General features: G+C 40.2%; 1 protein-coding gene across 2 annotated transcripts; it reads left to right on the top strand.

Moving 5' to 3' along the window:
* The first annotated feature begins 143,895 nt into the window (after positions 1–143,895).
* EPHA4 (EPH receptor A4) lies at positions 143,896–283,508 on the top strand. 2 transcript variants are annotated; one of them, XM_040986577.1, is made up of 17 exons: positions 143,896–144,042; positions 147,137–147,204; positions 151,507–152,170; positions 209,669–209,824; positions 227,514–227,852; positions 253,526–253,650; positions 254,661–254,820; positions 255,971–256,082; positions 266,138–266,196; positions 268,057–268,170; positions 268,669–268,854; positions 272,727–272,788; positions 273,228–273,437; positions 275,726–275,875; positions 278,932–279,125; positions 282,793–282,948; positions 283,285–283,508. In XM_040986577.1, the coding sequence occupies exons 1-17, from the start codon at positions 143,952–143,954 to the stop codon at positions 283,397–283,399; spliced, it is 2,961 nt and encodes a 986-aa protein (XP_040842511.1). In that variant the 5' UTR covers positions 143,896–143,951; the 3' UTR covers positions 283,400–283,508. The 2 variants fall into 2 exon arrangements, with proteins under 2 accessions (XP_040842511.1, XP_040842512.1); XM_040986578.1 differs by lacking the exon at positions 147,137–147,204 and having other exon boundaries at positions 143,910–144,042.
* Positions 283,509–288,358: the final 4,850 nt, after the last annotated feature.

The raw sequence follows: 288,358 nt of genomic DNA, 5'->3' as shown, positions 1-288,358 counted from the left end.
TTTATTAGTTTGTTTTGGGGGGTTTCTGGAGCAATCTTGATGGTCATTACGAGAGAGGGTGGGGACCCAAAGTCTGAACCAGGCAAGGACCAGAGAAAGCTCCTCTCCCTAGTCCCAAAGGAAGTTTATTGATTTGTTTCTGCAGACCGCTCAGTGCTCCTGGTTGTCGTTCCGATGACCTTGGATCCTGCAAGGCAGGGTATGGGCCTCTTCCATCCCATTTGAGAGATCCAAAAGGAGGTGAGTGACCTCAGAGTTCTCGGCCTCCGAAGTCACTCCAATTCCCCGTGGTCTCCTTGGCGGTTGGGATGTAGTCCTTGGAACTCGTACTGATAGTCCTTTATGAGGATCTAGGAGTCTTCAGGGTTGGGATACAAGCCTCCTCCTGTCTGCCTGCTCCACTCTGGGGTCCCTACCTGCTCTGTGCATATGACCTCCTGTTAAGAGGTTGTGCAAACTCCATTCTTAGTACATCCACAAACCCAGGTACTTGCTGCTGAAGTTAGACCATGAGAGTTGTCCAGCAGTACTGCTTTCCATCTTCTGTGGAGGCACTTGGTGTCCTCTGTTGACCCAGATGATGTGGCTAACATCTAGACACGTGCATCTGGGCATGCTGTCCGCTGTACAGGCATCAGCAATGGTGGTAGCCCAATCCTAACATGTGCACTCCAAGGTTGGATGAAATTTGTTTTGTTTTTCTGTTGCCAGAATTTGAGTCCAGTACTCAAAATGGGGAGTTCCCAAGAAACCTCATCTGAAGGTGACACCAAATGTGACTCTTGTGTACACCAGTTAGTGTGGGGTTCAGTTCAGTCTAACATCTGCATCAGCATACACACACACACACACACACACACACACACACATTGGTGAATGTGATTGATCAGTTTTGCCTCCAATTCCCATCTCCTACTCAAATTGATGGATGTTGTGGGTTGGACCAATCCAGCATGCCACAAACCCAGCCCTAACATATATCAGCAAGAACATATATTTCCCCTAGTTGGGGTGAACTCCAATAACCCCCACTGCACCTGTCCCCAGTCCTAGTCCCTGTGTATACCAGTATGTACAGCAACTAGGCTAGTCCATCTTGCATCCCAAACCACTGTAATATACATTCATGAGTACCGCATCTTAGCTCAGCCCAAACCATCCCCAGACCTGGCCCACTTGTTTGCTGAGATGCGCTGCTGCCTTGTCCAACCTGGTCTGTCCCTGACCCTGGCTCTCATGCTCAACAGTGGGAGCTGCAGCCTAGCAGAGGAATGCCCATGTCTTTCCTACTAAGCCCACTCTCAGCACCAGGGAGTACTGGTGCAGGGAGTACTGTGGTACAGTCATATGGTACAGCCATATGGTACAGTCTAATATGACTTGGACCAAGTTCCAGTACTCCCTGGTGGATGCTGTGGAAAAGCCTGGACAGCTCATGCTTTATTTTGGATTTTGCATGTGCCAGCAGATGTGGTGGTTTAGCCAAGCCCAGCCTTTCCTCAAACTCAGCTAACATATAGGTTGATGGGTGTTACGGTCTTGCTCAGCCCCATCTGCCCCAGTCCCAACTCTCACACTCATCAGTGAGAGAACATTGGCCTAGCAGAAGAATCCTCGAAACTCCCATACCAGGCTTACTACCAGCCCAGGCTTGTGCCTGCTGGTGGGTGCTGCAACCCAGTCTGCCATGGCCCTTCTCCAATCCTGGCATTTGCCACTGGGGTTATAGCATGACTCCACCTTGCCTGCCCCCAGTTCTAGCTCATGCTGGCTGGTACTGCAGCTTAACCCAGTCCCAGCCCTCATGTGAATTGGTGAGTGCTACAACCCAACTAGGCCTGGCCTGCACTCCATCCTGGTTTTCATACTTGCCAGTGAATGCTGCAGACTGGCCCACCCAGGCTCACAGTCCTTGTACCTGGCCATCTTGCCTAATCTGGCCTGGAGTAGCCCCACCCTTGGTCCTGACCCTCACTACTGGGAGCTGCATCCTAACAGGGAAGCTCCCAAGTTCCTCTAATTAGACCAGCTCCCAGTTGTGAATCTCTCACACACTGGTGGCAATGGATACTCAGCCTAGCCTGACATGGCACACCTCCAGGCCCTAAATTCAATGGTAGGTTCTGTGACCTTTCACAATTGGCTTGCACCCATTCTGACTCACACCAGCAAGTGCTATAGCCCAGTCCCACCTGGCCACCTGGTCCACCCATATACCTAGCTCTCCTGTGGACCTGTGGGTATGGTGATTTAGCCAAGCCTATTTTGTACCTTCTCTGAATCTTGCAAGTGCCACCAGATGCTAGGGTCTAGCCCAATCTTGCATGCCCCCAGATCTAGCCCACATTGACGCCAAGGGATGCTGCACCCATGCTCAGACCAGTTTGCCCCCAGACCTTTGCATACCTACAGGAACCACAGCCCAGCATTGTAGTCCCCTTAGCTCTCCTACTAGGACTGTTCCCAGCCACAGATGTTGCGTGTGCCAGTGGTTGCTATGACCCAGCCTGGCATGATCCTCCCCCAGTCTCAGCACTTGCCATTAGATGCTGCAGCATAGCCTGGCCCAGTCCACCCCCAATGCTAATTTACCAATGGGTGTTTTAGCCTAACCCTGCCCAGACTGCCTGCTTCCCTGGCTAACCTTATGTGAACCAGCAGATGCAGTAGCCTAGCCTGCCATGGCCCACACCATCTTGATTCTTGCACCTTTCATTGGTGTGCTATGGCTTGGCTTTGCCCAGCCTGGCCTACTCCCTGAGTCGGCCCACATATGTGTCTATGAGTGGTGTAGAATTGCACGGCCTGACCCACCCATAGACCCAGCTCTTGGGCTCATCAGAAGGAGCTATGACACACTAGAGAAGTTCCCCAAGTTCCTCCACCAGGCTCACTTCCAGACCTGGCTCTCACCAGTGTCGGAGGTGCCGGGTCTCTGTCAGGCATAGTCCACCCCTAGTCTAGGTCTTTGTGTCTCATGGCAGGTACTGCAGCCCAGCCCACCTCAGACCCAATTCTCAAGCCCAGCCTGCTCCCAACCCCAGTTCTTACGAGTGTCAGTGAGTTCTGTGGTTGTGACTGGCTCAGCCCCATCACTATCCCCAGCTCTCATGCAAACCAGGGGTACTGCATGCCCGCAGGGGTGAGCCCACAAATCCCCTGCAGAATCTGTGCCCCAAACCCTGTTTTCTTGCATGCCAGTTGATGCCATGGCCCAGCCTTGGTGTCCTATCCCCTACCGTGCCACTCACTTGCGAATACGGTGACCTAACCCTGCCAGGTAGGCTCTTTAGCCCTGGGTTTCATGTGTGTTGGCGGGCAGCAGGTAATGCCACCTAGCTCAGTCCAGGTCTCTCACATGGGTTATTGCATTGCTTCCATCCAGACATGCCCTCTCCACCAGTTTCCCTTCTTCAAGCCACCCAGCCAGAGCTCCTTGTTTACCTGTGAGTTGCAATGGCCTGACCATGTCAGCCCCTATTAGTCACTCCCTTTTGCAAAATACTCACTCAATCCCACATATCCCCAAACTCCCTTTCCTGGGCAATCCATAGTCCCTGTGCTGGCATGAGCCCCAGACCTAGTCTTCTGGCAGCAGGGGCCCACCCACTGCCAGCTTGGGCCCAGGGCCAGCTTAGGTCCAGGGCCTCCATGAACTTTTTGAACACCTCTCATATATGTGGGTTTCATATGTAGACCAAAATGAACATATCTTTTGAGTTTCATTTTCCATGAAAGTTTTAAAGTACCTTTAGATACACTGCTAGCCATTTTTGACATATATTGCTCTTAGAGAAGAATGTTGTTATAAACAGATTCAGGCATACATATGTCCTTGAGAAAGATCACTACCTTCTTTTTATTGCCCATTTTCCCTGATGTCTGTAGATACTGGTGTCTTGTGAAAAGATTACTGAAGCACAGTTGATGTAGAGCAATAGGCTAGCTCTTTGTTGAAGGCTATGAAAGAGGTGGTTGTGTCTAAATGACTAGGGAGCCATCCCTGTAGCAGTGGTAATTTTCCAACAGACTATTTTTTAGACTGCAGATTATTACATCTGTTTTAAATCTGTGTCTTTATTGTGTACGCCCAGAACAGCATTGTACACATAGAGGCTGCTTAGTATTATTTGTTTAATGAATGAACAAAGAAACAAACAAAACGGACCAAAGACAGACAAATCAACTGAAAGACCAAAAACCTCATCCCACATCAATTTATTTGTGTTAACCATCATAGAACAAAGTTTCTTTAAAGAAATCTTATTTCTATAAAGACCAGAAATATGATGACAAAGCTTAGGAAAAAAAAGTCCAATTATATTTAAAAAGTAAAAAGACAATTCAGAAAACTTATGTTTTATTTCCAAGAAAAATCTACTAGAACGTTGCTGGGAATAAAAAGGGAATTTAGATAGGTGAAAGACAAAGAGAGAAAGAAGGAGAGAGAAAAATAACAAGATAGGAGAAGTAGAGGATAAGAGGGGAGGGGAGAGAGGGAGAAAGGAGGGAAGAGAAGCAAAGGGCGGGAGGCAAGGAGTGAGAGCTGCCCTGTGTTTTTCTTCTTCATTATACAGAGTGATGGGTGTGTAGAATTGGAGACCAAGAAGCTGCAGTCTAATACCTGTTCTGTCACTAACTGAGAAATCTCAAATCAATGTTTTCATTTGTATGATAAGAGTGTTCACCAACCTTCCAGTGCTTTGGAGTTTAATCTCTAGAGGCCAGCAGCCTCGGTTTCAAGCTTTGCCAACAAGTAATACCGAGCAAGGCTATTTACTTAACCTCACATCTTTGTTTCCTCATCTGTATGGTAGGGATGAAAAGAACAGCTGCTTCATAGAGATATTATGAAGATTCAATGAAGTACTGTAATGCCCTTGGTGCATAATAACAATAAGTTATGTCTGTAAAAATTCCTGCTGATACTGTCTCATCTAAAATCCTGAATACATAGTACACTGAATTCATGTAAAAGTCTAACAAAAAGAAAATATATTCCTAGGGGAGACACTATTTTTATCCCTGAGCGAGGTTCACTGCTAGAGACACTACTCCATAACTTCAACTACTCGGAGTGTTGTCATAATCTGTGTCCTAGCAGCAGAATCTATGTTTTTAAGAAATGGAGATGATCAGCCCCAATCTAAAGGTAATGAGCTGGAATCTGCATTTCAACAAAGGCCAATGTGATATGCGGACTCATTCACATTGGAGAAGGGATGACTCTCCTATCTGTCCTTCCTCCTTCCATCACTGGTTTTGCTATGAAGAGCTATGAACCACAATCATGTTAAGTCAGTCAATCCTTCCTTCTCCACGGGAGAAGCATCACAAGTTGACTCTCCTAGCTCCCTTATGAAGCTGTAATGTGGTCCTGGAAGCTTATTTTGAGCATTGATGCAAGGAGAAGTCTCATAAGAGACTTAAGGGAACACTGATTTTTCTCCCCTCTGCTTAGACACACCTTGATATCTCCTCCTTGAAGGTTTGAGAGGATACATTCACTGGATGTGTGAGGAAAAAGAATGTAATCCTGAGAATTCTGTCAAAATGCTGAATGGATTCTGTGACCACTATTGCCAGTGTTCTCATATAACAGAGCATTGTAAAGAACCAAATGGACTTAAAGAAAGGCTTAATCTTTGCTCTCCAATCCTGGGAGTTCATCTCTAAATCTTTGAAGTGTCATGGTTGGGAGAATTGCCTTTCCTAGGAACTTTGCCCGCCAGATGTTTTAGTAACGTAATTCATGATGGAAGATCTTGTTGGAGATGCTATGTTCAATTCTGTCTCTGGTTAGGCTGGAGAGAAAAGGCATCAGCCAGACTTTTGGAAGGGTTGTCCATACAAGCAACCTGTGATTGTGGCCCAAGACAAGGGCGAGTTCTGCCTCCTGCAGTACTCAGGGGATGGCATGCCTCACTGCCAGAGGGAGTTAACACTTCACTCCCTGAAGGCAGGATGACTGCAAACTACATCTTTTGACTTATTTTAGCACGTATTCTTACGTTGTAGTCAGGCCAGTGTGTTCCATGAGGCCTGTTAGTGATGACCAAATCAGAGGCTGGTACTGGGAACTCTGACCTTTCAGTTGATGACAGAATGGAGACCAAGTCTCATGTGGAGAACCGGACTCTCAAATCCCTCAGAGAACCACATTCCTTGCGGAGCCACTCTGCACATTGTATGGTCAATAGCCCAGTCCATCTGGATCAAAACACAGCAATTCTCAAATAATTCATCTCCACAACCCTTTAAATATGTTGAATACTTAAAAATGTAGATCATAATTATTAGTTTTGATTGAGCTCATAATTGAGGCACAGAAATGATTTAGCTGTCTATTCATACACTTGCTAATAACAATGATAAATCCATTGCATATTAACAAAAGCATTCATACTTATATAAAATCTACTACTATCCATTTCCCAAAAGCCTAGAAAAATGATTTCTTCGTTAAATCTCTTAATCCCTGATTCAGTAGAAGACAGCTGGATTTCTGCATGTTTCTGTGGCACACTGTGATAATATTGTTTTCTATGATGCATATGAAGGAAATTCAGACTCATGATGATCTGCATTATAAAAAAAAGAAACATTTTGATAACTTTTCATATAATTATCAATTTCCTTTTGTTGCTACCTATGTCAAATTCAACAGGTGGTAATTTGTTAAAGTATAGTCACAATGGGAAATCTGAAATCATGTCAATGAATTTGTCATATTCAGTTAAAACACATTGGTCTATCTACCAGTTTTAATGGATATTTTATCTTTACATGTTCTATAACATCGTATGTTGATCACTTGGAAAATACTCATTCACTGAGTTATGAAGATCTCAGAGCTGACATGTTCCATTATACACTATTAAAAAGTTACGTTTATTAATAGCACCACTAGTCTCATTAAGAAAGTCTCCAAGTAGTAGAAAGCTTTGAAGCTCATCGTGTTTAATACAAGCTTTCCCATATTTCAAACTTGACCTGAAATCCAAAATTTTGTCATTCACATGAAATCTTTTCATTTATTTTCCTTGCAGTGGTAGGCTCACTTTAACATGTTAACCAAATACCCAAGTTTGTCTATAAAAAGTGTTACTCTACGGGAGAAAATACAGCTGGTTCAACTTGCAACTCAATCTTACGAGTGCTTTTTCTTGAGGCAATTGTCATAGTTTGGTATTCTGTGGAAGGATTTCATGCATACTCCGTATTTTATAACAGAGAATATCAAAAAGCACTGAAAGGATTGAAGAGGACAATTTTTACTGTAAGCAGGTCAGGGAATGACTCCATGTGTGCTGCTGTTGCCTTCATTCATGCTGAGTTTCCAGCTATTCCACCCACCACTTGCTGCTGCTGCTGTGCCCTCATTGCAAATGTCAGCAATGGAAATGGCCATTTTCATACGTTATTATGAAAATGGGTTTTATCTCAAAAAACCCTGTGGCATACTAATGGAATACATCATATGCACTGGTTTGAGGTAGATCTTGGGGAAATCACCAGATCTGTAACAAGAGACCCCTCTGCATACCAATGCCCACTCTGGGGTCCAGGCTAGGTTGGGGGTGTGAATGGAGACTCCAGCTATGGTTTTGGTGTGACCTGAGTATGTCCCCCAAAGGCTCATATGGCAGAAGCTTGGTCTCCTGTATGGTAGTGTTACAAAGCAGTGGAATCCTAAAGGCATGAGAGTTAGTGGAGGATAAGTATGTCATTTGGCACAGCGTCCTCTATGGGAATTAAAGGGATTCTCAGATTGAACCCCAGTTCATTCCTGCAAGAATGAGCTCTTCCATTTTGAGTTCTGGATGCTCCACTTCTCACCCAGGGCCTACTAATGCTCCCGGGAAACCACAGAATGATGTTCCCAGGATTTGGGAAGCTGCAGAGACTAGGGCTGAGTTCTCAGTTCTTGACATTGGCCTAATCCATACCACAACAGCAGGTGCTGTGGTCATTTGGGGAGTGAACAAGTGTGTATAGTCTTTTTTTTCCTCTCTCAGTCTCATTTGAAATAAAGATATTTCAAGTAAAGGAAACAATTGTTTAAAATAAAATAAAAACTGTAGACTTGGCCCCTGCTATCTGAATTCCCTTCCTATCTACCAGGGTGTGATATAGTTAGGAGGTCCTGGCTTGGATTCTGGCACCCTTCTGTTGAATCCCTAGAACAGTGAACTACAGAAGCCTTTTCTTATGTAACTCAGCTAAGGCATTTTGTTAAAGCCACAGAAAACAGACTGAGACAGCTCTGAAAACTGAAGCATTTTCCCCCCCTCAACCTTCCCAGTTCTTCTCTGTTTCCACTAATGGATCTGACAAATTCACCCACACTAATACAATAGTTAAGATAGCACTGGCTTTGAATTCAGACGATCTTTGGCTCTGCCATATATTAACTGTCACCATGGGCAAATTAAGTTCTCTGGCTTCAGTTTTTGCATATGTAAAGTGAGGCCAATTAATAGGTGATTTGGAGAAAAGAGTTAAATAATAATAATAATATGCTCAGACCTCTCTTGAAGCTGTCGGCAAATGTTAGTTGCTACAATTGTTATTTTGCTCCTTGAGTTTTACATTGCAACTAGTTCTCTTCTGCAACAAGATTGAATGACCGTATCAGTTGGCAAACTGTGTAATTTTTAAGGTCTAGCTTTTGAGGAAAATGGAGGTTCCGAATCCTGGAAATTCCTCTAAGTAGCCCTAATCACAGCTGTTAAATGGCCGTATTAATAGGCTCATTTGTAATGATCAGCTAATACTAATTCAAGAAAATTCCATGAGGAGGCAATTGTCCCACTAGTCCCTTTTCTGTGCTGTACTAATGTCTTCACACAACAATTTGCATATGCTCGGGGTCTGGTGAAAGTAGTCAGCTAGCTATTCATCCTTCAGAGGAAAAAAAAATCATTTGCAAGGGAACTACTCTTTGGAGAAAAAAATCCTTTAAAAGCAATATTTTCGTGAGTTAGTTTCTTCTACCGAATCAAACAAGGAGGCAAAAGCAAAACTTGGGGAGTAATGCGTGTCTTTTTTCTGAAGCTCTCAGCAGTGCATTGTTGTAAGACTGCTGTTACTTTCAAGCATCTTGAACGATGGAAAAAAAATTGCTTCTAATTGCATAAGGAAAAATAGTTTAGGATGATTTTCTCACAGAAAGAACTGCAGCCTTACTGCATGTATTCATATTACTTTCTGCTCCAGAAGAAAATAGTTTATATAATTGTGTTTAGGGAACTCTCTATTGAGACAAATTTTTTTTTTTTTGGCTTATAAATACTTGTTTTGATGTTAAAATATTGAACCTCCACAAGTGTCACTCTAAAGAATTTGTCGTACTGGACTATTTTGTTACACTTTCATGCATTTAAAGAAGCAGGCAGTAGCTACACCATTAAGCCACAACCGTGGAGCTGCTGGCCTCAACCTCATTACTCAAGACTCTTTCTAGTTCAATTATACACCTCCACAGCTAAGGAAGATGGATGAAGTTCATTTGGGAGATGTAAACTACAACGCCTCGAATGCAGAAGTGTGTTCTTCAGCTGATTTACACCTGTTCTTCAGTGTTCTACAGCAGGACTCGGATTGAAATGCAGGAGCCATTATTGAAAAGACTTTTTCTTAGTGTTAGCATCACAGTCCAAGCTGACTGGTAATTATTACCTCATTTCATGGCGAGGGGCGGTGAATATGACCTTCTTAACTTCAGCTATAGTAGCAAAATCAAACCAAATTGAAAGGAAAAACAAAAGCTCTTGGCCAAAATATTCTTTGAAGAAAAACATTTACATCTTGTTTACATTTTATCTTAATGGTGTCTGTCCAAACAGAATGGAGTTGGGTAAGTGAAAGGGATGCTTTTGTTTTTCTGTCATTGACGTAATACTCCTGTGTTTTTCTGATTTAAGTTTCATACAGCTCCTACTGTGAAACATGGTCATTGTACTAAGGGAAAGGAGGCAGTATTAATTCAACAAGGTAAATCCCACATGCCAGTTCTGTCAGAATAATGGAAAATCTTTACACGTTAAGGCTAGTTAACTATCCTGCAGCTACCATGGTCGCAACACCCTAACTTGTTTTCTATTTCCTTGCTTGGTGTCACCTCAGAAGCTCATCACTCTGGAAATTGAAGAATAAATTTTTAAAAAATAACAGTGTGTGTAACTGTGAAGACACAGTGTTCTCATTTCCTTCCACTTGTCTTTGGTTGAATGAATAGCATACATCAAGAATATGGTTTCCATTGCAACAAAATTTTTCCTAATGGGCTACCAGGTAGTAAGCAACCTAGAAATTTCCCTTGCATTGATTCCATTGGATACACATCCATAAAGCACAAGTGTTTCGTAAAAGTTCATTTCTGAATTACAAGCCATAAGGAATTCTATTTCCACTGACATATTCTCATTTGTAAAAAAAATACATCATTCGAGAACCAACTTGATGCCAGTACCGAAACAACCCTGCTTCTTTTTCAGAAGAAAGTGATGATTGAATCTAAGTCATATAACAGGTCTTCTGTGACAAATTTTCTCCTTGTAAGTTAATCTTAAAGTTAGAGTCGGGTTTCTTTCTTTCTTTTATGAGATGGTATTTAGGAAGTTCTTTGAACTCCAAGCAGCTTTAAAAACAGTGGTGAAACTTACAAAACATTTCATTAACATTTAAAGTTATCACAGACGTACTGCTGAGCAGTAGAAAGTATTTTTAAGGGCTAAACATTTTATGCCTACTCTAATGATGTCTCATAAAAAAGCTGAAATTCAGTTGTGGGATTGCATTCAACCTTTGGAATCAATTGGCCTCACAGAATGCTGTCTATAGTACCTAAAATGGGAACGTTTTGACATTCTGCTTATTGCAGTTTTACATCTGAGCTCGGATGTACTGTTTTCTAAGAAAGAATTGATCAGTTTCAATTTTGAACACTTAGCATCCATTCCACATCCTTAGATTCCTCTGTCGACCTCAGGTTGGGGTTCATGGACTCCTCAAAGCCAAACTGCGGCTCAGATGTGGCAAGCTTGCTTTGAGAGCCTAGATTCTGTTCTTCCCAGTGAATTCGTGCACAGCTAGCTCCTGCTCTTGGGACCGGCCTCAGTGGTGCCTCTAGCAGAAATCCACTCTAACCTTCTCCATCCACTCTCCTGCACATTGTCATATTTATTTTTGGTTTGTTGCATGCACTCAACATCATGTAAAATATCTGCTTATTTTTTAATCATCATTCTCTAAGATATCTTAATGTAAACTCCTTACATGTAGCAACCTTGGCTTCCCACTTACAGGCAGATCTCAAAACTCCGAAACAGCAGATATACAGCAAACGTTAGTAAAACATGAAAAAAACAAGAGGCTCCAAAAACCTGGTGAAGTGACTAGAAAAAAAGGTCTAAAGAGTATGGATTTTCTTTGGAAGATTTACGTATTTAATTGAAGAACAACATCGCAGAGGGAGAGAGGTAAGAAAAGACAGAGTCAGAGAGAGATGGCTTTTATTTAGGATTCATTTCTGAAATGACTACAAGAGCACAGGGAAGGCCAGGCCCGAGTCAGGAGTCAGGAGCTTCTTCCAGACCGTCCACTGGGTGGCACCGTCCCAGGGAATGGGGCATTCCCGAAGCTTTCCCGATGCTTTCCTCGGTGCATCTGTGGAGAGCTAAATGAGGCCTGGAGTACTCAGAACTCAAATCAGTACCCAGACAGGATTCCAGTGCTACCAGCTGCAGCTTAATTCACTACACCACAGCACCAGCCCCAAATCATGATTCTTTAAACCCTACTGTTGAAATTATCCACAAATCACCATCAAATGAGTTTTAAAAATCCTTGCAAATAATTCATCTATGAAGACAGTTATTATTCGTCCTATAAGTTATTGTTTAGATTTTGAGTTTGAGAATTCATTTCTTTGGTCAATTCTGAAAATATTTTATTCTTATCATGGAAATTATTGTTTCATTCTCTTAACCTCTGTTTTTTTTTTTCAGAAATTATTCTGGACTTTCTTAATATTTCCTGTATATATTTTGCTGTGTTTTTCATCATTCCTATTCTATGATCTCTCTGATTTGTAACTTATGTGATTGTCATGTCCACTTTCAAATCTGTCATCCTTTCTTTGTGTACCTAAAATATTTAACTTACTTACTGAGTCTGTCATTTCAAAAAATTTCTTTTTCTTTTTAGAAATGCTATTTGATTCTCTACTCTTTGTTAATGGAACTTCATATTTTTTTAGACTTTGGTCAGTCTACTTGCTAATACCTTTTATCATAGTAGAGCCCTGCCTTATTCCCCAGAAATATTCTTCATGACCTGATGGTGGAATTCTACCTTGAGAAGACTTTCATATTCCTTAGCCTTGGTCCTAGGGTCATTTTCACATGAAGTTACTAATTTTAGTTTCTCAGACTGTGAAGGTGCTTAATCCCTAGGTAAATGTAAAGAATGTTATTTGTTGTCTTCCTAATGTGCAATCTTGAGTACCGTGGCTTTATGTGTTAAATTTAAGTTTGAGCTCTGCCTCAAGCAGACCTAAGAATTACGGGAATAAAAACTTGCCCCAGACCATTAATTCTGTGATTCCTACTGACAGACCTTCCCAGCACAGCTGTAGTGTAACTGTATTTGCCTACCATCCTGCTATTCAATCTTTTCTTCCTTTCTATCATGTTAACATTTCTGTCATTGTTGTGGGTTCATATATAACAGATAAAAGGATGTTTATTATCTATGATACATTCTTATGGAGCTGTGAACCTAAAAAGAAAGTGACAAAAAACCAATGCAATAGCACGGGATGATTTCCAATGGGCATTGTTAAATGAAAGAACAGAGTACAAAAGAAAACATGTATTATGAGGGATTTGGGGTATAAAAAAAGAATAATAATAATACACATATATATGATCTGTTTGAACATGTAGACATTTTTGCCAGAAGCAGCTAGAGAGGATTAATCCGAATCCAACTGAAATTTGTTTCAACCAAGCGGCGGGGGCGGGGGCGGGAGGGGGTGGTCCTAGGCAGGAAGAGTCAAAAGAATGAAGAGGGACATTTTCAGGAGATGCTTTAATATACTTTTGACCTTTCAAATATGCAAATGCTTTACACATTCAAAAAACCATAGCAAGTTGGAAAGAAGAAAACAAAAGAGAAACTCTATAGTATGTATAGAAACAAAAGAACTCAACTGTATGTCAAATTGACAACATAACCACACAAATATAATAATTAATTCAAATGTTTTTTACACTCAATAACTGTATTCCAAATGAGTTACAAGTATGATCAAAAGAAGGTGAAAAGAAACTGGAGCTACAGTTCAAAGGCTTGTTTCCAATAATAGCATTGGTGTAGTACAGTAAAAATGAAAACAATTGTGCATGTATTTTAGGACAAAAACCATAAATATCCTACTGTGGGAAATCAGCATTCTGGCTGTAGAAAGAGGCAGAAGTCTGAGGTGAGAAGGATCTAGAATGCCGTTTCTAAAAGTATCATCAGTTCGGCTCACGACTTCTGATAATTCTTCCTCGGCTGGAAGGGCCGCAGAAGGCGTGGAACCCAGCAGTGATGAGCAGATCTTGTTTTGTGGATAGTTTTTGTTAACTATATTTCATACTTGAATTGATAGGTATAAAATTAGAAAATACGCATTGAAGAGTTTACAGCGATGAAGAAATATGAAATGGAAAGGATGGGCAACAAAATAAAAAAGGGTGACAGAGACAGAGGAGGAAAAAAACCCTTTGCTTACTTCGATTGACTCGGGACAATAAATGCTGCTTTTGCATTCAGATTTCTAGTGCTGGAAATGAAGTTTATACACACAAAATGAAAGGAGACCCATTAACATGTTGTTTAAGGCGGCATTTGTGGGTAGAAGGAAAAATAAAGCTTTTTCCATCTTTTTGTTTACTATATATTTAAAAGGAAAATAAGAAATGTACTTCCGAGTTATTCCGTGTAATAGGAAAACCTGTGTCTCTATTGCATCGCCTTTCTCGGGCCTCTGCCTTTACACATGACTGCATAAAGTATGTGTCCCTGTAATAGAATATCTGGAATTTGTTAAATTGTAGAATTTGAATGGGATTCAATTTATTTCTTTCATAGGCTCAATAAGCTTCACTAGCACTGCCTGTTAAATAATTCTTTCTTTAAGTTTGCTTTCATATTAATATGACAAAGGGGAAGGAAAAAATGATAGGCAGTAAGAGAGCGTTCCAGGAATCTAGAGAAAAGAGATGGAAAATTGATTCGGATCTCTCCCACTTGAGACATCATCTGCTGGAATTGGGAGCTGGAGTCAGGAACTGAACCCAGGCACTCCCACACGGATGCCGGGATCTTAATCAGCACCTTAAGCCAAAGGTCTACCACTAAGTACATTATTTCCATAATTTTGTTTTGACTTATAAGTTTAAGAGAACATGATAGCATTCCTACTTTTTTTTTTTTTTTTCATTCCTTAGGTGTCAAAAAAGCTAGGCCACAGCTAGGGAAACTGGAACTCAAAGTGAGTCTTCCACATCATGCAGAAACTTGACTACTTGAACCATTACCTTCTGAAATTAAGCAAGCCTCAAATCTAGGTACTTCCACATAGGATGTGGGCATTCCACCTGATGGCTTAACTGCTAGGCCAAAAAAATCAATCAATCAACCAATTCCTAAATCCTTCTGGAGCAGCTCACCTAGAAGAAACTCCTCAATATTTGTTTCTGCAAATACTGCTACTTGCATATTCCATGTGTGACTGTTGTTGACACCCAGTGCTCAAGTATTGTCCAACTATTGTTGACCTGGATGTCACAACCACAGTTCAACTGTACAGAGATGCCCAATCGCTAACAAAATCCAGTCATCTTCAAAGACTCAGGTGCCAACTTATGTCTTTATTCTTCAAAATAGCTTGGCCTTTCTCTAAAAGATTGTCTCTTTTCCCTCAAAATTCAACAGTTCTGCAAGAACACAGCTGTGATTGTAGCTAATCTTTCTTCTGTGCAAAACAAAAAACAAACAAACAAACAAACAAAAAAACACAGACTCGGGTCTTAAGTGACCTTTGCCTCTACCTGCTTCATATCTCCTGCCTTCCACCTTGAATCCACTTAACAATCTGAATGTCACAAGTTGCCACATTTGAAAGCAGCTGGTTTCTGCAGTAGCTGATTCTATTTATTTTCTCCTCCACTACTCTTGAACCACTTCACATATATGTGATTTGGAAAAAAAAAAAATTAAATTTAGTTTTGTTCAAAACTCCATTATGGTTTCTCTTTTCGTACTATTCATTTCTGTGAATTTTTGGAAGACCCTTTGCCTTGTTTTTCGCCCTTTTTATCCTTTCTTCAAGGTGTCCGTCCACACCCTGGCAAAAAGGGCACTCTAGATGGCAGTGGGTCATGAAGGTTGATGGGTAAGAGGAGAGAGGTAGGTAGAATCGCTAATGTAATCACCCTGCTTCTCCAAATCCTTTATCCATCCATTTCCAGGCCCTTGAGGACTGGGATGAGGCAGAACGTCCCACCGGCAGGAAGCAGCTTTGTCCTAGGGGTCCGCTACTCTCCAAACCTGAGCTCCTTCTCCAGTACTCATGTTGGCTGATTCTGCGAAAGCTGCCATGGCTTCTTTGAAGTGCCCCCTCACTCCCCTGACTGCTGCCCTTAGAGGTTGCTGAAAGGAACTGACCACGGAAAGAACTTTAGAATCGGGAACAGGCAAAGGTGTCCATGGCCGCAGATCCTTTGCTTTCTCTTGCATTAAGGTTGATATCCCATGTGGGCATTTGACACAATAGTTAAGACACCAATAAGAACGTACGGCTCCTAGATCACAGCGCCCGGTTGTCTCAGCGCCTCAGCTTCCCACCAGCTACCTGCCAATGCGGATTGTGGGAAATGTTGGTCATGGTTTCACTGATTGGATCTGTGTCACATGAGTGGCAGACTTGAGCTACGGAGAGCGACCTCTACAGACATCTGTGGAATGAACCTACGAACAAGGTGTTCTTTCTCTCCTTGTCTCAAATAAACACCTTTTAAAACAGCAAGGCAATTATGCCACTTGGGCTTCTGCGAAAAAAAATATGTTTTCAAACACATAAAATTCAGAGAAAATAAATTTTCGTTTCAAATAGCATATTCTTTCTCTAACTGCATGTGAATATACGTCTGTTTTAAAAATTTGCAAGTGACTTTGTGAGCAGAACGTCCCATCAGGTTCTCCAGCCCCCCGTCTCGGACGCGGGCAACGGGGCATGGAAGAGATTGTGAGGTATTGATGCCAAGTTCAACGTGGGCCCCAGGACCAGTTCCTCAAGTCAGAGGGGAACTTTACAACCGTCCCTAGGTATCTGACATTCCGATTTTATATCCCCCGTTTAGAGTGCTTGCACAGGGACATATTTTGTTAGCTGAATCTGAATACCTCTTCCACGTAAATTAGTTCCTCTTGTATAAAGTACTTTGCTTTACCGCTCCCCTCCAGGAAAAGAGCCCCTACTGTCTTTGGAGCAGAAATATTGTTTTGATCCCTTCTGATTGAATGGGAGATTTGAAATAGCGATCCTGTAAATATCTCTATGCATCTACTATTATTTTGTGAAGTTTATTAAAGCTATTTCAGAGCAAATAATAAAATAAAATATTGTGAGTGAAAATGTTTGAATATTAATGGTAAAAACAGTAGAATAAAAGGAATTCTCCATTTTCATTAATTAGTTGGAAAAGGGAAAGAATGTTCCTTCTAATGAGTTACAATCTTAGGTGACAGAAGAGACACGCCCCTCCTGCTCAGTTCCTTGCTGTATTTTAGGAAATAGCCACAAATTTCAAGACTTAAAATAACACATGATTAAGATTTCATCACATGTATTGTGAGAAATTTCAGTACTGTTGCCTTGGGTCTTTTGCAAGACAGTAACGGAATGGCTGATGGGAACTTGGGTCCCATTTTAGGGTCAGTTGGGGAAAATGCAGTTGTTTTACTCCCTTAGGTGATTACTTACAACCTTCTGTTTCGTAACTGTAGGACTGATGAGAACATATTTTTGCTTGTTTTTGGTTGGTTTTTGCCTTTTTTTGTTGTTGTTGTTGTTGTTTGCTTGTTTTGTGCTGACTGCTGTGGGTAACCCACGTCTTGCTCCTAGAACCTTCTCGCAGTTCCCTGCCACGTGGCCCACTTCCCAGACATTCCACAGGGGAGCAGCTTGCTCCTTCAAAGTCTCTGAGGGTAAAACTCAGTCACAGTACACCTTGTGCCTTGTCATCACCTTTGCTGCGGTCTATCCACTAAAGGCCAGTCAAGGCTCTTGCCTCTGGTCAAGGGGAGAGGATTACACAGCCTGTCAACATAAGCATGCAGTAATCAGCGGGTTAGAGGTGTCACCTTAGAGGAGGTCGGCTACACTTCTCTATCAAGATCATTCACTTACTCAGTGTTTATTTTAGAACCTAAAATTTATTTCTTTTGTTAAAGGGTTGAGCTAACACTTAGATTCCAGGCTACAAGAAAAAAAAATTCCCATTTTGTATGACTTTTGGCAATTTTCATAATCTCTGTTTCTCAGTTTTTTCACCATTGAAATATTTGTTTCCTTGATGGATTAAGTAATGTGGACAAATTCCATAGTATGTAGAATAAATAGTGTCTGTTCCAAATCTAGGGCTCCCGGATCTCGGTTGATATATTGCACATCTATTGGAATCTTCAACAGTATTGGAAAATAACTAAACAAAATTCCAATGAATTCTTCACACAACCCAGGAAACTGTTTTATTTATCCACTATGTTCTAGAGACTCGACTTTGAAGCCCTATCAACTACCATGCATGCTATACAATCTTGCTATAAATTTTAGTCATGAAGTAAGCCTGATACTCATTTTTATGCCACCGCAGTATAATGCTGAAAGAAGTCTGCTGCCATGTTTTCCCCAGAATCCTTCCTGCTACAGATAAGGAATCAGAAACCCAGTGAGGTTAAATGCTGCGCAGGAGGTTACCAGACCCTGCGGTACTAGGAGAACAGAAGTAGGAAACTTCCCTGGAGCTCGAAACTGTAGAGAGACAAAAGGCAGTTCTACTTTCCCCTCCTGGATTAGAACAAGCTATATTCAAGCCAACACTCTTATTAGATTCCAGGATATTCCTGAAAGTATCTTACTGATTTGGGTTGTTATTTTAGAAATGTTAATGTATAACTTTATATCAGATGAAAAAGAAAAATCCTTTCTAGAAAACCAAGAAAAACAGTTGTGCTAGATTGTTGGACATTACTCATATTTATTGAGGATAATTTCCCTAAAAAAAGAGTAATTAAATACTAGTTAATCATAGTGAGATGATAATGTACTAATGTTATGCAAGTCCAATGGGCATTGTCAGATGATTGGAGTTTCCACTTAGGGTCCTACATAATTATCCTTCCTATCTGTGGCAGGGACTCTGGTGCCTTTTGTTAATCAGGATCACTCCAAGCCACTGAGGGACAGCCAGCCAATCAGACTGCACAGTTAATGATGTTGAATGGTCTTGACCTCATGAATATGAATAGAGGATGTATACAATAGAATAGCACTTTTAATGACAATGGAACTGCCATGAGGGATGAAAGAAAGTGTGGATTAAAAAAATAATAATTAAAATTGAAATGAGAAAAATCATAATTAGCTGTGAGAATTGCATATATTTGTTAAAATGTTTCTCACTTGCCGTTTGGACAAAGAGTTAGAGTGAATCAATTTATCTTCCATTTTCTCTACTTTTGAATGTCCATTCCCGTGGTTGACAGCTGGACTTATCACTCATTTAAACAATACAAAGATCCATGTCAATATTTGGAAAACAGAAGCCAAAAGGAGAGTGTTCAGACATGCTCTTAAACCAAGTGTCGTGAGGCTTAACCGGAGACATAAACTTGAAAGGTAACCAATCAAAATGTCATGGTTCAAAGGCAGTACAGCGTGAAGGGTGTCACTCAAAACCCTCAAACAGTGTGAAGAAAGTTATATGAATTCTGCAGTGTCAACTTCATCTTCTTGCTGTACTTTCACACTTTCTAAAAATGTACTATGTGTTTGCTTATAAAAAATGCAAAGGATAGGGCAAAATGATATACATTAGAATTAATTTCAAAAGATAGCAAAGGGAGTATAAGAGTAAGATCATAAAGACACGGATGAGATGTTCCCCAGATAATGGATCTTTTTGATTTGAATTCATTAATAGGACCCTAGAAATGATGAGGGCTGCATAAGCGTGCAAAGGCATCACAAAGATAGTTACTAAGGAGTGTCAACCTGGATGTTAAGCTGAACATTGGCCCTCACTATGGAGCCCTTTCACAGTCTCTTCTGATTATTACCACTGAAGACTGCAATTGTATAAGGCTTTACTTAGTGGAACTGCAAATTCCTGGGAAAAAAATGCAGTGCTTGATTGAGATGAAAGTCAGATCGAATGACTGCTTGAATCACAAGCTAGTGGCGAGCGAGAATCTGGCCGAGTTAGAGTGCTTAACAACTAAGTAAGGAAAAGTGGGTGAGGAAGACATCACTGGAGTCTGCTTCAAAAGCGAAGGATTTGAATATCAAAGGATCAAGAAAAGCCCTTGGGAAAATTGATGAAACTCTTGAATATTTCTGCAAAAATGACCTTATGTATCTTATTATGAAAGTCAAATGTGAAAGATGTCTTATTCTATCATATAATTTTGTCTAGAGAGCTAGATAAACAGCATGATTCAGCTTTTGTTTTATTTATCTGCACACAATTTCTAAATGCATTAAAAGAAAAATTTAATATCTTTACAATTTTCGTATTCCTCTTGTAGATAGAATTTTTCCCACATCTCACTGCTTCTACCCTCGTTCTATCCTGCTGTTTAGTCATCATACTCATTTGTTATAAAAATGTAGACTCTGCTTTAAAAATTCTTTTTAAAGTAATAATTATTGCTAAGAATACAATAATAATATGCTTGTAAGATATACATCATTTTTCTAGCTACAATATTGAGCAGTCAAAGATGACCAGTTACATAATCCAAAGGGTAAATCAGATGAGGAAAAAAAAGTCACATCCTTAGGATTGAAGTCATACTTATTCCAGATACAAAGCCCAGAACTACACAAACAGGACAGTTGTTCTTACGATGGTCACAACCCTGATTTCCATAGGGTTAGGTTTTCATTTTAGCTAATCTCATGAATGAATGGCGCTTCATTGCAGAGCAATTCCTCAGTAAATGGATTCTACACAAGGGTAGTATAAATTTGTACCCAGGACCAACACTTAGGTCATCTAGTTTAATACAAAGGTGAATTTCAGGTTTTCTAAAACAGTGTTTCCTAGAATGCTCTAGGAATGTTAGTCCTGAGAGATTCTCCAAAACACAAAGGAAGAGGAGAAGAAGATCCAGAACCAACCAAGCTTGGGAAAGGCTGCCTGTTATTGTTGGACATACCCAGTGTGTACTGCACTGTTAAGAGCTTGTGTAAATCAACACGGCATGGCAATCGGCAGCTTAGACCCAGGTGCATAACTGCCTGGGTTTCATTCTGGCTCTTTCCTTCACTTAGTAGCTATGTGACACGGGGCATGTAATTAAGCTTTGCATACTTGAGTATCCTTGCCTGCAAAGATGGAATAGTGACAGCGCGATCTTCTTCATTCGGTTGCTGCTCAGTTTTTTCACCATATGCAATGCTTGTCTCAAGAAGCTATTATGCAATTGTCAGCTCTCCTTAAGTACTTAGGAAGCCAGCTTAGCATGAATGAATTCTGCCTTTCACATCATACATGACCGTAGCAACATCTTTCACTTGTCTGATAATTATGAACACACTGAAAACGAGCTATGTGAAAAACCCCAAACTGTTACTGTGTGCATCGCAGTCAGTTTGTATAACTTTTTCAGGTGGGAAATACACACCTCCCAACCTACATGAAGAAACTGATTCAGTGATAAGGCAATGGTGTGATTCTGTGAATTATTAATCTCCAAATTTTGCAGTCCCTTAGGCAGTTCTTATGTGGTTGTCAACCATCTTTGCCATAGTGACTTTCAAGCTTAGTATAAGTGTCACCTGAGACCTGTTCGGAACATAAATTCTTGTCTTCAGAAACTTTCACATGGGAGACCTGCAACCATCTTTAGGTAGCTGTTCAGGAAGTCCCGCTTGGGGGAATCAACCTCGGTGATTGCCCTTAAAAGGAACTGCTCTGCTGAGATTTAAAGAGACATCAGACAGATGTGTTAGAGTTCAGTGGGTCTGAGATTCTTTTATTGAAAAGAAAGGAAAACAAACCTTCCATCTTTCCAGTTAGACTCACAGCCAAAGTTTTTTGACATGACCTGAGCATGGATTAAAAATCAGGACTGTGCCCCAAGGACATGAATCTAAATAGAAGCCCCCTAGAGATGATTTAATGAAGTGTCCACCTAGAAATGGATTAAATACATTCTTCCGGGGTCAGGGTAGTCCACAGGAGAAAGATGCTTCAAGTCAGGTTGCCAAAGGGAAAAGCAACCATCACTTACTCGGGTGAAGGAGAATGTAGGCATTGGGCGTTATTGAAACCCTTGCCTTGTGGCTCTTTGTTCTTTCTTGCTGCCAGAGGCCCATGACTGGGACCCGCAGCTGCTCTGTCCCCCTGGATCTCCAGCTTTAGCTTCTCTGACATCTAGGCAACAAGAACAGCCTTGCATCGCTGCCATAGGTCATCCACATCAATGGGGTTAAAAGACAAGGTCCCAGTGTGCGTTCACACATGCTTTGCACCGGGATATAGGCAGAGGGATAACTTGAAAAGAGGAGTTAAGGCCACCAACTCCTCCCTGAAGTTCCAGCTGTACTACTTAAGCCCTCCCTTTTTTCATAGAGAAGAAAGTTGGAGCGTATGCAGCCTTATTGCTAAAAACTCTTGCTGGCCTAAAATAACGAGAGTGGCTGCTGGCTAACCCTATTATGTCATTACAATAAAATTACTGTGCTCACAGTTTTACTCTCAACATGCACCCGGCACAATGATACTTATCAATTATCTAAAAAAGGGAAAGGAAATAGGCAACACTAAAGTCCTGGGCCAATTTCAGGCCTGTTTGAAGCGTCAACTAAAACCCACCTATAATGCAGCCTCCAATGTCTCAGGATTATATAAAGGGATGTACTTGAACCTCAAACTGTACAACTCCCTGGTACATGACTATATTCCTTCTTGAGTGTGTGCTTACATATAAGTGAGTCTTGTTTTTCTGCTGATCTTTGAGTACGCTGCGTCCTCAGTGCAGGCCAGAGACCAAGCTGTCCCAGGATATTTCTGCATTGCTTGCTCTGCTGACTGCTTGAGGGATCAGTCCCACGACCACACTCAGAGGCAGCTGCAGTTTACACCTTCTTAGCCAGCTCCCCCACGCAATTACTGGTTAGACACTTTAATGATCTTTAAGTCCCCATCCAGGCTTGTACTTCCACTGTAAAATTGCCAACCTTTATTGAAAACTGTGTTGTGTATCTACTCGTGAGCGCGTGGACACTTTCCTGTAGACCACGTCCATATAACATCAAGCAATGGATTTTGTGATCTAAAAAAGGATCAGTGGGATTAAAAAACTAAAAATGTCTTTGAAAGACAGTGAAGCATCACAAGGGAACTTACAAATATGTTCAATTTGTATGCACCAATTTAAGGGAAAAAAAGTTTAAAGAGTCACCTATGGAAAGTATTTACCGTATGATTTTACAGACAGAATACATTCATTGCAATGTGGTTACTATTTACAATTCGATCAGAGGGGCTAGAGTGAAGGTTTTTTTTTTTTTCCTTCCTACTTCTGTCTCAGAAATGGTTTATCTGTGATAAATTTCTAAATATTTTAGGCCACAAAATCTTTCACCTTAAATTATCTAGACTACTTTTAGTCAAAATCCATTCTTCCAGGATTTTTTTTTAAGAAAAAAAAATACCCAGTACATTTCTATTATTTATCCTGTGAAATAGATCATCAAAGCTTCTTGCTCCTGTTCTTTAGTACTCCCGAACCCACATTTCCATGTCCTTTACTGCCGACTTTCTTGAATCTCCAGTAACCACTGTCACATTCCTAAGTTTCACAAGATCAAGACCTTTTCAGAGCCCACGTATGAGTTACACTATGTGGCACTTGTGTTTCTTCTGTATTTGGCTTATTTCAATTAACATAACGAGCTCCAGTTCTGAGTGTTCTTGACGCCAAGGTTCCATCCTTCCTATGGCTAAAATGTTGCACGATGTACGTGTGCCCTGGAAAGACTCACCAACTGAGAATGGTGCTGCAGTAAAACGGGAAGTACGGATGTCACTCAGACAGGTTTCGTCTTCCTCGAGTATGTACCAAGCGATAGGATTGTTGGATCAGATGGCTGTTCTGTTCTTGGTGGTGGTGGTTGTTTGGAGGAGCCTCCGTATTGTTTCTCAGAATCCATCAGCTAATTTACATTCCATTAGCAGTTGCAAGGGTTTCCTTCTGTCTACATCGTCCCCAATACTAACGGTCCTTTGGGATTTTTGTTAATAGTTCATCTAAGTGAGCTGAGGGGATATCTCATGGCAGATTTGATCTGCATTTCCCACATGATTAGTAATATTAAGCACGTTTGAAGCATCTTTTGATCATTTATATATCTCCCTTTGAGAGATGTCTATCTAGATCTACTGCCCGCTGATTATGAGCGATTTTGATTTTACATATTCTGATTATCAACCCTTCATCATATGTATAGTTTGTAAATATTTCTACTGTTCTGCAGGTTATCCTCGCGCTCTGTTAATTGCTCCCTTTGCTGTCCAGAGACCTTTAAAATGTATCTGTTTTCATGTTATCTAAAAGGTGGAGAACACCAAAGTAGACACAGAGAGAGATACTTGTCCCACTAGTTCACTCTCCACAGCAACCAGTTTCTGGACTAAAGCTTGGTTCATACCAAGAATCAGGAGCCAGGAGCTCGGTGAAGGTCTCCCGCAAGGATGGCAAGGAACACAGCCTTTGAGCCATCATGGATGCCTCCCAGGGTATTAATTAACCGACACTGGATCTGAAGTAGAGCAAGGACTTGGATGCAGTGCAAGTTTATTTTTGTAAATGTATTAAATAAATTTTGTTATGAGGATTTTTTTTAGTTGAATAAAATCCACTTTCTTTGTTTTGGCATTTGTCTGTTTGTGCTTCTGGTTGTGCAACACCCCCTCCTCCACCTGCCCCCCAGGTCCTTGCTCATTCCAATGTTCTGTATTGTTTTCTCTATAGTTGCTTCTAGTGGTTTTACAGTTGCAGGTTTTAAATTTAGATCCTATGACCCGGTGGCATGGCCTAGTGGCTAGAGTCCTCACCTTGAATGCGCTGGTTCTAGTGCCAGAAGCTCCAGGAGTGGGAATGCTGATTCTAGTCCCAGAAACTCCACTTCCCATCCAGTTCCCTGCTTGTGGCCTGGGAAAGCAGTCGAGGACAGCCCAGTGCTTTGGGACCCTGCACCTGAGTGGGAGACCTGGAGGAAGTCCCTGGCTCCTGGCTCCTGGATCTGGATCGGCACAGCACCAGCCATTGTGCTCACTTGGGGAGTGAATCATTGGATAGAAGATCTTCCTTACTGTCTCTCCTCCTATCTGTTTATCTGACTTTGTAATAAAAATAAATAAAATCTTAAAAAAATTTAGATCCATATCCACTTTTGAGCTAAATTGTTTTAAACAGCAAGCATTTATTTCTCACAATTCTGGTAGTTGGGAAGTCCAAGATCAAACTGCAGGCATAAGGGCTCTCTTACGGTTGGCAGACAACTGCCTTCTTTTTTTAATAACTTTTTATTTTCTAAGTTACAGTTATCAAAATGAAATTTATTTGATGATTTTTACATATGTGATTAGGGTGCGAAGGGTCAAGGGCTGCAGGATGATGGGTGAGGCCATTAATTTCCACAATTCTTTTTTTTTCCTTCCTGAATTTGGGGAAAGAGGAGTGATAGGGCGGAGAAGCCACACCCAGCTTCCCAACCACCTCCACACCCTGCAAGGGGGGACAGCCACTGGACACCATCCCTGTGTTCCCGATGTGGGATATGCTCCAAGGGTCATGCTCAAGAGATAGTGATAGTTCATCAGTTCTGAATTACTTCTGATTTTGCCACTCCAAGCAGAATGAAATCTTTTTAGAATGCACTGGTTAACATAGTCCATCTTGGAATTTCCATTTGCCCAGATATTCAATGCCAACACTTGACTGAGGCAGTTAATTAATTTGTTCTGTACTCCCTCCTCCGTTATGGTACCAGGTGTCGTCTGCAGGCTTCAGTGTACAGCCATATCCTCAATGTGCACCTGGATGTGCTGCCCACTGCTTCATCCAAGCCACTGTGGAGGCCAGGTCTGACATTTGTACTCCATTGTCAGACCATGGAACCTGCAATTCTTCATGACTGGGGTTCTGAAAAATAAACACACACTAGCCAACAGATGGAGCTACCTTGCCTAGCCTGCCCAACCCCCAGGCCTGGACCACTTGTTCACCAGCAAGAGCTATGACCCACTAGGGGAGTTTCCCAAGCTCTCCCACTCGATCCACTCCCAGACCCAAATCTTACAGATGTCAATGGGTGTTAGGCTTTTGCCCAGCATAGCCTGTCCTTCCATCTTGGCCTTTGGTTAAGCTGGTGAATGTTGCAGCCAAGCCCACCCCACACACTGTTTTAGGATGCATGTGCAAGTGCTGCAGTCTGGACATGCCCAACTACTCTCGGTCCCAGTACTTGTGAGTGTTGGCAGGTTCTGTGGTCACACCTGGTTCAGCCCATCACCACCCCAACTCTTAAGAGAACCAGTAGGACTTGCATTTCCACAGGGTTGGGCCCACATGTCTCCTACAGAATCTACCCCTAGACCTGATTCTCTCATGCACTGGTTAGTGCTATGGGCCTGCTTAATGTAACCCATCTCCTATTCCTACATTCATTCAGGTACTTGAATCTGGCCCTGCTAGACAGGCTCCCAGCCCCAGCTTTTGAGTGGGCTGATGTGTGGTGGTCAGTAATGTTCTGTGTTGACAAGCCCATCTAAGGACTCCCATGTTGGCAGGTGATTGGTCTGACCCATACAGATCTTCTGGTCTCTCCCCTCCAAACCACCAGATCTCAATCCCTTCACTTATCGGAAAGCGCTGTGGCCCTGTTGTTAGGAGTCCTTCAGGATTCGTTCCTCGCGTTCATGGATGGTGGCCCTATCCATGGATGCCTTTAAGCAGGTATTCCACATCCCCGAGTCCCCAGAGCTCACTGCTGGGTGGCCAGTGGGTAGAGTCCAATGACGGATGGCGCTCCAGCCATCCGAGCCTAGATGGTCCCAGGCAGCTCCAAAGCAGTCAGGCTAGGCCACACTCCCTGACCCTGACAAGCTAGAAGCAGCTGATGGGGTAAGGGGTCTCGTTTGCACACCCAGCCCTCCAAGTCCTCCAAGTCCTCCGAGCCTGAGTCAAGATGGCCCCGGCCACTTCAAAGCAGCCAGGCTAAGTTCTGAGCTAATTTTTGCGTAAGATGATAGATGGCGAGTCCAGTTCATTCCTCTGCATGCGAATATGCTGTTTTATCAGCTTCCTTCACTGAAAAAGAAAAACGTTCTTTTCACCAATATAGTCTTGCAGCAGGTTTGCCAAAGACTAGTTGGTTACAGATACATGGGTTGACTAGTAATCTCTTTATGTGGTCCATGAATCTATGAGTCTGCTTTTATATCAAGTTCATGCTGTATTGTTTTTTTTTATTGATGTGACTGTCAGAGCATCTGTCTGCTGTCTCATTCCCCAAATAATCACAGCTGGGAAGACATTCAGCTGACAAGGACCTAATTACCTGAGCTGTCACCATCATTCCCCAGGATCTGTATACGCATGCAGGTAGCTGGAGTCAGGAGTCAAACCCAGCCCTGCTGATGCGGGCTGCAGGCATCTTAAGCACTAGACTAAATCCTGCACCATACCATCATCATCAGTTCCCACCAACCTATCAGGCAAGCACTCCAACTTCCTCCATTTTACACTTAACGAGCTTAAAGCTTAGAGGGATGCTAGAGTTCAACATTTCCAGGAAATGTCCATCATTCTTCTTACTAATCAGTTGAGAACAGAGATCTTATTTATATACTAAATTCTCATTGCTTCAACTTCATGTTCATTATATCCACTTGTCACAATTTGTCCACTATTAGGCAAATTTTCTTTCTCTATCAGTAAAACACTAATGAAAAATTCAATAAATGTAAGTAAGTGGGTAAAATTATCAAGAACCCTTCAGTTAGGTAACTTCTTTTAAATTTGCTTTCTAGCACATATCCTATAAAAATAAATTCCATTTTTTTGTGAGTTTTCTGTTCACTCTACTTCTCATTTGTAAATACATGGCTGTTTCTGTTATCTGAAATGTGCTCAATTATCTAATGGTTAACATACCAAGAAAAAATCAAGCATGATAAAAAAGAAAAGTGGTGACATGGAATTTTCCTTTAATGCTCTCTAATTAGTTTTTGCTTCCTTTCTGAAAGAAAAAAAGGAAAAAAAAAAAAAACCTTTTACACTTTTTTATTGAGGTAGCATGAGGTTACTGATTCTGAGAGTTAGTAATGTTAAGATACCCTTTGATAATGCCAAACTCAGATATGAATGGCTTTTAGGCTCCCCCAGCATAAACCTCCCAAGGGCGCCTGAACTCAGCATCATAAATCTTTCCATAGACATCAGAGAATTTCAGCAGCAGAAATAAAAATAGCTGTTTTTTTTTTTTTAAAGAATGGAGATTCCTTAACAAAACTCAAACTGTGTCTAAATATTTGGCCTAGCAAACAGGACACAACTTGCAAATGCTAGCATCTCACAGCAAAGTCCGTGCATGGTCCCACCTCTGCTTCTGGTTCCAGCTGACTGATGGTGCACGGCTGGGAGGAAGCGGATGATGACTGAAGGCATCAGGTTCCTGACACCCATTGGGAAGTCCAGGACTGCATACCTGACTCCTTAGGAGGCCTAATTTTGTGTACCGAGGATGCTTAAGTGAATTAGCAGATCCAAACACCTCTGTCCTTTTCTTTTTATTTCAAAGAATAATCACAACAAAATTGGAAAACTTTCACATGATCCAATGATCCTACTATAAATATTTATCCAAATGAAATTGATCAAATATCTGTACCATCCTATTTACTGATTATTCACAATAATCAAGGTACAGAATCACAGAAAGTGCTCATCAATAGAAAAAGGAATGAAGGAAATGTGTATTTTATACACAATGAAGTCATTTTCTGTCATGAAAAGAATGCAAACTTATCATTTGCAGCAAAATGCGTAAAATGGGAGGACATTATTTTAAAGTGGATTAGACACAATAAATGAGGCTTGAATGGCTTCCTTCATTTACAGATGCTGAAAGCTCCGTCTAAGCACAGGGTAACTATTCCCAGAAGCTGGAAGTTGTCCTTTTTTACCAAGCTGGAGCCTGCGTACTAGGTACCAAACCATAACTAAATAAATAGAATAAGTTCCTGATGGATACACAACATAGTAGAGTGACTATAATTTTTAATAACCTAATATATATTCTCTAAGCAAACAGAAGAATTTTGAGGTGCCAGTCATAAAATGATGACAAAGAGAGGAAGTGGTAATTGTCCTGATTTTATTAGTATAAATTGCATACATGGTATACTGTGCACTACTAAAAATAAAACATACCGATGTAGTCAAAAACATTTTAAACAGTTCCTCTCGTTATTGGACTATTCTATTGTTACAATACAGGGGAAAACAGTGCAGGGGCAGAAGTGGGGAGGGGAAGAGGTGGAAATCCCCAAGCCTATGGAATTCTACCATGAAAGATACAAAAATTAAAATGAAAAATTTCAAAGCTGATGCGGTATAGTTTATATATTGCCACTTTCCTGATTTGCATTTGTGACACTAATGGAGATCTTCATTTTGTTGAGACACTTTGTTTTCTTGAGAGACGTGGAGGCAAAGAAGACAGGGAAAGGGAGATAGAGACCAAGTCATTGCTCACTTCCCAAGTGCCTCCAGCAGTTGGAGATGAACCTGGGTGAGAGCCAGGAACCAGAACCCAACCCAGGCAGCAGCCCAGTTACCTCAAACACCATCACTGCTTCCTAAAGCTCCATTATAGTAAGCCGGAGTCACAGGCCTGAATTGAAAATTGAGTCCGGGTACTCTGACAGGGAACAGTGCTCAGTGTTTAGATAGGGTAAATTTAAATGCTTATGAGAAGTTCAGCTTTGACTATAATATTTGATGCTACAACAGGAATTAATTTCAAAAATCCAATATATGCATAAGCTTTAACAGGTATGATTTTCTACCTCTTAAAAAAGTCTTGAGACCGACAGTGTGGCATAGCAAGTAAGTCATTGCCTCCAGTGCCGACATCCTATATGGCCACTGGTTCAAATCTTGTCTGCTTCATCTCCAATCTACCCCCTGCTTATGGCCTGGGAAAAGCACCTGAGCCAACACCGCTTATGTGGGAGATTGAATAAAGCTCCTGCTCTTGGTTGTGGCTTGGCTCAGTCCTTGCCATTGGACCATCTGGGGAGTAAACCAGCAGATGGAAGAGGTCTCTCTCTCTCTCTCTCTCTCTCTCTCTCTCTCTCTCTTTCTCTCTCTCCTCTCTTTCTGATTTGTCCAATAAATAGACAAATAAATATTTTTTAAAAGTTCTCACGAGAACAATAGACTGTAACCCTTAACTACTATAAATTAAAACTATAGAAAAGCATGATTCAAGCAAAAAGCAAGCTCCATCATACATTAAGCCACTGCACACCTGGCAGGCCTCCACACCTTACGAGACAACTGACTTATCGTTTGGATCTAGCAATTGCACAGCCTGCAGAAGTCCCGATCCTTGCAGAGTTCTGAGTGCCTGTACCTTCCATCACTGCTTCTAAGTCTCCCCATATTAGGGAGCTGCTTGCCTGTTTCTTCCTTTAAGTGAAATTAGCTTCAGATTTGGTTTCTGCATCAGCAAGCGTATTCAAACAGATTAACATTTCAGACCATATACCCGCACTCTTTTTTTATTTTGTCTCTACTTCTTTTTTTAAAAGATTTATTTATATATTTGAAAAACTGAGCTACAAAGAAAGAGGCAGAGAGGTTGAGAAAGAGATTTTTTTTTCCTTCTGTTACTTGGCTTCACTGCCAGGTCTGGGCCAGACCAAAACCAGAGGCCTGCATTTCATTTTGATCTCCCACGTGTGTGGCAGGGATCCTTGTACTACAGTACAGATGGGTTAGCAGGCAGCTGCGGTGGAAGTGGAATGCTTCGAACTCAAGCTGGAGTTCCTTTGGGATGCCAAAGGTGGCAGTTTTATCCACTGTGCCACACACCAGCCCGACCCCCTTTCTTCTTGTCTCTCTCTTTCCTAGTGCCCTTTCCTTCTCTTGGATGCCCACTCTATTACATAGAACTCTTTTCTCTTTTAGGCCTGGACTCAGTGACATAGGTCTGGAAGTAGAACACAGGGCAAGCAGAAAGGGAAAGACTTCACTTTTTGCCTTAAACTGTGATCAGTGTAGCTTCCTGGGCATACCACTTTTATCTAGAAGATGATTTGTCATTGAGGCATATTATGCAGTCTAAAAATTGTTCTGGTCGTAGTAAATAGCTTGATGATTTTAAGCAAATTTACATACCTGAGTAATTATTACATGGAAAGTCCAAATACATCAGTAGTTGCTTCATATTTATGACTGAGCAGAATTCCATGTTGCGGATATTATCCAGTTATTGGACATTTGAAGTTTTTGCAGGATTTCAATATTACGAAAAATCTAATTAAAAATATATATTCAACCTTTAAGATATTTTGAAGTAAGTTTTAAAAGTCATTGTACCATTTTAGACTCAGACCATACATCAGAGCGATGTCACGTTGTTGCAGATCTTCACTAACACTTTGTATTCTGAACCTTTTAAGAATTAAAATCATTTGTTTATTATTTTATTTGAAAGAAAGATCCAGACTTCCTATCCACTGATTCATTCCCCTGATGCTTGCAAGAATGGAGACTGAGGTAAGCCAAAGCCGTAAGACAGGCACTCAGCTTGAATTTGTGGCATGGGTGGCAGAAAACCAACTACCTTAGGTATCCATCGTCTGCTCCTTTCCTATGCATGCAGTGACCAGAAGCTGCAATTGGAAACAATGTGAAAATGAACCTTCAGTGTGGGTATGGGTGTACCAAGCAGTGTCTTCATCATTACTCCAGATGTCAGCCTTGTTGATATACATATATACATATTTTTTTATTTTTAATTTTATGATTCTTGAAGTGTGTACAGGTGATGCATGGTACCTTGAAGAAAAATTTTGATGCGAGATACTACGATGCTTCAAGTTTTTCTACCTTACTATAAAAACAGATTTAAGGGGTATTATTACTCACTGCTGACTGTGGTCCCACCATTCTCCCAGTGATTTACTTTGACATTTTTCTTCAACAGAACTATAACAGTAGTTTATTCATGATACTATAACCAATGGCTTGGCGCACCTGTTTTCCCTTACCAGGTGTGGGAGAGTGCCCCTGGATCTCTGCCAGCTTAGCTTATGTTGGACGCGATAGGCACACTGCGCACTGTGTCCTCAGGGGAACCGAGACCTCAACCTGGACTGTTCACTGGCCATGGAGATGGAAGGGGTGGACTGTACCTCATTCTCTCTTCCTTTCGAGTTGTGCTGGGACTTCTTTGATAAGCAACTCTGAGATGTCCAATGCAACCCACAGCCTATCTGCCAGCCACACGTGGCGAATGTGACCTGGAGGCATAGCTTCCGGCCTGTGTGCACACGGTGACCTGTGACTTGGTCAGAGAGTTCAGGGAGACGACGTGCCTTCTGGCTAATTACAGTATTATTGTTGGATGGGAGGACTGTTGGGGAACGCCCTTCTGCCCTCCCCCTTCCTAGTATGTGTAAGTTTATGCTCACTGTACAATAAACAGACATGTTTAATCAGGCTGTCTCCAGTGGTTCTTGTGGCCAAAGAGCACTGTTGCCTTATTCCCTCAGTGGTCTTGGGGACCTGCTGGTAGGAAAAAAAAAAAAAAACTCTAAGAATCAGCCATTTCAAACTGCCTACAAGAAAAAAAGCATTTTTTTTTTATCATAAAGATACATATTCTCTTAGGACCGTGTACTAAAACATTTCCAAATGAAATGAATGAACTCCACTTAAAAATAGCACTAAAAGTGAAGCAGAAGGCGTCGTGCTGTAGTGTCTGGGATAAAGATAAGATGACATTGGCTGTAAGTTCCTAAATGCAGAATCTGAAATTGGGTCCAAGTACATTTTATCTTAATAGTTGCACATTTCCTTTCCTTAAATAAATAAAATTTTAGATGTTTTGCTTATGTTCCACCTTATTTCACCAAAGATTGCTTGGTGGCTAACAAGACACGAGTAAAAATCACTAGTCGGAATAAAAAAATTTCAAATCCACTTCTGACATCTTGGGTACTGAGAGTCATGAAAGATCAACAGAATCAGAGAGCAGGGCAGGAGAGACAGCTGGGTAGGCAACGTGGCTGCCAGAGAAAATGAGTTAGGTGAGGCTGCCAGAGGGCAAGCAACTGCTCACAGGAGATGCAGCTTTTCCATGAACGCCACAGCAAGAGGACAGAAGGACCAGGCTGTGAGCCACGACTGATCCGCGAGAGGCGTGACTGCGGGGACAGGTCACAGTGCACTGTGTGAAGTGTAGGGTCCTATAGTGCCGACACTGATAAGCAATACTGATTCTTGCCTTCCTGGCAGATGCAGTGCAGAAAGGGAAAATGATCTGTGATGTAATATTCCCTTGCATTGAAGGTGAAAATACACATGGTCTCCAGGTGAAGCACAGTTTTTCCTAACTGATAGCTGTGAAAGTCTGTCTGTCTATAGATTGGTTGATTTATCTATCTAAGTCTATTTATCCAAACATATAAATTGTATTTATTTTATTATTTTTATTGCAAAGTCAAATATATCGAGAGAGTAGGAAAGACAGAGAGGAAAATCTTCCCTCCAATGATTCACTCCCCAAGTGTCTGCAATGACCAAGCTAAGCCGATCCGAAGCCAGGAGCCTGGAGCTTCTTCCAGGTCTCCCATGCAGGTGCAGGATACCCAAGGCTTTGAGCCATTCTCCACTGCTTTCCCAGGCCACAAGCAGGGAGCTGGATGGGAAGCTGGGCTGCTGGGACTAGAACTGGTGCCCATTAGGGATCCCAGAGCATTCACAGTTAGGATTTTAGCTGCTAGGCCACTGCATTGGGCCCAGACATAAATTTTAGCACATTTGTTGTCTTCAGAGATATTGAGAGCTACCTCATATGCTGTCAAAAAAATTAAACCCTGATACAAATATTTATAAATTCTAATAAAGGCTATCCTGTCATTTCCTACTCTGATGATTCTAAAAGATGTTATTTTAAGTGAGATAAAAAACACACAGAAAGAAAAATACTTCATGTAGAATGTTAAAAAATTGTTCAGCTACATAGAGTGATGGAAGGTTTACCTGAACTATTAAAGCTTTGGTTCATCTACTCCATGGAATACTACTCAGCTATTAAAAAAAACAAAATGCAGTTCTTTGTGGCTAAATGGGCCCAACTGGAAACTATAATGCTAAGGGAAATGAGCGAATCCCAAAAGGTTAGATACCACATGTTTGCCTTGATTTAACTTGTAATTTTTGTTTGGTTGTTGGTTATTTTTTTGAACCTGTCATTGATACTGTCTCAACCCAGATGTTTCGAAGAATGGAACTTGCATTATTTTTAACATATTGTTTACCCAATACTATGTCAATTAATTCCATAATGTTGTATATTGATACTGAGGTTTTGTTGGGGCTTTTAACTGACCGGATCTTTACTCTGTTAGCCCTACCTTCAGACCAGAGAAAGTCTCCCCAAGAGGCCACTGAACTTATCTGGACAATAAGACGCTGGACTTTATGCTAGGTATGTGTTTGCAAGGAAGGAATCTCAACTGAACTTGAACTGTGGTTATGCAACAAGGTGGAGGAATCCACCATGGGGGGAGGGGTATGGGAGGGGTGGGGGGAATCCCCAGTGCCTATAAAACTGTATCACATAATACAATGTTAACAACAATAAAAAAAATAAAAAAATAAAGGTTGTAATCATATTAAATGAACATGTTGAAACGAGTGTGCAACACGAGAGCTATAGTCAGTAACACACTCAGGACTCCTGCTACATGAGTAGACTCGAGCTATTCTTACCATGGGACAAATGGTAACTAGTGAAATGATGCATGTATTAATTTGTTCCTTTAAATGTAGTAAGCAATTTATTGTACATGTATATTATGATATGATGGATACTATTAATACACACAAAAATGGTTTTTAAAACATCTGGCCTCTGTGCCCAGCATGGTAGCCTAGCAGATAAAGTCCTTGCCTTGAACTCACCAGGATCCCACGTGGTCACCAGTTCTAGTACCAGCAGCCCTGCTTGGTATCCAACTCCCTGCTTGTGACTTGGGAAAGCAATTGAGGATGGCTCAAAGCCTTGGGATCCTGCACCTGCGTGGGAAAACTGGAAGAAGCTCCTAGCTCCTGGCTCCTGGCTTTGGATTGGCTCAGCTCTGGCCATTGCGGCTGCCTGGGGAATGAATCATCTGATGAAAGATCTTCCTCTCTGTCTCTCTTCTTCTCTGTATATCTGAATTTTCAATAAAAATAAAATAAATCTTTAAAAAAAATCTGGCCTCATGTCACAAGCTTGCCCTGGACTCGACACACTACTTTCTCTGTGTGAGACAGCAATAAGCCTCTTGACCAATGTCCTCCAGATTCTACGCCCAGAGCTGCAACATGGGTGCTCACCTTTCAAACATGCCATCATCTGTTTCAGAAACTTGACTTGTATAAGATAGTTTCAAGTGAGCACTTTGAAAGCTGGATAGAAAAAATTAAGTCAGACTTGAAATAGAACAAAAAGGAAAATAGCAGTTGTTCCTGCTGCTTACACATCTCTGCTGTCCCATGGCAGGCTCCTCTATACTACACATCCCTCAGAGTATTGTCTTCTATCCTGATGGAGAGGCTGCCAATTTCTAACCCACTGAAGAGTTGTGCAAAAGCATGTGCTGTTATCACAGCGGGCCTGTATTTGGCACCTTAATGCTGGCATCAGCAGAATGAAGATTAAGAGCATCTGGCAGAGGCAATAGGAGAGTGCTTTTGTGCCATGTGTTGGATGGCAGCTGATGGCATTCAGATGCCCACGGACAAACTAGAGGTCCTCACAGCTACCCATGAAGAAGAATTGTGTGCAGAACGTTTGGTGTTCATGCAGACTGTCCAGTTCCAGATCAGAAGTCCAGGCAGGAGAAAGAGGTTAGGAAGTACAGAGGATGAACCTTAATTTTGTGTGTTCAGCAGGTCTAAGACCTTGAAACTGATGACCTCATTCTGTTCTTAGAATAACATTTCTTTACTTGTTGTTATTGTCCCCCATAACAACCTTTTTAAACATGCTCCCAAAATACCATGTCCATGAAATTTTAATATCAAAAATGCCCTGTATATTTGTTTATATCCAATTACTATTTTAAAGACCCAAAACAACTATATTAACTAAGAATTTTTTCTTCCGGCCAAAGATTCTACTTTTGTCCAATTGAGAATACACATACAAGCCTGAAACTAAGAAACAACTGGTATCAGAAAAGAAAATTTCTGCTTATGTAAACCAAGTTTCAGTATCTGATCTGCAGAAACAAGACAGTGGTAACTACTCAAGTGAACTAACATGAGCTTGCCTGTAGTTGTCTACATCAGTCTCCAAGAGGTTCTGCATCTCATCAACAGCCCAAAAGCTCCACATGAAAATTCATCTCACACGTAGGAGCTGAGACAGAGGAATTAAAAAAGACTTGCTCAAAGTCATGTTGCTGTAATGGATGAAAAAGGAACTGGCATTAAATGGTATGAACCAAGTCTCTAATTTTAAACTTGACTTTAAATTGCATCCTTATGCATCACTAGCTATGCTTAGGTCCTGCTTTGTGGACAAACATGTGGAAAAAAGAAAACTCACAGGCTTACAAAAACAGGGTCAGGTTTTATCTGTTCTTTTGACGTAGTTTATACGATTTCCTAAAAAAAAAAAATCAGTGAAAACACTGCTAATAAAACAATTGTCCATCTTTGTTCACTCCAATGGAAAATGCCATTCAGTATTTTTGAAAAAATATGGTTGAAATTTATTAAAAGAAATGCACGCAGAGCAATGATTTCCAACTCTCCATATGACCTTTATAGACAATTATTTTTAATGTTCAAAATAAACAGTTGGAATCACATGTTTTTGTATAAAAAGTTAATTTATTTTTATTGAGAAGTCGAAGATACAGAAAGAAAACCAGATAGAAAAATCTTTCATTCTCTCGTTTACTTCTGAAATGCTCACAATGACTGAGATAGGCCAATTGGAAGCGAGGAGCTTCTTCCATGTCTCCCGTGAGTACAGGGGCCCAAGAACTTGGGTGAGCTTCCACTGCTTTTCAAGGCTACAAGTTGGGAGCTTGGAATCACACATCTTTAGATGCCATCAGCAATCAAGTGCTAGACTCGGAAAGGCTAAATTCTTTACAATCAGTCCTTTATATGGATAAACTTAATACTCTTGGGTTTGGTCATTTGGGAGAGGGATCAAAAACTGAAAGGATTTGTCATGTTGCTGTATCATTAAATCAGATCAAGGGAGTTTACTGATGATACCACAACCCAATGACTTAGCTAGGAAGTTGGCATGACTAGTGGCCAAGCTACTGCTCAGAAACAAGAACAATGAGAGCTAGATCTTACTGAGTTCTGACTCTGGGTCAGACATTATGCTCAACTCTTTGCATTTTTTATTTCACTCAATCCTCAGAATATCCCTGCAGGTTAAACACATGATTTATTTCTAAAAGTATGTAGATAGGGATTACGGAAATCAAAGAAAGTGTGTGGTATTTTCTAAGTACATTGTCTGCTTAAAATCTGCATGTTAAATTCCCAAATCTAAGATGATGGTAGTTGATGTTGAGGACTGTGACTGTGGGTTGATCCTTAGGTGAAGGCATCACATTGGGATTAGTGACCTTATAGCAGACACCACAGAAAACTAACTAGTCTTTGGTGAGCTGCAGACAGGAGGTGCTAAGAGTCAAGAACTATACCCTAAGCAGATGCTAAGTCTGATAGCATCTTGATCTTTGATTTGGCCCTCAGAACTGTGTTAAACACATTTGTGTTAAACTTTTTTAATGTAATCAGGTAAACTAAGTTACTTAATCTATGTTATTTTGCTACAGTACCGTGAATGAACTAAGACAATATCTATGGACACGTAATCAGAAAGCTCCAGTGCTTATAAAACCAACATAAGTCTAAAACAAATGACCATAACTTTCTTTGTCTGTACTTTCAGCACTATATACTATTCAATGATAAAGAAATCTAGTATGTTTAGAATTGAAGTTAAAATAGGGGACAATCAAGACGGCAGAATAGTGTAAAGACACGTTTAAATTGATGGAGAAACATTTAATCAGGATGAAGCACAGAGGACACATTCCAGGAACTAGGAGAGGACGGAACAACAGCAGAGGGGTACCTGGAGACTGACAGACACGGGAAAGCAGCGGACACAGAGTGTGCTGTTGCAATGACTGATAATCCAGTGGCATTCAGCTAATGGCAATCTGAACTCCACCAGCAACCAGGTAGGAAGGGACTTTTACTGGGACCTTGGGAGCTAAACCCAAAGAACAGTTCATCCTGCTGGTCCATTTGATTTGGCCAGGAGCAGAGACAGAGCAACAGATCCCAGACTGGCAGTGCAAGAACAGGGTGGGTTTCACAGCCCAATCAGCCCCCTAGAGCCGAATTGGGTGCTATTCTGCCTAAGGAGGCAAAGGAAAGGACTGAGCATACGCTGAGTTGGGAGTGAACTCATTTCTGACTCAGTGAACTGCATCAATGTAACATTCTACAGATTCCACCCAGAACAGGTCTGGGTGGCCCTCAGACCTGATGACCAGCAGATCAAGAACTGTAGTAGTGGTATGTCAGGCGCTGTTTTGCACACCGTGGCAATAGCTTTAGGACTGCAGGACAACAGTGAACTGCGCATGTGCTGAGTTCGCTAGAACTCGCTGAGTTCCATGGATTGCACTGGTCCCACATGAAAATAATACCGACTGTGGCATCGTACCGGTCAAAATAGGTCCAAGTGGCACCCAGACCTAATGTCCAACAGATTCCGGCAAGATCAGCACCACCAACAGCCTAGCTATATAGGACACATGGTGTCTCCCTAATCCTGGGACCTAATACCACTGGAAGTGGGAGAAAGTTTGCACAGACAATGGTGCAGCCTCAGCAAGGTATCACAGGAGGTGGAGATTGGTGAGCCAGGAGTTGGGGCTACGGAGTTCTTTGTGGAAATCTAATGTAAGAACCCAGACCTGGAACTCACTGGAGGTTGTGGCACAAGTGACTGCAAGCAAAGAGTTGTGTACCAACTGCACCAAGTAAAATCAAACTGTAGACCTATGGGTGACACAGCTTAGAAACTTGCTCCCAGGAGAAGACTCTGCTAACCAGAAGTACAATGACCAAGAGCAAAAGAAGAGACAAAGGCACAATGGATATTACTTAAAACTGTGCATTTCGACTTCCAGACAAAGATGGACTTACAATGAAACTGTTTACTGTATCTTGACAATAGGATGCTGGACTCTCTGCCATTGTCCATGCCCAAAATGAGCAACATATGACTGTGCATGAATAACTATGCTTTAGTAATAATATAGAGGAACTCGGGGGGAGGGGGGAATTGGGGCTGGGATAAGGGAAATACCAGTAACCTATGGAACTGTAATCATAAAATGACAATAATAAAAATAAATAAATGAAATTTTAAAAAAATTAAAATAGGGTTTATTTGGACATTCACTGATTCAACACATTGAATGGCTTAACTGGAAAATTCAGCACAGATTAAAACAGACACCTTCTCTGCCCTTGTAGGAATTACATTTTGGTATCAGAGATTTGCACTGAACCAATAATAGAAATAATTTTTGAAGTACAGGTGCTAGCAAGGCAAAGTAGATGGTACTGTGCAAAGAGATTGCAAGAGACAGTTTAAGAAGAGAAGTGATTATCATGAGAAGCAAAAACTTTTTTCGGGAGTTGAAAAGGTAACTGCTTTGTAGTATAAGGCAATGTGCAGAACACAGGAAACATATAATGGAAATGTGACGCAAGAGAGCCCCAAGTTTGTGTGAACTTTACGCTTGTAAAAGCAGAGCTTCAATATGGCCTCACAGATGTATCCTCACACACACACACACACACACACACACACACACACACACACATACACAAATGCATGTGCTCACCATATCTGAAGATGATTCTATTGCTTTTAAGTCCATGGAGAATGCCCCATTGGCATTTAAAAGAATTAACATTTAGCTAGTGTTTTAGTTCACTAAAATACATTAGGACCTGTAATGAATGAATCAAATTGCAACACTATGAAATAAATGAACACTCTGAGTTTGATTTTAACAAACTATCAGATGACACAACTTCAGAATTAAGAAGATGATGTTCTTTCAGAACTCCCTAAGGATTCTGTCTCTTCCAAATATAATAAGAAAAATGGTGAAGTGATGGAGAGTTCTTTAAATTTGATCCGTTTGTTCTGTTAATGCTGATAATTGCTGTTATTAAGGTTTGTATATCCTTATCATGTTTCTTGGCATATACATGTAAATATGAATATATAATATCTTTCTAAATTGTTTACATATTTTACACGTTTACATGTTTCAGAGGGAAGGAAAGAAAAAGAGCAAGAGAATTCATTGATTTGCTTACCAAATACCTGCAGCCATTGGGACTGTGTCACTTCTGGGATGAAACAGAAACCAAGAACTCAATCCAGTTTCTGTGGATTCAACCTCTTAAGGTACCAGGAGCAGAGCCAGGGCTCAGACTTATGTATTGTAACACAGAATGTGGGAATCTTAACCAGTGCCTGAATTGCTAGGCCAAATGCTCACATTGAATATAAATGAGATAGCTTACTGTACAAATGGTTCTATGCCTTATTTTTTGATATTATTAATCTATTTTTGAGATCAAATATCCTCTTACCTTTTTTACTTTTTCCACAATAGTAGAGCTATTAGTCATATAAATTAACCATAATCTTTTAAATTTCATTTTGATGATTGCATAGTTGATTAAAGTGGGAAGGGTAGAGGATTAGGGGAATGTGGGTGAGATCATTGTTTCCATGTTTCCTTCTTCTTTTTCTTTCTGCCTAAGCTCTGGGGAAGGGGAGAAGCTACATCCAGCTTCCCAGCCATATCAGTACCCAGGGATGTGCAATGGCTACCTGATGTCATCCCAGGGTCCCCAATGTGGAACATGATCTGAGGGTTCTGCTCAAGTGGCTTCAATAGCTCAATAGTTCTGAAATGCTGTTTATCTCACTAATCCAAGGATGAATAAATCCTTCTGAGGTCCGTCGGCTGACATAGTCAAACTTAGAGTCTCCATTCATGCAGATATTTGCCGCCAGCACTTGGCTGGGGTAGTTGACCAATGTGTTCTGCCATCCTTCTTCTGTTATAATACCAGATGTCCTTTGCAAGCTCCAATAGACTGCCACATGTTGCATGTGCATCTGGGCGTGATTTCCACTGCTCTGTGCAAGTCACTGAGGCGTCCCACCTCTGACACATGCACTCCACAGTCAGGTCACAGATCCTGCAATTTTCCCCATGGGTGGGATTCTGAATTTAGTCATTCAGTTTGAGAGATCACCAAAGAAACTTCATCCGAAGTGATCCCAGACCTGTCTGCTGTGTATCACTACCAATACAGGGTCCAGCTTTGCCACCCACATCAGCCTAGGTACACACTGGTAATTACAATTGCTAGATCTGTTCTGTCTCCAACCCCATCTGTTATGTAAATCAATGGATGTTGCAGCCCAGCCTAACCCTGTCAACCACACACTTGGCCCTCACGCTCACCATTGGAAGTTTCAGCCTAATTGAAGTGATTTCCAATAACCCCCACTAGGCTTGCCCCCAGCCCTGAATCCTGTGCTTGTCCCAAAGGATGTTGAAACCTAACTCAACCCAACCAACCCTTTCACTCTCCACGTGGTTCTATAGTCTAGCTTAACAGGATTTACTCCAAGTCCCAGCACTTGCCAGCTGATGCTGTGGCAATCCCCAATCAGCCTGCAATTACTCTGGCTTATGAATACACCAGTGGGTACAATCAGTTATCCCAGCCTGGTTCTCCCTGAATGAAGCTCACATGTAAGCCAACAAGTGTTGTAGCCCTGTCTGGCCTGGTCTGCCCCCATCCCAGTCCTCATGCTCTCCAGCAGAAACAACAGTCCAGCAGAAGAGGCCCCCGCCACCCCATCACTGGTCTCACATCCCCAGGCCCATGTGTGCTGGTGGGTGCTGAGACCCAGTCTGGGATGGCCTGCCTTACCTTAGCATCTACCAGCAGGTGCTGTAGCCTAGCCCAGCCCAGCCTGCCCCTAGTCTCGGCCCTAATGTGAAGTAGTGGTGTTGTGGCCTGACCTGGCCTGTCCCACACCCTGTCTAGTCCTCAGCTCTGCCAGTGGATGTTTTGAACTGTCCCAGCCTGACCTGCCCCCAGACCTGACCCCCACATATACTAGTGGCCACCGCAATCTGAGCTGGTCTGGGCTGATCCCAGTCTTGGTTCTTGCGCTTACTTGTCCTGACAAAGCAGTTCCCATAATTTATCTTGTTAGTATTAGTGCTTGTGGATATCCATTCTTTGGGTATCACAACAATGTATCACAACCATGATGCAATGGATTATTTTGAGCTTTATTCTTTATTACGCAAATATTTGACAGCTAAGGCATTTACTTTTCTACTTTTCTCAACATTGTCATTAGTCCTGTGTTTTTGTTTCATCACAATGTTAATTTTTAGTCATTGTAATATGTGAAGATATTATTCATGCATTTTTACTTTTATTTTATCATCAGTAAATTTGAGCATCTCTTTGCATAACTAAATATTGTAAGAGTTTAACTTATCAATTTTAAATTAAATCTCTAATACCTTTCTTACTGATATTTCATTTTGTAATATTTTAAAAATTACGATATAGATGCACATATATGTATGTATTATATAAAATAGTTGTAAGTAGCTTAGCTAACTTCCCTGTGCAAACTTGCAAAAATATCCCAAGGGTGTAGATGAGCAACTATTCTATTAGGCCTAGAACTCTTTCCAGGTTTTTAAATTAGCTTCAAACTGCTTCTTCTTTTATGGTCTAGGGTTTCTTTTAAACCTTTGCTACAAAGTAGTTTATACCCTGAAGAGAGGGAAAAAAAGCATCGAAATGAATTTGGGATTTTTTTTTACAAGGAAATTAAAAGATGAAGGAAGGCCTCTCTGTTATTCACTCTCTACCACACAACTTGAAGAAATAATTGATTTTCCAATTTTAATCAACATGTCATCTTCATCCCAGATCAATTCAAAGAGGAATTTGTAAAATAAATCCGTAAATAGTTCTAAATGAATGACTAATCTTTGAGGGGCGGTTAATTTATCGTCCTGTGTAATTCTCTGAACATCTGCCTATTTATTTTCTTGACCTCAGTCTAGCAGGATTACAGACTCTTAAACTCACAACAAAAGCCACTGTCAGTCCCCAGCACGTGATGCTAGTACAAATGGATCTACTCGCCTCTCTGTGATGGCCAGGACTTTGTCAGATGTCAAGTGTTTATTGAAGGCCTTGGCTCAGCATTCTTGGCCAATGTTCTCAGTAACTCATAAGAGGTCCTCCTTTGGCCATTTTAACTCTCCCAAGCATCTACGTTTCCTTGCGGGCTGGTATGGAAACCCCAGCCAATGGGTCAACAGGTCTGTGAGGGTTTTCTTAATTCCGATTCATTGCCATTAACATTATGCTCTGGACAAACTCCTGTATATGAAGCCACATTTACATCACCTATCACGTTTATTATCGGATACTGTCTCAGATCTGAAGGCTTGTGTCTTTTTTGGTTGGATTTAATGGTAGAGATTCAGAGATACTTATTTTAAAAATTGCTGCTACATCTGCCCTAACTGCTGTGCAGGCTTCTCACCAACCATCTGTGAATTTTCAGAGATGATGAGCTGTGGTTATGTGAGGACCACATTCAATTCCCTAAGTGCCCCGTAACACGTCACTGGGGCTCATAGAAATGATAGCACTGTCTAATTTATTAGCATAACCTTTGTATTTTATGGTGGTTTTTAGTTCTCTGATCACAAGTGCTTATTATTTCAGATAACATTGACCCTTTTATTTCAAAATATGTCTATTTTAAATAAGGGTCCTCTGAAATATTGAGAATCTTCTGCCTCTCCAATATCATCAATCTAGGAACATTAAAAAAGAATAAACTGTGCAATCATTAATACGTTTGTGATATGTTACACAAAAATAATGAAGGACCTTTAAGATTTCAGTTGAAATCAGGCAGTGTCTTAGCATTTACTGATGTTAGTGTGTTTCTCTGAAGAAATCTCTGGTTTTGAAAGCATATTTGCTACAGGGAACAAATATTCTGTCCTCTCCCCACTTCTCTACAACATTTCCTTTCCCCTCTATTTTATACTTTTCCCACAGAGAACCCACTGCTCTTTCATTTTTCAGAGCCAGCTATAATTTTTCTTGACATGGCAATTATTTTTTAATCTAGTTAGCATAGACAGTAATGGAATCCAGTTGTAAAACATCCTTTCTTGTTTACTCTTTTATTTTGCTTTTAATTTATTGCCTCGATTTCAATCCTTTCTATAAACCCATTAAAGCTCAATTACTCACTTTGAAGTCAATCACTAATCAATGTCATTTATTTTGGTGTTAGGAAGAACAGGGAGAGAACTTACATGGGATGCGTCTTTCAATGAAGTTTGTGCTACAGATCGGATTGTTCTTGACTTTACCATTCTAGGAAAAGAGGGATTATTTTGGAAATAAAGGGGAAATCTCCAGGAAAGAGGCCAAAATCTATAATCTGATTGATATTGTTCCAAGTTTGTCTTCCGAAGAAGGAAATGATGGCTCATGAATCACTTAAAGCGTGACCTATTCTGGATTTAGGTTTGCTAATGGAGACATATAAACAGCTGTAACTCTTCTGTTGGCTGGCATCTCCCTTACAGAACTGCATCTGGGAGCTCTAGGTAGAAAGAACATATTTTGCAGCATTTTTAAAAAAAATTATAAACACTTTGTACATATATATAATCTCTTTCATTCTTATGCTAGCAAAAGGTGTTCTTTTTGTACTCCATTGCTTATGACACCAAGACCTACAAGAGACTCAAGCTATCTGCGTAATATGCTTTAGTTTCCAAGTGGAAAATTTAGAAACATATTAGCTCTTGTTAGATTCTCCTCGCTACCATACCTAGGAGTAAAATGCTGGGACCATGCTCTCTGTATGTAGTCCTCTCTATGTATATTAGTGGCTTTCCAGATTGTTAAATGAGTTTTCATTTAATATTGAAGTCCACAAAAATGCATGTGAATGAGGGATCTTTTGCAGCTATTGGTAGTGATATGCTGGTAAATCATTAAACACACACACACACACACACACACACACACACACACACACACCACTTCCTAACCCCCTCCCTGACAATCGGACTTGTAACATTTCTCAGTTTCTAGAGTGTAAATGTTATCAAGACTGATTTCAATTTACCCATAGCTACCACTGAATCAGAGTTTAGAAGCTGTGTAGGTAACCAGTCTTTCTAGGTCTAACTAACTGACACTGACACAACAGCACATCACCAAATTGTGAAAAACAGCTAATCCAATCGTTTAGCAAGCACTTTGAAAATATCTGCAGCATGTGAGCTTCCGTGTCAAGCCCTGGAACAGTGTAATGAGTAAGTAGGAGCTGGTCTTGACCTCAAGAACCGCATAATGTGATAAAGGAAAGAGACATATGGACAATAATACTATGGGGAAAATCTGCTAGATAATCTAATGCCTGTGTTTACAGAGAGGGTATTGAGGAGGCCCTGGAACAAGATACTATGTACTCCTATTAGGGATTTGGCGAAGAAAGTGTTTCACAAAGGAACTGATTGTTCTGAGCAATCAAAAATGAATTGTTATTCAGTGAAAAGGTGAGAAAGTTTCCTAAATTGAAGACTTCCAGACATGCTCAGTTTGTGAAAACACAGAAACTAGACAGAACATAATGCTTAGCTGGAAGTTTAGCCTGAAGAGATCATTTACGGATAATGCTTGATGAGGTGTTGTCTACATCTATGAATGCCAGAGTAGTTTTTGGAATTTAAAAATATATATATACAGATTTCCACAACCCCTCAGAGGTCTGCATTTAGAATATCTTCAACTTACAATATAAGGTAACATTTGAAGATTGCTATGTGTCATTAATTTAGAAAAACTGAAAGACTTTGAATAAGAAAATGTCACTTCCAGAAAAGAAAAGTTTTTAAAAGCAATCTGGAGGCTGGATTGGTCAAACTTCATACTGAAATGGAGGAGGCCAAGTGAATTCAACATGTGGTGTTGAGGGATTCAAACTGTAGAAGGCAGAAGTGTATGAAGCATGTTCTCATTTGGAGAAATAATTTTGGAACTGGGAATGTTCAATTTTGCCTCCCTAGGCACATAGAAATTATATATTTGGGATGTGGAGGGCTATTTATCTATAAAAATAGCCAATAAAATTTAGTTCACTTGAGTACATTATCCTATAGAGAATATTTTACAGTTTTTTCCCAGCAATCTCACAGAAGTTTATAAACCACAAAAAGTTGGAAGACTAAAACTTTCAAGAAAAAACTGGCCATGGCAGAGAGCTGATTGGCTAGTCATGATATGGTGGAGAGCCAAAGGATTGGGGAAAATAACAACAAATCGAATGGTTTCCATCCTGAATTCTGTTAGAATGATGGTATTATTAACCAAGATAAGGACAATGAGAAGAGTATCTTAGTTGGAAAATATTGAAAGTTTCCTTTTGTAAAGAACAAACTTGATGTATTTGCATTTTATCATTATAAAGTTGTCCCTAGTGAGGTCATAGAATGGCAAATAATAGTAATTTATTCAGTACTAAATATTTATTGAATACTAAATATTTTATCAAGTGCTTACTAGGTCCTTTCAATACATCCTTATTTAAGTCTCACAATCACCAATTGGTAATTACTATTCTAATTTTTTTTAGAAAAATCAAGTTTCTGAATATCAATTGGCTTTATGAAGGTCACAGACCTCGCAAAGTCAGAAGTAAAACCGAAACCTCAAGTAGTCTTTCCATGGCACCCAAACCACATTCTAGACTTCAGCATATGGCCGTTGCCTTGACACCCGGTAGTAGATGAGTTCTCTTCGAGAATGACGATACTGAGGCTTCCAAGGAAAGACGTATTCTTTCTGCAGGCTGAATGGTGCTCACATCTGGAAGGAAAGTTGTCTTTGACTAAATCAGAAAAGAGAATCGTCAAGAGACGAGATGATAGTGAGGGCATCATCTCAGACTTATGATTCCCTGAGCATGAAACTCACCAAGCCCAGTGCTTCTTTCTGTGTTTCACGTCTGCTTGTCATTTGTCCTCTGCTGGAACGTCATCAACTTGATTGGATGAAACTTAAGACTCACTAAAGTCAAGATATTCCTTGACTGTGTCAGATTGGTTGCACAACATGATGAATGTTCTGATTTTAACTTAACATTGAACTTAAGGAACTAGCAAGTAGAAGCATACAAAAGTCTAAACATGACTATTGTATGTATAAAGCTATATTTATTTCTAAAGCTTTGTGGTATCCATTGCATGAGAATTCACAAGATACAGTTCCCTCCCTGTTATACTTGAAGGGGTTCCACAGGTTCCTTGACTTAGACTACCAAGGTAAAGCACAGTGCAACTCTGCATGTTAACTCACTTGTCTAGAAAGGAATTCCTGTGGAGGGGAATAGTTCTTTTTAAAATATTCATGTATCTGAAAGTCTGATTTATGGAGAGAGTGAAAGACAAAGAGACAGGCTCTTTCATCCTCTGGCTCACTCCCCAAATGGCTGCACCAGCCAGTGCTCAGCCAATGTAAAATCATGAGCCAGGAGCTTCTGGGTCTCCCAGAAGAGTGCAGAGACTCAGGAACTTGGCACCATCCCCTTCTGTTTCTCAGGCCAGCAACAGAGCTGGATGGGAAGTGGAACAACTGCGACTCAAACTGGTGTCTATATGATAATGTTGGTGCTAACAAGTAGAAGATTAGCTTGTTGAGGCACTGCGCCAGCCCCAGTTGGAATAGTTCTTGGTAGAAAGGTGGAGAACTGAGAATGTTAATTGCATAGGAAAAGGAAACCTGAACTTCAGTGTTCCAGATGAAAAAGATGATTTTCTCTTTGTTTTCAGGAATAGTGCATAAGAAGTAGAACTGGGTGGGATAAAGCTGTTGCCTTGGCATGGCTCAAAGTAGAGACAGGAGTGTGAATTAGGAGAACACGAAGTGACACAGAGTAAGCGCTGTTTTTCGTCTCCATTGATTTTATTTCTCCAAAAATATATATGCCAACATTGTTATAAGAGAATAAAAATGGACTAAATCGAGCACTCTATCAAATCAATATTTTTTTTTTGTATGTGAAAGAACTTGTTATCAGATATACCATTTAGTTTCCATCCACTTTGAAAAAATGATAGCTGGCTTTTGTTTTTTCAACATAATTTTTTGCTGTATGGAATGCCTTAAGGGATTTCATTCTTCTGAGGAAAAGAGCCAGGTTTTTAAAATGAAGGTTCCTAAACATATGGAAAATCTTCTTTGGGCTATAACAATACCACTTCTGGACGTGGGGTCACTTTCAAAGATGGCCCTTTATCCACCCCTCAATATAGTACCAGGCCATTGAAACTACTCTCACATTCTCCCCTGCCTTCTCATCACAGCCTTAATGAATCAATCTTGCTTTCCAATACTGCTTAAGCCATGGATATTTCTTTCTAGGATCTATAATGGCTTTATTGCCTTTTATATCAAGTCTAACTACATTTGATATATTTTCAAGTCCTTTGAACTATTCCATGATATCTCTCTAAATCTTATTTTCAACACTTATACATAAAACCTATATTTTTTTTCAGAAAGCTCACATTTTTCACTCCATCAATTTCTTATTTCTCTTCTGTACTGTGTCATGCCAATTTCTTATTTATGTTGTTCACCAACTTTGAAATTCTGTCTCCTTCATCTTATTTTATTCAAATGCTGTATATGGCTTAAAATCCAGTCCTAGTGTTACCCCCTCATAGTAACAATCTCTGAACATGCTGACCTTCACTTTTCTGTTTCCTCTATAAATTCTAAGAGTATGCTTAAGGTCTGTTTCAAATAATTCCTCTTCTTTAATTAGAAGCTATTGTTTGTCTCTGCACTCTTTGAGTAAATTAGGATTATCACACAAAATCAGCATTCTGAAAGTTGAATAATTGCGTATTACCCTGTCATTAGAACCATCATAAGAAACAACACATAACAGATACGCAGTAATTTTTTTGCTTGACATGTAACTTACAAACCCATACTTAAGACTGATGTAAACAATTGTCCTCAGAATTCCATGTCTGTCCTAATTGAGTCCCTAACAGAAAGAAAGTTCTGCTGAAAAGAACCACTTGCAGGTAGGAATTCCAATGTCCAGCATTTGGAGTGTTCCTCTGAAATGTCCAAAAGGCATGTCTTGCTTTGGAAAGATTTTTCTCTAGCAGATGAGCTTTGAGGGACAAAATGGGGTTGAGATCTTCTACAACTCCAAAGGGAAAAGCATATTCGTAGATAAATATTGTCTCTCTTGTCCAAAGTTATTTCTAATTCTCTCTCTAATGCTGTTTAACCAAAGCCATGTTACATGGATTAGGCACTTGTACAATTATTAGGAAAATTGGCCGTGATGGAGGGAATATTCCAGCAATAACCAGATCTGCTATGCCATGAACAAACATCTGGAAGCTCAGATTGGCGATTGCCTGCAGACACCCATCTCTCTGCCGTCTCAACATAGATCCTCCTTGAAAACAGGCATCACAGCCTATATCTTAATAATTCTCAAAATATCGAACTATACAAAAAGTCTCAGAAACTCAGCAACAGCAAAACAAACGAGAAACTGTGGTATATCCACTCTGTGGAATACTACTCAGCCATTAAGAATGTGAAATTCTACCATTGCAACCAAATATTCCCAACTAGAGACCATTGCACTCAATGAAGTCAGTCAATTGTAAAAGGACATATATGTTCTCACTGACATAAGACAACATCCATGTAAAATAGATATATAATAAACATGCATATACATATATTCATCTACAGGAACCTTATATTAGAGACTCTCTTGTTGAAAAGTGAAGATACATTGCGGAATGCGTCTCCACTCCCAAATGAAAGATGAACTCATGATGAAGCTATTAAATTTATCTTCATAATAGATTGCTGGACACTCTACCAACGTCTATACTTACAGTATCAGGATACATTTATATAGAAGAATGATGGACTTGTGACTCCTGTTGAATGACTAATACTATTTTTATATTATAGGGGAAAACAGTGGGACAGTAGAAGGAGAAATCCCTGGACCTAAGAAGCTGTATCATTAAAAAAAAAATTATAAAGGGGTGGAGGGGTGGCCCATTCAATTACTTATCCTCCACCTTGCAAGTACTGAGATTCACATGGCATGGATTCTTGTCCCAGCTGCTCCACCTCCTATCCAGCTCCCTGTTTATAGCCTGGCAAAGCAATAGTGGATGGCCCCAAACCTTGGGGCCCTGCACCTACATGGGAGTCCTAGAAGAAACTCTTGACTCCTGGCTTCAGACCAGCTCAGATGGTGATCATAAAGGCAAAAAACAATACCAAACTGTAACAAAGATGCTAAAACACTTCTTAGTACATCCACTTTCTTTTGGAAACTCTTTTCATTTAAATAAACAAATCAGGCATTCTGAAATTCAAAGGCCCATGCCATGAAAGCAGCCACTGTTCATGATGGATTAGTCTGATGTGTTAAAAGAAAGTGAAAAAACGAAATGCAAAACAAGCTGCCACCCCTGGTTACACAAGGAATAGATCACAGGTGACACTGGGTTCTGCTTCATCTGTGGGAGGTTAAGAAGAAACACATCCACCGAAGGCTATGCTCCACTGCGGTATGAAGCGCCAGGAGGCTTCCGGCAGGGTCTGTGTATTATGGCTGTGAGCACGTGCATACACCCCCTGAAACTAGAGCTGCCTAAGATACTTGTCATCTCTGAATTCAAATCAGGCTCAGATTCGTGAGAAGAAATGTTGCCACATCCCTCACCTGTATTTGTTTCTAAATCTTATACTCTAGGAAACAGCAGTGACTCTGCTAGTTAACTAACAACAGTAAGATCTGAGTAATTAAGGGGAAAGGGATCTTGCAATGTTTATCTTGAATCCTAGAAGTGAATTCATCGGTCATTAACCATTTATCAAGAGTATTTATGTATGTATGTATGTATTCAAGCCACGGACCTACAGAGGTTTTATTTGTTATAGGAAGGTTTTCTGAAAGTTCTTGGAAAATCAAAATTGTACAAAAATTATGCATGAATTTTATTTTATTTTAAGATCCATTCTGTAAGGGCCTAATGGTAGTGATGATAGCCATGTGGCTAAAACCTCACTTTACATCCACTGGGATCCCATGTGGGCACCGGTTCATGTCTTGGATGCTCCATTTCCCATCCAGTTCCCTGCTTGTGGTCTCTGAAAGCAGTAGAGGATGGTCCAAAACCTTGGGACCCTGTGCCTACGTTAGGTATCCAGAGGAAGTTCCTGGCTCCCGGCTTTGGATTGACTCAGCGCTGGCCATTGCAGCCACTTGGGGAGTGAACCAGTGGACAGACGATCTTTCTGTCTCCTTCTCTCTGTAAATCTGAATTTCCAATAAAAATAAATAAATCTCTTTTTAAAACTATATTCTTTGAAAAGGTAGAGTTGGAGTAAAAGAAAATTCCTTACCCTCTGTTTCACTCCCTAAAATGATTACAAGAGATCAAGTGTAGCCAGAAGCCTGAAACTCCACTCTGGCGTCCCATTGTGGGTGGTAGAGGTCCAAGTACCTGAGTCATTGTGTTCCCTTCCTAGGTACATTGACAAGAAACTGCATTAGAAGTGCAGTAATTGGGACTGGAACCAGCACTCAGGTATGGGATGCCAGCATTGCAAGCAGTGACTTAATCTACTTTGCCACAACACCAGATCCTATGCATGGATCTCTTTTAAACTGCACTAAAACAAATGTTTTAAAATTTATTCCATTTGCATGAACTTTTTGAAGTGTGTGTGTGTGTAAGTCACTGGGTTGAAATGACTAAAATGTCATGTCTACAGATTTGTACAATAGCAGAGACACAAAATGGATGCAAAGCTGTTCAAGACTCATTATTTTCTGTCTGAGGACTTTGGCATGAGGCAAAATAGGAAAGCCCCTAGCACATCTGGCTATGTTGTTTCCTTACCATTAGAAATGAGACCTGGAACCTGGCACAGTAGCCTAGTGGCTAAAGTCTTCACCTTTCATGAACCAAGATCTCAAATAGGGGCTGGTTTGTTTCATGGCTGCCCCACTTCCCTTGGATTTCCCAGGCTTGTTACAACAAGAGGAGAGCCAAAGGCTTTGGGATCCCCACCCACTTTGAAGATCTGGAAGAAGCTCCTGGCTCCTGGCTTTGCATCAGCTCAACCCCGGCCATCGTGGTCACTTGGGGAATGAACTGTCTCTCCTGTCTCTCTGTAAATCTGACTTTCCAGTAAAAAATAAATTAAAACCTCAAAAAAAAAATGCAGGCCCTGAACAAATGCAGCCATCCTCTGCATGACCTTCCTTCTCCTGGCAGCCCAGTCACTACCAGATTGTTTCTTATGTGGAGAAAACTGTATATCACCTTTTTCTAAGTTCAACCTCCAGCCTTACACTTTCAATAAGCTCAGAAAGTACAAAAATGTATGCAAGAGCCTCAAATATCCAATCCCAAGTAGATCTAGTCATATCTCACACCTTATTGCCTCTAGCAGCATTTCAACTGACTAGTCTTTCAATACGCCCTGAATTTGTGTGACTACACAGCTTCCTGGAGGGGAGCTCAGCTTCTGAGTCAACTTCTGCTGTCACCTGCAGAGATGACAGCGTCTTTACCTCTTGTTCGATTTCATCAGAAACAAATGTGGATGCATTTGGGAATGACGGTTTTTGATCTGTTAGCAGCTGTTTTCAGCTACATCACTGCTAACAGTTTCTTTGAAGGCAATGTTATCCTGTGGTAGCAGAAAGTTGAATGGAGTACCACGACTCTAACAGTTATTATTCAATGACCTCAAGCAGCGACAACCAAACATGTTTTCAGGCATGATCAACTGCATGCCTTCCTTGCCCTGGAGCAGGGAGAAAAATTGTTCTGGTAAAAACCACATGCACAGAGATTACATCCATTTCACTGTACTGAAACACTGACTACAATTTTCTAAAAGAAACAGTCCCTGCCTCAGGGACTTCAGGAACTAAGGGGTAAACGGATGTAAGCAACTGCCTATAAAACATCCAAAACAACCAAATGCTATCAGGAAACATAAACTTCAAGGCTCTGGAAATACAGAAGGATCCATCAAGGCTTGATGAGTGGAAGTTACATTTAATACAAAGCAAAATGATAAGTATATTTCAGTGTTGGTCTGGAGTTCAGGAAGGCAGCTCTGGCTGCTGGGGACTTCACTGCTGAGGATGTGCCGGAGTCCAGCTCAGGCCGAGTTCTGAGCTCGGGAAGGGTGTGTGGAGTCGGTGATAAAGAAAGACACAGACACAGACACTTGATGTGTTCTCACAACAACCCAAGAAACGGCTGTCCTTTTTATTTACTCAAAACCCCTCTCAAGCTTCTGCAGAAGCAACTATTCTATTTTTACTTCAAGACCGGGGGGCATGCACAGACATTTGGTCACTCCATCTGCACTTCAAGGCTAAGCAGGTGCCCCTAAAGATAACTCAGCAAAATACTGTATTCATATTCTTCAAAGCAAGCTATCATTTATTCTTCAACAGTAGCCATGGAGCAACAGCCAGGACTCCAAGGCCAAGGCACATGCGATTACCTGCTAATTAGTAGTACTTTCCCACCACATTTCTACTTCTACAATGTACCCATCATTTAATGGGAAAATAGGTTACAAGGGAAAAAAACCTAAAATCCAAAACAGAAATTTCAAATATAAAATCCCCCTACAACTACAGACTCTATAACCCCATAAACAATGAGACAATAATCAAAAGCATTTTTCTTTAATAAAAGCATCCTTGATTCCTCTAGCTAAAAATTATAAAAGTGGCTAAAACAATTACATTTTCTATGCTCCAAAAAATTGCAAAGACAGGCTAGCCTTTGAGATAACAATAACTATACTTATTGCCATAGCAGTTTCAGCTCTCACTCCCATCACTTGCATTAATATTTAGGATATATATCAAGCCCCTTCCCAGAAGGTGTGCTATATGTCTGGGCCAAATTCTAAGGCAATGGTTAAGTAACCAATAAGGTGTCCAAACATGGCATGGGCTTAGTTGTGCTCCTGTGTGTAAATTGTCAAAGGCCCAGTCACCAAGACATTATCAGTGACATTAACCCTCAAGCTCACATCTGTTGCAAAAACCTGCAAAAATGATCTCATGCAGCCAGGGGGTGAACCAGCATCAAGGTGGTCAGAGAGACTTCCGCCGGGCCTTGCCTAACAGCTGGAAGCTCCCCCGGGCCTTGCCACACAGGGGAGCTGTTCTCTTCACATCTTTGTCATCCACACCCACCGCACGGACCCCAGCAAGGATGGATTTCAATGATACCTCTAAGGAAAGGTTTTGGGGAGACTGAAGACAGTTAGCTTTGCCTCAGAGGAACTGAACAAAGCAGATATACAGAAGACTGGCTAAGGAAGAGGACAAGAACAAATGTCACGTATTAGAGATTCTCTTTTCTTCGACTGCCTAACCCTATGTTAAACCAACAGCTCTGCTTTTTCTTACAGGCCACTGAGCTTTCTTTGGCTTTTTGTAATTTTTCCTTCATAAGAAATGAATCCTACATGTTTCAGTTCAGATTCTTGAAAATGTATGATACAGTATGCCATCCTCCAAACACCCAAATTATATCAGAGTGAATCAAATTATTGGCACATTCAAATGAGCCAAATATAATGGAGTCTCTTCCTGTTGTATTCTAGGCAAGCAGGTGCCCAATCCTAAGTGTACCCACAGAAGGGACCGTAGGAAACTCACTTTTAATGTGAGTTGTGCATGATTTTTTTGACATTTTTTAATTTATTTTGGATTTTATGGTACAATTCCATAGCATCTAAGATTTTCCTACTTTCCGCTCAAATTCCCACCCCCGGCTGATTTTCCCCATCAATAGGATAGTCCTTCATAAGCAGTCATAAGTCCATCAGTCTGTTATTTAAGTGTGCGCTGATATTGCTGGTACAGACCATGTCAGACAGCCCAGCACCCCATTGTCTAGATATGTCCACCAGTTTCATTGGAGTCCATCTTTGACTTGGAAGTAGGGATTCAATTGCATTGTATCTTTACATCTGAATATGATAATCTATGGTGTCATCACTTTGCATTTTCTTAAACAAGACTCCACAAAACAAAATCAACAGCAAGTATGAAGTTAAAATAAAAAATTTAAGCTACCATTGAGTCAAAAAATGTGCCACTGAATAACCAACACATGGGTGATGAAAACACAGAAGACTCTTGGATAAAATGCTGGTGCTGAGTGATCCACGAGCCAGTGATGAGTTCGACAAGAGAAAAAAGAAACCATTTGAAAGAAATCAAAATGAATTCAAAAACATCGAAACACATGGGATGCAGCAAAGAAGTTAGACTGTATGAAATGATAATATAAAGGTAAATGGGGAAGGAAAGATCCCCATAACTACAAAACTATATCATGGAAAATAAAAAAAAAAATTTTTTTTCTTATTAACTTCCTCACTGATTCATAGGTCATAGAGTTACATCATTTTCTTCAAGAAGGTTTTTTATTTTCTTTTTCATTTCTTCAGCAACACATTGGCCATTCAGTAGCATGTTATTTACCTCCATGTTGTTAATTTTCTATTTTTCTCCTATTCTTCTTCCCTTAAATAGCTTTTCATTTAAGGAGATGTGTAGTGTCTGAGTAATAGAGACTATCATATCTAGATGTGAAGATACAATGCAGTGTGCATCTCTACTTCCAAATCAAAGATGGACTCCCAGTGAAACTATTAAATATATCCTGTACCCTAGGGTACTGGACTGTCTGCCATTGTTCATACCTACAGTGTCAGGATACATTTAAATAGCAGAATGATTAACTTATGACTATTATGAGGGATTATACTATTGTAATAATATAGGGAAAATCAGTGGGTGGAGGGGGTTTGGGGAATGGCTAAAAGAAATCCCAGAACCTATGGAACTGTGTCATAAAGTAATAAAATTTGAAAAGAAAACAGAAAAGAAATGGAAAAGTTAGTCAATTTAACACTGGAGCCACACTTCACAAGTAAAGGCCTAACAAGCTTGGTTGGCAGGGCAGCCATGCCAAGAACTGGGAGCTGGACAGAAGACACCTTCATGGCCGTGTTGGGTGTGAGACTTCGGAGGTCATCACTGCCTGATCCCTCCGTTTACCCTGCCTGCTCTGAGAAGGCTGAGAAAGTCCGGGGGCCTATCAGATGGTGTGATGTAAAGCAGAGTCCCCATAAATATCTCAGCATGCGTCTTGCTGACACTGCCAAGTCCAGCTCTGCAAGAAACACTGTCAGCACTGCCATCTATTTATGTGAAGGATTAAACCAGAAAATGCTTATTCTTATTGATATTTTGGTAGTTCTGCCAGGATTTTGAAATTGTTTTCAAGGGTGTTTTTTTTTTTTCATTTGCTTGGGTTTGTAATAACCACAGATATTAATTAAAAGGAAAATTTAAGTGACCATAAATACTGAAAGAGCCTGACATCAAGTATTCGTAAACCTGAGCCTGATTCTTGTCTCAATTCACTGACCTTGAAAACGTCACTAATCTTATTTTTCACACCCAAATGCCGTCCTAGTAATTCTATTTCCTAGGATTTCTGTGAAGTTAAATAAAAGATATCTGAGAACACATTTGAACAGCTGAACAGATTTGAAAAAAAAAAAAAAGAAAGAAAAGGAGAGGGAGAGAGAGAGATCATGACATCTCAACACTAATCAAAGGTTGACTAATTCAGAATATTCTCCAGTCAGGTGAGACCCATTTCTGATGGAGCTACTGTGTCCTGGTGAATTACCACCTCGAATTATACTTTGTGCTTACGTTTTAGGGTTAGGTATTTGTTTTTCACTCTTAACTATGCTTCTTTCCCCTTGGTGGGGAGGAAAGAGGGTGAGCAACTTCTTTTGATGTGCTAAGAACTTGCTGAATAATGCAAGTGTCAGTCTCAACTTAGATGTACAGCTTCTCAGACAGACCTGCCTTGATGGATGGAGCAGTCTCCCTGCTCAAGAGCACCTGGGGAGACTCATTGTTAGTTGACACCAATGTTCTACTTGAGTTTCATCTCAAGAATAAACATTAGCTACAGATCCCGGTTACTTGATTTTGACTGGAAGGATAATTGTGACCAACAAAGGCTTGTTAAAGTGGACACAGAAACAATAGGACTGGCCCGTTGAAGCCCCAGCTATTTGGGAAAGCAATCATCTAGAAAGAATGTTTGAATTTTCAATAAATAAATCTAATAATTATTCCTTATTTGCTGAGATTAGATTGTGGATTGAGAAGCAGAAGTGATAATATTGGCTTGCTTCAATTTCGCATCCTAACAAATGAGTTTTGTTTATTTGCTTGCTTGATTGACTGAATGTCATTATTGTTTCTTATCATGCATGACAGAGAACATTTTTCTTTTCATTTTTAGCTTGCCATTAGAAGGATTTCCTAGTATCAAGCCAACAGGATCCAGATGTAATTTCACTGATGAGTAAGATATCTCTGCCAACTGAATTCCTATTGATTAGCGTCTGATTTTGTTTGTCAGCAAAATGAAAAACTTATTCTTTAATGGCATGTTTGGTATATAACCAGCGGGTGTGAGTGAAGATGCAGGGGTCTCTTTCAAAAGTTGATGAAAATATATTAGTGTGTATGATAGTTTTTGCTCTCAGCCACATAAATAACACGCATTGTCTGAAAGCAGCCGACATCTTGCCCTGCAGATAAAATGAATAGCTGGCTAGCCGTGGCTTGATGCTAAGCGCTGTCATGGTCTGGGATTGAGGACCGATGTGCTGATTAGGAAGCATGGCACTCCCACTGCTCTGGCTCCTCCCAGAATGTCTTCAGTGTCACCACAAGCCAGGCATCCTCACCAGGTGGACAGAATGACAACTTCCCATGACTGATGGCAGCTGTTTGTGGAGATAGGGCACCACGAAGGTAAACTCACATAGCGTAGTAGGAAGCACTTCCTGGGCTAATGCAGCAACCTGAAACTTGGTCAATAGTGTAAACTCCCACAGATGACAGCTATGGAGATTCTGGCCATTTCTGTAAGCTCTGTCCTGTATTAACATTTTTCACTTGAATTAAAATACCCTAACTTAGTTTCCGTTACCAAGTTTTATTTTATTTTCAAAATTTACTTTTATTGGAAAGGCAGATTTATAGAGACAAGGAGAGACACAGAGAAAGGATCTTTCTTCCACTGGTTCACTCCCCAAATGGCTGCAATGACTGGGGCTTACCCAACCCAAAGCCAGGAGCCAGGAGCTTCTTCTGTGTCTCCCATGCAAGTGTAGGGCCCCAGGGCTTTGTTCACCCTCCACTGCTTACTTAGGGCTTATTATCAAACTTTAACAGTAGTATAACCAAGACACCAAAATAGGCAATGACTTTCCCACTGTTCCCTAACTTGTAAAGTACAAACCTAAGGATTGAGCTCTTGCCTGTGGCTCCTTGTCTAGTGTTCTTGCCAGAATATAGAATATTCCTTCTTGTTTACTTACCACACTTTCCAACTGAGAACCTGATGAGTATTATATTATTACTGATCACATAAAATTCCCATTCCTTACAAATGCAAATAATTTTTACAAATTCAAATAATTGTCATAAGGAAAAGAGTAGGAATCAATGTTAATATCAAACCTAACACATATGTCTACAGGGCAAACAACTTGTATTAGGGACAGTATTTGTTCTTATGATCTGGATGCCATGTCATCATATAAACATGGCCAAAAAAAGTGTACAACATGATTAAATAATAAAAAGAGCTTTCCCAGGAATGACTTAAATAAAATGAATTTCCATAAGAGATTGACTGATAGAAGTCTTTTAAATTTGCACTCAATTAACACATAATTAGAAATGTTTTTCATCAATACAGACCCTCAAGGAATTGAGCAGTGTATCTACAAAAGATAAAAAGAGAAACTGGCAAAATAAATGTGACAATCTTGTCTGTCATTGTCTGAAAATTTTTGCAAGATTTTCTGAGAAAGTCCATTGGCTGTTGTATGGTGATAAGAATTTTAATTACCTGAAAACAGGTGAGCTAGATTCAGGCAAAAAAAAAAATTTTTATAAAGCAAGATCATGAACCCTGGTGCAATATGGAAGATATTTTGGTAATAAAATTTCCATAAATGGGATGCTTTCAATTCTATACGGAAAAGTGTAGGAAAGCTTTCTTTTTGATTGATGTCCTATCGCTATACAAAAAACTTCACGCAATAATTCTACAGAAAAGTAAACTAGTAAAACAGACAAATGCAAAGGACTCTTAAGTAGTTGCCAGTGCTTATAATGGTAATAATTGTTGGAGCATTGTTATTCAGGGAGTATATGTGTAATGCGGAATAAAGTGAATCAGTAATTACGGGATGTTCCACCTCGGTCATCTTCATTGTCTTAGAGAACCAGAACATGCCGCAGAGAAGAAAGAACACAGAGGATGTTACAGAGAAAAGCTCAGATAAAATACCCTGTCATCCAGAATTTGAATCAGAAATTTCAATCTTAATTAAGCCATTTATCTTTAAAAAGAGTAGGGATCTTCAAAAAGCTCATGAAATCATATAGAAAACTATTAATGGGTTTCAAAATTGTTTGAGACAAATAAGCATGTTTTCATTCCGTATTTTCACATATTTTTGGAGTACCTTCATATGGATATTTGAATTCCTTACAATTCTCACACAATGATTTGTAGGTTTTGTGTGTGTGTGTGTGTGTGTGTGGATGAAAGCTGATTATGTAAGATGTACTTGATAAATCAAGGGAATTGAAAATCCAAAAACAATTTTGAAACAAAGCAAAGCTAGCAAACTATCACTAGTGCTTCCAGACTTCCTATAAAGGTACATTCACAAGGCCACTGTGATCAAAACAATAGTTATCTAGATCAATGGGGACAGAATAAGAATCCAGAGATAGATGGATATAGAAGATAGATAGATAGATCGATTGATAGATAGATAGATAGATAGATAGAATAATTCATTATTGTCAAAGTTTAAAAACAGGTTGGTAGAAACTGGATGTTCTCTTCAGAAAGTGTTGCTGAAGCAATTAGACACCAATAATGAAAATTAAACCCAGATCCACATCTTTTTCCATATACACAAAGTAGAATAGCTCAGAAGGGAACAAAAGACAAGGTCAGATCTGATACCATGGGCGTTTGGGAATGCAGCATGCAGGGGACTTCTGAGCAGCAGGACCCCATCGTCTTTAGAAACAAGGGTTGTTTTATTCTATTAACCTTGTCTGCTGGAGTTGACTGGATATCTGACGATAGTGGAAGATGGTGCTTCAGGGAGAACCCTCTGACCGTGGGAACCGTGGCCCCCGATGGTTGGGAAGACACTTCTGCTTTGATGATCTAGTGGCAATAAATGCAATGCAACCGTTGACCTTTGCACAATGCAGAAAATAATGTGGTTTTCTCACTTTTCCTATACTTGCAAATGGTTCTGTGGGGTCTGCGTGACCATTTGGAGCCAGGTTATTTTTTTTAGTCTATGAATTAGCAAAAAAGAGAGCTCTTCTTTGCCCACCGATAGAGAAATTTGTGGTGTTCCTCACTCCGCTGCCCAATGATGATTTGTTTTGCCGCTCTCCCTCGGTAGTGCAACGTGGCAGCTCTTCTTTCTCTTTTACGTGTATATGCCTCTTGTTATCCTGGCAGACAAGGCAATTTCTTTGAAATAAGGCCCCCTTCTCTGTGGCAAGCGACCTTGAGACATTCCACATTATCATTTCCCAGCTCTATCGGTGACTCCAAATTCAATCTCGAGGTTCTTGAAAGCTTTCCCCATCGCTTGCCTTTGTTGGAAAGTTCTACAAAGCAATTGCTTTGGGATTCTTGTACCAATTTTAGCATGTGTCTAACTCAGCCAAAGAGAACTGCAGCATGCATGGCTTCACTGCCTGTGGCCTGGCAGTGATCCAGGGCATCACAGTTGGGGCCTCTGTCACATCTTTAGATGCTGTGAATAGCTAGTAATAGAAAAAGAGGGAAATGCCATCCTAGGACCTTGGGGTCCAGATCATGCAAATCACTTAACAATATGTAGTAGAGGCTCAATTACTCTCAATACAGAGGCCCAACAGTAACTTGGATGATGAGCAATTATAGGAATATTTGAAAATGCAGAAGTGTGCCCCCGATTGCTGGGTGGAGCAATGTACACAGCAATGCCACTGAAACATGCTATTTTTGGCTGTCATTAACTATATTGGTGTTGGTCAAGAAATAGCTTTCTGAAACTTAGCTTCCCCATTTGTAAATTGTATTTCTAAGAAGTCTTTCAGATTGGGTCCTTTAGGATACCTGCCTGGTGACCATTTAGAAATATTATTAGCTCATTTGTGCATGGCTTCCTGTCTTGTTCTGCAGGTCCTATCCAGACAGCTGGACATAGATATAGCTTCTAGCACTGTCAGAGGCTGTTGCCAGTGACCACCATTTCTGATTTTTTTCCCCCAAGATTTATTTATTTTTATTGGAAAGGCAGATTTACAGAGAGGAGAGACAGACAGAAAGGTCTTCCATCCATTGGTTCACTCCCCAAGTGGTCCCAATGGCCAGAGCTGAGCTGGTCCAAAGTCAGGAGCCAGGAGCTTCTTCTGGGTCTGCCATGTGGGTTCAGGGTCCCAAGGTTTTTGGCCATCTTCTACTGCTTTCCCAGGCAATAAGCAGGGAGCTAGATGGGAAATGGGGCTGCTGGGACACTAACTGGCACCCCTATGGGATCCTGGCGCATGCCAGGTGAGGATTTAGCTACCAGGCTACTGCACTGGGCCCAGTGACCACCATTCCTAAAGCTCATGGTGGAAGACCCTGACACTATGACCAGACACAGGATGGGAAAGAAGTAGCTTGTACACCCCAGGTATCCATATCTGGCCTGTGGATTCATCCCAAGTCATATTCTCATTCCCAGTGTTAGGGTTTTTTTCCTCCTCCAATTTCTCTCTCCTGGTGGAATTCATAATGTTTAAATGTCATCTGTCCTACAAAAAGAATTTAGATAAATATTTAAAATTCCTATCTGTCTGAAATTCTAGCAATAATAAAAATTTTACAGAAATTGGCAGGGATTTGAAACATAGTATGGGCTCAAAACTATAACCTCTAGAAATAAGTTATAACTATTTTTGTTTCAAAGTAAACGTCTTAGTCTATTAAATAATGTCTTTCAGAATTCCTTCTAGATTTTTGAGAAAAAAAAAATTTCTCCATCTTATGTTTTCCCGTTCTACTGCAAAGTATTCAAGCCCAGAACTACTATTTCTAGGAACATGATAAAGATTATCAAAAAATACAAATTATGAGAATATGCCAAGATCTCGACATGCAAGGATAATTCATTGGTATCACAAACGAAATTGTAGCACTGTTAACCTTTCCTCTAATCTCAACCACCAGTCTTGTTTCTTTAAACAGAAAGGCCAATAAAGGTATTGCTTTAACATGTGCCCAGTCCTGAATGTGTGCTGAATTCCAGGATTGTCCAATCAGCCAAACTATCAGACAAGATTTCCAAGAAAGAGTCACTGTCCTTGCCTGGATTCATTTCTGCTATCCTTTTATATTAAGTGAGCTGTGTCTCTTATATCTACTAATGCTCTTTAGGTTTTAGGTTTTAAATGCTTATTAAACTCAATTCCATCGTTTATATTACAAAAACTCATTGGCTGTCTTCACTATTTCTTCATGTATTTAGCTAGTCATTTTGTTCCTGCTCCCAGCTTTCTGCTGAGGCTCATCCTGAGAGGTAGAACGTGAGGCTCAGAGAGTTGGGGCCCTAGCACCCATGTGGACTAAGTCCCTAGGTTCTGGCTTTGGTTTACCCCAATTTCATCTTCTTAAAATAAGTTTGGGTAAGATAAACTACTTTCTTCAAATTGTGTAATGCTTTGAGTCTGTGGAGATAAATTTAAAAAGTTTACTGCTAATATTTTTAAAGATTTTTAAAATTCATTTTAAATGTAGAGTTTGAGAGAGATCCTCCATTTTTTGGTTCATTCCTCAAATGGCTGCAACAACCAGGGTTGGTCCTGGCCTAGAGCAGGAGCCAGGGGTTTCAGCCAGGTTTCCCAAGAGGGTTCAGGAGCCCAATAACTTGGGCTTTGTGTCCATCAGCAGATGAAAGCTCTCTTTCCTCTCTCTCTCTCTCTCTCTCTCTCTCTCTTTCTGCCATGAAAATAAGGAAATGCAGAGGCTGATGTTGTGACACGGTGGATTAAGCTACCATCTACAAACTATAATCTCATATTGGAGTACCAGTTCCAGTCCTGGCTATACCATTTCCAGTGCGGCTCCTTGCCTTGCCTGTGTATATGCAAAAACAACAGAAAATGGCTAAAAGTGTCTGTGTCCCTGACACCAACTGGAACCCTCCACCCATGAAGTTTCTGGCTGCAGCATAGCTAAGAACAAGCTATTGTAGTCATTTGGGAGTGAATCAACAGACAGACAATGTGAAATGTGTGTATGTGTGTGCGTGCACGTGTGTGTGTGTGTGTGTGTGTGTGTGCTTCCTTCTTTTTCTGTTATTTTACTTTTTCAAATAAATAAATCTTTAAAAAGATAAAAGTAGGGAAATTCAGGCAGACGATTTCGTTTCTGAGTGTCAATGTAACAAAACAGAAATGACATAAACAATTACCACACAAAAGAAAATCTAGATCCAAAACTCAGATGTCTTGGCCACTGGTGAGTTTTGCAACTGTCTCCCTCCCTAACTAAACATCCTGATACAAACAAGGTCCATACTCTCATTTTTCCTGATGATGATTCATAGTTCTGAAATTAGGGGAAAGGGGCAGCTTCCTGCCTATCGTTAGTTGGTCTATTGGGAAGATCATTTCCCATAAAAAAAAAAAAGTACCTGAATTTGAGTCTTGGATTTGCTCCTGTTTCCAGCTTTGTACCGAGACACATGCTGGGCGGTGGAGGGTGATTCTGAGAGAGGTGGGCTCTTAACTCTCATGTGAACAAAACTCCTGGCTTTGTGCTTTGGCCTGCACCAATCTCAGGTTTGTCCATCAGCAGATGGAACCTGTCTGTCTATGTTTCTCTCTCTCTCTCTCTCTTCCTCTCTCTCTCTGTCATGCAAATAGATATGAAGATAGATTGCTCTTAAACAGTAAGAATACTCAAAGAGAGCATTTTGGTGCATTGAGTTAAGTCATCGTCAATGATACCAGAATTGTCTTCTAATCCAGCTCTCTGTTAATTTTCTTGGGAAAAAACAACAGAAGATGGTCCAAGTATTTGGTCCCCTACCACCTGCTTAGGCAACCTAGGACATGGAATTTCAGATGCCTGGCTTTGGCTTGTCTCAGGCCAGGTTGTTGTGACCATTAGGGAAACAAGCCCGTGGGTAGATGATTTCTTTCTACCTCAACTATATCACTTTTCGTCTCAAATGAATAAATTAACAATTGTGTGTTTTTGTTTGGGATAAGAAGGTTCCAATGGAATCTTTCATGAAAACAGTCTATGGCTTAGGAAATGAGAAACCTGTTATTATTAGAAGACACTATTTTCCTTATTATTCTACAAGAATCATTTTTCAAAAGTTAGCCCAGGAGCCTGGTGCAATAGCCTACTGGCTAAAGTCCTTGCTTTGCATCTATCAGAATCTTATATGGGTGTGGGCTTGTATCCCAGCTGTTCCACTTCCCATCCAGCTTTCTGCCTGGGAAAGCAGTAGAGGATGACCCAAAGCCTTGCATCTCTGCACCCAAGGGGGAGATCTGGAACAAGCTTTTGGCTCCTGGCATTGGATCTGCTCAGCTCTGATCTTTGCAGCCACCTGGGGAGTGACACAGTGAATGAAAGTTCTTTTTGTCTCTCTTTCTCTCCTCAAGTTTGCATTTTTTAAAAAATCTTAAACAAATAGTCCAAATTTGTATAGGTGACCCAGAAATTTAACATCCTTATGGGAAAGTTCCATAGAAAATGTTTTCTTATGAAGTTGTTTCATTTGGTCTCGTCTCTACCATCTTGCCATGAAATTCAGATAGTGAACATGGAAGATTTCTCCTTCTAAAAAAGACTGTTTAACGCACTGGCTTGAGTACACTAACCATATCTATGAATGGGATATAAGATTTCGAAGCACTGAGTAAGGGCACTAATGAGTTATTTTCATTTAAGCTCTGTTATTTCCCTAGAGATCATGCCTTCTGTCAGAATTAAGTTATTCAGACTTTAATACGTGTTGTGAAATTAATGGCTTTGATCTCACAGGTGTCGTGGAGACAGGGTGAAAGAACCCTGTTACTCAGTGGGAACCAAATGTCACAGGCTCTAGGCTTTGGACTGGGTGTGGCCTGGATGTTTGAGTCATTTTAGAAGAAAAATCCTGGAATCTGTAGAGAAAAGTTTGTTTCCATAAGATAAAGGCCTTACGCAGACTTCCTTACTGCTTGGCCATGTCTGCAGACATTTTGGTTGTTACAACTTGCAAGCCAGTGCTAGCAGTGTCTGCTAGACAGACGTTCCGAGTGCTGCTAACTGGCCTTTAGTGCCAGAACACCTGCCACAGCAAAGAACCATCTGATCCATCTAACCAACGGTGCTTCAGCTGAGAAAGCCTGGCCCTAACTGTAAGTGGGGAAAAGGTGTCCTGCATAATTTAGATTTTCCTTTCAACTAGCAGAACTTACCTCTGCTTACAACAGAGTTTCATTACTCACTCAGGAGAGGGGATAATTGCTTAGATGGGTGTGATGAGAATCTGGGAATACCACGACTGTATCTTTTCTCATTCCTTGCTTTTTCCAGACAACAGTGGATTTATAATTTAGGCTCCAAGGAAGCCTCAAGGAAGTCCTGCTTGGTCAAACCTGAGCAGATAAGCCTATGTAATTCGATCCCAAGGGAAGACGTGTAATGAACCTATCATTTGGTGCAGAATATGGGTTGGAAAGATGAATGCTATGTATGGATGCCTAAGCCCCCCAAAATATATACCTGACATTTCTTAAGACCCTGAATTTTTGTCGTTAGAGACACACTGGTTGTTCTGACCTTGTGGGGTTGTAGACTTTTTGCTATTGGAAATTCACTTGCAGGAACATAACCCTTCCAGCCAGGACAGATGGCACAGAGGACTCAGACATGAGGTACTTTGGAAATAAAGGTTTCTGGGTCTAGATTGTCCAGGTTTAATTATGTGGCATGTGTTGCACTTACCAGCAGGTTGGAGGGAAAGTAATGCTCTGAGGACAAACAGATGCAAAGATGGCAGAGAACCAGCCCTTCCCGGGATATAGCCTCCAGATCTCCTGGCTGAACTGAAAATGAAGATGGAGCATTCTCATTAGATGCTCCAGGTCTGAAATAGATGTTTTCATCTTGTCATTCTTCCCTAATGATACAACTCGGAAAATAGCATCTTCTTAAAATGCTTTCACCAAAGTGGACAGAGAAAAATGACTCTTGAAGAACTTCCATTTCTCATAGCTCTGTGTGTCTTTTCCCCAGCTCCCGAACACGTTGGTTTTACTTTTAGTGTTTTCCCTGTAACAGCATTGATTTATCTCATTGATAATTAGAAAATATGAATAAGATTGGGAATTTCAATATAACAAATCTCCAAAACATTCACAGAATGTGTATTTTATTTTAAAAAAAACCTATGCTGGAATTCAAGATTTTGTTACTTTTTCAAAATAAACTTAACTTTAAAAAATGATGTATGTGTTTATTTTAAAGATAGAGTTACAGAGACAGCAAGAGAGAGACGGAGAACTTCAGGCCACTGGTTCATTCTTTAAGTGACTGCAAAGTCCAAAGTTGTGGCAGATTGAAGCCAGAAGCCTTGATCTCCATCAGTCCCCCACAGAGGGAGCCCAGCACTCAAGAGGTGTTCCAGTGCTTCCCCAAGTGCGTTAGCAAGAAGCTGGGTGGGAAGTGGAGCAGTGCGACTCACACTGATGCTCCTAGAGAATTTTGACATCCCTAGATGTGACTTAACATGCTCCACCACAGCAATGATCCCAAACTTAACATTTAATTCAATTCTCAAGAATTTCTGGAAGTATTCTTACACTTAGATTTAGCAAAATGAATATTGATGACCTGATATGCTTTTGAATAGATTCATTTATTTCTCTGAAAGTCAAAGTTGTAGATAGAAAACAAGCATCCGCTGGTTCAGTCCCCAGATGGCCTTAGAAGATTAGTTTGGGTTAAGCTGGAGCCAGGAAACAATAGCTTTCTCCAGGTCTCCCATGTGGGTAGCAGAGGACCAAATATTTGAATCATCTTTTGCTGCTTTCCCAGGCCATTAGCAAGAAGTAATAAGTAGAGCAGCCATGATGTGAATGGACTTCCATATGGGATGCCAGTATTGCAGTTGGAAGCTTTACCTATTTCGCCAGAAAGATAGGCCCTTTTAGTGAACTTAAAAGAGATAAGAGTTTTACTGTTTACCAGCAGGGATGAAGCTGGTATTTTAGGTTCAGCAAAAAAACAAACAAACCAAAAAAGCCCATTATTTTTGAAAACTTATTCCCTGTTCATTACTGTTAATTTGGCTTATAGCTCATTCATGATTTCTTCTAGTTGATAAGATTAATCTAACATCATCAGCATCCCAGTGTCATAATCTGTGTAAGGCTTTCATTCTTGAGAATCTACTAATTTTTTTTTATCAATCTACTTTTTAGCAACAAATTATGCTGGTTATTTTACACACTAGTCCCTTAAATTTTAAAATAGCCCCACAAACATATTTTATATCCTAGATGATGGAGACAAGAAAATTGATGTGACACAAGTTGAGTAGCTTGCTCAAGGTCACCTAACTGTGACAACAGTCAAAAATCTGAGACTTGTTTGGCTCTTCCATCAGATAGACAGATAAAGGATCACATCAGCAAAGGACAGTCATTCAACTATCAGTTAAGTATCCATTGGGTATGCCTTCTGTGATGTCTCCTGCATTGGCTACCATCAGGAAGAACAAAACAGCAGCTGCAGAAGGGGCCTGCGCTCTTAGGTGAGATTCAGGAGCGTGCTTTATGTTAAATGTTCACCCATGAAAGAGAGAAGGGGGAGGAAACCTAAGCAGCTAATCAGGAATTTTTTCTTCTATTTTAAGCATCTTCATCCATTCAAAAATACATATCAGAACCTCTGGGGAATAGAAGCCTTTTGTGTCTTGATCCTAACGATTAGGCTTAAATATGTGATAAATGACATAAGAAAACATACTCAGACACACAGCATCAGTACAAGAAATATCAGGAAAAGCTGAATGAAATCAGCAAATCAGGTTACGATCAGTCTCCTGGCTGTGATCCTGGACTATGAGTTTTGGAATTTCACTTCTGGAGGGTGTAGAGTTAACACAGTGAGCACGTTACCACTTGGGATGCGTGCATGCTATAGCGGAATGACTAGTTGGGGTCCTGGCTACTCTGTTTCCCATCCAGATTCCTGCCAATGCCCATCCTGGGAAGCAGATAATCCAGCCCTTTGGATCCTGTCACTCATTGGGAATTTCTGGCTGGTGCTGGCTTCAGTGTGGCCATGCCCTGACTGTTGTGAACATTAATGGGAAGGCAATCTCTCTCTCCAGTTCTCTCTTTCCCAATTTCTCTCTCTTGTTCTGTCTCTTATTCTTAGTCTCACTCTGTGTGTGTGTGTTTGTGCGCTTATGCATGCATGCTTTTTAAATAATGAAAAATAAATAGAAATAGTACCACTTGTGGAAATGGAAAAGACTATAATATGGCTTGAATAATAATGTTCCCTCCAAAATTCATACTGAAACCCTATTTCAGTCTTCTAGTTAAGAGATTTGACCTTTGGGAAGCCAATGAGGGCTCCCTTCTTCTGAGTGAAGTACCGTCCTGACAGGGGTCTCGGGATTGAAGGCAATGGCTGCTTGCCCTTCTATCCCTTCCACCATGTGAGGACAACAAAGTGCTGTCAAGGACGCAGAGACCAGATCCTCCGTAAGCAGCACTTCTGTACCATCTTGATCATTCACCTTCCAGTCTGCAGGACACGAAAAGTAATTCTTTGCTATTCTAGTGTCTATGAATTACTCTGTAGTATTTTGTTACAGTGGAAAGCCATTGAGGGCTAGCACATAGAATCTGTATTGCTATTCGCAAGTCACAAAAAGCTCTGTTAGGATTCTCCAGAGACACAGGACCAACAGCATAGTAAAAGAAAACAGTGTGAGGAGGGGAGATTAAACTTGAGGCTCGGTATCCACAGAGTGAACTCAAGAGCAGGAGATCCAAAAAAGCCAATGGCATAGAAGAGTCTGAGTTCAAAGACCAATGACGAAGAAAATCATGATGTTCCAGTTCCAGACTGATTTAGTGCGAATGCTTGTCCCCTCTAAAGCTAATATAAAAATATCATTAGCATTGTGGTAGTGTTAAGAGGTGGGATAGTTTTCTTTTTGTTAATTATTTTAGTCAGAACTTGAATCCACCAGTTCATGCCCCAAGTGCATGGAAACACCAAGGCCGTGGCCTGACCGAAGCCACGGGAATTCAGTCTCTCAGGACTGACAGGTGCACGAATACTCCAGCTGTCTATCACCACTGTCTCCTGCAACGTGCGTGCATAGAAGGCTGGAACTGGAAGCGTAACAGAGACTCACATCCAGATGCCCCCTCATGAGATGCAGACATGTGAACCATTAGGCCAAGGGCAAGCTATTTGGCCTTTTTCAGGTGGTTAGGTTATCGGGGGTTTTGCCTTCATGGATGGGGTCACTGCCATCAGGAAAGGGCCTGCCAACCCCATTTATCACAAGATGTTCTTCCCCTTCAGAGGATGCACTGTTCAAGGTGCCAGTTGGGAAGCAGAGCCCGGGCTCTGAACAAAGACCAAACCATTCCCACCAAGATGTTGATCTTCAACTCCTCGAAATGCAGAATTTTAAGTGAGTTTCTGTTTACAAATCGCCTAGGCTCAGACATTCCACTGCAGCAGCCTGCATAGACTGTTCTACAGTCCCAAGGCACACAAGCTCTAGGCACAGCAAAGATATTTGTAAGGAAGGAAATAGAAAGGGTTATAATCAAGGGTAAGAAGCTGACGCTTAGAAAAACCTCCTGGAACCCACTAGAGCTGTGTTCTCAGAAGGATAAATGATGCTGCTTCCAGCTAACAGTGGACAGTCCCTACCTGTAGAGCTCATCTGGCACAATGGCAGATGCTCCCTGTATAAAGACAAGTAGGCTGGCAACAGCTAACAAGCCTACTTCAGGACTGACCTCTCAAAAGAAGTTTTCTATTCAACAGGATAAAATTTTCTCCCAAGAATTTAACGACTTCCTGTTTAGTGGCTTCTCTTGATACTGAATTTTTTCTGCTTTTATCAAAATCCTGCTTTACATCACTCCCTGTTTGCGTCCTTCATTCCTCCTTGGCAAGGGGCAAGCACTCAATCAGGCATTAACACAAGAACTCCTATGTCATTCCAGTTCAAATGGCCAAGTAAGAGAAACGCTGTTATTTTGCCTTCAGTTCGTTTCAGGTCAACTCTGAAAGAGGCCCACTCACATTAAGCAGGGTATTTTACTCAACCAAGTCTCTCCATGCACATGTTGATCTCATCCAAAAATAATTGCAAAGAAACATACAGAATAATGTTTTATTGAATGTCTGGGTACCTCATAGATCAGCAAATGACATAGAATAGTAGCTTTCATAACTACCAAGAAAACAACAGCAGAAACTACCGCAAAATAAAAGAGATTTTTTGAAAGTGCTTAGCAGGAACCAAAACTGATATAAGTAATGTGTGTGTGTGTGTGTGTGTGTGTGTGTGTGTGTGTGTGTGTGTGTATTCTGATGTAAGTAATGAGATCTCAGACTTCGAGCTGGACAACATGATTAGGTAAGGCCTTAGACATGTTGGATTAGAGAGGAATACACTGGTTCTACATGCGGGTCACAAATAATGGATTAAATCATCTTTACTCCTCAGCTCTCAGCTCTCTGCAGCCTTGCGCAGTGTCATGCAATTTGTCAGCTCTTTCCAGTGGAGTAAGAAGATTCTCCCTTCCATTTGTGGATTCTTTTAGCTTACAGCATGTTAGAAAATGCAACATGAAAAAGCTTGAAATATTCATTTTGTCAACAATTGCCTAAATGCTGCCCATGGAGTCTCATTTTACCTATCCTACAGTCCTACATGGGCAAGAACAGATTAATATTGATAAATTGCTAATTTTTAGGTTTATTTATATGTGACGAAGCAACATAGGTAAAGGGAAAGGCAGAGAGAGAAGAAAAGCTTCAACTGTCTGGTCCACTTCCCCATGTGGTGACAACAGCCAGGACTTAGGCCAGCCTCCATCCTGGCCTCCCACCTGGGCGGCAGGGGTCCAAGAACTTGAGGCATCTTCCATTGGTTTCCCAGGTGCATTAGCAGGGAGCTGGATTAGAATGGGAACAGCTAGGATTAAAGCTAGCTCTACAGTGTGGGATGCCAATGTCACAAGCACTGGTTTAGTGTTCTGTTCTGCAGCTCTGGCTCCAGTCATTGGATTTTGGCCAGTTATTCCGGAGGAAACTTAACTAATCCTTCTAATACTCCAAATTTATTTCATGAATAACTCTGTGCTTACTCCAGGTCAGGAACTGTGTTATCCACTAGTGATATGATCATAAAATGGATGTGTCATCTGATTTCACAGAGAGCATATCATTCTTCACTTTAAAAAGAGAAGGTTGTGGTGGCCAGATGCTGGCTTACAGGCTAATCCTCTTAGTGCCAACATCCTTTATGAACACTTGCTCAAAGCCCAGCTGCTCCACTTCTGATTCATTAACCTATTTATGGCCTGAGAAAGCAGTGAAAGATGGCTCAAGTCCTTGGTCCCAGGACCCATGTGGGAAATCCGGCTGATTCTGGTTCCTGGGTCTGGAGCTATGGCTCAGTAACTAAATCCTCACCTTGCAAGCACCAGAATCCCATATGGGCCCTGGTTTATATCCCAATAGCTCCACTTCTTATCCAGCTCCCTGCTTATGACCTAGAAAAGCAGTAGCAAATGACCCAAAACCTTGGAACCCTGCACCCAGGAGAAGCTCCTGGCTTCAGATCGGCTAAATTCCAGCCATTGTGGCCATTTGGGGAGTGAACCAGTGGACAAAATATTTTTCTCTGTGTTTCCTTCTCTGTAAAGCATCCCTTTGTAATAAAAATACATAAACCTTGAAGAAGAAGAGCAGGGAGGGGAGGGAGAGAAAGAAGAGGAAGAGGAAGAAGAGGAAAAGGAAGAAGAAGAAAGAGGAGGAAGATGTCTCCCCACTTTCTCTATCTCCTTACTTGTCTCCCTCCATCTCTATCTCTGTAAATTTGCCTCTCAAATAATAATAAATTAATTTTTAAAGAGAGAAAGTGCAAACACACCCTATGGGCATCTATTGTCTTCTCATTTTAAAAATAAACTGAAATGTTAAAATCAATTGAAAGTTTGCCTCAAATTCATGCACCAGTCAGAAGAAACATAATTCAGGCAGCAATAAGGCTGATGAAAAAATTTTAAGAGTTTCCAATTCCCTAGGTTCATGTAATCACACCTAAGAATAAGTATCAGCTTAAACTTTGTGTCCTAAACGCTCCAACCGACTCGTCTTGGTACCCACGTACACTTCACACTGTTTTATATCCTCACTAGATGGAAAGTTGTGTGTACATTTGCCTAAGTGGCTAATCTGTGGGCTCAGGTGACTCCAGTTTGCAGTGCATTGGTCCAAGTCATCACTGCAATTTTCCAGTAGTCTCTCGCCAACCCTTCCTAGATCTGAATTTTCACCTCTCTCAACCATCGCCTGTACTTTTCATTGCAGTCATGGAAAATGTTTCAAAACGTGTTTATGCCACCAACTATTCAAAAAATTGTGTTGTTCTTAGGATAAGGAGTCATATCCTTAGGAAGGCCTAAAACCCCTGCCTGGTGTGACCATGACCAACTTCTACAGTTAAGTTCACTTAACTTGAGCTGTTTTTCTTTCTGCCCTATGCTTTAGTCCTAGCAGAATCCATGTCATCTGTATACAGGCGTGTCTCAGTGTTCATAAGGCTCCATCTCTGCTGTTTCACTGGATTGCCAGCTCACTCTCCTGTCAGTCCCAGATCCACTGGATCCCTGCTATTCTCCTAGAGCTCCTGCTATTCTCTTCCTAGATCTATGCTGCACCCAGTTGATGATGTTTCCAGGTAATTATTGTTATTTAAAGGATTTGATTTGTTTTGTGTTCATTAAGATTATCAGAGAAATATTTGAAGGTGCGCAAAGTAGATAGAGTAAAATGGACTCCCAGTTCCTTCTTATTTTAACGATTAGCAATGCGTAGATCTTTTATATATATATTTTGCATCTTCATACTGGCCTACTTCCTTCCTGGTTTTTACATTATTTGCTTATGTAATTTGCTTTTAAAAAAGAAGTCCACAAAATAGGTGCTGGTGTTGTAATGTGCAACAAGATCAGCTGCCACTTACAGCATTAGCATCGCATCAAGGTTAGAGGTGGTTAGAGCCAGCTGCCCTTCTGATTCTGTTTCTTGGTAATCCTCCTTGGAAGCAGAGGAAGATGGCGCAGGTGCTGGAGGTCATTGCCACTCCCGTGAAAGACCCAATGGAGTTCTGGACTCCTAAGTTTGCAGATAGAATCTCTCTCTCTCTCTCTCTCTCTCTCTCTCTCTCTCTATCTATCTATCTATCTCATCCACTGTTTTTTACTCTTTTTCAAATAAGAAAATAAATCTTAAAGTGCACATTATTAAAAACACGCACACAAACGAGTTTCACTCTCATTTATATTCATTTATTTAATGAGTGTGTTACAATTGCTAAATACTCTGTCAGTCCTCACATGTTCTGTAAGTCTTTGAGTGAAGATAGATTTTCCATCATTCTGAGACAAGGGATGATTCGTTCAGTAAAAGCATTCCATGCAGTAGGTACTTAATATGAGAATGTCTGGAAATGGTTGCAATTCCTTTTAGTTTTATTTTCTACTGTTTCTGAGGTCCCTTTTACCTTTATGCAAAATAATTGAATGAATGAATTATTGCTTGATGAATATTTTAGAACTGAACATAACATGAGTGTGAGGGTATAATGGAAAACATTCACAAGAAAATCAGTTGCAGCCACTTCCTTCTTCATCCACGTGGGCAAAAATCTTTTCACATGGCTATTCTTGGGAGCACAATGACTCCCTGTGCGAAGAAGAGGCATCGAGGCTTTATACTCTCTCCAAGTTTGGCACACCTTGCTCTCACTACCTACATGAGATTAAGGAATGCTTCCTGTTACTAATGGTTGTACCTTCTTTCTTCACATCCTTCCTCTTCCGCACCCAAAGATCCTGGGCATCTATGAGCAGCATCTGCTGGTCAAGAGGGCTGGACTGAGTATGACAACGGCAGACAGTTGGTCTGGAGACTTCTAGATCTCTATCATATGTATCTGATCTCAACAAGGAACAAATAAGTCAGTATCTTCAAGGGCAGGAGAAGGAACGCTTTGATGTTTATTGCTGCTAGTCTCTTCTTTTTTCTTTTTTAAAATTTATGTGGTTTATATAAATTTTCATTACAGTAATGGTGCTTACCCCTTGTGTGACTTTCCTCTGTTTTGTAAGCAGTTCTCAACATTATTACAAACCATGCTTCACATTATCTATTCCCCAACATTTTAAAGTGGCATTTCCAAATTTTGTTTAGCGAATATTGCTTCCAATTCTGAATTATTATTAAATAATGCTTTATACATAAAGCTTTTTCTGTATCAAAAAGAGATTTGTTTTTAAGAGTAGATTCCCAGAAGTATAGTGACTGGGTCAAAGACTAGGAATAAAACTTACATATGCATCTTACCCAGTTGCTTAGAAAGCATTGTTATTCATGTATAAAATTAATTTGCCTTTAAATTAAATTTAACTTTGGAAAATATCTTATTACTTTTCTATTTCATAAGAGGTACATATCCATTCTAGAAAAATTAGACAATATATATATAATAAAATGAAATAAAAATCATGAAAAGTTTTACTCCTTGAAGTTCTACTACTTGAATATCCTATTGCATAGCCTTCTAGATTTTTTTCTAATAAATGTAAACTCTGGAATTACATTGTGCATGAGACCATGTATCTAGTTTTATAGCATCTCAAAGAAGCAATACAACAGATTGCTATTGACAGAGTGTTTATTTCAGAGTCCATAGGATGGTGAGACAGCAAGGAAAGGTGTACCATCAATTCAATTCAATTCTCTGGTCACCCAGATCCAAGTACTTTACAAGTAAGCGATTTCACTGGGCCAAATAGAGAGACAGATGGAAGATAGCCTCTTCACGAGACGAGACTGTGCTTAGCTCATCAGCAGCTTTAACATCTTTGCTTCCCCAAAAGGGATTCAATTAGATTTACTACTCTCTGAATGAAGTGCAATGTTTATTACTTTGGATAAAGCGCATCCCAAGGCAGCTGCAGGCCTATTGTTCTCCTTTATGACCTGTCTATAAAAGTGGCCTGGGCTCCTGCAAGAGACCTTCCGTATACCCATCTACCCTGAACTGCCTCACTCCTACTGGGAAGTTAACGAAGCAAAGACCTAATACTAGGTCTTAACAAGGCGAAGTACAGGACGTAAGAAGGATCTTTTCAAATGCTGTCCATGATGATGCAATATGAATCATTCACCATAGTATTGTTTTGCAACCAACTTTATTTAATACTGAATCTTTAACAATAGCAACTAGCAACAAACCTTGTGAACTATTTAACAAGTCCTCCACAACTAAATTTCAAGCTGCTTCCAATTGAGGGCTGTGGATTTGTTCTTGCAGACAGATTCACTTTGGTTTCTTTCTGTCGTAATATGTCTTAACCTACGTCTCTTACTTTTACTCACACAAGTAATTTTATTTTGAACTTATCTGTAGTTTTAACGTTTTTCACAAGAGAGCTGGACATATACTCATTAATTTTAATAATCAAATGTATATTGTCTTTGTCTATCTCTCTGTTTTGTTGCTTTCTGTGTTTCTTTGCTATTTCTTCCTTTCAGTCTCTTTTTATCATTCAGATTTTATTTGGAAAAAAAATCCATTCTCTGATTTGGGAGCAAAACATCCCATTTTCCTGATAGCTAACTTTATATTAAAGGTAAATAAATTAAAATGTTTAGTTTTTGCACAAATAAAAAATAACCTGCAATGCTTGTCACAAGGAGCTAATAAATTTATAAGAAACATTTAACCACTTTACCCATTAAAACTGTCTATCAGATTTTATAACAAACGATCGGGGTGGATATTGGATGCAAAGAACCATTGAGTTTCGTTTGAGTTGCCGCAACACATACCAGAGTGCTTGGCTTGAGTCCTGGCTCCCCTACATCCAACCCAGCTTCCTGCTAAGGCATGTGCTGGGCATGGAAATTGACTGTTGAGATGGTGGAGTCCTGGCCAGCAGAGGGGCCCAGCTCCAGCCCAATGGGCACTTGGAAAGCTAACCAGGGCCTGGAAGCTTTTTCTCTGTCTCTCTGTCCCTTTAACCTCTCTGACTTTGAAATTAAAAAAAAAAAAAAGGAAATGCATGAATAAAAATAAAAAGAAAAAACTGTTAATATATAGCACATTATAAATTTATTTACGGTTTATTTTCTGCTCAAATGTTTCAAGAAAATACAAAGTATTGGAAGCTTTAAGATTTTTCTTTCATTTAGTTACTAGCTTCAAACATTTTTTTTAAATTTTCATTAATGCAAAGAGAGCAGATTGCATGTATTTCGTAAGTAAAATTCTAAGAAGATAATCATATGTTGTTCCCTCCTTCCCACTATCTCCTCCCTTCCTTCTTTTCTTATTTTTTCTCTAATTATTGCCAAAATACAATTTCAATGCACTCTATAATCATATGCTTAATCCACCACTAACTTAATTTTTTTAGCATATACTATTTTTTGCTTTAATTATTCATATTTATTCTTTTTTATTACATTTTTGACAATCTTTACATAGTTAATTGGGGTAAAAAGTTTCAAGGGCTACAAGAAAGTGGGTAAGACTATTATTTCCATTTTGTTTATTTCATGTTTAAAGGGGAGTATTAAGGGAGAAGGCCCACCCAATTTCCCACACTCCCCAGGTCCCACATGTAGGGCATGCTCCGAGGTTCTTGCTCAAGTGGTTTTGATAGTTCGCCAGTTATGAATCACTGCCAATCTTGCCACTGCAAACACTATGAGATCTTTGAAGAATCCACTGATTGACATAGTTCATCATAGAGTCTGTTTGCCCTGCATTTCACTGCCAACATATAGCTGAGATGGTTGATTGACCTGTTCTGTCTTTTCTCTTTTCTTGGTTAGGGTTCTGAGTCCAGCATTTCGATTGGGAAGATCTCCAAAGAAATTTTGTCTAGGACCAGATTCTTGTATGTGCTAGCAAGTACAGGACCCGGCACAGTCCGTGGCCATGATCAACTGGTGGTTGCCATTGCTGGGTTGATTCTGTTTTCAGTCCCAACTTCCACTGGAACCAATGGGTGTTGCAGTCCAGCCTGGTTCTGCCCAGCACATTCTTGGCCCTTGCATAAACAAATGGGAGCTGCAGCCTAGTTGGAGTGACCCACAATAACCCCCACCAGGCCCGCCCCCTACCCTGGTTTGCCAGTATGTGTAGCAGTTGTCCAGTCTGTCCCATACCCCAACCCATCCCAGCCGCTGTCCTGGTTTTTGTGCCCTCCCGTAGAAGTGGTAACCCAAGAGGGAGGAGCCCACTATTTCCCTCCCAGCCCTCTCCCACTCCCGGATTATGCACTCTCCAGGTAGTTCTGTGGTTTGACTTGACATAACTAGCCCCCAGTGCTAGCTTCTGCCAGCTGATGCTTGTCTAAGCTCAAACAACCCTCACCCACTCTAATTTTGTTTGTACCAGTAGGAATAATCAGCCCAGCCTGACTTTTGCCTGATCTAGTCTACATGAGGCGACATGTGTATTAGCCCTGCTTAGTCTGGTCTGCCCCCATCCCAGTTCATGCTCTTCAATGGGAGTAGCTGTCCAGCAAAGGAACCAACCCTTATTCCCCTGCCGACTCCTTCCCCTCCCTTCCTGGTTCTCAAGCGTGCTGGTTGGGCACTGCGGTCACATCCGGTACAGGCAACCTCACCTTGGCATTCCATATTGTGCACTAGTTTTTGTTGTGACTAAACCAGGCTTAACCCACACTGTTCTGGTGCTTGGATTTGCCAGTGGATGACATGTACAAATTCAGTCTGGTCTTCCCCCGACCCATGCAAAATGTATGCCAGTGGAAAACTTTCCATGGCCTGCTCTGGGCTGTTTCCTATCACGATTTTTGCGCTTACCTGCAGCAACTGTGTCCTGCCAGAGGAGTTGCCCAGGCTCCCCCATCAGAACCTCTCTCAATGCCAGGTTTTGCGCATACCAGTGGGTCTATGAGCCAGCAGTATTCAGTTCACCTCCTGTGCTAGCAGGAACAGTGGCTTTTCCTGACTGGCCTTCAACCCAAACTGGTCCTTGCTGTTGGATGTTTCAGCCCAGCCATTGCTGGTCCATACCCACATATGGCTCACACATGGCTCAGTAGGGGTTGAGACCTAGCTTAGTCTGTCCCATATCTACTCTGGTCCTCCAGGACACCAGAGGGTGTTGGAGTCTGGCCCAGTTCAGTGTATCCAATCCCAGTCCACACTTGTGTCAAGGGAGACTACAACCGTTTCCCGTTTAGAACACAGCTCCCATTCCAGCCCATGTGCCCCTTGGTAGGAACCTCAGCTCAGCTAGGGTTGTCCCCTTAGCTCCACAACTGGGCCTGTTCCCAGTCATACATCACAAGCATGCCAGTGGTTGCTCTGACTCAGCTTGTCTCAGTCCCTCACCTGTCCCGACCTCTGCTTCAGACACTGTGGCTTAACGTTCTTGGCTCATGCAGACCAGTAGGTACAAGAGCCTAGCTCGGCATGACCTGTGCTCCCTCCTGGTCTCTAGTTTCACTGTGGGCTAAGGTTTGCTTAGTCTTGCCCGGCCCACCCTGTTCCATAACCAATTGACACATTACCCAGCTGTTGGAGCCACGTTGCCCAGCTTGTCCAACCCCCAGCTCTGGATCACATGTTCACCAGCTGGAGCTGTGACTTGCCAGGGGAGTTTCCCAAGTTCGTCCACTTAATCCACTCCCAGACCCAGTTCTCATACATGCCATTGGGTTTAGGCCAGTTCCCAAACAGTCTGGCCTTCCATTTGGCCTTGTATGAGCCGGTGAACATTGCAGCCCAGCCCACCTCACATCCTATTCAGGATGCACATTTGGGTGCTGCTGCCCTGACCAGTCCAGTCTGTTGGAGGTTCCTTTATCTGTGATGCATGGCAGGCTTCTTGGCCACACCTAGCTTAGTCCATCACCACCCCAACTCTTGAGTTAACCAGTATGGCTAGAATTTCCACAGGGTGTGGCCCACACATCCCTCACAGAATCTACCCCTTGTTACGGTTCTTGAGTGCTAGTTAATGTAATGGCCCTGCTTAATGTGACCCTTCTCCTGATCCATCATCATGTCAGGTAACAGGATATGATTCTCCTGGACAAGCCCAAAGCCATAGCTTTTGCATGGACTGGTATTTGGTGGTCAGCATTGTTCAGTAATTACAAATTTCTCAAAGGAAGAGCTACTGTCATTGGGAATCTTTATGATTGCTTCACATCCTAGAAGCACAGTGGGTTCAACCTGGAGCTACCTAAGCAGCTACTCAAAGAACCAAAACCCCAGAGCTCCCCGGCCAGATGGCCAGCAGGTGGAGTCTGGCACCAAGTGGCTCACTGGCTGCCCGGGGAAGAGCTCACCACATGCACATGGTGGCTATTGTCTGGGATCCAGGCATGAGATGCCCCGTCCTGAGACCCACCAGCAGCCGGAAGGCTGCTGAAGTTTTCCCACCACTAACTTTAAATTCAACAAGTGAAAAATTGAAAGATCACAGTTCCAACGGCACATAAGCAAGGGCAAAAATAATAATCAAATTACAAGATGTCTGATTCCTTTAAATTTTTGTATTTTATAGTAATTACCTTTCTATCAGAAAAAAAAATAAGATTTTCATTAAGCTCCATATTCATTTTCCAACAATTGCTTACATATAAATTACAGTTTATTTATTTTGTCTTCATCATGTTAGATATCTTTCTTGTTTCTTAGGGCACTGTTATGATTATTAGTCAACTATAGCATTTTTCCTATAATTTCACTAGGAAAGATACACAACTGCTATATTTTCTGAATGCTTGCTGGTCTCACAATAAGAGTTTCTGGATTTGATTGTCTAACATTTGATTTGGTGGTCTGCATCAGCCAACCTGCCTCCATTTCATTTTGCCATCCAATAAACATACTTCCATATAGATCCAGCCTTTTATGATTTCTCTTCTTTCCTCTTTCATTGTTCATGATTCTACAAAGTAACACTGATAAAATACATTAGAAAATTTCTTGGTTTTGTTTCTGTATCTTATCTATGGCTTTCATGTGAAAGTATTTAATCTCATACTGCAGATGGTTTCGGTTTGTTTGTTTTCAACCTTTTGACACAAAGAATTTCTTCAGATAACTTGTGAAAATTTTCCATACAGTGAGTTTATGGATCTCAGGGAGTGTATACACACACACACACATAAAGATACAGATATCTAACCCTAAACCTAACCCTAACTCTGTATCTATTTATATCTATATCTCTATCTATATCTATATATAGTTAGTGTTTATATATATATATACATACACAAAGAGAGAGAGAATGTCATGGGTTGGGAACATGATCACCTTAATTTACCCGTTTCTGAGAGTTTAGATGATTTTTTCATTGATTCTATAAGACCCTACAAGAACCCTGTTTATATTCAACTTATGGGAAAAGAGAACATAAAATTTCTAATATGTCTGCTATTGCTATCTTTTGAATTGTTTGGTTGCGTGTTCCTGTGTGAAATTATTTCTCCAAATTGCAGTTTACATTGTGTATAGGAAAGAAATGGGCTACAGGGCACAGTGTTGTAGCCAAGTGACTAAATCCTCACCTTGCATGCACCAAGATCCCATATGGGTGCTAGTTCAAATCCCAGCAGCCCTGCTTCCCATCCAGCTCCCTGCTTGCAGCCTAGGGAAGCAGTAGAGCACAGCCCAAAGCCTTGGAACTCTCACTCTCATGTGGGAGACCCAGAGGAGGCTCCAGGTTCCTGGCTTTGAATTGGCTCAGCTCTGGTCACTGGGCCCACTTGACGAGTGAATCAATGGATGGAAGATCTTCTTCTCTGTCTCTCCTACTCTCTGTATATCTGACTTCACAATAAAAATAAATAATCTTTAAAAGAAAGAAATGGGTTGCAGTAAGCAACCAGCTGGGATGTCCTCTGAAACTCTTCATAGTTTTTAATCATTGATGCATTGTTTATGAATTATTGTTACCTTTTATAGAAAAATAATAACTTTTTAAAATATTTATTTATTTATTTGATGGGCAGAGTGAGGGGAGGGAGAATGAGAAGAAAAAAGAGGGAAAGATTGTATCCACCAGTTTGCTTCTCAGATACCAGAAGCCTAGAACTACATTTTGTTTGGTTGGTTGTTTGCCTTTAAAAAATCAGAGTTACAGAGAGAGGGGAAGAGAGAGCAAGAGAGAGAGAGAAAATCTTTCATCCATCCCCCAGATTGCTACAATTTCTCTGGGCCAGGTTGAAATCAGGAATGTCCCAGTGGGTAGTAGAAACGCCGATCCCCAGGCCTTCCTCTGGCATTTTCCCTAGCCATTAGTATGGAGCCAGAAAGGAAGCTGAACAGTCAGGGCTTGCTCTGCCACTCATATAGAATGCCGCTAACACAAGCAGCAATTTTGCCTGCTATGACACAATGCCAACCCTCGGAATTCCACTTGGATCTCCAACAACAGAGTCAAGGATGCAAGCGTTTGGGCCATCCTTCACAGATTTCCCACTCACATTAACAGAGAAATGCATCAGAAGTGAAGCAGTTGGGACTGAAACTCACACTCCAATACAAGAAGGAATACTGGTGTAAAACATGATGGCTTAACCTAATTCACCCCAATGCCAATTCTGAAAAATCAATAAGTTTCTTAGATATTTTGAGGGGCTCCTTTAGCTTGAAGTTTAACAAATACATCTATTTTCCTCTGATGTTTTAATTTTACACTGATGTTTTATCCTTAGGCATGTTTTTTGACTGGTCAGATTTGTTTTAAAGATTTATTTATTTTTATCGGAAAGGTAGATATACAGAGAGTAGGACAGACAGTGTGGAAGATCCATCTGCTGATTCACTCCCCAAGTGGTCGTAACAGCCACTGTTATGCCAATCCAAAGCCAGAAGCCCGGAGCCTCTTCTGGGTCTCCCATGTGAATGCAGAGTCCTAAGGCTTCAGGCCATCTTCCACTGCTTTCCTAGACCACAAGCAGGGAGCTGGATGGGAAGCAGGGGTGCCGGGATTAGAACCAGTGCGCATATGGGATCTTGGCATGTGCAAAGTGAAGATTTAGTCACTAGGCTACAGCACTGGCCATGTCTGAATAAATTTTGAGGGAGGCACCTTTCTTTGGTTTTCCTGTGTTGCTTCAATGCTATGTTGAATAATAACCCATTGTTTGTTCCATTACCTGCAGTAACTCCTCTGTCACATAGGACTCCACTTTAACTTCCTGTACTCTAAATTTCAATGATACAGCTTGCTAATTTTATATCAACATCAAATTCACCTGATTATATTTGCTTTAATCCAGGTTATGATAAAATTTTCTCTCAAAATACATTACTCTTTTCAAAAATTTCTTTTTGGGAGGCAAGATGGCAGGGTAGGATGCAGACATTTTGGGGATTAGGAGGAATCATTAGATAGGATAGAGCACAAGGAGCAGATTACAGGAAAAGACAGAGGTCAGGCAGTAGACAGGGGGCAACCTGGAGACCCCTGGGCACAGGGGAGCAGCAGCGACAGCAGAGCGATGTTGTAGTGATCCGGCTAGCAGTGATCTGGGCTCCAATGACCCTGGCTCCAGCAGCAGCAGCCAGCAATCCAGTGGCAACCATGGCTATTGTAGCAGCCAGGTGGGAGTGTGGGTTACACAGGGAGCTTGGGAGGTGAATATACACTGACACTTGCCCAACCTGCTGAATAGGTTGGCCTAGCAATGAGCGAGAAGGAGTGGAAGACTCCAGAGGGCGGGTAAATGGCAGGGCGAATCTCACATCATGGAAATTGGGCGTCATCTTGTGTGGTAGGGCAGACAGTGTAGATCCGAGGGGACAGCCCAAAGTGGCTCATTTCTGGCTGATTCTGAGCTGATCCCACAGAGAGGGCAGTAGAGCTTCAAGTCCTGCAGGGTCTGTGAGGTCACTGGATCTGAAAGCCAACAGCCCCGATTCTCCATCAGTGCCCTGCCTGCTGCCATCTTGTATAGTGGGGTAGAGCATGTGAGTTTGAAGGGACAGCCTGGAGTGGGCTCATTTCTAGCTAATCGCACTGGGCTGAGCCCAGAGGGAAAGCAGTGACAGCTTCTCATCCTGCAGGATCTGTGTGGTCCTCCGATCTGACGGCCAGCAGTCCTAGATCTTTGGTGGTGTCCCATCACGCGCCATCATGCACAGAAGGGAAAAGGCTCAGAGGACAGGAGGAGCAGTAGTAAACTGCACATACGCTAAATTGATAGGACTCAGGTGCCATTTTCATGGGACCAGGCCCTGTTAGACTGGAGGGTAGATAGCTGAGCTGCGCAAGAACTAAGCTGAGAGCAAAATCACTTCCAGTTTAGAGCATTGCACAGGCCCCTCAGAGAAAACAGTTCTGTCATGATATTATACAGTCTCTACCCAAAACAACCTCAGGTGGCACTCAGAGTTAACAGCCAGCACGTGTTGGCAACATCAGCACCACCGACAACCCAGTTATTCAAGTCAACTGGCATCTTCCTAATCCAGGACACTGATTGAGCATAAAAATTGACAGGTAGAACTGTAGGTGATCCATCTTAGAAACCTGTCCTAAGGAAAAGAATCTACCAACCAGCACTGCAATGACAAAAGCTGAAAGAAGAGACAGACACTATAAATGTTGTTGAAGACTCTTCAGCAAAAGAGCCAAAGTCTCTACCACCCTCAGAACTAAATGAGGAAGACTTGAAAAAATGGGGGACATATAATTCAGAAAACTCATTTTAAAGCTTCTGAAAAACAGTGAGAAGCGCATAGTGCAGGAGTTCAAGAAATTTAAGGAACATGACACACAGGAAATTAATGAAATGAAAGCTGATATATCAGAAATAAGAATACAGTGAAACAAAAGTACAGTGGAGAGGCTCAAAAACAGAATGAATGAAACAGAAAAAGAGAAGACATTTCCTGTCACGAGGGGAAACAAACAAAATGCTGGAAACAGAACTGGGTCAAGCTTAAAAAATATCCAAGAATTAAAAGATACTATTAAAAGGTCCAATATAGGACTTATGGGAGTTCCAGAAGGAACAGAAAAAGAAACTTGTATTAAAGGTATGTTCAATGAAATAATAAATGAAAAGTTAGCAAAAATGGAGAAAGGAAGCATTCTCCAAGATACAGGAATGGGGAATGCTTTCTTACAAAAGATACCAAAAGTACAAACAGTCAAAGACAAAAATAAACACATGGGACTACATGAAACTAAAAAGCTTCTGTACAGCAAAGGATACTATCAACAATGTGAAGAAGCAACCAACAAAATTCAAGAAAATATTTACACACTACACAAGTGTGGGACTAATATCCAGAATTTACAAAGAGCTTCAGAAACCCTGGAACAGGGGGAAAAAAAAAAACCTGTGAAGAAGTAGACAATGGAAATGAACAAACATTTTTCAAAAGAATATGAAAAAATGCTCAGACTCCCTGGCCATCAGGGAATACAAATGGAAACCACATTGAGGTACCACCTAACTCCTATGAGATTGGCCTACATTCAGAACTCTACTAACAACACCTGCTGGTGTGGATGTGGGGTGAAAGGTACCCTCCTTCACTGCTGGTGGGAGTGCAGGCTGGTACAACCACTATGGAAATCGTATGGAGAGTGCTTAGAGGATTGCAAATAAACCTGTCATATGACACAGCTATCCCATTCCTAGGAATATACCCAAAGGAAATAAGAACTGCATATGAAAAGAGGATCTGTAATCCTATATTTACAGCAGCACAATCTACAATCCACAATAGCAAAATCATGGAAACAATCAAGATGCCCATCCAGAGAGGAGTGGTTAAGGAAACTGTGGTACATCTACTCCACAGAATACTACTCATGCATTTAAAAAAATGAAATTATATCATTTGCAACTAGATGGTCCCAATTAGAGACCATTGTGTTCAGTGAAATAAGTCAATCTCAAAACGACAAATACCATATGTTCCCTCTAATATAAGGAAGCCATCATGGAAATTGTAAGTTTAATAACCCTTTCCTACTATTTTTGCTGCATTGCATGTATTTTGATGTTCTCTGGGGGTTTCTTTTCTTTTGTCGAATTCATCACTGGCTCATTGATTTTCTTTCAGTCATCCATGCATCAGTTATTCAGTGGCATACTTTTTTAACTCCATGGTGCTGTAATTTTTTGTTGTTGTTATTGTTTTAACTTTATACTTGTTGTTGACTTTGTTTCCTGACTTCTCATTTAAGGGAATGTATAGTGATGTATAGTGATGGTGTAGTAGAGGCTACCATATCCAGATGTGAGGATACAAGGCAGTATACATGCCGACTTCAAAATCAAAGATGAATTCCCAATGAAACTGTTGGACATATCTGGACAATGGGATGCTGGATTGTGTGATATTGTCTGTACCAGCAATGTCAGGTCACACATAACATGATTGCACATGAAGGACTATAGCATTGTAATGATGTGGGGGAAATCAGTCAGGTGTGGGAATTTGTCGGGGGAGGGAAGGGGGGGAATCCCAGACCCGATGGAATTGTACCATAAAATTCAAAATAAATTTTTAAATGATAAGAAAATAATTGTAATACATCTTATCATTCTTCATATTTTATTCCGCATTTTAGAAAGCAGTGTTCATCACTTTGAAAATTCATTTGTTGGAGGGACAAAAATAAACAGAAAGAATCAGAGTTTACACAAAGGAACTGATTCATTCTCCCAACACCCACAAAGCTCCAACTTTCCCATGTGGGTGGAGAAGCTCTGTTACTGGAGCCATGGTCTTCGGATTTTTAGGGTCTGCAGCAGCAGGATCCTGGAGTCAGGAGCCGCAGCCAGGTGTTGAAGCCAGGTCTCTGCTGTGAGATGCAGATGTTTCGGCCAACATTAAAATGACCAGATCCAATATTGCCTTATTACTGTTTCTCCTATTATCTTCCCCCATCTTGAGTTTTTGATCCATCTTTGATTTAACTGATGTAATCCTGGAGACCTCAGCGAGAATTCTTCGGTGCTAGATTTTCTGTATTCCTACATATTCTGAACATATTTTTCTTTTCTCTCACAGGTGCACAATTTCTTCAGAAGTTACAGGAGTTTGGGGAGTTACCACCGTGCAAAATCACACATTGTACTACTGTCTCCTTAGCTTCCAGGTTTACAGAAAAACACAGCACTGCTGCTCTAATATTCTTTTCTTCTGTAAGTATCAATATTTGGTGTTTGTGTTTCTTTGAAAAATTCTTCTTCTAGTTACATCTGGATACGTACTTTTTCTGTAAAATTTTATCTGGATGCAGTCATGGTGACTCATTTGCATATTGTCTGACCCTTCAAAGGTACCAGATGCTCCAAAACATCTAAAATGTTTGATACCTGGCCGTTGGCAGGAAGAGTGTGCCGACCCCATTCCTGATCTAATCCATAAAGACAACACTCCAGTAAGGGTATCCTGGACCTGCTGAAAGAACAGGAAAGAAGGCATTCTGAATCGAAAGGCTCCCTGGATACTCCGAGTACGCATGGCTGCAGATATGGGAGATCAGCTCTGTAAGCACAGCACTAAAATGATGAACGTGCCAAACACGTGAAACCAAGATGGGTCTGCCACCAAGGATAATTTAAAACAACTTGCTGGTGCCAATTTCATTCTCTCTGAGGGAATTAGAAGTCAGAAAGAAGGAAAAGAGGATGACCTTTCTGAATGGCTTTATAAGTTCTGTGGCAAATCCAGCTGTCATATTATTAAAGGTGCTTATTGCCTGCGAGCCATATTTCCTTTAGGGCAGAGCAATCTTGCTGGTGGAAGAGGTTTAATTTATAAGCAATCTAATTTAATTTTGTCTGTTTGGACAGACTGTAATTTGATGCTAGGAAGAAACCTTTCGAACAGCTTTGTTGTCTTAGCTGACAATTATGCAGCTTTAAGTTGTCTACCTCTAAACCATGTTGCTCACACATGCTCGGCAGATTTATTTTCCTTTTCTCTTTAGGTGCTATTTCAAATCAGCACTTGGATGATAGCAACGTAGGCAGACAAGGTAGCTTGTCTAATTCTACTTATGCCAAATTACATTTGGTACAAGAGAGCAGGACATTTTAAATTATAGAATGAAAAAAATACAACTTCTTTTAGCACTCCTAATTGGAAATGGTAGCATATTCAGCAATACCTCAGGACTCTGGAAGGGCTAATTTATCTTACCAGAAGGAGCAATTATTCTCAAATACTGGTGTACTTAGCTCGCATCACACAGCATTGGACACACAGACAGGATACAGACCTTCCAGCATCATGTATTTCATTTAAATTTGTTTGCAGTTCCATTTATGAGAACTTAACTGACATAAACCACTGAGCAAGCACCATGAGTTTTAGGACCACTCAGTAGTTCATGTTTGCATATGTGTCTAGAAATAGCCCCACAATCTTAGCAAGGGAAGAAATTAAGCCCATCTGTTTTCAAGACTTGAAAAAGCTTCCATTTCCCATCAAAGCATGGAAAATTTTGCAGAGAATTTTGAAAAAGTAGGTTCATTTAAATCAAATCAGACACTCCCAAATTCTTTTTATTCTGTGGAACAACCCTTGTCACCATGCTTACAAGATGTGAAACATTGTACTGTTGACAAATATGAAAATGTTTAATCCACAAAACAGCCCTATGTGGCAGATACTATTACTAAAACCCATTGTGCAGTTGAGAAAAGTGAGACTCAGAGTGTAGATAATTTTCTCAAGATTTATAAGTAGGACAAGTCAAGACTGGGACAAAGTGCCTGAATCAGAGCCCAAGCCCTTAACCACAGGAAGCTGATGGGCTTGCCATATCCACCAAGACACCACTGAAAGGAAACACTTCAGTTTCACGGTTCCCAGCAAGAATCTTGGGCATGCCCTGAGTCACCACTGCGAGATCTGTTACCACGAAAGTTCTATGGCATTTAGTTGTGCCTTTTCACTGCTACCGAGAATTCTTGTATTTTTATGTGACATTTCTGAGATATGCTATAGATATACTCATTGTCTCAATTTCTTGGCAAAAATTCAAACTCAGTACTATGTTCAGCACTCTTGGGCTGGTTTGTACGTTGATCATTCTTCTTGGTCTTGGACACTGGGAATATTTCGTTTACTTCAAGATGAACATGTCCTTTTGAGATGTGTGAGTTTGCTTGGGCAGCATGGCAGACATCTCCCAGGTAGATGAGACGATCTCAACGACAAGGCGTTTTGAGCGTACAGGAGACTTTGAGCTTTAGCAGCCTTTGCCTATGTCAGGTAGGTATTTGTGGTTCTGATGATGTATTCTCCAAGCAAATTCTACATTCTACAAAACAAATTCTCTATTAACACCAAGTGGAATTCCAGGCGTTAGAGTGCTATGAGCCTTAGTGATTCTTAGATCATTATAAGGTAAGCTTACCACATTATATCAAAAGAAGTATTGGGTAGAGTTGAGTGAGTGGAATTTACAAGTTTTTTTTTTTTTTTTAACCATGAGTGATGTGTAACATTTTAACTTGGTTGTAACTGTTGAGGACATTACCTTAAATAAATGGCCACCATACTGACAGAGGACTTCTCTTGGGTCCTAAGTGAAACCAGAAAATGATGAATAACACGCTACCAAGGGGAGGAGATAGCCAGCTTAGAATCTCAGAATACTTTGCAATGTCATTCCAGTGAGAGAGAAAGAGAGAGAGAGAATGAATTTCCAACACCCAGGAATAAGAGAATTTACAAAACTACTGAAGATTGTCCGAGTTTATTAAGCTTTGCCACCATGTTTCTAACTGAAGTGTTGTCTTGTTTTATCCAGCTTGACATTCAAAGTTCATTTCTGTTCAGAGATTTGTTTTATTTTCATTTAATTCTGGAAAATTCTCATTTATTATCCATCTACATTATTTTCCTTTGAAACTTTTTAAACAAAGATACAAAAAACTTTCTTTTGCCTGTTTGAAAAGCAACACGACAAGGAAAAGGGGAGAGACAGGGAGAGAAAGACACCTTCTTGTGATGGACTGTTTAACTCCCCAAATGGTCACAAAAGCTGTGGCTCAGTCAAGCCAAAGTAGAAGGCAGGAACGTCATTCAGCTGGTCCACAAGGGCGACAGGGGCCTAAGTTCTTAGGCATCTTTTGTTGCTTTCCCAGGTGCATTAGCACGAAGAAGATGAGAAGCGCAGTGGTTGAAATGTGAAGGGATCACCTAACATGAGATGCCAGCACTGCAGGCAGGGCCTGACCCACCCTGTTACAGAAATGATTTAACCTATCACAACACAGTATTAGCCCCCTTTTAGAACTTTTATTAGAGGTATACCAGAAACTTTTGATATTACATGCTTTTATTCTGCTCTACTCACTAGTACCTTTTTTTTTTATTTTTCTCTGAGTATCTCAAATATATTTTAAAGTTTTCATTAGATATTTCCATAAAAGATAAAGACAAATGACCAAGCAGTGAAATAAGAAAAAATTGCAAAGAATTACAAAAGAAGGAATTTACCTAATCAAATGTAAGTAAAATAAGAATATCATTGTGTCACTTACTCTGTTTCCAGGCAATATACTAAACCTTTTGGTTCATCTGAATTCTTCAACTCACCAAAACCCCCTACTTTACAAACAATGAAACAGAGGATGGAAAAATTGAATAATTGTCTCAAAGTCACAATGTCATGTATCTTTTAAAAAACAAATGATCATGATTTAACTTTATTTATTTATTTATTTATTTGGGAGGCAGAGAGAGGAGAGGCTCTTTGTGGAGAAGAGGCCATAAACTCAACCCAGTTCATCCGCTTGGATGGTTAAGGGTCTAATCACTTGAACTTTTATCTCATGCCTCCCAGAATGCACATTAGCACAAGCAGAAACTGGGAACAAAGCTGAGACTTGAATGCATGCAGTGTGAAATGACTTTACCACTAGGCCGGATGTGTGACTAGAGATTCAGGGCTTGAATGACTGGGCTTGCGGGGTCTCCCCCACAGATTCCTTTAGTACCCCATTGCCAGAGGGGTAAGCCTGCTGCCTGCCACCCAGCCTCCCGGCCCGTGAGAAACAAACGGACAGGGGTTCTGTCAAAGCAGTTCCAATTTATTGGGGAAATTCAGTTTCTTCTATAGGGTAAGAGACAGCTTTAGGCCAGGAATTTTAGGAATTCCAGGCAGGGAGAAACTAGGAGCCAATTACTAGGGGAATGACTGTGGAAGCCACCTCCCATAGGCCAGGGGCAGGAGAGTGAGATGGCCCTCGTCAGTCAGTCTTTCTTCGAAACGATATGACTCCTGGCCCGGTTCACGCCCAGGGCTCTTTCCTTGGCTGCCATCTTGCCCGCCAGTGACCTTGACTGTTAGTCGCCATTTTATTGACTTAGTGACCTCTTTGCCCCTGTGCCCCACATAGGCTGAAGTTATAAAGTCTAATACAGAACAATGAAGAAGTATGTGAAGCTATTTAAGCTTAAGTTTAAACTAGTTAACATAAAATAAAACTAAAACTTCATTTTTAGGTGCAATAGTCACATGTCGATTGTCCAATAGCTATATGTGCCTTGTGGTCTGTCATGGGATTGCAAAGTGCAGGAATAACCACTCCATTACATGAGAATTTCAATGACAGTGGTACCTTGGAGCCTCTTCTGTTGCCCCAAAGCCTTTGGCTCAACAAGGTGCTATTCCTAGATGAACTTATTTCTTGATCTTATGAAATCTCCACATAATTTAAGGTCCTGAAAGAAAATCACGTTGACTCTACCAGGCAGATGCAATTAAGAACTTTTAAACTGAATTAGCAATGAAATACATATTTCATGTCAGGTTAGTAAAAATAAGGAAGTCTGACATTTCAAGTTCTGGGAGGAGTGCAGGGAGATGGAAATATTTATAAGCTGTTCTGGAAATGTAAATTAACAGCCACTTTGAAGCAATGTTTGGCAAAATCTCATCAAATTGAAAATGTACATATTCCATCGCCCAGCCATTCCACTTCTAGATATTTATCCCTTAGGAAAATGCTACCACAATTAATATAGGGAGAATAATGTTCACAGGATGATCATTTTCAAAAATGAAAAATCAGAAACTGGATAATTAATATGTAATCTAAGGAATGTGATAGGTTTTACAAATCTGTCACACTAAAAGGATTATGTTAACTTAAAAGACATAGAGAGGGGGAGAGACAGAGAGATAGCGGTCTTCAATGAACTGGTTCACTGCCCAAATGACTGCAAACAACCAGAGTTGAGCTAATCGAAGCCAAGAGCTTCTTCCAAGTCTCCCCCTTGGGTGCAGGAACCTAAGGACTTGAGCCATCCTCTGCTGCACTCCTAGGCTGTATGCAGGGAGCTGAGTTGGAGGTGAAACAGCCAGGACAAGAACCAATGTGATATGTGATGCTGGCACTATGGGCAAAGGATTTGTTTGTTAAGCCACTGCCCTGGTCCAGGAATACACTATAATATAAGAAAGTATATGAATTTTTCTGTGGAAAAAATGTTACACAACATATTTGTATTGTATAGCTTTTTGTAGTACTGTGTGTGAGTGTGTGAGTGTGTGTGTGCGTGCGAAAGCATACAAGCAGTGTAATGTAATTGATTTCTTCTATTTGTATGGAAAAATATATAAAAGGTAGACTTGGAAAGCATATACCATCACTGGGAAAGAAAAGTAACTGTGGGTGGTAGTTAAGGGAAATGTTGGATTCTCTGCAATTGATAGTTTTTTTAAAACACTAGAAGTGAGAAGATTCAGGGAGAATAGTAGAGAATACCAACACAACGTTCTCCCTTTCAGAAAAAAATTATGCGGGGATAGGCATGGATTGTAAATTGTGTTTAACTAAGATCAATTTCAAACAAAGACAAAGAAAAAGATTGAAAGCAGTTATAAAACTTAGGATTATTTTAATTTAGATTTTAATTCGGTATTTTGCTCCCTATATATGAGACTAGCGCATTAAAAACTATCAATTTGTGTTGTTGAGCCCAAAATGAAAGAGCAATGATCTTGTATCATTAACAATGATAAGGGGAAAGGATGGAGCTGTAAAAGACCAGATTTTTGTACTTTTGGAGTTAATATAGTGTAAATTCAAATTATACTGTTATAACTTTAGTGTGTTAAGCTTAATTCCCATGGTAACCACAAAGAAAATAGGTATAGAATATACACAAAAGAAAATGAGAAGATAATTAAAATGTTTCATTACAAAAAGAACTAGCTGAACATGAGACAACAAAGGAAATAAAGCATAGAAAATTCAGACATATAGAAAGCAAATATATATATATCATGTATACATATTTGATTATATATATAGTCAAACTATATTAATGTCTACAAGAAAATCATGTTGGGTTTAAAAATATAAATAGATGGAAAGTGGAGAGATGTAAACAAATAAAAAAGCATTATTGGCCCATATATTCCTCTTCTGAATATATACTCAAAGGAAATGCATTATCATCTCATGAAGTATCTCTACTTCCATATTTATTGCTGCATTCCTCACAACCAAGATATGGGGAAAACTAAAGTTTGTAAGCAGAGAAATGAACAAAGAAACATGGTGTATGTTCACAATGGAATGTTATTCGGTTGTTAGAAAAGATGGGAATTCTGCCATTTGTCACAACAGGATGAATTTAGACACTTTGCAAAGCTAAGCAAAGGAAGCCAAACACAAAGGAAATACATTATCTCACTTGCATGTAGAGCCAAAGCCAATGCCGAATGCACAAAGGAGAGAATGGCACAGGAAGGAGATTGGAGAGATACAGAGCACGATGGACAATTCAAAAGATCTAATATACAGGATGAATATCTTGCTTAATATATTGCATTAGATTGGAATTTTTTTCTAAAAGAGATCTTAGCTGTTCTTACACAAATAGATAACTATGTGATGTGATGGATTCATTCATTTGCTGGCCTGTTGGTAACCACTTCTCTATCTATATACAGAGCTATACATCAGATTATATAATCTAGAGTAGATACAATAATTTTAACAGAAAATAAAAATATGGGAAAAGATATTCAAGTCAGATATGGATAAAGAATAAAGCTGAAGATCTTAGTCATACAAAATAGACTTAAAATTGTAAAATGGATGCAGGAACTTAAGAAAGCACATTAACAAATATTAATTAGAGGGAAATACAGTAGGACAGTAAAGTGGTTATAAACATGATGTGTCTAGTAGTAGACCAAGACATATGAAACATAAACGGACAGGACTGGGTCCTCTGTGCTGTGATGCAGGCATGGGTGGGGTGGAGGAGGAGGAGAGGAGGCACAGTCCATAAAGGCACCAATTCTATTGGCTCCACTTGCCATCCAGCTTCTGCTAACGTGCCTGGGAAAGCAGCAGAGGATGGCCCAAGTTCTCAGTCCCCTGCTTCCACAATGGGAAGAAGGTCGGGCTCAAGCCTGGCCCAGCACTAGCCATTGCAGCCATTTGGGGAGTGAACTAGTGGATGGAAGATTCTCTCTCTCTCTCTCTCTCTCTCTCTCTCTCTCTCTCTCTCTCTCTCTTTCTCTCTCTTTCTCTCTCTCTTTCTCTCTCTTTCTCTTTCCCTTTGTCCCTCCATTTTGTCCTCTACCTTTCAGATAAATAAAACAAATCCTTTTAAACATGATGGAGCCCTGTACGGTAGCCTAGCAGCTAAAGTCCTTGCCTTGAATGTGCCAGGATCCCATATGGGCACCGGTTCTAATTGCGGAGGCCCCACTTCCCATCCAGCTCCCTGCTTGTGGCCTGGGAAAGCAGTCCAGGATGGCCCAAGGTCTTGGGACACTGACGTATATGAAAGACCCAGAAGAGACTCTTGGCTGCTGACTTCGGATTGGTTCAGCGTCAGCCATTGTGGCTACGTGGGGAGTGAATCATCGGATGGAAGATCTTTCTCTCTTTCTTTCTCCTTCTCTCTGTATATCTGACTTTGCAATAAAAATAAATAAATCTTCTTAAAAACCTGATAGTTTTGAAGAGAAAAATAATGCTGCCATCATAGAAGCTTTAAGATTCTATTCATAATAACGAACAAAACGAGATAGAAAAGCTAAGAAAATGGGTAACTTGAACAACATAATAAACTAAACCTAACAGGCATGTGTAGAATGCTCTATTTAATACCAATGACAGAGGCATTTTTCTCGAGTACACTTCAGATAAATTCCAGGATAAAAATGAGCTCTTAAGTAACCAGTGTTTCAAAAAGTAAATCATACAGAAATAGGAAAGTACTTAGGAATGGATGCATGCAAAGCACAGCATAAAAAACTTACTGGATGCAGCAAAAGCAGAGCTAAAGGGGAGGTCTATACCCAGACATGGCATTCTACACTCGGAAGCATTTCCAACAAAAGTTTATATTTCAATGATGTACAAAGGAAGCACACACACACACACACACACACACACACAATCTAACAGAAACAGTAGACTTTAGAGCAGAGAAATACAGAGCAGGAAATTAAAAAAGAGGAAAACAATGAAATCGAAAATACATTCTTTTAAAAGATCAGCAGAATTTAGGCCCAGTGTAATAGTGTAGTGGTAAAAGTCCTCGCCTTGAATGTGCCAGGATCCCATATGTGCGCTGGTTCTAATCCCGGCAGTCCCGCTTCCCATCCAGCTTCTTGCCTGTGGCCTGAGAATGCAGTCGAGGATAGCCCAAAGTTTTGGGACACTGCACCTGTGTGGGAGACCCCGAGGAAGCTCCGGGCTCTTGGCTTCGGATTGGCTCAGCTCCAGCCATTGCGGCTACTTGGGGAGTGAACCATCCAATGGAAGATCTTCCTCTCAGTCTCTCCTCCTCTCTGTATATCCGCCTTTCCAATAAAAATAAATAAATGTTTAAAAAAGAATCAGCAAAATTTAAAATCTTTAAATGGATGAAGGAGAAAATGATAGAAGATTCAAACCAATAAAATCGGAAATGATACTGAGAACAATAATACTCATTCTAGAGAAGTAGAAAGGAAAATGGGTGAAGAATTGAGCACCAATTTGGATGCGCTGCACCAAACTGCATCACTTGGATGAAATTAGTAAATTCCTACAAATACAGGACTTACCAAAAATAAGCAGAAAATCCAACTATTCATGTAAACTGTAAAACAAAAGAAAAAAAATGAATCAATGATTTAAATACCTCCTGAACAAAAAAATTCCTGAATGTCATAGTTTGAATGGTGAAGTCTATCAAGCATTTAAGAAACTTAGCGTCAAAAACTTTCCAGAAATTCAAGAGTAAGCAATACTTCTTATTTCCTTCTATGAGACTACTATTACCCTTAGAGCAAAGCCAACAAAAAACATAAAAAAAGAAAATGCAGATCAATGCTCCTCATCAGTCTTGATACAAAAATTCTCAATAGAATAGTGGCAAAGCAAGTTCATCAGTATATTAGATTTTTCAGCTATAATGACCAATGAAATACAATCAGTGTAATACACTTAATTGAGAGAACGAAGGGATACAGAGTGAAACACAAGAGATTTCAATTCAAGAGGATAGATGTTTGACACAATCCAACATCCTTTTGTAATAAAAAAAAAGTATTCAACAGACTAGGAATAGAAGTACTTTTCTTTTACATTTTATTATTATTATTATCATTTTATGATACAGTTCCATATTCCCTTATCCCCTCCCCAATTCCCTCCCCCTCACCTAGTTCCTCTATATCATTACTAACATATAGGTCTTCATACACAGTCATATGACCATCATTGCGGGCTTGGACAATGGCAGAGAGTCCAGAATCCTATTGTCAAGATATAGTAAACAGTTCCATTGTAAGTCCATCTTTGTCTGGAAACAGAAATGCATACCACACTGCATCCTCACATCTGGATGTTAGCCTCCATTTCACAGATGCTGTACATCCCCTTAAATGAAAAGTCACAATACAAATTCAACAGTAGAAAGATAAATAGAAATTTACAATGCCATGAAGTTAAATAACATGTTGCTAGATATGACAGTCTCCATTCCACAGCTACTATACATCCCCTTAAATGAAAACCCACAAAACAAAATCAACATTAACAACACCAAGAAGTTAAATAACACGCTATTAAATGACTAACGTGTAGCTGAATAAATGAAAATCAAGAACCTTCTTGCAGAAAATGATGCTACTGTATGATCTATGAGACATTGAAAAATTTAATCAGAAGAGTTTTGAAGAGATGAAACTAACAGAAAACATCAAAACCCATGCCATATAGTTTCCGCTGATCTTTGTTGGTGAAGTGTGTCTCCCTCAGATAATAGATGGATTTTGTGTTTTAATCCAGTCTACTAACCTATGATGTTTGATTGAGCTTAAGCCATTTACATTCAGAGTTTAATATGTATGGGTGGTACTTTGGTCCTGTCATTTTAGGAATGGGTTGTTCATTGGTTTAGTCTTCTGTGTCATTGTCGGCCTAGGATAACATATCCAGCAAAGCTTTCTTTTGTCTTTGAAAATAAAATAAAATTCTTCCAGAGTAAAGAAAAGTTAAAAGAATTTGCCTCTTCTAAACCTGCCCTACAAATGATACTTCAATATGTTCTCTTGACAGAGAAGAGGAATAGCACCTACCAAAACCAAAGACAAATGTGAAGAACATCCCAGTAAAATAACAATAGAAGACTAAACCAATGAATAGAACTATTATTATCTGCACAAAATGAGAGTCACATACAAAAGACCCACAAAATCCCACTCTACTCAATGGTAACAGAGGAAGGGTTTCCTCTAAGACCAGAAAACGAGTGCAGACACCTGTGCTTACCTCTTATCGAACAATGTTACTACATTTTATATCCAACATGGTACTAAGAATTCTATCCAGAATACCTAGACAAAAATTTTGCAGATGATGTAACAATGTATGCAAAAAAAGAGTCCATCGCATAAATTTGTTACAACTAACATATTAATTCAGCAAAACACAGTATATAAAATCAACATGCAAAAGACAATTTTATTTTTAAACACCAAAAAGCATTCTAAGTTAAATCTTCAAAGATTCCACTTATAATAGCACCAAAAGAATTAGAACACTTAGAAATTAATTAAACCAAAAGAACGAAAAGCTTGTACAGTGAAAACTACAAGACAATAGTGAAAGATATTACATAAGATATGAGTGATTAGAAATATATTCATATTTACACACTTGGAAATTGATTTCATAAAAATACCAGTATTATCCAGAGCCATTTATATGTTTCATGCAATTTCTGTCAAAATTTCAGAAATTCATCCTGAAATTGACATAAAATCTCAAACAGCCAAACAACTTTTCAAAAGCATGAAGCTGCAGTATTCACAATTCCTGATTTTAGACGTAAGTGCAAAATTGCCATAATTAAAACTGGATGGCTTTGGAATAATATTATACGTACAGAACTACAGAAGAGAAGAGAGTCCGAACAAAGCCATAATTATATGATCAATGATTTTACAATGAGAGATTGATGACTGACCATTCAATGGAGAAAGCTCAGCCTTTTCAATAATGCTGCTGGGAAAATTATATGCACATGCAAACAAATAAAATTGGATCTTTACCTAAAACTATGCACAAAGATTAACATGAAATAGGAGAAAGATGAACACATAAATCCTGGACATATGAAACTCCTAGAAAAACATAAAACAAAAGCTTCCAGCACTGAATTTGGTAAATAATTTCTAAGACATAACATTATTGGCTTAGGGAACAAAATCTAAGAAGACAAGTTGAACATCATGAAATTTAAACTATCCTTGTGTACCAAAAGACATATCAATGGAGTCAAAAAAGTATGCATAAACGTTTAAAAGAAGATGTTTGCAGGGATTCATGTATAGAACACAGACTCCCAACGCTCAACAACCTATGACAGTTTGATTAAAAAATGGACGACTGCCTTGAATAGACATTTCTCCACACAAATGGTCAAGAAGCCATGAAAGCGGACTCAACACCACAAGTCATTAGGGGAATGTAAGTTAAAACTGCGGTGAGAGATTGTCTCATACCCAAAAGAATGGCTGTTCTCAAAAACACAGTGGGGAAGGGGTGGGTGTTGCCACACACCGGCCATGTTGCTGCTCAGGATGCCCATAATCTGCATCAGAGTGTCTATGACCAGTTCTCCCCCTGCTTCCTCCTAACGCACACGCTGGGAAGCAGCTGATGCTGGCTCGAGTAGCTCCTGACCCCCTGCTTCTGCAGCAGTGGGTGTTCAGAGGCTGAGCCAGTGGATGGACGTTCTCTCTTCCTCTCTGTCACTGTATCTTTCAAAATAAGTGAGCGAAACTTAAAAACAAAACCAAATGAAATAATAAGTGTTGTCAAACTTAAGGAAAAATCGGAACCCTTGTGCACTGAGTGGGAATATAAATGATGTATTTGCTATGTCAGTTTCTCAAAAAAATAATATGATCATATAGTCCAGTTATTACATTCCTCTGTACAAATTCTGGTGGATTGAAAGAAGGATCCTGAGAGGATGTTTGTATTGTCATTTACATAGCAGCATTATTCACAGACTACAACATGGAAGTAATACAAGTGTTTGCCACACATGAATCAATAGGAAGATAACCAAAATGTGAGAGACACACTCATACACTGGAATATTTTTTAGACTCAAAAAGAAAAGAAAACCTGAGACATGATTCAGAAAAAGAAACATGAGACAAGTTCAATATGATTGAACTTAAAGAAAAATCTTGCTAAATAAAACAAGCCACACACAAAAAGAATAATTTCATATGACTCCTGATAAGAGACTCTTAGAAAAGAACCAGTCAAGGAAGAGAAAGTTGAATGGTGGTTACCAGGAATAGGCAGGAAGAAGGAGATATTGTTTACTGTGTGTAGAGCTTAATTTTGCAGATGAAGAGTTCTGGGGATGAACAGTGATGGCGGCATTGGCAGAATTACACTAATGCAACTCAGTTGTAGATACAAAATGCTTTTGATAGGGGCAGGTAAGCAGTGTAGCTGCTGAGACATCACTTGGAATGCTCACAAGCCACAGTAAAGTGCCTGGTTCAAGTTCCAGTCTGACTTCATGCTGACACATACCGTGGGAAGGCCGCAGATGATGGTTCAAGTATTTGGGTTTCTGCCACCCATGGGAGAGACTTGGATTAAGTTATGTCTTCTAGCGTCAGCCTTAACTCAGACTCATTTGGGGAGTAAAGCAGCAGACAAAAGAATACTCTCTTCCCCTTCTTTCTCAAGTAAATTATTTAAAATTAGAAAGATTTTACTGTATAGCATGCACTTATTCTCTTCTCTGAAGCAGCTCCTACTTCTTTCTATTTCTCCTCATATAGACTAATGCAAGTGGGTAACACCTGCACTGTTTGAGAACAAAGACTATTTCTCTAATGGGTTAAATGGTGGCTCCCTATGTTTTAGCAGAAATTCTTGAGATCTCACAATCTGAAACGTCTCTAACTTTCCATTCTGAAAGATCCTGAAAACACTTAGGAATTCTGTCCTCCCATTTTCTAGCTGATATTCACTACACAGCTTCTTATTTTAGGAAGGTAAATAAAAGTTAATTTGAAGCAAATATTGCAAAACAGAAACTGTGAATTCTAAACATTGGGGATCTAGGAATTTACTTTAGTACCAGTCTGTAGTTTTTTAATTTTCCCCTGGAAAGAACAGAAATATTAAGGAACAAATACTCATGTATTCTCTACTTTGTATGTGAAACACATGAACCTTCAGAAATAACCTTTCACAAGTCGTAAAGCTGATTACGGGAGAGAGAAGTGGGCTCTCCCCCACTGCCCTTTGAGCAAAACAAGCTGACAGTGTCAAAGCAGAAATTCCACCGAGGCCACGGTGTTCTTTTCCTTGCAGCCAGGTAGGAATACCTCGCTTTCGCTCTGCTTTTCAAGAGCCTGGAAGAAACGACGTGATCCCTTTTGGATTGGACAGGCGGGTGCATGCTAGTCACACAAAAAGGACGTGTCACAATGGCACCTAACTGAACCAAATCCAATCGAGTTGAAGTAAAGCGCTGGTAATTGACAGAGCTGGTGTAGGCGTTCTCTTTCCAACCTACAAAGGGAGAATGAAGATTCCTGGCACCAAAAGTCCCGATGTGGTTTTCTAGTGCGTGTGACTTGTGACTGCTGAGGAAAGCATTCCTCCAAATTTGCTCTGGTTGATGGGACACAGAAAAATAAAAACAAACCACGGAGACCTTACCGCTTGACAGTTTCTCTTTCTTTTCTCTTCATAAGCTTATTCCATCTCGGAGCAAATGTTTCATGGCATTTGCTGTGAGTTCTTTCTCTAGGTTTAAGACAATCCGAGGAAACATTGGTTTTCTTCTTCTAGAAAAGCATCTGAGGGACGTTCTGAATAAGTGTCGGTAAATTCTGACTTTTATCAGAATCTCCCAATATCCTTAGTCGCGATTTGCCCTTCACTCTTTGTATCCATATTTCTTTAACATGTCACTTTTCCAGGTGACAACTTCCCTAAAGAGGCTGGTTTCCCACAGCAATGTGTCAGAAACGATAAGCTTTCTTCGGTTGCACACAGCTAAACTTGGGCTTTTAAACACTGGTCTTTGAACAGTCCATTCTATGCTTCCAGACCTTTGTTTTGCTGTCACTTGGGGCGGGGGAGTGTACAAATCAATCGGGCTAGGATTTTTTTTTTTCTTTGAATTAACCAGTGAAACCTTTCTCTTCTCTAATCCTTTTACTCGCACAACTCGTAGTTCATCTTAATTCTGCCTAATGGCACCAGACAACTGTATTGCATGGTCCTTCAAGTTGCAGTAGGCATAATGCTTTGGGCTCAAATCAATCATAGTTCAACAAATGAGAACACTCTACGGAACCCGTGCTTAAAAAGCAAAGCAAATTGTGCCCACTTTTAGTAATGTAGCCCTGCACATGGAGCACATAATGGCCATTAAATTAAGAAATTAGTTGCATGTCCTTGATAGCATGCATTCTTATTAGTGCCATTGGAATACTGTACTTTCTGGCTTTCTTCTGGTTATTCATGAAATACCATCTTACAGGGCATGTCATCTCATTTTCCACTATTTTCTCAGTTTTTAAAACTATTATTATTTTTGTTTTTATTAAATGATAATGATCAGCTATTTAAGTAAAAGAAAGAAAAAGAGATTTTTGCTATCAGATAGAAGCCGGTAATTATGCTCTACTAAGCACATCACAGGCGCCCAGCTGGTACAATTAAAGAAATAGCTGCTCAGTTCCAGTTATTGATTCTGCTAACATGTTTGTTCACGGTAGCTTCTTGTCTAATTAGTTTTTACTGCTTTCTTAGTCTAAAAGCATACCTTTCCAGACAGGGCTATTTCTAGATGGTAGTGAGCAAGGCTTCTTTTGGTTGACATAGTTTTTTTCTTCTTAAGTGCAATAGTTTGTTTATTCATATATTAAGGGATGGTCTGAACGTTAGACTTTTCTCTGAACTCCTTACTGAATTTCAAATTTGGATTTCACCTGGTTCTCTTTTTAATAAATGGATATCTCAGTAGCTACAATCAGATTCGTGGCTGTTGTTATCAGGAAACGACTTGTTCTAATACTGTCCCCACAAATTGGGGCACTCTTGGAAATAACCTAAAAGATGCCTACTGCCAATCTCATTTGGGAGGCATGTAAAAAGTATTCATTTTCCCTTCTCCTAAAAAAGAAAGAAAGAAAGAAAAAGCAAACAAAGTTAATGTACTTTCCTATTCCTGACTATAGGTTGTATAAAGAATGAAAATATTTTTTTCTTCTAAGAAAACCAGGGGCAAAATATAGTGTTAATTTCCAGTAATGAAAACACCCATGGTCCAGAAAAACCTACCCAGTGCAACTCTGACAGAGGAGGAAAATGCATATTGTACAGAATCCCTGTCTTTGTCAAAGTTTGTGGAATGGAGCTCTAAGATACAGCAACAGGTGCTAGTGTGAAGTGGAGGCAGCATGACTGCCAGCAGCAGAAGAGTTTGCCAATAAAGCTCGTCTCAGCTCTACGGCTGGCCTCAACAGGAATGGCAGCTGTCAGGAAGCTTAGGGACACTGGTATGCTGTCAACATTCGAATCACTCCCATGCAAGAAAAAAGTAAATGTTGTTCTTTCTAAACACGACTCATTTTTTTTTTCTTCAATGCATGGCTTAGAAGCAAAGGCATTTGTTTACCTAAGTATTAAAAATGAGTTAGAAAGAACCTTGGAGAATTCCGGTAGGGGTTTCTGTGCTCTCAAAGAGGATGGAATTGATCCATTTTTAACTGGTGTTTTCACTGTTAATTGCTGATTTAGTTAGTCCTGATGCTATAAACCTTTCAAGCCATGCAGGATGAGCCAATTTTCCTTTTTAAACAAAAGAGCATCCTGCAGATTATAATATTCCATTAACTTTACACTTTTACTTTAGCACCACATCGAGACATTGGGACACTTTGATTCAAACGACAGAAAATTAATTTTCACTTTTTTATTGCATTTGCAGTGGAAAACTACTGATGACATAGCTGCTATAGCATAAAAATGACACAAGAAATTATGAATTTTATTTCCTTCAGGGACAAGAAAGTAGACAACTAAAAGCTTTAGCACTCTCTAAATATGTCCTACAAGTCTCCAGAAGACTGAGATTTTAAAATAAGAAAAGAAAAATGTGAAAACTTTTAACCTTTAAAAAAGTCTGTTGTCAAATCCCCCAGATTTGGGTATAAAACTTGATGTAGGGTAGCAATGACAATGAATTGCACCAAATCAACAGCAAACCATTGTGTAGAAAAGAATCCTCAAGAAGGGCTAATTTCAAAGATGATGTTGGGTTTGGTCAACTACGGCTCCAGGGTCATATGTGACACATTGCACGTTGTTGTGGGTGAAGTTGAATCGGCATTCAGTGACACGCATTCTTTCACATGCTGTCTATGGCTCTCTTTGCACTCCCTACCTGACTAGGTGCAATAGAGAACGCACAACCCACGAAAGCTAACATTTTATTATTGCATTCCTTACAGAGAATGTTTTCCAAGCTTTAGCAGAAAGCATAAAATATGTACATGGTTTCTCCCTCAACAACAACAGCAACAAAGAGACAGAGAGAAAGAAAGAAAGAAAGAAAGAAAGAAAGAAAGAAAGAAAGAAAGAAAGAAAGAAAGAAAGAAAGAAAGAAAGAAAGAAAGAGAGAGAGAGAAAGAAAGGAAGGAAGGAAGGAAGGAAGGAAGGAAGGAAGGAAGGAAGGAAGGAAGGAAGGAAGGAAGGAAGGAAGGAAGGAAGGAAGGAAGGAAGGAAGGAAGGAAGAAAGAAAAAGAAAGAAAGAAAGAAAGAAGGAAAGAAAGATAGGAATGGATGTTTTTCTGTTTTGTTTGTTTCTTTGTTTGTTTATTGTCCCCACCAACAACAGTCATCCAGGGAAACAAAACCAACTGAAGATAAACAGCTATTTCCAGAGGTGTATCCCACAGAATCAAACCCAACAGCAGGTGACTCTCCAAAGCACCCCTGAGGAAGCGAATGTGCTGGGACATTCAGAGACTCGGGAAATGCAGTCAGAAGGAGACCAGCCCGCCCGCACATTCTTCATTCAGTATTACCAATTGGTAGTGTTTTAGCTTCTATGCTATTGCCCAAATGGCCTTGGTTCTCTGCTAACTCCTTACACTGCTGTGTTATCACTTGTTGATTTACCTCACTCACATTTCTTAATTTCCTGCCCTTGCTCCCATAGTCCTTGCTCTGTCATACTGCCCCTCAGAGTTAGTTTACTTCTGGTGTTGGTGTCACCAACTGCTGTAAATGCCAATCTCCACCCCTGTCCTCTCCACCCACTCCCACCTCAAGCACCTGGTCCTTTCTGGCTCTCCCCAACTTAGCCCTGCAAATGTACTCAAGAAAGTTCCCAACACCACTCCCCTCTCCCAAGACATTCAGATACAGAGCACAGACACATCAGAAGCACCTGTCAACATGTAAGATCAACAAGAATGGGAAACTCACCCTTAAGAATGCCTTTTCAGAGAGTGGGCCTGTAGTTGCTGGGGAGGATCTGGAAAGATGAGGTTTAAATCATCTTCCAACATTATCCAAAGCACAAGTTACTGCCCAGGTCTAAGACTTTTGCCAACCTTGTAGTCTCAGCTCCCAGCCTATGTTCCCTCATTAAGGAACAAACTCTCCAATGAACTGTGTTTCTATAGAACTGTTTTCACATTCACCCCATCTCTGGAAGATTCAGGGTAGCATCAAGTCTGAAACACACCTCATTGAATTCTTGAATGCATGAAAACACTGCTTTTCAAAATGCTTCTGCATCATTTTCCCAACCTGAAAGCTCAAGTCGTCACTGAAGCTAAATTGTACCCACACAATTGGGCTCTCATTTCCTTTCTGACCTTGGTCCTGCTTTCGCTGCACTCGTTCTGCTTCAGGCATGCCCACTTCCTCTTGCAACCCTAGACCCTTTGTACCTGCCTGTTTCTTTTGCCAATTACATCCTGGACTTAGCAGCCTCGTGTCCCCCAAGTCTCTGCTCCGAAGTCAGTTCAAATGTCCTTCTTCCCCCCTACCATCTTTTTTTTAATTTAAAGATTTATTTCTTTTTATTGCAATGTCAGATATACAGAGAGGAGGAGAGACAGAGAGGAAGATCTTCCATCTGTTGATTTATTCTCCAAGCAGCTGCAACAGCCAGAGCTGAGCCAATCCAAAGCTAGGAGCCAAGAGTCTCTTCTGGGTCTCCCACGCAGGCTCAGGATCTCAAGGCTGTGGGCTGTCCTCGACTGCTTTCCCAGGCCACAAGCAGGGAGCTGGATGGGAAGTGGCGCTGCTAGGATTAGAACCATCACCCATATAGGATCCCAGCACGTTCATGGCGAGGACTTTAGCTGCTAGGCTACCGTATCAGGCCCAGTCATCGGTCTTCTTAAACCTATCATGTTTTGTTTTGTTCTTACCATAGCACTTGTCACTTTCTGAACTAATGCACACCATGCTTACTGAATTTGCCTATATTGTATCTCACCCCAACAGTGCATAAACAAAGGCGGGGGCTGCTTATTTGATTTGTTGCTGTGTTCCAAGATATAGATCAATGCTTAATACTCATCAGGCCTTCCCTAAGTGCTTGCAGAAGGAGTTACTTTCAAGAAATACAACAACAAAGAAATCAGCCAATTCCCTCTTTTCCTTCCTCCTTTCTGCCTGATAAATATGCACAGTAGCTAATATATAAAATTGTGCATCCTGGAGCTGGCAAGTTGGCTCAAGTAGTAACCCTCCACCTCTAAGTGCAGGCATCCTGTATGGGTGCCAGTTCACATCCCGGATGCTCCACTTTCCTTCCATCACCTTGCTTGTGGCCTGAGAAAGCAGCAGAGCATGGCCCAAAGTCTTGGGACTCTGCACCTGCATTGGAGACTCTGAAGAAGCTCCTGGCTTCTGATTGGCTCAGCTCCAGCCATTGTACCCATTTGAGGAGTGAACCAGCAGCTGAAAGATCTTTATCTCTATCTCTCTGAAAACCTGCCTTTCCAATGAAACTATGTGCGTATTTAAAAGCAAAATATCATGCCACTTTTTTCTGTCCGCATTGTTTCTTAGTCCGCGGGCCTCCTTTCACCGGCCCTCTGAAGCCTCCTGAGACTCAAGAGCATCTTCTCCTATCTCAAATGTCCAATACACTAAGACTTGTTACAAAGGGATTGCCCCGCCCGGTCTGCCCAGAAAAAACACAGAGGCTGGATCATGGGTGGTCCTTTGGCCTATCCCCAACAGGTCCCAGATGGCACAGATCTTCCAGACAGCAGGGTATGAACAGGCCAACAGTGCTCTGTGCCTTAGCAGAGAGCACCTCTCTGGTGTGATCCTCATTATACAGCCATCTGATAGTGCTCTCCCTTGACATATGGGCTGGGAATTGGGATGGCTATCACCCCACTTAGTTCCTAAAATGCTGAAGGGCAAAAGAGCATTTCAAACCAGGTAAACTCTCACATTACCTAGCATGAGGCTTTTCTCCCAGTACATGCTTGGTACAGAGGTACTGATTAACACTAGAAAAGAGGAAACAAAAGAGAAATAGTGTGATGGAGTATTTGTTTACCTAAATCAAATCCCTGATGATGAGTAGTATGAATACGGCCAGTCTGCCTAGGAGGAGCTGTTTTGCCATCTTGAACAGTAAATGCTTGGAGATGTAAAAATGCACGAAATGTGATGCCTAGAAGGAGCCCATCCTTTTCTGTCTAAGCATGGCTTTGCTGGTGCCATCCAGCATGCACCATATAGTCCCAAGAAAACTTATCCATAGATTTGTGTAATGTTTTATTTTTATACAAAATTAAAGTTTGTGCTTTCCAGAATTAGAGATAAGATGCAAAATTTCCAGAAGTAGCCTCTGGCCTCATAATTTCTAAATAAATTTGAATGTAATTAAACTAATTTAGCTCTGATTTGTGATCACTCAGTTATGTTTCAACTGGAAAAATATTCTGACCGTGTGAGATTAAAAATTCACAGAAGTGCAAAGAATTAACAGACTCTGTGAATCTTGTACGAGGAGTACAGGACTGAAATGCTCAATGAAGGATGCCTTAGATAACATTCCAGCTGCACTGATGTGAAAGTTCAGCCTTTTCTGTTCCTATCAACAGCGCCTTCTTCCTCCAGCAATTGCTAACCTCACCATTCTGTTTCCTTTCTTTTCCTTCCGTGTCCTTATATCCCCTCCACGGTCTCAAATACCTGTCTTATCAAGTTGTCAGTAAGGGCAAAAGAAGTGACACAAAATGACAAAACAAAGGAGAATCACAGCCTGCCATGCTTCACTGTCTCAGCTGTGAGTCATCTCCCTGCAGCCCATCATGCACCTGCACATCCGTAACCCATCTTCAGCCCTGTCCCTGGTGTGTCTCCTGGGCCTCTCCCAATGCCTCTATGACTTGACTCTGCTCACTCCAGGGCTGCCAGATGACTCCTCTAATCATGGCATAAGGAGTCCTTTTCCAAGCTCTGTAATCTTTTTGGATTGGCTCTCAATAACTTCACCAATAGATCCCCAGAGCTGGCTGGAGGGCAGGAGAAGACCTGCATCTCTCACTTCCAGGCCTGCAGCTGACATCGTGTCCTTTTCCTGGGATGCACGTGTAAGCCCTGCCAAAGCGCATCTCCACAGGAAGTCCACTATTCTTGGTGAATGGGGAATCTTTAGTAGCATCACTCACAGCCCGAGTAAGCAAGTTAGGAGTAAAGAGATGGTCCCCATGAAAACTCATGCCTCATGTTTACAAAGGAAAGGAGAGATTTCACCACTTTTAGAAACTCTCAAAGTCTTCAATATTTCAATATAAAACAGCTAGCCTGAAACTTCACAAAATTCCTTTTTTATTGTTTGTTCGTTTGTTTTGTTTTTTTGTTTTGTTTTTTGTTTTTTAAGGGTTTTTTGTTTTGTTTTGTTTTTTTGGCTAAGAGTGATTCCTGTAGATAGTTACCACTCTATAGTCAGCTAATGTTCCTTTCACACCAGTTCAGGGTTTCAAATATGTAATGGCCCTTTCCCAGTTCATATTTCTAAGTCCTAGCTCCCAACTATGTGACAGTACTTGGAGATAAGCTTTATGGAAGGAATTAAGTTCAATAAAGGTTACTAGGGTGGTCTTCAAGCCAAGGGCTGGTGTCCTCATCAGAAGAAAAATAAGAATACAGGTATGTTCCCTCTTTGGAGGGAAGACACCCCGCCCTCAACCAAAGACACAGAGAATGCGTTAAATCATATGCCAAGAGAGCAGGCCTCAGAAGAAAATAACCTTACAGACAGCTTGCTTTCAGATTCTGACCGACCAGAATTGTGGGTTATGAGTTTTGTCGTTTAAGTCACTCAATTTGAGGTGTTTGTTACAATAGTTCCAGAAGTTCCTAGAACATTCCTCAAGAGTTGTTGCTAGCTTGTAAGTGATGTTGTGAGCTTCTCTGATCATCTAAATGCATTAGTGCTTCAAAATGTTTGTGGAAAATGAAATCAAAAGTAAGTTGATTTGAATGCTACCCAAAGATTTTTCACAAAGCTCTCAGATTATCATCATGAATCTGTCACTGTGATATCAAAATCTGTTTATAATAACAAAGTATATATATATATATGTATGTGTGTGTGTGTCTAAAGTGTTACATTTGAAGTGGATGTGGCAAAACATTTAAGAAATGTGAAAAATAATAAGAAAAAGTCCATAGAAAATGCACATTATGAAGGACTATGTATGGATTTAAAAAAAAAAAACTTCTCATAAAAATCAACTTACCTCTTCACTTTCCAGGAATTTTTGCAATGCCACCTGTGTCTACCTTGATTTCCATGTAGCAAGTCATTTGCAGGTTCTTAGTCCATTAGAGAAAAACTTTTGAAGTGCAACCTCTGATGGAGACAGATATCAAATACTTTTCAGATCCTACTCTTGTCATTTGAAAGCAATACCTTGAGATTCCCGCCTGAGAATCCCCTCTAAGCTCTACATTCAGGGTTAAGAGATCTGCCAGTCACAGTGGAGGTGAAGGCTACCGTCTATTAGCAACATTTCTTTTTCATTTTTCTACTTCAGTAGAAGATTTAACAAGGCAAAATTGGAAGCCAATTAAGAGTACACTTTTCAGTCCTTCTAGTAAAGAATATTTGGCATGAAGGCTAACATTGGGCAGACAGGGTGCAAGTTGAAGGGTACCACTTTCAAGTCAGATTCACAGGGAGAAAAGGCATGCACCATTCTTCTTCCCACTTACATCTGAGACGCTGACAGGGCAGAAGCCTCAGTGGAGACACAGCTGAGCTGTGATGCACAGTTACATGATAAAGATATGAACTTCTACTTTAAGTCCCTGTGTTTTTGCCCGTGTTTCTGCGTCATTTCTTTTTGATGTTTTAAAGATGGATTTGTAAGTCAGAACTGAGAAGAGAAATATCAAGAGATCTTTCATCCACTGACTCACTCCCTAAACAGCCACCATAGCCAGGTCAGAGTCGGGAGCTCAGAGATCGGTCTGAGTCTCCCATGAGGATGCAGAGGTTCAGGCACTGGAGCTACCGCTGCATTCTTGGGGCACATGTAGGGAGCTGCATCAGAAATGGAGCAGCTGGCTCTTGAACCAGCACCAAGAGAGAATTCTGATATTACAAGTTGTAGCTTTTCTTGCTATGCCACCACACTGGCCCTTCTGTTATGTATTTCTTATTTTAGCAGACTCATTTGTATCTTAAATATAGTCTAGTTGTATGGAAGATCCAGAAAGAGAGAAAGAGTGAAAGGCCTTCATGTGTAAGATTTATCAGCAAATTAATTTATCATTTAACATCATATTTTACAAGCCCATAAAAAGTGTCATGGTCAAGTACAAAATATGAACAAGCAACTTGAAAAAGTTCTTCACTAAAGGAAATATTCATATGCATCATACGTTTGTGTGAAAAAGGTGCTTGATATTGTTAGTAATCGAATGACCACAGTGGAGCACATTATAATCGTGAAAATATTGGAACTGCTAAAACTGGAGCCATTGTCAAAGGTGTGAGTTGTTAAACTTGTGAAGTAAGTAGAACTTTTTAATGAGTTTTTTTTTTTTGGTGGGACAATAAATGGTGTATTTGTTTGAAAACTCTGACCTTATCTACTTACGTATGTCCCATTTCCCACCCATTGCAACATCTAAAACAATGTATGTACATATTTCCCAAAAGTCATAAACTAGAATTTCCATTACAGCACTGTTCATTCTAATTCCACACTGGAAACATACAAATGTCCATCACCCAGGAAACAGAAGAACACATTAAAGAATATTCATACAGCAGAATGCCATGCAGAAATGGCACTGAAAAAACGTATCACCACGCAAGATAATAGAGATGAATATCACAAGAGACAGATCCGAACAGATCCAAAAACTCTCTAACTGCAAAGGCATTTTCCCTAAACTAAATAGATCCTGGGTTTCAGTAAGTCCTCACCAGTTCTTCCATTTTGCTGCCTGATCTTTTCATGATATCAATACACATTTCCTACTTAATTGAAGGTGTTCAAGATGTGTCCAGATTATTCTTTTTCATTTACCAAAACAGTAAAGGAGACTACATGAAACACTGTCATAGTGAGAGAAACTTTGCAGCTAACAAGTTATTGAGCTTCACACTACAAAACAAAGAAAGGATTACCGGGTGTGGCTGCATAGATGAAAGCTGAGACTCTTTCAAGAAAAGACTCCTGATCTAGTGTTGGATGTAGGAACAAGGAAGAAAGGTTCCAGTGAGATGTCATCTGGAAGATAGAGGGAAGAAGCCGTGTCTGGATCCACTGAGTCTCTTTGTAGTCAAGGCTCTGCACTGTAGCCTTGGGCCCAGTACTTAACTTCTCTAAACTCCTAACTTCCAAAGGGGAGGCATGACTATTTCCACCTGATAGTGATTTGATGATGACACAGGCCAACAGAGTACCTAGAATACACCTAGCGCTCAGTAAGCTTAACTTAGAACACCTAGATAATTACTACTATTTTATTATTATTACATAAACAGCTTAGAAAGCTGATTGCCCAGGAAGCTACATGATTTGTTATCGTTCTGTTTCACATGATAAGTAAGATGCTTATACATTCAACACTACTAAATCTCTAAGAGATTTCATTTTCAGAAAATCTGTCAATGAAGTATCATTGTTTCTTATGCCAGTTTGAGCAATATACATGTTGATTGTCCTTATAGACATCTTGGTGAGAGTACCTTTTAGCAGTGCCCTTCCCTACCATGCAAATATAAAACAAACAGCACAAAAATGCCATTTGGCCTTTGTCAAGCCGAAGTCGTTTGGGCTCCCCTCTGTCTGTGTGACTCTAAGCAGCCCAAGTCAATAGAAAAGGAAAACAAGGATAATTATCCAGATAATCCAAGAAGCAAACAGCCAGCAAGAAAACGAGTGGAAGGAAAACTACTCTGAAATGTAGTTTCTGTCACACAGCTCTCTGTGGAGCTGTTCAACTTAACAATCTCTTAGTGCTGTGCCACCCCTCATGTCCTCTAATTGTAGTTTCCCTTGCATTTGTGAGATGATATTTCATGTTTGCACAAATAGGCCCCTAAAATATAGAAAGCTTATTTAAAGACATGGCTCTATGGAAAAAAATACCTGTGATAATGCTCGCAACGTAAGCTCTTTTGGAACAAAGAGGCTTCAGTGTTGCTACAAATTAGAATTCCTAACCTTACTCCTAAACAAAGGTGGATGCTTTTTTTTTATTTTTTTGCCACTGCAGTCTGGATTTATAAACTGTTTGAGATTCTCGCATTTCTGCAGTCAATTTGCATAGCACAGAAAACATATTACATAACAAGTCAGTCATGCTCAATTACAAGCAGATCTCTTCAATCAGGCCACTGCCGTTCTGTTGCTCAGTTCAGCAGCCTGTCTCCCACTGCTCAGATGTTGCCATGGTGACCAATTTTTGTCATGTACATTCCTAGGTCCCATGCGGCCCCCTTATTCATAGCACTTTGCCATCACGACAGAGACCGCTAGTAGTTATCTCATTATTTAGACTCCCTTAGTAATACATATCACCTTTAAGCGACCTGGATGAATTCTTGAAACCAGACTCTAAGTGATATGTTATATAAACAATAAATTCATACTAAGTCAAATGATAGCAATAATAACAAACGAGAAAGTCCTCCTAAGCAAGAGCTTTGTAAAGTTATTCCTTTACTAGGCTAGAGCCATGTCACCACCCAGCTCATTGCAAGTAAAACCCTGGTAAGACAAATGGAATAAAAAGATGGCAAAACCGGAGAGCCAAATTTGATCAACCATGTTGTAATCCATCTGATCACGGAGCTTTCCACTGTTTTGACAGCTAAACAACGCAAATTATCGGTATATTGGAAGAACGAGCAGAGAAATATAAAGACAGTCTAATGTATCCATATGCCTAAAATGACAATGTCATATGGATAAAGTAAATGTCACCTTTTTTCTTTTTAAATATTGTAGGCTGAAAGTCTTTTGAATAAAAACACAATCTTAAAAAAAATCACAAGAAACCAGATCAAAGACATAAATAGAACAAAATATGCACAAGAGATCTCATCCAAGATCAAAGATGTGAACGTAATTGCCATGAATAAGAAGTGCACAGCTCACCAGAACAGAATGTCTTCAGCACACACAGAATTCTGCTCCCCCCCCCAAAAAAAAGAAGAAGAAAAAGAAGAAAAGGAGAAAAAACAAGCCTCTGGGAAATCAAGCTCTCCACAAAGCGAGTAAAATGTCTTTATTTTTCCCTTTGCAGTAAGCAAAATTTCTGTGCTGTGCCGTTGAAATAGGCAAATACGGGCCAGTGTTCACCAAGCGTAAAGGACAGACACACAGTTCAATATTTCCATTTTGAGGACTCAGTGTCTTTTATGCTTCTTTCCCTGTCAAAATACACCCCCAAAACTTCAATCTTTTAAAATATTCCTCTGTAAATGAATCTGGTCAAGAGAGTTGTTCACAAGTGCAAAATATTGAGTCAGCCTTGGGAAAGCGGTTTTGCTTGTTACAGTGAAGTAGTTAGTTTAATGCATATGGGGAAAAAAAAGAAAAAAAATGTAGGGGGTTTTCTTTATTAAATATTTATCACTGGAATCTTGGGTAGATGCCACTGAGACAAGCAATCATTAGAGATGCGACATTGATTGAAGTGAATATTAAGTAGTACTTTACACTAAATAACAGTTGCTGATTTCTTGGGAAAAAGTTCTTGAGATTTTTACACTTGGTTCTTGTAAAATGTTTTATTGTATGAGCTTAGTTTTAGTAATTCAGTCTTTGAAAAACATGGCTCTGTCTCCAATCTTACAGAGCTTTCATCTCATGCAATTTAATGAAATTAATTGTGCAATACAGTAACAGGATGCAGGAAAGAGAGGGACAGGGAGAAAAAGAGAGCCAGCAAGAGAAAACAGGTTCAAACAGAGGGTGGTCAGACATGCTATCCTATACCAGTCAGAAAGAGAAAAAGCAAATTATCCATCCATCATTCTCCTTAACTCTTGGGGAAGACAAATTTAATTTTCAAGGTAAAGTTCGATCAAATATTGAAACTTAAAGTAAATTATTTTCCTGATTGTATCTTTTATTATAGAAGCAATAGCAACAACAAAAAATATTGGTAGGAAGGTGAGCTTTTAGTACACTGATTAAGACATGGACAGCACATCCAGGACTGGCTCCAGATTCCAGCTTCCTGCCACTGCGCACCCTGGGAGTCAGCAGACAATGGCTCAATTATTGTGGTCCCTGCCAACCAGCTGTAAGACCCACACTGAGCTTGCCACTGTTGCAGGCATTTGAGAAATACATCAGCAGATGGGAGCCCTCTTTGTGCGTCTCTCTGCCTGATTCCCAAATAAATAAATTTAAAAAATAAAATAAAATTTGAGAAAGCCAGGGCCAGCACAGCAGCGCAGCTGGCTAATTCTCCACCTGCAGCACCGGCACCCCAATATGGGTACTAACTTGAGGTGGTTTCCTCACTTTTGATCCAGCTCTGTGTTTATGACCTGGAAAAGCAGCAGTGGATGGCCCAGGTGCTTGGGTCCCTGCAGCCATGTGGGAGACCAGGGGGAATATACTGGGTTCGAATTGACCCAGTTCAGGCCTTTGTGGTAATTTGGGGAAAGAATCAATAGATGAAAGATAGCTCTGTCTCTACTGTTGGTAAACCTACCTTTCAAATTTAAACAAAAAAAATTAAATTTAAAAATTAGAAAAAATCTAAACAACACACTTCTTAAAAAGATTTAGTCTCATTTGTGTACATCAACATGTGTATACTTTTTAAAAAAGATGTATTTATTTTTATTGCAAAGTCATAGATACAAAGAGGAGGAGAGACAGAGAGGAAGCTCTTCAGTTCATTAATTCACTCCCACAGGTGGCCACAATGGCTGCAGCTGAGCTGATCCGAAGCCAGGAGCCAGGAGTCTCTTTTGGGTCTCCCATGCGGGTGCTGGGTCCCAAGGCTTTGGGCTGTCTTCTACTGCCTTCCCAGGCCACAAGCAGAGAGCTGGATGGGAAGCAGGGGCTCCAGGATTAAAATTGGCGTCTCTATGGAATCCCACTGGGATATTGCACCAGGTCCCATGCATATATTTTTAACCCCTAGAATATAAGTATTCTAATTACAAATCGCTTTTTTCAAAAAAATACTAAGCTTTAAAAGTTATTTTCCATGATACATTCATTGTAGGTGTAAGGATGATTGTTAATCCTCTCCCTTCTTCTTCCTATGCCCCCTTCTTACCAATCCGCCCATATTATTACACCAATTTAATCCTTTACTAACAGTTATAAGGTTAATATCCTGCTTTTTAAGTTCATCATGACATTGTTGGTATAGACAAAGATAGGAAATTTAATATCACAAAGTCAAGGTATATTTAATCATTTCACTTGGAGTCTTCTTTTTATTTGGGAATAGAGATACCTATTCCCAACATAGCTTTCCTATTTTGCAATTTTGAGATTGTACACTAAAGTGTGTATTATTATTATTCAGAGCAGTATTTTTGCATTATCATATGTATTATCTAAATTTTATTTTGATCCAAAGTCTTTGCATGTTTAATAAGAAAAATTCCCAGGTTCAGTTCACCTGAAAACAAAAAATTGAGAGACTTTACCTCAATGAATCAATTCACTGCTCAAGGACAGGGGATTCCTTACCACAGCATTTTCCTTTGCAGGTTGAACGCTAAAGAAAACTGTTACAACTAGAGAAATATGCAAGGGACGGTATAATATCATGTGAAAGGGAAATACAAGATGTTATAAATAAACCCGGAGCAACTCAGCATACCATATGACCCAGCAATAGCACTCCTAGGAATATATCCAAAACACCTGTTTTACGACAAACCAACATGCATCCCTATGTTCATTGCAGCACAATCAGTAATTGCAAAAACATGGAAGCAACCGAAATGCCCATCAGCAGAAGATTGGATAAGAAAGCTTTGGTTCATCTACTCCATGGAATACTACTCAGCTATTAAAAAAAACAAAATGCAGTTCTTTGTGGCTAAATGGGCCCAACTGGAAACTATAATGCTAAGGGAAATGAGCGAATCCCAAAAGGTTAGATACCACATGTTTGCCTTGATTTAACCTGTAATTTTTTTTGTTATTGTTTGGTTGTTTGTTATTTTTTGAACCTGTCATTGATACTGTCTCAACCCAGATGTTTCGAAGAATGAAACTTGCATTATTTTTAACATATTGTTTACCCAATACTATGTCAATTAATTCCATAATGTTGTATATTGATACTGAGGTCTTGTTGGGGCTTTTAACTGACCGGATCTTTACTCTGTTAGCCCTACCTTCAGACCAGAGAAGGTCTCCCCAAGAGGCCACTGAACTTATCTGGACAATAAGACGCTGAACTTTATGCTAGGCATGTGTTTGCTAGGAATGAATCTCAACTGAACTTGAACTGTGGTTATGCAACAAGGTGGAGGAATCCACCATGGGGGGAGGGGTATGGGAGGGGTGGGGGGAATCCCCAGCGCCTATAAAACTGCACCACATAATACAATGTAAACAACAATAAAATTAATAAAATAAAAAATAAATAAATAAATAAATAAATAAACCCAGAGCCTCCTTAGCCCTGTGTGTTGTGAAACTAATTTATCTGGAGAGAAAGAAAGCAACCTCCCAGTAGCAATGTCTCCATTGCTATTTATCAGAAGAATAAACGTGGACTATGGAGCAAATGCGCCTGCTTCCTGCAGCTCCTGGAGTTTCTAAGGGAAGCGTTCCTTTTGCTCAGTCCACCTATTTATGTTAGCAATGCTGCGAGAAAACTGCTTTGGAGGCCGCTATTAAGTTCCTTTTCAGGGACTTCAGAAATGTCTGGTTAAAAAAAAAAAATGGACTCTTTCTTATAACCAGATGATCGCTGCTGTGTTAACATTAGCCACAAACCTCTGTGAGACCATTTTTCTCCACCAGCCAGTAATGTGGGTGTGGTAAAGTGGAATCTTACGTCTTTTGGTGCTCACCCAAAATTCCAAAGTCAGGCAGCGGTACTGTCCCTTCCTGCATAGGGATGTGCCACAGCATCCAGATGCAGTTCTGATGGCGTCTTCCGGGCAGGGTACTACTCAGAGCCCTGCTGCACCCCGCACTGGCCCCTGGGAACCCCAGGAACGAAAACAGCACAGTTTGTGAACAGTATCCAGAATGAAAGACTTTAGAATCCCTTCAACTTTCCCACCACTTAGCCTATAATTTCATGGCAGTATTTTTAACCAAGAGGTAAAGTTTATACTCCCTTTAAGAGCAATTAAATCACCACTTTGTGCAGGTAACAACTGAGTATTTTTAATCTATTCACAGTAATGATGTTTATGATGCTTCTAATTCATGTACTGAAAAATTCCAGATTTGGTAACTATTCAGTGGTTGAAACTCAAGCCTAATTTCGGGTTGAAGTGATTGTCCACACCAGCTTTTCACTTTTGCATTTCTGTTGTGAACGGGTTTTGAAGCCCAGAGCTGGATGGGCAGCTCTGATGACAATATTCTTACCTTTCCTTTGTTTGCAGTTTTATGAAAGTTAACCATGCTACACATGGCATTTTTTACATTGGGAATTATTCGATTTTCACAAATACTGGCCTTTGCAAAAGTTGTACTTTCCGATCACCCTTATACGTCATTCTCTGTGTTAACACAAAGGAGATCGGATGATTTTTCTCAGGAAGTTGCAGTATCTTTTTTTGAATAAGTGACTTGCTATGGTAATTCTCCAAAACAAAACAAAATTATTTTCTTTTCTCATCTGTTTTTTTTTTTGACTCAAGAAAACCTTTTAGTAATTCTACATGACTTGGAAATAATAACGAAGGATGCTATGAATTTCGCCTGTTTTTTTTTTTCAACTTGAAAATTGCAGCTTAATTCACAATTGCTAAGATATGAAATCAATTCAAATCTTCATCAGTTGATGACCGGATACTTAAAACACAGTATACATACACAACAGAATACTACTCAGCCATCAGAAAGAATGAAATCCTGTCTTGCAGCAGAATGGAGGCAACTGAAGACCATAATGTTTAGTGAGATAAAACAGTCCCAAAAGACAAATACATGTTCTTTGATATGTGTGGTTAATACAGAATGCAAAAAAATTGTGTAAGAATGAAAGTGATATCTTAGGACTCAATTATCATTTTTAGCCATTGTGTGTACTCCTCACCGTGACCTTTCAACCAAATGAACAGTATGATTAGTGGTGCATTATGTCTGTGATTACAAAGTAAATTGAAAGTATGCGATCATGAAAATTAAAGAAAAGAAGGAGGAAGGGGCAGCAGGAGGAAAGTACTGCATCTGTGAAAGAATTATATATATGTTAAATATACGAAATACGTTCTCTGTGTTAACAAAAATTTTAAAATAGAAAATCCTGTTTACCTATTGGATACTTTGGAACTTTTCATTTCCCAATACATACTGCCAACTTCTGAATGTAGAAGAATTTTATATATGTTTTATGTATTATATATAGCACAAATTATATATATGTATATATATTACAAAACATCTTAGAAGCTGTTTGTTTCTCCTGAAGTCAGGGTTGCAAAATGTTCTGAAGATGAGAATTATCAGGATTCAATTCCTTAAAAATTTTCCTAGGCCAGTAATTCCTAGAAGGAAGGTCTCAGGAAACTATATTTTATAAATCCTACTCAAGGGTTCATACAGTATAATAGTGGTAGAAATCATGCCTTGAAAGCATATGTATACAAGGATGCACAATTTCATTGAACTAAAAAGTACATTTATTTTTCTGCAATAAAAAAACTCTATGAAAGTGTTATAATACATAATTCTGCAACTAAGTGGAAGATTTCATGTAGGCATTTCTTTCAAAAATGCTTCATTCCAAAAATATTTGTCTTTTGATTCTATATTATATCAATTTTTTGTTTGTCTCCTTTTATCTAGGAACATGGAACAGACGTCATTTTCAACTCTTACACACTGGATGGCTATACTTCAAAAGTTATTTGCCGCACACAGGACTCTCGGGGAAGTGTCTCACACCTAAGCCCTGAAAGTGATGGGTGATATTGCTTTCCCTTTTCACATTGTGTAGACAGTGGTTGTCAATTGACTAGGTCTAACTTCAGAAACATTATCTTTCCTTAATCACTGTCCCAGAGCCCTGCACTTACCATTTGCATGATTTCTTTTGTCTTCTTATTCGAAGCATTTGTCTAAATTCTTGTCTCCTTTCCATTAGCTCATCCATTTTGGTTACTTTCTTATCTCTCCTGTTAACTTAGTGATCCTCTCGATACTGACTCTTGCCAGGAGTCTTTTTACTCTTTATCTGGGCACACAAGGAGTCCTTACTAGGAACCCTAACCTCCATTGATAACCATCAAGGCATTTGTCTTGATGGTCTAAGCTCAATTTCCTTGCTACCTAAAGTCTGAGACTGATTATTTAACGATTTATCGGAGGTTTCTGGGGACATGTAGAGGTTTCTCCTTCCGTAACTGGTGTTGCTGCAATCCATAGAGGTTGCACATTCTCCTGGAATCTTCCATGTGAATACTTGAAACCTCTCACACATTGTGGAACTTGGGAGGCTTCCACTGAGCCTGGGAGTACCTGTATGATATATGCTTTTCTTCCCTGTAAGTTAAAAAAAAGAAGCCCTATGCTCATTCACATACTTATCTGTAATTGCACCTGGTGGTCTCTTTTGGCAATAACTAGAGTAATCACAAAAACAAAGAGGAAAATTTCAGTATAACCAATCTGCTCCTTTCTATATTACTCATCGTCGCAGATTTTCCTAAATAACAATCACTTGCATTACAACTCATATAAGGAAACGCCATGTCACTGAGATACACACCGAGACTGCAGAAGCTATTATTGTGTTGACTTACTATCAGCCCATGTACGCCACATTGCTATACCTAGCACAGGTCACCCTGGAGTCAGCGTGCATCTTAAAACTGAGAGATCACTTCATATTCTGATGGGAATTCATGCATTGAAATGGATTTATTCACATGCAACAACAGTATTTCTTGACAATGTTTTCATTCTGACCTGGTGAAAGAAAACAACAATCATCTTTATCTTCTATTTCAATCATTTCCAGATATTAATGAAATACGTTAGTGGTACCTCAGGAAATTCCTAAATGTCCAGGGTGACTTCCATTACTCTGTGTTGAAAGAGGTTAAACTGCCCAAAGCCATAATTTCAAGTCTTAATTGAATGCCAGCAATTCAACCATGAGCAGGATCCCAGAAGAATGGCCAAGTTCTCTGTGGGTTTCACACAATGGGAATGCGTGGGCAGATGCCATCTGCAGCTCAGGGGTGGGGGAACAAAAAGACATTGAGGAAGAGGGAATTTCTGACAGATATGATATAATGGGAAAAATCTGAAAGTCATCCATCATGACGGTGACACATATCACACCCAACAACAGCCAGAAGCCACGAGATGTCACGTACCGCCTGCAGCGTGTCAGGCCTTCTGGCATTAGCACTTTTGTGCATCCGGCTATCTCCCCTTTGTTGCCAGCTCGGTTTCATTGCTTGGGGAAGCCCAAGAATGCTCCTGCCTACCCCTGCCCCCAACATTAGCTCATGAGGGCTTTATTTTCAAGTACCACAACAGGCATTTAGGCCACATTCATCTGGTGACACAAAAGTGACAATCAGAGCTAGACAAGGATGCCAGCACCACCAGATGGTGGTGAATCTCATAAATTGGTTTAGTGCAACCACACTATTCCTAGAGGGTCAGGATAATGTGGACCAGGCCAGGGTACACAGCAGCTCAGAAGCTGCTCTGATCCAGGGAGCGGGCTGAGTCTTCCATCCACTTCCTTTGCTTTTCCTTTTAGGTCTTACTTTTCAAGAACTAGCTCAAGAGAATATATAATATGGATGGGATTAAAATGATTTAAAATATGTGTATGCCACGCTTCATATCACTGCGAAATGTCAAGCTGTGTTTGATTTCAAAACAATACATGGCCTGCACACACATACATACACATGCAACACATGATAATTAATCATAATTCAATTTTTGTGTTAAATTGTCATCCTTTGAATACTCTTTTGCTTTAACATCATTTGAGTTAAATTGCAACAGCAAGCTCTCCAAGTCAGGTGCCCTGGACAGCAGCTTTTCTTTGGCCGTCAGAGTGCCTGCTCCAGTATTGAACACACCAATTGCTAGGAGACTGATCCGTCTATTTTACTGAGACTTTTCTTTTTAAAATACTTATTTATTTTTATTGAAAATTTAGATATACAAAGAGGAGGAAAGACAGAGAGGAAAATCTTTCATCCGATGATTTGCTCCCCAAGTGGCCACAAAGGTCAGAGTTGAGTCAATCTAAAACCAGGAGCCAGTAGCTTCTGCTGGGTCTCCAACTTGGGTTGCAGGGTCCCAAAGCTTTGGGCCATTCTCAAGCACTTTTGCAGGCTGCAAACAGGGAGCTGGATGGGAAGCAGTTCCTCCAGGATTAGAACTGGTCTCATATGGGATCTCAACGTATGCAAGGCAAGGACTTTAGCCACCAGGCTACTGGGCTGAGCCCAAGACAAGAGACTTTTCATCTGTTTAGCTTTTTAAGAATTCCTGACTGATGTATAAGAAAGTACTTCTTACAATGTGCCAAAACAAAGAAGGAAAAGTTTGGCTTGGGTCATATTAAAGAAATATAAAACTTATCAGATTTTATCCCTTTGTTGAAATATTGGTAATCTGAAATCTTAAAACCTCTATGCATATTCAGAAAACTTTCCAGGTTAAAAGAACTGTGCCAATATGTCATGTTTCAGGGATTTTTATAAACACGGGGTAACTAGTCCATTTGCAGGCACATCTGGCTGGACTGGTTACTGCTCCCAAAAGTTCACACAAACTTCTGATGACGAGTCTTTCCCCAGAGCAGCCACTCGATCACAATGAATAAGACTGAATCTCCTGCTAATTTTATGAATTTTTTTTGAAATAATCCTACTACGGTATCAACCATGTGCCAAACCTGGCACTTCAGATTTATGCAGGAAAATCCAAATTATCTTGACATACTATACCATTTTCATCTCTATTCCAATATCTTTTGTATTTCTCTGCATTAATTCTTACCACACATTAGTATCTATTCTAGCATTTTATATCTTCGCCCCATACAGAGAGTTAGTTTATATTGTGATCAAATCTGCTCATCCTTGCATTGTTTCTGAGTTGGATATGGTGTTACCATTTTAGCATTACATCATGGAGCAACTTTCAGTAGGCTATTGATGTGATTCAATTATTTCATTTTTATCAGGTAGAAACATTTAGAACTGATTCGGTGTAAATAACACAAGTTCTTATTCTGTTTGATGGAAATGTCATCATTTCTAAAATAAATTGCGAACCAAGGCATGAATTAGGAGACAGAACAAAACAAAGTCACTGAGATAATTGTTAGTGATGATTGAGAGCAGATCTCTTATTAGTTTAAACATAGTAAAGGTAGTATCGCTAAGCCAGTTTTTTTTTTTAATTTATTTTTTTATTGGTTACATTGCAGTATGTGACACAGTTTAACAGGCACTGGGATTCCCCCCTCCCGTCCCCAAACCACCCTCCCCCATGGTGGATTCTTTCACCTTGTTGCATTACCACAGGTCAAATTCAGTTGAGATTCTTTCCTTGCAAGCAGCTAAAAAACATAGAGTCCATCCAGCATTTTATTGTCCAGATCAGTTCAACAGTTTCATGGGAGACCGTCTCTGGTCTGAAGGTAGAGCCAATAGAGTATCATCCCAATCAATTAAAAGCCCCCACATTACATCAGTAACAATTTATAATGTAATGGAATTAGTTGACATGGTATTGTGTAACCAGCATGTTAAAAGAGAGAGAGAGAGAAAAAAAAAAAAAAAGAATGCAAGTTCTGAACTACATCCTATGACTTCTACATTGACATTACAATTAGTAGTTTATGTACAGCTGGGTTCTATACACCTTAAAACGGCTAAGCCAGTTTTTAAAATTCAAGTGAAAAAAGAATTTCAGGATAGCAAAAATGTATTCAACATGTTTCTTAAAACAAACTTTATGTATTCAAATTATAATAAGATCCAGGCACAGACGTTTGGGGCAGCAATAATGACACAACTTGAACACCTTAACCCAGGTCAGTCTCTGTGTTTGAGTCCCATGTCTCAGTTCCATCTCTGCTCCCCAACTTAGCTCGCTGCTAATGCAGCAGCTGATGGCTCAAATGGTAAGGACCCCACTATCTGAGTAGGAGGCCAAGATGAAGTGCCTGGCTCCAAATTTTGGCCGGGTCCAGCCCCAGCTGTGGCAGACATCTGGGCAGTGAATCAATGGATGGAAGATCACTCTGTGCCTTACAAATAAAAATAAGTAATAATTTATACGTACAATTCAAATAATCAGACAAATGCAGACAAGAGACTATTCATATAAATTAGCTGATGCTTTAAATATATTACTTTTGGATCAAGCACCTGAACAGTGAGATTCAAACTTGTGTGAGTTTTAAATCAGCACAATGGCAATGTAGCGTGTGTGACCATCTTCCTCTATTTTCCCTGGCAGTTAGTAAGGATGTGGATCAGAAGTGGAATATGCAGGATTGGAACCAGTTCCTAGTTGGAAGATGTATGTGACTTATATCACATACATATATAAAAACTTAGGACATATCAGAAAACACACAACACTGAAGAATGTTAACTCTCTTAACCACACTTAACCTAGTTGGTTGGTAGCTTAATTTTAGTACATAACTTTTATTTATAGGAAATATTTATACATTGCTTAGGTGCTTGGACTCTTACATGTTGTTTGACTTGGGACTAAAGAACCAAATTAGAAATGCCAGCATGATTTTCCCTGACGTTGCACTCCTGTCACTGCAACAGTCTCTCTTTTTCTGATGTGTGATGCGTTCATTGGCACTTTTGTCCCCCTCCCACACTAGAAGCTTACCTCTTGGAGGACAAGGACTTAGATGCTTCGGTGCTTAGACTCAATCCACGGTCTGGCACTCAAAAAATACATGTGAGCATTTGAATATATATGGAATGTACATGTTCTTTTGCAAAAAATAAAGAAGAAAAAAGAAAACCAAGGAGGTTTGCATTTGTATAATTATGATTTCCTAATGTCAATTAAAGTATAAAATATTTCATTCAGATTAAATCCTTTACATAGAGTATTTCAGTATGCATTGCACAAATAATCTTTTTCAGTGAACCATTTTCAATAAGCACTTTTCACAGAGCAAATCAAAAGGGAATGTGAAAGAAGGTTATAGATAAAGAATAATAAAGCTTTATGATTAAAATTTCTGAAATCCTCAAGGTATTATTCCATGACTTGGGAACTAAAGGCCCATAAAATCAATTAAATGAAGCCAAGTATAGCATGTTGTATTCAATACTCAGACTTTCAGAAGCTTACATAAAATTTGTTTGCCCAAAAGATGTATTATTTATGCCTTCATGGAATTTGCTGATGGAAAGAAACCACAATGATGAAAAGGGAAATTTTCTTGATCACCAAGAATCACACATAGCTATTTTTAACATTTCGGGAATGTATACAAATTTTCATATAACCTAATAAATTATCGTTACTCTCAATTTTTCTGTAGAAACTACACACCTCTGATTCTAATTAGCTGTAGATAATCAGACAGATGTGAATGCTAAAAAAAAAAAAAAAAAAAAACAGTAAATTCCATAGTGAGAAATTTTAGCTGTCAAAATATCTTTGGTGATCTTGAGATAGTACTTCAGATGAACCAGAAAAAAACGTAAGGTGACAGATTATCCCCAAAATTTAAAACCAGCTTCTCTGGGGCTGCTAGCACTGTGGCCTAGAAGATTAAACTACCTCCTGCAGTGCCCACAGCCCAACTAGGAATTGGTTCCAGTCTTGGATGCTCCACTTCTGATCCATATCCTTGCTAATGGCCAGGGAAAATAAAGGAAGATGGTCCAAGTCTTCGGACCCATGCACCCACCTGGGAGACTTGGAGGAAGCTCCAGGTTCCTGGCTTCAGATTGACTCAGCTCTGGCAGCAGGAATAACCAGCAGATGGCAGATCTCACTCTGTGTGTCACCTTCTTGTTCTGTAAATCTGCCTTTCAAATTTTAAAAAAAAAAAATCTTTGAGCAGAAAGAAAATTCTAGCATTCTTACAGTAGTCTATGATATTCCCCTTCAGCGGCCTTACTTATGATTATTGCCATCCTCTGGCTTCAACACTCAGATAACTCAGACAACTGGCGAAAGACCAACTTTGTTCAGTCCCATTCCCACAGATACTGCGTCTGCATAGCAGGTCAGAAGCTGCCTGAGATGGCTGCATCCCATTCATGACGTGTTTGGGTTCTAGTCCTGCCTCTGCCTTTGACCCTGCCTCCTTCTAACGTCCCCCTGGGAGGCAGGGGGTAATGAATCACATTTGTTGCATTTCTGTGTTGGATTTTTACTTTCAGCTTGATCCGGTCCTGGCCGCTGCAGACAATTTAAAAGTCAACGAGCAAATAAAAAAAAAAATTCCTCTTTCTCCATCTGTCTCTTCCTCTGTCCCTTTCCCTCCCTCTTCCTCTATGTCTCCCTCTCCTTTCTGTTGCCTTTTAAATAAGTCAATCAGTAAATGAATAAACTATTTTAATTACACATATCATTATAAAATTTCTCTATGAGAGAAGATGAAAAACTCCTTTTGTTTTTTAGCTTTTATCATTCTTTAAACAAGACTGCTTAAACTTCTTTGCAAAAATTAACACATGTATCTCCATGAATCAAAAGTTATAAAAGTACAAAACAAAAATGATGAAAAACTCCCTTCCCTTTTCAATTGGTTCCTGATTTTCTCCAAGGAACAAATGTGCATCTCTGTGTCTGGTTCTTCGTTTTGCTACAGAGAGCTTGAAGAGGTTTCTCAGACCAATGTTCATCCCAGAGGTTCTGGCCTCTTCCTCAACTTTCCCAAGACTCTGGCCCCTCAAGATGTCTTTGACTCTGGCTTGTCAAGATGTCTTTCTGGGCCCGGTGGCATGGCTTAGTGGCTGAAGTCCTCACCTTGAATGCAACAGGATCCCATATTGGGTGCTGGTTCTAATCCTGGCAGCCCTGCTTCCCATTCAGCTCCCTGCTTGTGGCCTGGGAAGGCAGTTGTGGATGGCCTAAAGCCTTAGGACCCTGCACCCACATGGGAGACCCAAAAGAGGCTCCTGGCTTTGGATGGACTCAGCTGCAGCCGTTGAGGCCACTTGGGGGAGTGAATTAAAGGACTAAAGAGCTTCCGCTCTGTCTCTCCTCCTTTCTGCATATTTGACATTGCAATAAAAATAAGTAAATCTTTCTTTAAAAACAAATGTCTTTCCTGATTTCAGCATTCCCACCTTTCCTAAGCACTGCTTTCTTATTTCCTACTATGAAGAAGGAAATCTTTTGGCCATTCTTGTCATTGCTCAAAGGTGCCCTAATGCTCCTAAGAGTTATACCAGAATTACGATGAACTTGTAACTGTTGCTGAAAAGACTATACTATTATAATAATATAAAGGGAAACAGTGGGAGGAGGGGACATGGGGAAGGTGGAAGGGAAAATCCCTGAGCCTATGAAACTATATCATGAAAAAAATTAAAAAGTATACCAAACTTCTGTAAAGGACAACCCAGCACCATTTCTCCACTCCATCCACTCACCTTGAACCTTTTAGTTCCCACCCCATAAGTTCTGCAACCACATACTAACACAGACACACAAAGTCCTCAGCAGAGCTTGTCTCTCCAGGACCATTGAGACCTGCTCATCATCCCCACCGGCTGTGTCCATGAACCTGGCCTCCGTCACTTCACGTACAGCACACACCTTCTCTTCACAACCGCACCCCTGCCCACACAGGTCCCTCCTGCGTGTGAAAACACTGCCTCACATGGCTGCCTCCTCTCAGAACAATGCCTTTGTTTTTTCCCTGTGAATTTTGATCATTCCAAACTATGTAATTTTGTTATTGTGGGTCACAATGCAAGTCCAAATGTCTCTTTTCTAAACTTGTACTCCACTAGTAAATTAAATTTCCAAATAAATACATTTCTTATACATCAGAAAATTGTAATGGCACCTTTGTGAAACAACTGTATTTGAGGATTTCTTGGTAGTTGGACCCTAACATCTTCCATTTTTTTCCTTTTATATAAACCTTCTGTTCCAGACAAATGGACCTATTGTCTACCCCATTTTTGTCCAAGCTGTGTCATCAACTCAGATAATTCTATCATACTAATACTTCTATTAGATAGTGAAGTGATTGATCAGTTAATCATTAACAAAGATTAGCCCCTATTTTTTTCAGTTTTCTATTCTCCATACGTGTTGGAGGATTGTGGAAACCAGCCAAATGTCTGTGCTTGGCTCTGCTGCTTATTAACTTGGGCAACTTATTTTCCCATATGTAAAATTTGCTAGCAGCAATGTTTGCCTCGTGGAGTTTCTATGCAACTTTGAGCAGTCTCTGAAATATAACAAGCTCCAGGATCTCAGTCTATTGTTCCAAAAGAAAAGAGAAACCTGGCACAGCTCTCCTTTACAAACTCACACTTAAAGGCCATGTACTAATGCATAGTGTTAAAATGTTAAAGTTTTTATTGGTATGTTAGCCAATGCCGTGTTACCTAGAACACAGCTCTCATTATCCGTTCTAAAAATATTCTGAACACAGCATCAACCACATTTTTTTGTATATATTCTTTATACATTTTAATGAATATTACATGAATATAATTTCTGAGACAATGAAATTATGAACACTTGAAAATTCTTACAAGATGCATACATGTCTGTATATAAGTTATTGCCATGTTAGCTAAGCTCTCCATATTAGGTGCCCGGGCTTCAGAATTTCTGTATTCAACTTCTTCACTGTTAATGGCGCATCTGGCTCTGATATACTTGGGGAAATCTGCAACAAGCAATTAAGAACCAACCAGAACAAGACTAAAGGATGGTATTTCTTTCTCCTCTCTACCTTATCCCAGAGTTTCAAAGTTTTCCTTGTAGTTTCCCATGGATGAATTGAAAGGTTGAGCAATTCACAAGTAAGCTGTTTTGCAACGGAATGGGAGGAGGGCTCCTCACTACCCAGCTATCCTGCACCTTTGCTGCGGCTTGCCTGATCTCTGTGCTGTCTCACCACTGGTCTCTTTTTCTCTAAGTGGTGATAGAGCAGGAAAGCCAAACAAACAGAACAAGGGGAACACTATAGGACCTTATTGCTTGTTTTTATAGACTCCAGGAAACCATTTGATTTTGCAATTCAAATTCTGGATTCTTTCTATCTTCCATGCAGCATCAAACTCTGTCTAAGTCCTTTCTTTACCACCACCCTCTCAAGTGGAGCTGGTAGAACAAGTAAAGATCTGCCTGTAATTACTGCTTCATTCATTTGCATATGGATGTCCTCATTATAATGTCATTAGCATGGGGAGGGAGTCTGGTTGCCAGAGCAACCAGGAGTAGGGCAGGTGCAGTTCAGCCTCCATTGGATTCTCTGTTCTGTTCGGTCAAACTCCACCTGTATTCCTGGCTCTTATCACTATTGTGACTGCCAGAACAAAAACATTCCACAGTGTTTTACTCTTTATTTTGGCTGTGTCACCAGAATTTTTTGGTAACCTATTCTGTTCATCTTTGATTTTACTACTAATCCTTTTTTGTTTCAATTAACCATGTTTGAAGACTTCAGGTTCTAGTCAAATGGTTTTGTTTGTAGTCACATGTAGAACTGGAGCACTGAAAATGGCATCCCTCTGGATTGAAACAGGCTCTAAGTGTAATATGCACAAAGTTCTTCAAAGACTTCCTAAGAGAAGAAGAATGTAGGGCAGACATTTGGTCTTGAGTTCAGATGTGCATGTCCCACACTGGAGTGACTGGGTTTGATGTCAACCTCTGATCCGGGATACCAGCTTCTTGCCAACAGAGTCCGTGGGTGGTATCAATGATGGCTCCAAAGACTAAGTTTCCCTCATTCTCTTGGGAGACTTGAATTTTGATCCTGGTTCCTGGATTCAGCCTGGACAGACCAAGTCATTCAACAAAAAATTAGGAAGAGAATGGATGAATGGGTACACAGCTCCTTTCTGCTTCTTAAATGAAAATGAAGTTTTAGAGACATTGCAATTAAGTTTGTTAACTTCTAGTCTATGTTGAAATGACAATATTTCACATATATGTGGTTAAATAAAATATATGATTGGAGTTTATTTTACTTTTTAAATATGGCTAATAAAAGAATCAAACTTACATACATGGTTTACATGTGTGTTCCACATCGCATTTTATAGGGAGCATTGTCATTGTAATAGATTCCTCTTCCAAATTACTTCTCTAATGAGCACTGTTTTCTTAATAATTATAGACACTTTGAATAGCTGTCATCCCGTGCCAAACTTCCACATCTGATTCTTTCTGGATTGCCTAGCATTTTGCTTGTTTTAGCTATCATCTTATATGAACTCTAGGAGGTTAAGGAGTTCGATTTTCCTATCAACACAGGAATTCTCTGATACAGCAGTTGCTGATAGATGGTTAACCAGGTCCTATTTGTGGAGGTGGGGCACAACTTTAGCAGAACAACAGAACAAGAATGACTCAAACTGGAAGGAAGTTTTCCTGCTCTGACAAGAATTCTGCTTCCTCACATAAAGTTCCCCACAGATACAGTTTGCCTTTGGAAGAAAACAAAGGAAGGGTTTTCACATTCCACATGACAGATCTCCATTGGCTTGAGGACTGGTGTCAAGGTATGCTAAGCTGAGCTTCTCCTTGTTAAACATTACCCATTCTGCTCAACAATCTCTCCCTAAGATATAGCCATGAGGCTCAATCATCCTTGTTGCCTCCCCCACACTCCCATTTGTCAATGTCTTAAACAACAGCAACAACAAACACAGCTTCAGAAGTGAAGTCCCGGTGCAGTGTCACACAGTGGTCAGAAACAAGATTTTTCCACTTCATCTCAGCACTGGAGTTTGGTGGAATTAACCCACAACCTCCCTCATTTACTTTGTCATCTCCTCTCTCTTACTGCTAACACACTAATTTTCTCAGTCACAAAACTAATCTTGCTTAACATAAATGTTTCTTTTCAATGTAAGTCCGATGCTTGCTCAATGTTACCAGTTGCAAAACTTTCAAAGATATTTGACAGATGCTGTGGCTCAACTGGTTAACCCCCACATTGGGCTTCCTGCATCCTGAATCAGGTTTGAGTCCTGGATACTCTGCCACTGAATACAGCTTGCTGTTAGTGTGTCTGAGAGCAGCGCTTGGGTGAGCTGGAAAACCAGAGTTCAGGTTCTCTTGCGAATTTGAGGGGAAACCAGCAGATTGAAAATCTGTTTCTCTTTGTCTCTGATTCTCTGTCTTTGTCTCTCTCCTCTCCATCATTCTACCTTTCAAGTAAATAGATATTTCTAGCAAATAACAGGCTCGCTCTTGATACCATTTTAGTCACTAATGAATATGTTGAACTAGACAGAGCATTTTTGTCGATTGTCTTTCTAAAAGCAGGAATCCACTGGAGTGTTCTCTATTTATTATATCAGAGAAGACTGTACTGAAGAACTTTTTGTTGAGTGTCTACTATGCACAAAAATTTCCTACCCATCAGATTCTGACTTGAATTAGGTAAAGCAACTGAAAATCACCTCTTCCTTCTCTACCTGTTCTCCAGCTGTTTAATAAGTCTTTTAAGATTGTTGGTACATATTGCTAGAGACCATTCCGCATGAGTGATAGTTTGTGTAGTCCAGTCTTTTCACTCTTCAAATAATGAGATGCTGCTTGTCACTTACTGCCGCTTTCATATTGCTTATATTCCCAGGGAGTAGTACCAGTCATGATTATGAAATTGGGCCCGTAACATTATTTTATTTTATTCCGAAATGGTTGACTTTTCCTTAGAGATTTATGGTTAAGATTAATGTCTATATTCTTTTCTTTTTATCTCTTTATCTAGAGACACTGTGTTGCTTTGCTGGTTGCTCTAACTGGTGTCACATTCAGAGACTAATTGTCCACTACTTAAATCTGCAATCTTTTCCCTCGTATTTCCCTTACTGATTTGAAAATACAGCTCTTTGTCTTCATGAAAAACAAGAAAAATAGAATTATATAGGTTCTGTCTTTTCTCTTTCGTTGTCAAAGATTTTTAAATATTAACAGTATTCATCAGCTGTAATGAAGAAATCAGTTCTCATTTATTTTCTGAAAATAAAAGACACATCCAGTTTTATATACATAATTTTCATCAATAAATGAGGGTAGATTATAAGAATGTTTTTTTGGTTTTTCACCTGGGCTATTACATCAGCTCATCTGGGTTCTGTTTGGATGTCTTTTTTTCTTCTCCTTTCTAACTTATTAAAACGTACAAATGCAGCTGTATAAAATGAAAAGTTTCTACAGACTGTCATTAGATTTGCTATATAAGCAGTCCATTGAGTTTTCAACTCTGATTTCTCTCTGTCTTTGTTTTTTTTTTGTTTGTTTGTTTGTTTGTATGTTTGTTTGTTTTATTTCCTGGCAGATTCTCCTAAAGCGTGTAGTATTTAGACAACAACATATTGAATGAAGGAGCCTAATAATATGCTGTGAAAATCATTGTCCTTTAAATTTTCACTCAATGTTTATATTGTTACTTAGGTTTCGCGCATACTAATTGGTGATAGGAGTTTGATTATGATGGTGTAGGATCATACATTAAAATCTTTTGTACAGTAATGCTGCAGTCTCAGAGGGAGCTTCTGAATAGGTGATTTTGAGGCAGAGGATGATAAATTGTTGCTACCTCTGTTGCCAAAAGGTAAGTGATTATGTATAATTGGATGAATCTTGAAAGGTACTGTAGGCTATGAGTTTAGTGCTCTGCATTTATAAATGTTACATCCACACATAGATTGTATCTACTCATGTAATGAGAAGGCAAACTGTGAAAGAGTAATTTGACTAATTCAGTCAAAATTATCATATCAATCATTTAGATATTTCAGAGTAAAGTTTTAAGTGCCTGAATTATCGAAATAATTACTTCATTTCTCCATTCCCTTTACTCTGTGCACATGAAGAGATAATCTCAAAGACTGTTTTTTTTTTCTTTTCTGAAAAGGCATTTGAGATGGAGAGCCACCTAATATAATTTCTGAAAATCTTTCATGATTTTGCATCTGGCTTTTTTGATAATGTTGTCTTCTAATTTTTATAGCAATTTTTCCAAAACAAAAAACACCTTTCTTTCCGAAGTTATTTTGTCAGTATAATGCAAATTTAAAACATAAAGCATAATATTGTAGATTCTTTCCTTACAGCATGGCAAAAACAGCCATGAATTGAATTGGATTGTATTGGCTTACCTAACTCGATGAAAATTGGTAAACATAAAAGAAAGTAGATACTGATGGCAATTTTATGCATGTCTCCAATTTACAATAACCCCAAATTATTTTGTTTGATTTGTTTTTCTAGCAATAATTTAGTTTGATTTATCACTATACAAAATCTGAATGGGTTATCAGACTATTGAAATGTATAACTCTTTTAAGAAACCTGTGATTTGGGCCACTAATTTTCCACCCCATGACATATTTTGTTAGAAGCTGCAAGAAAATTTTCTAACCAAAAGATAGCAGTACATTGACTAATTAAAAATGCATCCATCTGTTGGTTTGCTTGTTGTTTTGCTATTTGAAACATTCAGACCCAAGTGAGTTGTTTATGAAGACCCTCAAACTGTGAGAGCTATGAATTCATAAGCCTGAATTCACAAATGCAGTAAAGGTTACCATTATAACAAATGTTAAATACATAGGGCATTTTATAAACTTCTTTAATGGGTTTGACTTTTTAAACAAGTATTTTTAGGAAACAGATCTTTTCATATAAAATGCAAAGTAGGATTTTAACTATTCTCCTTTCAGAATTTTTACAGAAAATAGAAGATTTACATTCAAGTTTCATATGACTGGTATAATTTTTACTTTGTGAATAGCAGGTAATTACTTTGAAGTGATTCAGTATGAACCTTTATTTTTCCCTAGGGGAAAATATGTGGAAATTGCTAGCATTGGGATCATGTTTTTGAAGAACTGAAAAGGACTGTCAAGATGATCTAGATTGAACTCAGGCTTAAAAAGATGCAACCATTTGGCCAACATCAAACCACCCAGAATCCAGGGACCTCTCTTTCCAATAAGATGTTCTTCTTATTGTTCAATGTGTTTTGTAGTAACCTGAGCTAATCTCTTTTGATTTCCATGCTCTGCTTTTTAATGTAAGAAAGACACTTTCTGTTAATTAAGATATTATCTATAGGAGACATGAATTGTAGCTATATTTCAGTACAAATCTCAGGTGAAGGTATAGGCATGTCCCAATAAATATGTCAGTTTGTAGTTCACACTTAATGAAAGTCAAGCAAAGAAACGGTTTGCATGTACCTCACATACACACATACAGTGCAGGAGTTAAGTCTGACATACAAATTATCTAACTCTAAAAAGAGGCATATTTCCCGAGAGATGGCACATGGGGTAAAGATGGTTTCAGATGCATTAGAAGTATATCTGTCTCAGAGTTTAAGACTAATAACAATATTCACAAAAAGGAACCCTTGTACAACTGGTGAGATGGCAAATTGATACGTTCATTATGGAGAACTGTATAGGAATCCATCAGAAAGAAAACGATTTAGGATTTAGAAAGCAGTTAAGTGATTTAGGAATTCCAGTCCTTGGGTTTTACCCAAATTATTGAAATTCATGTGTCAAGCAGATGCCTGCCATCCCACACTCTTTTGAACACTCCTCACTGCAGTTGAGTTGTGGAATCAACCGGAGCGTCCATCCGAGGGGTGATACATACTGCAATGAGAAGGTGAGAGCAGCCAGAGGAAGATGAAGACTGTGATCTCACTCACAGGTGAAGCTTGGAACAACGGAACCCAAAGAAGTGGAATGTAGATTGCTGACCATCCGGAACATAGGACCAGCAGAATGCGCAGATGGTGTTAAAAGGGTACACACTCTCAGTAAGACAGGAGAAATGAGTTTCTACCTTTAGATTAACTGCACAGCATGACAAATATGGTTAATAACAGGGTATTGTGAATTTCAAGATTGCTAAGAGAGTAAATTTCAACAGTCCCCACCACAAAGTATGGTATTTGAAGTAATAGATGTGTAAATTAATTTATTTATTCCACATTGTATTCATAAGCCGTTACATCATTCTGTACCTCATAAGTAACTACAATTACAGATGATCAATTTATGATAGAAAATTTTCAGGAGTAATGACAAGTGGAAACAGTATTGTTTGATGGAAAAGCACTTACTATCTTTCTGTAATCATAAGCCATAGAATGTGAAAGAAGAAAACTCCTGTGTGTGAGGACAAGCTAGGCCCATGCAAGCTGAGCATCATTGGATCCTACTGCTCAGTGAAGGCTCTTGAATGCCTCTTATGCATTAGCCTCTCATTACTCAACTTTGGGTCCCAATAACCAGATCATGTATTATGAGCAATCAGAGTTAATTCTATGATGTTCAAAACCCCCAACATTAAATGCGTTTGTGATTTCACTACGCTATAACATGGAGAAGTAAATTTGTAAACACTGTTGAATTCAGACAATTTTTTTTTAAAGATTTGCCAATTTGAAATAATCTCTGAGTACTGGAAAAAGTGAGAGAAGTATAAAGATTGTAAAATACTGGTTTCCCCAAGCTCCTTTGTAATTATCAATTTGAAACTTTTAAACCATCACATTTTTTAAGCACAGTTGCCAACAATCAAAACTACTTGTGTTTGGGGTTTTATTCCTTTCTTCTGTTAGAGACAAATAACCAGCTAGAAGAAGCAGCAAATACGTGTGACTTCTGGGATCATCTTCAAGCACTTGAAATCAAGAGTAGACTTCAGGGACATTGAAAACCTAATGAGATCCTCTGTTTACAGAAGTGTGCCCATTTGTCCAATATGGCACAGCACAAGGCAGTTCATTTGGTGTAGCAACAGGCTAGTGGTTGTCTGGACCTTTGCATGTATTCCCCAAATGGCTATAATGAGTAGGCCCCGGGAGAATCACTGCACAGCCTCTGTGATCATAGAAAACAAGCAAAGTTTTGAAAGTTTGGGGAAAATTTAAACTGTCGGCTAGCTCTGTTTTCTTTCATGGGCTGGTTATACCTTGGTAATTCAGAAGTGCATATAAACAGAAGTGGCCCTCCATACACAGTGTGACTTTATAAAATTCATGTTTTATGGTTATTCCCCAGATTAAAGACAATGAACAATAAAGACAATGTACAATAAGAAACAATTAAAGGGTAATTCAATAACACAGGCTTAAAGAAAAATATTACACAGATGCTAATTTTGAGGTCTATTTTTCTTTAGCCACCAGCCAGCTTTATATTAGATGCCTTTGTTCTGAGTTAGAAAGCAAGAAGTGTTACATAGAAAGCATATTCTTGGGAAATCATGAAACTCTGTGACTTACAAAGAGTGTTTCAGAGTTTGTGCGTGTGTGTGCACACATGTGTGATATTTGTGTAGATAATCTCTAGGTACACTTTGCATTGAAATACACTAAACCAACTCAGACGAATAGTAAGGACCAATATTATTCTTGGTATTATCTCCCTAAGTCGACAATTCACCGGAGGCTTATTTCTATCCATAACCAAGAGTAATTTACTGGGGGGGAGGCAAGAGTTTTAAAATATTAATTCTGAGTGCTGCTTCATTTGTTCACACCAATTTCATCATTTTCAAAATTAATCAACTGTCAAAAAGTTGAACTCTAAGTAATATTAGCTTTAAATTATGCATGTCTGTTTTATCAGCACGTGAAGTGACAAACATACTACAGAATTATAAATAGGTAAATTATCTCTGAAGTAAAATCTATGGAGACAGAGAAATCAATAATTTGGTTTTAATTTTAAAAATTAAAGATTAACTGTCTTTGTAGCTTCTCCATCTTGCATATATGTCTAATTTCCTCCAATTCTTTACATTTCCTAGACTTTTCCCCCCTCTTTTCATACCAAGTATCAAAAGGGATGCTATTTTTGAAAATAAACTGTGTTCATAAAAAAAGGAATTGCAAAATTATTTTCTTGTAATTATTAGCTTTCCACTGAGTCAGTGTGAGGCTCTGGCATATCAAACGTTTGCTCAACATTCCCCATGGATTCGCCAAGCATCTGTGTTAACATCCTTAGTAAGCTTCAAGGTTATAAAGTTATTTGCTCAGGTTTATTGGTTACACTCTTGTTCCTAAACAACTGCTGCTTACCTTTTGCCTGTTTAATGAGAAACCCAATTGTCAATGTGGAAGGACGGTGCTCCCAGACACATAGCAAAGCTGTGTTGTACAGAAAGACAAGCCACAATATTCAAATAGATGTCATTCAGAGTTCTGATTTTTATACCTTCTCTAACAAAACAAAAATAGGAATGAACACAGGATAAAGCAAAACGTGAGCATTGTTCATGTAGAAAAGCAAGCTGTAATACATCAGTATATCGTAAAGTATTAAGTGTTTTGGGTGATATGCACCTTAATTAAAACAGAGGTAGTTATATTCTACCTCCAAGGACAATTTGGAAGTTGATGTGTTTATGTTCAGGGAATACCAGAACACCTGGTCATTCTCAGTGTAAACTTGGAACATTTGATCTAAAGATCCTACAACTTTAGCTGTTAGGAATGCCAAGTCAAATTTAAGGGAATTTGACATTGTGCATGATCACAATGCAAATGGCATCAAATAAAAGCAAAATAATAAAAATAAGGCCCATGTCTTTATTCAAGCTTTATTTTTTTCCGCTAGAGGTTATCATCAAATTTGTGGTAACGATCCCTTCTGACTTTTTAGGAAAGTAATCCACTGTACAAATTGAAATGTCTTAGTAATGTGGTTTCATGTTATAGATTAAAGACTTTTTTCAGTATTAAGACATTAAAATCGCACAGGATGAGGTCCATACCAAGCCATAACAGAATGTTCCTTGAGTTTCTCTCCAGTTAGCAAAAGCAAATGCTCCCGAAGTAATTTTCCAAGTAGGATGAGACGTTAGTACTTACATGCCAGCTAAGCCGCAGTGAATCCGGGAAAGGGAAAGCTAGAAACATCTGACCACTCACTCTAGGCAGGAAACGAGGACTATTCTTGGGCACTGACCCCTGTTAACGTATTGCAAGCCAGGCTACTTTATGCTTTGCCTCCTCAAGCCTTGGAATGCTTGCTTTCCCAGGGTGATTCAACTATTGCTGCGGGGCTGCAGATGTGTGGGTTTGGTGTATACGTTTGCATTTTTAGTCTGTTTGGGAAAGCAGTTTCTGGAGGAACTGTGCACCGACCATTCTCCCACCTCCAGCTTTCCAGGAACCTCCTGTGTTCTTCCACCCACCCCTCTTTCCATCTAAATGTAGTGCTTGGCCTCAGGAGGCCTTGGCACACAAAGAATCCCTCCCATCCTCCCATTCTGTCACTTGACTGACAGCAGAAAGGTTACAGGGAGATGGACAGCTGTGTGTAGGTGGACACGAAAAAAAAAAAAAAAAGACAAGAGCTGAGCAGATGGAAATCAGAATACAGCAAGGGGGAAGTTCTACATCAGACCTTTCCGGACTTAGAGCTAACTCACAGTGATTGTTCACCCTGTGAAGGAAGCATTTAAGCAGAACGCCTAAGGCTGTCCCATCCTATTTTTAATCTAAGTCTGAGTTTTAAAACAGGCACCTACCTTTACAGATCGGCCTCTCTAACACATCAATACATGTTGTAAAATGGCACAAAAAATATAATGCTACCGAAAGCTCCCAGTGGGAACACCCGACGGATCCTAAAGCTTTTCATTGTGTTTGCAGCTCACTGTGATTTTTGCCTAGGAAGTGGTTTCTGCATTGCAAATTTAGTCCACCAGGATGGCCTGCCTACCAGTAGGGACACAACTGGGCATTTATCAACGTATTTTTAACTGCAACAATTTGAGTGAAAACTATCAAGGTTTCGGATGAGAACATAACGAGACACGCAGAGGAAATGGGGGCAGGCTTTACTGAGCTGCAGTAAACTGACCATTTAATGGAACTGACTTGATTAATTTCCTGCCGATGCTCAATTACCGCTGATAGGTGTCTAATGTAATATAAATAGACAGGTTCCGTGTGCAGCGATGGGCCCTTACTCTCAGTTAATGCGTGTTGGAATCCCTCTCATGATCACCTGTGCATGTTTGGGTTCAAATCTGTTTTAATTCAGGGCTGCAGGCAACAAAGGTGACACAGACAGACTGAACTGGAGCTACAGATATATTATCCCACATGCTAATCTTGAATGTCAAAAAAAAAAGTGCTAAATCTTGGGAGATAAATCCTATAATATTAATAATGTACAAATATTCTCCAAAGGAGAAAGATTTTTTTTTTCCCCAAACTAGGAGAAAGCCTTCAACCAAGCTGGAGATAGATGTTCACAGGTGTTCCTCTTACACAGTCCCACAAATTCAAATCCAGCATGTCACGAGGATACCATTGTCTGTATATTAATTCTGAACATTTTACTTCATCATTGTCCAATAAAATGAGAACTGAGATGCAGACACACTAAACTGAAAACAAAGAAACAAACACACACACAATCTACATATGGTTAGATTGATATACTTTATATGTCAGTTTGAGTCAAATGCTAGGTTACTAAATGGATTTTTTTTAATCTCCCAACTTCAAATAACTCGTTGTTGGCCTGAATTAAGCCAGTTTATCTATGCAGATATAGTCAGGGCCTAACAGAAATTGATTGCACATTCTACTGAGCAAGACAGTCACTTAGCACAATAGTCTCGTGACTCCGGTGTCTATAGATGCCTGAATTAACATTGTTGTAAGTGAATTGTCTGCTGTTTTTAAACACCATATGTCCAAAAAGTTAAAAAAAAAATAGTGCTGGTGGTAGCAAAATTATATTTGTGAATCTCGTTTTCATAGTTTTGGGGGAGTTTTACTTATGATTTGAATAGGGTTTCATTATTCTACCATGAAATGGAATGAGCACCCAGATGAGTGAGCCCACACTCAGGTTTTGAAAGTTTACCTGAGCGTTCTTTTCAGTCTTTTAAAATAAATGTGCAAAAGGTATAAGGTTTGGCAGGCAGCGGGCTTTTCTTATTGACCAACTGGCATAAATGATCAGGTGAAAGAAATGAAATATCAATCCAATTTTGAAAGTAACATTTCCTCTGTACATATACTTATAATAAAAAAATTCTATTGGTTAGCATTTAACTTATTTATATTACATATAAATGGATACATTATATTTCAGTAAGGATTTCTTTAGAATATTTGGGAATCATTTCAAAATTACAAAATATCTGTTTGAGATATAAGTGTTTTATTCCGAATGATTTAGACTAGGATGAGTAAGGGAAATACAGGCTTCCAAGCTTGTACTCTCATTATGTAGTAAAACATAAATGATGTGCATAGTCTTATTAGATTTTACTAACAAAATTTCATTGCAACTCTGTGCTGTGTTTCAGAATAAAAGGTGTGTGGGGAGATGGCTGTTATAGTACCTCCATAAATTGGATCTCAGACCACATAATTATTTCTCTTTTAAAAGTGGCTAAAAAAAATATTGTGCCAGCTTTATGTTCTTCACACATACATTATCATTTGCTTTTCATCATGAAATGGTTATAATTGCAAAAGACCTTTTAAAAACCGTAAAGGTATGTAGTTGCTAACCATTCAAGCATTAATACATAAAAATAGTTAATAGCTGTGGTTTGCAGTTCTTTGCTAGTATTTTGAGTTTGGATGAGAAAAACCCAGTTTACAGGTGCCATTGATGGTTCTAAGTAAAAGGCTTTTATGCATCTTTCAGAGCATAGGTTTTGTGCCTGAAAAGAAAAATAATTTTGCTGTTTTGTGTCTTATGATGCCCAGAATAGTTGTATTGTGCAGTAAGACTCCCCCGTGCCCCACGAGTCGGAGGGAGCTGGAGTTTGTGCGGGAGAGAGCTCTTCTCCTCCGCTGTCTTCACTTGGCACTCAGACCTCAGAACACAGGCTTCTGAGGCTTTCTTCTTGGCCTCCACACCCGCGTGCTACATATGTCATGCGTGAGAAGAAGGCTTTGCCATTTTGATCACATAATGTCAGGTGCTTAATAGACCCTTGAGAGACATGTGTTAGAATTACATGAAACTCAGGGACAGGGTAGATTTCTGGAAAGCCTTGCCCACCTGAGAACTCCGAACGGCTGGCCTTGTCCATGTCAGTGACCCAAAGGCCTCTTGCTGTTTCATGCTTTCTCGCCTCCCAATTCAGCAAGTCTCAAGCCATGTGGCCAGTATTCCCACTCAGGTGTAAATGGCTAATGGAAGACTTGCTTCCTATTTGCATAGGAAACAGCATCAAAGTGCTCACATCAAAGGATAAAATCTCTAATTGGGTTTCCTGGGGCTTCAGGAAGCCCACCAAATGTTACTTCAGATTATTGTATGTGAGATGGTGGCGTGTGACAACGCTGCAGATCTCATGCAGTGGAACTTTGACTATTAGTACCACCATCATCCGCTTGTGGGACACTTTTTTCCCCTCATTTTCTCTTTCAATTATTTTCCTAGTTGTTACACTGGAGTTTCATGTGCTATGATGATTGCAGTTTCTAGATTCAAGTCCAGTTACATCATCTGGGAATATGGTTTGGACATAAATCGTTATAAATCAACAATGGAAGAATAGAAGAATGTGGAATTTATGTCTTCTCCCAACTCTGTGCTCTCCTGGAGGACAAAACATAAATTATAGCACTTGGTTTTCTTTGTAGAAAAGAAGAGACAAGCTGAACAGATAATTTCCCCGGTACACTATTAGAAGTTATTAGCGAAATGTTAATAACGGCTGTCATATATATATGTATGTATATATATATATATATATACATAAATGCCAGGTACCATACACATTACAACACTCAATGTTTAAAGGAATCCTATAATACGACTACCTATGACATCCAGAGGACAAAATCACAGCTGAGAGATGTTAAATAAGTTGTTCAAGAACAGAGTTTGTTCAAAGGCAGCTGGCTATTTTCTAGTAGGGAGGTCTGAATTTAAAACTTTGCTCGTTGAAATGACAGGGATTCATCAAAGCCCAGTAGGCATGCTCCATCTATCGATGTGAGGCTGACATCCGTGGACGCCTGGCTAAACTAGCTAGCATACCGCCATCCCATTAGAAGCAGAACAGATTCATCCTCCGACTTCTCTTTCCCGTCCTCCACACATTCTCTTTATCCATGCTTCCTGGTCCACAGGCCAAAGGCCCGTTCCTCATTACTTAGGGGACACTGGTCCTCCACTTAGAAGCAGAAACCCTGGGATATTTGATGCTATTTAAAAACGTCTTTCACAGATGAGAAATACCTTTGAAATCCAACCTTAACTCAAGCGAGCGTACGGAGTGTACTTAGGCTTTGTAGCACGAATCTTTGTCACAGTACAAAAGGGAAGAGTCTATCAAAGTTTTCAAGTCACTTAATTATTACTTTCATTAGGCTGATAAGTGAACATATTTTGACATGTCTCCTAGTAGATTCAAAGTACCTCTGAAATCTTTCAGTAACGGGGCACTTGTGTAACTCAACATGGTCAAGTTACTTTTATTTTTAAAGTGAGTGATTTTAGGTGCTTTTGCAATGTACCACCTTCCAGGATATGCCTTTGACTCCACTAGTTTATAAACACTGACATAGCTGCAAACTCCAGGACGAGTTCCCAAAACCGTGAATCTGTGGTGCGAGGGGCAGGCAGTATTCTGCATTTATGGTAAACAAGAGCCACTCTCACTTCCCCAATTTTTCCCTATCTATTGTTAAAATGTATTAGTGCACTTGAAGGAAAGAGAGACAGACAGAGCATTTTTCCCTCCCAGCTCATGCTCCAGATGCTGGCAAAATCTAGGGCTGGCCAGAACAAAGCCAGGAGCCCTAAACTCAACTGAGGTGTTGTAAGCCGAAGTCAAAGACAGGAGCAGCTCCGTCACTTGCTGCTTCCCCCAAGGCACAATGGCAGGAGCTGGAGGCAGAAGCGGAGCCAGCGCTGTCACCCAGGCACCCTAGTGCCAGACTTTGAGAATGAACCGTGTCTCTTACAACGCGCTTCCTTTGCATCGCGAAGCACAGAGCTGTCAGGAGTTCATTCCTGCTCTGCAGCCCAGAAGTGTTTTTACAGAGGAAGCCACAGTGCAGTTTGCTTCAGTTTGCGCTTCCTGCACGGTTATGCTCCTCTTTATTGGGCTGTTCTGAGGCGTGGGGTGAAAACTAGGAAGGAAAAAGGGGAATTCTATGCATGCCTCCTGGCAAACAACGCCTTGCTTTCCAGGCAGCTGTGCCGGGAAAGACTTGGCCCAACATTCACTGTGCTTGGGGGGAAGGGGAGTGATAGGTTTTTGAAATTCTACCATTTTTAACTGTACAAGCAGTGTGTTTGCATTTCAGCTCCGGATACACAGAGCCCTCAATGGATGCAACCGGCACCTATTGTCTTATTATATATATACATACATATATATGTGTGTGTATTTTTTTTTAATGTGAATTGCTCTTTTCTCATGGATTTGCCAAGGACAGGGACCGACATCCATTGCCTTTTCCTATAAGACCCAGAAAGACACATGCAAGGATCTAGACATGTGTTCCTTGAGGGGGGGGTGGGTTATTTTGAATAATGTAGACACAGTCCCCACACACCTGCGTGTATCCCTGCGTGCACGGTTGTCGTCTTTTCCTTTTCTCGGGCAAATCGTCGGCCGCAGCAGCTCCGGTCCACTTGGCCGGACGGCGGCAGGAGGCTGCACACCCAAGTCCGTCCTACGCGCGCTCGCCTCTGGTCAAGCAGAAGTTGCCCACGTTCCCAGCTGGGCTCTGAGTTAGAAGCCGGCGCAGCCCACCATCCGCTGCGGAGGCTGGGATCGGACCCCGCGCGCGGCCGGCGACTCGCGGTGCGTTCTGTCCACGCCGCCCGCCACCCCTCCCGCGCCCATCTAGGATTCCATTTTCGAGAAACCCAAGCTCCGCCTGCCGCCCCCCCCCTTCTCTGCTCGACTCCTGGAGGTTTTCCTCCAAGCGCTTTCCGATTGCATCTTCCGCAGTCTAGCTGGCGGGAGGCTCCACGCCATTCCCGGGGCCCTCCCGCCGCCCACCCGGGGACAGCGGCCCGCGGACAGGTGCCGCCTCCCGCCGCCCACCCGGGGACAGCGGCCCGCGGACAGGGGGCGTCGGTGGCCGGGGTCTTTGTCCGCTCGCCCTTCCTCCGGGGCGGCGCACTGCCGCGTGCGGCCGGCAGGTGGCGCGCTCGGCTCACGCAGAGCCGCTGAGGGGGCCGAGGAGCGACGCGGCCACCCCCGGAGAGGTCGCCCTGCCGCCCGCCGGGGACCCCGTGCCGGGCGAGGGAAGCCGGGCCCTTCCCCGGAGGGAGCCCGCCGGGGAGGCACACGCGGGACGGAGGGCACGTCGCAGGGGCTCCCCTCAGCACGTCGGGGGTCAGTGCCCCGGCCGCGCGCCCGAGAGGGGCGCCGACCACACGGTCGGGGGGGGGGACCCCGGAGGCGCGCGGCTTCCCAGTCAGCCGGTCGCCCCCTGTCAGCGGGCGGAGCTCGTCCTCTCCTCAGGGCTCGGGGTCGCCCCGGACCCCGCGGACACCCAAGGGCCGGTGGGGTCCCCGAGAGCCTCGCGGCGGCCGGACAGGGCACCGGGGGTGGGACAGTCGCGGGCTCGGGGTCCGGAGGCCTGCTGCGGGCTGGACGGCTGGGAGCGGCCGGGCAGCTGGGGTCCCGGGGGGCGTCGGCGCTGAGGCGCCCCCGCCAGCCGCACGCGGGCCCGGGCTTCGAGAAGACGGCCGGGTGGGCAAGGGACGACCGCAGGCGGCCGCTTGAACCGCCTCAGCCCTGCCGCCCCCTGAGGAGACGAGACGGCGCCCGTTTGCCCGGGGTCCCCCCACTCCCCGAGTCCATCCAGAGCCTCTCGGGGTTCTCCGCTCCGTCCCGGGGCCAGGTTCCCGAGGTGACGTCGGGGGGGCCCCCCGCCAGGTCCGCCCTCGGACGGCGGGGACCGGGCCCGGCTCGCCCCCTCGAGCCCCCCGAGACTGCGCGCCCCGCCGAGCCCAGGGGGCGGGGCCGGGGCGGGGCTCGCGGCCGGGGGCGGGGCCCCGGGCGCCCCGTCTGCGCCGCCATTGGTCGCCGGCCCTAGACTGGCGGGCGAGCGTCACGGGTGGGGCCCACCCCCTTGGCAATGTCTTCAGCCCGCTGCTCTCCCAACTTAAGCATTTATTCCACTGGGATAGGAGCGGCAGGAGCAGCGTTGGCACCGGCGAACCATGGCAGGGATTTTCTATTTCGTCCTCTTTTCGTTTCTTTTTGGGGTTTGCGACGCTGTCACCGGTTCTAGGGTGTACCCCGCGAATGAAGGTAGGAGCCGGGCATCCTGGCCGTGGCTGGGGAGGAGAGTGGCGGAGGTGAAGGAGAGAGGACAGAGAGGGGACAATCCGCTCAGGTGCGCGGTCCACGGAGCGCGGGGCTGGCTGCTCTGTGCGTGTGGGCAAGTCCGGGGTAAACGGTGCGTCCCGACTGCAAAAGGGAGCGTAGCCAGGGGATCCACAAAAGGGAAGGGGGACGGGCTGGTCAGCTGGCCCCGAGGCAGTGACCCGTGCCAGCGGCCCGGCTCTGCAAGTTTACGGCGTAGGGCAAAGTTAATCAGCATCCGTTGGTAAGGCCGGCTCCGAGCGCCCCGAAGGATGCACGAGAGCCAACGCCAGCACTTTGGGGGGCGAGGGGTGGGGGTGCGTTGTGGACCAAGTCCTCCCAAGCACCAGCACTGTGCGAGGGCGAGCGCAGTCCAGGCGCGCAGTGCGGGCTTGGTGCTCCGGAGTTCTTGCGAACGCTTGCAAGCAAGGTTTGCTTTCTGCAAAGTTTGCGAGCCCAGCGCTTCCCGGGACCCGGCTGCGGGGCCCTGCGCAAGGCAGCGGTGGTGGCCGAGTGCGGGTGACCTGATTTCTGGCACCCGGCCTCAGACACCCTTCTCCTTGCCCGCCCCGCGCTCTGGGGGTGCCATCGCTGGCTTGGGAAGCCCCCCGAGAGCCTTCTGTCACCCAACCCCCGCCTGTTTGAGAAAACCGCAGCAAGTTGGGCGGTAGTCGAGTTTTCGCTTTTTGCCCCAGAATCGTAGACAAGGCTAGTTGAGAGGAAACACGCGCGAACGACCGTCGGGACGCGTCGCTGTGTCCGATTTTTCCGCGCGTGTATTGGGACGGAATTGGGGGTGCTGTGTGGAGGTGGGTCTGTGTCCCGGGGTGGGGGTGGGGTGGGGAGGCCGACGTCGTTTAGTTTCGTCGAGCCCAGAAAGAGGCGAGCTGTGGGCGTGCGTGTGCGTGTGTGTGCTGTGTGCGCGCACAGATGCGTGCATGTGGGTGCGCGGGGGGGCTTCGTGGACGCGGCTGACTGTGTACCGGTGCCTGAGTGTCCCCCTGTGTGCGCGTGTCCCCGCGTGCTCCCATACCCTGCGTCTGTCTGGTGGACTCTCTCCCACTCAACCCTCTGTCCTCCATCCGTCCGCCCACGCGCCCCATCCATTCGTCTCTCCATCTCTTCGTCCGCCCGGGCACCCGTCCATCCTTCCCAGCGCAATCTATCATCTTCCCTGTTCCGAAGGAGGGAGCCAAAAACCAACTTAGCCTCGGCTGGTCTGCGGGTATCTTGAGCTCTGTTTCAGACCGAGGCTCAGAGATGCTCACACCTGCCCGCCGACGCCGCCTGGGAGCAGAGGCGCGCCCTCCCGCCCGCCGTCGCGCCCCCCGCCGCCCCCTCTTTCTGACGCGGTCCCTGGTGCCATCTCGGCCGCCGCCGTGGCCTCTGGGTCCCTAGGGTTCCCCCCCACCACCACCCCCAAGTGCAATCCTGGAGTCTAATTCTCCTGGTGACTTCGTACACTTGTTAGAACATTCCTTAAGATTGTTCTCCCCAGACAATCAAACTATTCCCTTTCTACCTTTTATCTTTTAAATGTTCTCTTTTGATATCGAAACTTTGGAGTCCTAAACGCGCACATAGGCTCCTGTTGAAAGAAAGAGGTGGGAGGCGGGTGGGGGTGGGGGTAGGGCAGAGACCCCTCCTCTCCTTAAAAATTAATTCATTTTGTTGCTCTTTATTCCCATCACGTTTCCTTTTCTCCCTTTCCCCCTCCCTTTCTATCCCTCCCCTTTTTTGGTAAATTGGGTCTTATTGTTCCCTTTGTGTCCCTAATCCACCTTACATAAATCCAAATGGATGTAGCGCGGTTTTTCTCCTGGGACCGAGAAAAGAGAATGAGTAGGGGGCGCAACTCCCGGCGGGAGAGACCCAGGGAAGGCTCCGTATTTTAAAACAATTACCAAACCCCAGGAATTCGGACTTCTCAGTAGGGGACAGGGTGGGGTGGAGGTGGGATGTGGAAAGATGGATTTTAACTTCAGTGCCCAAAGAGGGGAGGTGGGCAGAATTCAGGGGCCTGGAGATGAGACGGGAAGTTGGCGGGTACCTAGGCATGCCGAAGCGTTCCATTCGCACGCTTCCTTCAGCCTCAGGAGCCAGCCTCGCTGATGAAATCAGGAATCCGGTGGTTCCTGTGAGCTAGGCCTTGGGGCAGCGCGGGCCTGCAGGTCACGATGGGGGAAAGGACTCTGGAGCTCGTCGCGTCCTTTGTAGTGCCCTTGGTACCCAGCCCAGTTCCAGCGCCAGCGGACTCAGCAGCTCCGGAGGCGCCCCTCCCCTTCCCCTCCTTGTGTAGCACAAGCATGCTAGGTCGTTAGGCAGCACTCCGTACCTAAAATTCAAAGGAGAGATTTCTTCCGGGGAGGGGGAGGAGAGATTGTCCTCAAAGAGACCTGGCAAAGGGAGACACTTAAGAGCATTTACATTCTAAGTCACCCTGTCTGGCATTCCCCTTTTCTGAAACTCTGATGTTGAAAGAGACAAGGGCAGCCTACACTACAACCGGGACCTATTTATTTGCAGGAGAAAGAGGTGGGAAAGTGTTAAGGGAGAGTCTTCGGGTGACCCTTTGGGTACACCCTGATAGAATTCCCTTGTGGCGCTGTCATCATGATGAGGAGTTATATGGTCATTTGAAACTTGCAAAAACAAATTATTCTAGTAGATACCAGAGAGAGATGAATGTAAATTTCGCTCCGGAGTGTAACTTCCCCACATAGCTATATTTATTATTATTATTTTTTTTTTGAGCTGTACTTGAGGTTGTCTATTCATCCTTTTTAGAAAATGAATCAACTCAGTCCTGGGCTGGAATTTTAAATGCTAAGCAAGTTAAATAAATAAGAACCTGCAGATTTAAAGAGGGGAGAAGATCAAGTGAGTAATGATTATTTACATAAGTGAGACTAAGTTTAGGTTTTGATCAGAGCTGGATATGTGCCCCTCAGCACATATGGAAGCATTCAGGCAAATGGTTTTTGTATTATTGGCTTTTTGCAATTGGAAATTAATCTATTTTTCTTTGGCGTTTTTGCAGTTACCTTATTGGATTCCAGATCGGTGCAGGGAGAGCTTGGGTGGATAGCGAGTCCTCTGGAAGGAGGGGTAAGTTGTGAGTTGCTTTCTGATCCTCAGGATAAAAAAAAAAAAAAGACTGATTAGCAACTTTCTGAGAGTCCTAATGGCTTGATTCTTGTTGATTGTGCTGAGGGGGTCATATTTCTGCCGTGGCCTATGAAGTGAATTACGCTTTGTTGGAGAAATCTTATACTCCCTTTGGATCACTCTGTCATGGAAGAACTGGAAACCAAAAAGGCAGAAAGAGGTTTCAAAATTAGGAGATTGGTGGAGACATAGACTTAGATGGCTATTAAAACTGGAATACCAACAGGAAATACGATCTGGGGACCAAGCTGAATTGTGCCTACTCCTGGGAAGACCGTGAAGTCCTGATGGGGTTAATTTCAGAGCAATTGTTCCACTTCCAGATGAGGAAAATGAAGAAATAAAGATACCTGACAGGATACATTTCTAATTGTACCAGAGGATGCAGCCAGGAGGCACCTTCGCTCTCTACTGCAGCCTTAAATCAGCTACTGTTCTGGTCTATTCTGCAGGCTGAGAGAAAATCATGGGAACTTTATTTCATGGCCCTGCACTTACATGTATAGGAGAACCCCACCTTTATGTATTGCGGGTGTTAAATGTGCAAAATTTAAATATGTGAAATTTTGAACATTTAGTGATTGAGGAGGCTGGATTATTAACTGTGAAAACACATCCTTGTTAGCTTGTGATTTCATAACATTTGTCCTCAACCGTCTCCATGAAAAGATTCAGAGAATATTAATAGGTCAATGGCTGCAATATCCCCACCTGGCCGTGGCAGGCTGTAATGAATCAGCTTTGGAAAAAAATCAGTACAACGTGTAACTCTGAATTCTGCCAAATTGAAATACCTTTCACATCCTTTAAAAATTAAGCAAATCAGCCAACATTCATATGCTTGACAGTTTGAGACTGAGTGAATTGATTAAAAACAATGGGGGTTGAAAGATGAGGATTCTTTATGGGACAGAAAATTGTAAATTCCAGAGCCCTGCATGGTGCTTCACAACCGTCCATTGAGTAAATCACAAAGGATTAGGAACAATAAAGATTCATAAGAACCAGTTAAGAAGATGTGCTTCAGAAGTAAGAGCGGGCAAGAGAATAGTGCAGAAAATGTAGACTTTTTATCTCTAATCCATCTGAAACGAGATGGAGGTAGTCTTGCCTTCCAGTTTTTCTGCCTGAACTTGACTGTCCTTGGTTGTGGTCTCTACTGAAAAATTCTAGTCCTCCCTCACAACCATTTTGGAAGGGGATGGGTGAGTGATTGGCAGGTCTCTGGCAGTGTGGACAGCTTGTATTCACCGTTGATTGCAAGCAATTGCCCTCACCCTTTGTGAAGAAAGGTACAGCTTTATCTCCAGGAGAGTTGGACTCATTGTTGATCCCAAAGCCTGGAAGGGTCGCTGACTTAAGCCGTGCTTTCCCAGACAACACCAGACATGTTGCTCCATGCATTAAAACTTAAGGGATGGAATGGATCAGTACCCGTGCTCATAAATATAATGCACCTTGTTTTTCTTACTGTGTGCTCAGAAGCATGAGGACAGAATACATCTAGTATGAATTTCAACCTGCCTGTTTCACTAATGTACAAATGACCTTTATAAAAAGTACAGAGTGAGAGATTTGAAAGTACAGTCTTGCGGTCTAATTTCTGGAAAGCTTCAGTTGCGATTTCATATGCTGAAACATCAAACGCTCCCCATCCCCCAGCCGCTCAAATGCCGCAAGAGCACCTGGACACGCTCTCCAGACACGAAACTTTTGATTGTTTGAAGTCTGTTTTGAAAATACTATGCATACCTTGTTTTCTGAACCCCAGCATGCTTTCTGGGCTCAAAGCAGGCTCTTTGTTTTTTTTCTCTAAATGTTACACTCATGCCACTTTAGGTAAGGCTAGAAATGAAATCGTGTTTTTTTGCTAAACAAAATTCACCTTTCAAAAATGTAAAACTGCCACTGAGAAATTGTAAAACAAATTACAAAGTTTAATCTCTAGATTTTGGCATCAAAAATAAATTCAGCTGCAGAGTGAAGAGATGGGTTTATACCTTCATGGGGTTTGTTTTTAAAGTTCTTTCTAGCAGTGAATGAAAGCATGCTGAACTTTTTATTGCTCCAGATGCCCACTTGTAGTTAGATAGTTAATATTTTTTCTTTGCTGGAAGTGGAAGCTAGAAGTTTTATCTGATAACAATATTTCCTTCTTGTTATAGTTATTACCTTTAAGGAGAAAATGTGGGACAGGTGTGTGGGACTGTAGCTTTAACTCCTTATTAGGACACCTGGCCCAGGCTCCCTCTGCCCATGAGCAAGGATGGCTCAGCCTGGGTCCCTGCCGCCCTCCTAGGGCACACGTGCTACAGTTTCTGGTTCTCGGTTCTGGCCTGGTCCAGTTGTGACAGCTGTGGGTATCTGAGGAGTGAACCAGTGGTAGGAAGAACTCTGTCACTTACTTTCAGATAAAATGAAAAGGGAAATATACATAAATAAAAAGAAAATGAAGTTTGATTTCCTAATACCTCCAAACGAGCTTGAGTCAGAGACTGGTTATGATCCATAAGAAGAACTCCGTACAGCGTGAACATAGTGCCAAGTGCTGGCTCCTTATAACAAGGTGGTAGCAAAAACATGAACTTCTTGGCCATGTTTATTTAAAGGAGTCTATTGAGTTACTGCTGGCGATTATGACTCTATGGGAGGATTTGAGATTACTCTGGGGAACTGAGCAATGCGGTGAAAAAATGAAAGCTTTAAGTCCATAAAGATCTGGACCCTCCTGTGTAAATGCTGTGGAGATGCCTCTGCCTTCTCTTTTACACCGACAAATGCATTTTTCCAAATTCTCTTTGTTCTGAAAGCTGAAGCACGTTGACTAGTTTTTTTTATCTGTTTTTTTTTTTTTTTTTGCATCCACATGACTTTTTGCAAATAAGTACATTACTGATGATTTATTGCTTACTGGATAAAGAGAAATTTTTATCACCACAGGGCACTTACCTTTCCAAGTTCCAACTTTAATAATGGAAGCACATGACAAGGATACACAATTTTATGCATTTTGGTCCTTCGGAGTTATGTTCTGTCCATTAATAGTTTTCCAAAGCACAAATGAGAAATCTGCTTAAAGATACATTATAGATCTACTTACTTCATTGGATTAATAGAGCTACGAGTAGAATTATTGTTCAATACAATTTTTTAAACTCTCCTTTTTATTCTAATTGTATGCACGTATTAGACGTTTTAGCTGATTTATAGCAGTTCTATACCAATGCATTACTGTATATGTTAATGAAGAAATAGAGTCTGCCTCTTGGCCCAGTAGGAACCACCAAACTATCTTGCTGCTTTCAGGATTACAATGAAAAACAATGTGGGGAGCAAACCTGCTGTTTTAGTCACAATGAATTCTACTTAATTCAGATTGTCTAGCCAATAGGATCTCTGCATTAGAAAGTACATGGCAATGAAAAACACTTTCTCTTTCATTCTGCTTGAGTTTTCAGTCATAAATAGCACTTACTATTTTATTTTTAATATTCAACAAACAGCTAGAAACAAAGCATATGCTCGTTGTTCTTGGTGTCCATTTTTAAAAAGAAGAGCAGATACAAAGTTTGAATACATGCTCTTGATTTTCTGTTATAAATGACAGCTTATTTGAGAAATCCAACCCTGAAGTTCACTTTGTATCCTTTAAGATTATCCAAAAAAAAAAAAAATAGGAGGATTTTCTTTCCTCCTTTAAAGAGTAGTAAAGATGCCAGAAAGAAAAAAAAAAAATCAGTTGAGATTTTTTAGATATTAGCAAAGTCCTGAGAGGAGCCCCGCTCACTAATTAACTGATTGTAGTCTTCTTTTGGCAAGCTCTGTTCTTCCTGCCCTGAAGTTTCAGGTCTCTGCTCAGTGGTTGCAACAATACACATACTGGTTTTTCACTTATGAGCAAATTTGAGTTGTTGCCACTTCAAATGGTAGCTGTTACTATAGGTGAGGCTGAGGTTGTCAGACCGACCACCACAAAGAATGAGATGTTAACTCAAGGGGCAGTACTTTCACCATTGTATCTGGATGTGGGACAAAAGAATGGAACCTTAAGAAAAACTTACTTCCCCTGTAAGACATTGTCTCCCCCCCCCAAACATGCTTTATTAATGGAGATTCGTGCTCAGAAATCCTCTTCATTCTTGAAAGAAAAAATAATCACTATCCAATGGGAATAAAACAGGGTTGACAAATGACTGTATAATAATTCTTTGTAATTGATACATTTCCTTCGGATCTTTGCAGTGGGAGGAAGTGAGTATTATGGATGAAAAAAATACACCAATCCGAACCTACCAAGTGTGCAACGTGATGGAACCCAGCCAGAACAACTGGCTACGAACTGATTGGATCACCAGAGAAGGGGCTCAGAGGGTCTACATTGAGATCAAGTTCACGCTGAGGGACTGCAACAGTCTCCCAGGTGTCATGGGGACTTGCAAGGAGACCTTTAACCTGTACTACTATGAGTCAGATAACGACAAAGAGCGCTTCATCAGAGAGAGCCAGTTTGCCAAGATTGACACCATTGCTGCTGACGAGAGCTTCACTCAAGTGGACATCGGAGACAGAATCATGAAACTGAACACAGAGATCCGGGATGTAGGGCCGTTGAGCAAAAAGGGCTTTTATCTGGCTTTTCAGGATGTAGGGGCCTGCATAGCCCTGGTGTCCGTTCGCGTGTTCTACAAGAAGTGTCCTCTCACTGTTCGCAATCTGGCCCAGTTCCCGGACACCATCACAGGAGCCGACACCTCTTCCCTGGTGGAAGTTCGAGGTTCCTGCGTCAACAACTCAGAAGAGAAGGATGTGCCAAAAATGTACTGTGGGGCAGATGGTGAGTGGCTGGTCCCCATTGGCAACTGCCTGTGCAATGCTGGCCACGAAGAGCAGAGTGGAGAATGCCAAGGTAAGAACGGCCATATTGCACTTTTCATTAGGGCTTCGTGCACGTAATTAAATCAGAGATGAGACTCAATGGAGTAAAGCCAGTAATTAGCAGCCCCTGTGGGATGTGGTCGGACAGAGGGGTCTAATGAGTAAGTGTGATAGCTCCAGGTGGCAGGGCTAAGACGCTTCTAATACTGACAAAATAAATGATGCTGCTGTAATCAGCAGAAGGCCAAGCACATTTGCTAACAGGCACTTAGATCCCAACCCACTGGATGTGCCCTCTGAAATGTAAATGAACCGGCTGAAGGAATGGGCTTGATTGATCCTTCCTTAAAGAGGGCAGGCCTATTTTTAAGACTGTTTTTCTGACAAAGATGGTAAATTTCTCTCATCTTGCCTGTGCCTACATGACCGATTCAGACAGGGAATGTGATTGTGTTGTTCCACTTCACTCTCACTGATGGAAATGAGGCTGCAGGAAGAAAGTCCATTTGTTTTCTGACCTTGTAGACAAATGGGGATTTTCCCCCAGCAAGGCGGAATGACATGTTTCCAGTGTATTCCGTTGACTGAACACCCATTGATAGGGTCTCTAAGTGATATTAATCCTGATGGAAGACTTTTTTATTTCTCTTAGGAGGTGATAATAGAGCTATGAAGAGGCTTCTTATTTAATGTGTAGATTAAATCCCAAGAGGTGATCATAAATTGTGACTATTTTGTATATTGAGTTTTTGAGAAATTGAGTTAGGAGGGTTTGATAGAAATCCACCTAGTTTTATCATGTTAATTACTCTTGATGGTGCTACTAAGGCGACTTGCTTTTCCACCTGCAGTTGAGTCAGTGTATGCAGTTCATTCTTGCCTTGCTTCCCTTTCTCTTAGAATAATGGGGAATTTGCTGAGTCTTTTTGCATGTCAGTATGAGCTGGGAGTGTAAGATCTGTCATGTTCTGTGATTAACTCATGGGATTACACTTTAAAAAAAAAACGTTATCCCTAGTTTTGTTTTGCTTGGTCGTTATCAGGTTTGACTGTTGCCAACCCTGTCATGGTTAACTTCAGTGTAACCTGTCCCTTCTGTGGGACAGATCAGATTCATCTTATCGCAGGGTGATTACGGAGCTGTGGAAGGCATTGCCACATGGCTCATCTGATTTTGGTGATTAAAGATTCTGCAATAACTGACTGCCAGACAATTTGTCTGGCATTTCAACTCTCTTAATAAGAGGGCAGGATTAACTGTGGGGCATTCCACTTGATTGACTGGAAATCAACGCTTATAAAGAAAATTAAAAAGAAAAAAAGGAAATTATATTTTTAGTCACTTGTGTCATAAAGTTATGCATTTCTCCTTTCATAGTTTGTATTTCAATAAAGTATCATTCCTAATTTGCTGTAGTTATTTCCAGGGACAACTAACAGTGAATGACATTTAATTTCATTAGAAATGCAATAGGCTAAACACAGATTTTCTGTTGATCAGAACTAAAAAAAAAGGGAGGTGGAGGAAGCATTGCAAATTGTAAAAAAAAAATTAAATAAATCTTTCTTCCTTTTCTATTTGCCCTTGATTTTGCAACTACTCAGTAAGGCTGAAATGATCTAAAAAGCCTGATACATATTCTATAATTAATACTAGAAAACATGTGAATGTATTATCATTGGTGCCTAAACTACAACAGCCACAGCAAAACAGTGAAATTGACAGGCTTCAGACTAAATTATTCTGCCTTTTTTATTGGTCTAATATGGGGCCTTGCATACCTTTATGTTTCAGTTTCATATGCACGTGCACATTTCCTGATGAAATGTTCACTCCTTTAGCACCAGAACATCCCTGTGTTTCTGATGTCACTGATTTTCAATTGCCACCGAGCCTAGTAACTTACATATTGCTACCCATGCAGCCCCTGACGTTTTTATAGTGCAAATTAGCAGAGAAAGAGAAAAAGATGGAGGGGAAGTGAATGTAAAGGCGATTGAACATTGAGTGGTTTGGTTTCTAGAAATCACCTGGAGAACCCAGTGAATCACTGGCTGCTCAATGTTACAGGTCCAGTCCAGTACCGAGGAAACCATTCTTAAGACAAAGCCAGTTTTGTAATTGAAGGGGAAAGCTGATTGAGCTATTTTTGAAAAATTTGGGGTGTTTTCATACAGATTGCTTAAGATGTTTTTCCTGCTGTTAGAATGACTACTTCTTAAAAGAAAAAAAAAGCAGCTTTTTTTTTTTTTTTCCTTTTCCCTACAGCCTTGTACCTCACATGTCTGTTTTCCTTGGTGTCAAAACTCTCTGATGAAACTTAGGAAGGAAGAAAAACTTGAATGACAAAACATTTTTAAATCTCAAATTTGGAGGAGATATATTTTAAGGATTACTCAAGGCTAAAAATCTTAGGAGTAATAAAAATAGATGACCTTAGCCATGGCATCATTATTGATATCAGAGAAGAATCCAGGTATGGCAGAAAGATGTGATCTTTTAGCAATATGCCCTTGAGAATATTCTGTAAGTCATCTGAGCCTTGGTTTGTCCATCTATAAAATGGGATGATAAATCTGTTATATGAGCTTAGCCACATGGACATTTTTGAGGAATGCATCATTAGGCAATTTTGTCGTTGTGTGGCACGTGTGAATGTACTGAAGCTAAGATACCTATGGCATCCATAGGTAGCAAAATCTTAAAGGACTACTGGATGTGGTGGAAGTCATCTTACAGTTCATAAAACACCGACTCTGTGTGAATTTCCTTTATGCTGTCTTCTTCCCAAGGGCACACATGTTGACTTTTAAGAGTTTAAATTCGGACAGTGAAAGAGATGTCCCCCTTTTGAGCCACACTTCAGACTGAAGACTAAAGATAGGAAGCCTCCCTCTTCCTTCCCCAGCAAACAATGTTGTCTGTCTGCTCACGCCTTTTTTCCCTCTGAAGAAAGAAGACTTTCCTTTGAATGGGAGAGAAATGATTTGGGGGTGGGACATGAGAGAGGGTGTAAAGAGAGCTGAAGAAGGGATATAAAGGAGAACTGGCCTAGTCTTAGAATTCTGGCAGCACGTCTGTCCCCGATTGTCTTTTCAATGGGTCCACTGTGACAGGACAAATAGAAGAACAGGTGAAAGGTCACCTACTTCCTCATCCATCTTCCTTGGGGTCAGAGAGGTCAGAGTGAAGATTGATTAAGATCTTAAATGTTTGACAAAGGCTCCTTGGGCAGAAATGGCCAGGGCGGACGGGGGCCTGGGGTGTGCTGTTGTTTCAATCTAACCCTGGTCATCCACCAGAGTCCTCATGGGACCTTGTGGACAGAACTACACTTCCTCTCGCAATTCTTACGCCACTCCCCCTTCCCCCAATATGCTAATGCAAAGGAAGAATGAAGAGCTGCATCAAAGGTGTCAAGAGCATCAGGATGATGGTGGGCCTGCCTTCCCGAGCAGCTGCAAGTTCATTGTGCTGCTGAATAACAGATTCTGAAATGATGTGAGCCTCAGTGGGACAGCTAAGAATGTTAGCCCCTGGGGACTGCAGCCAGCAGCTCTTTGCACTTGCGCAGTGATCGGATACAGAGGGTTACCTAATGGTGCCGGTACGCTAGTGGGTCTGGTTATCCGGCCCCTGTAGTCTGTCAGAAAAAGGAAACAGAATCTGCCTCAGACAGTCCCTCCCCCAACACAAACCCCAGTGAGGAAAAGTTCCAGATGTTTCACAGGATTGTTTTCATTACCTCAGAAATATTAAGCAGAAGGAGCAGAGAGAGGCAAATGTTCTGTATTTGTTGTTGTTGTTGTTTTTGCTTAATTAAAAAAGTCGAAAACTGGAAAGAGAGCCTTAGATGTATTTTTGGGGGAAATATTAGTAAGCAATGCTTCCAGAGTATATAATATAAAAATAAATTTGGTAAAAAGAAAACATTCTTATGGAGTCATCCAAAAGGCCAAATAATCAGAATTACATTAGGTTGGAATCAAGCCTTGCTGAAATATGCGATTTTGCCATCAATTGAGGCCGTAAAGTTCTAGGAGCTATTAAGTGTATCGTTGCTTATTTAGCGCATTTATTTTATCAAGAACTCTCATATTAAAAGCTCTTAGAGGAAAGAATGAGATAGAAATGTTGTAATAGTTCTGGAATAGCAAGTTATTATATCTTTGCTGAAAAGAGAAAGATCTGTGTCAAAACAAGATTGCTTTGCTTTCCTAACACATATAGAGACCACAGAGGAAGAAGAGATGGAAAGGGAGCGTTGAAATGGAGTTCAGAGATGCTTTCTCATATCCTTGCCACTTTGGAAGTTTTTCTTCTACCTTTGACTCATGTCTTTAGATATCAATTGCTTGAATCATGCAGCTGCTTTTATCTTGAGCTTTGAAGCATGGCTGTGATCACTGCAAAACATAATTCTTCATCTCTGAGAATAACAGGGTTTAATTATTGTCCTTTTTTCTAGTCATACCTTTTTCTCGTTCTTTGGGTGACCAGGCCCTTGTGAGTCTGAATTGCAATGCTCTCTGTTTTGGATTCACTAAGTATTGCCATAGGATTATCTAAGAGATTTTGAAATATGTTATTTCAAGCTCGATAACTTGGTCTTTTTTGTGCCTTTCAAAACTGAATTAAGATACCATTATTTTTTAAGGCTGCAGCATTTAGGAGAAAGACTAAATGCAACTTTAGTTACTACCGTGCATGCACAAGTGATTGTAACATAATTTTTATCTTCATATCATTGAACTTTAAACTTAAAAATTTAAAAATTTTTTGAAAGTTAAAAATTTCAGCATTACCAAAAAAGTGCATGCTTCTCAGAAAAATTTCAATGACATGATGTTTTACACAGTATTATGTTAAATGTTTTAAGTAAGAATGTTTTCCTATGTACCCATCCAAGCCTACACACAGATGTCCAATTCTGATTTCAACTTTTTATTTAGTTAGTGTTCTTAATTTATCAGGTGACCCAAATGCACTTACAAAGATGTGTCATAAAAAGTTAAACCATCCTTTTAATTATTATGTCTTTTTGAGTATTGACTATCCTGCACATCATTCCAAATGAGAGAATATGTATTTTCTTCATTCTTTCTATAATTAATAGTAAATACTAATACCACAATAACCTTTTCCAAAATCGGTAGCTACTTAGATTGTCTTTGTATTTTCTGGTGTTGATTTTTTGAAAGTACATTAATTTCTAAATTACTCATGTTTATTTGAGTAAAGCGAAAATGCATGATTACCTCTGCTTTCTTTTTTGGCTTTATCTGGAATGAGTGAATTTAATAAAACTTTCTTATCAAGAGAATTTAAATGGAGAAGTGCAGTTGTATATTACTAAATAAGTAACATCAGTACTGATTATGGAATATATCAAATCACATTAAATGTTCTCTGTATAAATGAAAGAGTGCTAAGGAGGTATAACCTATGTCCTATTATTGGTTCGACTCCAGTTTCTTGGAGTCAACATGATTTGTATCAAAATTTTTGCATGTGATTCATGTTTCAGTAGATGCTTGCTTATGGTTCCTATTTCAAGTGGCTCATAACTATTTATATGATATTTACGAATCATCTCTGATCCTTGACCTTCAATATTCTCTGTAACTCAAGAGATTAGCACTTAGTACAAAATGTCAAAGAATAACGTTTGAACAATGAGATTTGGATTTAGTGTCTAGTTGTGCCATTAAAAAAGTGGTGTGACTGTGGACACTAATTTCCTTAACTACAAGGTCACATTTATAAGGTAGAGATATGTAACTCTATATTATAAGAATTGTAAGTATGTATCTATACATTTATAAATACATACATGCATATACATATACAGTATAATAAGCATATATGGTATCGGAGGCTTAATGCAGTACCGAAATCATTAAATGTTTGGTTACTAGAAATTTTTACTTCTACTTTTATTATTTTTACAAATATGCTGGCAATATTTACTGGTTGGTGGTTGTCCAACAAGAAAATAAATCACTTAGTAAACTGCTTGTATTTGCTTACTTTTCTCTTTCTCCCTCCCACTCTCCAACTCTCTCTCTCTCTCTGTGTCTGTTGAAATTATGAGGATTCTGTGGACACAAATATAGGGCAGAAAAGGGGGTGATTGGTTTACCTATATTGATCTTTGTTCCCTAAGTCACTATTCAAGAGCACAGGTTTTCAAAATATATTCCAAAGCTCCAAACTTTCTTGATAACACTGAGGTGTTATTTAATTTTTGCTCTCATTCTCTCAGAAGTGTGTGGTATACAATGTGTAATTGCACATGAAGTTGATCAAGCAAATATGACAATCCAGGAGTTCATTGTCAAGCCAGACATTACAGAGTTATGCAATAAGAAAGTAAATGCCACTCTTCTGCCCATTTTAACAATACAGTTATTTCAATAAATTATGTTATTCAAGTAAACTTGTAATGGATTTATTTTTGTTGCTTTCAGGTGAATTAAAAGAAATAAGAATTGATCAATTTCAATTGCTTGTGGTGAATATCAATAGCTAGTACTCTTTATAAACAATACCACTTTCCATCCTCAATCATTTAGAAATGGGTTAGTTTGAGAATCACCATGCCCATCCATCAATCGGCATTTTCGTTTTCCTGATATAGTCTTCTCCAGGTAGTTTAAATGCTTTAAAATATACATTGAAATAAGAAATCTCTAAAAACTATTTCCATAGTCTGCAAGATTTAGGTAGTTAAGAAGAATGGCATTTTGTTTATTCAGCCCTTCAGACGTTTCTGTAAAATTAGGCAGCAATTTATAGCACTTGGCTTTCTAAAAACTGGTTATCTGTGTCCAATAACATGCCTCAGTGCCTTTCAGTTTTATTGTACTTGTGAGAAGGAATGATTAAAGAAGGCCTCAGCTGTCCCCTAGACTGGGAGAGACTGTATCTTTTTCACTTGGAGCATAAAACCTTTCTCATTGTATCCCTCTGAGCTGTTTCAGGGAGCAGAGCAGGTGAGGTCACTTGGTTCCCTGATCTGGAGGGTAATTAATAGTCCCATGACTAAATGGACATTCTATGAATATTCAGAGTCTATTTCTCCTTCATGGGAAACAAACATGTTGGTACCACTTACAACTCCCTTTGGAGACCCCAAGTGTTTTCTGGGTGAATGCGGGTCCTCAGCTGTCTGCCCAGCATTGCTTTTCCAGGCAGCAGATTCTTCATTTGCATATTCTGTATGTACCCTCATGCAAAACAGCACACCCATTTCCCCCATTCACAAAGGCGATGAGGGGGTCTTTCGGAAACTCCAGCCAAAATCTCCTTCTGTTTATGCAGAACTCAATGATTTAGACACCATGCAAATTAATTCGGTTTTGATTTGAATGCTTCCAGAGATCTGGAGTGGGAGGCAAAGAGTTCACTATTTGCACAGGGCTGGTTTTGTGCAGTCCTCCCTCCCCCCCCACACACTTGTTGCTGCCCCAGTGTGACTGGTCATCACTCTATGGCCCCTTGCCCCATGCAAAATAACCCAGGTCTCTACTGCTCACTTCATTTTGGCCTTTGCAAAAGGAATCTAGCCTTGGTAAATCCTGTGCTAGTCTGTCTGCTGAGAGCTTCAGTTGGAGTCTTGCTGTTCTTGCTGAGGAGGGAGTGATCTCACCATTTAGGTTATGCCAGAGATGTTTAGAAAGGTCCCAGCAAAGGAATTTCCAAGTTGTAAGGTGAAAGAATAAAATTCTTCAAAGAGAATTGCCAGAGCTCAGGAAATTCTGAAGCTAGGCCTTCACAAATGGATATTGAAAGTGTATAATACACAGATTAGCTTTGGTATTTTCATCCCTGTTTCCACATTCATGAATGAATACTGAATCTCCCTATCTCCAATCAGCATTTAAACATTGGAGTTTCACTTACGACGCCTTATGTTCTTTGGAAGGTGTATTTACCTTCCATGTACATGTGTTTGGAATTCTTGTATCTCCCTCTGCCTTCAGTGTCTTCAAATTTCCTTAGCCTTTGCTTTATTTCTTCTAAAATGGCAATGCGAGTGGAGATTACACATCTTAACCAACGAGATTCACTCTTGGTCTGAATCTAGCACTATGTTCAAGAAGCCCATGGTCACATGCAGTCTATAAACTCGAAGAAGATTTTGCATGAAATGTTTTTTGAAGTTCAATTAATCTTAAATTCAAACTAATTTCACAGGGCAGAAAGTGGGTATAAACAGACGTTGCAGTATTATTATGTGGAGGCAAGATGAGTTAAATGTTAAAATGTGGAAGAATTTTGGTTTAGCTCCACATGGCCTGACGAAGTAGGATGATGCTGCTCAGAGTCCATTTGGAATGGATTATTGGGATTAAAGAGCAACAGAATGCCGTGTGCTTGGTCTGTTCTCTGGTATCATTAGGGAATGAGAAAATTCAGCTGCATATCTGGCTCTTGTTTGGAATGATGGGTTGAAATAGATCCACACTTCTCAGAGTTGATCTTACTAACCTCTTCCTAATAAGTTACAGATCTCAAATTGCTGAGAATCTCTTGAATGCCATTTGAAGTAAGTTGATTGATAATTATCATTTCCCTTACTTATACCAATCTTTTCTGCACCAGTACAAAGATTTGATGCAGTTTCTTAATTACCCAGATAATCCTGTTTGCTTGTATTTTTAAACTATGAAGTGCTGGGTAATTATTCAATTCTTAATAGAAGGCAAATGGCAATGTAAACAATAATTAGGATGTTCTACAGACTAATGCGCTTCAAAGCAAATTGGATTTTTTTTTCATACTGTTCAGCATGAAGTCCCATAAAACTAACAATTTAGAAGCAAGGCGAAAAGGTTCCATTTTGTTCCTACTTTATGGCGTTATCTCTTCATGGATTGTTTCTGTGAATAGCAGTTTGCCCCAGTGAAGCTGGCCGCATCCCAGCCAAGTGTTTCCGTCACAATCGCTTCCCTGCTGCTTGACATTTGGCTGTGTGCTCCCAGGTCCCCCAGATTGGGCCTTTGTCTTCCTCAGCTCCCAGGGGCCAGAGGTTAACAGAATACTGATTTCCTCCCATGATACCATGGCAGGTAAATATGGCTCAACCTCATGATCAGTTAAGACACAGCTGAGTTAGGAATGCTTTTCTCTTGGGCTTTTGTCCTTGCAAACTTCCCTGATCTGAGACTTCAGGGTTCCCAGCTATTGCTTCCACAGTGAGTCTTCATCAGGAGCAAGTCTGTCTCTTTTATGTGACTTCTCCCTTTAATAGTCGTTCACAACCAACAGCATATCCCCAGGAACACATGACCTAAAAAAGACGAGCAAGTGTCTGCTTTTTGATGAATTAATTTTACAAACGGAATATGCTAATCCTTTGCTATCTTTTGACACTTAATTATGTCTTAGAGTCTTATCTGTTCTGTATGATGAAATAATAAACCGATAACAAAGGCAGTAAACAAAGATGCTTTAATTATGTAATTCCCCAATCGCTGTCTTCCCTCTGATGGTCTAACCTTTATGGTTGCTGCCAGTTAGAAGAGCAGTTAAATGAACAGCCCGTTTTGTTTTCTATTTTCATCATTTATGCCCAAGCATTCATCAAGATCAATGTTATTAATGTTTTGCATCAGCTTAATTATATCAGCTTTAGCTTTTCTCCCACAGATTAATATAATTCAATAGGCTACTTAATTGCTTATCATGCACACACAGTCTTAGAAGTTTAAAATTTGTTTCCACCCTTCCAGTTTGTTGCTTCTGTTAATTAATTTTAGGCAACCCTTATGTATAGTAACTACAGCATTTCTGTTTGGCCAAGCTCGTCCACATTGCACTATGAACTTGAGGCTTGGATTCATTTGTTTTCTGATTTAAGTGTTTGAAAAAGACATCTCCACATTGAAAAACAGTTTTCTTTTGAAGTATCCGGCTTGGCAATGACTGAAGCCGCCTCAGGCAAATTAGCATGTTAAAAGAATGGATCAATATCTTTCTGGCTTCTCTACCCTCCTTGCTGTCCTCCAAGGGAGAAGGGTTTTGAAGAACCCTAGGGGGCCCTTGACAGATGTGCCAAGAGGACTGTCGATAGCCAAGAGGGGAATGCTGACAGCTTGATCTAGTGCCCACACCACGTTTTTGCTGGCCAGTTGAAAACGGATGCAAGAGGAATTGACAGCTTCGGGAAAGCTCTAGCAGTTCATGTAATTATGGAGAGGATTAGAAGAAAAGTGTTGGGAGAAATAAGAGATCAGTGTGAGGGCACTAGCTGCCTGAACTCACCTTTAGCTGTTAGAGCACTCCATTTTGTAGCGTTTAGCCTGTGCTTAGAGAATATTTAATTTGTTGGATGACATTTTAAAGAGTTGTATTAACTTGTGCATAAGAAAAAAATATATAAGCGATCATTTATTTATTTTTTTTTTGAGAACAGTTATAGGTAATTAACTATCTAATGCTTCCAGGGCTTGAGATGCAAAGGTGCTAATTAGCTAATGGGAGAAATTGAGATTTCATTACTCTGTGTTCTTTTATGAGGTGCTGCAAAAGAGGTACAGCTGAAAGTAATATTTGAAACTCACATTTCCTGTTAACCCACTTTCTTGTAAAGGGAGGAACTGCCTCTCTTCATCCTAGAATTTAAAGTAAATACTGATGCAGGGCTAGAGTAAAACAATGTGAGTGTGTGGTGTTTTTGTAAGAAAAAAAAAGTATTTAATGTTGAGGGGGAAAAGAGGATGCTATAATTGATGAATGAGAAGCAAAGCATTTTATAAAGGTTCAAAACAAATTGGATAATCTTAAGTGGTTTTGTGTACTTTGGAGGAAGTTGTCTTCCTTAGAGTAGAAATTGCTATTGTGCCCCACTGAAATCTCAACTACCGAATTTATTCTGACTTTCATGAAAAATTCTGGAATGCTCTTTCGTAAAATGTTGTTGTTTAAGTATGTAGTTTTTAAATGGTTACTGGGTATGCCAAAGAGTCCTGGAGTGTGACGTCAGCAATTGCATTAAAATATTTTTTAAAAAATGTTCTTAGGTCTTTGCTTTCTTTCTCCTTGGGATACCTAAAGGCTTTCATAGAGGAGATATCTTATTTTATTGAATTCATGACAGTTATTGCAAACTTAGAAAATAAATATAGTAAAAAAGAATTCCCCCTATCAAGGTGACTTCTATCATAGACACTAATTGAAAAACAAACAAAAAAATTATTGTCTTTTTCTAGTACTTCCCATTATATTTTCTAGCTGGTTATCGATTGACAGGAAAGCTATTGCTTTTTGTATGATTGTTGTACATCCAATCTTTTGTTAAATTATCTCACTAATACTATTAAGTTTTCAGTTAATTAGCAAATAATTTTGATTTCAAGCAGTTATGTGGGTTTTGTTTCTATGAAGTGATGTTAAACATTAGCCAGAATTTGTAGATTGGTAATAAATACCATGACCATCCTAGTTGTGTACCAAATTTTAGTGAGCATGATTGAACTATGAGGTCTATTTTCTTATTATTATCCTAGTACCATTTTAAAATTATTTATTGGGAAGAATGAATATTGAATTTTGTTAACTTTCTTTTTTAAAATTCTCTTTTTTTGAAGATTTATTTATCTTTTTACTGAAAAGGCAGATTTACAGAAAGAAGGAGAGACACAGAGAAAGATTTTCCATCCACTGGTTCGCTCTGCAATGGCTGGGATTGAGCCAATCCAAAGCCAGGATCTGAGAGCGTCTTCTTGTTTTTCTACATGGCTGTAGGTCCCAAAGTCTTAGGCAATCCCCCACTGCTTTTCCAGGTCACAAGCAGGGGTCTGGATGGGAAGCGGAGCAGTGGGGACATGAACTGGTATGCATGTGGGATACCACTCCTGGAGGTGGAGATTATGCAGTTGAGTCATTGTGCCATTTCCTTGTTACCTTATTTCAAGCATTTCTTTGGTTAAATGACATCTTTTTTCATTTGTTGCATTTGAAATCTGGTATGCATTTCTTCTTCTTTACAAAAATATGTATTTCTTTATGTGCAAGGCAGAGTTACATAAAAAGAGAGATAACGAGTTAGAGATATTCCATCTGTTGCTTCACTCCCAAAATGATTGCAACAGCTGGAACAGATGGAAGCCTGAAGCCTGGGAACTCCATCTGGGTCTCATGCATGGATGGCAACACTTTGGTCACAAGCACTTTGGTCAGCTGCCACTGTTTTCCTATGCACATTAGCAAGCAGCTGAATCAGAAGTGGAGCTGCCAGTCAGGATGGAGAATGCCAGTGTAGCAAGCTGAGACTTAACTTACTGTGCCACAACAGCTCCCTAATACTTGTGCTCTCTAATCGTCAACCATAATCTCCGAATTCATGAGGGAAGAAAAAATGTTTAGGTGATAGCACGTTTTGTGAAATAGTCATTTGATCTGTTAGTTACAACTGACGATCATGAACCAGAACTTTAGGAAAAGAACTGAACAAAAATTGAGCTATGTTGTTAATAAAGCATTGACTTATATGACTTGAAAGAGTTTCAGAGATAGAGACAGGAAGAGACAGGAAGATGGATTTTCCATGTGTTGGTCACTCCCAAAATGTCTGTAATGGCCAGAGCTGAAGCCACCCAAAGTCAGGATCCAGGAGCTTCGTCCAAGTCCTCCATGTCAGTGTATCACGTTAGCAGGAAGCTGGATTACAAGTGGAGCAGGTGGGACTGGGACTGAGACTTGGACTTGGACTTCAGGCTGACGTTTAGCAAAGATGCCACTGTGCCAGACCCAAGAACTGGGTTTTAATCTTAACCCTGTTCCTTACTATGTTGCTGTAGATTGATTTACACCAAGTGTGTGTGTCATTGACTACTTTAGTGTGCCAACACTACTTTAGTGTTGTGGTTCCCAATTATACAGCCAGGTAATGATAACACTCCTTGGTATGCTGATCAAATTAGACAACACATGAAAGTTGCACCTAGAATGTGGTATCTACAAGGGTACTTCACAAGTTCAAGGACAAATTTATGTTGATACCAAAATATTCTAGCTATGTGTAATTTTTATATAATATGGATTTTCTATATACTTTTTGATGACCCCCTCATATTAAACATTTAGTAAATGAAGATAATTTTCTTGTATTATTGAAAAGTTTTATTTAAGTAGTTTTACTAAATATTCGTATTTGTCTCTTTCCATAAATTTCTCCTCATTTCTTCTGTTGCCTTCTCAAAAATTTTAATACTGTGGTCAACTCATAAACTTAAGATAGTTTTTCATTTTTAGAATTAACATCACAGAGAATTAGTGTACATTATCTGTTAAATACAATCATCATTCTTCTGCAAGTTTGAATGCTGCTTGGATTTATTCTTTGGATTGAGACATTTTCTTGTCTTATGTGCTAGATTTTTGGGGGAAAAAAAACGACAGCAAAACTAGTCCTAGGACACTGATCTGTTAATTTTAAGACCACAGAAATAGATTTTCAAGCACATCAGAATAAATAGTGTTCTTTGTGATTTGGACTGTTCTTAGCCTCCATTTCCTCTCTCATGAGAAGTCGCAGTGCCTTTTTGCTGGCATTCATAATTGTGTGGATCTTAGGCATGGTAGTTAGAGGTCATGGGATCATTGATCCCAGAGTTGGTTCCTGGGTATGGTTGAGCTACTTATTAATCAGGAGCCTGGCTGTTAATGAGAAAATATTTGATATCCCATTATGGAAAAGCCACTTTCCAATGCAGGGCTGCTGAGTCAGTGTGGGTGCAGTTCCTCTGTACTATGGTGAGAAATGAGACCACTGTTGGTGGAAACATGTGCTGTTCCTTAGAAGAGCAACTTTGACATAATCATTTGTAAATATTTTATATTGGTATTGAAGATTGGCAGATTTCCTTTTCTTATGACATGAATGAATTATTCTGTAGACCACAATGGGCAGAATGAAAGCTTAACTATAGGTATTGCCTCAGTTTCAAAATTTTTGCCCTAGTTTCAATTTTTGCCTCAGCAAAAATTGTCAAATATTTTGAATCACTTGAGTGAAGCATGCTGGCTTTTGAACAGTGAGCTCCTGTTTTTGAGTGTGTACTCACTGACTGGCTGGCTGGCCCGAGGACATTTAATGATATCCCTGCGGTAGTTGACCAGAGGCCTTGTGTTTCTCAGACGTGGCCTTTTGGCATTTTAGGGCAAACATGCTTCACTGTATAATATTCTACCAGATGTTACAAGTCTGCCCAGTGTACTGTGGGCATATATACTGTGGGCCAAGGCATGGAGGGGTCCTCTCTAGTCATTGTGAGAGGGATATCCGCCTGTCACATTTCCAAACCAAGAACTAGGATAGTGGAGTTTGGAGTATTCTTGTTTTAAATATTTCATATTTCCTATGGTAGGAACCAAGGTATAGAATCTTGTGGCATGGAAAAGATGCAGGACATTGTGTATCCTAGCATCACCCAATCTATATTTGTATTTCCTCAGTATACGTAGATTGAAAGTGATAAGATAATTTCTTTTGGAAGAAATTGCTTTTAGTAATGACCTTCAATTGAGTGCTGTATGAGTTTTCATTTATTCAGTCTTGAAACAGCTTTTGAAATCAGGTGTTATTATCCCATTTTAGAGATGGGAGAGCCTAGGGACATAGACTCTGAAATATGATTTGAGACCAGATAGACTGGCTCTAGTTTTCCCAACTCTTTGTTCTACTTTTCTCAAGATTAAAAACTGGTAGAAAGAAGCCTCTTCTTAAGTTTTTAACAATATAGGATTTGCCTTGTATTTTTCTGTTATTAGATAAAAATGCCTGAGTGATAAATTTATACTAAGTATGTGCTATCTTTACTCCAACATTTGTCAAATACTTATCCAGCAATGAGTGGTCTTGGCATTATTGTAAATGGCCTTGCTAAGAGCAAAATCTGAGTTTGCATGGCTAAAGTCAGATACTTGGTGCAAAAATATCTTCTTGAGAAAACAATTCTTGATGCTGTGTCTTAGAAGAAAAGAAGAGACGATTGTTGTTCCTTCAACTTGACAAGTGAGGAATTATACATGGCAAGCACGGACTACACCAAAGTAGAGTGTCATCTCATGGTAGCGAGACTATAGCCTATACAAATGAGAACCTTTTAATTTCTAAATTGCTTTTGCAATAAATTCAAGGGTATTTAGAAGGAAAATCGATCTAAAAAGAAGAGTAAACTTTTAATATCTGAATGCGGGGTATGTGATTTTAAGTGGGCTCAGTGACATTGCTTATTTGCAAGTGTGTACAGAAAACTATGGCTATTAAATCATTTGGGAGGCTCATTTATGTAATGGGAGAAATAAGACAGTGAGGTGATGTATGAGAAAGGGGGTGTGTCAGGTGTCTTCTTCCAGTGTTCATATTTTTTTCCTACCTTCCACTTGCTGTATTGCTACCTTGTGGTTTCATTGAAAATGTTTCATCTTTTAGCTTTTAAAACCAATTGTGTTCTGAATTGCTAGGTCAGTCACAAAAATTCTCCTGTTATCCCCCGTCTCTTTCATTTAGGCCTAGATTTTCTGTCATACAACTAGACCATAATTGATAAAGGAGATCACAATGCATAATTTTAACATGGTAGGCTAATTTTATTTTTTCTTTTTAAATATTTACTTATTTTGGAAGGACAGACTTATAGAGAAAAGGAGAGGCAGAGAAAGATCTTCTTTTCACTGGTTCATGTCCCAAGTGACAGCAATGGCCAGAACTGAGTTGATTCAAACCAACCAGTAGTTTCTTCTGGGATTCCCATGTGGGTGCACAGGCTCAAGGCTTTGGGCTTTCCCAAGCCATTAGCAATGAATTGGATGGGAAATGGAGCGCCTGGGAAAGGAACTGGTACCCGTATGAGATACAGGTGCATGCATGCGAAGGATTGGCTAGTTGAACCATCACACTGGCTCCAGGAAGCTCATTTTCTATACACAAATGCTTCACATATGAAATGTAATGTTCTTATCCAGGCTGAATATTTCTTCCAGAAGGTTCCTTTATGATCTTGTAAACAATGAGAGCATCTTGTTTATTTGTGCTATGCTGTCAACCTTGTGGCAAGATGGGATAGCTTGAGTTCAGATTGATAAAGGCAGAGGTCACGCCCCTTCCAGCTGGTGTGTGGCCCAGACAAGGGAATCCTCTCTTTTCCCACATTTGGAGGCTGTTCCGTCTGGAAGGGTCTCACTGAGTCATTTATGCTTTTCCCACTTACGTGTGGGGAAACTAAACTTTAGGGAAGTTCAGCATATCACAACTAAAAATGATGGATGTTGAAAGTATGGATTTTTTTTTACTAGTCCTGCCTGTTTTAGTAGTGTTAAAGTTAGGATTAGCCCAGAAAAGAAGATGGAAGACAAGGCAAATTGGCATTTCTTCTTGTTTGTTTGTTTCTTTTTAAAAAATTCTATTTATTATTATTATCATTATCATTTTATGATACCGTTCCATAGGTTCCAGGTATTTGCCTTATCCCAGCCCCAACCTCCTCACCCCCCCCACCTAGTTCTTCTACATCATTACTAACTTATAGGTCTTCATACACAGTCATATGTCCATCATTGAGGGCATGGACAATGGCAGAGTCCAGCATCCTATTGTCAAGATATAGTAAACAGTTTCATTTTAAGTTCATCTTTGTCTGGAAGTAGAAATGCATACTACTTGCATCCTCACATCTGGATATGTTAATCTCCATTTCACAGCTACTATACATCCCTCAAATGAAAAGTCATGATACAAAATCAATAAAAGAAAGAAAAATAGAAATTTACAATGCCATGAAGTTAAATAACATGTTGCTAGATATGACAGTCTCCATTCCACAGCTAGTATACATCCCCTTAAATGAAAACCCACAAAACAAAATCAACATCAGGGGGAAAAAAGGAATCAACAACCCCAAGAAGTTAAATAACATGCTATTAAATGACTAACGTGTAGCTGAATAAAGAAAATGAAGAATCTTCTTGCAGAAAATGATGCTATTGTGTGATCTATGAGTCATTGAAAAATTTAATCAGAAGAAAGCGTTTTGAAGAGATGAAACTAACAGAAAACATCAATACCCATGCAATATTGTTTCCACTGATTTTTGTTGGTGAAATGTGTCTCTTCTAGGCAACAAGTAGATGGGTTTTGTTTTTTAATCCAGTCTACTAATCTATGATGTTTGATTGAGCTTAAGCCATTTACATTCAGGGTTAATATATATGGGTGGTATTTTGGTCCTGTCATTTCAGGAATGGGTTGTTCATTGGTTTAGTCTTCTGTTGTTATTTTACTGGGATGTTCTTCACATTTGCCTTTGGTTTTGTTGGGTGCTATTCCTCTTGTCTGTCAAGAGAACATCTTGAAGTATCATTTGTAGGGCAGATTTGTAAGAGGCAAATTCTTTTAATTTTTCTTTACTGCGGAAGAATTTTATTTCATTTTCAAAGACCAAAGAAAGCTTTGCTGGTTATGTTATTCTAGGCTGACAATTTTTTTTTCTTTTAGAATCTGGAATATGTCACTCCATTCTCTCCTTGCCTGTAGAGTTTCCTGTGAGAAGTCTCCTGTGAGTTTAATTGGCATTCCTTTATATGTCAGTTGATTTTTTTTCACGTGCACATTTAAGGATCTTCTCCTTATGTTTGGTTGAAGAGAGCTTGATGATCATGTGTTGTGGTGAAGATCTCCTTTGGTCAAGTCTGTTGGGAGTTCTGTGCCCCTCCTGGATTTTGTTTACTAATTCTTTCTCTAGATTAGGGAAATTTTCCTTGATTATTTCATTAAATATATTTGTAAAATCAGTTTCTCTTTCTATACCTTCTGGGACTCCCATATCTCTTCTATTAGGCCTCTTAACAGTGTCTTTAAATTCTTGAGTACTTTTTTGGCCTGATCCAGCTCTGCTTCCAGCTTTTTGTTTGCTTCCCCCTGATGACAGGAAATACCTTCCAATTCTGAGATTCTTCCTTCTGCTTGCTTAATTCTATATTGGAGACTCTCCACTGTACTTTTAACTTGCTTTACTGTGTTCTTAATTTCTGATATATCAGCCTTGATTTGCTTTATTGCTGCTATTGCTTGTGTAAGATATTCCTTAAATTCTTTGAACTCTTGTATGTGCTTCTCATTGTTGATCAGAAGCTTTAAAATGAGTTTTCTGAATTCTGCATCCCCCATTTTCTCGATGTCTTCCTCAGTTAACTCTGAGGTTGGCATAGGGTTTTGCTCCTTTGCAGGGGAGTTTTCAGTAATATTCAGTGTGCCTCTATCTCTTCTTTTGCTCTTGGTCATTTTACTTCTGGTTTGCAGAGTCTTCTCCTTGGGAAAGGTTTCTAAGCTGTGTCACCCATAGGTCTACAGTTTATTTTACTTAGTGCAGTTGGTACACAACTCTTTGCTTGCAGTCACTTGCGCCACTCCCTCCAGCGAGTTTCAGGTCTGGGTTCTTATGTCAGATTTCCACAAAGAACTCCGTAGCCCCAACTCCTGGCTCACCAATCTCTACTTCATGTGATACCTTGCTGAGGCTGTGCCATTGTCTGTACAACCTTTCTCCCACTTCCAGTTGGAGCAGGTCCCAGGATTGGGAGACACCATGTGTCCTATATAGCTAGGCTTTTGGTGGTGCTGATCTTGCCGGAACCTGTTGGACATTAGGTCTGGGTGCCACATGGACCTATTTTGACCGGTACGATGCCACAGTTGGTATTATTTTCCTGCAGGACCAGTGCAATCCATGGAACTCAGTGAGTTCTCGTGAGCTCAGCACATGTGCAGTTCACTGTTGTCCTGCAGTCCTAAAGCTATTGCCACAGTGTGCAAAACAGCGCCTGACATACCACTACTACACTTCTTGATCTGCTGGCCATCAGGTCTGAGGGCTACTCAGACCTGTTTTGGGTGGAACCTGTAGAATGCTACATTGATGCAGTTCACTGAGTCAGAAATACTTCATTCCCAGCTCAGTGTATGCTCAGTCCTTTCTCTCGCTTTTGCCTCCTTAGACAAAATAGCACCCAATTCGGCTCTAGGGGGCTGATTGGGCTGTGAAACTCACCCTGTTCTTGCACTGCTGATCTGAGATCTGCTGTTCTCTCTGCTCCTGGCCAAATGAAATGGACCAGCAAGACCGACAGTTCTTTGTCTGAGTTCAGCTCCCAAGCTCCTAGTGAAAGTCCCTTCCCACCTGGTTGCTGGTGGAGTTCCAGCTGCTGGTGGAGTTCAGATCACCGTTAGCTCAATGCCCCTGGGATATCAGTTATTGCAACAGCATGCCGTGTGTCTGCTGCTTTCCTGTGTCTGTCAGTCTCCAGGTACCCCTCTGCTGTTCTGTTCTCTCCTTTTCCTGGAATGTGTCCTCTCTGCTTCATCCTGATTAAATGTTTCTTCATCCATTTAAATGTGTCCTTACCCTATTTCGCCATCTTGATTCTCCATTTTCTGATCTTCAAAGGAGATCATGGGGAGTTGGATGAGTCAGCCTTTCATTACTGCAATGGAATGCCTGAAGCCATCAAACTGTATAAAGAAAAGATGTTTATTTTGGCTAGTGACACTGGTGAGTCACAGTCCATGATAAGGTGGTTCTCACTGATTTTTCTTCTAATGATTATGTTCTTACTGGCAAGATCTTGAGGTAGCCCCACACATCATGTGGCAAGAGGTATGGAGGATGAGTGTGGCACTGTGTCTGCATCTCTCACGAAACATCCTGATCCAACCATGGGATACCACACTAATGATCTAATCACTTGCTAAAGGTTTTGCCCCCAAATACTACAATTGGATCAGTTTTTCACCCTCAATTTCATTAATATAGGGCATTGGTGACTAAGTTCTTCAGTTCAAGGGGACACATATTCAAATCAGGTACTCAATCCCATGTGCCCAAATTTACTCAATGATTAAGACTTCTGAATTGAGATCAAATTCAGAATTCTTCTATCACATTTATTGGTGTTTTCGGATGCTATTCCTTTCCCTACCCCATTTCAGACTTGAATGTCTGGTTATATCTGGTCTTTCTGTGTCTATATTAAACATTTTTAGATATGAAGAGAACTTTTGGGAAAATTAAAGAGTTTTGAATAATAGACTTCTTAAGCATCTAATGTGCTCAGAAAATGGGAAGGTTGACATAACATCATTCTCAAGAGTAGAATCTTGGGGCCTGGCATGGTAACCTAGTGGCTAAATCCTCACCTTGCACACAGTGGGATCCCATATGGATGGCAGTTCATCTCCTGGATGCTTCACTTTCCATCTAGCTCCCCGTTTGTGGCCTGGGAAAATAGTAAAGGATGGTCCAAATGCTTGGGACCATGCACCCACGTGGGAGAGCTGCATTCTTGTCTTGACTGGCTGAACTTCAGAGGTTGTGACCACTTGGGAGTGAAACAGCAGATGGAAGATCTTTCTCTCTCTCTGTTTCTCTGTAGATTTGCTAAATAAATCTTAAAATAAAAAGAGTAGAATCTTGTTAATAAGCAGATAATTTTTAAGTGTATGGAAAGGGAATATTACATATTATGTGATTTTTGGAGGGAAATCTGGTAATGGAAATGTGAACAATAGGGTTTAGGGTCTATATGAAAGTTACTCTTGAATAATTTTAAGTTGTCAGCTTGGTCCAATGGAGCATGGTGATTCTATTTCTTTCTGGTTAATGCTAGAGGAAGAATTCATTTTTACAGTTCATACTTTGGGATTGAGTGGAGGAGGCGCAGGATACAGGACCTGTTTAGTTTCTACTCAGTGCCCATTGGTGAAACAAGCCGCAAATTGAGGCAGATTTTCTCATGAGTACTTGCATTAACACAGCTTCCTTTGAGGATTTACCTTCACATTTTTCCAGCAGTGTTTTCATTTTCATTCTAAATAATCAATCCATATTTAAGCTTGCTTTTACACAGATGAAAACTCTCTGGCTATCTGTGACAGCTGTTAGCAACTATTCTTTAATATTAAGAATTACATATTTCATTCATCTTGTGCAAATTATTGCCTCTATTTCTACTATAAATTTCCCCTCCCACAGTTTTCGAAACATCAAGACTCCTGTAGCCCAGAGAGAAGCTGTCTTTCAAAAGGCCATTGTTAGAGTGAGCTTGATGAGGGTGATTATTTTGACGTAATCACTCAGACACTGTTGTTTTACGGTTTTACAGAATGCCTTCAGGGGTTCACCAAATGGGAAGGAGAATGACTTCATGGACTAGGCATAAAGATTAAAATACCTACACATACAGAAACCAGGAGTTCAAATCCTTGCGGAGGTGGTTAATTCTCCCTCCTTATGAGTTAAATGCATAGATAGCTGTGACCTGAAAATTAATTGCTTGAACTATTGTTCCATGTGTTTCCGGCTCCAATTACTAATTATTCAGTTAAATTTTTGACCTTTTTCTTAATACAAAGTCAAATTCTTTCATGTCCTGCTTTTAGTTGTGTGGGGAAAATATGCAAAATGCTTTACCTTCTTTGCTATCCTCTTTGTACCTTTGTCCTCTCCCTTAGTTAAAGGCTCCTGCATGGAGCAGGTGGTTGGCTCAGTGGTTAGGCTGCTGCTTGGGACACCTGGATTTCGTATCAGAGTTTCCTGTTCAAGCCCTGGCCCTGCTTCCAATTTCACATTCCTTGTAAAGCACACCCCAGCAGGCAGCAGGTGATGGTTTAGGCACTCATCACCAGGACTGAGTATCCAGCTTCCAGCCTCTATCTGCCCTAACTCTAGTTGTGGCATTTAGGGAAGGAACCAGCAGATGCAAGAACTTTGTGTCTCTCACCATCTACTTGCCATTTAAGTAAAATTGAAATAATGAATCTAAAAGTAAACGGACAAAAACTGCTGATACATATGCTAGCCATGTCCTGAAGGAGCATGAAAGTGTTTCCAAGGTAGGTGAACTTGCCAGTGTCTTTGCTTTATCCTAAGATATGTATTCTGTTTTCCTTAAATCTTCTCTTAGTAATAGAAAACACAACACTCGATTTTTTCCTCTTGAACTAACACACATTTTATTTATAAGAGTAACACTGTTCACAATAGAAGCTTGGGAAATTGTGGAGGGAGAAACACACTAGCACACCTGAAGTAAATACCAGGTTTGTTTGGTCACCTCTTGATCCACAAACCCTGTCTTTTTGCTGTATGTGTCCTGTTAGTGAATGGTTTTACTGTAGTTGGCATTTCCTTTCCCCTACCGCATAGGCCAGGGAAAGTGATTTCTTGGCAACTTCAGAATCATCTAGGGCAAGCCCTGTATGTACCACCAGTCAAGCTGGGGCTTGTGGTGTCCACACCTGATAATTGAGTGCCTGGGACTGGGTCTGCCGCTGCTGCCATCCAGTTTCCTACTGATATGCCTGGGGGTAGCAGATGATGTGCCAAGTATTGGAGTTCCTACCACCCACATGGGTGACTCAGATGAGGTTGCGTGTTGGTAACATTGGCCTGACCCAACCCTGGTGGTTCTTAAACAGGAATTTGGGAAGTGAACCAGTAAATGGAAGATTTTTTTGTTTTTGCCCCCTCCCCTCCTCCCCCTCCTACTGCAATTACTCTGCCTTTCAAATAGCTAAACAAATACAACTTACAGAAAAAGTAGAATCACCTGTTTGCTGAGTGGGAAATTCATTTCGCTGCTGTAGATTACGTTTCTGTTTTGCTTGGGATGGGTATTGGCATTCACATGCCTGTGGAGTTACAGTTTCCCACACACTTTATTGGCCTAAAAGCCACAACTCCTGTCTTTTTGCTGGCTCAACATTCCAGTTCCCCTACTGGAGCCAGCACCTTGGGCCTCAACCCTAGGGTCCGTTGTGAATGAGATCTTCCTGTGCCCTTCCCCTAGGGTGCTGTACACCGTGTTTCATCATAGACTCTCTTCTTGAATCATCCGAAGCTTGCCTGTGGCCTGCTGATCTGTGTTTTTAGGACTTCCCACTGCTTCGATTCTCTGCCCATTGACTGCAAATCCTGAGCATTTGGTGTTGTCCCAGAGCAAGACTTCACTCTCTCTGGCATTTTACACAAATCAGTTGGTTCCTACATTCATTTCTGTTGATCTCATTCCCTTGGATTCCAGTTGCTTCCTGTCTCCTCTGTTGCCTGTGTCAGTGAGGTTTCCACAAGCCTGGGCATCCAATGCATTATAGATTAGCTATAAGATCCTCATCATGGGAAGTGTGTAAGGAGAAGCTAGAGCAAGTCCTGAGAAAGAGAAGCTTCAACAAGTATTCCCCTCTGAAAGAGGGACTTGGAATAACTTCTTTCATCCCTGCTAAGATTGCTGTAATTCACCAGGAATTACCCTTCAGTTTTTACAGATTAAATAGAAGTAAAATAAAACAAACAGAAAAACCACATCTTTGCTGTATTCCCAGTCTGCTCTGAGAATGAACTGATACAGATAATTTCCCCATGTGCTTATGGTTTGCATTAACATGAAAAGGAAAATGCAAGTTGGTCCACACTGGAGTGTTTGATCATTTAAATTGTTTTGGCCAAATTATTTGAATTGCACATCAATATTTTTTACTTCTGGCAAATAAAGTGATACTTTGGGAATCTGCTTGGATTCACAGGATGCCAGGCATCTCAAATTTCATGTATATCTCTGTATTTTGCCCTTGGAAATAGTCAAGAGTGACAGCTGAGTATTCTATTTTTAATAGAAAGAATGTGTTGATCTGAATAATCAAGTTATAACAATGTACAGGTACTAACAACTGAAGTAACCCAAGTATTTGTTTGAATATAACAGAATCCCTCTTACAAGGCTGCCTTTCCCCTCGACTGATCTCCAGTTGTAGGGACATTACAAATCTTCCCACTCCTTTGTATTGATCATGTCTTCATTCTCCCTTTGAAAACAGGTGTAATTTCAACCTGTGCATTTTCATGGAGAATGTTCTTATGCTTGTGTCTTCAGTATTCTTTCACAGTTTGTAGGGTTTATAATACACAAAATGTTGTTGCTTGTCACATTTTTTTGCCCATTTTGCAAGGCCTTCTTTGAGCATTAATATTTCTTCTTTTGTGATTCTCAGAAGGGTTTTGATTGCATTAATCAATGTTGATACTTTCTCGTGGTATTTTGTCTTACATTTCAGGACATAGTATTGCTTAGGGAGAAAATGCTGTCCCACTTCTTAGCTGTTTGACTTAAGGCAGTTTCACTGCTTGGTTTACTCACATGTAAAATTCAGATGGTCTATTCTGGCTGCTGTGTGGATTAGATAAGCAAATACATGTGATCCCCATAGACCGTGTATCAGGGTCTTACCTTTGATGAGAAGAATTTGGGTTGCCTTTAACTCTTCATTTTCCCCATCAGGATGCGTCCTCTTGTTCAGAGAACAGCTGTACATGGAGCTTATTATGTAGTAGAATCTCTTCTCCTTTCAGGCTATCTCCTGATATATTATTCATCTTAGCATCCATTGTGGTTCCTAGAGTCAGTACATAGAGTCATACTGAGTGTTTTCAGTCCACATGTGATCATTGAAATGGGTGAATAAACAAATGTAAAAAAAATGAAAATATAAAGTTGTCAATATGGTTTGATTATTTGCAAGTGACCCAATGACTTTTGAAACACAATCATAAAAATGTACTTATAGTTTGAGTAAAAAAAAAGTGTCTGTCACCATCTCCTTATAATATGGTCAGAGATTGAAACAGTAGTTGAGGCTGATTTCTCTGCAGTTTTATTTACTGGATCAAAGAGGAGCTGCAACTCACAGCACTTATTTTATTTGCCAGCATAAACTTATGGGTTTAGTCAAGTGCCAAGAAAAGAAGTTAATCATCTGAATGATGTGGGTTTTGGAAATTTGCTCTTAATTTTTGGAGAAAAAAAAATAGCTTCGACTTTTTAATCTCCACTCAGCAATTCCAAGTGATATAATAGTAAGAATGAAACTGTGTTAACCTAGGAATTCTTCTGCAAAACATTTCAGACACATGATTTTAGACAGAAGGTACTCGTTACCCTTATTGAACATCATTGATATATGATTCAATTGATTTTCACACATTTCGCGTTCTGAAATAAAATACAACTTTTGTCATGCACTAGATTAGGTATCTTTGACAATACATTAACATGCCAAAGAAATATTACCCACAAGAATAATGTAGAAATAAATTACAGGTAGAGCTGTGTCCCAAAGAGATATTCATTTGTGTCTACAGACAGATGAGTTATAACCCTACTCATACTTTTATTTCATCCCAGTATGTTTTAAGACCTTTGGTTCAGTCCAGTAAATTACTCATTTTGTGCTTGCTACATACCCAGCATTGTCAGCTTCACAGGGTAGTATACTTTCATAAAGCAGACGGTGTAACTTTAAAGTACAGCATGGGTTTTTTTCTGAAGAGCGAATGTAAAGATGTTCGTGTAAATGAACCCTTGAAGGGGAGATTTTGCAGGTTACTGTGATAGTGCCCAGGTTTGTTGGGATCACTTTTGAGCTGTCTGGAAATGTCTGAGGTATTCTTTTCAACTGTGTTCAATCTCAATCATGCTGTCTTTTAAGGTGTATTTAAATTGACTGTGATATGAAACTTCCTGTTAGTCAGGAGCAACATATGATTGCAAAACACTAAACTCTGTGAGTATTCAGGAAAGGTTAATTTATTTGAAAATCAGAGTTACAGAGATAGATAGGTAGATACTATCTAAACATGTAGATAGATGGATAGATAGATTGAATGACTGATAGGTAGATTGACAGAGTAGCTTCCTGCAAGGCTCTCGTGGGTGTCAGGGTGCCAAGAACTTGGGCCATATGCTAGTACTTGCTGCAGCTCAGCAGCAGAGCGCTACTTTGGAAGTGACTGCTGGGACATGAACCCCCATGTGGGCATGCCAGCCTCACTGGTGGTAGCTTTTCTAGGTACATCCCCAACCACAGTCCCATGAGTGACTTTTAACGTGCTCTGAGTGCAGGATGAAAACAAATATTGCATAAGGATAAGGTTAATTTTGCATGCTTTTGGATTTAGCTACCACCCGCAGTGATGCCTGCATGAAAGCACCGGGATTCTTTTTTCACTGTGAATGCTTGGAGTCTGGAACTGACCCTGGTGTGTGCCTGCTTGGAAATGAACATCCTAGTGATTCAGTTTGTGCATGCATCATTCCTTACATCAGCATACAAATGCATCAGATATCCTACGGCCTGTAGAACCCTGGTTTTTCATACTTTCTGGAAATCATTTAAGTTATTTGTGTTGAGGTGGTTGTGCATTTACTGATGTGAATTTGTTTTTATTCTAAGCATTTTACTTTTAGTATTCTATTGTAACCTCCATAACATGAAATAGTGACTGTCAGTGTCCTGTGCTCCTGGATGAAGAAAGCAAGGCCCAGAGAAATGAAACAGTCCGTCCAAAGTCACATAGATGACAAAGAATTAAGATTTCATGCGAGAAGTTGCCGATTAGGCAAGCTTGCTCACTTAATGACAATTCCGTGCTTCCTTCAGTTCTCCATTGTTGTTCATGTTTGATCCAGCAACCCTCTTTCAGAGATAAAGGAATTGATAATTAAACCCTGTAGAAGATTTTTCTTAAGTTGGAAAGGCAGAGGCTGAGACATACACAGACAAATAGGTTTCTGTCTGCTGATTTACTGCACAAACGCACACGGTGGCCAGTACTGGGCCGAGCTAAAACTGTAACCTGGAAACTTTGACTGCTTCCACAATGTGGCTTACAGGTGCCTGTGTACCTGAGCCTTCACGTCTACCCTCAGTGTCTACATTGCAGGAAGGTGGAATGAGGAGGCAGGCAGGCTAACGTGGGATATGAGTGTCTTAAGCAACATCTTAACTGTCAGTCCAAATGCCTACCCTCTGTAGAGTGATTCTGAAATCGAGCATTAAAAAGAGTTTTGGAAAATAACTTTTGTATAAAGAATCCCGAGGCAAGTAATCCCCAAAGTTCAGTTTCCTACAAAAGGGTAAGGAAGTAAATTTATTTGTTAAAAATCATTTCTCATGTAAACCTTAAATCTCAGAAAGCATATAATCTTGACAGTCACATCTTATGGCTAAAAGCTGAACTTCTGACCTCTACTCTGAATGCATCTGATTATCTGATCAGAAACACTTTTTTTTTTCCTTAAGATTTTCCATACCTGTTTCTTGAACTAGAAAGCGGTCAATTCACTTTAGGTCACACACGTACTGATTGTCCTTTAACTTTTAACTATTTGAATGTGCGATATGATAACAGGTACTCTCTGCCAGACATCAGAAAGACTTGTCCCATGTTGACTATAGTAATCGGAAAAGGCTTCTAAGAAGAGTCCGTTGATAAGCCGAGATAAAGACGGAGAACAAAGGAGTGAACATTGCTTGAGTCAGAAAGATATTAAGATGGGGCTGGGTTTGGAAAGACTTTGAAAAGCAGAGGAGGATTTTTATCTCTTTCCCCTAGCTCATTTGTCAAGTTTTCCTTGATTACCCCAAGTCTTCCAGCCATTGATCATGGAAGAACCTTTTCCATAAGAGGGCTGGGAAGCATAATGTTTCATCCCACCAAAGGGAATGGGCCGTTGGTATGAGGCTTTGTGATGTTTGCCAAAATCTTTGTTCTACCACTCTAGGTATGCAAAGGAAAGATAAGGGAAGCCTCAGTGTAAAGTTGACTTTAAGGTTATATTTAAAGGAAGATTTGCTTTATTTAAACAAAAGGAGAAAATAACAAATCAGTTGTTTGAAGAGAAAAAAATATGTGCCCTTGATTTGGCATGATTGATGTTTATTGCCTTGTAGATGAGTGGTTTAAGGGAGTGCACAAGAAGTGATGGTATTTATTCAGATTTGGAATTTGGAATGGTTCTAGAAAGTCAACACACGATTCTCACTTGTAAGTGTAAGAATAGCATAAGATAACTTAGTGGAAGACAAGTGTTTTTTGGGCTTTTCTGTCTGTTGATGACCCTACTTTTCAAAAGATGAGTTTGTATATTAGAGTTAGTTGACATGCTTGCTGCAAATGTTCATTATGAAGATCACATCTCAAAAGTTAGAGTCTGTGATCTAAGTTTGTGCATAAGCCATCTTTATTATCATTTTCAAGTAAATGCACCATCTATAGTTTTATGTGTTATATCTTCAAACCTCTGTGGGTATGCTGACACAAGCATTCTCATCAACTTATAAAAAAATGTGCTACTTTAAGATATTATGACTCCACGACAGCAGCAGTGATAAGAATTTTTCAGCCCTGTTGCAATCACATGGGACCACCATTATATCTGTAATACATCATTGATCAATCCACTACTATATGGCACATGCCCATTTCAATTTATATTTTATTAATATAAAGGGAATAGATTTAATGTACTTCCATTCCTCCCTCCTTCATCCTCTTTCTTTCCCTCTCTTTCTTCCTCCGCTCTCCTTACCTTTATTTCATTCTTCCTTCCTTTCTCTCTCTCCTTTTTACCTCTTAATTCTTGAGATAACTTATGTTCAATGACTTTATAATAAAAAGTTTAGTGTCCCATTAATTAAATACTTGAACAAGTAAAGAGACCACTATTCTACTGGAATATACAAAAGAGCTATCAGCAATGCTCATATCAAGAGAGGCCAATTTCTCACATACATAGTACATTTTTCTGTACTTTATATATTGTAAACACATGTGGCTCAGATCCGGCTTATTTCATGAAGCATAATCATCTTTAATTAGTGATATAAGTGTTTAACAAACTTCCATGCAGTTCTGATTATTTGAAACTGACAAATACTATTCAGAAACCACATTACCTTCATCTGTTGTCTATAGCACAATGACTGTCTGAGTGACGCAGAATTCAAAGTGATTAGTAAATCCTCCTGATAACCAAACAATACAGGAAAGGTAATGGTGCTGTTTGTTTCTTCTTGACCAGACAGAAGCAAAAGCATCTGTGCATTCAATAGCTGTAGAGAACATGCAGAACCCACACTTCAGATAGCTGAGGAGGTCCACTGAAAACAGAAATTAGCCACAACTACTTGTGTTTAGCTTGGATGCTGTGAGGAAGAGTAAGTTTTCTGGCCCTGTGAAGAGCAGTTTGACTACTGCAAAGGTATAAGCTATTTCACTTGTTTTCTCTGGACTCTTGTTTTTTGTTGTTGTTGTTGTTTTGTTTTGCTTTTTTTTTTTTTAGCAGAAGGGGTACTTGGAAATAGAACTACACAGAAGTAAAAGCTATTAAGTTGAATATAAACATCACCTCATATTATTAGTTACATATTGCAGTTCAAGTAGAGTGAAGAGAACCATTCAGAAAATTATCAACTGGTGAAATTTTCAGACTTATCTAAGCAAAATACCCTGGATCACAGGAATAGCAACAGATTGAGAGTTGTTAGTACTTTTCTTTATAAAATGTAGGGAAATTCAACCATAGCCACAATAGCTGGAAAAATTGGTGGCTACCAGCAGTTAGGCTCTTGTCAGCCTTCTGTAAGATGCAATGCCCCCTCTAAGGAAGGTGTCCTTCCTGGGTGTCAGAATTCGAATTTGGAGCACTTGCATAGAAGGAGGCTTAGAGTTGTTTGGAGTTGGCATAGCATTTGGGATAAAAGGAAAATGTTTTAATCAGAGCTGGATATGGATTAACCAAAAAGAGCCACAGGTGGAAACCAAACCAAGATCAACAATATCAGAGTGGAGATGAGGGCAGAGCAATTTCAAAAGCATCTGTAGATGCTAGATGTGCTGATGACTGATTAGTTTCAGATATATTTGTAAAGTACGTTCTTTTTAGAAAAATAAATAAACCTTTTTAAATCTTTTTTTTAAAGTTTATTTATTGTTATTGGGAAGACAGATTTACAGAGAAGGAGAGACAAAGAGAAAGAGCCTCAATCTGTTTGTTCACTCTGCACAATGGCCAAAGCTAAGCTGTTCTTAAACCAAGAGCCAGGAGCCTCTTCCATATCTCCCATGTGGGTGCAGAGTTCCAAGGCTTTGGGTCATCCTCTGCTGTTTTCCCAGGCCATAAGCAGGGAGCTGGATGGAAGAGGAATAGCCAGGTGTCGAACTGGCACCCAAATGGCATCCTGGCACTTGCAAGGTGAGGACTTAAACCATCACACCAGGCCCTAAAAATTCATTCTCTAAGAAACAGGATACTATTTATTCTACTTGTGGACCATTCTCAAATTATCTTGTTGGTTATCCCTACAAGGGCATTAGTTAATGTGATCTCTGCACAGGTTCTTTTAGAGAAAATGTTCAGTTAATTTTAGTATTAGAGTCGATGCTTGGTCAGACTGTACAGAGCAACAAGGAATTACCACAGAGATCAATGTCTTTATAGGGCCTTTCTCATTTTATTTAGTTAAGTGGGAAACATTGGGAGGCCCAGAAATGTTGGAAATGATAGTTTGTTGCCCTTTGAGTTTATGGTGTGACTTTGCTGGCTCTTAAAATTGGTTCCTGTGCTGGCAGGGGTTTTGCCTGTCAGTGTATTGGTCCTGTAGAGACTCTTCTAATCTTTTGTAAGAGAGGGATGTTATCTCTCTGTGTAGTTGGAATACGGGCACAGGCATACTTTTGATGGCATAGTGACAGAACTAAAAGTCAGGATGCATTTGGAATCAGACCGATTTGCTTGGAGGAGCACAGCCCCAGATACCATCATCATTATATGCATTTGACGTTTCATAAACTGAAGTCATTCTGTGTGCTATCATGTGTGTCTAAAAGCTGTGTTGACTTTAGGAGTCACAGATGCTGTAGACTGGGGCTTCAGTGTTTTCTTTCAGGGACGCGTCCTTGAACTTCTGCTTTGCACATTCAGCTTCCTGTTCCCTCTGAGTCACCATTCAGCTCGGTCAAGTGCACATCTACGTTTTTATTGATAGACATGGGATAGTGGAGGAGGTGATTACTAGCACTGCCTCCATTTCCTCATTCAGACCTTAGAGGAGGGTCACAAGGAGACCCCAACTCAGGATAAGTGGGCATGTGCTTGCATTGGGCTTGTAGCCATTTTGAACAATAACAGAACAATGCCAGTATTTGAAGATGTTGAGCTACCTAATGGTAGGATAACAGGGCATTTATTATAATGCATGTGTATATTTTGAGTACATATTTGAGTGCATGTTCTTATTTTCAAGGCAAATGTACAGAGAAAAGGAGAAACAGAGAGAGGTTTTGCATCCAAGGTTCACTCCCCAAATAACCTCAATGGCCAGAGCTTTGTGCTCATCTGAAGCCTCAGTCAGAAGCTTCCTTCAGGAGCCTAAGGGCCTGAGCCACTCTCTGGTGCTTTCTCTGGCCATAAGCAAGGAGCTGAATCAGAAGTGTGGCAACTGGGACTCGAACCAGTGCCCATATGAGATGCTTATGCTGCAGATGGAGACTAAGCCTCCTATGCCATGATGCCAGCCCCTAATTCTTATTCTTTACATGCCTTTCTTTTTTACATTGCTTTTTAAAGTATTTGTTTTTTTTTCCCCCTCTTGAATGGTGAACTGATCCAGAAAAACACAGGGAGAAGTATCTTGCAACCATTGATTCATTCCCTGATTATCCACAACAACCATGGCTGGGCCAAACCAAAAGTAAAACCCTAGAACTTCATTTGGGTCTCTCGTATGGGTACCAGTGGCCCAAGCACTTGAACTATCATCTGCTGTCTCCCAGAATACATTAGCAGTTCCTAGGTTCGAGGTATAGCAGGCGGGATCCAATGAGGTCCCTTGGGTGAAATGCAGATGTCTCAGGCAGTAGCTTGAGCCACTGAATGACACCAGCTGCCCTAGCTGTTCCCCCTCCCCCTTAAAGCCATCTCTGCTGCAACTCTCAAAACTTTAGATGAAAGCCAAGTAATTAAATAAAAGGGAGCTCAAAGAGCCTGAGTAAGCCAGCCCCCAGTATAGCAGGTTCCTTTTCACAGTGACTCAAATCTATGCCCTGAGAACTCCTCTTAGAGCCTGGTGTGATGGCTGATGCAGAACACACAGGCTAGAGGTAACCAGGCTCAGAGGGGATGAGCACTTCCAATCAGACCCTTCTGGCTGCATGGTCTACTTGTTTCCCTTACTGAAGAAGTCCTTCAGACTGGCATCCGGAAACAAGGTGACCTGCATTTCAAGAGGCCAAGTCGAAGGCCCTGGATTCACACTGGTCACTCCAGATGGCAGAAAGCAACTCCTGACCCCAGCATGGCTCTGGATCTGGAATAGGTACTTTTGCTGTGACTGCTTCAATATTCATGATCATCTTCTATAAGCTCATAGAACATTGGTTCTTTAGCAGAAACTAGAAGTTAATATAATGATCTGCCCTGATAAGGAGGAGGAATTTGGCATATTTGGATGCTTGCTTAGCAAACTCAGGCAGTCAGGAAACAAAGCTAGATTGCTCAATCACGACAGATCAGTTTTTCTCATCTTTCAATTGCATGGAATTTCATTTGTATGTGGCAACTGACCAGTGTTTGAAATTCACCTGTGTAAACTCTGGATTATGTTGAGTTCATTTCTGTCAAATATTGGCTATTCTTTAATGTAGCTGGAGGTCTTTGCTCCTGAGGTGTTAATATTGAGAAAAACAGGGTTATCTCCAGTTTTCTCTGTCCTTTGCGCGGGAAACGTTTCTCTTCAGAACCTCTCCCTCTAGCAGAAGACAACTGTGGCTGTCATCTGTGCTTGGCTCCCCATAATGTATAAGACCAAAGTGAGGCGGGCAATTGATGTAGGTGTTCAGGTGCTACTTGGGATACCCACGTCCCAAGTCCAAGTGCCTGGGTTGGAGTCCAGGCTCGGCGACTACCCCTGGTCCCAGCTTCCTGCTTGTGTGCTTCTGACAGGCATTACTGGCATGACTCAAGCAGTTAGGTTGCTGTCTCCACGCGGGAGACCAGGATTACCTTCTCAGCTCTGATAAAAATTAGACACCTGAAGAAAATATTTTACTGTGTCTAGGTGCATAGTCACTATTTAGACCATATATGTGGCTGATTTGATAGATAGCTGGATATCACTGCTATCCAACTTATTATCTTGGCTGTGTTCCTTGAAAAAATGTTTACATCCACCGATCAAGACACGGGATAATCCATAATCAGACATGAGTTGGAAGGCAGGCCGTGCCTATTTATTTAGGAAATAGAGTTAAATATTTTCCCTACCACAGTATATCAGAACATTTTTTGTTTTTGTTTTTATCTACTTTGATTTATGATTTCTATGAAATTCCTGCCTAAGGACTGCCAGGAATTTTGCAAAAATTCTACAATGTAAAAAATTCTTTTAAAGAAGATTTTAGTCCCTAGCATGCTGACATTTTAAGCTCAGCCAGTGCATGTGGCTTTTACAAGCAGAAACAGGTCTAATGCTTTGAAGAATGTAAGAAATGATGAGGATTTTAGAAGTGTCGAAATGGTTAATCTGTTAATTTATGTTATGGTAATAACCTCACATGTGCAAACCATTTTCTACCTATAGTTTGGTATTTGCTGCTATTTTGGAAAGCTTAGCATTGCTTTTCTAATTTTGTAGTTGCCACACTAAGCACAGTTAGACTTTGCAAGTCATAATTCCTTCTGTGATTGTCTTGGTTTGTCTCAAAACATACATGGACTGTAATGGAAGCAGTTGTACTCTTCTTCTTTTTTTTTTTTAATGCTGATTATAGCTGCATATATTAGACTGATCCTGTGACTCAAAAGTAGCCATCAGAAGTTAATTTTCAGTTAACTGTCTTCAGCCAATTATCGCTGATGTTTGAAGGGTAGGGACTGGTGTGGAAGGTGGTGCTCAGTGATTCATGATTGCTTACTACACAGTGAAGTGTAGGAAACCAAGCTCCAGCGTAGCATGAAACTCTTTTGTGTTGCAAAAAGCACCAACTTCTTCAAGACCACGATGTCATGATGTAATTTGTTCTTTCTCTGGTTGGGACAGAAACACGCCCCATGGAATTTAAAGACAAAATTCCCTCTGCCCCTCATTTCTAAATCAGGTATGCGAATCCTTCAGCCCTCAGATGTCAGGGTTCTCTGTCCTGCAGCTCTTCTCCATTGTTGCTGTACTCTGGGGCAGAATGCTCACACTTCAGCTTCCCTCTGGGACCTCGTTGCAATGCTGGGCCTTAGAGCAGAGCCAACTCTAATCCACTACCTGACCCCAGGACTTCACCCATCTCAAAGTTCTTTAGCACGCCATTGATACCATGGCTCATTTGCTTCTTCTCAGGCGCAAATATTTCGCATTAGAGAATGCTAACTGCCATCTCCTCTCTCATGGATATTGCTGAACATGCTGACAGATGAAAGTAGCAGTGTGCTCACATCCTTTCTCTTCTTGTGCTGAGGCGTGAGTCAGTCTCTTCACCTTAATGTTTACACAGATCCTTAATAATACATAACAGCTGATGAGGCTTACTGAGACATGTACAATAAGGAAAGAAATTGCATAACGAAAGATTTGGACTTAGTTCTGACTTTTTATTGTTGCTGTTAAGAAAAAAGGAAGACAGGGAGAGAGAATTTTGCAATAAGCAGTGTGTGTAATAGAATTCTTGATTTCAAACCTAACAAGTTCTGATCCCTGTTAGCATTATGATTGATTATCTGCCCGAACTAGACTGTTGGCTCTCAGTGTTTATGATTTCAATATTTAGTTAACAGAACTCTAGGGATAACTTTGCTTTCTGAATTGGTTTTTCTCCCTTTTCATGTATGATTTTGTTATAGGTCGAATTTTCTTGTAAGAAAACAGCATTCACCTGGGGACACCTCTTCTGTTGCCAGGGTTCTGTCTTCACATTGAGGAAAGTACCGAGGTGATGTACAGAGAAGATAGTGCAGTGTGAAAGAGCCATAGGATAGCACCTAGAAACCTTGTAGTGTGCATGCCTTGGGTTCCCCTGAGTGCCGCAGAAATGCTCACTACTTCAGAACTACTGCAAGTTTAAGAGGTTGTGCCCTTCAACATCGTCTCAAACTGCATTTTAAAGTCTGGGCATTGGGGTAAAATAATACACGCTGCCTGTAGAACATCATCTCCCTCTCTGTGCAGATCTAGAAAATGTTCAAGCTTGTGTTAAAGGACAGGCGTTCTCTGTTGGCACAGTTCAGCAGATTTTGGGGTGGAAAGGGCTGGCCGCCCCAAGGGAGAGTGTCTGTTTCCCAGAATCAGGGTTCCTGGAGGAGAGAGGAAGCCGTCTACTGCATTTCCCTCCTATGCTCTGTGAATGCAGGCGGCCACTTCCACCCCTCCCTGCTGCGAGGGACTGAACAAAATCAGCCCCTTGCATTGAGGTCCCTTTCCTTCCTTGAGAGGCTTGGCATTACATGGAGCTTTCATAGCTTAATATTTTTTACTCAGTATTTTCTGATGTTACACAGTGTAATATAAGTAATGAGAGCAAATGCGTGAGGTATAGAACATTGCAGTAAAGGGAATCACCCACAATTTCATTATTAATGGAGAATCACTCTTGCCATGCTGTGCAATTCTTGGGATTTTTTTGAAAAAAAAAATTGGGCTTGGAATTTTGTTTAAATGTGGGCAGTGTTCTTTGTGATCAGGACTTTTGATCTATATGAGACATTTATCTTGTTGTAAACAAAGGCCTTATCAGCCTCTGAGAGGCCATTAGGTTTATGGGCATTTGGTCAGTATTTAACATCTGACTTGTTACATACTTGGTGGTGATGGCCAGGTGCTGAGAAAACAGAAGGGAGTATGGGAAAAAATGGCTTTGGAGATGGCCACGGGAAGGAGGAAGCATAGCAAACAGAAAGATGCAAGCAGCATTGGATTGAGCATCGGATGATCCCAATTCCTGCTTCTGCTGCCTTGGAAATGTCTCTGAAGATCAGTTTCCTAATGTGAGAAACAGGAGAACTACTTTCTTGGGCTGTGTTGACGATTCAGTTCATTAAATGCAGCACTGTGTAGGAAAGGGCTTTGCAAACAAGTATTGTATGACTCAACAATGATATTTTAATGAGTAAAGGAGTTCAAACTTGGCCATGGTAATTCCAAGGGAGCAAGGACAAAGTGAGCAAGAGGATACTGGAGCTTGTGCTGTGTGGATGAGCCAACGACGGCAATAACAAACTCAAGTTCAAGTTGACTCTTTTTCCCTTTTTTGGAGGGGTGGAAATCTATTGGTTAACAGATACTTTCTGCTAGGATGGTTCTCCAGCCTGGAAATAGGATTATTGGGATCTGGAGCTTTTGTAGCAGAGCGACATCTTGGCAAGGCATCTATTTGCTGTTTGCAGCTGATCATCCCTTCTTCTTCAGTCTGCGTATTTTTAACTCAATGAGTACATTCTCCTGTAAAGCTAATATGTTTGCTCTCTCACCTAAGAGACTCTTATCGGACTTTTACTGTGGATTACAGGTCTCCTATCAAAGATCTTGCTGCGTTTACATAGGAGAGAACAGGATAGGCAGAGCTCTGTGTTTTAAACAGCAGATAAGGTTTGTCTGTTGTGTGTGCAGAGAAGGGAGGGGAGGGGAAATGGAGAGTAGCTGTGTTGGGCTGGGGCCTGGGAAAGATTTGTAAATACCTTTTAATATGTGAAAGAATGTCTTTGTCTCTACTCACTAGTCCCAGAAATTGGGGAGATTGTAAAAAGAGGGGTCACAGGGCGGCTCTGGTGGCTGTGGAGTCAAATTGTCTTTGCCAACCGCACCCTCACACCTCACTCAGGTGTGACAGATAAGTCACAGCATCCTTTTGTGCCTCAGTTTCCTCATTAAAAAAAAACATTTTATTTATTTTTATTGTGAAGTCAGACATGCAGAGAGGAGGAAAGACAGAGAAGATCTACAACTGGACCCGTTGAAGTGTGGAACAAGTCTCTGTGGATGTTGCTCATTAGGGCTGGGGACCACCAAACCGATTGTGAATGGATGGAAGTGGAGATGAGTAGACTGTCCATGGGCTCAGACTTCCACCCTGTGGGCTGAATCATCGTCCTAAAGGTGCAGATTGGGAAAGTCTCTCTAGGGTTTCTTTTGAGAAATATACCTCCTTCTGGCATCACAGTTTCAGAATTTCCCTTTGCTGTTCTCTCTATGATCTGAAAAGGTGAGAAATTGGGCAAGTGGGCATACACACTGAGATGTTAATCAGAATCACCTGTGAATCTGTGCAGGCCTGTAAGAGAAGGTTTGTTAATAAGTGTTCTCTAAACAAGATGAGATGTAATGAATTCACCAAATTGCTAAAGTATTCTAATATATTCTATTATGCTTTCCTACAATAGAAAAAAAAAGCTGATAGACATGGACTTAGTTGAAGGATTCACATGATTATGTATATAGTGAGCTGATCTGTAATCATTTAAAAATCTTTGCTATTATTTTGGTGAATGATAAACTTTCCATGTTCACCACTTACCTGGTTGAGATTTTTGTCAAACCCAGTCTTATGATCTGGGACACAAAATGGAAAACACAGTCACTAATTTGGAGTGGTCATAAGGATTATAGACTAGATGTACCACTGTGGCGACAGCCCCTAAAATACTCAAATGATTTCTTTTTTCGTTCATGTCCACTTGCAGCCTCTGTTCTTAGCAACACTGTCCAGTGAATCTCAATTTCGGAAAGAAGCACTTCTGTAGAGCGTATAGGTTCAAGTGTCCTGGAGGGGGCCTCAGGACATCCAGTTGTGGTAGAGAAGGACTATGGCAAGTACGCTTTGTAGAAGTTCCCATTCCTCACATAGCACCTACGCCGTTACACTGAGGAAGCTGCTCTGCTCAAGTCCGTGTTGACTGCTGCCCCTTGTCAAACCACTGAGCCGTTCTTTTCTACTTCCACCAATGAAACGCAGGATAGGTGTGGCTGTGAGAGTCCCTGCTAGTCCCTGCTACTGGAGCTAAATCAAAGGCAAGTTCCTGCTCTGCTCTCTTGTTCTGTTGAAATGAATGGTGATTTACAGAGCCTAGGATCACTAGTTTTCTTCCAAAATTCTGATATCCAGATCACGTGTCAGGAAAAAATTGCCTTTCATTGAGTATATACAGGGAGTCGATGCTCATCGTCCTTTATCTCCATGGTCTCAATGATAGGGTTTGCACTGATAGGGTTTGCATCCCCTAGGTGCATGCATTGTGGTGACCACAGGATCCCAGGATGGCTGCTGCTCCCTGTGGTCATTGGGAAAACCATGGTCTTTGACAGATTATTCTGGTTTACACCATCAGTTTTTAAATTTTTTTATGAAACAAAAGTATCTACCATGGGCATTTAATTTGTTGTTGAACATTGAAATCAGTGAGCTGTTTCTGAAGGCTATAAAATTACATTTGTGTAGATGTGTGAAGTTTGCCTAGCACTCATCTCAGGTTAATGAAGCAATAGGTAGAATATTTTTGATGAACTCAGGACTTAAGAAATTTTTGATTATTGTGATGCTCCATTTAAAATTCTTGGATTGGAAAGCACATATAATACAAGTGTGTATATTCCAAATTTAAGAACAATGGCCATAAACTTTGATCAGATCAAGATGTAGGATCCTAACAAGTGTCAACTGTGTGCCAGTTGTCTGTGTTTAGCAATCTGAACTGGCAAAATAGTCAAACACTGCGAGGTCCAAGTACACATTTATTAAGTCAGGACATTAACATATTGAAACTTTGTGTATATGTTCAGTATTTAGTAAATTCTAAGTACAATATACTTCCCTTCTTCTCTGGTTTGCTTCTCCATTTGATGTAAGCTTGGCAACTGCAAATTACAACAGCCCTTCTCAAGTAAAATTCATTCTGATGTGAAACAGGGTATTAATCCAATATTATAACAGCTTATTGTAAGATTTAGCATGAAGTAACCGTTGCCTGGATTCTTGTTCTCATTTTCCTTTTTTTTCTCAGCAAGAGGACTTGAAGAATTGGCAGACATTGGAGGACTTATTTCGTGTATCACTTACCTCATTGACTCATGTACCTGCTCCTGGTTTTTTCCAGTTTAATTTATCATTCTTTTTTTTATAGAAGCTTGTTATTAAGTGTACTCAGGCAGAATCTGATGGGCTAAGTACTTCTCTATTGTGGAACGCTGGTGGTAAGAGGTGGTGTTAGCTCCTTTAGGAGAGGAGACATTTCAAACAAGTGTCTGGAAGTATTTTCTCAGGGTTCATTCTCTCTGCGTCTAACCCTCTCCATTCCCTCTTAATAAGCATCACATTGACCTTGGCCAGGCAGCCATTATTGACATACTGACACTTCAATTTTCTCCACAGAAATGTATCTTCTTATTCTTTTTATCCTCCTCCAAAAATTTCTTAGCACTTGGGATTTTATATGCATTTATTTTTTTTTTTCCCTCTTAGGTTATTCTTTGTTTCTATCCTCTGCCCTTTCTTCCAAAGGGGGACTTTTCAAAGGGGATTTTAAAAATGTAATTATTTAAAAGTCAGACTGACAGATGGAGAGAGAGAGAGAGAAAAAAACAGAGATCTTCCATCTGCTGCTTCACTCTCCCAAAGGCTGAAACAACTGTGGTTGAGCTGGGCCAAAGCAGACACCAGGAACCAAATTCTGGTCTCCCATATGGGTATCTGAACAACAAGTACTTGGGCTAGCCTCTGCTGCCTTTCCAGGTATAATTAACAGGGAACTGAATGGAAAGTAGAGCAGGCATGTCAGGAGCCTGCCTTTGGAGCATGGGATTCTGGCATCACAAGTAGTGGCCTAACCTTCTGCAACATAATGACAGTCTTCACAGAAAGGAGTTTTGATTGAACTTTAGCATGTGGGAAATGGCACATGGTACATGTTCAAAATTGTTTCTTAATAACAGTCCATACTTCTCAGGCCGTTGGAAGGATCAAATGAAATAATTAAAGTGTATATGAAAAGCTCCAGTAACTGTTGCAGTCATTTCCCAAGCTATCAATGTTGCTGAGGATGTGTGAGGGGTGCATATTGGCAGGACTAAAAATTTCAGATTCTGCATGTCAACAGTCTTTTTCTTAAGTTAATAATTGGAATATTTTTTTATTTTATTATCATTTTCCACTATGTCAAAGGATAGTGGCTCTTAACTTAAATGTAAGGACTATGATTGACCTCTCAGAATATAACATTTATAAATGTGGATTCAATGTAGTGCGACACCTTGCTCGAGCCACGTTCCTGAGGGAGAGTAGGAGTGCTCCAGTATGCCAGCTCAGTTTCAGAGTGCATCATTTCCCAGAACTTTGATGTTCTTGCAATGTTGTGTTGTGACATGAATGTGTGATGTCATCTTCTAGATTATTCATTGCATAGGCATTTTTAGCTGACTTGTTTTTAATGGACATTGGAACAATTTAAAATTGCACGTGCAGCATTCCTTGATGGTGTTTTTGAAAATCCAAATGCAAAGAAGTACTTCCTTAACATTTCTTTAAACTTGAATGTTAGCTAATGTTTTGGTTCGTTTTGGTTTATCGACTGCACCAGTGCCAAATGTTACCTTCAACCCATGTCACTCCGTGGCACTGCTTTCCATTATTTTACAATCATTTTTGACATTGATAATTCGAGAGTCTTTTCCAGGGCTCATCCTCCTGGATATGATACTTGGGGATTTGAATTCTGATCTCCTTTGGCTTTCTTCACATTCTGTCCTGCTTCTGCAACAATGAATGCAGCATTTGTTCTGAGACCTTGAACCCTGAAGATTTCAAGTCCCTTTTCTGTGTAATGGGCATAACTCAAAGCATCCATGACAAGAGGAAATGATGGGAGTTATGATAGGAACTACCTCTAAAATGCTAGCCTACTTTATCAAACCCAATAGATGCTACTTTCCTTTTTCAAGTTTGACACACCTCTCTATAACTAATCTTTTATTCGTTTTCTAACTGTGTCTGAAACAGGGCATCTGTAAGATGGTTCCCAGAAACTGCACCTGCTCTACTCTTGCAACGGTGCTTTTTGCAATTGTTCTCCGACTCCCTGTCTCTGCCGATGCTATCTTCAGAATCGTACTTTCAATTGTTTCCTGGACATCTCCTGATCTCCCGACTGACCTCATGTCCTTCCTTCTGAAGCTCACACCACTTCCTCTGTTCCCTATTTTGGTTATTGTATCTGTATGGTTTTTAGAATTTCGTATGGAAACTTTTAAGACAAGCTTCAGTTCCTTTTTTTTTTAAATGTCCTATAATGTCCAAAGAGGAGTGAAGTCCTCCCATTACATCGATCTTGGTTAAATTATGTTCCTTTCTTTACTCAAATACAGATTTGGAGTAGAGTTAACTCCTAAAAGTTAGGCTAAACATTAGCTTTGCCATTCATACTCAGAACAGGAGGTAACTTTCTCCTGAGATAACAATAAAAATAAAATAAAATAATCAGAATTTTATAATCTCTGTTTTTCTTAAATACTTTTAACATTAAAAAACATCCAAAAGTGGGAGATTTATTAAAATATGTTTTTTAGTGAATTCGAGTTAGATGCAGATACTACTATAATTAATAAAGTGTGAATATATAAAGAGTTATCGAATATATAGTAGCTTTTTACTGTGTATATTTTCAGAGTGGATACTAAAACTGGGAACTTTTAAGAGGGTCTCGTCAAAATGTTATGATGTCATATTCTGAAACTTGGACTTCAGAAATGATTGATGAATTTCTTTAAGTTATTCTGAGTCATCAACCCAGGGGAAAAAAAATAAGAGAGTAGTTGAATTTCCAAAAATAAGATTTTAAGGGGAGATAAATTTGAATTGAAAGTCTCAAAACTCTTGGCTATTAAATTTAAAGCTCCTGCTTGCTTGAGACAGCTCTGCTGTGTTCAAATCCTGCAGGAGGAGGAGGAGCAGAGGGTGTGAGTCTTGTACATTGGCTCTGTCAACTGTTTGCTGGATAATAAAGAAAACAAACGCATGTCCTAGGAAGTCTAAAGCAGAAGTGCTGTATATGCAAAAATAAATATGAGATATGATTTCAGAATGTGGGAATGCTTGATGGAAGAGGTGGCAGCTTGCTTCAGGTTGTGGGGAGAGGTTGAGACTGCATTATTTGTCAGTGGTTGAAAATGTGTAACAGACAATCCAAATGACAGCAAGTGGTGTATGCAGTCTTGTTTGATTGATGTGAAGGATGTTTCAGGGACAAATTGGGGGTGACTGTGGGGACTTTTCAGTTTCTCTACTCTTCACTTTAACTTTCTTAGTACTAGAACCAGAAAATGGGTTTCTTGAGGGTTGCATTTTCTTGGGTGCACAAATGAATGTCTAAAATTTAGACTCAGACAATGGTCTATAAAAGAAATAAAAAAGAAAGCAAAAGGAAAAGAACAAAGGACCGAGAAGCCACTGCAGATCTGAGTTATGGAAAAAGCCAGGCTTGATTGGTGCTGCAGATCATCTGCAGAAATGAGCTGAGTGTAGAGGATGTTTCTGCGCCTTGCACGTGCAAGTTTATGGTACCATCATGCACAGGTCTTTTCAGGTGCCTTATTCTCATCTCCTGAGTTATCTGTGGGACTGACTTTGGGTGGCAGAGCCACAGTGTTGATGCCAGCCACAGCCCGGTTGTTCAAGGAGCTGTCTCTACAGCTAGAATAGAATACTGTTTTGTTGGATTAGCCTGAACAAGAATGCAAGAAAAGGAAAGGGATTGTCCCTGCACCTGCCCCTTTCTCTTTTCCACCTCTCTCCTTTCCTCAGGGTCTTACCTTGGCATCACTGTGTTCCCCACCACAGTGCACTGGTATGAGTGTCAGCTCTGTCATCTGACTCCCCATCTAAAACCCCTTTTCAGACGTTGTCTGTCATTTGCAGTGAGGACAGCTTGGGCTTCCTCTGTGGCTCAGGATCCTTGTATCCTCAGATTACCAGCGAGCCAGGTTCTGTTACACTCTGGCCTTCTAAGTGTTTTTCTTTAAAAATCAAACATTTGAAATTGCATTTGTAGGCCCCCTCACTGTTCTACGCCACTATTTTCTTGGTTAAAACATGAGCCTGTTTTGTTAGGAAAGGAATCTTTGCCAAGTGAATTGTGTGTGGGAGGGTGTGACTAACTCAGCAAAGGGACTTATCTCTTATCCTATCTGCCTCAGCTCCCCAGCCTGCCTTTGATATGACTTATTTCTTCCTTTACCAACACCGCCCACTCCAACCCCTTGCTGCTACCTTTCCTCTGAAGAATTATGCACATCTAAATATTTGAACTTTTGAAAATGACTTTGCTCTCTGGATTCATTTTCTGGTAGGTGATCTGAACACAAATTTCCTACGCCTCTGGATAAAGACGTGCTCCCAACCAAGATGACATGACCACTCTGCCTCTTACCCTTTGGTGTTATCAGCCAGCCTTCTAGCCTGCCCATGTGAGATTGTCCAGTTTCCCTTTTGGCAACTCTCACAGAGCCCGTCATGCTGCGGGCAGTTTGTAGGGAAATCTAAGTCACAATGGCAATGTGAATAGGAAAGCAAACCTGAAAGGATCTTTGTAGGGCTTGGTTCACAGCGAGGGGTGTTCTGAGATGCCTTCTGCATCCAGACTTTCTAGGATGTGACCATCCACACTTAGAGACTGGCGGCAACTCTGTCATCATCCATTCATCCAGTTTCCAGTAGTGAGCAGCTGCCCCCAGCAGATACTGGACTAAGGGCAAAGAGCATCATAGGAAACTAGAAGTCTGCTTTGCGCTGCTGCTGCTGCTGAGGAGGGAAGTGTGATCTGCAGAGGGGGAGGTATGGAAACCTTGACACCCACAGTGCATTCCTGAATTACACATTTGCAAGGGATGAGATCAAGAGTGGGTCTGTGCACAAGAGGGAGACTTTCTCCCATTCGCTCCATATCAGCAGACATCAGTTCTTGTTTCTAAGGAGCTGGAGTTGAGGATAATTTTGCAATGTGGGATACTATCTTAGCTCCATACCAATAGCATCAATTAGGAAAAGCAATGCACAAACAGTACCAGATCTGAATAAATTACTCCTCTTGTCTCGGTTTTCCTAGAAATCCGCCAGCTAGCTTCTGTCTCTGTTCAGTGAAGCAACAGGAAAGTGAAGACCTCACTAAAAAAGAAACAACACAGTGCTGCCCACACCAGCAGCTACCTAATGTCAACTTGAAGCCTAATAACTCTTCATTTACTGCTCTTCCTGTTGACAGGTTCTTGTCAGCTGTGCTCCTAGTTCCGGTTTGAATCACAGTCAGGAATCTGGGCCCTCGGCTGGCTAAGTGCGTGCTGTCATGCAGCTGCTATCAAGGTGTGGCCCACTTGGAAGCAGTCTAGACTCCGGGCCTGGCTTCCAGCCTGTAAAGGCTGTGGTGGCAGCATTTGTGGGAGATGTTGAGCTTTAATTGACTGTAGAAGAGATGGCGTGGTCTGCCCAGGTAGATGAGACATGACTCATTTTGAAGGATGGAGCCAACAGGAAAATGAAAATCGGCTCCGTATGTCACTTGTTTGGCATCCTCAGTCTACTTGAAGGAACATCGCGTGACTGTGGGGGAGAATGCTAGTCCCTTATGTCACTTAGAACATGGCTCCCAGCTGTATCTCCTCCACTCTGAAGCAGGGGACCACCCTATCTGCCCTGTGTACGTCAACTGTCTCCTGACTCTAAAAGTACTTAATGTGGTCCATGTTCAACTCACTGCCAAGGGTAACTTCTGAAAATTTTTAGACATCACACTGCTATTCTGGTAATGAATTCCACTTCCACACTGAACCAAGGGTCTATGACATGGAACACAAGGGCCTCTCTTACCTTCATTTTGGCATTTCTGTTTTAAAAATCCCTTTAAAAGTTCTTTTTTGAAAGATTTATTTTATTCCAAAGTCAGTGAGAGAGAGAGAGAAAGAAAGAGAAAGAGAAACAGAGAGAGAGAAACTTTATCATCTGCTGGTCCATTCTCCAAATGACATTAAAAACCAGGGCTGGGTCGGGATCCTGCTCGGTGTTTAACATTGGCGAGGGGCACAGTCACTTGGACCATTCTTCCCAGAGGCATTAACTGGGAGCTCTGTCATAAGCTGTGTATCTGGGCCTTGAGCTAACACACCCATGTGAGGTACCAACACCGCAGTCAGTGGCTTGGCCTGTGCCACAATGGGGGCAGTTGGACATTCCCCCTGAAGAACTCCTCAGCTATAGGACTTTTATGACTGTCCCTCAAAGACAGACTTTGCACCTTTCCCTTTCTCCTTGAAGGCTTCTCCCATGCAACACTCTCATTTGTTCATCCTCCCTTAGCTCTGGTCCTAACTCAGGTACCATCTGTGATGCTCCTTTCCTGAGCATCTGCCTGAAGACCAGTTCCAAGCTCACACTCAGTCTGTTTCCACATCACCAGTTTGATTCTTCTGATAAACTCTATTTCCACTCCTTCCATTCATTCTTTTTCCATGGCAGGCCTCTGTGGTATTGCACAGTATAAGTGGGATGCATTTGTGTTGAGGAAAATTGTGATAATAAGCCTATGGCTCAGCTGCAGTTACTGGTCACAGGGCTGGTGAGTGATGTAACCCAGTTTCTCATCCAGGTGGATACATCTGCCAGTCCTGGAATAAGAAAAGATGCACACACACTGATCTAATCTTTGGAATAGTGATTGGGCTAAATTGTAAATGACTTCAGGGTTTATGCTAACATCTTAGGTTATTTCAGAATCAGTGGAATTAGTACAGAACCTGAATTTTAGAGTTTTAGAAGATGTACCTTTAAATATGTATATATCTGTGTCTATACATACATACACATATATACATACATATACAAACATACGTGTGTGTATGTGTGTATACATACATACAAATGAGAATGTTGCATGGGAGAAGCCTTCAAGGAGAAAGGGAAAGTTGCAAAGTTACAAATTATATACATAACTTGAAAGGCAGATTTTACAAAGAAAAAAAGGGAAGAAAAGCAGGGGGAGGGTCTTCCATCTGCTGGCTCACTCCTCAATGGCCAGAGCTGAGCAGATCTGAAGCTGGAAACCAGGAGCTTCTTCTAGGTCTCCCATGTGGATAAGGGTTCCAAGACACGGTTCACCTGCTATTGCTTTCCCAGACCATAGACAGAGAGTTGGTTTGGATGTGGAGCAGCCAGAACACAGACCGGCACCCATGTGGGATGTGTGTGCCCTCATGCTGGCTCCCGGAAGAGGTACTCTTAGTTATATAATCTTGTGTTCTTATTGGAGAAGACTGACCTTATACCCAACAAAGCCAGACCTCTACTTCTCCTTCTATTTCTAATATTAATTTCTTCCACTTCCACATATGTATGGAACGAGTGCTTGCATGTGCTTTTTGACAAAAGTGTAACTGTAGCTTACTTAGCCTAGAGGGAAATAGCCTCATTCTCTTCATGAAGGTGATCATCCATCTGCCAACATTTTTAATGTTATTATTATTTTTTTGGAGGATTTATAGGTTCATTTTTTCCCCCTTCCTTCACATCTGAACTTTTCTGAGAAGACTCTTTCCTCAGGGCTACAGGAAAAATTTCCTGTTCTCGTAAAATGTCAATCTTACGGTCTTAGTATTTTGAACACAAAAGTGATCTGCTTTGAATAGCTGGTTGAAAAATGTTTTAATTTTTTGTAACTATTTGAGATACAGACAAGCCTGTGTGTGTGTGTGTGTGTGTGTGTGTGTTTATTAAGAGAGAATGGAGAGATTTCTTCTTAGACAGCTCACAGCCTAAATGCCCACTATAAGAGGGTTAGGGACAAGACTGAGGTGAAGATTTGACTTGGTTTGTGGTCTCATAGCTCAGAACTGAATCCAGGTCTCCCATGTGGATGACAGGAACTCAGGGAACTGAACCTGTTATTCCTGCCTCCAGGGTCAGACTAACAGAAATATAGAGTCTGGAGCCAGAGGTGGGTATCAAAGGATTTTCAGTTGCTTTGTAATATACAGAAAGGAAGCAATAATTCACTGAACAATATCAAACCATTTTTCTGAAATCCCTGATCGGCTGTATCTTGTAAATATGATTCTTTAAAACATTTCAGCAACTCCATAGTGTTTGTAATCATTTGTAAAGGTTTATGTAAAAAATGTTTAGAATATAAAGAAATTTGCACATATGTAGGTTGCTAGTGATATCCCTTTCTTGGTGACTGATAATCCTGAACTGTCTCCCTGCTTTCTTGTTCTCAAAATTTATTTTATTTTTATTGGAAAGTCAGATATACACAGAGGAAGATCCACCGATTCACTCCCCCAGCGGCTGTAATGGAGGGAACTGAGCTGGATCTGAACCCAGAAGCCCGGAGCCTCTTTCAGGTCTTCCACGCAGGGTCCCAAGGCTTTGGGCCGTCCTCAACTGCTTTCCCGGGCCACAAGCAGGGAGCTGGGTGGGAAGCGAGGTCGCCAGGATTAGAACTGAGGCCCATATGCGATCCTGGCACGTGCAAGGCGAGGACTTTATCCACTAGGCTGCTGTGCTGAGCTCATCTCCTGCTTTCTTTAGATGGGTCTCCTTCTAACTTCCATCCTATTCATATTTTATGATGAGCAATTGTTCCATGTTTCCTTCCTTCAAGACCCAAATGCTTTGGGAACATGTCGGCATCATGGTCTTGTCATGGATTTTTGTCCTAATTGCTTGGGTTTAATATTTAGGATAACTTACAGAAAAATGAGCAGATGATGGTTTAAGTGTTCGCTTTCTTCCTTGCGTCCCTTTTGTGTTATAATTTCTACCTGGGAAAGATTTACTGACCTAAATGATAATCCTTCTCAATAAAAGATAAACAGACTTTTAAGTCATCAGTGTAAGTCAGTTCACTTGAAAGGGACAAGGAATTCACCTGCAAGCACTTTTGGCATCTTGCCCTTTCCCATGAATTCAAGCTGAAGACTGAGAATACCTAGGCTGTCAAAGCATTCCCCAGTCTCCCAGAGCCCCCGAGGGTGGGGCCAGACTGACTTGCCCTGCGATAACGAGAATCTAGGGAACAGTCTAAGAGGCGATCACGTGGAAGCCAGAAAATTGTCCCGGTGCTTTGAGGCAGTGTTATCCTCCCCATCCTTTCCTTTGCTGTCATTCATGCTGTGCAAAGTTCACAGGTGAATGCCGACATGTTGCTAGGTCATCCTTGTCCAGGTGGCAGGGCGCAAGTTCTCGCCAATACCGTATGTGTCTGCTAGCAATTTCAATAATTTCTTGGGATAAGGTTGAGTTTAGGATGCATTCAATAAATTTTCAACATAACTCCCCTCCCAGCTTGCTGAATTATAACTCATTTAGAGGGAGACAGTTAACTTGCACTATTTTATTTATCTATCTATCCATTTATTTGCTAATAGCAGGATCAACAGTGGTATCCCATGTTTGGCCTACTGGTCTTTTTTATGATCCCTCAGACTGACTCTGTTCCACAGCAAAAATAGGCAGTGCAAATTCCCCATAAATTTCATCTGGTCTAGACTAGGGCTCTTTAGGGAACTCCTGGAAAAGTTTTATTTTGTTCTTCTTAGACATAGCAAAGTAGGGATAGTCAAGCATAGACATGTTGGCAGATAGTTATAGAAAATCATTAATCTGCTATATGCATTACCAAAACCAGATGTTCAACCTGATCACTGACCATATATATTAATAAATCACTTTTTTATTATGTGTACTCTGAATCGTAAAAATTCTCTTTCAAAAATCTCTCAGTACAATGGACTTAGAAAGAAAATCTTTAAGGAACCCTTGATCAAAACCCTGGCAAAGAATCATAGTGCAATGATGATAACATTGGGGAATTCAGTCTTTTCAGGAAGCTCTGCTTCCCCTTCTCTTCCCCCTTCTCCCACTCCTATCCCTTTGTTACCCCACCTTCTTCTGTCTCTTTCTGTCTTCTCTCTGCTCTGTTGTTGTTCTTGTTTTTCTTCCTTTTTCTTCCTTCCTCTCCTCCTCCTCCTTCTATTTTACTCAATCTTCAGGCCCCATTAACATGAAAAGAAGAGGTTCCCTGAGCAGTTATTACTGCAGTCATCTCTGCTGCATAAATCATGATTCCTGACAATGCTGGCTATAAAGTCCTCTGGATAACAATGACTAGCAATGCTACTGCAGCTAATCAAATAAGTAACACGTGTTTCTTTTGATCTGGCCTTGGCATCAGAACATATTTCATTCTTTCTCCAGTCCTTCCTTGAAGTCTTCAGTTCACACATAAATAGATGAAACTGAAAAAGTGTAGGATTTATGTAAAGTTAATGGGAGAACCACTTCTATGTTCGTTTAGAATTTTAAATCAGTCAAAGATGGTTTTTGTTTGGTCAGCATCTACAGTGCCTGCAATGTGATATCTTTCCTGTGGACAGTCATAAGTCAGCATTATTTCATGTTTTTCTTTATAGAACAGGCTTCTTGGGTACACCCTTCTGTTTTGTTCTGGGGATATGCAAGGGTTACCTGTTCTCCTGAAGGTTACCCTGCCAGCCTGCAGACTCCTCTGCCTGAGAGCATCACTGTACGTGGGAGAGCTGGCAGTGGTGTACTTTCTTCTATTCCCTTTGGCTTCAGATTTGCATTTTCTCGGCTCTTACTATGTGCTCAAGATGTCGTCACCCTCATTATTAGTATTATTTTGTAAAGGCTTGATAAATGTTTGCTAAAACATGAATGGCCCAGTGAATGAATAAATGCACAGAGCTGGTAATGGATAGAACTTTTATATAATGATGCTAATCCACGTAGACTCACATATGAAATTCAGATGGGCTAGTGTGAGGCCTGGGAGAAGAAAAGAACAGCTGCTTTCTTTATTTCGGGCTCTGACCTGTTATTTGTAATCAGGGGATTTGTAATGAGCTGTTCCTCTTTATATACCCCCCGATATCAAAGGTTGAATTAAACAATTGCAACTCATAAGCAAGCCTGATCCTCTGAAATGCCATGGGTAATCAAGTTTGGTATTAATGGCGCTGGTTTGCCTGTCTGCCTGTGATTTATGTGCTGTCAGTGGTGAAGATTGATAGTTTATATGACAGCAGATATTTTCAACCGTTCAGAAGTATTTTGTGATATCTTCAGTAATTTTGAATGTAAATGTAAACCAGGATTTTTTTTTTAATGATTAGTCATGTTGTGCAGCTCATTTAGAACTGTTTTATTTTCTTAAGCTTTTTTCACATATAGTTATGTGGCTTTCAGCATCCTTTTCTTTTCTGTTATACATCTCAACATATAAATCGACTGGCAAGTTTATAGCATTTTTTGTCACCTTCAAGCAGTATCATTATGTCTAGCACTTAAGTTCTGCTCATGGTAATAAAAATAAAAATGTCTTCAGTTGGTTTACAAATTTGCAAACAGATAAAGTTAATATCTTTTTAACCTCCAAGTTTTCCAAAGAAAGTCATAATCATTGTTAGGTGAAATTTGAGTATGAAACACCACACATTTGTAAAGTTTTGGGGATTAGATCATCTTCATAAGTTCATTGTTTTTCAAGGCAATATTGAAATCCATTATTTGTTTTTCTATTGTAGCAAGAGTTCATGAACTAAGTGGGAGAAGTGGAATAGGATAAGTTTAAAGTAGTTAAACAATTTGTTCAAATTTATGCATCCAGTAGGACACAGCACTAACAAATAAATTCAAATCTCATTCCAATGCTGGAACCTGAGAAGGAAGATTGAAAAGACTGGCATGAAAAGGTTCTCATCCTGGTTGAATTCGAACCAAGACCGTTTACAGCCTGAATGCTCTTATTTGGTCAACTGTTCTCGCAAGCCAGAATTTAGGTGTTCTTAGCATGTAGAGTGACACAGGGAGCAATGTTACCCTTAACTCTTGCACAAGTGAATGCGTGTCCACAAACTGAAGAAGGACATAATTTTCTGTATGGGCCGTGAATGCAAACTATCTTGTCTGCTTTATCCATTGTTACAAATCTCAGTGGTTCAGAAACCAGAATTCAGCGTCATCTGCTTATTTCATAGAGGAAGACAGCTCAACATCAGGATCCCTAGCCAAGAACTGGAAGACAAAATACTTTATGGTGTGTCACTACACAAATTTAAAGTGGCTCAAGAGATATCCCTTAAATAGGATAAGAATATCCCTCAAGGCAGGCTATATAATTTAGTCAAGAAAAGACATTTAAAAGTCATCTACTTTAAGAGTACTGAGTGAAATCAGGTTTTCCAGTAAACAGTGGAAGTCTCTTTTGCAGCACAGATAAAATCATGAAATGCTGTTTATTAAACTGTGTCATTTCAGCACTCATTGTGCAGTGATTCGATCACTGCATACTCAAAAAGGAACTGTGGGCAAGTCATTCATCTTGACAATGAACACAGTATTTTAACAAGTCTGTGTAAAGTGGAATTGAAGTATGATTTATTGGGACTGGTGCTGTGGCCTGTGTATTAAGCTACCACCTATAGTGCTAGCATCCCAAATAAACACCAATTTATATGGCTCCACTTCCACTCCAATTCCCTACTAATGCACCCGGGAAGGCAACAGGTGATGATGGCTCAAGTACTTGGAGCCCTTTTATCCTTGTGGGGGACCAAGAAGGAATGTCAGGCTCTTTGTTTTTGTGGGGTTAAGCCATAGCTATTCAGCCACTTGGGGGATTGAATTAATTTGTGAAAAATCACTTTTTCTGACTTTCAAATAAATAAATAATAAATTTTTAAAAATCATGATTTGTTTTGGTGCAGGATTTTCTTAAAATCATGCATTTTTTCATGATATTCATTTCCCTATGTTTGACTAGGTGAGTAATCAGCAAATTATGACCCTGAGTCCCACTCCAGCTGCCCACAAGACTTTATATGATATGAGAGCTAAGAATATTTCATACAAACACTTGTGAATTAAGTGTTTTGTAGGGAACATGTTCTTTGAACTCCAATTAAGTAAAACTTATCTCCCCAATTCTCTTCTATAAACCTATATTTTTACCAAGTACATAATTATTGCTATGCAATTTTGAATTTTACTGCTAAAAATAATTTGTGAAATTCATTCTTTATCTTATTACCTAAATGCCTTTGTGCCATCCTTACTCCTCTCTCGACTCGCAAAACCTAAGTTATTTATTATCTGCCTCTTAGAAATCTTTATAGAAGCCTGGATTACATTGATCTGTAAGCTTCCCCTTCAGCTATCCAGGTGTAAATTATTCTCAACATTGAGGTTGTAAAAATGCATTATGATGTGCAGATGATTTGGGCAAAAGGAATATACTGAGGCTTGGCCATATTTTGCTAGATGTGAGTGTAATAGATTCAGGTAGACTCAGTAACAAACCTTCACCTGTCTTTACAGTTGTCTGTTTTCACCCAATCTATTTGAAAATAAGGAGAGATCTCTAGCACATTCAATCACATCACATTGCTTGAGTTAGAAGACCAAACCTTAGGAAAAACCTTAACCTCTTTGCCTCAGTGTCTCCATTTGTACTGGAGGGAATCTGTTGGTTGATGTTCATAGCTTCCTCAGAGATAACTGCGGCTTGTACATGTTCACAAAAACTTCAGATACTTTCGTATTATTTTTTCTTACGTTATTAATATAGTAAATTGTCTAGCACATGAGCAATTAACCAGAGATAAAATCTAGTGATAATCATTATATAGCTTTAAAACTGTATTTATTTATTTGACATAGTTACAGAGAGAGAGACAGGCAGAGTCAGACCCATCTTCTACCCAATGGTTCACTCCCTGAGTCAGTACAATAGCCAGACCTTGTCCAGTCCAGTAGTCCATCAGAGAGTCCCACATGGGTGGCAGATTCCCAAATAATTGGACTATTTTCTACTGCTTTCCCAGAGATGTGAATTGGAAGTGGAACTGCTTGACCTGAACCCATGCTCATAGGGGATGTGAATGTAGCAATTGACCGCATGCACCACAACACTGAGCCCCATGAACAGCTTTGCTTTTTCTAAAATAGACTCCTCAGCAAGATACATATCATAGGTTTCCTATAAATGAGAGGCAGCATACCTGCAGAATCCTTTTGGAAATATGTGCCTAAAATCAAGTGCATATGATAACATTGGAGAGCTATTCTTGAGCCCAGCATTCCTTGGGGACCAGTTTGCATTAAAACTTGAAATTCCCCTAGAGCATCAATGTTGGAATTTCAGTTTGACCTTCAGGAGACTCCATATTAAAATGCTAATTTGTCACCTGGGAAGGTAATTTTTAACCCTCCATTAATGTCTATTTGTTAGTACTTTAGCCCAAATTAGATCTTTCAAATTAGCCAGATGGCTGAGAACAGAGTTTTGAGAAGTCTATCATTCTTTGAGGCAAGAGTAGCTTTTGAGCAAAGGTTGTGGGTGAGTCTTTCTGCTTCATGCTTCATACATGTAGTGCTCTGCCTTTGCAAGACTACACGGGACTGTACAGAGACACACATGCACGCTCATTCCCACAGCATTGTACTCCGGCCTCTAGTGCAGCATTGCCTGATAGAAATAAGGGAAACGAAGCAAGGGGATTGAGTAGAGATACACTGAACTTGGAACCACCCCACATCCATACTCTCCATTTATTCCCAAATCATATTGCTTCGAAAGTCACCCCTAACCCTGGAAAGACACAAATTTCTATCAATATGACCCCTGAAGTTAAATGGTTGACATCGCCATAAGCCAGTTACTTAAAACCCTTACTTTCTCCATCTGTAAAATAGGAATGATGAAAACAGAGGATTATCAAGAATTCTAAGAAGTAATGCATGTAAACAGAATAAATACTCCCTTATTTCTACATATTTGTTGTTGTGTTAGGCATAGATACTGCCAGTAACTAAAGTAAAAGTGAACTGTGAGAATAATCAGATACTTTTTAGTACACAAAATTTATTTAATTGGATTTTATGTCTTCATGTACACACCTGTATACACATTTTTGTTTTTACACAGAAGTAATTACAACTAAATGAAAATAAACAATTGACATTTGCACAGGAATTTTATCTCATTTATTTATTTTTGTTTATTGTCTCTATATGTGAAAGGAAGAGAGACAGACAAAAAGGGCTCCTCCATCTGCTGGTTCACTGCTTCACATGAGTTTAGCAGCTGGACTGGGCCAGCTCAACCCAGAGACCAACAGCTCAATCCAGGTCTCCCGCCTAAGTGAGAGAGACTAAGTATTTGAATCGTTAGGAACTAGTTCGCATGCTGCAGAATAGCATGGAGTGCTGGATCAGAAGCAGAGGCGTGGGGAATCAAAATAGGCACTTTGATATGGGTTGTTGGCATCTAAAGCAGAGACTTAATTGTTAAACCAAACTCCTGCCGCAGGAATGCTTTCGTAAAATGCAGCGCTGTTATGGTGGTAAGTGAACCAATGAAAGAAGTTACTGTCTTTCTCTCCACCGCCCTCCTTCTCTGTTGTTTACTTAAAGGTGGCAAGAGCCGATGAAGAAGGAAAGGCTTAAATACAAAGTTTGTGTTGCCCATGTGACCTTTTTCACAATGGCATGATCAGAAGGCCAAGTAAAGAGCCGTTCATGTCTTGTCCCATCTATTGTAGCTTCACTGCGAAAAGAGCAGGAGAGAGATGTTTGTGGAGAGCGCACTTTAGACTGGCATATGCAGTTCTTAGTATTCAAAAGTGAAGTGTAACAGAGAATGTAAAAGAGAATCGTCTAAAAGAGAATGATGGGAGAGAATCCTGTGTTGATGATTATGCCACGTGCATCTTCCACAGAGGTATTGTTCAGAATGAAAAATATAGTGAAAAATTTCAAATGTGGGTAAGTAGCCAATAAATGCAGGATGTACTTACACAACCATGCGCTGAATGCTGGGAGTCCGTGAACCACACTGAGCCAAGAAATGCACTGAACCGTCAATTTAGTAGGTCATTTTGAATGTCGGCAGCAAAATGGCTCTGTGAGTGAAAAGCCACTACTACTGTATTTTGAGAAAGCCTTTCTAAGAATCCTGAAATATTAATAACATAGTCTTAATGTAGTTCAAGACAAAAGAATGTGTTAAGGGTAGTAAGGGTTGCTGAGAATAGCACAATGACGATTTTGTGTTTTCTGCTTGTGTTTGTAAAAGCAAGAGCAAAAGAGGGTAGAATGAGCATGTTTAAAGAACGGCAGCCTTCAATTTTCAAAATTAATATTAAACTCTCTTTCCCATACAAATTCATGTACATTTATTCTTGCTAACATATCAGTACCTATTTCGACAAAAAAAGGAAAGAAACACACTTGCAAATTTATTTTTAAGTTTACATAATGTGAGGGGACTTCAGAAAGTTAATAAAAATTTACATTATGCTTTAATTCTATTTTTCAGTAAACCCTTTGAGGCCTCCTCTAATATACACACAAAGATTTCTGAACGACAACAGATTGGGAGGAACATCTTTCAGTTTGATTTCTGTGGCCTCAGAGTTTAGTTTTTTAAGTGGACATGAAGTATTCTTATCAGATTTGAGAAAATAGCATTGTTCTTTTTTTTTTACAAGCAGTTTAAGTGTGCATTCTTAACATCACAGCGATTCATCATTCGCCCATTTTTGTTGCCTTTGTTGTGTTCTTGCTTTGAATTTTTAGATTTTGAAAGTTGATGACATTTAGGTGTGCAGGTAGCAGTCGGAAATATGTAGTTTTCTGAAAAAAAATAAAGAAGAAGAATAAAGTCATTTGTACCTTCTTGCCAGCGACTCCAGCTGTCCCAAGTGGCCTGTTCTGACTGCAACTGCCTGAGCGACAGACGGGATGCGGTGGGTTTGCAGCTGTGTGCAGGGATTCATTGCTTTTGATGTGGGAAGGACAGGCTTGACCCTTTGTGCTTCTTCCTGCCAAAGCCGGGGTTTCTGATTTTGATCGAAACCCTAGGGCCATCTTAAGCATGATCAAAATGCACCTTGCACATTGAACCTTATCTAATTATGCAATATGGATAAGCGTGACACACATAAATCTCAGCCATTGGAGCAACTTGTTTTTCTAAGATGCTCTGGTCCAGTGAGAGAGGAAAGCAAATAAGGGAGAGATTGATCTCTGAGCACTTTTATTGTCAGTGCTCCACACATCATAAAATTTTGTCTCGTTAAAGGGAATTCCATAAACAACCTAGTTAATAGCAGTGAGGTAACTGTGTGCCTTTCTGGGCTCTTGCTAAATTCCCTTTCCTCTGGCCATTGTAAGAGCAGAGTAAGAAAATGCCAACAGGATATGCCAGAGCAGGGAACACGTTTCAAGTGGAAGCCATGTGGATACTTGAAGGACAAGGAGCGATACAGTCACTGTACCCATAGCTTTTGGTTATCAGGACAGTGGAAAACATTTGATGAATCTTTCTCCCAGCTGGTGATTTTGGTAGTATATAGCAACTCCTATGGATATGATAAATGGACAGAATTAAAAGTAAACTATGCTGCAAAGAGTGTGGGCAACTGACATTTCCTTTCTAACCTCTGGTGCTATGCAGTACTCTTATTTGCAAAGGCCTTGCCTCTGTGGGTTTAATTATGATATTGTTAGTGCATTTTTTATTTCAGATTGAGAAATATTTGGAAGGTGATCATGATGGGTATTGGAGAAGGAAAAAAGAAAGGGAAATAAAGCGTATTAATTACCTTTTATTATGAGGTTGCATAGGGTTATTGAGTTTTTCCACATGCGTAGAGGTGGGACTAAGTGTCAATATGGTGTTTATGAAGATGAGGTCATGGAAAGCATATCAGGAACATGAAGAAGTGTATGACCCATGTTCTGTGCACCAGCCTCTTGGGGAGGTATGAGCATTGCAGAGAGGAATGCTGAGAAAGTGGAAAGATGAAAAAAATGGAGGCTTCATTAGCTTGAAAATAAACCCCCAAATAATTATTTACACATCTAAAATGTTAGAGTCATATTCCAGAATTTATACTGAGTAGTTTTTAAATTTCTTTCCCTGAAATTGTGACCCAAACCTTATAAAATTCATCACATATATTGGTCTTTCAATTTGGTTCTCTCTGTAACTGTAATTAAGAAATAATGACCAATGATCTTTTTGTTGTTGTTGTTGCTGTTGTTGCTAGCACTTGGACACACATCCAGCTGGTTGTTTAAAGACCATGCTTTCAGATTCCGTAGCATATGTCCAAGAGGCTTTGGCTGCAAGACCCTTGGGATTCAGAGCTGATTGCCAACACTCACCAGATGCATGGGCTTGCCCTGGTAATTAACTGCTCAGAGTCGTAATTCCTCACATGTCACAGAAAGATATTAGTAAGTCTAATGAAAAGTCCTGCTTATAAGGGCTCAATCACATAATATGTAAGAATGGTAACCTGCAGGTAGAAAGGCATTCTGCCTACTGTAGTTGTGATTTTACTGAACACCACAAATTCTGAGAAAATCCCTTTGCTGGTTCCTTTACTATATGCTCTGCAATGCTCATGATCCTTAGTGAGTGGCTTTGATCAGCTGATGTTTGGGGTTGCTGACCTGTATTGCTGGCCAGAGGAATCACTAATGACTGGCAAATTGCTCCCCTTATTTGAAAGAAGGAGATTGCTTTACATTTTGCTTTGCTGCACTGGCAGTGTTTTATATTTGCTTGTTCTTTTCTTCTTCCCTGTAGCTTGCAAGATCGGATATTACAAGGCTCTCTCCACGGATGCCACCTGTGCCAAGTGCCCACCCCACAGCTACTCTGTCTGGGAAGGTGCCACTTCATGCACCTGCGATCGAGGCTTTTTCAGAGCTGACAACGATGCTGCCTCTATGCCCTGCACTCGTAAGTTGTGTGCCTGTCTGCTGTTTCTGTGGTGCTGACGGCTTTTGTTGCCACCTAGCACAGTGCTATCAGATCTTCTCTGAGGACACCCATGTTGGGGCAGAGGATGGGAGTAGAGGCCGAAATAAATCACACACGCGTTCTTTCTGAGTCATAGAAAAAGGGAGTGCATATTTTTAAAAGGGTCTATGCTTTTAGTTGCCTTTAAGATGCGCAGCTGCCAACAGACTACTTTGTGCAATCGGGATGGAGCCTTCAGGGTTGTCTGACAGTGTAATTAGAGCTGAGACTGAAATTTATAAATGATTTTAGCATTACATCGAAAGACTCAGAGACACTTGACAGATGCAGGCGGAGCCGCAGAGGGCAGGGTTTGGGGATGTGGTTTCAGTGTGTAAAGACACAGCTCAGTGTGCACTGAGATCATTGCTTGTGTTGTCATTGCACATCTTCCTTCTTTCCTCATAGTTTTGTGTTCATAACACTTAGGCCTGGAACCTAATAAATGTTTGTTTAATGGTAAACACTTAACAAATGCTGGGTTAATGAATGGATGGGGCCAGCAACTGTGGTATGCAGTGAGTAGAGAAATCTTTTATCATTCTTTATATGAACAATGTTCCAGGCCTTCCTGTCTGTTTCATGTATCATCTGGGTTTCACAACCTTACAGTGACCATGACCTTGACCAGGACAAGGAGCATGGGAAGTGGCATTTTACCTATGTGTTTCCTTTGGGTGCAGCCCGAGTTTAAAAAGACATACCCTATTGTTCAGTGCCTACACCTTCCAATGGGGCTTGTTTCTCAGCCCTCTGTTCAGTGATTGAGGGACTGACTGGTGTTTTAGGACTAGTTTCCTCATCTGTAGACTGGAGTAAAGGAAGCAGTTAAGACTTCCTTATCTAAGATGCAAGGGAGCAGAAGTGTTTTGTATTTCAGACTGTTGTTCCTCATTTTGGAATATCTGCATGTGCATTATACAGTATGTTGGGGATGGAATCCAACTCTAAATACAGGATTCCAGTATATTTTATATATACTTAATACATATAGTCTGAAAGCAATTTCATACAATATGTTCAGTGTACTTGTTTTGACTACAACCTGTCACATGAGTCTGAGTATGTGATATTCCACTGTGGCACCAAGTCAATTCTGCATTTTAAAGCATTTAGGGCATAATTTGGATGTAAAGTTCAAGATTAGAGAACTTGTATATCCTCCATGACTGTTGGTCTTCAATAACTTTATGTCATTTTAATGCTATGTAGCAAGGCATAAAATGAATGCTACATGATATTATGTGACTTTTTCTATCGTTGTTGCTTTGCTTCCTAAATAATGTAAACTTCATTTAAGCCATCATGGAGCCAACATATTACAGAAAATAAGTTTTTGTTTCTGGATTTAAGTAGCTGAAGCTCCTGTGAGGCAGTTCTGTAGCATAATAAAGCACCCCCTTACAAAACAGAATGGAGTGAGACTGGAGTTCTGGCCTAAATTTCTTTTACAATTGGAGACAATGGTAATAATAACAAAAATAATGATTTTATAATTATACTCAGGAAGTAAATCAGTAAACATTGTCACGTGGTTCTTGCTATTATGAATCCATAGTTTGCAGAGCAGCACAACCTACAGATTCATTGTGATTTCTGTTTACTGAGAGAAGGACTCTCTTTTGCATTCAAGGTAAAGAACGCCCTTTCAGAGCTAAGGTGCTAACACCAGTAACACAATGGTTACTGGTAACACAATGGACTAAGCTAACATTTGGGATGCCATATCCCATATCAGAATGGCTGTTGCTATTCTAGCACTTCTACTTTTAATGTATTCTGGGAGGTGGCTGATGAAGGCACAGGTGCTTGGGCCCTGCCATCCACATGCAAGCTGCGGGTAGAGCTCTCAGTGTTCTCAAATCAGTGTGACTCGCGTGACCCAGCCTGGTTATTGTGAGAATTTGGGAGTGAACCAGTAGATGGAAGATCTATCCTTTTTTGTTTTTATGTCTTTTAATTAGGTGAAGACAGTAAAGATTGAAAAAATAGTTGAGCCAGTCTTTGAAGTAACTGTAAATATATCAACATTTCTTTGCTTGCTTCTGTTTTTTTTTCCCTTTCATAGACAAAGTATTTTCTTTAGTCATTTTTGTCCAACATGCTTAATTTTGAACCTTTATCTGTCTCAGTCTAAATATCTTACAGTAGGTTATATTTTGTTTCAATATTTCTTTTTTTTTTATTGTTGTTAACATTGTATTATGTGATACAGTTTTATAGGCACTGGGGATTCCCCCCACCCCTCCCATACCCCTCCCCCATGGTGGATTCCTCCACCTTGATGCATAACCACAGTTCAAGTTCAGTTGAGATTCGTTCCTTGCAAACACATATCTAGCATAAAGTCCAGCGTCTTATTGTCCAGATAAGTTCAGTGGCCTCTTGGGGAGACCTTCTCTAGTCTGAAGATAGGGCTAACAGAGTAAAGATCCGGTCAGTTAAAAGCCCCAACAAAACCTCAGTATCAATATACAACATTATGGAATTAATTGACATAGTATTGGGTAAACAATATGTTAAAAATAATGCAAGTTCCATTCTTCGAAACATCTGGGTTGAGACAGTATCAATGACAGGTTCAAAAAAATAACCAACAACCAAACAAAAATTACAAGTTGAATCAAGGCAAACATGTGGTATCTAACCTTTTGGGATTCGCTCATTTCCCTTAGCATTATAGTTTCCAGTTGGGCCCATTTAGCCACAAAGAACTGCATTTCGTTTTTTTAATAGCTGAGTAGTATTCCATGGAGTAGATGAACCAAAGCTTTCTTATCCAATCTTCTGTTGATGGGCATTTCGGTTGCTTCCATGTTTTTGCAATTACTGATTGTGCTGCAATGAACATAGGGATGCATGTTGGTTTGTCGTAAAACAGGTGTTTTGGATATATTCCTAGGAGTGCTATTGCTGGGTCATATGGTATGCAGATTTTGAGTTGTTTGAGTGTTCTCCAGACTGATTTCCATAAAGGCTGTACCAATTTGCAGCTCCACCAGCAGTGGAGTAGGGTTCCCTTTTCCCCGCATCCTCGCCAGCAAGCGTCGTTGGTGTTCTTGTTTATGTGGGCCAATCTAACTGGTGTTAGGTGGTACCTCATCGATGTTTTAATTTGGATTTCCCTTATTGCCAGGGAGCTGGAACATTTTTTCATATGTTTGTTTGCCATTTGGATTTAGAAGAGTTACCAGTGTTTCAATATTTCAAGCAAACTCCACCTTCTACTGTACTCATTACCAACAACTCTGTAGTTACAGATTTAGGGCACAGTCACACACTCACTGGGAAATTATTTGTTCTGATTTTAGGAATTGCTCTTTGCAACTTGTGATTCACTCTTACTTCATACAAAGCACAGAATTTCATCTGGTTGAGGATTGTGTTACAAACGTCATGCAAGTCATTTTTGATGACAGTGGACCTGGCTCTTTGTTCTGAGCACTTTTCTGTCTCATGATTCTGATTTGTCATCTAGCATTGTAGAGGGCCATGCATCATTCACAGAGTCCCTTCACTTCGCTTCTTGCAGATTTTGGGGCTCTCCAACAAGTTTTGTATAGCTGTGCTGATGGAGCACTTGCCATATATTAATATGATGTGGTAGTTGGGCCATTGGAATTTTGTCCTTCTGTAGAAATAAATTATTAACTTCATCCCAAGAATGCAAATAAATGAAAGAAAATATTAATTTAAATGTATTGACAAACCAAAAAGTTTAAAAAGTAATTTTTGTATTTTTCTGTGTTTGATCTCAACAAGGTTGTGAGAACATTGGCAGCTCTTTGCATCATTGGTAAAAAGGCCCATGAAAATAGGCCTTTTCAAAATAGCATTTGAAAATATTCAAAATGCTTAGAATCAGGAATGTTTTAGCTTTCAGATTTTTATGATTTTGAAATATTTAGAAACGCAGTGTGAGCTATGTTGAGGTTGGGATCTAAGTCGTTCATGCTTTTTGTATGTCTTGTGCATAGGATATGCAGGAGATTTTATACATTTTAATAACTGCATGATGCAAAGTTTCATTGTGTGAAATTTGCTACTTGTAGTGTCATATTGGCTGTGCTGAAACATTGTAGATTCTGCAGAATTTCAGATTTCATATTTTCAAGTTAAGGATTGTCAATCTGTATTTTCCAAAGTTGGCCCATTAGTTTTGTTGTATAGTCTATGTTGAGCTGAACTCTTCACAGAGTTGGATTTTGAAGTTTTCTCTCTTCTCTTGATCTACATGTTTCAACATGAATGTTAACTACTAAATTTAGGACTTTTTAAAGATTTATTTATTTTTAGTGGAAAGTCAGATATGCAGAATAGGAGAGAGAGAGAAAAGAACTTCCATCTGCTGATTCACCTTGCAGGTGGCCGCGATGACCAGAGATGAGCTCGATCTGAAGCCAGGAGACAGAAGCCAGGAACCTCTTCTGGGTCTCCCACACGGGTGCAGGGTCCCAGGGTTTGGGCTGTCCTCGACTGCTTTCCCAGGCCCCAAGCAAGGAGCTCGACAGGAAGCAGGGCTGCCAGGATTAGAACTGGTGCCCATATAGGATCCTGGCACATGCAAGGTGAGGGCTTTAACTCTATGCTACTGTGTCAGGCCCAGGGCATCTTTTGAGATAGACGAGTCAAAGGTCAACCCAACTTTGTTATTAGATTTTAATAAGTTGGGGAGCAGAACTCAAATCCACTTCTTAGCCTCTGGATTTCTCCCTTGCTGCTCAGGTAAGGGAACTGCACCTGTTGCAGTAACTGTTAGGCATATGTGGCTCTTTAAGTTTAAAATCATTGACATTATATTTAATCTTATCATAGTTCAAGATCTCCTTAGCCTCATATGGCTAATGATGACTCTACTAGCCATTACACCCATAGAATGTTTCTATCATCAAAGAAAAAGTTATTAGACCCTGCTGAGCTAGACATTTCAATAGAAGAGACAGTAGGAGTCTCAAAGAATGCCTTGTGCAGATAACCCATAGAATAGCTCTTTCCCTTTGCAACCTACCCTCCCACCCCTTATCGGCGTCTCCTGACAAGACGTGAGGATGGAAAGGAACATAAACATCAGGGATCCTTTCAAACTGATTCCAGCTTCTAATCAGTTCTTACCACTTGGTTAAACCAGGTGACAAACCCAATTCCCTTGTGCTGACAGCCATGATAATCAGGCACCTTCTTTGTTCATTATGCTGTCTTTTAACCCCAGCATTCTTATGCAGCCCTGCATTTAGTGATCGCTCACTGTGACGGCACACTAATGAAGAAATAAAACACACTATCTGAGACTCATTCTTCTAGCCAAAGAGAGCCTCTGCTCCAGTGGGTTGTAAAATCAGGTTTTTGTTCACTTGGAGAACGATTAGGCCAGGTGAATGTAAGTAGCCTTGGCTAATTTAGAAGGAGATGCCTGGGAAGTGTATACCATCTACAAGGCTGGTGAACCTAAGAGAATTTATAGTAAATAAACTTTAACTATGGGAAAACGTTGATGGAGCCTTGGTCATGTTAGCATAAGTGATTGCCATGAAAAATACTGAGATATTTCAATGGAAGCATCCTCTGAAGATTCCCAAGAAAATAATCACTGCCTGTTTAGCACAGGGTGTTTAGGAAGTGTTTCTTAAACAATAATGTGCACAGAAGTAACACTGAAATCACCCGTGGGTTAATTAGTACGGTAAAGGTCATGCTTGAGAACCTGCATTTCTAAGGTGATGCTGAAATTGTTGATCTGCAACCTGTCATCAAGGGTAGGAAGGATATAGATTTCCTGTGCAATAGGAAACAGGAGACTGGGGGTCCTCTCTTATGGATTGTTCCTCGCAGGAATGTTCTGGTCAGGGGAGATTTCTTCCAAAAGTGTTCCAACGATTCTGAACACTTTCCCGTTGTAGAAATTGGGTGCTTTGCCTCCTGCATAGAGAAATGAAACTTGCTTTGACAACACGTAACCAAATGTACACATGATAGAATATTTTTATTGCTTGGTTCTTTTCTTCCCCATTTATCTCAGTAAATGTTTAGGTCAGCTACCCTGTGCAAGAAAGCTAGCAGCTTTTTGTGACAACTTTGCCAGGAGGAACCACGCCATTGTTTTGACACACACAAGAATGCCCTTTCAGCTGAAAAAGGAATTTTTACTTTGCAAACCATTTCTCAGCATGAATTTTGATGTGATCTTATTAGTGATATAAATACACTTTAATTCTACAGGTAACCACTGCCCTCCTTCCATCTTTCTTGTTATGTCTCCCTCTCCCTTCCGTTTGTAATACAGTCCCTCAGTGGGTAGTGTTGGCCATCTTCCCTGCACGCCTCTGCTGCAAGACATTTGGTTGCTCCAGTGATTTAGTTGCTTCTTTGGCCATTAGAGTCAGAAATGCCTTTTTCCGACCCCATTGGGAGACTAAGTCAATGTTGTATTTAAAGTAATGTTCCAGCTCTTATTTTGTTTCAAAAAATGGTAGAAAAGATGCATGATAAAGGTCATCAATGGGCTTTACACAGCTAGAAAAAAAGTTGCTTTTTGTTTTCTTTAATTTCACCGCCTTTCCCTCTCATCACCTTGAACAGATTTAACAGAGTGCAGTTCTATAGTTTTCAGTTGGAAATTTGTCCCTGTGCTTTGGGGTGCTCTGTGCTTAACTTGTTTGATGAAACTTATTAGAGTCCTGTGATTGGGAGCACTCTGTCAATGAAAGATTATTACTTGAGATTGCAGACTTGAAGGGTCTTCACCATTCTGTCTGCCTGTAAACGACCTTGAATAATTCAGTCAGCTGTGCCAAACAAACACAGAGTGATTGATTGATACTTACATGCGGTCTAAAATATTCCGAAATTACAGCTTTTTAGACAATTTATACTGGAAGAGCTTAGAGCTAATGAGGCCAAATTTACCAGGATCTATGACGAAAGGTCTCAATTTGAGAATGCTGTTTGCAGGTTTAGCTTATCAAGAAATTGAAATAGCCAGGCTCCAAACAGCGAACATCACTTACTTTGTCTTTTACGTTTGCCTTTTCTAATTGAATTTAGTGCTCCACTGTATTTCCTCCAGAAAGTATATTGTTTTAAAATTACCATTTCACTTCTGTTACTCAGAGTCCTCATTTCTAATGCCTTCTGACAGTTATCAACATAATGAGCCATAATGAAATGATGAGCAATCTTCAGTGGAAACCCAATGTGGGTCCCACTGCTGCTGTGTGACGGTGTTGTTCACATTTGAATGCAAATTAAAATAACATTGTCCTTACTTGTTTCCAAGGTCATGAGAAGAGAGGGAATCTTACACTTCTTTATTATTTTTTTTTCTACTTTAAGTGTTTCAATTTTAAAAATCTCACATTCATTTTCAAGTAACCTCTTGAAAGTTTCTCTGATTTTTAGTTTAATTCTCTACTCCAAAGATTTACATACTTAACTGTCCGGCTAAGGGAGTTCCGCAGGGTTGTCTAAACTCAGACTTTGATGTATAAATCATAGAATAAAAGGCAGACTTCAGTTTCAAATAAACTACATTTTCACCATCTAAAACCATATTTTTTTTGGCTTTAGAGCCTCAAGTATCTAATCTTATAATGGCAAGGAACAACTTTATTCTGTAGACTAGGTCAATATGAGTTAAGGTTAGTAAAATACTTGCTAGTAGAAGTGTTAGAGAAAAAGGCTAAGGATGACCAAAATGCCATTAATGAAGTTTTGCACCAAATATATTGATTGGTTTCTAATCCTTGTATTGTCCTTGCAAGCAGTCATTTTTATAAACGTATTTTTATGAAAACTCTTAAATCCAAGATTTCAAGCAGAAATTTTTTTTCACGTCCTTTATCAATTTTGCAATGCAGTAGTGAAGTTTCTCACTGCATTCCATTTGTCATAGGATGAAAACAGAAACTGAGACACACAATCTCCATTGCCAGATTATATGGTTGATTTTTATTTCAGAGCATATGGTCCCACTGCCTGTTAGTTGATAAGCCAGCGAGTGTGACTATCCATGGGCAGTACAAACCCAATTAAAGCAACCCAAGACAGTTGTTGATTTAGATGCAGACTCCAAGCTTGGCTATCTTAACTATTTCTTTAGTTTGGGCTCAGTTGTTCAAGATCTGGCATCAGCTACTGAGTAAACTACACCCTTGCTTCTTTTTGGATCACTTTTCAGTATTTTAACCACTGGGCAAAGAACTACCTCTTAGACATGCATAGTTTTTGTTTGTTGTTAGGGATGCGGGAGAAAAGATCACCAGGTTTGTTTGCTGGAAGGTACTAGTTGGATTCCATGTTGAGCACTTGCAATTTGCCTGACAAAACTTTTAAAGACTCATAATATTTCACCAAAATCAGCTATCATATTCTTGAAATTTTAAAATACATTGTTTTACCTTTCTGCGTCCCCCATTCATTCCACTTTCCAGGTTATTGACATAAACAGTCTGTTGTGGAGTCAGTTGTTGGAAGAACACTAATACATGCTCCTGTATGATGATTAAATCACCTGCCCGTGCTGCTTGGCCAGGTTATTATGATTTTTCCATCACCATGAATAATTAAAGGTGGCTTGTCTTCAGACAAATCTTGACATTTCTCGATGGCATTTTTGTCACTATTCCTGGGAGTCATGCACTGGTTACTCACAGCCTGCTTCTATGAAGCAGAGTCAATTATACAGTTTTCTGAGATCCCCTGGGGTGACAACTGGGTATCTTCTTTGCAATCAGCATTTTGATTTTCCTTTCATAGTTGACTCTTGCTGCACATAGTATCAACACCCATCAGAAGTGAGCTGGGGGAAGAGTCCTGTTGTACAGATCGAATTGCTCCAACCTTTCCCTCCTGTGATCTTCCACCCAGGAACAGCATCTTTAGCAGAAACTGCTGTGTTCTGCATGTAAGGGAGGCAGCAGGCACAAAGGGTGCCCAGCTAAGACAAGGGTTAATAGTAAAGGATTAATAGTAAAATGGATTAATAGTAAAATGGCATCTTCATCTTGAAGGACAAGGAAGATAAGAGCAATGCATCTTCGAGGTGAATTGAGAAAATAATAATGAAATACCCACTTTGCTGCAAAATAAGAATCCATAGCTATGCTATCATATTTAAAATTATTCATCTATGAAAGAAGATGGAATAATTTAGCTTTGGAGAGAGGGCTTTTGCATATATTGATTGTACTAAATAGAACAGGTTGCGTAACTTAGCTTTTGGTCATCAGATTGGTATGGGTAATAAATATTTTCTGTCAGATTTTATTATGGTGAATACATAAGTTACAGAAAAAGTGCTTTGCACGAAATATAAATGTACAGAATAGTAAATTCTAAAATGAAGTGCCCAGTCATGTTTTACTTGGTCTTTAGCAATGCTGCTTTCCTCTGTTTAAGTGAGAATTTCTTTTATGAAGTACTTCAGCTATAACTAGATATCTCAATATAAAGAAATCAGTTCTCTTGTTAGTCCTACAAAGACTTCTGGTGAAACAGCAGTGACAGAAAATTAGCAAAGGCAAAATCTTAGGAAGAACTTCTACAGGAAGATAAGAATTTTTCATGATAGCATCAAGTGATTGATGCCTCCAAAAGATTCAGACTTTCTTTTGTTTTTTAATTTTTCTTGTTTTAGAATAATGGACAGTTCAGTTTTGGCTGCATTCATTGTTAAAACGCATCAACTGCCATGATAAAAGGTTATGCACTGTGCATACATCTCTGAGGAAGAGTCCCCATACGGCAGCCTTTATGTAAACTAACCCACAGCAGCAAGAGGTGGGAGAAAGCAATTAGTGGTGGCAACATATACAACTGTCAGGAGGGAAGCGTGAGCTTTGTTGCAGAGTCAGAACGTACACATCCCAACTGTTTACTCTGCCTTATAACCTGTCTTTCAGCTGGAGTGAGATTAACAACAAAGGCTTATCTGAAGGGTGAAAGGGTTTTACAGCTAGCTCCACTGAAGTATCATTGACAGTCCAACCGTTGTACATGATTAATGAAGCTGTATGAAACGAAGCTCAAGACCCAAGGTGCTTCCTCCTGGCGAGATGTGTCTTACTGCACTGGTTGCCGTGGCATTTTAGTGAGGTGACAGTAATGCTTAAAGAAATTGATCGTTCAAGAGTTATGTTTCTGCCCATGCTCTTGGGGATCTTGCCTTCCACATCCAAAATTAATTTCATGGCTCAGTCATTGAATTTTAAAACAGTAATTAAAAGTCGGTTAAGTATTCAAAGGCTGAGACGGCTGCGAGAACTCTGGAAGCAACTCTATCCTGAGTCCAGTTATTTTGTCTTCTCTGACCTGTCTCCTTGCCTTGGTGGCAGACCTGAGAAGTTTCTTTTTAGTTTAGGATGGGATGGCCTTTTCACCTTGCTTTTTCTTTTTTCATTTTTATATTTGGCTCTTGAATTTTTGTGGTTGGTACAAGTGCTCTGTCAGTGGTGTTTCTGATGAGAGAGTCAGATGGGACTCAAGAATCAGCATCCATTCTTACATCTACCTTGCATGTTTTTATTGTGAAAGGGGAATACAAGTAATAAACAGATAAAGGAACAAATTAATTAAAGAAGTAGCAGAAGATGATGCAATGGGGCTGGACACAGGATAACGTCAGTGTGTGAGGAGCAATCAGGAATGAGAAGCTGAAACCTCAGGGATCACAAGTGTGAGTAAAGGTCTGAGCTTAGGATTCTAGGCAAAGCTCCAAAGAATTTTGGTTGTATGCTTTAAGTTTCTACTAACTGAGTTTTCAACTTGTCCCTCTCCCAATGGGCTGTTGGGATCTGGTAGCACTTTAGTTTTAGTTGTTACAAAAACTAGCATTTTCAAATTTCTATGGAACTTTATACCATGTGTTCATAGCCATGTAACCCTTAGTAGAGCTCATATCTGACCGACCCACTTCTAAATGCAATTATCCTAGCAAGTTTCTGTCTTCTGCTAAATTTCCAGTTACTTTTCATGAGAGTGAAGTGCATTTTTCTGACTTGGAGGCAAGGGTGGGCTGGTGGAGTACAAAAGATACAGAAAAGCTGGTCTGGACTTTCCACAAAATAGTTCATACCAGTCTGATCATTTAGGAGACATTTATGACTTTGAGTTTGGTGTTGGTTGAAGATGTTTGAATGATCTTATTAAGGCTCACACATTTTTCATGTGATTATATTAATATTCTGTTACCCTAAATGGCTACCATAAACCATCAAATGTGTTCTCTAAAGCACTATGGAATTAAAGCTTAATCTAATATATCGGAGAAAGAATTAAGATATGTAGAGTTAAGATGTGTAGGAAGCTTTGTGGATTAGAATACTGCCCTCTTTAGATGTTACATTCACTGACTTTCTCTAGATGGTCTTCAGTTAATTTCATAATTGTTTAAGGAAAATCAGGCTTCCTTTTATGGCGTAATATGGCATGATATAATGTTTATGATATCATATGGTATTTTTGCATGAGCCATCAGTTGGCTACAGTTTTTTTGGATCCTCATGTTGTCAAGACCCTGTCGATAGATTTCAGAACGACACTCCACTAGAAACTATTAATTACCCCCTGGGGCACCTTTCACCAGTGCCTACTGGGTGATGCAGAAAGCATTTCATACCAGCGAGGAGAATGGATGGTCATTCAGTTTGTCCAGAACAGCTAGAAGTGCAGTGCCCATTTATTTCAGAAGAGTGAGAGACTCAAGAAATAGATCACACTATTTCACGTATTTTATTCCTTCCTTAGACATTGAAATTACGTGTAATTGGGCTTTAGACACGAGGGGTGTGACCTGAGCTTTGTAAATGGTTGTAAACTAATCAGGGACTCCTGGACTAAGCTTTCAATAGGCACAGGGTATGCTGGAAGCCTCTAGAATTTTGTGCAAAATTATGAGGATCTCAGAATTTATCTTCCTTGGGAAAAGGTATATTGCATTCATTAAAATCTGTAATAACTGGGAAGCTCTGTCTTGAAGGCCGATTTCAATTATTACCTATTTGTAAAGAATGTTTTCTTGGACTGTAGCCATACCCATTTATTTAGGGATTGTTTGTGGCTGCTTTGCAAGAAGAGTGACAGAGCTGTCCTTTCTGGGGCCCATATGGCCCATTAAGCTGAAAATATGTACTGTCTTGCCAGATAGTAAAACTTCTTACACAGAAGAAAGGTATAACAGCACTACTCTAAAAATTCATAAACTAAGCGTTATTGTATTTCATTTGTTTCAGGTAGCAAAACTATTATTTGTACAAGTAAATATTACTAAAAATGTGAGCCAGGTGTGAAAATGTTAAAATAATTTTAAAAGGCTAGCCCCCTTTTCAGGATATGCAAAAAGAAAATATTTGGGGCTTCTATGTGATTTTTCACAGAAATTTACAAGTACAGTTGACAAAATGTAAAGGAAGGACATTTATTTGTACTTAAAGGTATTTAAATGTTTCGGTAATTTATAAAAGTCTTACCTCTGATGATGAAAATAAAATTCTAGGGAAAAAGATTGGGGAAACACTGAAGTGAATTTTCTTCAGAGGCAATTTTTTCCTTCACTTCAGACCTGAATAAATCATCACCTGACATCAAGATGGAGAAAGAAAAGTCATAATAACCAACCCCAACTTGTCCAAACCTCACCTGAGAGAGGCCGCGTTTTAACTCAGCAACAGTAGGTGCTTTTGTAGTGCAAAGACAAGCTAGAGCAGCGCAGTAGCCCTTACATCCAGTGCACACACCACTCGTTTTGACTTTCCTTTAGCCTTTTCTTTTCCTGCAGATACCCTACCACTGCATGTAGCTACCTCGGACTCTAACAGTAAAGTATTAACATGAGTCACAACACTTGCTTCTCTCCTCTCATGTAGAGCATATGACAACCTCGAGAGGTTCAACCAATGTTTTTTAAACCAATGGATGATTCTACAATCTCTCTCAACAAAAAATAACCACTAATAATTTACAGTTTTGCTTACTTTTTCTGAAGAATTCTCTAATTCTAGAAAATGGAACTCTTGAGTTATAGCGATATACTCCGTTACAGGCTTAATGTCAGTGAATCACTGTGAAAAGATGACCAGCAGCAGAGGTTTAGCTCGGAGGTGCTTGCGTTAATCTCACGTTTCCTTACACTGCAGGTAGGTGGGCATGAGGTGCATTAAGGGCTTGGTTAGTTGTCCAACCACTCACCCACTCATTCACTGACTCGTCAAACATTTGTTCAGCCTGCTGGAAACTAGGAACAATAAGCGACACTGGAAGATGGTGAAGACAGCAATTCTCTTGAGAACTCCCTCATCTGATGAGAGAAGACATGGAATGGATGTCTGATTAGGAACATACCTTACCCACTTACAAAGTAGGGCATGGAAGTAAGGAGCTGAAATGTGGAACAGCACTGTAAGTTGGACTTACCGCTAGCCTAGTGGTAAAGCTGGCAGTGGGTATTTTTGAAAAGTGTAAAAGCTTGCTATTCATAGCGGCCCTCGGGCTATGTGATTTCAATGTATGCATAGCGTAGTGACTAGAACAGAGTTGCACAGCTGTTCCTCCTTGCTGTAATAGCCCATGATATTTTCTGTAGGTTTGTCTGCACAATGTCCAGGGATGGTTTCAATGAATGGACACGGACAAGATTGAAGCCAAGATAGAACTCTACCCTGAATTCCCACACATCAGGGACTCAGGCACCTAACTATCATTAGCTGCCTTCCGAAGCAGTTTAACAAGGCCTGGGATGGGAAGTGGAACAGCCAGAACTTGAACCTTGCACTCCAATACAGATTCTGGTATTGTACACAGCAGCTTATACCACTGTGCCAAATTATGTGCAGTTTTTTCCCCCTCAGATAGTTTCTATTTGTAGGTGATTGGATCCATGAGAATAGAACCAATAGATGCAGAGGTTAAGTATGTTTGTAATTGGAGACATACTTCTAGATAAATACATTTCTGTTTGAAAAATGAAATCACTGTGTCAGGAATTTAACTACTCCTAAGTATTCAGAAACTAGAGTTACATAAATGGAGAGGAAATGATTTCAGTAATTTAAGTTTGTCTCCTTGTGGGTGCATTTCATTTCCTTCCTGAAAGAGAATCCATTTCTCCAAAGGCCTGTTTTCTTTCTAGCTGGCTCAGCTAGGTAATTGATTGAAGGTGCTGCTGTTTCATATAATTGTGCACAGACTGACTTCCATTGTATTGAAGTCCATATGATTTTTCCAGTGTCTTGGAAAGAGAACGCGTTCTTTTCTCAGGAACAAATGTCCCCTCCCTGTAACTGGGGAACATATTGTTACATGTCTATAATCTTTTAATTCCCAAGAGCATTTTAAAATATATACACCATATCGAAACCGTAACAAAGACACCTTTATGATTTAGTCTGTAAAGCTTGCATCCTTTCCCAGATCTTTGCAGCCTAATGTTAAAATCCAGTGGTTGCAATTATGTTTTCTCCCTGTCCTGCCATAATAGTCCAGTTTCTAGGTTGCTACTCCTTGGACGTACACCCACTGTTTCCTATGAAAGCAAATTATAAACTACACACAATGTTATTCACCAAACCTTTCATGGTGGCAATGTTGAACCTGGATTTGCTAGTTCTCTCCATGACCATGGAGACTTTAAGAATCCCTGGGAAGGGAAGCAGGCTGTTCCGGGGAGCACTTGCTTTCTGCCAGCTCTCTCTTTTCAGTTCCTGCAGCATCTTTGTGTTTCTTTTCCACGTGGTAGCGTTATATCTCCTAATACTGTGACCGTTGAGTTTTCTGCTCCATTTCTCCTCTGTTCAGACATGGCCATGCCCCGTCCTACATACTAATTGCTGACTTTTTGCTTCTGCAGTGCTTGATTCATTGTGTCACATTTTCCCATGTGAAAGTGGACCAGGAACCTTGGCGAGGTGGTTAATGGATTTCAGAGTCACTCTTCTTTAACCCTGGAAGTCAGAGCAAGATGAGAGCTGGTGGTTGACCCATTTTATAAACCCAACCACACCACAGGCATTTCCGCTGCACACTGGTAACGTGTTCCAGTGTGGTGGCAGCGTTGCAGGATTCATTCAGGGTTGAAGAGATGCAGTCTCTTCTCTTACCTTTACCTCTCCAATTTCAGGCAGACTTTCGATTTTGCTGTTGTAGTTTCACTTGGTAGAATAGAAATAACTCCAAAACAGGAGATAGTGCTTTTGGATTTTGCTCAAGATGCACAACTAATTAGACCGCATGAACTTTCAGTGTTATCTGATCCACTTTTTGAATCTCAATTTCCTCATCTTTAAAATGAGGGCATTTAGCCAAGTGATCTTTATCTTCTGATCTGGCTTTTACTTTCTGTGATTTCTATAATTCCATTATTTTCTCCAAAAACCAATTATTTTTCCATATTGTATTTCAGTCACTGGGCCAAGGATCATAAATATAATTTTTAAATCTAAACAGACATTTGTGTTTTCTTTCTGAAAACTTTTTGTGAAGTTATCCTACTGCCTTCTAAAAAGTTTTTATTTATTGATTTGAAAGGCAAACTAACAGAGATGGAGAGAGGGAGAACTGAGACAGAGAGAGAAAAGAGAGAGAGAGAGAGAGGAATAGAGTCAAAAAGATTTTCTATATACTTCCTGAATCACCAAATGCCTACAACAAGTAAGGCTAGGCCAGGCTGGAGCCAGGAGCCAGGAACTTTCCATGAATGCTGTGTAAGTCACTGGAACCAATTACTTGGGCCATCATTTGATGCCTCCCAGGTATATTAGCAGCAAGCTAGATCGGAAGCAGAGACAACACTTGACCCAGGCACTTTGATATCGAGAAAAACAACATCCCGAGCAGCTGCTTAATCCACTGCGCCACAACACTCACCTCTAATCTGACATTTAACACAAATCTCAAAACACTTTCCGAAAAAAATTAAGATTTGGGGGGTCCTGCATGATAGTCTGTTGGCTAAGTCCTCACCTTGCATGTGCAAGGATCCCATGTGGTGCCAGTTTGTGTCCTCTATGTTCCACATCCCATCCAGCTCCCTGTTTGTGGCCTGGGAAAGCAGTGAAGAATGGCCCAGAGCCGTGGGACACTGCACCCATGTGGGAGAAGCGTAAAATCTTTCTGTCTCTCCTTCTTTCTGTATCTGCTTTTCTAATACAAATATATGAAATTTTGAAAAAGATTTTTCCCTTAACCTTCATAGGATGGGAAGAACGGTAATTGTGGGTAATCAGACCCGAGAGTGCATTGGAAAGGCTGATTTCTCTTGTTAATATCTAATCTGTAGTGAAGCTATATAAAGAGGAAAGGAGGTAATTCCTTTAATAAGATATTCCTCATTAAATTGTACCACCAAAATCTGTTGTCTTGCTGTAAGCTAAGCAACAGATCTTGAGCATGGCTATTCAATCAATGGCTGCTTCTTCCTGCTCCTTCTCAATGTCTGCTTTGGAAATGTACACTCTTTTGCACCAGATCACACTTTCCCAAGTTCATCCAGGCCTTCAGCTAACTTCCTTTTCCTGAGGAACACATATACATTTCCTTCAAAACAGTCATTCCAAAAACATTAGCAGCAGTAAGGATATAGCAATCAAGAAACCTCAGGTTTTCATTAAAACTTCATTTGGCTTTTCCTTCTGGCAGAACAAAACGGGCAACCAGCAGAGCCTTCCAACTCTCATAGCCAGTACATATTTTCATGTGAGTGTGATAGGGGCGTTTGAAGCTGTAGAACTGACTCAGATCAACAGCACTTCCTGTCCATTCTCGCTGCATCACTTCCTGTGTAGTAACAGTTTGTGTCAACCCTTACTGGCACAGAAAGACAAATCTACAACAAAAGCAAAAAGTTTATCGTCCTCTGTATTTTTGTCATTGTTTTTAAACTAACTATTATGCGGCTTATAACCAGTTATTCTCTTTTGTAACAGCAATGGCCACCACTCATATTTCAGAAGTTCTTTGATGTTGATGGGAATGAGTATTCTCTTAAACAACTTTGTGCAGCCCTGCCCAGTTAAAGAGCAGGAGGAGGGAATGGTACCTTGAGCAGTCCCTACTTGCTGCTGAGATCTCTAACAGCTGTGTCTTTGACATCTCTACAGACAAGTTAAACTGGTTCCTGCTAATTAACCATGAGCTCTCAACTGCCACATAGACCTGTAGAGTCATATCTGTGCCTTTCTGTTAATTTGATTTGCATTTGATAATGTGCTGTACGTGGGAATCATAATTTGTCTCTAAAAATGGCATATAATTATTAATTTATCAGAGTTCCACAACATCCCTGGGAACTACTATCACATTCCTATACCCATTTTTTTTAAGAAGATGGAGACTAGATAAGTTATGCTATCTTCCTGCCAATTGAAAAGGAAAGTCTGGGCATGGAGCCCATTTACTATGTTGCTTTGTATCTCAGAGTGGCAATTGATGCTATGTTTATTTACATAGCATGAGAATGGCACTCACTACAGCCTTCTTTCATATTGTTCTTTTAAAAGATCTTTTCTCTGGTTTGATTTGCTTTTTGCATTCTTTAACAAATGGCCCTTATTTCCTAAAACCATACACAATGATACAAATGCTTAGTGATCCAGAAATTATATGTCAATTCTTGGTGTGATGATATCTTTTTTTCTTTCTCCAGGCCCACCATCTGCTCCTCTCAATCTGATTTCGAATGTAAATGAGACATCCGTGAACTTGGAATGGAGCAGTCCTCAGCATACAGGTGGTCGTCAGGATATCTCCTACAATGTGGTGTGCAAGAAATGTGGAGCTGGCGACCCCAGCAAGTGCCGACCCTGTGGAAGTGGGGTCCATTATACACCCCAGCAGAATGGCCTGAAGACGACCAAAGTCTCCATCACCGATCTTCTGGCTCATACCAACTACACGTTTGAAATCTGGGCTGTGAATGGAGTGTCTAAATACAACCCCAGCCCAGACCAATCTGTTTCTGTCACAGTGACAACCAACCAAGCAGGTAGGAATGAGGTCTTAATCTATCCGCTGAAAGTGTGATGAAGAAAATGGCACAGTGATGCCCTTGGATGATATCCACCTTGTGTCACGGTACAAGTAGAACCAACGATAAACCTAGTTATCATGCAGTGCATACTTAGAAGGAAGTTTATTGATTCAGAAAATAATTTTTTGAATAACAACTGAATAGTGCACCTTGTAGTAGGTACTAGTGGAGTGACAGGTGAGGTGGTGTGTGATTGAAAGGCCATGGTGCTCTTGTGAGCAGAATCACTCAATGCTGTACTTTTGTGAAAGAGTCATTGTGGACATTTTGATCATAAGCCTATGACTGGACATTAGAGCATTTACAGGTGACATATAATTGTGAAGTGGACTTTTTAAAATTATACAGAGATATATCGTGGCATTTGTTGTTTTTTTCTACCAAAAGCAATTAGCAACAATAGCTTTTCTCTTGTCCTTTAACATAAAATCATATGAATAATCTCTATACTGCACAGTAGGGTTTCTATATGAATGCATGGTTAAGAAGGTTTGTCTTAAGTAATATACCAGTTTTTCAGCCATTTTTGTAGTGTAATCCATCATTGATTTGGTGATAAAGAAGCAATTGTTATGATCTTTGATACTCAGGTGTCAAAGATCAGCTTATGCAAGTGACATTTAGTCTATTCATTAAAATGCTGGTTGAAATATTGATGTGCCATACTGGAGTTCATGGATTTAATTTTTGCTTCCAACTTCTTTCTGCAAAGACTGTTACAGTCTACCCCCCGATAATTCAGAGGAGGAAAGTGATGGCTAAAGAAGTTTGGTCCTTGCCAGTTATGGGGAAGACTGACTTTCCCAGCCCTGTTTTGGTCCAAGCCCAGAGCTGTTGCAGGCATTTGGGGAGTTAACAATCAGATGCTTCCTCCTGTTTATCTGTCTCTGTTTTGGTGCAATTAATTCTGAAAGCATGCATAAGTTTTTAATTTCATTCAATTCCACGAATATTTTGAAGATCCCCTCGTGTCTCCCACTTCTAGCATTATTTCCTTGTAATCGAGTTGGGTTAAAAAAAAGTTTCTGCTGAATTATTCGCTGAACTGTCACAAATTCTTGAATACCAAATGTTTTCAAAATCCAGATATTTATGTTTTGACCCCTGAGCAACATATCTGTAGTCGTTTCCTGAAAGAGTTTCCCTACCTCCACTTGTTTTCCATCACTGACTTCCTATTATTTCTGGAGAGTTAGCAGCAGGAAAGAAAAACTGTGGTTTAACCTCTTACAAATCTCTCAAGAGCAGCACACATTGCCAGAAAAGGGTTCCATGAACTGCCAAGAATCCTATTACTATTTGCTACACTTTCTCTTAAATGAACATTTCATAAGTGCACTCAATACTTGAGTAAAATATCTGTACTAATTGATCCTGTGGTGAAAATTACTCCAGTGTTCCAATCCAAAAACCATTATTTTTTCATTTTCCCTGAGTTCTAGAGTAAATAAAAGGTTCAAACTTGGGGGAAGATTTTGAACAGTGACTAAAACAGAAAATCATACTGGAATGTGTCTCCAGTTATGCAAGCGTCAACAGCGTTTTACAGTAAGTGGTGTGAACAAATTGGGAGAGTGATCCTTGATTTTATTTTTCTACAAGACTAGAATAGGGTAGGTGTATAGTTACATCAGAAGTATGCTGTGAGTTCCAACTTCTTATTAATTCTTTTTGGAAAGAAAGCAATGAAATCATTCCACACAGATCCTGTGCATGTACATGGGTGCCACTGAGTTAGAAGTAACCAGAGAAGGATCACAGCCCTGGCGAATCTGGTTTACGATTCAGTCAGTTTGTGTATGTTCAGCCCCCTTCCATGTTTTTGGCTGTGCCTAAGCCCATCACTACATCATGTTCTTTGTTTTTCCAAATTAAAATTAGAAATGGACCTTCAGAGGCCTCAACAACACAAGGTGAAGTCGTTCCACTTGGATGATAAAAGCTGAGAGAAGCATGCCAAGAAGAAACTGGGCTCTCCCAGATTTTGGAGGAGACTTATGTTACTCTGTATACATAACAATACAAGCCAAGAGATTATTTCAATACCTTCCAGGTCAAAAGCCACTCAAAGCTCTTAAGAAGACATTCTTAAGATTCAAAATACATTACTAGAAGGGAGAAAAAGTCAGTTTTATTTAAAATATAGGTGTAATACTTTCAGAGCTAGAAGGAAAACTGGACAGTGGATTCCTCTGATCCAATGAAGTTTTTTTTTCTGCCATAGCAACAAGTCTTGCCAAGATGATTGCCTAGTACAACCAAATTCCAGCTTCTTGTTTTAATTTTGTGAAAGATAGTGCTGGGAAGCTGTTCAAAACTAAAAATAAACCTTTCAGTAAAGAGACCACCTATTTTGTCTTGGTAGAAAATAATGTAAGTGCACAAAACCCTGTCTCATTACCCTACCATAATTTGAAATTTGCTCATTCAAAATCATTGGGATAGTTTGTCCTTGATTAACAAATTCTCTCTTCATGGTAGTGCGGATTAATAACACAGGCCAAAATTCTCGGATGTATGTAGCTGCTATAAATTCTATCAAGGCTCCCCCAAGAATATTTACATACCATTATATTCTCATTGCAGCTATTCCTCTGTTTCATTAAACTCAATTCCTTAAGGATCACTATAAGCAATCTTGTCTCACTCCCTAAGGAAAGCATATAATTAATGAATGTTTGGAATTTAGCACCTGGATGCCACGAAGTTTAGTGGCATCTGTCTTTGCTGTGTTTTCACAGTGTTCTTTGTCTCATCAATGATGGGTCAACCAAACTGAACCAAACCACACCAAATGCACAAAAAATGCCCTATTGCCCTTTCCTTCTTTCCTTCCTTCCTTCCTTCCTTCCTTCCTTCCTTTCTTTCCTTCCTTCCTTTCTTTCTTTCTTTCTTTCTTTCTTTCTTTCTTTCTTTCTTTCTTTCTTTCGTTTTCTTTCTTTCTGTTCCTTCCTTCCTTTCTTCTTTCTTTTTCTTCCTTCCTTCCTTCCTTTCTTCTTTCTTTCTTTCCTGATTCTCACTATCTTTGAGAATTTGGCAGTTAGCAAACAGCTCAACAAAAGTGAAATGAGTCATCCTGCTAATGTAGAAGCCAGTCCTGGGAACCAAGAAGGATTCTATGCCTGAACGTACAAACTTGCTTTCCTTAAAAAATATTAGATAATAGCATAGATGATAGCATTCATAAATTCAACTGGTCATTCTTCCTATTTCTAACACAAACTATATATACATCTGTACTGCAAGATGTGGGGTTATCTAGGGTTTGATTATTTCAACTGAACAATGTGGTGTGAATGTGTCTGTTTGTCCTTATGATTATTGGAACCATTGTATCCCAAATTTTACTGCTGAAGTATTAAGGGGCTTATTGCACGTTTTCCCTTCCCTCTCGTATCAAAAGTCAGTTGATCTTAAAGACAAAGGAAATTGGGCTGTTTGTCAGCTTTATTGCTCATGAGATGATTGAAGGATGGAAGCCTTCTGTCTTTGGCCAAAAGGTCTTATTGTAGTGACCCAGTACAGCAGGCTGATTTCAGCCTTCTTGTAGGGCAAAGCTCGAAGTGCTAAGACTGCAGGAATGCTGTTGTGTGTGCATGCTGGCGGCTCCAACATTCCCTAGTCACCACTACCCCACATCCATGCCCAAGAGGTGTGTGGGAAAGGGATGAGTGAAAAGTGTAGTTCTAAACCTTTGCACCACAGTGAAACCAGAGAGAAGAGAGCTCTTGAAATTCCCCAAAGAATTGCTTTACTGTTTGACAAGCCGAAAGGAGAAAAATGAGATTTCACTTCCACTGTCTTCCTCCTGTGGTCACTGCTCTAGAGGTCCTTGGTATAAAAGGAGATAAGACCCAATGTTTGTGAATATGGATATACAGAGTGCTGGGTTACTAATTTGCTAGGTGGATTTCCTTCAGCTTACTTTGATTTACTTTTTTTAAGTAAATCATCTCAAACAATGAAGACAGGATGTGTTAGGAGAGAGAAATTATGTGTAAATGAAATGAGGGTTTCCAGCCAAGCAACAGAACTGTGAATATTTTTGCTAAAAATGCTGTGATGGCAGCCAGCAGAACCCTAACGTCATAGCGCCATTTTCTGCACACATACCTCAGCCATCCCTTGTTTGTTCTTCTAGCTCAAGGACTAAGTCAAGCTCTAAGTGTGCTTGTTTTTTTGCTTTAAGATTTATTTCCTGGGCCCAGCGTGATAGCAGAGTGGGTTAAGTCCTTTTCTTGCATGCCTGGGATCCCATATGGGAGCTGGTTCTAATCCCAGCAGCCCTGCTTCCCTTCCAGCTCCCTCCTTGTGGCCTGGGAAAGCAATTGAGGATGGTCCAAAGTCTTGGGACCCTGCACCTGCCTGGGAGACCAGGAAGAAGTTCCTGGCCCCTGGCTTTGAATTGGTTCAGCTCCAGCCATTGCGGCCGCATGGGGAGTTAATCTGTCTTTCCTACTTTCTGTATAGCTGATTTTCCAATAAAAAAAAATAAAATACATAAAATTTTTAAAAAGATTTATTTCCTAATTTTAAAAGTCAGAGTTAAAAAATGAGAGGCAGAAAAGTGGAAGAGAGGAAAGAATGTTCTTTCCATTGGTTCTGAAGCTAGGAGCCAGGACCTTCACCCAGGTGTCCCAAGTGTGTGGATGGTAGGGGCCCAAACACTTAGACCATTTTATGCTGCTTTGCTTGGGTTATTATCAGAAACTCAACCTGCGGTGGAACAGGCAGGGCATAAACTGGTACTCCTGAGACCCTTGTGGCTATGCCACAATGCTAAACGCCTGGTTTGTCTGACTCTATCGTCGTAAGCCCCATGCCTACGAGCGGCATATTCTACTAACCCAAAATCTCACCCCAGTGACAATGGTACCATTCCTGATCTTTGTTTGGTCATGCAATTCTAGAAACTGTATAATGAGATAGATCTGTCTATATGTCCCTGGTATATGTATAAAGTCCTAGCAACAAGCATTTCTAACATTCTTGAGCTTGGTGAAGTTCAAATATTTGATGGAAGATATAATTGCCTAAACCATGCTGTCCTCCAAGATATTTTCCGAATCAGAAACTGGACCCAGGAGCATGGACTTTACAGCTATAATTAAAAATGGCCCTAGTGGGCCTGAAGCGGTAGCCTAGCATCGAAAACCCTCCATTTGCATGTTGCAGGATCCCATATGGGTGCTGGTTCATGTCCCGGAGATCCCCACTTCCCATCCAGCTCCCTGCTTGTGGCCTAGGAGAGTAGTCAAGGATGGCCCAAAGCTTTGGGACCCTGCACCCATGTGGGAAACCAGGAAGAGTGTAGGGCTGCTGGCTTCGGATCAGCACAGACTCCGGGCTTTGCATCCACCTAGGGAATGAATCAACAGACAGAAGATTTTTGTCTCTCTTCCTCTCTAATTAAAATAAAGTGAATTTAAAAACAAAAGAATAATGTTTAAAATCTGATCTCTTGGCTTCATGGCAGCACCTTCATATCAGAGTTTGATAGACAGCAAGTCTATCCTTAGGTTAGACTGTGGCTTAACTCGGGAGAGGTTGCCTGTTTATCCGATTGCACTTTTTTAATGCTGATAGCAGGATGCTGCTGTTAATGTTCTTGGAGGACAGGTGGCTACAACTTCTGTGGTCTTTTCTGGGCTGCTGGCGAGTCCTTTTCCAGTGGCTTCGCCATGTTAGACTAGGTTTGGACCATTAAGAAAAACGCGGGGAAAAAAAACCACAGCAGCAGAAAAGTGTTATCATGCCACTGTGCAGCTGATGTGATCGATACACACTGTTGATCAGCACATTTGTTTACACTAAAAACAAAACCTGTTAGCTCACTTTGTTAAGCAGTGATAAATTTAATAAAACCGAAATGAGCAAAGAAAAGAAAATAACCAAGTGTAAAAGACACTTTGTCTTGTATTACTCCACTGGTAAGTTCCCATTCTCTCTCTCTGCCATCTTTTAATTAGACGTATTGTGCTGTTTGAGTGGGATAATGGAGAACAGTGGGGCTCATCATCCCCACTGGGTATAATTGCTGCCTGTCTTGCAGAAGAAGAAGAAAGCTTCAGGGGTAAGGCGGGAGGAAGAGAAAGCCTTGAGAGAAATGGGGTTAGATAATGTAGGTATGATAGAACTGGGTTTTGTGGGGCCTGAACTTATTTATTTTTTTATGACTAATATGGGAAAACCTACAACTTACAAAATTTTATCAAATAAGAAACAGATATTTACAAAGGTGCCCAGGTGAACCTCTTCAGTTTCTGCTACTCTATAGACCGCTGAGAATGACTTTGACTTTCTAAAGAGTTGAAAATAATCACCAAAGAGTAACATTTTGTAGCCTTTAAGATTTATGTGAAATTCAGCCTTTCTTCAATGAATTTACTTTCTAGAAATGCAGTTTCATCATAACAAATACCCTTGCATTTGTTCATAGTATACTATGTTTTCTCTAGCTCCTGACAGATACTGAGTACCTACAACCCAGTAAAAGGCCCACAAGGCGAGGTGTAACTGTCTCACCTTTCACAGAAAGTGGCTATCCTCTGCTCTAGGGAACTGAACGAGACAGGGGCTTAGTCGGAGGACAGGTAGAGAATAGATGATGACCGCTGTGTCCTCCGTGGCGAGCTGCACTCTGGCAGTGCGCATGCTGGATTCACACCTAGGCCAATATTAGATTTCAAATGCTATTGGTTTGGCAAGATACCTTCCTTTGCAGAAGCTTTCTTTGTAAAGGAGAAGTAACTAAAATAATTAAAATTTCAACGATGTCTTTGACTTCTTGGAGCACAAAACTTTTCCCTCTCGATACTGGGGATTAAGTGGATGGTGGAATGCACACGCACTTTACTGTTCTGACAAGGAATGTTCTGGTACAGTTGAACAGGTGCATCATTCAATCTCTTGTGTGGATCTGAGATGCTGGCGGCAATTTTCTCTCTGGACAATCTCATAGTCTGTTCTCAGTTGTCCTCAACATAGATAGTTTCCTCCTTGCCATTGATCTCTAACCATGCTGTTTTCCCTTGCTCCTAAGTATTTAAAAGAGACTCAAATGAAAAAAGCCAGTAGAACTCTGCTTCTATCATACATATTAAAATCTTTACAATAATCCCGTTGGGAGATTTTCCTGCGAATTTGTTGTATGTTATCAGTTGTTGGTTTGTAATGGTGAGTCTCTCTAAGGTGGAAGTCTCTAGGTTGTAAGTCTTTTAGTGCCTGTGTGACTGTAGTCCTGAGCCCGCATACAATGGGCTTCCTATAATCCCAGCTGAGGTTTTCTCATTAACACCTCTGTGCCAGCCATGGGCTTCTGGTTTAGATCACAATATCCGTGAAATGTACATTAAAAGACATACAATACATTTCATGATTCTAATTTTATTTCCTTAGAATCGTATTGCTACTATTGTAATGCATAAGCATACTTACTAATTATGATCATAAATTAAAATAAGCTAACAGATCTGTAATGGTGCAAGCTGCAGTGTGTGTTTTGGATTCATGAATTTATATTCAGAGTGGGTGCCACAAGTTCCTACCAAAGAGGAAAAAGACAAAAAACTTCGTAAAAGACTCTAGTAAATTATCCAGCTTCAGGGTTGACTGAACAGGATAGACAAACAGTCCGTCTGTGGAACCTACTAGTGATTATTGCATAGAAGTAAAGGTTAGGCTACAGATTTTTTTAAAAGGTAAATATTTCACTCTAAGAAAATGAAGGTTTTATTTATAGACCCAGGACTGAGAGCACCATTTTTCCTGACTCCCTTCCCATCGCTCCGACATAAATATACACGTGTTCATTTGTAAGAAGGGAAATCCATTCGCTGCCATTTGCTTGACAGTCTCATTCTGATTCGTATTTCATTTCTCACTGCTGTGCTTCCCACGTTGAACATATCCCGACCAGCTTGTACACTCTGGAGAAGCCATCAGGAGATTTGAAAAATAAGTATCGGGCTGAGATGAGAAATGAACAGTACAAGGCTAGCAAGGCTTTAGGTGGGCTTCTAAATTATCCAGTTGTCATTTCAACTGGCTAAATTAATTATTATCTCCTCAGAGGAGCCGAAGACACACTGGAGTCCTGTCTGCAATTGAACATCCCTGAAAAGATTGAGAGAAAGTATCAAAAGCTTCCATTAACCCCCTGCTGATGTCTTGAAATAGGTTTTTCTTTCCTTCAAACATCAGGAAAACCCAAAAGTCATGCTGCAGGACTAATCCTGTATTAAGAACTCTTAGGCCTTAATTGAAATGCCTGTTCATGACACCCAAATACACAGAGCCTTCATTTGAATCATCATGTGAACAGACAATAGGAGAGCATCTTAAATGTGGTCTTCAGATGAAGACTGGGGGAAATGTGTGTATTCATTTATTTATTTGAGAGTTAAAGAGAGAAAGAGGAAGAGAGAGAAAAGAAGGCATTTTCATTGACTGCACTGATCCGTTCTCTTGATGCTTGCCAGCAGCCAGGGTTGGGCCAGGCTGACGCTAGGAGCCAGGAATTCAATTCACAAAGTAGGAACCCAATCCAGGTTGCCCATGTAGGTGGTAAGAAATCAGCTACCTTAGCCATCACCTGCTGCCTCCCAGGATCCACATTATCCAAGACTTGGAACCCAGGTACTCCAACAGAGAACACAAGGATCCCGACTACCTTCCTTATGGAGGATCTTTTTCGGGTTTACATTTTAATCTATCAAGATAAGAAAATCTTAGGTCTCACCGTTAGTATTAAGAATATCTCTCATATCATGACCCATCCCTTTTTTTCCCCACCATCTCAGTACATACACATTCATTCTCCTCATTTGTATAACGTGATGAATAAAACAATTTCCATTGATTCCCTCCACATGGTGTGGGTGGCAGACATTACTGTGGTCGCTCACCCAGTGACCACTGAATTTCCTTTGTGAAATACCACTGCTGCTTTGCTCATAGCTGACAGTCAGCATCAAGAGTACTGTGGGAATCTGGCAAAATTGTCAAGCAGATGACCTCCAATTAGACACAGGATTGAAAAAAATTATATTAAATGGCTTCTTTCTCCATCCCCAACCACTGATAGCCTGACCTGGAGGAGCATTCCTGGAGCTCCTCTCTAAATCAACTTAGAATCTAAATCACCATGAAGTACTTCCTAAAACTGACTCTCTGTAAAATATCTTAAAGATGAAATTACAGGGATTGAAATATTCGTTTTCTTTACTATCTCTTTTCAGTAGGGCAGGGGAAGACAGTGAAGAAGGCCCCACCCCTTTTTGCTTTGCGATGGAAATATCCATGCAGGTTTGTCATACAGTGGAATCCTCGTCACTATTACCCCACAACAATACACAAGAAAAGCCTTTCTGATGAAGTCTACCAGTTAGTTTTTAAAACAAAATTTTATCCAGGAATTTATTAGATACACATACAAACAAGTCTTAACTCTGTAGCCTCAGTTTTTCAATGGGTACTAGATACCAAACCAAGTCCAGTGTTGAAGAAGCAAGGTTCCCTGTTGTACTTGTGTTTACCTTGGTAACGCATTTCGAATTGCAGATCAACCTCCTGAATCAGTCCCATTTTTTATGTTTCCTTACCAAAATTGCAGCACTGCAAACCAAGAATCTTGAATAACTAGCAGACAGCTTGATGTAGCCTTTTCCAAAATCTCTGAGACAATCAAGGATTCCTTCACTGAGTTCCTGTTGCCTTGTTTTGCACTTCAGACAAGGAAAAAAGCAAGGGCAAAATTCAGTTTAGAATATGGGGAGTGTCCTTGTAACTACAGCCAATGGGCAGACAATTTTAAAAGTTTACAAATTGTGTTTATAGACCTCATTATATACCCCAGTGTAGACGAAGCAGCTAAATTAGGTGCAGCTTCAAGAAGCTAGCAATATAGTTAAAAGAATGTTCATGTAATGGAATGGTGTGTTGTTTAGGGGAGAATAATGGAGGCGAGGCTTTTGAATCCCATTGTCAACTCCAAAAGTGTGTACCGTAACTATTTGTAATCTAAGGATGATGGCTTTTTCTCTGTCATTTCACTTATTCCTCTTTTTTATTTTCTATTTTAAAATATGTATATCAAACTTCTGGTAGTATACTAGAACCCTAGAGACCATGCTATGGTGCATTTTCTGTGCAAAGTAATCAGATCCTTCCAGTATTTAGGAATTGACTTCTAGGTGGAGCCAGTGACATCGAATTTCACACTTCAGCAACTTGTGTTAAACAGAGGCCCCTGTGAGATGCTGTGAACACTCTTGTTAAAGAAAAATAATAAAACCCTCAGTTATAGATTTTCTAACACATTCTTTGTGATTTTTATGACTATAAAAGGCATCTTGAATTCACAAGCACACACCCAGTTGAAGAAATCTATTGGCCTTTATAATATTTTAAAATTTAATAGCTCAGTTGTTTCCGCCTTGGACTTGTAACGCCTGTAGGAGTTTAAACTATCTGGCACATGTAATTTAGTTCCTGGCTGATACCACCATTTTTTAAAAAATTTCTGTGGTTGCCAATTCCTGAGCTTCAAATCCTTTTTCATAAATTATTCACTTGTTCCTAACCCATATCATAGCTTTTAATATAATTGTCAAAATGATAGAGTTTCAAATATGAGGACTTCAGAAATGCAATTTCATGACTATATTTTTGAGACCATAATATTTGTTGAATATTTGTATTTGAAGCATTTTTGAAATGTACTGATTGTAATTTAAACCAAAAGTCCTTCTGCTTTCTGTCCACTCATCAGTTGATTCTCTGCTCTTGTCCACATGGCAAACTATAAACTGACAAAAACAGTTTGGTTCCACATAAAGTGATGGCTTCTTTAAGTGGCTATAACTGAGCTTTTCAGGATCCAGTGGTTCATGAATGTTGTCTCTTGAATATTTTCATTCTCTGTGTTTGAAACTTTCCCAGACTCCCACATAGTGGGACCAAATGGACAATAAAATGAAATGTGTCTCAGAACTTCCAGTGACTATTCCCCTCCTTTTGCTTCCCTTTCCCCCTCCTTTTGCTTTTCTTTTTCCACTTATAATAGTCTACTTTAACATCTCTGGTGATCACTTCTTAGCCGTTTGCCATTGCTCTTTAAGCCAAGCAACATTTGGACTTGGAAAAATTCCACATAGCATAGATCACATTGACTCCCAACCAAAGTTTTACTGCCATGTGTCCGCTGTCAATCTGGACCTGTCAGTGAGAATTTGTAGCATATAATTTTATGATCCTATTTGTTTGTGTCAAATATTTTTCATCTTTCTTTTTATATTCTACCTATGCATGGAAGGTAAGTTACTTTTAAAGGTCAGAAATTTAAAAAAGACAATGGCTATGGGCCCGGCGCGGTGGCGCAAGTGGTTAAACGTCCTTGCCTTGCACGCCCGGGATCCCATATGGGCGCCGGTTCTAATCCCGGCAGCCCCGCTTCCCTTCCAGCTCCCTGCCTGTGGCCTGGGAAAGCAGTCGAGGACAGCCCAAAGCTTTGGGAACCTGCACCCGCGTGGGAGACCAGCAAGAGGCTCCTGGCTTCGGATCGGCATAGTATCGGCCCGTTGCGCTCACTTGGGGAGTGAATCATCGGACGGAAGATCTTCCTCTCTGTCTCTCCTCTCTGTATATCCGCCTTTCCAATAAAAAAAATAATAAAAATAAATCTTTAAAAAAAAAGACAATGGCTGATAAAAATGCTAAGCAGCTAATATTCCCAATTTATGGTCACTATCACTTTTTTTGGAATGGCTCATGTGATCTTTTAAAGTGAATATTAGAGAAAATAGATACCATGTTCCAATTATCTATGCGCTGGGGAAATGGATAGCTTGGGAGATGACTAATGGCACTCTAGACCTCTCTGTCTGGAGGTCATCTCCTTGAATGTGGACCACATCGTAAGTGGTCTAAGACCCGACGATCTGGCAACAATAGAGTACTATATTAATGGAATTGGTTGCAGTCCAGGTCTTAGTCGACAGGTGTTCACATCATAAATGACATTAATTGACTCCATACTCTTTCAAGTTGGAAGACGGTGGACCATCATTGAGATAGTGATGGGGAAGGAGTTATTTGTGATGTATTCTGGCTCCACTGAAAGCCAAGGAATTCAGCTCCTTGAGCTGGCACCATCCTGATACCTCCCAGATATTATACTTGTCTCTTGTGAGTTCCATTAGCTTAGGAAATAGAAAAAAAGGAGGGGGAGAGCATAATCTAATTTTAAGAGATTTCCAATAATTCAGAATAGCTAATGGTGTTTCTCTGAGGTCACATGAGTCTCATGTCTTCATTTTGTAGTGTAGTGAATAAATACCTCCTATAAAATTATTACCTTCTTTGTTTGGGGGTAAGTCACCAGGCAACTGAACCAAAGCAAAAGCTGTAGATGATTCTTTCATGGAGAATGTAATAAAGTTGTCTTCATTTCTCTTGTGAAAAAGACTTTGCTATCTTTAGGAATTTCAAAGCATGAGATTATGGGGACTCTGTCCAGCACATAGGCTTTTCCACCATCACAAATTTGTGTGCCCAGAACCACCAGAGCCCATCACTCACTCTCATGCTTACTCTGGACCTTCAGCTGAGGAGGATTCGGCACCCATGGGAGGAGATTAGTATGATTTATGGTCTTCCTCCAAAGTTTCATAGGTAAAATCTTATATTAACTTCACAGATGATTTGGATGTCCCATTAGCAAGCAGCTAAACCACAACACTCCTGAATTAGTTATCACACTTAAAAAGATGACAACAGCCACAACGGATCTATTTATTGGAGGTGACAGGTTCTTTTAGCAGAATGATCAATGTCTGATTTCTTTCTGAAAGCCTTTTTCGAGGTAGGAAATCATCAAGCATCTGATATCTAGTCATGGAAAGGCTTTTGATTGGTCAGTTTCTGCAGCAGGCTTTTAAGAATCCCTGCCTGTAAATGCAGAAATGTTGAGTGTGGAAAGTAAAAGGCAAGAGGAGAGATTTACTGGGTGCATCTATCATGCTGCCTTTTAGAGTCTTTGTGATTAATACATGTTTAATTGAGGACTGATCTAGATGTTCTGGAAGTCAGAAAGCTGAATGGTCTCCATGATTCGTGCCACAGCAGGACAATTAGCAGCTGTCTGAGCAACAAAGAGGACCTGAAGTCCACAGCACAGCTTCGTACTTCCCACATTTGGAAAACCTGAAGCGCTCCAGTGGAGTTGACAGTTAAAGGCACACAGCCTTGATTCAGAGCAGCTAATCCCTTTCCTTTCTGCTTTGTTTCTGCCCCGTTGAAGAGAACCTTTTCCATATTAAAATTAATTTTTTTCATTAATCTTGGAGGACCCTGTATCACTAGAGCTCTCCTTCCCCTCTAACCAGGTCATGCTTAAAATCATTTCAATGAAGAGTAGCCATCCTGTTGATTTCATTTGAAAAGGAGAGAGATAGAGAGCAATCCAGCATCTGCTAGTTCATTGTATATGTGCTGGCAACAACCAGGACTTGACAGGTGGAAGCTGGCAGCCAGGAATTCCTTTCAGATCTCCCAGGTTAGCCACAGGGACCCAAGTACTTGAACCATGATCTGCTGCCTCCCAGGCTGCACTGTTGACATTGGGAATGCAGCCAGGACTCAAACCAAGGGACTCGGAATACTTTTTCAATCTATTTAGTCCCCAGAAGAGAACTCATTTTACTAGAAACAAGCACAGGGAAAAGGTACTTTTTTTTTTTCTTATAGCTGTTTCTAATTTTATCTGAAAACAATTCTCTTGCTCAAGCAAATTCTTATAAATTACCTCCCAATGGAAAGACTTGTTTCCTGTTTACCTCAAATTGGCATTCTTACTTAACAGCAAATGCATTCACTGACTCTTAGCATGTTTCTATTGGCAAATGTTGGACTATCCTTGTCAGAACCTGCCAACAAATTTCTTAGCAAGCAAGGAGAAAGTCGAACAAGCGCCTCTCAGATGAAGCAGAGGGTGCTCTCCTGCGGCGTCAGGAGCACGTGGCTGCTCCTTCAAGAGTTCCCTGGGAATTCAGTTGATGTGGGCCTTGGTTTCCAGTTGAGAACTCTCACTATCCTTGCAGCCGTTTGATTACTTGCAGTACTGCAAAATCAAACAAACCAAAAAAACTGGCTATTTTTTAAAGTAAAATATGATTTAAGTAATAGTATCTTTTTCTTTTGCTACTTAGACTGCGATTGCTGTATGACTCAGATATGAAGCATAATGATTAGGTAATTTCAAAAGCTCTAATTTGCAAAAATCTAGATCTCTCTTGATGCTCTTCAGTCTTTACCTAGTTGTTTCCTAATAAGGATGGATATGTCCTTCTAATGGTCATAATATTTTATGTTTTTTGCACTACGGGGTTATGTTTTTATTATGAATATACACATAGAAAGCGAGGTGGACAAAGCCTACAAGTATATTCATTGACTTGTCTCAAAGCAAACACTTAAGGCACTGTCACGCAGGTCAATGAACAGAGCAATGGAACATTGGCAGGCTTCCTAACCTCCAATATTGATATTTTATTTTATGATTAATTTCTTTAAAAATTATATTCCATCTCTGCTCTTTAGATCATTTCTGATGTGAGTGATTCATCATGAAGCCCTGAAGGTTGTGAGCTAAGATTGTGTCTAATGTGCCTTGAGGGTGAGACAGGGATATCCTTGTGTCTAACACATATCGGAACTCGGAAGGATTTACTCTGTTCCTTAGCTGTGGGAAAACAGGCCCCTTATCTTTTAAATATGAAATTTGTTAGCAGTGAAAGTAGGGAAAAAAACTAAACTTTTCTGTGGATCCATGATTGAGACTTGCAGTCCTGTGTTAAACATTTAGAAGCTGTAACCTGAGCAACTAATTCAAATTTTCTACACATTATTTTTCCTGTCTACAAAATGGAGATACTTGAGCGATAGTGCTTTTATGAGATTTATATGAATTAGTTTATACAAGAATTTTGAAGAGTGCTTATCATACAATTACTCATTAATGCTGCTTTGGTCTATGTGTCAGTGCAGGAAATATTATTAAATAGAAAGAGAATCACATTCAGGCATACTTGGGTTTAAACCTAATTTTGTGGCTTTGGTGAAGTTGTTTAATGTTGTGCCTGAGTTTCCAAATCTGAAATGAAAGGGTTATGATTATGACTACTTTAAACAATGACAAAGTTTGAATGATGTTATATGGTGTGTCTTATAGGAAAAGGCTGATAAAATCTTTTTTTCTCCTTATTCTCTCTTTAGCTCTAATTCAAATGGGCCAAGACTTCAGCTGCTTAAGCTGCTAACTGTTCAGTGCACACTGTGTTAATTCTTTTCTAAAAAGGAAATTTTATCAAGGAATTTGGAGATCCCCATTGTCTTTTCCCATTTAAGGTTAACGTAAGCTCAGCTGAATCTTTTGGCCCAGTGTTTTGTGATTCTGCCAAATTCATTCACTGTGGGAGACCTGTGGCTGCCATTGTGTCCCCGGGCCTCTGTTGCTGGTTGCACACTCTACTTTCTCACAAATAAATGGACCTATGTTGCCTGGCAAAGAGCAGGGCGTTTTTAAGAAGGAACCTGGTACCGTTCAGGCAGCTTCAGATCCTCTGTGGGCCATAGTATTACCACACAACATCTGAACCCAGGGTTACACGTCTCTTTGTGCTAACTGGGCCTATTGAGTAAGCACTTCCTGGAACTGTACTGTCAGTGTCATTGCTATTGAAAATTATTTCTTTCTTGAGTCCCATCCAGTTGGTGATTCAGTTTTGGGTTGCAATGGGGCTCCCAGGATGGGCCTGTGCAACAGACTGGCAGTTGCAGGTGAGAGGATCACAAATTCCAAGGGAGCCATTGATGGATCAGTTCTAGAAGATGAGTAACAGTTAAGCCCATATTCTCTCTCTCTCTCTCTCTTCTTTTTTTTTTTTTTTTACTTAATTGAATTTATTTTTTCCCTTCCTCTATTTTACGATACAATTCCGTAGGCTTTGGAATTTGCCCTAAATCCTCCCCATATTCTCTCCCTTCAACTTATTTCCCCCATATTATCTAAATAGTATAGACCTTCAGAGGTAGTCATAAGCCCATCATTCTGTTATAGTGTGTCCTGGCATTGCTGGTACAATGGCAGACAGTCCAGCATCCTATTGTTGAGATATATACAACATTTTCATTGAGAGTCTATGTTTTGATTCAGAAGTAGAGATGCTTACTGCATTGTATCTTCACAACTGGATATGATCGTTTCCATTGTACAGTTACTATCTATTCCCTTAAATCGGAAGCCATTGCAAAAAAAAAAAAACAACAGCAGGAATAAGAATAAAAAGATTTACAGCATCAAGGAGTTAAGTTACATACTACTGAAAAACCAATATGTTGATGAAGAAATGAAAAAGAAAGCACGAAAGCATCTTGACCCATACTCTTTGTTTTATGTGCCTCTCAGTAAACCAGTCTAGGTGTAAGGGAATTGAGAAATGTGGCCCTGGACTAGGCAGCTGCATCACTGAAACAGTGAAACACTGAGACAGTGGTTTGAGGGAGAGGAGTTTGCCTTTTTAGACAGTGAAGCCAAGAGGCCATTATCTGAGGCAAACACTGAGCATCAAGTCCAAAAGGAGCATCCCAGCCCATTATATAAAATGTCACCAATGCCTCCTAGAAAGAATTTGTGAAAAATAATCTGGGGTCCATTTCCATGGGAAAAGAAAATGACATGGCATGCTCTGTGTGTGTGTGTGTGTGTATAATTTTATTTTATTAATATATTTTTAAGATATATATATGTTATATATATATATGTTATATATATGTATATATAAAGCAATAATAATAAAATACTGATCTCATTTTGAACGAAAAATAAGAACTTTGAGTTTGAGTTTGAGTTTGACTACACTAGAACCATGGCTATGGTTCTCAGATGAGATTCTTAACTGTCTTAGAAATACATGTGTTTCTTTTACACATAACCTTCAGGAAGGTACTGTGCACTGCTTTATTTTATGGGATTTGTTTAAAAGAGACTGTACTGACCTTGGAAATCACTCTGTTGGAAAAATGCATATGCATACATTGTAAGTTTAGTTTAGGAGAATATTTCCATAATGAATTATAAATGAACCCCATTTAATTCAGATCATTCTAAAGGGTTTAGATGAGACTTTGGACCTGGTTTTAGTCAAATGGGAAAGGGATTCATATCCTTTTGAAATAGTCTAGTTTTTTTCTCAAGCATTTGTTCTTTTGCTTTAGAACAGTTTCACTTTTTTTTAATGAGAAAATATGCTGAAATGGGTGGATGATGTAGCAGCTAAAGGCTCTGAGATGCAGAACTGAGTTTTTCCATCCAATTTCTAGCTGGAGAAGGAGAGAGAGTTAAGGATAAGTGATTGGGAACTTTGTCCTGTGATATTTTTACTGAAAAAAACAGCAAAGATATTAAATCCATCGACTGCACTGCAGACAAGCTCATGTGTGCATGTAAGTGACAGCACTTTTTTAAGCTGATGGTTACCATAAAATATTGTGCTAATAACAATGCAAATAAGTATACAGAAACAGTTCAGTGGTGTTTAAAATCATAAGTATTGCTAAGCTCATGAGAACCATCTTTTCTCGTTAGTGTGATGTGGAAGAAGGCAATTCAAATTAGCCCCAGAGTTCTTAGCTTTTCTGAGATGCAAAACCCTTCAACGCAAGGATATCCATAGTGCTCTGAAGCGTTTAATTTTGATCCTTGACAGCATTCTGTAATGCACAGATTTTGATGAAGTGTTAAGTCAGCGCTAGGGGGTGTTGAAGTGAGACAGAAAGAAAGAACAAAAACCACTTGAAACTCCAAATAATTAAATTGGAATATGCTATTTGCAATAGGAGCGAAATATAAAAACCACAAGATTTGTTTTGCCAATGGAGAAAGACCCCTTGAATCAACAACATGGGGAGGCAAGGACAGCCCTGTTATGGTAAAGTGCCCTCCTCTCTTCAGACCAGGCCATGGTGTGTTCACCGTGCTCCACTGTGGTTCAGACTCAGGTCTCTTGAACTTTCATAATGGACTGTTTTCACTCTGCCTTGCCACAGGCGGGAGATTTTCATTGCATATGCTTATTTCCTGCATTTCCCTAATTTAAGCCAGTAATGAAATCCAGTCTGTCTGTTTTAGCTGTTTCTCCCCGACGCACCACGTTCTCAATTGTTAATTCCTAGCTTAGCATACTGGACTAGAAAACAGTTTTATAGCTCAGGAACCAAATGTATTCTTCCCCCCTTGGCTTCTTCTGTGCCTCTTTTCTCTTTTCCATCCCATTTGTGTGTCACAAGTACCAAACTGCTGCCGTAAAATGTCTTGTAGGTGTTTAATGACGAGTCATTGAGGAAGTGAATAAAAGAAAATTGCAGCATTCACATCAGTGGGGAGCAAGGAGAACTGCTGAGCTTTGAACCCAAAAAAAGTTAAATTTACCATTTTCTTAAAGGGAGCCACCCCTGTTTGACATCAAAGCATCTCCTGTAATTCTTCCTTGTGAAATGCTCAGCGGTTAGAGTCATAATAGAGACCCCTAATCTGTGCTGTTTCTGTTTATCAAAAACACACACGGAGATAAAACCCACATGTGCCTTCTGCGTGCGTTGTGGACTGCTTTGAAACCCGAGGTGAACACAGGTACACAGCAGATGGGGCTTCTGTTTAGAATGGATTCTCCGTTTCTTAGGACTATGTGGGAATTTGAATATAAAATGTGATATTTTTCATGACTTTCTATGAAAAATCTCAGATCATTCACCTCCTAAGCTTTGCTGGGCTTTTATTCTTGTATCCTCTTGATTTTGTGTGTGTGTGTGTGTGTGTGTGTGCTGTGCATCGAAATGTCATTGTATCACAATTGTACTTGTTTCCAATGGGTATGTGTAAGACAGGGTCTGCTCAAAACGCTTATTTTGCTCATTGCACTCTGAATGCAGAGGCCCCTGTCATGCTACAATCAGTCCTTTTAGTGGATATTTAGCATCATGTACAGTAGTTAATGGCTTCTCATGGCCCTGCCTAAGGCTGGTTACAGCATTGCACGTTTGAAGCTAGTGAGATGCTCTCTGGACTTAGAATTTTAACTTGATAATCCCCACACTGTTGTGTCTTTGGAGACAGAAAACCAGAAGTATTTGCATGCACTTTACAGTAGAGAGAAGTTGTGAGTGACTTATCGGTACTTCATCAACCCATATTGGAGTCCTTCAAAATGCTATCTATAACAGGTGGAGTGAAACCGAAGTTTTAATGTTAACTTGCCTTTGAATGACATTTTGAAGCTTCTGTGTTTGAAAAATGTCCTGAAAAAAAAAATGTCTTGAAGCATTACATATACCTTAGGAACACAGACTCTACTTGTAATTAGCATATTGGCATCTATGTCATGTCAGTAACTTAGCCTAAATAGGAAAGCCAGACTCACAGAAGGCCGCCAGAAACAGGTGAAGCTGGGAAAGAGTATTCAAGGTGGCTTTCTTCCTATATTTAGAACATTTTCGTTGTTGACTGAGGGTTTTAGAACAATTTTAGCCCTCATTTTACTTTCATTAATTCGACAAGATTTTTGAACACCATCATTTGCGAAACGTGACTTACAACCTCGGACTTTAGAGATAAATAAAGCAAAACTCTGTACTTACACAACGTGTACTTGAGAGCTTCCATGCTGTAGCTACTGGGAGGGAAGTATTTTACCAATAGAAAACTAGGATATGAAGTTTGAGTAATCTATACATTATGGCCATGAGTAAATGTCAATCTCAAATGTTTCCAGAATCCTTTTAAATTTCATTACTGTCACCAGATTAGTAAATCCTACTTAAAGTATGTAGATCAAATGACGTTTTAAAAATTTTCTTTCCTTTTCCATACCCTAACAGAGCCCCCTCTTCCCACACAGAGCCAGTGTGTGTGTGTTAGGATATCAGAGTTCTAAGCATATTTGCAACTGATACACCTGACTGGCTATCGTTTCCTCTTCCTGCTTTCTCTTTTTTGCCTGAAGGCCTTAGGAGATTTTACAAACTCATCCCAAATACTTCTGTGGTTGCTTTTGCAATGCACATTGTATCCCTGCATCTTCTGGCTTATTCTGGACCCAGCCTCTGCCAAGTAAGGTTCAAGTTCTTAATAGAAATGCCAATGTAACTCTGTTTGGGTTCCAAGTTCCTCAAGCAAAGGATTGAAGGATGTTTATTGAGTGATTGAACAGATGTGTCAGCATGATTTTGTAAGTTAAAAAAGAAGAGGAAATGAAGAACGTGTTTGGATTATAAGCTATTGAAAAAAATTCCTTAAACGTGATGGTTAAAGACACCTCAGGTGTGCACATGTCAGAGCATGAAAAATGACACCTGTTGGTCAGAGGTTCTGCCTCAAAGTTTGAATATTGTCGACTTAATTGACTTACATCATAAATCTTTCTTTAAAAATAACCTGCTGGTAATTCTTGCTCTTGTGAATTTTACGTTCATCACTTTTCTGTAAAGTTAGTACTGCCAAGCATCAAAACCTGTTCTTGCTAATTATTATGAAGAAATTGTAGCCTTTTAAGAAGGCTTGCTTTTTGTCTGGGGAAGAAATTTTTGGTACAACAAGCATCTCCTTTGATGAAGGATGTCTGTGGCAGCTAGGAATGTTTTTCCGTCTTTGATGCTTCCCCCTGTTTCCTCCCACCTTCACTTCCGATTCTCCAGCAGGTGTCTTGAGCCTTCCGATACAGGATGAGGAGGAAGCACCATCTGACTCCACTCCCTCACCACAGGAGAACTTAAATAAGAGGGCTAGCGGGGACTGTCTCCTCTTGAGATCTAGAAGAAAGAGTCCTCTGAGTTGGTGTTAGAAACTGTCTTCTTGTTAAGACACCCGTAAACTTTTCTGATTTTCTTCTTCCTTTTTTTTTCCAATTAAGATGAGGCTAGAGCATAAAAGAACACTTTCCCTGCTGCCAGGATTGGTGTCTAACTCACCCTTCACATCCTTCCTTTGTTCCACAGGTCTCATTAGGCATACTGTAAATGGACAAGTCAGTATTGAGAAAGAACTTTGGCTTTAAAAATATTTACAAAATAGAGAAGTGATAGGAAACTGAGAAGCAAATTTTGTCCTTTAAAAATTAAAAAAATTAAGATGGGCCGAGTGCGATAGTGTAGTGGTTAAGGTCCTCGCCTTGAACATGCTGGGATCATATATGGATGCCTGTTCTAATCCCAGCGGCCCCGCTTCCCATCCAGCTCTCTGCCTGTGGCCTGGGAAAGCAGTCGAGGACAGCCCAAAGCCTTGGGACCCTGCACCCGCGTGGGAGACCTGGAGGAGGCTCCTGACTTCGGATTGGCTCAGCTCCAAACCTTGCGGCCGCTTGGGGAGTGAGCCATCGGACGGAAGATCTTCATCTCTGTCTCGCCTCTCTGTATATCCGCCTTTCCAATGAAAAAATAATAAAAATAAATCTTTAAAAAAACCTAAAAAATAAATAAATAAAAAGAAATTAAGGGGCTGGGGCAGTGGCGAAGTAAGCTAAGCCTCTGCCTTCTGTGCTGGTATACTGTATGAGCACTGGTTCCAGTCCTGGTTGCTCCACTTTCAATTCCTTTCCCTGTTTATGACCTGGAAAAGCAATGGAGGATGGGATGCACCCATATGGAAGCTTCTGGTCCCTGGCTTCTGAGTCGCTCTGCTCTATTTGTTGCAGCTATTTGGAGAGTGAACCAGCAGATGGAACGTTTATTTCTGTGTCTTTTGGCAACTCTGCCTTTCTAATAAAAATAAACTCAAAAGAAAAGAAATAATGTTTTTACAATGGAGACAGAAAACAATAGAGAGGGGGAAAAAAAAGCTAGGAAGACAAGTTCCTATCTACTGGTTCACTCCCAAACTGCTACAATTGTCAGGCTTGGCAGAACCAAAGCCAGGACCCACGAACCCTACCCAGGTCTCCCACTGGAATGGCAGGAATCCCACTACTTGAACCATCACCGGCTCCTTCAGAGAAAGCACTTGAGGAGGAAGCTGGAACCAGGAACAGAGTCAGAATTCAAATGCAGGCACTCTAAATGGAATCCGGACTTCTCTACTCTATGGCCAAACGCCTGCCCCTCCACTTAGGGTTTTATGTTGACCAAAACACCTATGATTAGCAACCCTGCCCTGAACCGAGACATTGATTTGTCAAGGTTCCTACTGAATTGTCCATCGCAGGAAGCTTAATCTGCTGTTTTATTCTTCCGCTAATCTCTTCTGCTTCTGTTGACAAAAGAACCCTGGGGTATTGGGATTCAATATTCAAAACATTGGACAGTGTTTACTGCACCAGTGATAGCATCAGATGTGCTTTGTTTAGGAAGGTAAAACAGACAGTACATTACTATGTGGTGAATTGCCCCATGTGCAAATAAGTTCTTCTGAGGTTATGTTTAAAGTAATTCTGGATACTCCAAGGTGTGGGCATTCCCAAAACTGGTCTGTCTTTTTGTGAAGGTTTACAGAGGCAAGATTGTCCAGCAAAGATCAGAAACATTGCTTCAGTGACATGTTATGTTTATTATTTTTTCTTGTGATTATCTGCCATTCACTGTAAGTGATTTCAGGGTTCCTTTTTTATGCCAGTAAATGAGGTTTTTTGTTATATGTAACCTTTAAAGTTGAAAATAGTGTGTCTTTTAAAGAAAAAAATTGGAACATAATTCAAAATTACACAGGGATGTAGCAGCCAATGGGTGGCATGAGAAATCTGGTACCTGGGAACAGCTGTGGAGGGAGAATGGGAAATGTCATTGCTAAGTGCCTCGTCTAGGGAGATAAAGCACAGGCAAGTGCCCATGGCAGGGTGAGGCCTTCCAGAGAAAGTACTGGAGGTTGTCTTGGGAATAGGGAAGAAAAGATGAAGGAGGAACCTTTGTAAAGCTTAGAAAGTGAAAGATACCCAAATCACTTTTGTTCAAAGTGGCAGCTTGCAAAAGCCCACTTTTCCCTCAAACTGGCCTTCTTCCTACTGGAGAAAGTAATACAGTGTCCTTTAAGGAATGACTGCTCTATTACTCTGCAATACAGTTGAATGTTTTAGCTGTTTCCCGACCTTACATGGTCGTGGATTGCTTCTGTCGCTGTGCCCTGATAACACTCTTCCAAGGAACATCTGTTCAATAAAAACTTCAGCCCGGAATATAGCACTCTGTGAATTAGAGCTGCTAATTCTGTTTCCCCAGTAGCGTTCTGCAGCAGAGACTAGAGACAAATATCGGCGCAGCAACCAGTATTTTATTTTCATTTATCTTTCTTGATCCTCACTTGTATTTTGCTTTCATCTCTCGTTTCCCTTCCTTTTTATGACAGCTGAGTCAAGGTACGATGAACTAATTTATTTCCACATTTGTTCACATCAATTTTCCAAGTCGGGCAGCGCTGGAAATATTCCATTAGTTAACATGATTCTATTACATGAGTCCCTGCTTGAGATTTTTTAAAGCACCTTGGCTGAGCTCATATTCCGTTTGAATGGGCACAGGAACGCCGCTGCTCAAACTTCTAAAATAGACATCAGATCCATTTCCCACTTGCATGGGGCTAGCAATAACCCAGCCGATGAGAAGCAGTCCCAGTATGGGCACACGCTGAGGGCAGTCAGGCAATGCTTTCCCCAGGAATCGTTGATTATCAGGATCTGACCCGAACCATTTTCTTGAGAAAGTTCATTTTACAGTTTTATGATTTGCCTCCCTTCTACTTTTTTCCTAACAGCCTCACTTTTCTATTTCATTTTCCCAGTCCTGACCATCAGTGTTTAAAGAGCTTCCCATCCCCCTTTTTTTGTGGAGTGTATGCTAAAGTGCTTGTTACCTGGAGTGAGATGACCTTGACCAGGAAGCAGCCAGGCTGTTTTCGGAGCCTGCTGGCTTCCTTTATGCTTTACACATAGCTGTGTGTGTTTTGCTGGACAGTGATTGTATTAGCCTGCAAAGGAAAAAAAAAGTGTGTGTGTGTGTGTGTGTGTGTGTGTGTATGTGTGTGTGTGTGTGTGTGTGTGCATACGCATGTGCTGCAGGAGGGGAGCCTTAATGAACCTGATGAGCCCATTTCCGATTTTCATTTTCCTCAGATGTTCAGTGCCTTCCATATGTCTACTGCATGCAGTTTTGTGCATTCATTTTGATTTTACTAACCTTGGAGTTGCCTTTGATGGAGGACATGTGTATTCACTGTATCTTTCACTTACGTTTATGCCTGAAACCCAATTTGGAACAGCTTTGGGACTGAATGGGAAAGGAAAAAAAAAATAGGGAGGAGATGTGTGTGTGTGTGTGTGTGTGTGTGTGTGTGTGTGTGTGTACATGTGTGTTCATTTCAAGGCATATCCAACAAATGTAAGGCTGTCTCATGACCATGTCCAGTAGATTGTTCCTGCTAGTTGAACCCTTTTATGACATTCATGTGTCTGGCCAGCTTCCCAGCCGTGAAGCTACCCATCACATATGGTGTAGTGGATTTGAAGCCTTTCCATTCTGTTTTCAGTGACAATTTATTTCACTCTTTTCCCTTTTTTGTATGAGTTAGGGGTTGACAGTTGTGAGTACATTGGAGGAGGGGGAAGGGTAGGTTTTGAGCCAACACTAATTCGTTGTTCAATGAGCGGCTTTTGACATTTGTTTTCACCTATCTCCACATTTTCAGAGCAAAAGAGAACATACATTCAATTTAGGAAGACCGCTTAATCTCTGGCCCCGCAGGCTAGTGTTGTTAGATGAGATTAAGGGTTTCATGAATGTACCCTCTTTCCCTGGAGATTGCACATTTGCACCAGCCATTGTCAGACAAGCAGAGCTTGATAACAGCTGGCTAGAGATGTGCCCGAGTAGAACAGCAGGTAGTGGGCGGCCTTCCTCCATCCCCAATCACACAAAGTTGGAAGATTGCTTTTGTGTCTTAGTAGAGAGAAGGTTAGCTACTCAGCAGACAAAAGCCATATTTTCACTCATGTAAAACAGTTACACAATGTTTATGTCCAGAGATATCTGTGTTTCCTGTTGTTTGTGTATAGGGTACAAACTCAAAACTCTTCCTATAAAGTATATATATATATTTATATTTTCTTTTTGACATTCCCTGATATAACCATGAAAGTAATATAAATTATCTTGCTTATGGAAAACTAAAGACCAGTTAGATAACTGTCATAAGAATTGTAGCTCAGAAGAAGTACAGCTTATTGAGCTTCAAATGAGATCCTCCAAAGGCTGTTCTGGCTTGAAAAAGATCAGGACCCAGACCACATTTTTGTAGACCGATATCCTTTCACAAGGGATAACTTTAGGTATTATTGAAGTGGAACTGTAGGCCTGTGAAGCCACCAACTCCTGGCTTCAGAGATTAACCTTTTGAGATAAATCATGTACCAAAAATGTATTGGCCAGAATGATAAAGGGTGGTGTGTTCTTGTGCTGAAGAAATGCAAGCCAGCCAAGAAGGAAGACAAGACCATCTTTCTCACTTTTCTTAATTAATAGAAAGTTATTGAGTATTGATATTCCACATAGTTTTATGTTAAAGTGAAATGTACTGTGTTTATTGTTTTCTCTTGTAGCTCCATCATCCATTGCTTTGGTCCAAGCTAAAGAAGTCACAAGATATAGTGTGGCGTTGGCCTGGTTGGAACCAGATCGACCCAATGGGGTTATCTTGGAGTATGAGGTCAAATATTATGAAAAGGTATCTACTGGAATGAGCAACCAACTCTCCTGTCTTCCTGCTTTCCTTCCTTCCTATCTTCCCTCCCCCTCTCTTCCTCTCCTCTTCTTTCTTCTGTTTAGATGCTGTCTAGTCATATTTTGCAGAGTATCAGTGAATCCAATACCAAATGTATTTTGCTTTCAATCAAATTTGATTATGGAGTTTATATTTATCTGGGCACCTTGAAAAATAGAAACATGTATTGTATTCTGGTAAAACTGTATTTTCTCTTTCTAGTAATGGAAACCAAGATACATAATAAGTTCTAATGTATAAACCTATCAGGGAAAATGACTTGTAGAACTGAAATTATAATATATTTAAGTAGATCACAGCTGTTCAGAAAGAAGGTGTGGGTTTTGATGACTTTTAACAGAAAATCGGGGAAGGAAAATTACATTCTTCAGCCTCTTAAAGTTACAGAAAGTCATTATTTTTACAAATAACTTGTCTTTCTTAAAGGACAGAAATCTGAAGAGAGCTATTTGCATTCAAGGCTGTCTGGAAAATGAACAATCGTCTTCACTTTCATTTTAAAAGAGAATCACTTATTTGCTTCCTTATTAAAAGCAGAAAAGGGACTGCTTTTTTTCAGTGCAACCAGATTATAGTGGTTTTGACTTTTTGCAGACAGAAAATACAAGAAGACAAGGGACCTTCTTAGAGTTATTTCATTGAAATTGTTGGGTGTGGAGATTGTAAAGCCATCAGCCATAATTTAATGTTTCTTACAAAAGATATTATGAGTAGAGACCAGCATTTGGTCAGCATCAACTACAATAATGCCTGAACTCCACATTTCTTTCAACACCCAAGAAAGGCAACAGCAGCATGCATCACATCCAAGAGAATATAGGAAGTAAAAGACTTATAAATCTCTACATTCCTTCAACTTCTAGACAGGTAGTTTGGTCCCGTTAATGTTGTTGCTAGATTAAGCAGGGTGTTTATTTGGCTACCTTCACGAGTTTTGTCTTTCTGTACTATAGGATCAGAATGAGCGAAGCTATCGTATTGTTCGGACAGCTGCCAGGAACACAGATATCAAAGGCCTGAACCCTCTGACGTCCTATGTTTTCCATGTGAGAGCCAGGACAGCAGCTGGCTATGGGGACTTCAGTGAGCCCTTGGAAGTCACAACCAACACAGGTAACAAGGATCACTTATTTGTTTCTTTATTAAAACAGGAAAGGGACAGATTTTTTTTCCCCACAAGAGCTACACATTCTAATGTTTGTTGTTGTTGTTTAACTTAGAGTGACTATCATTATGGTAAAATTAAGAGATGCACATTTTTTTGATTAGGAAAACATTTTGTTGCACTGAACCTTGCCTGAAATGGTTCAGGCAATGTCTGCAAAATGGAAAACCTCTTGCCACTAACAGAAGAAGGTTTGTCATGAAAATGTATGATCTCTTTTTCTATGAATGAGCATTGTTGCCGACATTTGTCTTATTTGGAGCATTCTGTAGATTGTGAAAAATGGGATTTTACTAATAGTTACCCTATATTAATATAAGGAATTTTTCCCTGAAAAGATTGAATAAAAGACCCTAAATATCATTTTTCCTGTTTATTTATAAGATTCTGTTTAAATCAAGTGGTATCAGTGATTTTTTTTGACAAACACCAAATCTTTCAAATGTTGTAAATTGAATCAATGAACTAATTGAACTATAGGTACAACTGCATGTGAACGATCACATTCATAAGATAACTCCACCTTGTTGATCAACAATCTGAAATTTAACCTATGTGATAAGGCTATTGTGGGCCACAGTTCTCAACATCAATTCTATAGAGTAATTTTTATTTGCACATTGGCAAGTTTAATAGAACTACGACATAGAGACGAGGTGGAGTTACCTAAAGGGGAGTGACATCTTTAATTATCTACAAGGAGGGAGAGCTTTGGGGGCGGGCAACAGTCTGCAGGGCTTTGATAGCTGTGGAGGAAAGAATGCATGTTTGTCTCTTCTGAAATCTTTTCTGAAAAGTGTATTTCTAAGAAATACATTTGATCATTACTTAAGAGTCAGGGTGTAGATAGCAATGAAAGAAAACACTGAATTTTGTTTATCATAGGATTTAATAAGAGTCTTTGGATTTAAGCTCTTCATACACATACCCAAAGAACATCCTTGCCTCAATAAGGCTATCTTGGAAAATGCTTTTGCTTGATTACTTTACCCAGGGCGGAAGAGTGCAACAGCATGCCTAGTGGCTTTAGAAGTTTGAAGATTGGTCCTCTACTTTGAGGATGTTTTTGAAGGTTACCTGTGTAATTGTTGTTCCTAGTGCCTTCCCGGATCATTGGAGACGGGGCCAACCCCACAGTCCTCCTGGTCTCCGTCTCAGGCAGTGTGGTGCTGGTGGTCATCCTCATTGCAGCTTTTGTCATCAGCAGGAGGTAAGCAATCAGGGCACATTCCTGGTGTGTAGACTTTTGATTAGCATCATCAACATGACTTTCACAACTCGGCTTTCTCCTTGTCGCTTTGATCATCAGCATCCCTATTGGAATGGCTGGCTGTGCTCGGGTTAGGGAGGGGAGAGACATGGAAAGATCCAGGCAATTCCAGGAAACCAAGCTGAAAAAGCAAACCTATCAGAGCCTTCTTGAGACTTTAAGCTGTATAGTGTTATTTTTATCCCTCTTGTAAGCTTGGACTTAACTGCCTAAGGCAGGAAAAGCCTTTGCATAAAACTTTGATCCAAAATTTGAGTTCTCACAGTTACTGAGTATATTACTTAACTTCTGTGACACTTCATTTCTCTTCTATCAGAAACAGATCATCATCATCTTCCTCTACAAATTATTGACAGAACATTGAAAGACCATGTAGATAGTTCAGAGTTCCACAGGTGCTTCAACATGATATTGGCCAACAATAATGAAAACTAAAGCAAGGAGATGGGTCCTCTGGGCAGTATTCCTTGGGAAAAGCATACAGCCTCTGCAGAGAATATTCATTGAGCATATTCTGGGTTTGGAACTGTTTTTTGAAATAAGTGTAAAATATCAGTTTACATACCCTATAAACACTTGCAGTCTAATGATATGCAAAAAACAGAATCCAAAATGGAGTGAAACTAACAATAGCTTGACAGCATATTCTCTTGAACCATTTTTTCTTTATGTTAAGAATTAAGCACTCCCAACTACTCCTGACATCTTATCACCCTGCCTTTCAGATTTTTTTTTTATTGGGAGGAAATGGCCAGGAAAATTTCATCATATAGCAGCAGTAATTTGACCTTGGATTTGTAACCAGTGGTAGAGGTATCCTCCCTAAGCTCTTGGAGTTCAAGGTCCCCAGGTGGTCCAGTTGGCATCCTGGTCATCTGGCTGGAAAGGTCTACAGAGACAGGGTCCTTTAGGCCATGGGATTCAGGGGCAAGGGCTATGGACATCCTGCAGAGGTGGATGTGCTTTTCCTAGGTGGGGGTACAAGTGCAGTAGTGCTGGGCCCATGATGAAAGCTGCAGCTTCAAAAACACCCTTGGCAGAGAGCCATAACTCCTGGAGGGGAATGCTGGGATAATTTTTAGGATAAGAGAGAAAAGGGCTGGCCGGAGCCCAGCAGTAGGATGGGAACCCTTCTTGGAGAGACTCCTGTGGAGTGGGTGATTGGGTATTGAGTCCAGCAGTAGAGTGCAGAGCTATTGTTAGCGCTAGAAAGGACACTGTCGGGCAGTGTCCGGAGTGCAACAGTGATGTGCAGTGTTTGGATATGACTTGGCCTCTGAGATATATGTCAGCTTTCTGGTTTGTAAAATGGGGATTGTGCTAGTATTTCCTTGTTAGGGTAAATCTTTGTAGAAGGGAATGATCAATGATGTGAACTCACACATGTAGGCCTTTTTCCCTTTTGTGTAAGGACCTACATTTTCTCCAGCCTTCCAAAAAGAGAAATCATGTAATATTTGCCTTTCTGTGCTTGGTTTTTCTCAACATAGTAATCTCCAGTTTCATCCATGTTCTTACAAATGATAAGATTTCACCCTTTTTATGGGTGAGTAATACTCTACACACCAGGTTTTTTTGTCCATTCATTAGATGATGAACACTGAAGTTGTTTTCATCTCCTGATTATTGTGAACTGTGTTGCAATAGCTATGGAAATGACAATTGTCTTCCTCTTCTGATAAGACTTAGTCATTTATTTGAAAGTCAGGGTGAGACAAAGAAAAAGGAAGAGGCAAAGGGGACAGGTCTGAGAGACCTTCTATTCTGTAGGTTGTCCCTTTATTGATCGTTTCCTTGCCTATGTAAAAACTCTTTGATTTGATGAAATTCCATTTCCCCATTTTGTTTTTATTTCCTGCATTTTCAGGATCTGATCCCAAAAATTCCTTGCATGTTTCAATGCCATGAAGTGTTCATCCTATGTTTTCATATGTCACTTTATTGTATAATATAGTTAGGTTAATAACCATACATCCAAGTTTTCCTGTAGTCACAGTGTTACGTTTTCTTAATTTTCTCAATCTCATGCCATCTTCAATTGCCAAAATGTCCTGCTTTATAGAAACCAACTATGTTAACAATAATAATAGCACATTATGGCACAACTCTTCGCTCTATGCAGGCATGCAAGTTTGTCCTTGTGTTCTTTCTTTTTATTAAAAAATCTGAGTATCTATGGTTGATGAGATCAGGAAGATCATAGCAGATAAAGTAAATCTATAGTAAATGGTCAACAAACTGGGTATAGTATTTGCATACAGCTAAACACATACAGATGCTGACATGCTCTGTATACACGTATATTTAGGTCTCAGCCGTTAGGAACTTTAGCTTAGCATGAATGGGATTCAATTTTTCCATGGCATTGAATTTTTCTTGGCATTTGAACTTGGTAGTCAATCAGTATGGGCCTCATTGTCCATTGCCCCTCACTTTTTTTGTGTGTATGTGTGCAAGCACTAAGCATTTAAAATCATGAAGAACTATGTGCACTGATATATACTGCTTCAATACTGGGAAGCAAAAGGCAGAATGAGGGTACGTGAAGAAATTATGTTTGCATTTGCCTTCATCATTAGATATTTTTATGCTTGAAACTTTTGCAGTATGTTTAAACAATGTTTGCTATCAGAAAGATTTTGAAGATAGAATACTGTAAAAAGAGAAAAAAAACTCCACCTCAAAAGCAGAATAAAATAAAATCACTTGACCAAAAGCTAGCGCTGTATGTGATTCTGAGAACCATACGGAAGGAAGCTTCTTATTGCATGCCTTGTGCCTCTCTGATATTTGTGTTACACTGGAAACAGTTTCCAATTGAAGTCTAGCCTTGCTGCAGATTGGCTTACAATTTGTTGTCCTTTTCATTTCTTTTATTATTATTATTATTTTAAGTAGTTATACATATGATAAGCAAACCAAGGTCATTAATTAGAAGTAAGTTTCCTCATAAGTTTTAGATGTTCTGCTTAAAACATCGGCTTTGATGAAAAGAATGAGAGAACACATGAAATTATAATGTGGCAAGACAAGATTATTAAAAGGTGTAGCCATAGAAAATAGCATGCTCGAACTTGATGACTTAATTCCCTTTCTGCTTGTATTGATCACTCTATTATATAAGGTGGGATTGATAGCTGAATGCATCGGATTTCCAATTACGAGTCCCCACCCCAGAGAATTGAACCCAGAGAATCGAGTTACCCAGTGATAATTCCTGTCCCTTCTCCCTATTTAAAAAAAAAAAAATGTCACTTCCCATGGCTGATAAACACCGCTTGGTGATTGGTCCTCAATGGATCACTTTTTAGAAAATGAAATGTCAACCCCTTGCCCTCGTATTGATTCTGCTTTAGTGTCAGCCATAAAGCTGTCACAGGAAGGGCTGTCTGGAGCCAGGTAGCTGACAGGCTCGCAGCGGCTGATGCACGCTCAGCCAATTCTTTTCCCCAATGTAGGCTGACTGTTCTTATCTTGAACTAAAAATGTTTAAGTGGGACAAGAACAGGAGGAGAGAGAGGAGACAGGGTGTATGGGCAAAAGACTGGCCCTTACTTTCAGGGAGAGTATAAATGAAATATAGTAAATGGAACCCCCCCAAATCTTACCAGACTTCAGCTAGCAGAATTAGAAAGCAATGATTGAACATCCTTGCCAGTTAAAATCCGAGTACAGTCCTTTGCTGGTGAGGTTGTTGAAGCCAGGGAATCGACCAGAAGCACATCCCCTTAAAAGACTCCCCTTGGTGGCAGGCAAGGTGTGCTGTGATTTTTGTGTTTGTTTTTGATTTTGTTTATTTGTCTTGTGCTATTTCATTTTTCACCGTATATGCACACTATGTGACACTTTACTACTAATCTGTCATTCGAGAAAGAACGTAGCTTTAGGCTTATAGTTGATATCTTGCTGGATTTTTGAATGTGGCGATTCTTTCATTTTTCATGAAGTATGTACTGAGAAACCTAAACTGGGGTCTGGCACAGTAGTTTAGTGGCTAAAGTCCTCCCTTTGCACATGCTGGAATCCCATATGGGCTCTGATTCTAAACACAACAGCCCCACTTTCCATCCAGCTCCCTGCTTGTGGCCTGGGAAAGCAAGTCAAGGACGGCCCATAGCTTTGGGACCCTGCACCTGCATGGGAGACCCAGAAGAAGCTCCAGGATCCTGGCTTCTAATCTGCTCAGTTACACAGCTGCTTGGGGAGTTAATCAACAGATGAAAGATCTTCCTCTCTCTCTCTCCTTTTGTCTGTTTATCTGACTTTCCAATAAAAATAAATAAAAGTAAGTTAAAAAGTGGATAAAAAAAAGACTCCTAAGCTTAAGGTATACAGAATAGTCTACAGTTTTTTTTTTCTTCCATGAGAACACCTACTTTTTCTCTTTTCATCAACCTAAATGTGAAACATTCAAGGATCACAGTTAAGAAAAATATACAATACATAGTCTTTATGTATAGGAACCTTACTGTGCAATAAACCATCACAATTTGGAATAATTTTCTTCATCACTCAAGTTATGATTTCAGGAATCTGTCAGCTTTCCAAAACAAACAATAGTATTTGCTGTCCAGTGCCATCTGGATTATTTTAAGGTATAACACTGTTTGTAGTCCATATAATGTTGCACCTAGAAATTTTATCCAAATGCAAATGCAAAGACACATTATCTTAGCAATAAGTCACCTTTTGCCTATTTATACACCTTATGTTATTTGTGAGCTTCACAGGGTAACCACTTTCTTTATTACCTTTCAGCATTGGGGTTAAAAGGACTGTTAACAATGACATCATAAAATGTGATTGTAAGGCCATAACCTCTTGGCCTAATGATCAAATCAGTGTTAGATTTCTCTGACACCCTCTCCCTTTTATATTAATGATTTCATCAAGTTACTTCCAAAAGCATTCCAAGCTGCTGTTGATTCAGATTATTGTGGCCCAATGTATTTTCCTTAAATAGTGTTTTAATGTCCAGATAGGAGAAACAGTTTTAACAAAGGGCTGGAAGACAAGAAGAGTCATTGCTTTTTAAAGGATAATTAGGTGATCGGGGGGAGGTACTGACTGATGGCTGGACAGATGCTGCATTTATATTGACCTTTCAATAACTACTTATGATATGGAGTTCCCATATATTTTAGTGTTCTACAGTACCTTTTCTACCTGAATTAAAGAGAAAGAGGCACATTGATTTCAAGAAAGAAAAAAACAACTAATTGCTATAGCAAAATTCAGACATACTATAGATCCTTGAGGAACGAAGAGACTAAACAAGTGAATAACCAGTGTCACACCATGAGGCAGTTATCTAACAGGAATGTTCCTGTCCTGACAGTTCTATCAATTCAAAATGTTGAGTCTCCAATGGATGTGGATTAGGTATGTAGCATATGAATCAATGTGCAGATCACATGCACAGTATAAAATCAAGAGTTGTGCTGGATAGTTTTGCCTGCTTATTGAATGTTAAGATTTTCTGTTCTTGAGCTAACAGCTCATAAAATGGTGAAAGAGATAGTCTGTGTCTGTCATCCCTGGTACCCTAATTTTCTTCCTGGAATATTATGATCACCTAAGAATGAAATGCACCTAAATGTTAGCCTACATGGGGTCTGATGAGGATTTGCAAAGTCACACAATTAGAGGGTAGAGGGGATTGCAAGTGCAGTCCTAAACAACTGATGTGTAGTTGCATGGTTCAATTACAAACATTTCAAATCGTTGCTTGTAAAGAATATTTAGATATTTGGTACAAGAACAATGACAGCTTCACGAGAAAAAGCATGGTGGGTCCTACGAATCTTCATGGGTGATATAGTGTCAGGCACCTGAGACTGTTCTTTTGGAGCCACAGTCAATATTGCTTTGCTCTATCCTTTTTTTTTTTTTAACTCTACAGCTGAATAGACTATCTACTTTTGCTAATTAACTTTGGAACAGCGAACCACATCAATCAAATCTGTCCACTTGAGGGGAAAGTTAGTATCTGAATAAAAGCAGGGTGAATGTTGGGCCTCTGCTAAACTCCCATTGCTCTACTCTGTTTGTTTTACTGAATAGTCAAGGTGCCAGGAACAGCACAGGGCTGGGGTAGAACTCATGCTGTTCCTCCACAATGCGGGTGATTACCATGTTCCTTTAACCAAAGGGAGGGCGTGGCTCACACTTGCAGCGTTCCACCTGCACAGTTGGCCCTTTCCGAACCTCCTGCAGTTGAGAGGTTCCCTGTTAGCTTCTGCAGCATTCATTAACAAACCACTCCTCTCCTTCCCTTTTCTAATCAGCTTGTCCGTGTCCTAGTAATTAGAAACACTTCGACAAAGGTTTCGTCCGCCATTGAGGTGATCTTCGTAGGATGTCAATTAAGAGTTAGCACTTTAAGCCCTGTAGTGTCTCCAGGCTTGCAGATCCATCGTAAGCTTCAGTGGGCTTTCTTTCTTGAGAAAATAACGGGCCACATTATCCTTCCCTTCACCACACAGAAAGGGTCATCAGGTGACAAAGGTAGAAGGGGACAGGCATTTTTGCTTTCAAGGTATTATTAAAGAACTCGCAGGCTGTAATTAGCCGTTAAACAGTAATCCTTGTATTTCTTTTCAGCCTTCCTTGTACTCTTGCAGAGTCCTCCCCTCCAAATACACTCCACATTGTGTCTTTAAATGCACCTTCACTGCTGACTATTGCTTCTATATTTAGAAGGCTGAGGAAGGGATGGGTGTGTCAGCCTTCAGTTAAGGACTTCTGCAGTTTTACGTTTCCTCTGGCTTTGTCCATTGTTACTGAATGGGTTTGATATGAAACAGAGAACCGTAAACTTGGGTAGCTTCTGCTGCTTGTCTCCTTGGGTAGCAAGAGTCTCTTTTGATGTGTGGCAGTTTTTCCCATTCTTTAAAGGAAAGGCATTCGAATCAGTACTCAAAATCTAACCTTCATGCTGATAGGATCCTGTCAACCATTAGACAGTAGCCATGCCATTTCCTCCACATACAACACTGTTGCAGTAGTTCCTTATCTAACATTCTTACACATGGGGTCTTCAAAGTGTTCATAAAAAATAGGTTGCAAGAAAACTATGCATGGGTTTCAACATTTTTGTACCCAAGTTGCTGTTTGCCACCATTTGTTTTCATTAGCTTTTTGAAGTATCTTTACATTTTCTTCGAAAGATCAGAAAGGAAAGAATGAAGGGTGAGAGGTTGAGACTGTCACAGGAAGTCATTCGCTTTTAGGCTTTGGTGAATCTGGCTACTTCTCTGAAGAAGTAATGGATTTCCAGAGCACTTGAATACAGGTTAAATGGAATTCCTGATATAATATGCAGTATTATAATTCTTATGAAGCTAAATACTTTAATTAACTATGTCTCCACTGGGAGGGCTGCTGGGAAGCCTTGGGCTGGATCAGAGGACACACAACCTGAATTGAACAGAAGCTGTGGCTGATTTGCCTGCTCCTACCCCAGCTCCATGCTCTCCATCTGTACAGGGTGTCTGCCCATGGCATTGTTCTGCTTTACTAGGGTTGTCCTGAACATCCAGTTTAGTAATAATTGAAGGCCCTTCGAAAAGTTAAAGAAAAAGGAACATGTAAACAATTACTTGGGATAAAAACACACATTTCACAGTTGACTGTAGTGATGGGGTTTCTGTTTTGCTAGCCCAGTTCCTGCTTTGCAAACAGCTTGAGGAGAAGATAATGTGATGCAAACACTTTGAACAATTAAACGCAGTATAAAAGCGCAGCATACCTGTGGGCTCTGTGGGTCTGATTTGTAAGGCTTCCCTGCAATTCTGAGAGTAGCATGGGAGGGAAGTTTGCACATGGGATGCTCCTTGTGCTGCCTTTCTGCTCGCAGAAGTGGCTGTCAGAAGCCCGTTCCCTGGTTGCACTTGAGATCATCCTTGGACTGCGACTGCCTGGTTCCTTTGGATTCTCCCTTGCTTCTTGTTTCCCATTCAAAGCTCAGCAGTTCAGGATATCACATTCTGATCCAACCCGCTGGCCCTGCCTGACATGCTGTGGCCTTGAGGAAAGCTTTCCTCATCACTTGGGCTCAGTGACCTCGCCTGCAAGAGCCTCAAAGTAGCTTGTCTTTGATGCACTAAACAAAACAAAACAAAAATCAAGATGGTTATGGACTTCCATATGAATTTTGCATTTGGGCAGAAAATTAGTATCTACATTTTATGCATTAGTTGGGTTTTAATCCCATACTTTAGGGAATTGGATTAATTCAGTTTTCTTAAGCGATATATAGTCTCATGATTCAAGATTTGAGATATATTTCATGTTTTTGATACATAAGAGTTGCATCAAATTTCCAGTTTTTAGGAATGATAGGCATTTTGATACATAAGGATATTTCAAATAGTTCTTTAAAAATAGAATGTAATGTGTATATTTCAATGAACTTGTGGAAGATTGCTGCATCTCCTTTGAGTTTCATATGATTTCTAATTTCCAACTCTTTTTTTTTAAACAAACAATATCTCATTCCAAGGAGATGTAGTGACAATGTCAGCTTTTAAGAACATGCATCATGTTATTTAAGTGAACTAGCAAAGCAAACGAAAATTTCTCATTTTCACTCTTGTTAGTTGTCCATACACTTAAGGAATGTAATCCAGTGCAAAGCAAATGTTTAATTTTCAAATATTCATGGATAATTTAAAAAGCTGCATGCAGCCCTAAATCCAGTAACTGGAAAACTACTGTTTTACAAGTATCATGGACTCCAGTGAAACACGTCTTGATAATAAGATACTGACTGTCTGCCTTTTTCTGTTACATACAATGTCAGCATACTCTTACATAACAGAATGATGGGCTTATGACTGTTATTGAAGACTATACTATTGTATTAATATAGGGGAAATCAGTAGTAGGACAGGGGAAGAGAAATCCAAGAGCTTGTGAAACAGTATCATAAAATAATAAAAACCTTTTATATATATAAAAAAAAGAGCATCGTGTATGAGGAAGGTGTTTAGCCTAGAGGATTAGACTCTTACATCCCAGATCTGAGAATCTGCGTTCAGTTCCTGGATCCTGACTCCATCTTCTTGCTAATGTGTACTCACAGTGCCGACGGCTCCTCTGGCTGGCAACCCCCAGGGAGACCTAGCTTGTGAACTCAGTTTTTGCCCTCAGCTCTCCCTAATCCAGCCATGTTCATAGTGGGCATTTGCGAAATGTACCCTAAGATGGCATTCTTTCTTTCTGCCTTTTATGTAGAGAAATGTACAGTTTCTTTTCAAACCAAAGAGGTTATGCTGCTGTGCGTGACAATGCTATTGCTAATCAGAATGCTGATACAAATCCCAGCTACTCAGCTTCTGATTCAGCTTCTTGCTAATGTGTCTGGCGAGGCAGCAGAGGAAGATGGACATACTTGGCTTCCTATCACCATTTGGCAGGTGCTGATAGTCTCTGGTTGCTGGTTTCTGCTTGGCACAGACCTGGCTCTTTGATGTATTTGGCGAATAAATCAGCAGATGGAAGATCTTCCGCTCTCTCTCTTTCTTCCCACCCTTTTCTTTCTGTGTCACTTTACCTATCAAGTAAATAAATAAATCTTTTGGGGAAAATGGTATCATAATACCGTAATAAGTTGATGAGACTGGATATTGTGATTATAACAACAGGATGTGCATTCTCCTATTAGATACTAAACATTATCGCAATGTGATTTGTACATAATTATATTCGTGGAAACCTTTTAGGAGATGCTCCCTGTGTATGTATATATGTGTATATTCATAATTATATATAAAATGGCCAACAACTTGAGTTTGAAACCAGGACGGGGTATTGAGGTAATGAGTAATTCACCCTGTCATTTCAGCTCCTACAAGTCTGTTTTCTTGTCTGTGTGATGTGCATAACATCCCTGCCTCATCTTCATTGTAGCAAAAAAATTATCTCACGGCTCATTTCACTTCTTTTAGTATTGATGAGAAATCATTTTATTTTTCTAAACTTTTTTTTAATAGGCGGAGCAAATACAGTAAAGCAAAGCAAGAAGCAGATGAAGAGAAACATTTAAATCAAGGTACGTAAACACATTCAAAATGATTTTCTTTTTCGACACCTGCTTCATGTTTTTGCAGTTTAGAAATGCTTACGTATTGTTCATGAAGCTATTAATATTGGATTATATCTCCTTCCTCAAACCATATACTTCCATAATATCAAACAGCAATAGGTGATTTATTATTATTTAAGACTGAAGATGGAAGAGAGGTGAAAAACAAGATCATTAGATTCTTCTTTTTCCTGAACAAAGTGTTGGGCTAGCTTGCTCACTCGTGTAAGGGGAGGGGAGCAGAGAAGGATAATTTTTCTCATATAAGCTAAAAAATTGTAGGGGAGGCAAAGGAAAGAAACAGGAATTGCTACTTCTCATAGAATTATAGTATGTGGTATAGAATTTGTGACTGTCAGTAATTTTCTAGTAGAATCTAGTTATTTTGGTGTTCCAAACAAGGTCAAAGTTAAAGCCAAGGAGGGGGCTCCAGAGTGAGTTCTGCAAGGCAGACAGTCTGCAGTAGAAGACTGAGGGCCGTCCTGGAGTTCTGCCCTCTCCCACTTGGCACCTCTATTCCGTAGCTGCGCAGACTAGTACATTAGTCAGTTGCCACATATGCTGTTGAATAATTGAAATGTAACAAGTGTGAATGAGGAGACTTTATATTAATTTGCTTATACCTTATTTACATTTAAATAACCCCATGCAGCCAGCCTCAAACACAGGGCGGAAAAGAAGACAGAAATCAGAAAGGACAGGAGTAATCCCCAAGGAAATTTTTCAGTAAGATCTTAGAAAATGATGAGGGATATAAGATATCTGACAACTTCCCAATTATTCCCCTATTTTTTTCCTAAAATCAAAAGCAAAAATGTTCCTATGGAATATATATTTAACAACAAAAATGATGCATGAAAAAGAAGTAACACAAAAGTGTCAACTGAAGTAGAGTATTCATAATGTCAGGTGCACAGATGAGGTCCAGACTGATAAGCGTGAATAATGGAAGAGATTAGACCAACTGGTGCCCCACACTTCCAGGGCCCCCATGCGCCGGGAGCCCCAGTATGGAGAGATGCAAATGCCAGTAGAAAGCTGGCAGCAATAACTTCTGCCTCTTTATCCTGGTGTCTGTTACTGTACCGGTATAGAATTCATATTCTAAATTTAATTTTTAAAAGAGTATGAAATACGACTGAATTATGCTTCCTGCTATTCTAATACCTTTCATTATACTATATTGGTTGTCTCTGGCTGATGCTTCCACATGAACCTCAATATCCTTGCTTAGAGCAGCTCCTTTCCCAAAGAATATACATAAAAATAGAGATCTAATACATGTCTTTATAGTTGTTATTAATGCCTTTTGAATATTAATCTAGTTTTAATAAGTGGGTTAATTTTCAGCCACATATTGAATTGGTTCAGCAGTTCAGTAAAATGTGGTAAAATGTAGTCAGGACCAGCAGGAAAAGAAGGTTTCTGTAATTATTCCTATAGGAGAATAGCCAAAGGTGCTGGGTAGGATGTAGTTTCATGGACTGGAAGATAGGAGTAACGGACTTAGACTATTCATCTAATGCAGCCAGATTTTCTTACAGAAACTCTTTTTCTCAGTGGGATGGGCTGTTTTGCAGATCTTGTCCTTGAGGCGTGAAGACGTTCTAGGGAGTCGGTAGAGCTACAACATCTTAAGTAGCCAGCAGTTCTTATTTTAGTCACCAATGTAAACCAGAGAATGAATTCATGTATCACTACATGGCAAGGACCATACAATTAACTCAGCTTTTCTTGGGCTAAGGATGATTGGACCCAGATTCCTTATGTGTGTATTAGTGGTTCGTCGGAAGTGTTTGGTCAACCTGTGACATATTTATTACTCAGGTGTTAGAACTTATGTGGATCCCTTTACATATGAAGATCCCAACCAAGCAGTTCGAGAATTTGCCAAAGAAATAGATGCCTCCTGTATTAAGATTGAAAAAGTCATAGGTGTTGGTAAGTGTCTCAGTGTCTGTTTTACCAATCTGCTTTCTTGGGAAAGATTAAAAATATTTATGTGGGTTTTGTATGATCCTGTTGCCTGTTTATCTACAGGAACAGATAGCTATGTACATGGAATTTCCTTATTGGGTTTATAAACTGTGATACAACCTAGGTGCTAATTTTGATTTTATTCTCACAAAGAAACTCAATACATAAGCCATGTACTTTCAGAAAGCAGATTAATTGCTTTTAAATAACTCTTCTTATTACTAATTGTAAGACTTTGGGCAGGCTCTTCTTTAAGCCTCAGTTTCCTCTGATTAAATGGAGGTGATGATAGCAACTACCTCTGGATTGGGGAGGGAATCAAATGAAATGACCTATGGGAAGCAACAGCACATAGCCTAGCATGCAGTGTGTACTCAACGAGTGTGAGCTGTTACTTTTTTTTTCCTTTTTGTCTTCTTGAATGTGTTTTGACGTAGCTTCAAATCTTTTGCTCTTCTGAAGGTGAATTTGGTGAAGTGTGCAGTGGGCGTCTCAAAGTGCCTGGCAAGAGGGAGATCTGTGTGGCCATCAAGACTCTGAAAGCTGGTTATACAGACAAGCAGAGAAGAGATTTCCTCAGTGAGGCCAGCATCATGGGACAGTTTGACCATCCAAACATTATTCACTTGGAAGGTGTCGTCACCAAATGTAAGCTGGTCATTCCTTTTAAAGGCCAAATTAGAAGTTATTGGGAAATCAAACACACATTTTCTTTCCAAGGGAAATGACAGATGGAACAGGCTCACTGATTGCTAATAAGAAGTCAGTGCAGGACAAGCCATTAATCTTGCAGTCAGCTCTCATTGGGTCTCTGCTTTTGGCTGTTACCCTATCTCCCAGGCAGCTTGTGTGAGATTTTAGGGAAATTAATATTGCAGATTCTGAGTATGCTGTACCATCTTTCAAATCTTTGCTGGGCCAAACTGATTGTCATAAGGTAGGCATAAGCAGATGGTAAGCAAAATGAATCTTAAGTACTTTTCCTATAAAATACAACAAATCCTCCCCATACCTTGTGCTAGAAGCTTCTGTTCCAGATGCACGAGTGAATCTTGGGAATCTTTATCGTGTTGAGGGTTTTGCTTGTCAGCTCTGCGTGATTCATGACTGTTGCAGTTCAACACCTATTTACAGTAACACCTGGTTGAACCTTCCTTTGTTAGTCCATTAGCATTCGCTGAGCCTGTGAACCACGCTTCAGTTCAAACACGACATAGCTCAACAGATGCGTTTTGTGAAACAAACCCTGAATACATCTGTATGTCTGGCTGCCACCAGCATATAACATGCCATAGACAGTGCAGCTGAAGCAGCGATTTAAAGGGGGCTCAATGCCAGGAGGCCCCTGGTTCCTACTACAGTTACTGCAAGTTACAGACTTTGTGAGCCCAGGACCACTTCACCAAGAAGGCCATGGCTTCTCTTATTCGAATCAAGATCTCTCCAAAAGGCACCCTCAGCCATCATGTATGGAGTTGGGACACTCTGGTTGCTCCTGGGAGTGAATCTGAGCATGGGAGATTAGAGATTAAAACGGAGCTGTTTGGTCAGGGTTGGACTGGAGGTGGGACAGACGGTGCCCTAGCTTCTAAAATGTGAGACAAGGCGTGCAATAGTTTGAAGATTTTCACATTTAAATATGCTTAGGCGTCTTCTGGAAAACTGGCCAAGACCGTTTTTTGAGCCCCATTCCCAGGTTGGACTCAGCAGGTGGGGTAGGACTCTAGAGTTTGCATTTCTATAAGGATCACCACACGATCTCACTCTTAGGACCCCAGGCATTGTGAGTTTTACATCTAGCTAGTCAAGCAGGTGAACTGGGCTGGGACTCAATCTTTCTATTTCAGTTTCCTTGTCTGTAAAGTGGAGGTGAAATCAGAACTTGTCTTGTGAGGTTCTGGGGCAGAGGGGTGAAATAAAATATTTACAGGGATTAGCATAATGGCAAATTATAAACACAATTCCTGAGCATTCCATGATGTTATTATGTCTTCATATGGGTGGGCGTCTTTCGAATTCTTCAAGAAAGGGAAGCTTGGTGCTAAGGGTGTATAATTTCCACCTCGGGTGAAGGCTATAATTAGTACAGAATAGTTCTATTTGCTTTTTAAGATTAGTTTTACAGACAGGATATTTTTCTGTTGCCTGTGGCCTTCGGGGCTGCCCAGAACCCTTCACTACTTTAATTAAAAGATAACATTCCGGTTAAATACTTCTGCAGGTTCGTTTTCTAAAAAGGAGGCTCTGTTCGACTCAGAGTGGTTTCGCTGCCGCAGACAGTGATTTCCATAGCACCTCTGCAGAAGAAAGGAGGAACAGGGGATCTTTGTATTAAGGTCCCACCGCGCCTCTAAAACCCGTAGCTATTACAGCTGTAACTGTTATAAACGACTGGATGCATTTGCATAATGCAGTTGTCACTGAATGAAAATGATTTAGAATTTCCACTGGAGAAGCTTTCCGGGTCCCCACCACATCTCTGCCTGTCACCAGAGAAGCGTCCCCCATCGCTGAGCTCAGCTCGGGCCCAGTTTATGGATGTCTGCTTATGGAGACATTCATCTTTATTCCTCTTGTAGAGCTCATAAGGACCCTAACAAATGGATACTTTTTAATAAACAGAAAGCGGAATGCGGAAAAAGCGTGAAGATGGTGCCAAGAGTCAGACTAGGGAGGTGTGGGGTCGAAAGGGTGGACTGGAAGAGTGTGAATTCATTACCAACAGTTACTTGAGTAACTTTTTAAATTGACAGGGGGACTATAAATTCTCTCCATTACTCCAGCTCCTTGGGATCCTCCCCTCTTGTCTCCACAGCTCTAGAGTGAGCTGGCGAAATGGAAGTAGGTGTTAATGCAATGCCAAGTGTCACCCTTGCTCACCAGCTGACAAAGTCTTTTTTGATTGAGGCAGGTTAATTAAAATTCATTCAGACACATATATTCTGTCTGAAGTCTGTGGCCACAGATGCCGAGGGCAGGTGAATCAGAGCGCCAGGAACTTTCTATTTGTCTTGGCAGAGATTGGGAAGGTATCTTGAGAACACTCTTTTAGTACAAGGGAAAGACTAGGAGAGATCTTGTCTGTTCTTTGATCTACTTGAAAATCCCTGCTTTCCTTGGCTAGCTTTCATTCCTCACTTGAAATAAACTCTCCACGGTGTTGTTTTCCAACTCAAAATATTTGCTTCTTAAAACATTTTTTAGGTAAAGGATGGAAAACTATTACCAAAAAATAAATTGATAAATTGGACTTCATTGAAATTAAAAAACACAAAACAAAAATTAAAAATTTTGCCTCTAAAAGGAACACATTTTTCTTTTCACCGCTCCCAGGTATCATGTGGATGATGGGTTTCTGGGGAGTAAGTACATAACATAGTATCATTCTGGGTGCTTTTGATAGTGAATCATCCAGGACATTTCCATCAACAAATGCCTTAATTTTTTAGTGGGTACAGCAAAAAGAAAAAAAAAAAAAGCCAATGACATTTTAATTATCTCCAAGAGAATCTTTTACAGGTGCTTTACTCTTATACCTTTTCAGTGAGAAATGAAGACTCACTAGCCTGTCCCCTGCATCCCCTTCCCTGGCCAAAACCAAAACAAAACAAACCTTTAAAAATGAAGGGTATGTCAAACCCTGGGTCCACTGACAATGACTAAGGAACTAAGAAACCATTCCTACATCCGGTATAACTCAGAAATAGATCTAAAGTGAAACAAAAGCATTGTTCTGCCCCACGTGGGCCAGACCTTAAATCCATTTGCATTCTTTCTTAAGACTGGGGGAGGAGGGGCAAGAATGTTCTAGAACTGAATTTAAATGCCAGTGTAGATGAAGTAATTTCCGGAGCCTTTTTGTGATTGTTGTTCTTTTGTTGATAATTTTTTTTTTTTTTTGAGGTGCTGGTAGTTGAAGAAAGTAAACAGGACAGAGTTTATTCATAGCCAGGGAAAGGGAAGGGAAAGGAGACAGCCTTAATCTGAGTCTGGCATCATAAACCTGGAAGAAGTTGCGTGCCTGGCCTTTGAGATGGGTCTGAATAATGAAGTGTCTGACACACCTGCAGCTCCCCAAGCCAGAGGATTTCTAAAGAAAGACCAAAGTTTCCCTGTCCAGTGACTTCTTTGGCATCACTCAAGTGGCTCTTCTGGGAATAAAACAATTATTCTAAAGATTTTTTTTTTAGTGTTTGAACTGCCTATCCATTTATCTTTTTCCCCTTTTGCTCAAGAGAGTAATTATCCATTTATGTGCTCCCTGGATACCATGGGCCACTTTAAAGATTTTGTCAACAAGCTAACCGAAGGGTTAACCTTCCAGATGGAACTTAAACCTACTTGTCCTTTTAATATTTCATTCCTAGCTCCCTACAGCTGAGGCATAAGCGTGGCTTGTTTTAATTAAATTAGATCACACCAGACAGGTGTCTTGGCAGTAAAATTGTGCATGGCCCATTTTTATCTCATTAACTGCAGTGCTCATCAAGGGTTTCTGTTTTTCTTTCTGAAAACTCTAGGTAAACCAGTGATGATCATTACAGAATACATGGAGAACGGCTCCTTGGATGCCTTCCTCAGGGTACGTGGCTAATTTATAATTAAACTAAAGAGTCGTAGTATTTAGGAAATTAAGTATCCATTCTGTTTGGTTGCATTCATGGAATGTTTTAATGGGTTAAAGGAAGAAGAGGAGAAATAGAGAATGATGAGATTTTTAAGGTTGTTAAATAATCCATAGGCAATGAAAGCAGTGTTTGATTTATTCTTGTATCGTGAAGCTGTTTGACTCGTAGATTCATTACAGTTGGCTAATTTCCATCTATCACAGGAAGGAAACCCAGCTCCTGGGGTACACTCTTCCAGTGAATTAGTGACTTTGGTCAGGAAGGCCCGGAAATAATATAGAGTTTCATTGCATGCCGGATACAGATATCAAAAAGATCCAAGTAATAAATGCTTGGTGGCAATTAATTTTGCCTAATGCTAATGGGACTGTCTTTCACCCCTTCCCAATGCAGAAGAATGATGGCAGATTTACAGTCATTCAGCTGGTGGGCATGCTTCGTGGCATTGGGTCTGGGATGAAGTATTTATCTGACATGAGCTATGTGCATCGTGATCTGGCTGCTCGGAACATCCTGGTAAACAGCAACTTGGTCTGCAAAGTGTCTGATTTTGGCATGTCACGGGTGCTGGAGGATGACCCGGAAGCGGCGTATACCACCAGGGTGAGGATGGCCTATGACATCTGGGCTCCCCTATGACACTTGCCCTCTCTCACCTTCACGTTGACGTATTGTGTGATTCTATTTATGTTTCCCCATCCTTTACAGGCATTTCATACCCCTGCATACATTTTAAACTCATATTTACAAGAAAAAGGTCAATATTGAAGCAATCTAGAAGGTGGCCAGTGAAATTGCCAAAAATTATGAGAAAAACTAAGTCTTTCCTTTGCAAAATTTGTGGGCAAAGGCTAATGGACAATAAGGAAATGTGTTTAAAAAGGAAGCTATATGAAATATACCAAATGCAATTTTCATGACAGATGATCAGTTATGGGTTTTTTCTATTTGGTTTTTTTGTGCTGGTTTTCTTACTTTCTCTTCCTTCTTTCTTTCTGTCTATCTGAGATTTTCTGTTTTAATCTTTCATATTCTTAAAAAAGCAATCCTCATTCTAAGCAATACAAAGCAATGTGATTGGCTGGTTGGCTACTGAATTTGAGGTTGTATATACAGGATTTAACAAACATTTACACTATGAAACATTTTCATGTATCTAATGGCTCTCATTCCACTATTTTCAGATAAGCAAGGATTAGGACAGAGTTAAGAGACTTCAGTTGATGGTTAATGGTTATCTTATCTTAGCTGGCAATCTGAACATAAAATACTAATGGAATAAATAGAGAATCATAAGGTATTGACTCTTAAAGCTGACACTGATAGAAGTCAATGTGAAGCAGATAATTGCAAGCCATTTTCCTCCTTTTACATTGGCAAGTTGGCATCTGAAACCCCAAGAAATGGAGTGTTTGTTTTGGTTGATTCGTGTGGTTTGGTTTGGTTGTTTGTTTATTTGTTTGTTTGTTTTGGTCTCAGTTTGTGGCCTAGAATTCAACATTCTTGGCTGGAATTTTGATTCTTATATTCTCCTTTACATTACAAGTCTATTCATTAAGAAAAGAATGTGCCTAGGTGAATGCAGAAAGCCTTTGATGTTTTTTCCCATTGGTTAGGGACGTATAAGTTAAGTGAGGCATCTACATAATTACATTTGTCTAGATCAGACCTTAGGGAAACATTGAAGACATGCAAAAGGAAGACTACATGCTTTTCAGTATTTCATAAATTCATTGCAGTGTGTTAAAGCAACGGCCAATGCAATGTGTTACCCCATTCTGTAGCCTTACCTGATAAAGCAAAGAAAATTTTCAAATGATGTCTCTTTGGATAACTCAAGAGTGTGAATTCATGTTTCAGGAGAATTAATTCTCCCTGATAGGATGCTAGGGAACCTGAAATTTATTTTTTGTTTTGTTTTTTTTTAAACATCTTGTGCACAAGTGTAAACATACTAGATATATTTGAAGTACAGTGGTCATTTTTCTATTCAAATACTGTATACTATACAGCCATTGTCTGTGTTTCCAAGAAAGTAGGGTGTTTCTGTTTTTCACTTGTTAAACTTCTTAGTCAAGTTATGCCATTTTAATGTTACGTAGATTTAAAATATGCTATCTAAAGAGCTTTTAAGAAGGCAGAGATAAAAAGGAAGATAGAAGGGAGAGACTCACAGGGGTGGGGGAGAAAGGGAAGAAGAAAAGCACTGTTCTTAGAATTGTGTCTACACAGCACATTGTATCTATCAAAAACTAAAAATTGGAAGACTCAACAAAAAACAGTATATTCAACTTTCTGGATAATGCTAGTTGTTCTTGCAGATGTCATTTAGAGTAGCTCTTTGGCATTCTGAGTTGACCTCCTCTGGGGTCTGTGTGGCATTTTATCTTCTACCTACATTTGGTGTGTTTCTCATGCTGTGTAGACAGGTAACAGTGTGAGGGATAAAAGTGTTCCTATGTATCTTCCATTGATTAATGATTTCTGAAGCAAAATGAAATGCTGCCTTTGTGCTGCTCCTGGGTGAAGGCATGCACGAAGAAGTCCAAATAAATATCAGGCACATTTCCTTTGATATACCAAGGATAGCATGCATTTTGCAAACCTCTCATCTACAGCATTGCCTAAAGCAGAGCTCAGATAATAGGTTGGCTTTTAAAAAATAATTAGACAGATTATTTGTGTACTCCCCTGTGACTAAAGAAAACATATGATGAGAACTGTCTCAACCTGGAAGGCTTTAGTTAAACTAAATAAGTCTCTTATTATTGTTTGGAGAGCTGTCTCAGGAATGATGTCGCCCTGCTTAGCAAAGAATGACTACCTTCAGAAATGAAAATGGCACATCACTGATGTACTTAGTGAATAACTTATGGCTTACATGTTCACAGGGTGGCAAGATTCCTATCCGGTGGACCGCGCCAGAGGCAATTGCCTATCGTAAATTCACATCAGCAAGTGATGTATGGAGCTATGGAATTGTCATGTGGGAAGTGATGTCATACGGAGAGAGACCCTATTGGGATATGTCCAATCAAGATGTGAGTCTCTGTCTTTTGAAATATATGCATTTGCATTGAGCTTGAGGACAATTCTTGTTACTGTATTATAGTAAGCATTGAGTTTGAAATGCTCAGGGTTCTTGATAACAATATGTCTGCTAATCTAAACATTATGACCAACAGAGATCATTAGCTTAAGGACAAAATACGGTTGACTTTATGTGGTCTAGAATACACATGCATGCCTGGACAGATGTCTCAATCAATAACAGTATAGGGAAGTACTTCTATGTGGTACGCATCCAAAACTATGTTGAAACAAAAGTAAAGTTTGTGTTTAAAGGCAATGCAAAGATTGTAAGCAAATTTTACATATGATAAAACTGACATAAAAGATTTATTGGAAGAAAAACCTAGTGAATATTTTAAAGCCATCATAATTGTAATTAGGGCCCACCCCTGGAGAACTCTTTTAAAAAGCTGCATCAAATGACCTTTTGTAAATGATGTACTTCCCTGTAAATGTACCATCTGGACTCCTTCGTCAGGGAGGATCCCTCCACTGGCAATTTCAGAACAGCATTCAATAATGACACTAATAAGATTCCAGAGGCATAGACCTTAACTACAAAAATCTCTAGCAAGAAAGAAAAAGACAAGATAAAACAAAATACAAAATCCCCATATTAAGGCGTACTCCTAGACTATATTTTAGGTAATTCTGGTAATATTTTAGCTAGTTGGGTGGGTGGGGGCACTTATATTTTTCAATCATGCTTAGCTGTGTTATTTTTTTAATATAGGGGTTATCAAGAAAGTGTTCAGTTTATGAGTTAAAATGGCATTTTAGAGAGTCTTTGGTTTAACTTCTCACTGATGTGGAATGTTTCTGAGATTCTTCCTTGTCCTGAAAAATCGGGAAGCTGCGAAGCCCTGACAGTTATGTCAAGGGTGGGTACACTTAAGAAACGGGTTGCAAGTTGCCTTTTCCATGACAGGATCTTCTAACAAATAGAGGAACTTTGGTGCTATGCATCCAGAGAGGCAGAAAAAAAAAAATTCTCTCCTCTCACTAATCAGATTAAAGGTAATAATGGTGTTGACACTGTCTTATCTAAAAATTATGAAAGGAGATTGATAACAGATGGCAAGAAAGGCAGTGGCTAGCAAGACAGGCAATGACAGAGAGGAATGGTGCATTATCTATTGTTTGATGCGATGATGCTGTGCAGACACCTTCAGGCTTGAAGCCATGTTTGGATTCAGGTGAGAGATTTGCAGAGAAACAGAGATGAACAACTTACAATGAGCAGCTAGTGCCCGCCTTCACGTGACAGATGAGTTGAAAGTAAACCTTCCTTTATTCCAGTTGAGAGACCCGGTCAAAGCTTCACAAGAGTAAACTATCTAAAGATAACAGTTTTTTTTTTTTTCTACCCTATAGTCAGGCCTGAAAATGTGACTATACATTATATTAAACAGTTTTGTTTTGAGCTGTCAGTTGTTTAGCTTTATCCATGTGAAAGCATCTGAGGCCATTTCTCAACCACACCCTAATGACTGATCTATCATTCATATGTATTTGCTTCTGTGTTGAATTCGGAGCAGAATGGGAATTAATAGGAAGTGTAACTCAAGAATTACTTTCAAGAGTAGAATTCATTTGGCATATGGAGTGAGATTCGCTGTGGAAAATACATCATACTTTGCGAGTTTCCTGTTTGTTTTCATCCTAAGTGCCCCCAAATATTCAACAGTAAAATGAGAAAATATGCTTTGTTAACCCATGAGTCATCTCCCAAGCTGGCAGTGGATTTGGTGCTTATTAATCAGTCTGAGGGGTTATAACAAATTGAGTTACCCTGGCAGCAGCCCAGCATTGCTCGTGTTATCATCAATTCAATGTAAAATGTTTTCACTAAGTCCAGCATCAATACCATGTACCTGGAAAGATAGAAGAAAGCCAGAGTATTAAATTGACCTTGTGGAATTGCTGGAAATAAATAGAAGAAGGTTCAATGAAATGCCATAGAGAAGTCTTCTAGATGGAATAGATCATATAGTAAAACAAGGTCCTGGCAAAATACATGGAAGGAAAAAGATCAGACTGCTTAATAAATCACAAGATGCTCATTAAACTGAAGCAGCATACTGGTTAAAAAAACAGAGCCTCACAAAGGCACACCACACTGGGCCCCAGTGAATTGTCTGTTTTCTGTTGATAGCCAATTTCTGAGCAGTCAATAGACCCACCACAGGATCATCTAAGGGGGTCACTGAAACAGCAGAAGCCACTGGTTGTTTTATAACAGCTATCACTTTGAGAGGGAATGAAAATGGTTTGACTTAAAACAAATAAAATTTCTTAAAACCCCAAACAAAAACACCTCCAGAATCTACTTGCAACATCTTTAAGAACATCAGTGAACAGCAAACTGAGACCAGGAATGAGACACTGACTACGCTTCTGGGGGTATTCATCTCCAAACTAATAAAAACAAGTGGCTAGACTTATGGAAATGGGTCCTGTTATTCACACCAGCAGTGTGAGCAAGAAGACACAGGCTTAAAATAATGCAAAGGAAATTCCGTTTGGGAGACATCCATTTGCTGACTTCTGAGGGAGGGCTGGATCAGAGTCTCTTTTGGCCACCAGTGTTCTGGGGCAATGGTCCTGAAGGGAAGATTGGAGAGGAACAAAGAGAAAGGCCATGTGATGTCCAGGGAGCCATGATCACAGGTCTAACACCATGTCACAGGTGTAGAGCATAGAGCAGGACTACGTGATGTCCAGGGGGCCATTATCACAGGTCTAAGTGGTTTCTATCTGCTTTGAAATGTTGATACATTTTCACATTAGAAGTTCAGGTTGGAATTGTTTGCAATTTGAGAACACCTTGTAGCAACAGCTGGCTTCCACTGCCTGCTGCCAGCAAGATCCAGGTTTCAGCTCTGGTTTCTGTGAAGAGCTTGGAGCGATTCCCATGCTCAAGGTCTTTGGCAGCTGAATGGAGAAGAAACATTCTCATCAGGAGCATGAGCTCTAACAATAGCTTGCCTGGCAGCTTAGTATCCCATCCTGTTGTCTTTGATAGGTGATTAAAGCCATTGAAGAAGGCTACCGGCTACCCCCTCCGATGGACTGCCCCATTGCCCTCCACCAGCTGATGCTAGACTGCTGGCAGAAGGAGAGAAGCGACAGGCCTAAATTCGGGCAGATTGTCAACATGTTGGACAAACTCATCCGCAATCCCAACAGCTTGAAGAGGACTGGGACGGAGAGCTCCAGGTTGGCCATGCTTAGTTAATGGTGATGTATGAAAGAATATATCAGAGGTGGCAGGCTCGTAGTGACTCCCTTTAATTCTTGCCTTTTTGTTGGCGGCTGCCTCATGGCTCTTGGCCACCTGCTTGTCTTCTTTCTCAGTTAATGGAGTATTTCAGATAGTTTCGTTCACAATTTCTAAGAGCCTAATATCTGTCAGCCCTCAAACAATACTAACAATGCTGATTTTGTGTCTTTCTTAAAAATGTAGGAAGAAGGATGAGTTGCAATTGAGAGAAGGGAGCAGGATAACGGAATAATAACAAGTAAGAGTGAGAGGATAGTTTAGTCATCCAATCCTGAGTGGGCTGTGAAGTCTTTAACCGTAGGAAGAGATTGGTTTGTTTCAGTTGTTCTAGAGTCTTTCTTCCTGAGTCAAAGTGGGACTCATGGCCAAGATAGAAACTGACCAAACTACAAAGCATGCAGATGAATGTGTGAGAAGAGTTTTCAAAACTAAACTGAACTGCCTGCACAAGAGGTTATTGTACAATTGAAACTAGGCAAAAGGAAGAAGCGTATCAGGCTAGAAATAAAATAAAGGTGCTATAATTCCATCTTACAATTCAGTGGGAACTTTTCTACATGAAGGCTGGGCTTACCTGAGGTCAGATAATTCCACTCACTGAATTCCAAATTGAAGTTTTTTAAAGGTTTCTCTTTCATCATGACCCTGAGTTGCAAGTAGATGGGCACCTTTCCCCACAATATCCAAGCCATTCAAGTGATTGTTCTGTGAGATTTTCCTCTGATCTTTTCTCTGACACTAGTCTAAAAAATCCCAGAATAGGAAGCAAACATTCGGACATCTGAATCCCATCTTGAAGTGCCTGAGTTCAAATCCTGGTTGGTTCCAAATTTCCACTGGTGCGAATCCTGGGAGGCAGCAGGTGTTGTTTGCATATGTGGTTCCCTGCAACTCGTGTGGGAGACCGGAAGTGAGGTTGTTGGCTCTAATTTCAGCCTGTCCCATTCTCAGCTCTTGAATGCATTTGGAGAGTATGCCAGTCACTTCTTTGCCCCCTACCCCATCTGTATTTCTCTCAAATCAACTAAATAAATCAGTAAAAAGATTTTTTCAATTACAGAATAGAAGGAATATGGAGTAGACACCGGAGATGCCATATATTCTCTTCTAGGAGCTTTCTGTTCCTTATCATTGGCCATTATACTGAAATATTAAAACAATTTATTTGTTTACTTGTTTGAAAGGCAGAATGACAGAACAGAAAAGGTGAAAAGGGAGAGAGAAAGAGAGATGTTGAAACTGCAGGTTCACTCCCCAAACGCTATTAACACCCAGAGCCAGCCCAGGCCGAACCGAGGAAGCAGTAACTCCATCTGGGTCTCCCACATGGGTGGCAGAAGCCACTGTACTCGAGTCGTTCTCCACTGCCTCCTAGAAGCACTAGCAGGAAGCCAGATTGTGTACACACAACAGCCAGAACTCAAAGTAGGCACTGCAATATGGAATGTCAGTGCTGTAAGCACAGCTTAACCCAACCACTAACCAGTGAAACTGTTTTTGAAAACAACATTGTAAAGGATCGAATTTATATCTTATCTCTTCTACTTGGTGAATATGTGAACTGAGTAAAAGCATATATATCCTAATAGTCTGGGCTATATTTTTGCTCTTTTGTTCTTCAAGAGGGTAAAACAGATGATGGTAAGGCCTCCCTAACAGGTCTAATGACTGTTTTGTTAAGCCCCTGCCACCTTTGGGGTCTTCGCTCCAGAGCCCATGTATCTTGCCAGAGGATACATGATATTTAGGTATTGAGTAGCATAGGTTGTTCATCCACTAATATTATAGCATGCCTCCTTTGCCAAAATATGAAACAAAAGGAGTTATTGGATATAGTTTTCTAATTCCCTGATTATTTCACTGCTACTTACAGTGTTTGCTGATAACAGGATGTGGTATGATGCGGTACAAGACTCATTGCAGAATTAGGCAAATATCGTAGTTTTCCCCACAAAGAACATTCAGGCTTTTGGAACAAGCTTGACAATGACCCTGAGAGCTAATTGATAGAGAATGAAGATATTTTCATCCCAAGGTCATTTTGACCTTGTTCCAGGTACTCTGAGCCTACGGCTTGCTCTACTAAAGCTCCTGACCTGGAGTGGAAGGAAGTACAGACTGTTACTCTGTCAAATAACAGATATTACTGCTGCACAGCCACTTCACAATTATATTTGTAAAGAGGATTGCAATTGGCTTAAAATTGAGAGCATTTAAAGTTAGATATTCTTACTGTAAAGATGTACAGATTTTTACTCAGCATTTTGAACTTAATAGAAATAGCCAGCACACACACACAAAAAAAAGATCACAAAGACAGATTTTTCACTTTGACACACAACTGTTGGATTAAGCAAATATTTATTAAAATAACCACATACATAAGAAAAAAATGCAGATCAAAATGATGCAATAAAAATTTAAACTTTATTTACATTAAATCTGCACTCTGAAAGTAGTTAAGGCTTTGCATTCACTTACATTTGTACTCATAGGAATGTAATTTTTGGTTGAATTCAATAGGGATACAATTTGACTGAATTCAGTCATGATTTTATTCTAAATTACATGTTTTAACTCAGATATAACTCAGGATGAAAATTAGATCAAACCTGATTAAAAATCACACACATCCTGTAATTTTTAAGGGTAAGAGAACTTCAAGAAATTATAATTCCAAGACACAGATGTTGTTATGCATTATCATAATTATCATAAAGGTGGTATAAAATACCGCTATGGATGTCCACTTTCTGATTATTAAAGCACATAGTGAAGATGACTATAATTCTTTTACTCTATATTTTCTGTAAGTAAGTAATTTATCGTATAATCAATATTATGAGGAGTGGCAGAATTCTTGCCTATAGTCATTCTTGATCGTGGTCTAATATGAAACACCTGGCATGTGAAATGAGTGAACTAATAAATAAGTTAATAAGAAGTGCTTTGAATTTGCTGAAACCATTATTTAGGGGCCTTAGCATGGGAATCTGAGAAGCACATTCCTCAATCCAAAGCGTGATCAAAGTGGCCCTTCTTTCTGCCAGTCTTGGCACACGTGCTGGTCAGGCAAGGGTTGATTAAAGAGGGGATTAACTCCCTGCTGTCCCAAGTTTGTTTGAATGCACTGAGCCTGCCTGCAGACCTATCTGGAAACATGTTGGATTTGAACTTTCACTGTTTTCTCTGCTCCCATCAGGTCTGGCAAGTTGGAAGCTTACAGCTTTTCTTACTCCACTAGGGTTTCCATAGTTGCGGAGCTAACGTCTGTAACATTCAGTGCTGGCAGAGATGGGATTCTTTCCCCCAAAATTGAACAGCTTGAGCCACAAGGGATCCCCAATTTTTACTGCAGATTGGATTCTGAAAGACATGCATTAAGGGTGACATAAAAGACGTGCACTACATGGGTGATTGACATGTAATTTAGCAGCTACATGAAATTAAGAATGAAAAATATCACAGTTACATTGGCGACAATCGTTCCACTGGATACCTTCTCTTGGCTTACCAGTTCTTTGCTTATTTCAGGCCCCCTGATGTATGAGTCTTCCTGATTCACTGATAGATCCTCTCTGTGCTTGCATGTTCTGCTTCTAGACCTAACACTGCCTTACTGGATCCCAGCTCCCCTGAATTCTCTGCCGTGGTATCAGTGGGCGATTGGCTACAGGCCATTAAAATGGACCGGTATAAGGATAACTTCACAGCTGCTGGTTATACCACACTAGAGGCTGTGGTGCACATGAACCAGGAGTAAGTACTCAGCGATGTAACACAAAAGGGTAAATCTAGATTTAATAGTATTTTTCTTTTTTGCTTTGAGCTGCATAATCATCCTCCTCATGTGAACAAACAAACAAAAATGAAAACTGGAATGCCTCTCATTTTGATTGAGTGTATTGTTACACAGTCCCTATTAAGCACCTACATTGTTGCATTAAATTGCTTAACTAAACATTGTAGTACACCTGCCTTGTTGTGCTGTATTAATTGTGGCTGATTCAAATTGTGTGTCTGCATGCATACGGGAAAAAGGTATCTCTAGCCCTCTTAACTTCCTCTGCCCCTTTTTCCTCCCCCTTTCCGCAGTGACCTGGCAAGAATTGGCATCACAGCCATCACCCACCAGAATAAGATCTTGAGCAGTGTCCAGGCGATGCGAACCCAAATGCAGCAGATGCATGGTAGAATGGTTCCTGTCTGAGCCAGTGCTGAACAAACTCAAAACTCTTGAAATTAGTTTACCTCATCCATGCACTTTAATTGAAGAACTGCACTTTTTTTACTTCGTCTTCGCCCTCTGAAATTAAAGACAAAAAAACAAAAAAAATCTGCAGCATTGCTTGGTGTACAGATTGCTGAAACTGTGGGGCTTCCAGAAATGACAGGCAGTCATTGGAGTTAGACCTGAAATAAATTTGTTTCTCTGAAGTCCTCCTGTCCATCACCAATCTGTAAAATACATGTACCTGTATAAACAGAACACTGCCTCCCACTTCTGATGCTGTCTTTGCTGCCAGATACTGAGCTGCTCGAGATCCTTTGATCCTCTCTGCATTTGGATTGACAACCGTAAATTCTGTGTGTGGCATCGATTGCCGTCACCTCTCTTTCACTGGAGTGAAGACCATGTCCAGCAATAGTTCCGAAGGACTTGGCTGTAGCTTTGTGGGCTTGGCTCATACCATGGAAAAGAAACCAGGATGGATACCGCATGTGTGGCTTCTCCTCCTGCACTGAGGTGCTGTGACCACCTGCTGGCTTGCTAGGACGTGCGGGGTTAGAAAGAAAAGGAAATGGATCTTTAAAATATGTATACAAAAACCAAGCCCCATAAACTCCTAATTGGACAAATGAGGTTTGTTTCTTTGGGCCTGAGGCTGTGCCATATAAAATCTTGCTTTGGGGCTCTACAAACTGATTGTAACTACCTTGTGGACACTGGGCTGTGACAATCTTGGATGGGGAACCCTCATGCTTCCCTGCTCCGGAGAAGAAACCCTTCACTTGCAAGGTGAGTCTGAAGAACCAGCAATGATTCTTTCTCTAATGATTCTTTGTAGACTTGGTCTCATTTGGAACACAAAGCATTATTCTTACATTCTTTGTTTTAAAATATTTATTTACTTATTTGAAAGGCAAAATTACAAAGAGGCAGAGAGGTTTTTTTTTTAAGATTCATTTATTATTTTTATTCGTAAGGCAGATTTACAGAAAGAAGAAGAGACAGAGAGAAAGATCTTCCATTCGCTGGGTCACTACCTAAGTGGCTGCAATGGCTGGAGCTGAACCAATCCAAAGCCAGGAGCTCCTTCCGGGTCTCCCACATGAGTGCACGGTCCCATGGCTTTGGGCTGTCTTCTACCACTTTCTCAGGCAACAAGCAGGGAGCTGGAAGGGAAGTGAAGCAGCCAGGATGTGAACTGATGCCCCTATGGGATCCTGCTGCGTGCAAGGCAAAGATTTTATCCACTAGGTAATTGCACTGCTCCTGGCAGAGAGATCTTTAATCTGCTGGTTCACTCCCCGAATGGTCACAATGGCTGGGACTGTAGCAAGCTAAATCAGAAGTGTTGGAATGCCACCCGGGTCAGCCACATACATAGTAAGGGCTCAAGTACCTGGGCCATCTTCTGCTAATTTCCAGGGCACATTAGCCAGAAACTGGATGGCAAGTGATGCAGCTGGGACAAAAATTGTTGTTCCTGTGAGATGTTGGCATCTAAAGGCCATGACCTAACCTGGTCTCTGTGATGCCAGCCCCTTTCGCCTTTGCCTGATGATGGGAGAGGAGACTTAAAAAACAACACAGGCTGCATGCTCTTCTTCCAGGAAAACGGAAAGCATGCATTCGATAAGGTCAAGTGTGAGGCTGCATTGATCTTGTCCTTGGTGCAGTCCGTCTGTGTCCACGTGCTTACTCTGCCTTCTGGGTGCAGTGGAGTGATGTCAGGATCCTCCTGTGCAATCCTGCTGGCTAGGTGGAGGCGGGGGTGTCACATGGCCTGTGCTTTGCAGACTTTAACTGGGAGGTCTCTTCCTCCACTGGGAGGCCTCACTTTCTGTCTTACTTTGGTGCCACTGTGTATCAAACCAGTGGAGCAAAGGAGGGTCCAACAAAATGTCAATGGGGAGGATTGGAACTCACCTTGGATTTGGTGTTAGGACCTGTTCAATGATGTGCTTTTTGTCTGTAAGCCCAGTATTTCTATTTGATCTGTGATGTTTCTTTCTGAAACGGCTGAATGATATGGCTTTATTTTTTTCCTAGAGGCAAAGGGCCCAACTTTGGAAAGTTTGAAGGGTTTTTCTTCTTTAACTCTCCTATTTTTATCATCACCTTAAACAAGAGCTCAACTGATTTCAGTGACCTTTTCCCCTGCTTTTGTTTTATCGTGAAAGCTCTTTCTTACAGAGCAAGGAATGCTAAATTTGATGCTGTCAAATCATGACAGTTTAGCAAAAATCTTTTTTTTGCAATATTGGTTGTAAAAGGCTTTTCTGCTCACAAGGCATGTTAAACTTGTTTTTAAAACTACTGCCACAGTTTTATAGTTTTAGCACCACTTTCGCTGATGTCTGGGAGTTATTACAAATTGACAAATGCTAGTTTTGCTTGACTTAAAAAAGTTAAAAGTACTGATTCCTTCAGCTCAGATTGGAGAATTTTGTTTTGATTCTCTGAAAGGAGAGCATCATGGCATTGTATTTTAAGTTATAATGAAATGCTACCTTTTACATGTTGAATAATTGAAAGTTTTTGCTTTTATAAAGTCAACCACTTAAGACTTCAGGTGTTTTTCTAAACATTGAACATATTCAAAACAGAGCATTCTAAGGAAAAAGCTGTCAATTCTAAAATATCCTGAAAGCTAGCATTATGTGCTATGCTGCATTTCTGTTGTTACAGATCAGCAAGTATCTGCACAAATGATATAGTCAGGTGGAAATTAAAAGAATGGTAGAGTATGAAGGTTTAACAGTTCTATTAAATTCATTATTACACTGAAGGTTAGTGTAAGGAAAAGAAAAAAATGTACTTCTCAGGTACCTAAGATAATACCCACAAACTGTTACGTGTTTAGGATACCCACTACCTCCCTCAAGTTTTGTAAGAAAGATGTGAGAACAATCAAATTGATGCATTGCTTCCCAGGGCATGGAGCCTGACTCTGGCATCTGGACAAGAATGGATTCAAAACCAACCAAAATGTTGACACTGAGAAATTTGCTCCATTTTTTTTTTATATATAACTCAGTTCCTCCACTTGTAAATTCATGAGATGATGATACTTTAAAAATAACAACTTCGCTAACACAAAGTGTTGCTTTAAATTTACTTGAAATGTTCTTATGTAAAACACAGTGAGCTCCGCAGAAGGTGCGCTCTGTAGCCAAGCCTGACCAAGTGTTACTCATTCACCTTTCAGTTGCGTTCCCAAATGTTGCATTGCAACCTGCCAGGTAAGGGTGAAGTAAAGTTTAATGGTGATAGGTCACATGGATGAAACTTCTTATTAAATAGATTTATGAGAGTCTGGGGGTAGCTAAACAAAGGTGATGGACCTCAAAAATTATTCCTTCAAGATAAACATGCATATTTGAATCTTAGCATTCATGAAACTGTTATAATTGGGAAGCAACGGCACCAACAAGTAAAATTAAAGCAATGAAGGGATTGGATGGTGAAGATATGTTAATATCTTTCTGATTGTAGGAAGAATTCTGTGTTACTTTAATAAAAGTCATTTTGCTTTGTGATCCCACACATATCGCATGCTTTGTCTGGTCCCTCTTTGCGAAATTTCCCATGATGAAGGAGCTTATTTTCCTGTCTTCCGGTCCCAGCTTCATTAAACATCTTCACATTACCATACTTCTGACTTCAAACATCCAATCTTTTTCATATGTCCACCGAATGCCCCGTACTGTCATTCATATGTCTATGCAGTATGTACCTGTCCAGGCATTACATGACGATGGGGGTTGGCAGACTGAAGGAGTATAAATATGCTGTGAGACCAGTGCTTTTGTTCTTTTATGAAGTTTTCGGTAGCAAAAGCAAAACAAAAATGTCTAAAAGTGGACCTGTCACAAGTGTTGGTTATACTCTGGGTTTTTAAGGTCACTCTCGTGTCTTCCTCATCCTTCACATGAATTTATGTTTGCCTAGTGAAATTCCTGCACATTCAGTTTCTTTTTTTAATTTATTTTGCTTTGTAAGATTTACAAAGAAAGGGAGATGGAGATCTTCCATTCAGTGGTTCCCTCCCCAAAGGCTGTGACGCTCCAAAGCCAGGAGCCAGGAGCTTCTTCTGCATCTCCCATGTGGAAGGCAGGGGCCCACGTACTAAGCCCATCCTCCCCGGCTTTCCTGAGCCATGAACAAGGAGCTGGATGGGAAGCAGAAAACTGAGACATGCACAGGTGCCCACGGGGGACACTGGCGCCACAAGTTGGAGGATTAGCCTGTAGAGCCACAGTGCTGGCCCCACATCCAGGTTTTGAAAACTGTCTTTGATGGACGTGCTCAATTCCAGAAAAGAAATAGTTGGGAAAATAAATCTGGTCTCTTTGATCGTTCCTTAATGGCCAAACTGAAAAACATTAGTGCTGACAGGTAGTTTCTTGCAGATGTTATAATTATCCACATCCCATGTATATCACTTTAAATTGTTAAAAAGAATTATATCAGCATAATTTATGGGGAATTTGTATTTCTATCTCTTCCAAATAGATTGTTTTCTAGAAGTAGAAATGGGGCCATTTACCTCAATGAATTTAAATTTCAATTTAGTCTACTTTACTTAATGAATATGCACACACTGATCATTGATTTGGTAAAGTAAACGAAAACATCTCCAAGGATAGATGCCTTTTGTCTTGAACTTGGGGCCACCAAGGGCTAAGCATGGCCCCTGTGAAGAGAAATACAACCCAAGGAGCAATAATGGGAGTCGTCTGTCCCAAACGAAAGAAGGGAAATATCTTCTTTTAGCTTAATTTGGTTAGTTGACAAATAAGAGAAGTAGGAAGCACAGTGATTGCATTGTTTTATGCCAGTCTTGAATTCTAGACCAATTTCTACAATTTTAGTTTGTAGCTGCCTTTTTCCTGGGGCAGTGAAGGTGAGAGAGCATTGATCTCCATCCCAGCACAGCAA

Source organism: Ochotona curzoniae, unplaced genomic scaffold (assembly GCF_017591425.1).
Source record: "Ochotona curzoniae isolate NIBS_2020 unplaced genomic scaffold, NIBS_Ocur_1.0 contig_4514, whole genome shotgun sequence".
NCBI lineage: Eukaryota > Metazoa > Chordata > Mammalia > Lagomorpha > Ochotonidae > Ochotona > Ochotona curzoniae.
The sequence above is the reverse complement of the archived record's forward strand: the minus strand, read 5'-3'. Positions and strand labels throughout refer to the sequence as shown.

Bases quoted from the DNA above. Each gene is read 5' to 3' on its own strand.
- EPHA4 (XM_040986577.1), top strand. From the start codon at position 143,952: ATGGCAGGGATTTTCTATTTCGTCCTCTTTTCGTTTCTTTTTGGGGTT. The intron at 268,855-272,726 runs GTAAGCTGGTCA...TGAAAACTCTAG, and splicing joins GGAAGGTGTCGTCACCAAAT to GTAAACCAGTGATGATCATT. The intron at 275,876-278,931 runs GTGAGTCTCTGT...TGTCTTTGATAG, and splicing joins GGGATATGTCCAATCAAGAT to GTGATTAAAGCCATTGAAGA.